Genomic DNA, 280,827 nt, shown 5'->3' with positions numbered 1-280,827 from the left:
GAAAGAACATACTTTTACTGTTCCACGAGCACGAAACTAAACTGTGGTGCATGTCACACACAACCCACTAAAGAGATTGTAAAGACAGAAACCACACCCCTTTTTGATACACCAAGCAGACAGAGCCCATTCCATGCAAGCGCTCAAGATGAATGCTCACTTGCCTTCAAGTAAGAGGACTTGACAGCCCCATTTGTTACTGTTTATCTCAATGTGCCTGGGAATTCGGGTGATGCTCTGCAGGAGCTATTCGTCTTTATCCAAAGAAAGCCTAGAGCTTCTCATCTATGTCTGTATGACTGGAAAGGTGGGAAGCCCGACGCCTCTGTTGCACGCGCGGAGACCGAGAGACAGAGGCACCATATTCCATGATGTTTTCTTTCCAAAGAGGTGGCGCCAGACATTAAAAGAAACACTCCTTGGTTGTGGTGGAAAAAATGTCCACCTATTGAGAAGTGGGAAGCCCTAAAGGGCTGGAGGCGGGGGCTGAACCAATAAAACGACGGCGCCTGCTTTGGGGCCGACCCGTGGCTGACGGGGTCCTCCTGCTCCCGCAGCCCCGACCTCCCCAGCCGTCCTTCTCCCCGACCCCGGGGCCGTGGGGGAAGAGGCGGCCGGACTCTCCCTCCTGGTTCGCTCGCGGGCAAAGCCGGTCCGTCTGGCCTCCGAATCGGAACCCCGCAAAATCCCACGGAGACGCCTCCGCAGACCCGGCCCCGGGGGAGCCCGCGGCTGAACCTCTCGCGCCCTCCTCGGGCCTCCCCACCCAACCCGGTTCCCACCTCCGGACGCGAAGACCCCCTCCAGCTGCCCTCGGCGGCCGGAGGGGCCCCGGCGGAGGCTGATCCAACTAACCGAGCGGCCCCACACCTGGGCCATGAGCGCGGCTCCAGCCTCTTCCCCATGGATCTGCAGCTACAACCTCCAGAGAAAGCACGAGGCGCGCCCGCCCGGCACGACCGGGACGATCCCGCCAGTCCCGCGGGCCCCGCGGACCTCTGCCTTGGGCACCGCGGCCGAATCCCTTCCCCCGCAGAGGTCTCCCGAGCTCGGCAAGGAAGGAACCATACAAGAGGGCGGCCATCTGCAAACCAAGGCCTCCGAGGAACCAGACCTGACAGCATCTTGATCTTGGACTTCTGGTCTCCAGAACTGTGAGAGGATATGTTATCTGCTGTTCAGGCCACCAAGTCTGTGGCATTTTATGATGACAATCCTAGCAAACTAATACAATTACCAATTCACTTATGCATGAACATTTGCAGAATTATTTTTTTCCCTAGCTATTGGCTTTTATCAGTAAAGCTGGTGTTGCTGTGAACATTAGAGTACAAGCATTTCTGTGGACACAATTTTATTCCTCTTGGAGATAAACCTACAAGTTAGATGGCTGTGTCACATGATAAGTTCATCTGTAGTTTTACAGATGTCAACAGTTTCCTAAAGTGGGTTTTAACATTTTGCATTCCAACAGTAATGTATGGGAGTTCTGTTTCACAACTTCACTGACTTGGCATTGTTGGTTTGACCATTCAAGTGAGTATGTACTTGTGTCTCATTGTGGTCTTGATTTGTACTTCCCTAGTGATTAATTATGTTGACCATATTTTCACATGCTTATTATTCAAGTGTCTTCTCTGGTGAAATAGGTATTCAAAACTTTTACTTTTTAAAAAATGTTTTCTTATTGTTGTAAATGTTATTTAAAAATTCTGGACACCAGTTATTAATCAGATGTACTTTGGCTTGTACTTTTTTTTAAAATTAATTTATCTATTTTTGGCTGTGTTGGGTCTTTGTTGCGGCAAGCGGGGGCTACTCTTCGTTGAGGTGTGCGGGCTCCGCATTGCGGCTGCTTCTCTTTTTGCAGAGCATGGGCTCCTGGCACACGGGGTTCAGTAGTTGTGGCTCACGGGCTCTAGAACGCAGGCTCAGTAGTTTTGGTGCATGGGCTTAGTTGTTCCGCGGCATGTGGGATCTTCCCGGACCAGGGTTCGAACCTGTGTCCTCTGCATTGGCAGACAGATTCTTAACCACTGCATCACCAGGGAAGTCCCCTATAGTAATTCTTAAAATTACATTAAAACCTTTCAAATGTGTTGGCCTTTCCAAAATTTGTTTTGGGTATTTTAGGTCTTTTGAATTTCCATATGAATTTTAGAATCATTTTGTCAATTTCTACCAAAATCACTGGGAATTTGATAATTGTGTGAACCTACAGAACAATTATGGGAGAATAAATTAAAATATTAAGTCCTTAGATCCAGAAATGTGGTGTGTCTCAGTAATGTTTTGTAAATTTGCTTAATAGTTTTTGAATATATTTTGTTAAATATATTCCTAAATATTTCATATTTTGATGCTAGAGTAAGGGGTATAGTTTTCCAATTTCCAAACATTTATTGTATACTGACCTTGTATGCTGGCACCTTGACTGATCTATTAGATCTCTTAACTTTTTAAATATATAATTAAGGATGTTCTAAATAGACAAGCATGTCATCTGTGAATAATGACCATTTTGGTTCTTCCTTTACAATTTGTACATTGCTTATTTCCTTTAATTTTCTTATGTCACTGGCACAGATTTCAGTGCAACATTACATAGAAGTTGTGAGAGTGGACATTCCTGCTTATTCCTAATATTAGGGGGAAAGCATTCAGTCTTTCCCCATTAAGCGTAATGTTAGCTTTAGGTTTCTAATGCTGCCGTATATCAGTTTAAAGAAATTGATTCTGACGCCAGTTCTCTGACACCAACTACCCAGAGTTTGTGTCATTCTAGACATCTGTAAGGGTTCAGTCCTCCACCAGAAAGCCCTCACTTCAGACATGTGCTTCAAGTCGTTGGGTCCAACTGCACTTCTGAACAGCTGGCTATAATTTCAGGGGTTCCCATGATCCCCTCAAGTTCGGTAATTTGCTAGAATGACTCACAGAACTCACTAAAAGTGCTATACCTACGATTCCAGTTTTGTTATAAAGAATACAGCTCAGGAATAGCCCATGGAAAGAATGCAGAGAGCAAGGTATGGGAGGGTCCCAGGTGTGAGGCTTCCATAACCTCTCTCTCTGGGGAGTCAAGGCATATCACTGTCCTGCACATCAATGTGTTCACCAACCAGGAAACCCCACCAAGCCTTGGTGTCCAGTGTTTTGATTGGAATCTCATTACATAGACACAACTGGTTAGATCATGGCCACATGCCTGAACATCTAGCCCCTCTTCTCTCCCCACAGGTCTTTCTGGCTCAGTTTCAAACGTCTAATCATATGATTGGTTTTTCTGGTAACCAGTCCCCATCCGGAAACGTTCGAGGGGCTTACCAAGAATCACTTCATTAGAACAAGAAAGACTTCTATCACTCCAGGAATTTCAAGATATTTCAAGCTCTGTGCCAGGAACCTGGGACACCTTCTAGTTAATATAGATTAAATTAATATATTTTCAATTGTTAAACCAACCTTATATACATGATGTCTCACTAGATTATAATTATTATCAGGAATGTAAAGTTGGCTTTAACAATTGAAAATATACTACACACAGACACACAGACACACACAGACACACACACTTCTCTAAAATTTTGTGAAAGATTTTTTGCATCTATGCTCACACATTGGTCTATAATTTTAATTTCATTACCTAGTTTTGCTCTTAGGGTTAATATTGGCTTCTAAAAATTAGTTGGGAAGTGCCCCCATATGTTATTACTTATTTTTTGGAAGAGTCTGATGGAATCTTAATTATTCATTAAATATTTGGTAGGATTTGTTAGTGAAACCACCTTGGCTTTAAATTTTAAGTGAGAGGGCTTCTTACATTTAAACGTAGATTACCATTACTAGTAATTTGGAAATACTAATTAAATGTCTTTAATGAACAAAGGATTTTTAAGATTATCTATTTCTTCTTGAGGGAACGTGGTCAGTTGGTATCTTTCAATGAATTTTTGTCCCCCACATTTCCATTTATTGGGAAAGAGTCATTTAAAATAGTTACACAGGGGGCTTCCCTGGTGGCGCAGTGGTTGGGAGTCCGCCTGCCGATGCAGGGGACGTGGGTTCGTGCCCCGGTCCAGGAGGATCCCACATGCCACAGAGCGGCTGGGTCCATGGGCCGTGGCCGCTGGGCCTGTGCGTCCAGGGCCTGTGCTCCACGGTGGGAGAGGCCACAACAGTAAAGGGTCCACGTGCCACAAAAATAATAATAATAATAAAATAAAATAAAATAATATAAAATAAAATAATCACACAGGGACTTTCCTGGTGGTCCAAGGGTTAAGACTCCACACTTCCAATGCAGGGGGCACGGGTTCAATTCCCGGTCAGGGAACTGAGATTCTGTATGCTGCATGGCGCAGCCAAAAAATAAAATGAAATAAAATAATCACATATTACCCATTATGTTTCAAAGACATCTAGTGCTATTCCTTCTTTCCTTGCTCATATTTGTAAATGTGTGATTTCTCTTTTTTTTTCTGATGTGGTTTGGAGGCATTAGCAATTCTACTAATTTATTCAAACTGTCTGCTTTAGGGGGAATTCATAGATTTTCTTGAAAAAAATTTATAACATACATGAAACTGATTCTTAATACACTGGACATCAAGCAAATAACAGTGACCTATGAAAGAGGACAAACGATGTGAGCCACGTGGCTGTCCCAGCTTACTATGAAAAGAAATTCCCAGGCCCTAATACAAAAATGCTGAGTCCAGTCAGACCCCAAAAGTCACCCTGAGTTGAGACAAAATTTAGAATCTGGGCCTGCGAAGGTGTCTGGAATCCAATAGAGCACAGTACAGGAGAGAGAAAACTTCAGAAACATAGAGAGGGTCATCCTCAAGTATGACCTCATGTACATTAGTACATCCTCATGTACTAATCTGTACATGCAGGCAGGAAATAACCAGAGCTGGGTAAAGAAATACCCAAAAGGATTCAATGAAACAATTTCCAAGGCTAATGCAGAGAATGGAATAGCACCTGTTCTAACCAGTTTAAATGGGAATCCTTATGAAGCATGAGGTAGAGAATACAGAATGATTGTGTCTCAGTAGGAGGAGAGAAATTAGCCTTAAAATGAATGCTGCAGTAATTCAACCTAAAAATATTTGGAATCAAGATCCCAAAAGATCATATTGCTTCCAAGGAACTTAAACAATACCAAGAATATCTACTGAAATGCAAGTATTTTCAGTACCCAAAAAGGCAAAATTGAGTGTTCAATCAAAACTACACAACGTTAACAGTATCTGACAAGATAGATTTTACAGCAAAGAATATTCCTATAGATAAAGAGCACCCTTTCTTAATGATAAAAGAGGTCTACTCATTAAGTGGACATAACAGTAGGAAATGTTTATTCACCTAATAAAAAGACTTCAAAATATACAAAGCAAAACCTGATAGAACTAAACCTGATAGAGAAATAGGCAAATCCATTTTTATATTCAGAGATGTCAACAACCTTATTCAAATAATTGACAGAATACCACCCCCCACCCACCACCAGTAAGGATATAGAAAACTTAGACATTGTCAACTGTCTTAACCGAGTTGACATTTGTAGAACTCTCCATCAAACAAGAACACAATATACATTTATTTTAAGCTAACATGAAATACAAGATAACCCATATTCTGGGTCATAAAGAAAATATCAATAAATGTAAATAATTCAAGTCATAAAGTATATACTCTGACTGCAATGAATTAGAAATCAATTACCAAAAAGATAAGGAAAATCCCAAATAACACACTTCTAAAAAGAACCATGTGTCAAAGAAGAAATTTAAAAGGAAACCAGAAAAGATTTTAAATGTAATTAAAATGAAAATACAACATATAAAGTTTTGTGGGAGGCAACTAAAGCAGTTGTTACACAGTGACTTTTAGAATTTAGCACCTATGTTAGGAAAAAACCCAAAAGTTTCAAATGAAGGATCTCAGGATCTATGTTAAAAAGTAGGAGAAGAACAGAAATGAAATACAATAAAAGCAAAAGGCAATGGTAAAAGTCAAAATGGGGGGGGGGGGGGAAAGGAACAGGAAAAAACAGAAAAATCAGTGAAATCAAGTGCATTCAGAAGATCAATAAAGCTGATAAACTACTGATGAAGAAAAAAAGAGAAATATAGACATTACCAGTGTCGGGAATAAGAGAGGTGGCATCACTACAGATTCTACACGTACTAAAATAATGAAAGGATAGCTTGAAAAATTTGACTACTTAAATAAACAAACTCTTGGAGAAAGATACAAATCACCAAAGCTCACTGTAGGGGGAAAAAAAAAGATAAATTCTATAAACCTATGTTCACTATGGAAATTAAATTTATAGTTAGAAACCTTCCCACAAAATAGACTCCAGGCCCAAATACTTCACCAGTGAATTCCACCAAACAATTAAGAAAGAAATAATGTCAATTCTTCACAAACTCTTCCAGAAAATTGAAGAGCAGGGGACACTTAACCAACTTATTATGTAAAGCCAGCATTACACTGACAGCAACCAAACTCATGCATTAAAAAGATTAGAGACTAACATCCCTCATGAGCATAGATGCAAAAATCTTAAAAAAAAAAAAAAAGAAAACCAGCATATAAAATTCAACAATGCATAAAAGAGTAGTACATTATGACCAAATAGGGTTTACCTCAGAAATGCAAGGTTGGTTTAACTTTTGAAATCAGTCAACATGATTCCTCATTAAAAGACTAAAAAGGTAAAAGAAAGAAAAACAACTATGATTGTGGTCACCAGTATTCAAGAAATGCTCCCACAAATCCCTACCTCTTTGTATTTTCACTGTTGTGAAGTGAGTCCCCTTCCACCCTGAACCAGGATTAGTCTGTGTTACCCACAGAGTAAGTCAGAAACGATGGCACATCACTTCCAGGTGAAGGTTATGAGCCACAGATACTGTGGCTTCATTCCTGTGAGTTCTCTCCTGGGTCACTTGCTTTGGAACTGTTTCTCTAAAGTGGAATACTTTAAGGAAAAGTATGGATGAAAAAGAATGAATTACTGATACACAGAACACTGATAAATCACAACACAATTATGCATAGTTTGAAAAGCCATATACATACTAGTACCTTTTAAATTATTCTATACACACACACATTTAAAATTCTAGGAAATCCAAACAGATCTATAATGACAGAAAGCAAGATGAGTGGTTGCCTGGGAATGGGTGAGGGTGAGAGATATTATAAAAGGAATCAGGAAACTTTGTTTCAAAGGTGAAAACATGTATCGAAATGTATCAAATTATACACTATAAATATGTGCAATTAATTGCAGAAAATGTTTAGATTGCTCAGACTGTAACTGTAGCCGTAAGATTATGAGACACAAATATGAGTCCTGAGAAGTTCCATAAACCCTCATACCAAAGTCACAGTGATAGAAACATTTGTGGGTACACCTTTAGAAGAGTTATATTCCCTATAGTTGGCTATAGTCTCCCAACTTCCTATTTATCAGATGTCCTTTTAGGGGACAGTGACATCTGCCTACCAAATAATAGATTTCAGGGATGCTGGTAGGTCCCAGGGAATCAAACTCTCCTAAAGAGGGCTGGGGAATATGAAGCATTCCCTGGGAACAAGGGACCCAATTCATGCTGCTCCCAGGCACATCAGAAGTTGTCATGATGAATGCCCATTGCTCAAGAAGACCTTGGTCACACAAATCATCTTGGCATACAGGACACACGATTAGGCCTGCAAAGATTGGTATTCTTTCCTAGGAGGCCTTGAGTAGCAATGCAAATTAGGCTGAAACTAGAATAAGAGCTGTTCTTTCTTCACCATTCTGCAAATACCACTGAGACACAACAGTTGGACCTCTCACACAAGCTGTTCATTCTTTCAGGCTGGCAGAGCCCAATTCTGTTCTCAACTCAACCCACAAAGTGAACAGAATCCCCAGGATTCAACGTAGTTAAAAACTAAGGTATTTGTTGCAAACCCAGAAGAATATGAGTCAGAAAATTCCCAAGTTAGGTGACTTGGGGCTGGACAAATCCATCACGAGTGCCACATGAGACCAATAAAGTCTGAAAAATGGAAATCTCTGCAAGCAGCCAGCAGAACAAAGCTTACGTTCTTCTGGCCAAAATTGGGTCACATCCACGCTTAACCAGTAGGGGGGCAGGAAGGAGTGAGGATCTTCAATGGGCTCAGGCTACCGATGATTCCCTCCAAGGAAGGGAGGAAGAGCAGAGATCTTGCCCATCAAAGCACTCTGGGGTGACTTACACACAATGTGGCACCCTGCTGTTGCACAGACATATGGATTCTTTCAGAGACACTGGCAGTGATATACTTCTGGCAAGTGTGCAGAGGCCTCTCACAGTGAACAAAGGCATGTTACGAAGTGCAATATTTCTCCAGAAACCTTCCCATATAGCTGGCACACAGAAGCATCTCCTCAGGGTGGGAGTTCAAATGTATGAGACTCATCTTCCAGCTGATGGCTACTCACATAGGCTACTCTCAGAGCTTCTCTCTGGTGTCACCCACTATGGCATATTCCTTGCTATCCTAAGGCCTTTCTCCAGCATGAACTTTCCAATGTCTGATGAGGGAAGCTCTTTGCCTGAAGGCCTTCCCACACTCACTGCACTTATACGGTCTTTCTCCAGTGTGGATTCTATGGTGCTGAACAAGCACATGTTTGTGGCTAAAGGCTTTTCCACACTCACTGCACACATATGGCTTTTCGCCATTGTGAACTCTCTGGTGTGCAATAAGGTCGGAACTTTGGCTGAAGAACTTCCCACATGCAATGCACTCATAAGGCCTTGTCCCAGTATGAACACTCCAGTGCTTAATGAGTCTGTATTTGTGACCAAAGTATTTCCCACATTCGCTGCACTCATAAGGCCTTTCTCCAGTATGGATACTCTCATGCTGAACAAGTGTGGATTTGTGACTGTAGGCTTTCCCACATTCACTGCATTTGTAAGGCCTTGCTCCAGTATGGACTCTCTGGTGTACAATAAGGTTAGAGCTATGGTTAAAAACTTTCCCACATATGCCACACTCGTAAGGCATTTCTCCAGTGTGGATCCTCTGGTGCTGTGCAAGTATGGGTTTGCGGCTGAAGGTTTTCCCACACTCACTGCACCCATAAGGCCTTTCTCCAGTGTGGACTCTCTGGTGCTGAACAAGTGAGTCTTTGCGGCTGAAGGCTTTCCCACATTCATTGCACTTGTAATGCCTTTGTCCACTGTGAAAGGCCTCTGCACACTTGGTGTTACTTTGTGGCTTCCACTTACTAAGAGGAGCATGGTGCTGGAATATGCTTGAGCTAGTTGGGAAGTCCTTACAACCCTCCCCTGTGGTAAAGGGCATGTCCAATGGTTGGACAGAGCAGCTGTTCACAAGAAAGGCCCTACCCTCATCCCTTCTGCAGTGTTTCTCTCCACTGTGCTGCTTCTGGTGGTGAAGGTTTGCACTGAAACAGAGTTGTTTCCCACATGCCACACACATGTATGGTTTTTGCCCAGGGTGTGTTTCCTGGTGCTCAGCCAAGTACAAAACATCTTTCAAGATCGGGCCACATGTCTCACAGGGGTGGGCCTTCTGGGAAGACGGAATCGTCTTAGGAATCGTGACCTGTGACACTCCTTTTACAGAAACGCTCTGCTCAAAAGGTATCTCCTCCTCCTCCATTCCATGCGAACAACCTGAAAGCAGACAAATGCTGGTGAAGGACACATTGACACTGGTGGGAAGGGGCAGTCTCATTACAAATGTGTATCTATCAGAACTAACATGAAGGTCTGCTATCAGACAAGAGGCCAGAGCTCAAGTTGAGTAAAGGGCTGCTATGAAGTAGTTGGCATCTAAAGGTCACAGGATGGAAGTGGCCTTGATGGGAAGAGGACACAAATGTGGGGAACAGCCTAGGAAGAACAGGGTGTCTAATGAAGTCATCCACAAATGGATTTTAGCAAGGCCTTGGCTGCTAGGGTGATGTACAGAAGGGTGTGTTCCCTGAATAGCTACAATCAAATAGACTAGGTGGTATTTAAGAATTATTTGAGGTATGTGCACATTTCATGACACATTAAGCATATAAGCCAGTTTTGGAAAGCAGTGGAGAGGAACAGCTGAGATGTGGGCAGAGGTGGGGAACAGTCAAAGGCTAAAAATCAGAACATAAAAGATAAGTATGTAAATGGGAAAGTAAAGATAAGAATGAAGTGTGGCCATTGGCCTTGGCACTCAAACAACTGTGGGCACAGAGAGGTTGGGGAATGATTAGAACCCAGCCTGACATCACACCTTTCCCCAGCTCCGACCCACCAGGCCCACCCCCACCCTGAGCCTCTCTGGTCATGGCTAGATTCATGTTGGCCCACTCAGATAGCCAGGGCTCACTGTCCAGCTCCAGTGGGGCAATCCCATGGAACATGGAAGATGCATATCCTAAGGAAAAGACAGGTTAATGGCCAGCACTGGTCTGGGTGACCCACCCCTCAGAGAAGACAACTAAATACTATAAAAATAACTCTGAAGAAGTGTCTTGCAGGAATAGCCTAGCGGTCCCAACAAGTAGTGACCATACTGGTCCTTGCAATTCCTGACACAGGCAGGCTACTAGAAATGTCAGCAAGAGGAAGGGGGTAGAACCTGGGGCACAGGGATGGCATGGATCTGGACAGATGCACCCAGTAAGGGAGAGAACAAACTGGAGATGATCCACTGGGTGACAGCAGGACGCTTCATGCCTGCATCCATCCATGTAAGCCTTCAAGGCAGCAGGTACTGGGACTGCTCAGAAGTCAGAGGTGCTAGTGCACAAAGCTCACACCTGGCATCCACAGCACCTACCCTAGGGAACAGGGGAGGGAGGTAATGCCTACGGCTCTGATAGAAGAAACAGGGAAGGGGGAGAGCCCAGTCCAGGACACTGCAGGGGATGTGAGGGCCTTACCCAGTGAGGCCATAAGGGCAAAGTTCTCCAGCATCACTTCGCGGTACAGGAGCCTCTGAGCCTCATCAAGGAGCCCCCACTCCTCCTGGGAGAAGTACACGAACACGTCCTCAAAGTTCACTTTCCCCTGCCACAATGGGGAGAGCCGAGTCTGTGAGTAGTCTCTCTCCTAAGGACCCCCATCTTGCCCCCACAGAGCTCCCTTCAGCATTCCTTCCGACCTAGGTCATCAACTCATTGGAAATACCAGGGCCAGGTGCCACATATGTCTGCTCTCTCCTTAAGGTCCCTTTGATCACGGTGTCCACCCACACCAACAACAGGCAGGTGGGCAGAAAGGTGCCATCTAAGCTCTGGGGCTGGCATGTGGGGCCGCACCGCATCCCCACCCACGTCCTTCCAGCCAGTTCTCCTGGAGTTGCTAAGACCATGCTTACCAGACAACCAAAGTTGGGCTCATCTTTCTCCCATAAGTCCCCAACACCAGGGACCAAGGGCCATCAGTTCATACTCCTTTGCCACATGCACACCAGTCTTTTGGATCACTCTCAATCTCACAACTCTTGGCTCCCCACCCAGTTGTTGGCCTCCACCATCACCTTCCTGGCTCATTAACTGCAATGCCGTTGTGATGTGTAGATTCTCCCTTGTAGACCTAGGTACACACCATCTTCTGCTTTTTGGATGTTCTCCATCCTGAGCCCCTCCACAGGACTTCAGCCCTGTGTCCAGCAGCTCACTTGACACCTCCACTCAGTGTTTTCTGGAACATCTCAGACTCTTCACATGGCCACAAATAAACTCCTGATACCCATGCAGAGTTACTTCTACCGCTAATTTGCCCATCTCAGCTGATGGAGCTTCTACCCTTCTGACTGATAAGGCTTAACATCTTGGGGCTGTCTCTTTCACACATCAGAAAATATGACCCAGTCACTTTTCCCATCTACAGAGCCAGCCCTCTGGGCCATCCATTACCACTCACCTGGAATACTGAAGCAGTCTCCTCCCCGGTCTCCTTGTCTCTATCCTAATTCCCTCTTCCGTCACCACACACAGTCTGTTCTCCACTTGGCATCCAGAAAGAGGCTGTTAAAACCTGGATCAGATTACCTCCCTCCTCTGCTCCACACCCGCCATGGCTACACCACCCTCAGAACAGAGTTCTCGCTTCTCAGCTGTCCATTTCAGGCCTGACTCCTGCCCACCTGCTCTTGATTGCTACCAGATATGGTGGAGACCTGTAGTTTCTTGAAAACTCCCATCTCAATCTCTCCTTCAAGTATTTGCACACGCTGGTTCCTGTTCCTGGAACAAACTTCCACACCTTATTCCAGTGGTCACCAGAAAACGGGAACCCTTGCATGTAACCCCTGGTCTAGACCCAGAACCCTGGGCTTGGGGTTTCTCCAGGGTCCTCAGACACAAGAGCTGGGAGAGTACAAGTAAAGTGTTCGGGACTTCCCTGGTGGTGCAGTGGTTAAGAATCCACCTACCAATGCAGGGGACATGGGTCTGAGCCCTGGTCCGGGAAGATCCCACATGCCGCAGAGCAACTAAACCCACGCACCACAACTACTGAGCCTGGGCTCTAGAGCCCGTGAGCCACAACTACTGAGCCCGCGCGCCACAACTACTGAAGCCCGCATGCCTAGAGCCTGTGCTCTGCAACGAGAAGCCACTGCAGTGAGAAGCCTGCACACCACAACCAAGAGTAGCCCCAGCTCACCGCAACTAGAGAAAGCCCGCGCACAGTAACGAAGACCCAACGCAGCCAAAAATAAATAAATTTATTTTTAAAAAAGTAAAGTGTTCTATGACACCACAATCCTGAAGCCCTCATGGGTGGGGGTGGAATCGATGAGAGCCTGGACATCCTTCCCTCACCTGTATAAAGCCCATAATTACTACTGAGATCAGGGGAACCTGTGGTAAGAGGGAGACTATGAGAGACAAGCAACCATGAAAGAGGCCCAAGGGCTCAGGCCTATCTTCTACTCCTGCCCTGCCACAGACCTCGGGCCGTCTGTCCTCTGAGCCTCAGTCCAGCGGTGTTGCCTTGGACTATGTCTCAACCTTTCTGGGGCCCACTGTCCGCACCCTCACCTCAAGTCTGTACACACCTGGGCAGTCTACGGAATACTTTTGAAACCATCAGATATTGCCTCTCTGTTCAGAATCTTCCGTAGCTCCCATCACCCTGAGAATTGAGGCACAGCTGCTCGGACTCTTGATCTTTTCAGACACCAAAGGCCCTAGATTTCCCAAATGCTCCGGCTGTGTCGCACCTCCAAGCCTCTGCACATGCTGGCCCCTCGCCTGTAACATCTTTCCACATCCCATCATGTTGGCTGTCAGAAATGGGACCCGACCAAGAGAGCCCCCACTGTCTGGACACATGATCCTGAGCTGCAGGGACCTGAGGCGTCCCTCATTCGAGGCTTCAGGATTCAGAGATGGAGGTCGGGGGAACAATCCAGGGGTGCAGCACCCACCTGCGCCGGGTCCGTCAGCAGGGCGGCCGCCATCGGCACCTGAGGATCGGGGAGGGCGAGGGGGAGGGGAGTAACTGGAGAGCGACAGGTGCGAGGTCCCAGGCTCCGGCGGCCGGGTCACCTGAACGGTGCCACTGCCGATCCTCAGGTCCGTCTCTGTTTAGCGCAGACAACGCCTCTCGCGTTTTCCCTGTCCTGTCACCTCGGGTGTGACGCCGCGTTCCGGAGATTGACTCGGTGGACTAATCCGAAAGCAAAGAAAATGTCCGCCCAACAACGGAAAAGGAAGTCCCGCCCCGGCGTCCTCCGTACGAACGGAAACGCCCCTTTACTGGGCCTTCATTGGCCCAGAGTGGCCAGGACTCCTAGGTAATGTAGTTCCCACAGCACCAACGATGGAGTGGGATTTCCGCGCCACCTCCAGGTCAAAGGCGGAGCCACCTAGCTAGCGGAGCCTAGAAATTGCATCGTTTAGTTTGAGGATTAGGCGGAGCGTTGCTTCCTCTTAAAGGAGACGCACCCATATTTCCGGTGAGTGTAGTCTGTAACACATCACAAAAATGTTCAGAAACATATTATTTGGGGCTTCTTTACATAGGGAATGCTCACCAGAAAAATCAAATGCACACACCATATATTAATGTCGCTCAGACCTCCATAGCTGGAAGCTAATAAATAGTATTTCTTATCAAATATACACAGCGTAGCGCGAAGCACTTGGGTTTGTTGTGTGGGCCTCAGCATTTAGAATCAGGAACAAGAGCAGAGCCTACAGACACGGGCACCACGTTAAGTGCAATAGGGATGTGGGACACTGATGAACAGCTGGACAATGCTGGTGTCTCTGGTTACCTCAGAAAATATTTCTCCTGCCTTTATAATCAGTGATTGTGTCTAACCCAGTGAGTAATACTTTTTACAAGAAATGTCACCGAGCCCACGCTCGTTCTGCTCGCCTCACGACAGGCCAATCAATTGGGAGACGAACTTTTGGAGCAAGGGATAACTTTAATCGGAAAGCCAGCAGACCCAGAATAAGGCAGACTGGTATCTCAAAAAAATCCATCATCCCTCAGTCCGGATTCCGGCTCCTTTTATAAAAGAGGGGAAGGGGCCCACTGCGGTGCTGACCAACGGCTGAGGGAGGCTGCTATAGCTAGTGCCTACCCCGCCCCTATTACAGAAATATTTCACTCTGTATACACAGATGTATTCAATTCCTTTTAGGTATTTTACAAAGACCTGAAAAGAAAAGTGACGGAAGAAATGTTCACTTCTTAAGGTATGGGGAAGTCATTCTGGCTTATATATAATTTAACTTGAACTTCAGGCTAACCAAAACAGCCTGTTTGTGGCCAAATATGCATTGTACATCTGCTTTAATTATTAAAGAAAAAGGCACATTGACCAGAAGTAAGGAATGTCCATTTTAAAGATAAAGATTAAAGGCCTCCCTTCCAGGGATGCCAATGCTAGTACTCCTTTGATCATAAGACTTTCTTCCCAGGTGACAAGGCCATACTGAGTTGTGTATATGCTGATCTGTTTTTGTTTCTTTGAAACGTTGAAGGAGTGTATTCCTGACTTGTTTGATGTTCCTTGTTATAACAAGATATAAAACTGTGCTCAAAACCATGCTTCTCTAGAGCAGTTCCTCAGAGTAATCTGAGAAGCTGTCTCCTGGGCTATAGTCCTCAGTTTGGATCAAAAAAACGTCTTTTCTATTCCCATTGTAGGTTGTTTATTGATTATTTTCCATGGACAAAGGTAATTTACCAAATGCCACTTGTCAATTAGAAGGACAATAAGAATTGTTTCTGTGCAGAAGAAATAACTACCATACGAAATTTCTATACACAGTAAAAATGCCTTTTAAGAAAGTGTGATGTAAGACTATTTGAGGATAAACATGATGACTGTAATGGAAAACAAACCCACAGAAAATAAAATTCTAAACATAATTTTCTGAACTGAAAATAATATTCAAGTACAAAGAAGGCTGATCCAGATGAAAAGTCTGCAAAGAGAGTTGGAATGAGGATTGAGAGAAGTGTGCATCTTTTGATTAAAATAACTGCTCGTTATCTGTGTAAAACATGAATATGTCTCCTTATAGAGTTAAAGTGATGGAATTCCATGTATAACCTCAGAACATATACATTGAGAGGAGGCTAGTTGCTTAATGTTCTGAATCCCTTATATTTCCAATCAGGAATAAATTTATTTCTAACCCTATACTCTAATGTATTAAATAAGCTTTTGCAATTTTTAGCTTAAATATAATAAATGCAACCAGAATATACTTTTCAAACTAGAAAAGGAAAAATTTGGAATATAAATGATCAATAGAATGGTAAAAACAGTAGTAAAAGAAACAGGACTAGTCCTATGAGGTGGATTTGTCACCTAGGTTAATATGAGGAAACTGAGGCAGCAAAGGGTCTATGACTTACTCTCAGTTATGGCTGTTAAGTAGCACATCTGGGAATGGAGTCCACAGAGCCACAGCTTTAACCACTGCCCAACAAAGCCTCCAATCCAATGTCATCTATCTGGCCCCTTCTGTGTTGGAGAAATGAGGTCATGGAAAATTCAACAGCCCAGGTAACTGACGTGAGGACAGGGATAAGTCTTGCCTTTTTTCTTGTCCCAGAAATATTAGCCTTCAGCTTATTTATTCCCTAAACATGTTTTTCCTGGGCACTGACCAAGAAACCAGAACAGGAAAAGCCCTGCTGGCCCACAGATACAGAGTGTTTGAGGGGGATAACTCTCATTGCCTGAGCCTTGCTCTGTCATCACAACCATCCACATGTCCTGTCACATCTGCTTCTCAACACCTTCAACTCCACCCCCTTGGGCCGGTCTACCAACAGTACATTTCTGGACTACAAAACAGCCTCCACCCTGTATCAGCATCAGTTCTTGCTCTACCTCAGCTCATGCTCCACACATCAGACAGAAGGTGATTTCAAAACAAATCAGGTTATATTTGGCAAATTTGAGTGGACAAATGGGACTTCCAGTATGGAACTTCCCCGGTAGTCTAGTTGTTAAGACTCTGCACTTACAGTGCAGGGGGCGTGGGTTCCACCCTGGGCTGGGGTTATAAGATCCCACATGCTGCGCAGTGCGTCCAAAAAATTTTTTTTTTTTTTTTTGCGGTACGTGGGCCTCTCACTGTTGTGGCCGCTCCCGTTGTGGGGCACAGGCTCCGGACGCGCAGGCTCAGCGGCCATGGCTCACGGGCCCAGCCGCTCTGCGGCATGTGGGATCCTCCCGGACCTGGGCACGAACCCGTGTCCCCTGCATCGGCAGGCGGACCCCCAACCACTGCGCCACCAAGGAAGCCCCACAAAAAATTTTTTAAAAAGCACATCGGTGGCCAAAGGGGCAAAGATCTCAGTCTTCCCTGTTACCTACCCTCCAAAATTTAGCTTTGGGGTTAGTAACACACTGCCCATCAACAGTTACCATTGATCATGCACAACCTTGCCCTGTCTGTGGTCAGCCTCATTGTAAATATATGTGGTGACAAAATCCAGGAGAGGCATAGCAGCTTCCTGAAGTCCCACACAGCCAATCTGAGGTAGACTCAGAAACATAGCCCATGCTGTCTGCTCTAGTGCTCTCCTGCAGGTGAATGGAGGCCTCTTTCTTCTTTATGGAGTAAACAAAATATCGACAGCTTTCAGGAATGGAGTTGTGGATTTCATACAGAAGGAGTAACAGCTGTGGAGTCCTACTGATTACTCCTTTAGCCCAGAGTCTGGCGACAGTATTCAAAGTATCCAATCCTAGCCTTACTCGGTGTACCTACTCAGCCTCACCCATTCCTTTTCATGACAACTCCAATAAAGGCTCTGGGACATGCTTTCCCCCTCCCCCTTCTGCCTCATGATCCACCTTGGTGCTTCCCCATGTGGCCCTGCATGGCATGCCCTGCCTTCTGTTTCTAGGGATCTGTGTGTAGTCTTCTTCCTTCAAGAAAATTATTTGTGTCTGTCTGTGTTACCATACCTGATTAAAACAAATCTGAGGTACATTTTCAGACAGTAGATAATCATTTTACCTAAACTAAATGATTAAATAGTCTGTTCTTTTCTCATTAATCAAGTTATTTCAAATTCCACACCCATTTGAAGCTGTTTTAGTCTGTTGAGATCATCAATTTATCAATTCCTGTGACAAAATAAAACTGTTGCAGCTTCACACCACACTTTGTGGAGAGAGTCCTCCTCACCGCTGACTAACCATGAGCACCCAGATCTAGCAGAATTCTTATGTCGAGGTGGAGGCCACCGTCAGCCGCCTGATCAACCCGCACCTGCAGGCCTCATCCACCTACCTCTCCCTGACCTTCTACTCTGAAGCTGACGAGGTGGCTCTGGAGGGTGTGGGCTTCTTCTTTCGGGAGTTGGCTGAGGAGAAGCACAAAGGTGCCCAGCTTCTCTTGAAGATGTGGAAGCAGTGGGGCAGCTGCACCCTGGTCCAGGACGGGCAAAAGCTGTCCCCGAACGAGCGGAGTGCCAGCGTGGACCCATGGAGGCCGCCATAACCCTGGAGAAGAGCCTGAACCAGGCCTTCTTGGATCTGCATGCCCTGGGTTCTGTAAGCCGCAGACGCCCAGCTCTGTGAGTTCCTGGAGAGCCGCTTCCTGGAAGAGGAGACGAAGCTCCTCAAGAAGATGGGCCACCATCTGACCAACCTGCGCAGGATGGCTGGCCCCCAGGCCGGGCTGGGCAAGTGTCTTCCAAAGGTTGTCCTGCAAGCATGACTAGGGGCCTCCGGAGCCCAGCGGCCTCTTCGGGACCCCTCTGCCTCTGCCCTCCTCGAGATCTCTGCCCGAGCCTCTTCCTTCAGCCAGGAAGCAAGTTTTTAACCACCCTGAAACCTTCACCTGAGCCGTGGTGCCAAATAGAAACAAAGAATGTTCTTTTGCAGAGGGGAAAAAAAGCTAGGCTGTGATTAAAAAAAAAAGTATCTGAATAGTATTAATGATTTGTAGTTTGTTTAATTCTCAAGATTGTCTAAAGAAATGGGTCCTAACTTTTGGGTACCAACTGGGTACATAGAGTATCTGATAAACTATATTTTCTGTCAAGAAGAATAAATACACCTATTCTGAAGAGGTTGTATAGGGGATTCCCTGGTGGTCCAGTGGTTAGGAGTCTGTGCTTTCACTGCCCTGGGCCCAGGTTCAATCCCTGGTTGGAGAGCTAAGATCCCACAAGTCGCGGTGTAGCCAAAAAGAAAAAAAATGTTACACAGAATTTTAGGGTTTTCATGACTTCTCTGGAGTCATTCTGGGTACTGGATTCAACTCTGGTTTTCTAAAATTTAAGTGTGGTTTTGCTGAGCAGAGAGCTGAGTACCTTGACCGGATCATATTGTGTTCATCTCTCAACCCTCAAACTCATGACAAAATTGCTTTTCCTGATTTTCAAGTTGGTGTGATGCCATCTGCATGTATTGAAGAAAGAGCCCTGAGAAGTTCATCTCTGAGTCTCCCATTAGGTTGCTACTGAGAACACTGATTATTACATCATACACTGATCTCTTTATGAAGCCTCTTGAGAAATTTCTTTCTGGTCTTAATATTAGGAATAACAGTGCTTTGCTTGGGTAATTGGGTGTTTTTGTTTTATGGACACTGTAAATGATGTAACTAATTAAGTTTCGTCTTCTAACTGCCTGCTAAAAAGCTTAGAGCCAAATTTGTGGTCCACCCAGAGTAAATGAGTAGAATCGTATAAGCATTTTGTACATGTTTTATTCCTGGTTCTTCTGTTACTAATTCCTTGGTTTATTTTGTGGATTTTAAGCCACCTTAAACAATTTCTGGAACAAGGTTGTGTATAAACAGAAAAAGTAAACTTTAAAAATACAAAAAAATAGGGACTTCCCTGGTGGTGCAGTGGTTAAGAATACGCCTGCCAATGCAGGGGACACAGTTTGAGCCCTGGTCCAGGAAGATCCCACATGCTGCAGAGCAACTAAACCCGTGTGCCACAACTACTGAGCCTGCGCTCTGGAGCCTGCGAACCACAACTACTGAGCCCATGCACCACAACTACTGAAGCCCTCGTGCCTACAGCCCGTGCTCCACAACAACAGAAGCCACTGCAATGAGAAGCCCGCTCACCACAAAGAAGAGTAGTCCCCACTTGCCGCAACTAGAGAAAGCCCACGCACAGCAATGAAGACCCAAATGCAGCCAAAAATAAATTTTAAAAAATAAGTTTTTTTAAATGCAAAAAAATAAAAATAAACTGTCTACCTAGCTTTTTTAATTTTAAAAACTGTCATACATTCAGTGGGATGTTCATATGAGATGTATAAATTGTTTTTTTCTTTTACAAAGACCACACCTATAAAACTCACCTCGTGTAATTTTTTTTAGGCATCCCCTGTCCCTTGTTACATTTACATGTTCCTCTGGGCCCCTAGAACTCACCTGACATTTTCTTTTTTTTAATTTTTTGGCCACAACGCATGGCATGTGGGATCTTAGTTCCCCAACCAGGGATCTAACCTGCGACCCCTGCAGTGGAAGTATGGAGTCTTCACCACTGGACCGCCAAGGAAGTCCCCACACCTGACATTTTGATAATCATTCTTTTGATGTCTTTATAGTTTTACTGCTTATCTATTCCATACTTCCCTAAACGATAGACTGTCTTTTATTGTCAAATTCTGAATTTTCCATAGATTGTATCATAGTGTATGCTTTTTTTTTTTTTTTTTGGCGATGCGCGGGCCTCTCACAGCTGTGGCCTCTCCCGCTGCGGAGCAGAGGCTCTGGACGCGCAGGCCCAACGGCCATGGCTCACGGGCCCAGCTGCTCCGTGGCATATGGGATCCTCCCGGACCAGGGCATGAACCCGTGTCCCCTGCATTGGCAGGCGGACTCTCAACAACTGCGCCACCAGAGAAGCCCATGTATGCATTTTTCTGACTAGATTCTGTAACATGTTTGTTAGATTTATCCACAGAGATTCATGATATGGTGGTCAGCTCATTTCCACAGCTCATCAGTAATTGATAGGGTGAATAATCCAGAATCTACTCTTCTAAGATGTGATTTCAAGAAAATGACACATATCTTCTGTGCTTGGCTTAATGGGGGAGTTTATCTGCACCTCATCTCACACTTGTCAGTGGGACTATCTCTCCTGAATCTCCTCCCTCCCATTTACATGCCACATTGTGGTCTGATCTAAATAACTAATGTAACTTGGGTTTCTATCATCCTATGTTCTTAACTCCAATATTGACTCCTTTTGTGATGTGTGTGATTTCTGATGTGATGTGTGTATAAATTATACAATTGGAAGGAGCCTTTTGAGGTATGTGTGTCAGTTCCATCAAGCATGAAATAAAGCCTTGTCTGGAGGCTGACTCCATGTCTTAGGAGCCTTCACTTTTTTTTTTTTTTCCTGAGGCTTCACTTTCAGTCATTGCTGTAACTAAGCCAAGACTGATCCATGCATGCTGATAAGAAGAGGCAGACATTTTGGGGATCTCCTGCCAAGCTGACCTGAGGTGACACAGTTGGCATTAGAAACTCTCCCCCTCCCAAAATTAATATCTGGTCTTGGAGATAATGTGCTATAAATATGGGTGAGCTGGGACTGTCAGTTTGACACACCATCTCTTTGTGAGGATCCACTTGCCAAGGCATTGGCCACAGGAGGCTTTGCCTGAGTGGACAATTTTCACCTCATCATTGGCGACCCAGGGATAATCTGAATGCCTCCTTGAGGAGACTGGTCTTGAAACTGAACAGACCTATATAGAGCCCTTCCCAGTGATAGAACCCCTGAGTCCCTGCTTACTGGTGATTAAGAAAAAGATGGTGGCCCATGCACTTATGGTCAATTAATCTATGACAAAGGAGGCAAGAATATATACAATGGAATCAGCTAGTACTGAACAACCCCTTCCAGAAAGTTCCAGGAAGGAGTGAAGTCTTCATCATCTTTTGCCCTCATGAGTCATTCCAAAGCTGTGAGGAGGTTAGTCACTGATCAGTCCACAGACGAAACTTACAGGAGAAAACTCAGGGAAATGAAGATTGACACAAAAGAAGGAGTCAGTGGTAAAGTAGGTGGTAGGAGAACACATAATAAAGTGTTGGCATCTCTTTTATCAACAGCTGCCTGGTGTCAACAAAGGTCCAAAATCCTTCCCACCTGCAGGGAGTTAGCTTTGTATCTCGAAATGGAAGGGTAGTGGAACAAAAAGAGTAATAAGGGTTGAAGGGGAGAAATCTGGTGGGAGAGGAGTGTTGGCTTATGGGTTTGAGGTTTATTGTCCTGCTTGGACACCAATGCTGAGCCCTTAAGAAGGGAAAGGGCACAGATGAGTTTGGGGTGAAGAAGGAAGATGAACACTTGGGATCCTCGACTATCTCATCACCTACATCCAGAACTCAGAGTCTTCGCTTTACCACCATTGTTTTTTATATTGGGCGTCCCATTGTCAAAGGAAATTGGTAATGTATAACTGGCTCATTCCAAGGAAACTGCTTTATTGGCCCTCAAGATCCTCTTTAAATCCTTAAGGGAAGGAAAGCCTGGAGCACCAGCTGCGCAGGAACATTAAAATACAGGCCAATCTACAATAAGGATAGTCTCTAGATGAGAGTCTGGCAGAGTTCTTGACCCTGATTTCCCCTCCGCCTCCATCTCTGCAGCTCTGTCTGTTACTGAACTCAAGTCCTTGTGCCTGACACAGAGTGAGGCCAAACAATATCAAAACATCGGAGTTTGGAGCAGAAAAAGGCGTATTGCAGGGCGATGAAAGGAGACGGGTGACTAATGTCTTAAAAACCCCGAACTCTCTGAAAGCTGTCAGCAAAGATCTTTTGTAGGAAAGGTGAGGGAGGGGCGCGGTTAGTTGTTGCAAACTTCTTGGTAACAGATCCTTTGTTCTTGAGGTCAGGTAACGGTGTTACTGTAAAACTCCACCAAAGAAGACTGGCCTGTATTTCTTATCCTCTGTTCTGACAAGAAAGGGCAAGGTCCCAAGGCACAAGTTTCACCCTCTGAGGTCCAGGTGCTGGCTAAAAGAAGGGGGTCCCTGCTCTGGCCAGTTACCCTGTCAGGTGAAGAGGTAGATCTTAGCTGGCAGTGCCCTCAGGGCCAAGTCCACAGACCCTGCCCAGTCGTCATCACTGGGGGAGCAAGGCACCAAGGACCCAACTGGCCCTCGATCTCCTCAGGCTGCCCAAACGGGGTGGTGAGACGTGTGTGTGCATGTCTGCAGGGTTCTGCAAACCGCGATCCATGCAGACTGCCGCCACCACTAGGTCACGGAGGTGGGGGTGAGAGGAGACGTTTGCCGTCGCCTCAAGGCCTGGGCCCCGCCAGTGAGCGGCGTTGGCAACGGCTCTGGAGCTCTGCAGGACACAGCCCCCAGCCTTCCCCGCCAGGGTCCCCCAGCTCACCCACCCGCCTAAGGCCAGAGGGCCTGGGGTGGGGGGGGAGTCCGAGATCCGTCTCTTACCACACTCTCCGCTGGAGGACCACCACCAGTCATACCGTTAGCTCAACGAGACCTCTAACCTGGGCGCCCCGCTCAGGTCTGGCACTAACAGTCACCCCTAGCGTTCTGGCGGTAACGGTTGCCCGGTAACGGTCGCGCTGTAACGGCGCGTGCAAACAGCTGCGTGCCCGCCCCGCCCCTATTACGTGTCCAATTCCTCAAGGTTTGGCGGTGTGTGAACTACATTACCCAGCAGGCGCTGCTGTCCCCGGTGGCTGTGCTCGGCCAAGAAAACAGACATTTCCGCGCGCGTGAGGAACACGCTGGGCGGGACTTTTGGCGTCCGCTTAGGGGCGGTCGTTTTGGGGTCTGTTGGGTCTCTCCGCCTTGTCTGAGTCTCCGGAAAGCTGCTTTGAACTGGGGTGACGAGAGCGGGAAGGCACGAGAGGAGGCAGGCGCTGCACTGCACTGAGGCGGGTCTGACGTTCGGGCAGCAGCGCCCGGAGGTGACCCGATTCTGGGTAGGGGACAGGGATGCCTGGGGCCCGACCTGGTCCGCCGCTCCCGGCCTGGCTCCGCCCACAGACTCCGATGGCTGCGGCAGCGCTTAGAGTCCCGGCTCAGGTAAACACTCGTCCTCCGGTCTCTCACCGCCCTCACCCCACCGGACACCAAAGGCCCCACTGATCGTCCCCTGCTCGAGCCCCTGGGTCCAAGTCAGTAGGGAGCTCGTTGGGGGAGGGGTCCCCCATTTCTGTCAGCCAGTATGATGGGGTGTGGGAGAGGGTTACAGGCAGAGGGACCGGCACAATCAAAGACTTGGAACAATAACCGAACTGAGAGGCTTAAATTTGAAGTTTCTCTAGAGTCTGCACGGAACAGCTTAAGGGGATGAGTCCCACGTGAAAAGGCAGCCGGAGCAGCTGGGCCTTCATTCTGCGGCCGCTGGTGGCCACGGAGGGTTGTGAAGTAGAGAGACTCTATGTGTCAAAGTTTTCCAAAGGCTTCTCAGGGAAAAACAGACGGGGGTGGGGGTGATAAGAGTGGAGACTAGGAGACCTGTGAGCAAGTAAGCACAATAGACTAATAGAGAGTGCTGGTGCGGACTGGACCATTGCTGGTGGCAACAGCGGGGAGGATTGATCAGATTTCTTATGGGCTTTAAGCACTGAACAGACAGGATTTCCTGCTGCCCCAGATGTGGCTGTGAAAAAGTAGGGAAGGAAGGACGATGCTGTTTCTTGGTTTGCAGGGAGCAGGCTTCAGGGATAAGACTGGGAGTTGGATTTTGGACATGGTAACCCTGAGATGTCCCAGAGTGGAGGTGTCATGTGGGTAGCTTGCTTACTCACTCATGGGTTTCTGCGGAGGGATCTGGGCTGGAGATATCCAAGGGATGATGGGTGGTGGCCTGGACCAGGGCAAGCACTGTGGGTCCTATTTAGGAAGGAGAATCAAAGTTTTTATTTCAGTTAAGCCTGGAGGGTTGGGCTGCCCCCAAAGGGGTGGAGTCCTGTGCTCCAAAGTGGTTCTGGCTGGTGTGTGCAGGAATGGAGGGTTATAGGATATAAGGACCCAGGTCTGGGGTGGAGACTGAGATGTTCAGTGGTGTAGATTTGCCACTCCAGGCTCAGCAGGCCCTCATTTCCGCTCCTTGTGGAGAAAAAGAATACTCAGCGAGGCTAGTAGAGCATCTCCTTTGGTGCCTAAGTTCCCCCAGCTTTTAGGGCAGGAAGGATGAGAGCTGCTCCAGTGCAAATACCCCTAGCAGGATTCCCTTCAGGAGAGTGTACAGCAGGCAGTTAGGTTGCCAGTAGGACTAATATCTACTCAATATTCTCAGGCCCAAGTCCCCAGTTTATTAAATCGTGAGTTTATGAAATAAATACTCATTTAACACTAACTGGTAAAAATACATATATACATGTGTACATAAATTAAAATAACATGGCTTTAACAAGTTAATGATTATAAACACTTAATAATTGGTTGAAATTTCAATATACTGCTAAGCATTCAATTAAATCAAACATCTTCAATATTGTATTTTCTTAGTTAAAAGGCATGTTAAAAAACTGCATTTTTAATACCTACCAGGAAATCTTGACAGAAGCATCACTTATGAGGACAGTAAGAGTTGATATTTAGAACTTGTTGCATATGAATGCATTTGACGCAGACAGCAGCCCCACTGAGTGGACACCATTGTTATCCCCATTTGACAGACCACAACACTGAGGCACAGGGAGGTCGAGTATTTGTCCAAGGTCGCACAGCTGGTAAGAGGCATCACTGAGGACTGAGGCCCAGATGGTGTAAGGCACCTTGATTGAGCCTTTGGGCCCAACATTATTGCCTGCTTCTCACAGCCTTGCTTTTCCATAGGTTGTTGTGGCTGCAGAATCACTTGCAGACCATGAAGAGGTAAGTGAAAGGTATACTCGGTCTTCACTCTTTTCACCTCCCACCTGCATGTGCTCCAGGATTGTAGTGTCTTGGGACTTTACCTGCTACTCTCCCTACCCTGCCATCTGAGATCCCTGGAAGGTGGTCATCCAAGGTCAGGTCCCTGAGTCCAGACCACGAATTATACAGATTGGTTTCCATTTCTGGCAACCGGTGGCATGACGCTTAGAAGAAATTCCATTCACAGTGGTCAACATTAGAAGATGCTAGAGGTGAGGTTGAGCTGGGAATGACCAGGCAACCTTAGGTCTCCATTATGTCTGGTGGAAATAGCAGGAAGCAGGCGTTAGACCTGGAATGGTGGGCTGAAGAGGTGGGCCTCTATCCGGAGGGTGGTGGGAGCCATAGAAGGTTTGGAGCAGAGGAGGGAACTGATCTGACCCAGGCTTAACAAGCATTTTCTGCTGCAGAGTAGAGAGAAGACTGTTGGGTTACAGGGAGACCAGGGAGGAGGCTACTGCAATAGTCCAGGTGAGTGTTGGTAGCTGGACCAGAGTAGTGGCAGTGGAGGTGGGAGACATGTTGGAGTCTGTGTCTGCTTTTTTTAAGTAGGTCTGAGCAGACTTTCTGATGTGGAGGGTGGGAGAGAGAAGAGGAAGAGTCGGGTGACTCTGAGATGTTTGGCCTTAGTAGCTAGAAGCAGGGTTAGTACTACCATGTCGAAGTCAGCGGCAAGAGTAATTTTCAGTGGGAATATTAGGAGCTAGGTTCTGGCTGTTGAACTGAGATGCTCCAGAAAACCCTTGAGTGGATTCATCCAGTGGATACCTGGACACACACATCTTGAGTTCAGATTGGATTCACCCACAATATGGATGGTGTGTGGACCAGGATGGAACTGTGATCAGATTTGGCAGGGGGCACCTTCAGGTCCTGTGGCAGTGTGTTAGGTGACAAGGGAGGAGTGTGTGGGGCCGAGGACTGGGTCTCTTGCTAGATGGGGTGGTGGGCTTCACAGAAACACGTAAGGGAACATAGTGGCCATGGGGAGGCGTTGTAGGAGTGAGGAGGATCTGGCTGGTGACCAGGGTTTCCATGGGGAGTGGATATGAGACAAGGCAGGGAGATGACAGCAAACCTGGTGCTATTGCTTATTCATCAAGCTATGGGCTCCCCAGACTTGTTCTTATCCCCACTGTGACCTGGAGGTTAGCACAAGATCACACAGTGTCCTCTGGGACAGCTATTAGGCCTGATGTGAGAGACAGGTGGATCTGGGCTTTTGTTCTTTTTTTTTTTTTTTTTAATTTTTTGGCCACGCTGCGCACATGTGGGATCTTAGTTCCCCGACAAGGGATGGAACCCGAGCCTCCTGCATTGGAAGCACAGAATCTTAACCACTGGACCACCAGGGGAGTCCCTGGACCTGGGCTTTGAATAAGTATCAGAGGAAGCTGAGACTGATGAGGGGACAGCTTTGCAACACAGAAATGGAAGAGGGCCGAGTGTACCTGAGATCTGTGCATCGTTTTGGGTGGCTGACGATGAAGCAAGGATAAGGGCCAAGTAAGGAGGCCTTCAAAGCAGGCCTGGGGGTTGCCCCTGGCAGTTAGTGCCTTTGGAACACTGGGACAGTAGGATTCTGATTGCACTTGCCAAGCACCCTCAGGATGCCACGTGCACACTGGCACGTGGTGAGGCCAGGGAGATGCAGGATGTGGTGTAGTGGGTGGTGGTGGCCGTGAGGGGTTGGGGCTGTGAAGGGAGGTGTGGTGTAAAGAACAATGTATAGGGTTTCCCTGGTGGTACAGTGGTTAAAAATCCACCTGCCAATGCAGGGGACATGGGTTTGAGCCCTGGTCTGGGAAGATCCCACATGCCGTGGAGCAACTAAGCCCGTGTGCTACAACTACTGAGCCTGCGCTCTAGAGCCCTCAAGCCACAAATACTGAGCCTGTGTTCCACAACTACTGAAGCCCTCTTGCCTAGAGCCTGTGCTCCACAACAGGAGAAGCCAGTGCAATAAGAAGCCCGTGCACCGCAATGAAGAGTAACCCCCACTCGCCACAAATAGAGAAAGCCTGCGTGCAGTAAAGAAGACCCAACGCAGCCAAAAATAAATAAATAAATTTATATTTAAAAAAAATAAAAGAACGATGTACATGTTGGGAGGGAGTGTCAACTGATGGCCCCAGGCCCTTGGACTGGGGCCTGAGGGGAGGACAGTGACTCAGTTTTGGTTGTGTTTGGGAAGCACAATCTAGAGGATCCCAGGTAAGCTGTCGGGCAGAAGAGTGAGGCTCTGCAGGCCAGCACCAGGGCTCAGATGACACATACCCCCCTGCCTGTTGTCGATGAGGGCCGAACACAGTGATTGATGGGATGGCCAGCAAAGGGTGGGCATCAATGGCACCAGGGCCTGGGATCTCCTCTGAGGTTGGTGGCTTGGGAGGAGGGTGGATATTTGGGGAGATGCTTAGAGTCCTGGGAAGGAGGCTGCACATAAACTGAACCATCCCCATCTTGGCAGGGCCGAGTGACATTTGAGGATGTGGCTGTCTACTTCTCACAGGAGGAGTGGGGACTCCTTGATAAAGCCCAGAGACTCCTGTACCGCAGTGTGATGCTGGAGAACTTCTCACTGATGGCCTCTCTGGGTAAGTTCCTTGCACCCCACAGCTTAGGCGGGGCTCTGCTCTTCCCCTTCTCCAAGGGCAGGTCTGTCCTTCCCAAAGCTGGTCCATGGGTACTGCGTCCTTCCCTGTGTGCTGTAGTAGGTGTTGTGAGTGAAAGCCTGGGCTGGGTACACTACCCCTTCTGTCCCCAAACTGCTGCTGCCCCAAAGTTGTGCAGGAAAGGGTTTGGGGATCAGGAGTGTTGTAGTCCAACCGATGGATCACACGCTACTGGCCTTTCCCTGGCCTGATGCTGTGGAGATCCATGGCAGTCCTGTGCCCCCAGTTCTGCCCTCTCCCTTTGGCTGACATGGGATCGGCCTGTGCCAGGAATCGAGGTACCAACACGGCCACTGCTTGACTGGGTTGTTCCTGCAAGATCCTTCTCCAAGCTTCTTGTTTGTAATATTCAGTCTTCATCCCTGTGGGCTGCCGTGGAGCGGGTTGTTTTGACCTGCCTGCCTTGTCCCTCCCTTAGGACTCACATTTTCCAGGACCCAGGAAATTACTCAGCTGGAGCAGTGGGGAGAACCCTTTGTGCCTGCCTGTGAAGTCGTGATCACAGCCACGCCAAGAGGTGCTTGGAGGGAGGAAGTGGGGAAGAGGGAACTCAGGGATGGGTTCAAATCATACCAGGAGTCTCTCCATGGTGCCCTGATGTTTTGGTGTCAAACAAGGGGCCAAGGGTGATTTTCTCCTTTTCTTCCTCAGCTCTGCCCGCTGCTCAGGGCAGCTCTGGTTTCTGACCCAGGGCTGACCCCACCCATCCTCCACTGCTCCCTCTCCAGTGCTCACCAACAGTAGACCCATTTTGTGCTCTTTTATGACATGGCCAGGCAGATGCAGCCACGAGAGGAAACACAGGACAGCCTAAGGAAAAAAACAAAGTTTATTATGCTCACAGGTCCAGAGAGAGAGTCACTGCACGCCAAGAGGGGGGTCACGTGGGAGGAGCGCAAGGGAGCAGGCTAAATGGAGCAGGGGGGAAGCAGAGGGTGAGGATCTGTTGGCAAGTGTCTCTGTTGGTGGTTGGGGGGAGAATGCAAGAAAAGGCACAAGGGGATTTATTTATTTATTTATTTGGGGCTGCGTTGGGTCTTTGTTGCTGCGCGCGGGCTTTCTCTAGTTGCGGCGAGTGGGGGCTGCTCTTTGTTGCAGTGCATGGGTTTCTCATTGTGGTGACTTCTCTTGTTGTAGAGCACGGCCTCTAGGCACACGGGCTTCAGTAGTTGTGGCATACGGGCTCCGTAGTTGTGGCTCGCAGGCTCTAGAGCGCAGGCCCAGTAGCTCTGGTGTATGGGATTAGCTGCTCCGTGGCATGTGGGATCTTCCCAGACAAGGGCTCGAACCCACGTCCCCTGAATTGGCAGACAGATTCTTAACCCCTACACCATCAGGGAAGTCCCAACACGAGGGGATTTTATTGGTGCATTTAAACGTACTAGGTCACACTCAGGGGAGGACCAGAAGGGCAACTTGTGGCAGGGACCAGCCTCCTCACACTGGTGCCACTGGGGGGAGGCTCACAGCCTCTTTGTGGGGATGCCGAGGGAGCAGGAAAACAGGGAGCTTCAAAGGTTGCAATATAGTTGGCCCTGTGGTGTCTCAACATCGTTATAAACTCTCATTGGGATGGGTGACACTTGCCACCTGGGTTGTGGCGATGTTACAGGTGACAGGAATAGTTTGTTCTTGCCACCAAAGGCAATCTTTGACAAAGGTGACAACTAAGAAGGGTCCTACCAGATATATAATGAGGGTTTGAAACCCAGGCCGCAGCCAGCACGGCAGGTAGTAGGGGAAAGGCAAGAGAACAGATCAGTCACCTCCGGGTTTAAGGGAGTCTTTTGGAAGCTTTTGGTTCTGTTACAAAAGATTTTTACCACTTGTCCTAATCCTCATAGCTTGGCCTGTAGCTGTCCTGAGCCACCTTTCCTGGCTAGTAAGCAATCAGGAGCCAGTCTGTTATCCATGACCATTTGGGCTCAGAGACTTGTAGGTTTGTTGAATAAGGGCGAAGGTTTCCTGCACCCTTTGTACGTGATCTGAGAGGGCCGCTGAAAGGCGCTGGTTGGCAGACGTGATCTGATCTTGTTGGACAAAAGCTGCTGTACTGGTGCCAAACCTGGTGTCTCCTGCGGCTACCACAAGTCTGATTAAGATGGGAATAAATAGGGACTTCCCTGGTGGTCCAGTGTTTAAGACTCCACACTTCTGCTGCTGGGGGCATGGGCCCAATCCCTGGTTGGGGAATTAAGATCCCGCATGCCACACGACATAGCCAAAAAAATAAAAAAATAAGATGGGAATAGATAATTGCCTGTTTTGCCCAGCGTCCTTGGGTTGATGGAAAAAGGGAGGTACCTGGTGGATAAAGAACTGGAGTGAGGATGGGACCTGGTCCACGTCCTGGCAGTAATTGTGGGCTGGGCTGTTTAAATAACTCACGGGCAACTTTGTAAATGTATATTGGGTTTCTTCAAAAGTACAGGCGAACTGGGGCTGTGATTAAGGGGTCATAGGCCCAGAATAAAATATACTGGGTCAGATCCACTCTGGCCAAGTAGTCACTGGTGCCCTCTTGATGTCTTCAGTTAATTGGATTATGTTAGGTGTTGGACCCCTGACGGGGGGAACTTGAGCTTTAAGGTTTCGATAATCAACAGTTAAGTGCCACTCCTATTAAGGAGAAATAGCAGGAATCATCTCCCCTTCTTTTAGTAGATCTTGAACAACGAGTCAAAGGCCAGTACCTTGTTTCAGGTGATACTATGGCATGTTTACTACCTTCACCAGCAGGGGCAACTCCACAGGTTCTCACTTTGTGAGAGGGACTTGAGCTTGTTCAGGTGTCATACACATCTGTCTCTCACAGGAAAACTCAAAGCATCAGGGGTCACCATCACGGGCAGCTGTTTGATAAAGATTGTTGACACCTGGTGCAGTGTGTTTGCCATGACTAGTTCTACCACTATCACCCTGGAGGCAGTAGGGGGTGTCAGCCACTCGGGAAAGAATGCTAGGCGTGGGGGGTGGTTATCCGCACACCAGGCGGCGGATGTGAGTCAGGGTGCGCAGAGCTCTTGTGGCACGTCTGGAGATAGTTCCATCCGTGGCCTCCCATTTGGTGTGAGATATACCAATAAGGTTAAGCAACAAAGCTCTGTATCGGGATGGGCGCCTGCAAGAACAACTCCTGGACTCTGTGACAAAGAGGGCCTCCTGGTTTAGAAACGGGCTCAGGGTTCTCCTTGTCTGAATGCCCAAAGAACTGATAGATTGAACCATTGAACCATTCCAGTTTTTGCAGAGGAGCACATGGGCTTCCTTTACTGTTTCCCATTGGGCATCTCCAGGCCATGAAAATCCAATTCAGTTAACAGCAGGGCTTCTGAGGCCCAAGTGGTGGTAGAGGCTTCAGATTCCTCATCTGAGGCCTATATAATCTCATCAAAAGTTTTGGTCTCTGTCACACCTACCCTGGCATTTGGGATGCCCTCTGTCCTCCCTGAGGTCCTTCAGCCCCAAAATATCAGGTGAGAATTGAACTTGGAGGGCCAAAATATCTTTAATTATGCATCTTAGCCTCTTTCCAAATGCTGGCAGCTGCCTCATCTCTGGGGCTGAATGTGCACCCATGTTAAATGCTCTCAGTAACCAATCAGCTCCCTTTCCCCACCTCTTTGAATGAAATCTTTAAGAATCATTGGTATTTCTAGTCTTGTGAAATTGCAAGTTTCACCTTATAATTCCTTATGATCTCCTGTGCTCTTGAGCCGCTGGGTCTGAGAAGACCTTGGATGCTTCCTTTCTGTAGCCCCTCTCGTAGGCAGCAGCTTCCCTTTCTAAGGTGACTTCAGCTGGGTTGGGATCCATTCAGGACAGCTCTGGTGGCCAGATCTTTTCCGATCGTTCTTAGACCTCAGGAGCTGAGCAGTAGTTGGCAGGTTGATAGGCAGTGGCACTAAGTAGAGCCCAGCTATTTTGCAAAGATATTTTACTTTGAAATAATTGGCTCACCTCCTCTGGTTATTGGGAGTTGCTGGAATTAAATGTTCCTGCTAAGATCCTGGCCTGTAAGATCTTGAGCCACTGATCTCCAGGAATGGTGCCCCCAATACCCATGGGATCAGGAGACAAAGAACGACAGCAGTGAAGAAGTGGTTGCCAGCACCATCGACCTTCACAGAGTGCCACGGTGGACTTCTCTGAAGGGGATGCAGCATCACTGGTTAGGACTGAGGAGAGGAACAGGGGGAAGGTGCAAGGGGATTTCACTGGTGAGTTTAAATGGCCCTGGGTCTCAGTCAGGAAGGTAGGTAAGAGAACTTGTGGCAGGGGCCCACCTTCTCACACTGGTGCACATGGTGGCATAGTTTACAGCTTTTTTGTGGGGCTGTTGAGGCAACAGGAGAATGGGAAGTTTTCCAGGTCACAATACAAGCTTTCACTCCATGTGTCATGAGGTGTACACATATCCTTAATAGTCCTTGAACACCAGCTACTCAATTGCCTTCAATTTTTCTGGGCCTGGACACACCCTTCTGCACTGTGTTCCTGTGTCACCAGCAGCTGAAACCCTGCTGAAAGCCATTTGAGGAGGAGTGTGTTGGAGACCCTGCCTTTCCTCCCTGGGATGCAACCCATCTTGTATCCTTGCTACTCATGAGTCCCCATGATCTATGAGGTTGTCAGGTCTGGCACTGCACAGTGAGCTCTCCCTCACCCTGCCAGTAATCCCAGGAACTCCATACTGGCTGTGTCAGACACATTTGTGAGGGTGCTGCCCCGTCCCGCCAAAGTCTACATACTATTCATCAGCATTTCTCTGCTTTCAGGTTGTTGGTGTGGAGCGGAGGCTGAGGACGTGGCACCTGAGCAGGGTGTTTATGTAGAGGGAGTGCTCAGAGCAAACCTTCACCAACACCAGAAGCTGAGCTCTGGAGAGAAACCCTCAAGAAGAGAAGAGGGTGAGGAGGGTGGGAAGGTCTCCCCAACTAGCTCTGGTCTTCCCAAGCATCAGGTGGCTCACAGCAGAGGGGAGCCACATAGGAGCACTGAAAGTGGGGAGGGCTTTCACCCTGGAAAAAGGCATTACAGATGCAGCGAGTGTGGGAAAGCCTTTGGTCAGAAATACTTACTTGTTCAGCACCAGAGACTACACACTGGAGAAAAACCTTATGAATGCAGCGAATGTGGCAAATTATTTAGCCATAAATCCAACCTTTTTATACACCAAATAGTTCACACTGGTGAAAGGCCTTACCAGTGTAGTGAATGCGGAAAATCTTTTAGTCGCAATGCTGACCTCATTCAACACCGGAGAGTTCACACTGGAGAAAAGCCTTTTAAATGTAGTGAATGTGGAAAAGCCTTCAGGCATAATTCCACACTTGTTCAGCATCACAGAATCCACACTGGAGTGAGGCCTTATGAGTGCAGCGAATGTGGGAAGTTCTTTAGCTTTAACTCAAGCCTCATGAAACATCAGAGAGTTCACACTGGAGAAAGGCCTTATAAGTGCAGTGAGTGTGGGAAATTCTATAGCCACAAATCAAGCCTTATTAATCACTGGCGAGTTCACACTGGAGAAAGGCCTTATGAGTGCAGCGAATGTGGGAAATTCTTTAGCCAAAGCTCTAGCCTCATGCAACACCGAAAAGTTCACACTGGAGAAAAGCCTTTTAAGTGCAATGAATGTGGAAGATTATTTAGTGAGAATTCTAGCCTCGTTAAACACCAGAGGGTTCACACTGGAGCAAGGCCTTATGAGTGCAGGGAATGTGGGAAATTGTTCCGCCACAGCTCCAGCCTTGTTAAACATCGGAGGATTCACACTGGAGAAATGCCCTATGAGTGCAGCAGTTGTGGGAAATCATTTAGCCAGCGTTTCAACCTCATTCAACACCATAAAGTTCACAGTGGAGAAAAGTCTTGAATGCAGCTAATGTAGAAAAGTCTTTAAGCAAAGGTCCACTCTGATTCAGCAACAGAAACTGCACAGCTCAAACAGGCCTTATGAATACGGGGACCTGAAGAAAGTTTGCAGCCAAAGTCTTAATCCTGTTTGGCACCTGAAAGTTCAGACTGGGGAAAGGCCTTAAGAGTGCAGGGCATGTGCTATCTCCTGGTCAACCTAACTTAAACATAGAAGCTCTGAGAGCAGCCTTTATGAGTGAGCCAACAATTGAATATCATTCATCCAAACATGCACACTGGAGCAGGATGAGAATTGCTGACATCCTGCTCCTCTTGAGAGGCTAGTCCTCTGCCAGGCAGCTCTAATGAGAGGGAGCCCTGTGTTCTTGGCTGCCTCAGTCTGGAGTTTTCATCTCTGAGTTCGAAGCAGGGAGAGAGGGTGTGGCCTTGGTTCAGATGTGACTGGCTCTTGCTGTTCGTCCTGAGTATTAGATTTCCTTAAATGTTTCCTCATTTACTGTGTAGACTTAGGATCATTTCTAGAGGCTTTAGATGGTGTTTTTATAATTTTTCACCAGTTTCATTGGGAATCAGGTCTTGCAGAGCTCCTTACACTGCCATGCTGGAAGTTGATGCAAATATTTAACTTTTTAAGAACTTGCCACCTTGTGTTGTAAATGGTTATACCATCTCACATTTTCTGGAGTGTATTCGTTTTCCAGTTTCTTCACATCCTTCCTGACCTTTGTATGTAAGACACTGGCCATTCATTTTAGCCATTCTAGTAGGTATGTAGTAGTATTTCACTGTGGTTTTAATTTGCATTTCCCTAATGACTCCCTGTGTATTTGCCATCCATATATCTTTAGTGAATTATCTGTTCAAAGTTTTTTGCCTACTATTAAGGAACTGTCTTGTAATTTCTTAATATATTCGGGGTGCAAGTTACTCATTTGATATATGCTTTACCAATATTTCCTCACAGTCTGTGGCTTTGCTTTTCATTTCTTAACGTTATCTTTCCTAGAGTAGAATTTCTTAATTTTCATGAAATCCAATTTACCCATTCGTTTTTTATTGATTGTACTTTTGGTATTGTACTCTTTCTCTTATCTTTGACTGTAAAAAAAAGCCTTATCTGAGTATGCTATTGGAGTCTTAAGACCCTTTTAAATATCCAGTCTTGGGACTTCCCTGGCAGCACAGTGGTTAAGAATCCACCTGCCGATGCAGGGGACACAGGTTCGAGCCCTGGTCCGGGTAGATCCCACATGCTGTGAAGCAACTAAGCCCGTGCACCACAATTATTGAGCCTGCGATCTAGAGCCCATGCTCTAGAACCCACAAGCCACAATTACTGAAGCCTGCATGCCTAGAGCCCATGCTCTGCAACAAGAGAAGCCACCGCAATACACAATGAAGAGTAGCCCCTGCTTGCCACAACCAGAGAAAGACTGTGCACAGCAACAAAGACCAAACACAGCCAAAAATAAATAGATAAATCAATAAATTTTAAAAATAAATATCCAATTTTGTGAAATTTCTGTAAATTTAAATACACATAAAAAACAACGTATGTAGAAATGTTTATATATGAACACATTCCCTATCTCTTCTGAGACAGCCTAGAAAGCAGTGGCATTCCAGCAGCTGTGAGCATATTTATTGTCCAGTTATTGGCTTATGAATATGATATTTCAATAAAAAGAACCAGAACTCCTTAGATAAGAGGCTATTTCCAGGTTGGAGCTGGAAAAGTATAACACGAGCATAGGAAATATTCTTGCATTAGAAAGTAAAGAAGTACTTGAAGGGAATTTCCTGGCGATCCAATGGTGAGGACTCAGTGTTCTCACTGCCGTAGCCTGTGTTCAGTCTCTGGTCGGGGAACTAAGATCCCACAAGCTGCGTAGCATGGCCAAAAAAAAAAAAAAAGTACTTGATGAATAATGTTGATGTATTAGCTTTCTATTGCTGTCCTAAAAAATTACCACAAACTTATGGCTTAAACAACATAAATTTATATTATAGTTCTATATGTCATATGCCCACTGAGACCTGGGATTGGTCACTGTGCTAAACTCAAGTTGTTGGCAGGGTTGTGTATTTTTTCATGGAGTGGAGGAAATTCTGTTTCCTGCTCATTTTTCTTTTTTTTGAGATACACGGGCCTCTCACCACTGTGGCCTCTCCCATCACGGAGCTCAGGCTCAGCGGCCATGGCTCACGGGCCTAGCCGCTCCACGGCATGTGGGATCCTCCCGGACCGGGGCATGAACCTGCGTCCCCTGCATCAGCAGGCGGACTCTCAACCACTGCGCCACCAGGGAAGCCCCTGTTTCCTGTTCATTTGAGTCATTAGGCAATTTCAGTTCCTTGTGGTTGTAGGGCTGATATTGCTGTTTTCTTGGTGGCTGTCAGCTACCAGGTCATCCCTGGAACATGTAAAAACTCTTAAAGAATATTTAAAGATGAAACAGTACCAATTACACAGAAATTCTTCTAAAACAAGATTCAAACACTTCCCAACTAGTTAAGTGAATGATGCTATTAAAACACTATGGACCAATACCCACATGATCACAGATACAACAAAAACCTTAACAAAATTTTAGCACACTGAATCCAGCCATATACATATGTAAACACATAAATCATAACCTAGTGATGTTTATCAGGAAAGCAAAGATTTAACAACTGAATCTATAATCTATATTAATAGACTAAAATAAAAACAATCATCTCAAAGATGTAGTGGAAGAATTTCACAGAATTCAAAACCAGTGAATGATACAAATTCTCAGCAAATTAGGATTAGATGGGAACTTCCTCAGCCTGATATAGTGTATCTATGAAAAAAACAACAGCTAATATATTTGATGGTGAAAGCCTAATGCTTTTGCCCTGATATTGGGAATAATGCAAGTATGTCTATGCTCATCACTTAACATTATACTAGTGGTCTGTGTTAGTAACATAAAAAAAAAATTCTAAAGATTGTAAAGGTAGAACCAAAACTGTCTATTCATGTAAGACATGATTATGTTGAAAATTACAACTCATTCACCAAAAAGCTATTAGGTCTAATGATTGAGTTTAGCAAGTTCCCAGGATAAAAAAGCCAATATACAAAAATTACTTGTGTTTACATATACTAGCAATGAAAGTTTGGAAATTGAAAAAAAGAAATCCGTTACAATACCATCAAAATATGAAGTATTTAGAAATAAATTGAATAAAATATGTTCAAAAACAATAAAATTATCAAACACTGCTGGCAAATTCTATAAAACATTTACAGGGTAAATAATACTACAATAACTTGTCCTTTCAGAAAATAAGAGAAGGATCAAATGCTTTCCAGCTCATTTTAAGAGAAAAACCTAATTGATATAAAAATGTAATGACTACAAAAAATTAGTAATTACAGAACTATTAATACAGGTGAAAAAAATCCTTAACAAAATATAGAGCAAATTAAATCTAGAAAAAAGTAAAAATAATAAAATATGGGGCTTCCCTGGTGGTGCAGTGGTTGAGAGTCCACCTGCCGATGCGGGGGACGTGGGTTCGTACTCCGGTCCGGGAAGATCCCACTTGCCACGGAGCGGCTGGGCCTGTGGACCATGACCACTGGGCCTGCGCGTCCGGAGCCTGTGCTCCACAGCAAGAGAAACCACAGCAGTGAGAGGCCCACATACGGGAAAAAAAAATGATAATAATAAAAAAATATGTATCATTAGATCTTGTCAGAGGAAAATACAGCTGACTGAATACTAGGGAAACAATCACCCCCACAGTGTGTTCTGTAGCCAGAGAGAGCTTGTTATGACCTGAATCAGGGCACCTCCATCAGCTCTAAACCGTCTATGGCTCCCACCACCCTCAGAAGGCCCAGCTCCTCATTTGCCATTTCACAGCTGATTCCTGCCCACCTGCTCTCTCGTCCCAAAAGACATAGTGTAGACTTGTGGTTTCTAGAACATTCCCAGGTCAGTGCCACAACGAAGCATATGCACATGCTAGTTCTTGTGCCTGGCAACCCTTACCTCATCCTATTGGGTTTCAGAAATTGGAAGTGCGTCACACAATCCCCGTTTTCGATTAAGGACCATAGGCCAAGAATAACTCACCTCTGAGTACCTCTAAAGCCCATGCACCGCAATGAAGAGTAGCCCCTGCTCGCCACAGCTAGAGAAAGCCCACGCGCAGCAACAAATACCCAGCACAGCCAAAAATAAATAATAAAGAGCTAAATAAATAAATAACAACAAAAAAAAAAAACCAAAGAGAGACCCCGTTCCTCAGCCTGCCATTCCAGACCTGAATTCTCTCTCGCCACTCTGTCCCCAACAGGCAAAATGGAGATTCGCAATTCCACCCAGCTCAGCCTCACCTCCCTGCATTTTCACCTAGTGGTTCAAGTGCCTGGGATACCCCTGCACAGATCATCAATTAACTGAGTTGGGAACTCTTCCATATAAATCCTGGCCTGGATTCAGGGCACTAGGCTGGGACTGACTGACCGGCCTCCACGGCCCCCAGACTCAAAGGCAGAGTAAGGGGAAGTGAAGAGACCCAGGAAAATTTCGCTCTATATGGGGGCGCCGGGATGATGTGTCTGGAGGTCCAAAGGGCCTGAGGGGCCATCCACTCACCAGTGTCGGGTCCGTCTGTGCCTCTGCCGCGGCCATGAGACCCTTTCCAGGGACCTGGGCCTTGCAACACAGGAGACCAGGGAGGGTCCCAACGGTTCAGCTGACGTCCCTAACCTGCCCCGCCCACCCTCAGCCCTGCCTCCGTGCAGGGAGGGGAAGAAGCTTCTTCCCGAGACTTTCTGCTCCCGGCCCTCGAGCCCGCTTATGGCTCGGGAGCTGCGTGCGATCCCGAGGACAGACGCAGGCGCAGTCAATACGACCGTCACGAGAATTCCGCCGGAAGTCTCGCCCAACGTGGGATCCCAGTCCTGCACAGTCATTGGCCCGGAGCTACCGCCTCTTGCCGCAGAGCCTCCTGGGTAATATTGCTTCCGCAGCACCACCTGGTACCTCGAAGGGCGCCCTTCCGGGAATCTCTGCGAAGGATCACAGGTGCCCGCGTGAGGGCTTCTGGGAAACGAAGTCGTCGGGCTCTGGAGGCGGAGCGAGGCGTCTTTGCTTCTTAAATAGCCACCACCCCATTTACGGGTCGTGTCTTCTGCAGCTAAGGAAAATGATTAGACGTGTTATTTCATACATGCCCAAGAGCTAAAATCCCCAAGGGACACACCAGACCATGATATCATGCAGATAGAAAGTGACTCCATTCAAAGATTCGACCTATGGCTTCCCTGGTGGCGCAGTGGTTGAGAGTCCGCCTGCCGATGCAGGGGACACGGGTTCGTGCCCCGGTCTGGGAAGATCCCACATGCCTCGAAGCAACTAGGCCCGTGAGCTATGGCCGCTGAGCCTGAGCGTCCGGAGCCTGTGCTCCGTAACGGGAGAGGCCACAGCAGTGAAAGGCCCGCGTACCGCAAAAAAAAAAAAAAAAAAAAAGATTCGACCTAATATTATCTTGCTGCTCTTCAATTTCAGGGAGACTGAAGCTTGAGAGTCATTCTGTGAGCTCCAATACTGGTGAGGGACGAGAGGGAAAAGACTCCATAGAGGAGAAAAATGCAGCGATATTAGGCAGCCTTGAATAACGTGGGCAAGGTGCCGTCTGCTTTTCCGTCAGAAAACACCTCTGCCTCTATACTCACTGACTGAATTTGTATCCAACCCAGCTGTTATATCAAGATAGTATTTCTTACACCATTTTCCAAGGCATGTTCATTTCTTTTAGCAGTGTGACACCTAAGATCTATTTGAAAAGGAGAGATATCACCAAATTTCATTTCCTGCTACGACATTTCCTGCAGTGGTGGAATTGTGTAGAAAATGACCACCTAAACTCTGAGATAAACGTTCTGGTTTTCTGGATTTCGATCTGTTTGCTCTAATGGCAATAACATCTGCCAAAGGATTTGAAAGTATCTCTGAAAAACATTTGTGAAAGGCAAGTGACTCCCCACCAGTTTCAGTCTACTAGCAAGATTATACACAATTACTTCATTCTATACATTAAACTTTATCCAATAAAAATTCACTAAGAAGATGCCACGTGTTTTCATTATATAGTATCTTTATTACTGAGGATATGCACATGATTGTGGTTACACAGCTCCAAGTCCTCAGATCAGAACATGGCTTCACCTCCTAATCAGCCTCACACTACAGTAATCAAGATGACTCAAGGTTTTTGTCCAAGCCGGAAGGATGGACTTGTCATTAACTGAGATAGAAAGGGTAGTGGTGGTGTTCATGGAGGAGGTTAGGAGGAACTATTAGAGTCTCACTTTTGAACATATTTTGTTTTAGAGTCAGTCAAACAGCCAAGTGAAACAGACTTTAGGCATTTCAATGTAGGACTCTGATTTATTTATTTATTGTAAAACAAGTGAGAAGTTTTATTCTTTGATGGACTTTTTAATTTTATTGTATTTAAAAAATAAATTTATTTATTTATTTTTGGCTGCATTGGGTCTTTGCTGCTGCGCATGGGTCTTCTCTAGTTGTGGTGAGCAGGGGCTACTTTTCATTGCAGTGCACGGGCTTCTCATTGCGGTGGCTTCTCTTGTTGTGGAGCACAGGCTCTATGCACATGGGCTTCAGTAGTTGTGGCACGTGGGCTCAGTAGTTGTGGCTTGCAGGCTCTAGAGCACAGGCTCAGTAGTTGTGGTACATGGGCTTAGTTGCTCCATGGTATGTGGGATCTTCCCGAACCAGGGATCAAACTCTTGTCGCCTGCATTGGCAGGTGGATTCTTAACCACTGCACTACCAGGGAAGCCCTTTGATGGACTTTTTTAGAATGATCATAGTTACGCAATCTAGACTCTGCAACAGAAGAAGAAATTCATGTTCAGAAATAACACCAAGTGGGACTTCCCTGGTGACATAGTGGTTAAGCATCTGCCTCCCAATGCAGGGGACACGGGTTAGAGCCCTGGTCTGGGAAGATCCCACATGTCATGGAGCAACTAAGCCTGTGTACCACAAGTACCGAGCCTGCGTTCTAGAGCCCATGAGCCACAACTACTGAAGCACACATGCCACAACTACTGAAGCACACGTGCCTAGAGCCTGTGCTCCACAACAAGTGAAGCCACCGCAATGAGATGCCTGCGCACTGCAATGAAGAGTAGCCCCCGCTCGCTGCAACTAGAGAAAGCCCGTGCACAGCAACGAAGACCCAACACAGCCAAAATAAATAATAAGAAAGAAAGAAAGAACACCAAATAAAATGCCTCATATATGACTTCCTGCAGTTACAGGTAAGTCCAATGTTTTAGAAAAAGTAAACAAAGAAAGCAGTCTCTCTGGGAAATATTTAAGGACTGTCTGACCTGGAGTTACAAAAAGATACTCCCTTGTCTCAAGGTGGGACAAATATGTGGTACCACTTACATTCCAGATCTCCAAAAGGGATCAGGCTGAGGGAGATTCCAGTTGAGCCCACACCCTTACTTAGCTCTTTTCCTTGCCTTGTACTCTATCATTAAACTTCTCCTGTTAATTTCCCCTAAATAAGTCATATGTCATTGAACCCTATGTCAGGTTCTGCTTTTGCAAAACCCAACTTTAGGCAGAACACATTTGGTCAAAACCTAAAATATTAATCATGTTAAGTATGTCAGTGATATTAAGTTTCTTTTCCATGAGAATATGAACAAAGGCCAGGTAACCTGCCTTAAATGTGTAACTGCAGAATCAGACTAAAACTGGCCCTATCCTGTTTGTAACAAGATACTCAGTTGTTTCACAAAGACAACAGAATAAAACCACAAGTTACGTGGCCAAACCATGCACTAAGATTTCAACCACAAACAACACTCAGAACCATAGTTTCTCCCCCTGTCCCTGCATGTAATTCTCTTCTTTAAGAGTGACTTTGTCTGGTTTTGGTATCAGGGCAATTGTAGAATAAATTTGGGAGTGTTCCATCCTCTTCAATTTTTTGGAATAGTTTGAAAAGGACTTGTATTAGCTCTTCTTTATATGTTTGGTAGAATTCCCTTGTGAAGCCATCCAGTCCTGAAGTTTTATTTCCTGGGATTTTTTTAAATTCAAAAAAAAAAAACAAAACAGAATATACATACTTTTCAAGTGCACATGGAACATTCTCTAGGATAGACCACATATTAGGACACATAACAAGCCTTAACAAACTTAAGAAGATAGAAATTATTTAAAGTGTCTTTTTTTTTACCACAATGGTATAAAGTTAGAAATCAACCACACAAAGAAAAATGAGAAAAAAAATGATTACATGGAGACTAAATAACAATGCTACTAAAAAAGCAGTGGGTCAACGATGAAATCAAACAGGAAATCAGAAAATACATTGAAACAAATGACAATGAAAACACAGCCTTACAAAATCTGAGATGTAGCAAAAGCAGTCCTAAGAGGGAAGTTCATAGTGATACAGGCCTTCCTCAACAAGCAAACAAACAAAATCTCAAAAGAAAACCCCAACTTAACCTACCACCTAAAAAAATTAGAAAAAGTAGAACAAGCAAAATCCAAAGTCAGCGGAAGGAGCAAAATTATAAATGTAAGAGAGGAAATAGAGATTAAAAAAAAACAAGAGAAAAGATCCATAAGACCATGAGATGGTTTTTTGAAAGGATAAACAAAATTGAAAACCTCTAGTCAGACTAACCAAGAAGAAAAGAGAGACGACCCAAATAAACAAAAGAAGAAATCAAAGAGAAGAAATAACCACTGATACCACAGAAAAACAAAAAAAGTAAGAAAATACTATGATATGCCAACAAATTGGAAAACTTAGAATAAATGGACAAGTTTCTAGAAAGACAGAGCCTGCCAAAATTAACAAGAAGAAAGATAATTTGAACAGACCAATCACTAGAAGTGAAATACAATCTGTAGTTAAAAAAAAAAAAATTCCCTGCAAACAGAAGTACAGGACCAGATGGCTTCACTGGGGAATTCTACCAAACATACACAGAAGAACCTATACTGATTGTTCTCAAACTCTTCTGAAAGAGTGAAGAGGGAGCCCTCCCAAAGTTACAAACACCCTGATACCAAAATCAGACAGACAATATCAAAAAAGAAAATCCCCCAGGGTAAAACCAATAATAGTCTGGAGTGAAAGAGACTTGTAATCTATGGCTCTACCATGGTCCCTCCACTTACAAGCAATATGAGCTGTGTGTCACCCCATCTACCTGGGCCCCATGTTCTCATCCACAAAATGCTCATACATTTGCCCTGCCTACCTGGGAAGGTTTATTTTAAAATTAATTATTTAATTAATTATTTAATTTTGGCTGTGTTTGGTCTTTGTTGCTGCACGTGGGCTTTCTCTAGTTGCAACGAGCAGGAGCAACTCTTTGTTGTGGTGTGCAGGCTTCTCATTGTAGTGCTTTCTCATTGCGGAGCACAGGCTCTAGGCATGCAGACTTCAGTAGTTGTGGTGCATGGGCTTCAGTAGTTGTGGCTTGCAGACTCTACACCGCAGGCTCAGGAGTTGTGGCACAGAGGCTTAGTTGCTCCATGGCACGTGGGATCTTCACGGACCAGGGATCAAACCCCTGGGAAGGTTTTTAAGTGTGATGATGTAAAAGCATTTTGCAAACTTCTAAGCATTCTACCAATTTAAATGACTTTGAAAAAGAAGAAAAAAGAATGAAAATCACAAGCCAATATATTTGATGAATATAGATACAAAAATTCTCAACAAAATGTTAGCAACAAAATCCAACAACACATAAAAAAGATCATACACCACGACCTAGTTGGATTCATCCCAGAGTCACAAGGATGGTTCAACATATACAAATCAACCAATGTGATACACCACATCAAAAAAAGAAAAGACGAAAACCACAGATCATCTCAATAGATGCAAAAAAAGCATTTGATAAAATTCAATGTCCATTCATGATAAAAAAAAACTCTCACCAAACTGCGTATAGATGGAACATATCTCAACATAATAAAAACCATTTATGACAAATCCACAGTTAATATAATACCAATGGTGAAAAGCTGAAAGCCTTCCCACTAAATTCTGGAACAAGACAAGGATGCCCACACTCACCACTTCTATCAACATTGTATTGGAAATCCTAGCTACAGCAATCAGACAAGAAAAAGGTAAAGAGGTAAAATGGTCATTATATGCAGATGACATGATACTCTATATAGAAAACCCTAAAGATTCCACACAAAAACGATTAGGACTAATTAATTAATTCAGCAAAGTAGCAGGATACAAGAGTAATATACAGAAACCTGTTGCATTTCTTTAAAATAACAATGAAGTATCAGAAAGTAAAAAAACAAAATCCTATTTAAAATCACGTCAAAAATAAAATAAAATAAAATACCTAGGAATAAACCTGACCAAGGAGGTGAAAGACACTGATACTATAAAACATTAATAAAGGAAACTGAAGATGATTCAAAGAAATGGAAAGATATTCCATGCTCTTGCATTGGAAGAATTAATAGTATTAAAATTGCCATACTAGTCAAAGCAGTCTACAGATTTAATGTGATCCCTATCAAATTACCCATGACATTTTTCACATAATTAGAACAAATAATCCTAAAATTTATATGGATCCACAAAAGACCCAGAATTGCAAAAGCAATCCTGAGTAAAAAGAACAAAGCTGGAGACATAACCCACTGGACTTCAGACAATACTATAAAGCTACAGTAATCAACATAGTGTGGTACTGACACAAAAACAGACACATAGATCAATGCAACAGAAAAGAGAGCCCAGAAATAAACCCACACACCCACAGTCAATTAATCTTCAACAAAAGAGGTAAGAATATATAATGGGAAGCAGACAAGCTCTTCAGCAAAGGATGTTGGGAAAGGTGGACAGCTGCATGTAAATCAATGAAGTTACAACACACCCTTACACCATACACAAAAATAAACTCAAAATGGCTTAAAGGCTGGGACTTCCCTGGCAGCCCAGTGGTTAAGACTCTGTGCCTCCACTACAGAAGACACGGATTTGATCCCTGGTTGGGGAACTAAGATCCTGCATGCTTTGTGGTGCAGGAAAAAAAAAAAAAGGCTTAAAGACTTAAGCATATGATACCATAAAACTCCTATAAGAGAACATAGGCAAAACATTCTCTGACATAAATCATGTTAATGTTTTCTTAGTTCATTCTCCCAAGGCAAAAGAAATAAAAGCAAAAATAAACAAATGGGACCTAATCAAACTTATAAGCCTTTGCACAGCAAAGGAAACCATAAACAAAAAGAAAAGACAATCTACAACTGGGAGAAAATATTTGCAAATGATGCAACTGACAAGGGGTTAATTTCCAAAATATACAAACAGCTCAAAAAACTCAATATAAAAAAACAAACAGGGGCTTCCCTGGTGGCGCAGTGGTTGAGCGTCCGCCTGCAGATGCTAGGGACACGGGTTCGTGCCCCGGTCCGGGAAGATCCCACATGCCACGGAGCAGCTGGGCCCGTGAGCCATGGCCGCTGAGCCTGCGCGTCCGGAGCCTGTGCTCCGCAACGGGAGAGGCCGCAACAGTGAGAGGCCCGCGTACCGCAAAAAACAAACAAACAAACAAACAAATAAACAACACAATAAAAAGCGTGCAGAAGACCAAAACAGACATTTCTCCAAGAAGACATAAAGATGACAAACAGGCACATGAAAAAATGCTCAACACTGCTAATTATTAGAGAAATACAAATCAAAACTATAATAAGGTATCACCTCACACCAGTCAAAATGGCTATCATGAAAAAGTCTACAAATAAACACTAGAGAGGGTGTAGAGAAAAGGGAACCCTCCTTTACTGTTGGTGGGAATGTCAACTGGTGCAGCCACTATGGAAAGCAGTATGGAGGTTCCTTAAAAAAACTAAAAACAGAGTTACCATATGATCCAAAAATCCCGCTCCTGGGCATATATCAAGAAAAGATGAAAACTCTAATTCAAAAGGATACATGCACCTGAATGTTCATAGCAGCACTATTCATAATAGCCAAGACATGGAAGCAACCCAAGTGTCCATCAACAGATGAATGGATAAACAAGTTGTGGTATATATACACAATGGAATATTACTCAGCCATAAAAGAAGAATGAAATATTGCCATTTGCAGCAACATGGATGGACCTAGAGATTATCATACTGAGTGAAGTAAGTCAGACAGAGAAATAAAAATATTTAGGATATCACTTATATGTGGAATCTAAAGAAAAATATAAATGAATTTATTTACAAAACAGAAACAGACTCACAGACATAGAAAACAAACTTATGATTACCAAAGGGGGTGTGGGGAGAGGGAGAAATTAGGAGTATTGGATTAACAGATACACACTAATATAGATAAACAACAAAGATTTATTGTATAGCAGAGGGAACTATATTCAGTATCTTGTAATAAACTATAATAGAAAAGAATCTGAAAAAATTATACATATGTAACTGAATCACTTTGCTGTATACCTGAAACTAACACAATATTGTAAATCAACTATATTTCAATTAAAAAGAAAAGAGCTTCCCTGGTGGTGCAGTGGTTAAGAATCCGCCTGCCAATGCAGGGGACACGGGTTCGAGCCCTGGTCTGGGAAGATCCCATATGCCGCAGAGCAACTAAGCCCGTAGGCCACAACTGCTGAAGCCCATGCACTTAGAGCCCATTCTCTGCAACAAGAGAATCCACTGTAATAAGAAGCCTGCACACCACAGCAAAGAATAGGCCCGCTCGCCACAACTAGAGAAAGTCTGCGTGCAGCAACAAAGACCCAACGCAGCCATAAATAAATAAATAAAATAAATCAATTTAAAAAAAGAAAAAAGTCTCTCCAGATTTTCGTAACTTGAAACTTTTGAGTTTTGCTAAGTTAAGTTAAATGATGGAAGTTTATTGAATATCTAGATCATTCCCAAATAAGACACTGGGAAATTAATTACTGAACATAGGCTTCCTTCTACAGGGAAATTAAAGATATTTAGGACTGTTAATAAATGTTTGGCCAGGGACTTTCCTGGTGGTGTAATTGTTAAGAATCCTCCTGCCAATGCAGGAGACACAGGTTCGATCTCTGGTCTGGGAAGATCCCACATGCCGCGGAGCAACTAAACCTGTGCACAACAACTACTGAAGCCCATGCATCCCAGGGCCCGCGTGCCACAACTACTGAGCCCGCGTGCTGCAACTACTGAAGCTCACGCACCTTGAGCCTGTGCTCTGCAACAAGAAGCCACCGCAATGAGAAGCCCGCGTACCCCAGCGAAAAGTAGCCCCTGCTCGCCACAAGTAGAGAAAGCCCACACGCAGCAATGAAGACCCAACACAGCCAAAAATAAATTTTAAAAAAATATATGTTTGGTGCCACAGGAGACATTTTCTATAAGAAAGCACTTTTTAAAAGAAATTATAAATAGTATTTATAAGTTTGCCAACTTACAGAATGCTAATGTAAAAGATAGTTCAAAATTGCTTGCTTCTTAGTTTTCACTTTAAATTAAGGTTTTAAAGGTGAATAATTCTAATTAATATATGTAATGAAAAACACTAAAAATTACTAAGGAAAACATCTTTGTATGCAAGAAAAAAGAAGGTACAAGGAAAAGAAATACACTTAATTAAGAGAAAGTAATTTTGACCTAAAGAGAGGTTAAAAAGAGAGAGAGATAAAGAGAAGGCATAGGAAAAAATCTGAAGGTAAAAAAGGAAGTTATAGAAGGTTTGTGGAAAAGAAACCCTGGGGGAAGGGGGGAGGGGTTTGTGTGTGGTCAGGAGTAAGAATAGAATAAATTTAATTGAGTAAATGAATTTTAAGGGTAAGATGGTGCTAAAATCTAAATTTGGTTTCGTCTCTGTTGAGGACAGTGTTTTCTTAGAATACTGTTCAGCTATTGGGACTTCCCTCACAGTCCAGTGGTTAAAACTCTGCCTTCCAAAGCAGAGGTTGAGGGTTCAATCCCTGGTTGGGGAGCTAAGATCCTACATGCCTCATGGCCAAAAAACCAAAATATAAAAAAAAGAAGCAATATTGTAACAAATTCAATAAAGACATATATATATATATCAGCTATTGATAGCAGATTGTAAAGCTTATCTTTTAAGTAATCTATTATAACTTCCTGTATTTGCCTTTGAAATCTTTTATTGTCACTTTGGTAAAGTGCATAATTAAACATGTTTGACAGTGACTTATGATACTTCTTAGTCAACTGTTTTAAAACCTTTTTGATATTTATGACAAAATTCCCAAGGATCAAATTCTAATTCAGTTTCTTCTGACCTCTAGTGGGCCCCTGAAGAATCTCAGAGTCAGAGATATTAAGCTAATTAGGATTATTTGCTATGTGAAATTACATGGGAAGCATTGCCAAATGAGTGGTGATAAACCCTCCCAGGTTATAATGTATGGGTAAATGTCTTTGATATAAATATTCTAGATATTATATGAAATTTCTAAAATTTGACTATGTTCTGTTAGTCATAATTCTTAAAGTAAAAAAAAATCCACAAGTATAATGAAAATAGGTTACAGAATTAGAAAATTAAGCAGAATAAGAAAATTGACAAGGGAAGTAACCAGGAATACTGACAGGAACCACAAGGGGAAGTTAACAAAAACATATGTCAACAGAATTTATCGTGGGAATTTGGAAGTTTGCATAAACCTGAGAGTCTGACAACCATGACATTGTTGAGGTCATGGGTCAATCTACTCGTAATGACCTCCAGTGAGTCACAGACAATAATGATTGATAACTTCCCCTTATCATAGAGGTTCTGTGAAGGCACAGGAAGGGTCTAATTTAAATGCCCTGTTCTCACTGAGTGTAGGATGATTCAATTCTTCTAAGAGGGTGTATGGTCCAATTTTTTTCTCTCTAAAAAAATTATAAATGGGGACTTCCCTGGCGGCAGCGTGGTTAAAACTTCACTTTCCAATGCAGTGGGTGAGGGTTCGATCCCTGGTCAGGGAGCTAAGATCCCACATGCCTTGTGCCAAAAAACCAAAACAAAAACAGAAGCAATATTGTAACAAATTCAATAAAGATTTTAAAAATGGTCCACATCAAACCAAGAAAATCTTTTAAAAAAATTATGTCTTTGAGATGAAATCACAATAAAGTAAAGAGGATATAGAGGTAGACGATAGATAGATGACAGAAGAATGGATCCATTTTTATAGGTGAGGAATGGAAGCCAAGGCCCTAGGAGGGTAGAGAGTGGCGATTACTGATAAAGAGGACATCTAAGTACTTGAGATGTAATGAACAGCCTTCTGCCAAGGATAAAAATTTAGAGACACATCATTAAAGTCTCCATGACACAACATGCCCCTCATCAGCAGATACCACACAGATACCACACTAGGCCTCTACTCAGAGTAGGAACTCATCTTCTTCATCTTATTACTCACAACCTACCTTATCTTGAAGCCTCTACAGTGAACCCTGTTTATGGTCAGTGTGTTTAGTGAGAAGCCAGTGAGACAAGTTTCAAAACAATGCAACTGAGGAGAAAGGGGAAGTGTCAGGCACTCCTGATGTACGTTGATGAGGGGCAACATTCCTCTGGTTTCCTCAGCAAATGCCTTTCCTGATTTTATGGCTTTGTTCTTATCTGTCTATATCTATGTATCTATATATATATAACCTTCCTAAGGTGGTTCCTTTTTTACTGTCCTGACCTCAGGAAGTGAAATTTATTTTAAGAATAGTTATTGTTGGGTTTCCTGACAAATGTTTTCTAAGAATCAGATACCTGAAGAGATACTTACCAAATATGTATTTGCTCCCGTAACAAGGACTGCCGTGGCAGAAACTGAGAGTCTGCAATGGGGACACAAAAGCCCGAGATAAATGTTTAGAACCCAATGATGTCATCTGCTCTTGGAGGTGATTACCACATCACCTGTAAGTGCACTGACAGTGTCTGCAGACAGAGAGGAGACAAACTCTGAAAAACATTTGGGACTGTGTAACTACCAAGAGCTATTAAAAGTGCTTAATGAGATAGATATCAGGATTTCCCTGGTGATCCAGGGGTGAAAACTCCACGTTTCCACTGCAAGGAGAGTGGGTTCAATCCCTGGTTGGGGAAATAATATCCTGCATGTCGCACAGCCAAAACAAACAAAAAAAAAAGGATAGATATGCATCAGGAGTGGCAGAAATTGATGGCAGAAAACCTGTTTTTGAAATAAACAATCAAACTCCCAATGGAATGTGAGAAAAAAAACCCTCTGAGATCTAATAAGAGAAGGAAGCCAATAAAATAACTATTGGGACTTTTTAGTTGATTTAAAGGCTTTTTGCAAAATATGATTTGTCCCATAACTCAGAGCATTTTGAGGGTAGCGAAACTGAAGGAAAAGGCAGGGTGAGGAGAAAGGCAGGGTAAGGAGAGTTAGAAAGTATACCCACAGTTGTGCAATTGAACGTTAAATGAGCGTTGTAATTTTGTTATGTATTTCAAGACATCAATATGTACCATAGGTGTTTCAGACATGTTTCTAGGAATATGAAATATATCAGTGTACAACATGTAAATACATATTCCCCTACTGGAACTTAGTCTGTATTTGATAGAAATATACAATAAGCAGTTCATCTATGATATTAAGTTGCATAGTGTAATAGAAGGTAATGGGTTCTAAGGAAGTAAGAAGGGCAGCAAATAGGTGACGAAAAAATTAGGAGTTTATGATGGGTCCAGACACTAAACTGAGTGTCCATATTTGGACTCATAGTGAAGATGAAAACTGTGGACATATTTTAGGTGGTTTATTTCTTCCTTTCCAATTGCTAAATATTCATTATTTTGTCGTATATTTTTGTTGTTGTATTGAATGAAATTGGAACTCCAGGATGATACTGAATAAGAGAAGAAAGAGCAGCTGTCCTCCTTTTATTCTAATGGGAATACTTTAATAATGGTTCAAAGGGATAGTATTTCTAATAGCTCTTTGTAGATGTTATTTATAAGATTAAGAAGGATCACTACTAGGGAGTTCCGTGGTGGCCTAGTGGTTAGGATTCCGGTCTTTTGCTGCCATGGCCCAGGTTCAATTCCTGGCCAGGGAACTGAGGTCCCACACGTTGCCCCCCCCCCCAAAAAAAAGAAAGATCACTTCTGTCCTTAGTTTTATATCTCTCTAAGTGTAATAGGTATGAACAATTCATAAATTGAAGATTTTTTAAAATTCCCTTTCACAATAAGATGTAGAAAATACCTGGAGATGTGTAAGACCTACAAACAGAAAACTAAAAAAGACTGCTAATAAAAATTAAGCAAGATCTAAATAAAAGGAGATCTATCAAGTTTATAGATTGGGACACTCAGTATTTCTTTCTAAATTGAAGATTAAATGCAATCCCAGTCAAAATTCTAGTAGGATTTTTTTGTGATGCACAAATTTAAAAGTGGATTCTGAGCTTCATATTGAGGAATTCCCTGGAGATCCAGTGATTAGGACTCTGTGCTTCCCTGGCAGGGGGCACAGGTTCAATCCCTGGTTGGGGAAGTAAGATCCTGCATGCCACAGCATGTCCAAAACCACCCCCCCCCCCCAAAAAATAAAGTCTTTCTCTGGAAAAGTGACTAAAATGAGAAGAACAAGTCTGGAAGAATATTGGTAAATATTTCCATTAGAGGACCTTAATCAATAATCCATGAAGAAACATCAAAACTCAGTAATTAAGATGACAAAATTATATGAACAGAAATTTCAAAAAAGAAATATGGCTGTCTGATTCACTTTGCTGTATACCTGAAACACAGCATTGTAAATTAACTATACTCCAATAAAAACTAAAAAGAAAAAAAGAAATATGGTTGGAAATTAACACATGGAAAACCACTCACATTGTATCAATAGGGAAATGTTAGTTAAAATCACTAGATACACCTATGACATCACTGAAATTAGAAAGCCTGAACATACCAAGTGTTGGTAAAAATGTAAAAAACAGGAACTCATGTTCTGCTGCTTCTCGTGAGACTATAAAAAGATACTACCATTTTAGAAAAGTTTGACTGGCCACATATAAGGTATACATTCACCTACTCTACTACATAGGAGTTGTGCTGCTAGATATTAACTCAAGTGAAGGAAAGCATAAGTCCAGAAGGCATTGCCCCAGTGTGAACTTTGTTTTTTGTGAGCTTGGAGCTGCTTACAAAGAACTACATTCATAAGGCTTTTCTCTAGTGTGGATTCTCTGATGGACAACAAGACTTCTTCTGTAGACAAAGACTTCCCCACATTCACTGCACATATAAGGCCTTTCTCCAGTGTGGATTCTCTGGTGGACAACAAGACTTGTTTTGTAAGTGAAGGGCTTCCCACATTCACTGCATTTAAAAGGCTTTACTCCAGTGTGGACTTTTTGGTGCTGAACAAGTGTATACTTGCGCATGAAGGCTTTCTCACATTCATTACACTTATAGGGTCTTTCTCCAGTATGGATTCTCTGGTGCTCAGCAAGTTTAACTTTGCCGTTGAGAGCTTTCCCACATTCGCTGCACTCATAACACCTTTGTGCAGTGTGAACATTCTCATGTCTATTGAGGGCAAAACTGCTTGTAAAGAATTTCCCACATTTGTTACACCCATAAGCCTTCTCTAAAGTGTGAATTCTCTTATGCACAATAAGACTTCCTTTGTAGACATAGGCTTTCCCACATTCACTGCACATGTAAGGCCTTTCTCCAGTGTGGATTCGCTGGTGATAAAGAAGCCTTTTTTTGAAGACAAAGGACTTTCCACATTTGCTACACCCATAAGGCCTTTCTCCACTGTGGATCCTCTGGTGCACAAGAAGGTTATTTTTGTACAGGAAGCACTTTCCACATTCACCGCACTTATGAGGATTTTCTCCAGTGTGGATTTTTTGGTGCTGAACAAGTGAATCCTTGCGAAGGAAGGCTTTCCCACATTCATTACACTCATATGGTCTTTTTCCAGTGTGGATTCTCTGGTGCTCAAAAAGTTTATATTTGTGGGCAAAGACTTTCCCACAATTACAGCATTCATAAGGCCTTTCTCCTGTGTGAACTTTCCGATGATGAATAAGACTGGAGCTGTGTCTAAAGAACTTCCCGCAGTCACTGCACTCATAAGGTTTTTCTCCAGTGTGAACTCTCAGGTGCTCCGTGAATTTAAACTTTTTACTGAAGGCTTTACCACATTCGCTGCACTTGTGATGCCCTTGCCCAGGGTGAGAGACCTCCCTGCTCTGCCTGCTTCTACGTGGATGCTCTCCATCATGGGAGGGCTGGTGCTGGGGAAAGCCCAAGCTGCCTAGGAAAGCCTTCTCAACGTCTCCGCACGTGAACATATTGTCAGCCAAGTACAAAACATCTTTCTCCGCCAGGACACTCGTAACAGAAGTAAGAGGCTTCAGGATAGATGGCTCCAGCTTTGGATTCCTGTTTTCCGTCACTTGTTCTACAGAAACACATTGTTCAGAAACGGCCTCCTCAGCTTCTACTCCATGCCAACAACCTGAAAGGAAAACAAAAAAAAACCTGATAAAGTGCATGGAGACTTTTGTGGGACAGGAGCCCATTATAGCTTTTGTATGACACATCAGAGAAGAAGTCCATTGTGCAGGATTCAAACAAGGGAGGCAGACAGGTAGAAGAAGGGGCTACTGTGAGTACTAGACCTCTGATGGTCACAGAATAGGGAGAGATCTTATAAACAGCAAGAACACAGGACACCAGGATATGGCACTGTACTAGGAGTAGAGGCCTGGAACAACCCACTCCTCGGCCAACGGTGTTCAGCAGAATTTTTTGGTGGTGACAAGTGTATTGGGTAGAATGTGTGTCCCACTCCAGGAAAAGGCATTCACACCATTCACACCTGACTACCAAGAGTTCAAGGACTATATAAGTACTTTCACCTCCCAAGATACATTAAGAAGAGACTATTAGACAACATTGCAGAGTGAGAGGAAAAGGAGAAATGTGGATGACACTGAGATAGAAAGAGCCAGGAGAAAGAACCCACAGTAGATACATAAAAGGGGCAAAGTGTCAAAATGGGGAAGAACGATAGAATGAGGTACAGCCATGATGAGTTTAAGACTAAAACAGTCGTGGAGAAAGGACATTTCCCTGTAGGATTAGAACTCATCAATGTATCACGCCTTCCTACAGCTCCTACTCACCAGGCCCAGGATGCAATTAACACTCCTCCTATGACTAGAGAGGGCCCTACCTTGCCAGGCACCCAGGGTTGCCTCCATCCCTCAGCTCAGGCTGGGTGACTATGAACACTACCAGATCAAAGTCCTCAGAGGAAAATAGGGCCACTAGGAGAAAGACACTGGCCCAGAGTGAACCAACCAATGACAGGCTTCAGGAAAAAGATGTATCACTAGAAGAACCTTAAGGAGTCTTGCAAACATAATCTAGGGTTGACCACAAGTGGTGACCATGTAAGTGTCTGTAATTTCTGACACAGGCAGTGCACAAAAAAAAGGTTAGAACATGTGACACGGATCTTGCACACATCTGAACAGTCAACACAACAACTGGTGGCAAAGCTAAGTGGTATCAGTCGGGCAGGCTTCAAGCCTCTGAGACCAAAGCCTTCTGTGAAAGGCTTCAACATCTATGGTATAGGGCTGAACAACACACAGGGTGGGGGAACACAGCTCAAGTGACAGGAAATCAGGGAAGTAAGCAGTGTCCAAGGTCCAGGCTCGGAAGGATGGAGTGAGCCATGCAAAAAGAAGGGCAGAGTCCCATACGGGGCAACGGTGTGGAACAGGGGTCCTTACCCAGGGAGGCTATAAGTGACAGGTTCTCCAGCATCACGTCACAGTACAGGAGTCTCTGAGCATTGTTAAGGAGACCCCACTCCTCCTGGGAGAAGGACACAGCCACATCCTCAAAGATCACATGGCCCTGTCATGAGGGGGACAAGTGAGTTCACAGCAGCCTCTGCAACCAGGACCCCCAGGTCATGGTTGTCCACCCCAGTAACCCAGCTCAGAGGACACACCAGGTCCTGATGCCACAGGAAATTGCTAACATTACATCATTCAGTTAAAACAGAGAGGGAGACAGGCAGTCTCACAGACGCTCTGTGGTTGCCACACAGACCCCCAGCCACTCTCCTCAGAGTCAACTCTCCTGAGATCACACAGATCACATCACATACAATGACACTTGTGCTCAGACACCTGGAGTAAAGCCTGGGGACAAGGGCTCTAAGTCCATGCTCACACTCCCTCCCTCTCCACTGCCCAGCCCTGCAGGGTCACAGCTCCCTCACGTGCCTGACCGTGACCCCAACCCCACCCCACGCCACCACCTCAGCCCCAGGACTTCAGCACCTCACCGTGTTCCCCACATGCCACCCAGCACGCGGTGCTTCCCCAGGCCTCTGTGGGACCTCCCACAAGACACCCCAGCAATATCTCAGACTCAGCATGGGAACATGGAACTCTGGACAGTCCTTCTGTCCATTACTCCTACTTCTGACTTCCCATCTCAGACATGGCATCCCCACCGTCACCTAGAGGCAAACATCCTGGGGTCATGTCAGACTACTCTCTCTCAACCTGTACAGCAGAAAATCAGCTCTACCACAAACGAGATTCAGAGACTCACCTCCTCTCCTGCTGCAGAGCCATTGCCAGGATCCAGTCACAATCGACATTCACCAGGACTGTGCCCTCCACTTGGCCCCCAGCTCCACCCTCACCCCCAGTCTTCCTCTCGGCAGGCAGAACAGCCTCTTCAGACCCAGTGTCAGATCACTTCCCTCCTCTGTGGCCAACGTGTCATGGACCCGCCCCCTCAGGAGAGGCCCAGCTCCTCAGGCTGCTATCCCAGGAATGACTCATGCCCCCAGTCTTTATCAGCCCACGTCATGGGTTTGGCAGTTCCCTGAAGACTCCCCTCTCAGTCTCATCTCCAGTCTGTGCCCAAGGACATGTTACCACTTGACCTTCTCCATTGGACACATGGGAACACCTCCATACAACTGCTGGATTTGATTAATTATCCTGTGCCTGAGATGGTGCCAGGGCCCAGACCTAAGGGCCCACAATCCCAGGACAACACTGTCTCCTATATCTGTGTGTCAGGACCAGGGGTAGGGATGACGTGTGGGTAGGTACTGGGGTTTCTTCCACTTACCTGTCCAGGGGCCATAAATGCTGCTGCTACCATGGGAACCTGTGAAAAGAGGGAGGATCTGAGATAAAGGTGATCATGGTGTGGATGTAAAGGCTGAACTGTTTCCTCCCTTCCTTTTCCTGGAGATGAGTCATCTGAGGTTGACCTCTGACCTCGGATCCTCAGTCTTCAGAGCTATAACTTGACAACTCTATGGCCCTGAACAAAAAGACTCAACGTCCCTGAGACTCAGTGTCTTTATGTGTATAATAGCAATATTTATGGTGCCTATCTCATGATGTTAGTGTAGACATCAAATGCATTAGTGCATATCTAATGCTAAGACTGAGCTATTACTGAACACAGGATTAACATTTCTGTAAATGTTTTTGAAAACTGGGTATTTCCTACATGTCTTTCAAGTCATTATATAAATGTGACTTTTAATCAATACCTTGAGGTTTCTGTGATTTCCTATCTGACACCAAATATATGATGTCTCTTCCACCACCAATGATCTGATTCTATGATACCAACTGGGTGACTGACATTTAATCATATTCTGACACTACCTGACGTTAGGGACAGAATTTAAAGGTTTAAGGACGCAGTCCCATAAGACTGCCCTCTTTAAAGAGGCCAGTTCCAATGTCTGGTTCCCAGGCTAATGGTACTTCTGTTCTACTTGGCTACAAATTCAAGATTTCCCATGAACCTTTCCTAAGTTATGATAATTTGCTAAAAGGACCCACAAAAGTTAGGAAAACAGTTTTCTTATTTCTCTGGTTTATTATAATGGATACAACTTAGGAACAGCCCAATGGAAGAGATATCTAGGTCTGGGGGGGTGGGGCGCTAGAGGGCACCATGGTGTTTCCAGGCCCTTTCAGTACATGCCACCCTCCCAGCACTTCCACCATTTCAATGTGTTCACCAATCTGAAGGAACCTTGAATTTCATTCTTCAGCAGTTTTTATACCTAGTCTCTAGTTTCCTTCTGATCCTTGGGATGCCCCAGTGTTGGGGGGTTGTGGGGGAGTATAAACTTCTAATTGCTTAGTTTTTCTGGTGACCAGTCCCCTCCTGAGTCTACCTAGGGGCCCTGCCCTAAGTCACCTCATCATAATAAACTCCTGTGTGACAAAATGGGGTCGTTGTGAAAAAAAGTCCTAACCCCCAGGAAATTCCAAGGGGTTCAGAAGTCTATGTGAAGAGCCCAAGGCAAAAACTAAATTATATATATATATGTATTTATTATTATTTTATACACAGATATATTAAGCAGTTATTATTTGCTTACACAAGATTAACTTATTAAATCTATACCTTTTTAACTTCGTAGTTTCCTGGGAGAGCTGAGGCACCTCTGCCCTTGACTGGGCCTGGGCTTCAATGACTGGTCAACATTGCCCACTTTTTGCTGGCTCAAAAACGAATGCACAGTCGGCTAAGTGTTCAGAGGAGTGAATAAGGAGTATAAGGTATACTCCTTATACCCTTGCTTCCCCAGAAAGCTCTGGAACCACAGAACCCTCCCATCTTCAGGTAGCCTCAGAAAGTCTCACCTGTTCTGCACTGCCCGCCAGCCCCAGGTCTCTCTTCTTTCATCTCAGGTCCCCTTTCCCAGAAAAGTGACCAAACTTTCCCTCTTAAATTTGAGATTCAGAATTGGCCGGAGTCCAGGACTTAGTCTGTAACCACATGGACATCAGTGAGCCACAGACCTCCTCCTTCAATTCCAGACTACAGATTCCACCGGCCCCTATGTTACCTCAACTTTGGAATTTCAGAAGCAGCATGTCCCGAATCCAACTTTTAATCTCTCCCTGAAACTGCCTTCTCACATCAGTTGCTGGTCTCAAGTCTTCCAGATGCTCAGCCAAAAGAAAATGCTTATTGTCCTTTACTCTGTCCTTAGGTCAGAGCCACATTCACTGCACCAGGAAATCCTGCTAATTATCTTTAAGAATTATTAAGAATCTTATTACTTATATTCCTTCGTAAAAAAAATAGTAAACAGAAACCTCAATTAGAGTTGGCACACCAGAAGAGGTCAGCCCTCACTGACCTGAAACAATAACGGAATCCAAAAGGATGAAGACTCCTTCTTTCCTGGAAAGGACTCAGCCAATGAAAAGCAAAGCCATGGACTCTTTAAAAAACAAAAAACCCATGGACTATTTGGTGGCTACAGCCCTTCTAACATCCTTTTTTAATCTCCATAAAAGTGATAGCCCACCATAGCTGCACACCCCAATTGCAATTCCCTAATGATTGTTGGGGGGGGGAGGATGGGAAGGAGGAGAGGGGCGGAGTGTGGGAACCATATTTGCAATAGAAATAGCGGGCAGTCTATTTGTTTCAGCTCAACAACTTCCATAGGCACCACTCTGGTCCAGAAGCCACCTTACTCTCTGGAGTGGAATGCACTGGGCTCTCCCAGGTCTCCCTGCCTCCACCCTCAGAACCCAGTCTGTTCCAGTCTGTTCTCCCCTGAGCAGCCTTTGGAATACTTTAAAACTCTAACTCAGACCGTGTTCCTGATTTATTCACAACCCTCCGCAGCACCCAGAATGCTGACAGTTGGCCCAGACTGTTGACTCCTCTCTAAATTCTCTGTTCCCTGCATAAATGACTGGAACCCCAGGTTTCCCGAATGCTCCCGGCTCTTGAGCACCTCCAAGTCTTTGCACGGGCCAAACCCACAGCCTTTAACACGCTCCACACTGCGTCAAACAGCCTGTCAGAAATGGGACCACCACACACGCACACCTAAAGTTCTGGAAGCAGGGGACTGAACCCCAATGCCCTGAGCAGGAGACCCTCCCTGGGGGCTTGAGATTTGGGTCAGGATTGGGTGGGGGGGGGGGCGGGACAGTCACCTGGGCCGGGTCCTGCACCGCGTTGGTTGACATAGGACCTTGTGGGCGCGGTGGTGCCAGGAGACGTGCAGGATAATGGCAGAGACCTAGGCCGAAAATCCCGGAAGTGGGTTCCGCAACCCGCTCACTCCTGGGCAGTGCGGACGGCGCCCCTCGGGTTCTTTCCAGTTTCTCTAAGCTCGGCTCCACCGAGTGATCCTGAGCCTCGGGTCCTGCAGACGGCAGCAAAAGCAGCCAAACGACCTCCTTCAGGAAGGAGCCGGAAGTCCCGCCCACTCCTAGTTCACAATCCCGGAAGAGTCCCTGTTCTGGTCCATCACTGGTGTGGAGAACAAGGCCGGTCCGCACACAATCTCCTGGGTAATGTAGTTCCCATCGGTCCACGGAGTCGGGGGCGGAGGAGACCCTCCCCCAAACTCCGGGGCACTAATGGGCCAAGTCCGTGCGGGAAGAACAACACATCAAAGCAGACCCATCAAACCCTGTATGTTTAATCTTTTTAAAATTCTGATTTAACTCATTTCTCAACATAAAAGTTGATACAAGATTAGAAAAAAAGCATTCCAGTTGTGTAAAGACTGAGAGTAGCCAGAGTCCTTATTTGTTGTTTTTGTTTTTTATGAAAACCTTGGAAGTATTTTCAAATAAGAAAAACCAAGTTAATAAGATTTTGGAATAAAAAAGGGAATTATGTGCAATAAAGTATGTTGATCATTGGCTAAAATAAAATACATGAAATTAGAAAACACAACTGTATAGTGGATACTGTCAACCTAAATTAACCTGAGAGACAATAATCAAGCACAACGCGTTACCTTGGGACCAAAGAATTGCAATTCGGGGCACACATTTAAGTAGCAACAAAAAAGATGTCGGGCTAGGCCATCGGTCCCCAACCCTTTTGGCACAGGGTCCGGTTTCGTGGAAGACAATTTTTCACGGGGGTTGGGGGTTTGGGGATGGGTGGGGGTGGGGCGGGGGTGTGGGCTAGGGAATAAACGTAAGGAGCTTTTAAAGACAAAGAGAGGTTTGCATTACAAAGGATTTTAATTGGAGCTGGAGGCAGAAGCTAGTCTCTGCTGAACAGGACTGAGTGCTAAGGCTATCACTACAGGGAAGTAATAGTCCATTAGTGTGACAAGTTGCAGGTGTTTTTGCAGAATCCTTGGAATATTTGCAGGTTGGCCCAGATCAAAAGTTCATGGTTTCACAAGATGGGGAAGTGCAGGAGGTCCACTAATTAATGGCCTCCCAGCTCCATGTTAAAAATCCCTTGACAGGGGACTTCCCTGGTGGTGCAGTGGTTAAGAATCCGCCTGCCAATGCAGGGGACGCGGGTTCGAGCCCTGGTCCGAGAAGATCCCACATGCCGCTGAGTAACTAAGCCCATGCGCCACAACTACTGAGCCTGCGCTCTAGAGCCCGCGAGCTACAACTACTGAAGCCCACGTGCCACAACTACTGAAGCCTGCGCACTTAGAGCCTGTGCTCCACAACAAGAGAAGCCACCACAATGAGAAGCCCGCGCACCACAACGAAGAGTAGCCCCCGCTCGCCGCAACTAGAGAAAGCCCGCGCGCAGCAAAGAAGACTCAATGCAGCCATAAATAAATAAATAAATAAATAAATATATATATATATATATATATATATAATTTTTTAAAAATCCCTTGACAGAAGTGACTCCTTTTTATTTCACATTTCACAACACTATTAATTTGGCATGCCTTACAGGACTTCTCAAAGCAAATATAAAAATTATCACAGCATGTACACAAACTATATGATAATAGCAGACTTCTTTAAAAAAACGTAAAAATTGAAATGACAAGAAAACACTTAGGAAGATATTAAGACATATATAAATTATTAAAGATTTAATATATAAATAATAAATAAATTCGATAATTACTACAAATGAAAGATTTAAAACCTGAGAAGGCAAAATTCTTCTATGTCACTTCAGATTAGAATTATGAAAGCAAACAACATTTTTAAAAAAGTAGTCTTATTTTCCATTAGGAAAATGAAAATGAAACGAATCAGATTGATGAGCCTAAGGAAGTCTGACATTACCAAATGTTGGTAAAACTAAAGAAATTAGTAAATATCACAAACTGCCATTGGGTATCTATTAAAATTACTTTGCAGAAGTGTTTAGCGTTATGCAGTTACTTTAAACCTCTGCCCCTTTGTGCAAAAAATACTTTCTATTGAGACATGCACTACGTAAACCAGTGTATCAATAAGAAAACATGTCAGATATCTCTAAGTAGCACTGCTATACCTACCAAAAGCATGAAAAAAAAAAAAAAAAGAAGCAAAGAAAGATTTCAAGATTTGAATGTAAAATTGAATTAAAAAAATTCAATGCCACGGAGCAACTAAGCCCATGCGCCACAACTACTGAGCCTGCGCTCTAGAGCCTGGGAGCCACAACTACTGAGCCCGTGTGCCACAACTACTGAAGCCCCCGTGCCTAGAGCCCGTGCTCCACAACAAGAGAAGCCACCACAATGAGAAGCCTGAGCACCATAACGAAGAGTAGCTCCTGCTCGCCGCAACTAGAGAAAAGCCCACTTGCAGCAATGAAGACACAAAGCAGCCAAAAATAAATGTTTTAAAAATTCAGACCATGTAAACCTATACAATTATGAAAAAAAAAAAACTTAATACATCTTAAGAGAAAATTTCACAGACTTTAATTTTGGGATATAGTTTGCTTTTACGTAGTGACTCATGAACTGGAAAGCATCCAGTCTAGAAAATAGCGAGGAGCTCTGAAGAGCTATTCAGAATGCACAGATTACATAGACAAAAATACTTGAGAACAAGGAATTCATACTAGGCAATAGCTGATTCGTCATAGAAAGGTTAATTTTCTTTATGTGGGGCACAGGGAAGTTTTGGAACAAGGTTGTGAAAAACTAAAGCTTATCAGGCATATTCTGATTGGCTGGCCTTAGATTTCCGCTCCTGAAAGAGCCAGATATCTGCAAAAAATAGAAATTGAAGTAAGTTTCAGCATTCAGATTTGGGTCTTAGCATGAGCCACTCTGTCTTGGGACTAGTTTAGATATTTTAACACATGACGGGGGAAAAAAAAGTAAAATCACAAACGTTATATTGTTTTTTGGATTTTACGAATAAAGCTGCTGTTACTGTGAATATTTCCACCGAAGTATTCCTGAGTCATAAGATTTAATTTTTCTTAAGGATATACCTACAATTGAGATTACCGTGTCGTATGATATGTGTATGTATAGCATTACAAGAGAGTACAACAGTATTTTCTAAAGTTATTTATCAATTTGTATTCCCTCAAGAAATATATGAGTTGTAGCTGTTTCATCTCTTCATTAACTTGAAATTGTCAGTGCTTGAATTTTAGTCATTCCAATGAGTGTGTAGTAGTCCCTCACTGTGGCTTTAAAATGTGTTTACAATGCTGAGTAATAAGGAGAAGTATATTTTCATTTTCTTATTTACCATTTATACTTCTTTGGTGACACATGCTTTCAGAAGTTTTGCGAATATTTTGAATTGTGTTATTTTTCATTATTGTTATAAGGACCATTTACATATTGAGAATCACAGTCATTTTTCAGAGATAGTTCTTACAAATATCTTTCTCTAGGTTGTGACTTGAGTTCTTACTTTCTTAACTATCTCTTGAAAAGGAAAGTTTTAATTTTGATTAAGCTTCAATTTATTTTCTTTGGTTGATGACCTTTGTGTTTTTATTTATTTATTTTTGTTTATTTTTATAAATTAATTTATTTTTGGTCGCATTGGGTCTTTGTTGCTGTGCGCAGGCTATTTCTAGCTGTGGAGTGCAGAGGCTACTCTTCCTTGAGGTGCGCGGGCTTCTCATTGCAGTGGCTTCTTTTGTTGCAGAGCACGGGCTCGAGGTGCGAGGGCTGAGTAGTTGTGGCTCCCGGGCCTTAGAGTGCAGGCTCAGTAGTTGTGGCACACAGGCTTAGTTGCTACACGGCATGTAGGATCTTCCCGGGGATCGAACCTGTGTCCCCTGCGTTGGCAGGTGGATTCTTAACCACTGTGCCACCAGGGAAGTCCCACCTTTTGGTTTTTAAATAATCCTTACCCTTAACCAAAAACAAGTCCTAAGTCATCTTTTCTACTACATTTTTTCCCTCTGACATAAAGAACTGTGTGTGGGGACTTAAATAAATATATAAATATGAAAATAAATAAATATGAAAAAATAAAATAAAATGTTGATTGCTCAGACTGATGTACATGGATTACCTTTAGCAAGATCTTTCTTTTGCAGACTTCCAAGAACAAATGTAGGATATTTGTAAAAGCTATTTTAACATCGTCTACTTATCCTTGTATGTTACTATTCAATTAGATTTTGTTTGTATGTTTGTTGTGGCCGCACCATGTAGCTTGGGGATCTTATCTCCCTGACCAGGGATCGAACCGGGCCCCCGGCAGTGGAGGCACGGTCAATTGGATTTTTTTTTCTTCCTGCTAACATGTATTATATTTCTGATTGTTTGCCTGGATTATAATTACCCTCTTCACATGCCATGATGGACACACTGAGAAGACGAACGTTTTCCCTTTTTTCTGCCTTAAAGTTTTCAAAAGGAAGTCTCCATTCGTGCTTTGTTATTGATACTTTTCTGACTGTGAATAATTTCCCTTTTTTATGAGAGAACAATTTTATACTCACAGGCTTCAGAAGGCAGCATGAGCTCCCTGGGACTTGATTTCATTATTTCAATTTCATTGTTGTGTTTTGAGGGCAAGTCTCCATTTGTAGCCAATCAAACTGGTTTTCCAATTTACCAGAGCAATGCATGTTTCCCTCCTGGAATAAATCTACTTAAGTTAAATAAAAAGTACATCCATTTAAATTGAAAGCACTGGTATCAATGGCTATCACTAATGTCCACTGACACTGACCACATGTCAGGCCTGTTCCAGGCACTGTCGATTACCACACGTTTAATTCTGACACCACTTGCTCTCAAAGTCATGAAAATACAGCTAATGCATTAAGTCTCTCATTAAGCTCAACTTACATTAGAAGATGCCCCTCCATTGTGAGATGCTATCCTCTGCCTTCTTTCCAGGTAAAAGTCCTTTATTTTTTGAAATGTGGGTGTGAAATGTCCTTTTTTACCAAATCTGTGTGAGCTTTCTAGTCAAAAAAATTTTTTTAGTGATTCATGAAATGCTAACATCTGGGAATCACCAAATCACTGTCCCCCATAGGCTCCCTCTGTTATCCCATTAAATTCTCCCTATCCCACTGACCCCTCACCTCCACTTTCCCCTTCCTGCTGCATGTCCTTTCCTCCTTTGTGTAGCACCCAAGAGTCCAGTTCTGGAGGCCGACTGATGCGTCAAATTCCAGCTTCACTGCTTATGCCCTGTGTGACCCTGTGCTAGTCAATGAGCTGTTTGTGTGTCAGTTTCCTCCTTGGTAAAATAGGATAATGTTGTAGCTGCTGCTCAGGGCTGTAGGAGGGTCTATTGGTTAATGTATGAAAAGTGCATAGGGCAGCACCTTGTGCTCCCTAATGAATGGGTCTGTTGATGGTTACAATCCCAGCTGCCATCATCAGCATCATTGTCATCACCATCCCCATCATCATCATGGTCACCATCGTGCCAGACCTTGGCCCATTCTGGAGCCATGTGGCATAGTTTTGTGGTTATACAGCACAAACCCCATGTACAGCCAAACTGTGTCTCTAGCTTGGTTCAGCTGCTCATCAGTTCCCTGCCTTTCAGCAAGTACATTTATCTCCCTGAGCCTCGATTTCCTTTTATGGAAAATGATGCCTTTCAGGCACCTGCTTCATGGGGAGGCTGTGAGGAAAACCCAAAATAGAATCCTTTAGTGCAAGGCCCACAGGAAGAGATGCCTAACGCTGTAAGATGAAGGTGCAAACCATGTTCCTGAATAAGGAGACCAAATTATGTGTACACAAGGACAGACATGAACTGACTAGATGGTATGTATAATTTTGTTATGCCTGGGCAATTAATTAAAAAGCCCAGGAAAAGTATCAATAAAAACCTTAATTAAAACATAAATATATTTAACATTTCAAATAAAATACTTCTATTTCATAAAACTAGTACAGGCTAAATTATTTTTTCCACTCTGCAGAACTTGTGGGATCTTAGTTCCCCGACCAGGGATTGAACCCAGGCCCTTGGCAGTGAGAGCACCCAGTCCTAACCACTGGACTGTCAGGGAATTCCCCAGTATGGGCTAAATTTAGATACCAATGAAAGAATAGGCAAAACAACTACGTTGAAAAAAATCAGAAAGTGAATGACTCTCAGAGACTCACGGAATCAGACAAGTGGGCATTTTTCGGCATCACAGAATTGTTCTATACCTAGACTGGGAAGTTTTTTCATGTATAAATGCATTCATCAGTCATCAAATTGTACAGTTGATGTTCGTGTATTCCCCTGAAATAAACTTTACATTGAAAAAGTTTAAAACACTTCCTGAACTTTAGTTAATGGCTTGTATCTTGCCATGGCATGGGTAGTGTTTGTGAACCTAAATGCAGTGTAGTCAAAGAAGGCCCGGAAGCAACGGTTCACCTATGTCCTTGAGCACATCCAAGACACAGTTCTTGATTTCTCAATACCTTTCTCTACCAAAAAGAAAATCTCCTTAGAGAAAAGACTGATTCCTGGCAGAGAAAGGAAATTTGCAGGATGAAACTGTAATATCTTTTGTATCAGAGCTAAGTGCACAAAATGTGATGGTGACATGAAAATGGGACAAACCAGCATAAAGGAACTCCCATGGACTCAAATCTGGGAAATTTTGAGATTCAAAACAAATGACGGGCTTCCCTGGTGGTGCAGTGGTTAAGAATCCGCCTGCCAGTGCAGGGGACACAGGTTTGAGCCCTGGTCTGGGAAGATCCCACACGCCACGGAGCAGCTAAGCCTGTGTGCTACAACTACTGAGCCTGTGCTCTAGAGCCCACGAGCCACAACTACTGAGCCCATGTGCCACAATTAGAGAAAACCCACATGCAGCAACGAAGACCCAACGCAGCCAAAAAAAAGGCTCTGAAGGGACTTTCCTGGTGGTCCAGTGGCTAAGAATCTGCCTTCCAATACAGGTTTGATCTCTGGTGGGGGAACTAAGAGCCCACATGCAGCGGGACAACTAAGTCCACACGCCACAACTAGAGAAGCCCGTGCACCACAATGAACACCCAGCGCAGCCAAAAAAAAAAAAAAAAAAAGGGGGCTCTGAAGAAAGCCCCGAGTGAGAAAAATGATCATTTTATATTTTTCTGTACGGCACATTTTTTTTTTTAATTTCTTTTTGGCTGCATTGGGTCTTCGTTGCTGCGTGTGGGCTTTCTCTAGTTGTGGCGAGCGGGGGCTACTCTTTGTTGCGGTGTGCAGGATTCTCATTGCGGTGGTTTCTCTTGTTGTGGAGCACAGGTTCTAGGCACATGGGCTCAGTAGTTGTGGCTCTCGGGCTCTACACCGCAGGCTCAGTAGCTGTGGCACATGGGCTTAGTCACTCTGCAGCGTGTGGGATCCTCCTGGACCAGGGCTTAAACCCGTGTCCCCTGCATTGGCAGGCAGATTCTTAACCACTGAACCACCAGGGAAGCCCCTGTATGGCACATTTTTTCACATTATTTCAGTTAATACTGATTATCTTGTGTAGCTTGAAAACTAGCCTCAAAGGAAAAAAAATCTCAGGACAAATTTCAAGTACTCATATCCAATGCCAGCACAAGGGAGTAAGTCCATGGTGGCAACTGTGAAACCCATACAAACACGAGACCTGCATGTATACATCTAGACTCACCTGTTAAAATCCCTGGCACTTTACTCTGTAAAAACATAAAAAACAGCTTCACACAAACATTTATAAGATCGGACAAGGAGGATCCTTCTCCTTTACCATGAATTTAACTTGGATGTGTGTTTTATTTTACTGGTTTTACCTATAATTCAACCGCTAGAAAGCTGCAGAGGGGGACTTGGAAATGTCCAGTCCTTTCCACAGGGTTAGAGAGGCTGAAACAGTGGAAAGAGGAAAGAAATAGCACTCACCTCAGAAGGCCACAGCCACACAGGATGAGCACCTTGCTGTCAGAGACAATAAAGAAAACAAACCCTCCAACAAACCACTTTCAATACATCAGCCGGTGTGACCCTTTAAAGACATGGCAGATCAAGCCATTCCTCTGCTTCAAATCCTCCAATGTCTCCCCATTTCATTCAGAGTCAAAGCCAAGACCCTAACAGTGTTATGCAGCGTTTGACTGCAGTTGGACTCCCAATTTCCTTTCTGAATTAATCTCCTACTATTCCCTCTCTTCATCACTGATTCAGCTCCATCACCTCCTTGATGTGCCTCGAATATTCCAGGTTATGTCCCAGCTGTAAAGCCCTTGAACTGGATGTTCCCTCTACATGGGGAGAACTTTCTCCAAATACCCACATAGTTAGCACCTTCTTCTCTTCCCAAGTCTTTGCGTAAACGTCAGCTTTGAGAAGAGGCCCCACTTTAACCATTCTATTTAAAATTATGACGTGTTCTTATCCCCTCACAGATTGGTGTGTATCATTGAACTTACACTGCTCCATTTTTTCCCTTCAGTAACACTTATGACCTTCTAGTATTTTATACAATTTATTGTTTATTATGCTGCTTATGTAAACTCTGCAGGGCAAGATTGTTTCTTTTTTCAACCTGTTTTGTTCAGTGATGCCTTTCAAGTGCCCAGAACAGTGATTCTGGCATCCAATAAATATCGAAGTGAATGAATGAATGATTAAAAAAAAGAAAAAGAAAAAAACCCACATAGAATGGAATCAAGAGTGAGAATTGGGGGGGGGAGGGATAAATTGGGAGATTGGGATTGACATATACACACTACTATATATAAAACAGATAACCAACAACTGCCTACAGTATAGAACAGGGAACTATACTCAATATTTTGTAATAACATATAAGGGAAAATAATCTGAAAAAGAATGAGTATATGTATAACTCATATACATGAGTATATGTATATATGTATAACTGAATCACTTTGCTGTACACCTTTGCTGTACAACATTATAAATCAACTATACTCCAATAATATTTTTAAAAATAGATAAATAAAGCCTCTAAGTGACATGGATCAAGTTATCTTCCACCTTGCTAAACATCTTTTCAAAGAACCTATTGAGGGTTTCCCTGGTGGTGCAGTGGTTAAGAATCCACCTGCCAACTCAGGGGACATGGGTTTGAGCCCTAGTCCAGGAAGATCCCACATGCTGTGGAGCAACTAAGCCCGTGCGCCACAACTACTGAGCCCGCGTGCCTAGAGTCTGTGCTCCACAACAAGAAAAGCCACCACAATCAGGAGCCTGCGCACCACAACGAAGAGTAGCCCCTGCTCACCGCAACCAGAGAAAAGCCCACACACAGCAATGAAGACCCAATGTGGTCAAAGATAAAATAAAAAAAAAATTAAAAGAAAAAAAAAAGAACCTATTGAAGACTGAAAATGCAGCCAGTTAATAGACTCAAGTAATTACCTGTCTGCCATTAAACAAATACAACATGTTTTCACTGAGGTTTGTTGAATTTGACTGAATTTCCCTAAATACTCTAAATGTTTCTATTCTGCAAACTGTGTGCATATACTAATAAACGTACTTCTTTTTAAACTAAAAAAGAAGAAGAAGAAGAAGAAGAAGAAGAAGAAGAAGAAGAAGAAGAAGAAGAAGAAGAAAGAGTGAGAGATAGTATCAGACATTTAAAACCAGATGAACAGGAGTTTACCTATTAAAAAAAAATTCAACGTCTTTAGGGGTGCACATTTTAATGTCGCGATCCCTATGTGGACCATTCTCTCCTTAGATATAAAATACAAGTATTGTGTGATGCTATTTTCGGTATTCTAATTTCTTACAAGTTCAAGTAGCTCATGACTCAAGCCCTCATATTTCTCACAAAGAATTATGCCAATGGCTAGAGATGTTCGGAACCAAGCCTTCCAACAAATGTTGGTGGAGCTGCCCTCAACGTCCAAGTTTCATGATACAAGACAGCAGTGAACACATAAAAACAAAGGGCTGGGGTCCTTTGCTCCCTCAAACATTGCCCCACCAAAAAACAGAACTGATGAAAAACTGCAACAGGCTTGGCAGGAAAGTCTGAAAGAGCTTACAAAAGCATTTGGTTTTTTCCGTTTATAGTCTTTGTCTCTATCCCCTCCACCTCTTTGTTATTTTTCTTTTTTCTTTATTGGTCACACCCTGGGGCTTGCGGGATCTTAGTTCCCCGACAGGGATCAAAGCCAGGTCCTCCGACAGTGAAAGCGCGGAGTCCTAGCCACTGGGACTCTGCAGGGAATTCCCTTGTTAGTTTTCTTTTTAACATAATGCTGAGATGGCTTAAGTGCAAACCAAGGGGGAGCCCTGTGGCTGAATGTTGTTATAAGTGCATAACGAACCCTGAGTCTGTCTCCTCTGAGCTGCCTCACAGGGAAAGCCCAAGCTCCGTCAAGTTCCAATATGACTCTACGTGACTAGTGGTGACATGTCACAGGAGGCTTTCTCATGGCAATAATTAAGTGGTTCCTCTTCATTACACATTCTCAGGTGGCGAGGATGAGTCTTCTTTTGGCTGAGGAGCGTCCTTCTGGTTACATTCAGAACGTCTTTCCCCGGTATGTTCTCTGATGTTGACAGAGGTGGACGGACCCACGGGTGGCATAGCTTCATGTGCTGAGTTTCTCCACAGAATGAATCCTCTGAACGATGAGCAGGGGCCGAAGGCTTTTGACATTTCCACTGCATTCACAAGGCGTCTTCTCCCACATGACCACTTATGCATTTGAAAAGCAGACAAAAAAACCCTCCCAGAATTCTTTACACTCAAAGGGTTCTTCCCTCCAGCATGGATCCCCTCATGAAAGACAAAAAAGGAGCAGCGGTGAAGGCCTTTTTCTCAAGTATGAACCCGCTGGTGCTGCAGGAGATGTGACCTGCGTTTGAAGGCCTTCCCACACTCGGCGCACTTGTATGGCGTCTCCCCGGTGTGGATGACAGAGTGCTGGATGAGGTACGTGCTCCGGTGAAAGGCCTTCCCACACTGGGCACACTCGTAGGGCTTCTCCCCCGTGTGAATCCGCTGGTGCTGTAGGAGTTCTGAGCTGCACCTGAAGGCCTTCCCACACTCTGTGCAATCGTAGGGCTTCTCTCCAGTGTGGATGATGTAGTGCTGGATGAGGTGTGCTCTGTTGCTAAATGATTTCTCACATTCTTTGCATTCAAAGGGTTTTTCTCCAGTGTGGGTCCTATTGTGGCGAATAAAAGTAGAGCGGTGGGTGAAGGCCTTTCTACACTGGCCGCACTCATAGGGCTTCTCCCCAGTGTGGATCGGCTGGTGCTGCAGGAGGTATGACCTGCGTTTGAAGGCCTTCCCACACTCGGCACATTTGTATGGCGTCTCCCCGGTGTGGATGACGTAGTGCCGGGTCAGGGTTGAGCTCTGGCTGAAAGCTTTCCCACACGCATTGCATTCATAGGGCTTCATTCCAGTGTGAATCCGCTGATGTCGAACAAGGTACCACTTCCTGTTAAAACTCTTCCCGCACTGCTTGCACTTGTAGAGGTTATGAATCAGGGGGCCTTTTCCTGGTCCCTGTGGGTCACGCTCACAGAGAACATCTCCCTGAGAGACTCTCTCCTGGAACGCCCTGGAGTGCACACCATCATCCGCCTCCAAACCATCATCTTCAAGGCTCGTTTTCCCAGGATGGGTTTCCTTGTGGGCATCTGTCTCTGGCCTCAGCTGACCTTTCTGCACTTCCAAAAGCCCTTCTGGATCCATGGCTTGCCTCGACCTGCAGTCCCTTGAAGATCCCAGAGTCAGGCTTCCCTGGAGCAAGACTCCTTCAGACAAAACCAGCTCTCTGGTCTGACGTTTTGCTCTGTCATCTGGAAAGAATCCAATACACAAAGGGGGACTTTCGGTGATGCAACACAGAAGAAACAGAAGCAACACTTCAGTGAACAAATGAGGATGAAATCAACACCTCTGATATCTGCTATGTTTTAACGTCAGTGTATCCTAGATTTCCAGTTACTTTCTATGACCCTTGTACCCTAACACCATTAAAGGGAAAATCTGGCAGGAGGCCGGACCGGGAGACAGAGGATCTGGAGTAGGGGAGGGAGGACAGTTTCAATAATACTGTCTGGAGAGCATCTGCCTCAAGGATTGATGTCTTGGTTCTGTGAGAGTGTAGGGAAGTGGCACCTAGCAAGACTGGGAAGAAAAGGTCATCTTCCCTGGGAGGCGTCCCATGAGCTGGGTCCTAATGCAGACATCAGAGTTGCCAGAAAGAAAGAAGGATGGGGTACTGGGTAGAAACGGAAGAAATAAGCGTGGGTAGATCCACCTTTGGAGAGTGCTTAAGAGTTATAAGAAGAAAAGGTACTATCAATCAGCCATAAACAAGAAGGAAATCATGCCATTTGCAGCAACCTGGATGGACCTGGAGATTATCATACTAAGTGAAGTGAGTCAGAGAAAGACAAATATCATAGGATATCACTTATATGTGGAATCTAAAAACAATGATACAAATGAACTTATTTATAAAACAGAAACAGGCTCACAGACATAGAAAACAAACTCATGGTTACTAAAGGGGAAAGGTTGGGGGGAGGGAAAGATAAATTAGGAGTTTGGGTTTAGCAGATACACACTACTATATATAAACAACAAGCACCTACTGTATAGCACAAGGAACTATACTCAATACCTTGTAATAACCTATAAGGCAAAAGGATCTGAAAATGAATGGATATATGTATATGTATAACTGAATCACTTTACTATACACCTGAAACACAACATTGTAAATCAACTATATTTCAATTAAAAAAGAAAAAATTGCCTAGAAAATGGCCTGGGATGTAATAAGTACTATATAAGTGGCTGATAAATAAAACACTGAAAATACTGTTTGAATTAAAAAAAAAACAAAGAGGTACTTCACTGGTGGTCCAGTGGTTAGGACTCCATGCTTCCACTACAGGGGTCCTGGGTTTGATCCCTGGTCAGGGAACTAAGATCCCACAAGCCACACAGCGCAGCAAAAAAAGAGAGTTACAAGAAGAAAGTGGCACCAGAATCCTGGGGAAGGCAAGCTTGAAGGGGCGGTTACAGGAAGAAGAGAATAAAAATCTCAGAAGAAAAGGGGTAGTGGGACACACAAACTCAAACGGTATGAAAGACGAGTTTCTGCTCTGTTGAGAAACATTAGAGTGGTGTTAGCAGGGAGAGCTCTGGAGTCACAATGCCTCAGTTTGAGGAGCGGCTTGTGGGATCTTAGTTCCCTGATGAGGGATCAAACGTGTGCCCCCTGAAGTGGAGGGGCACAGCCCTAACCACTAGACCGTCAGGGAAGTCCCTCCTTTCTTCTTTTATTTTCCTTTAAATTTATTTATTTTTGCTTGCATTGGGTCTTCGTTGCTGTACGTGGTCTTTCTCTAGTTGCGGCAAGCGGGGGTTATTCTTCGTTGTGTTGCGCGGGCTTCTCATTGCGGTGGCTTCTCTTGTTGCGGAGCATGGGCTCTAGGCATGTGGGCTTCAGTAGTTGTGGCATGCAGGCTCTAGAGCACAGGCTCAGTAGTTGCTCTGCAGCATGTGGGATCTTCCCGGACCAGGGCTCAAACCCGTGTCCCCTGCATTGGCAGACAGATTCTTAACCACTGAGCCACCAGGGAAACCCCCTCCTTTCTTCTTTATGTCATAATTTCCTCACCTAAGAGACTAGAGGACTCTCAGTTTCTCCAGGTGTCATGAGGGTTAAATGAGAAAATGCCTGTAAAGCTCTCAGCACATTTCTTGACGCAGTGCGAGTATGTATGGTGGTTAATTTTATATGTCAACTTGGCTTGGCTACTGTGCTGAGCTCTTTGGTCAAACACCATTCTGGAGGTTGCTGTGAGGTACTTTTTAGATATGACTGACACTGGAATCATCAAACTTTGAGAAAGGCAAGTTACCCTTCTTAATGTGGGTGGGCCTCATCCGATCAATCAATGTCCTTGGGGCTTCCCTGGTGGCGCAGGGGTTAAGAATCCACCTGCCAATTCAAGGAATACAGGTCCGAGCCCTGGTCTGGGAGGATACCACAAGCTGCGGTGCAACTAAGCCTGTGCGCCACAACTACTGAGCCTGGGTTCTAGAGCCCGTGAGCCACAACTACTGAGCCCACGTGATGCAACTACTGAAGCCCGTGCACCTAGAGCCCGTGCTGCACAACAAGAGAAGCCACCAAAATGAGAATCCCATGCACTGCAATGAAGAGTAGCCCCCGCTCACCACAACTAGAGAAAGCCCACATGGAGCAACGAAGACCCAACGCAGCCAGAAAAATAAATAAATAAATAAACTTAAAAAAAAAAAACAATGTCCTTAAGGGAAAAGGCTGAGATGCCCTGGGAGGGAAAGGATTCTGCCTCCAGACCCAGGACTGCAAGCATCTACTCTTCCAGCTTACTGGACTGCCCCGAAGATTTTGAAATCACTTAACCCTCACAATCACATGAAGCCTAATCAATAGAATAAAACTCTGATTTATCTCCTTTTGGGTCTGATTCTCTGAAGAAGTCTAATGTTATTATTCTCATTGTTGTACTGGGCAGTTAGGATGACAGCAATGCCATTAGCAAGAACAAGCCATCTTATTCTACAGGCCAAAGAGAGTGGCCTCAGTAGAAACCAAACCTACGGACACCCAGCATCTAGAACTAAGACAATAAATTTCTGTTGTTTGAGGCACGCCCCCTCACCCAAAAGGAAAAGAAAAAGAAAACCTATCCACAGTAATAGAGTGTAAACACTGGGTAACACTGTAGGACAAGCTATTGACAAGGATGAAGCACCAGGAACCTGCAACAGAACTGGAAATAGTCTAAATTTTGGGTGAGGTGGAGGATACCTCAGTTTATACATATGTGAAAAGTAAAGATGATTTCCCACTCTTGGGCATATATCCAGACAAAACTCTAATTCAAAAAGCTATATGCACCCCTATGTTCACAGCAGCACTATCTACAATAGCCAAGACATGGAAATACCCTAAATGTCCATTGACAGAGGAATGGATAAAGAAGATGTGGTACATACATACAATGGAATGTTACTCAGCCATGAAAAAGAATGAAATAATGCCATTTGCAGCAACGTGGATGGATCTAGAGATTGTCATGCTAAGCAAAGTAACTCAGAGAAAGACAAATACCATATAATATCACTTATATGTGGAATCTAAAAAAAAATGACACAATGACACAAATGAACTTACCTACAAAAGAGAAACAGACTCACAGGTATAGAGAGCAGTCTTGTGGTTGCCAAGGGGGTTGGTGGAGAGAGATGGATTGGGAGTTTGGGATTAGCAGATGCAAACAATTACATATAGGATGGATAAACAAGGTCCCATTTTATAGCACAGGGAACTATATTCAATATCCTGTGATACACCATAATGGAAAAGAATGTATACATATGTATAACTGAATCACTTTGCTGTACAGCAGAAATTAACACAACATTCTAAATCAACTATACTGCAATAAAAATTTTTTAAAAATTGAAAAAAGAAAAAGTGAAGCTGAACCTGAAGGATTGATATGTATCACTGTATAATTCCGATATAAAAAAATTAAGTAGATTTTAAAAACAAAAGGTATGGAAGTCAAATATATAGAGTCAATCCTTGAATAACACGGGTCTAAAACCCATAGGTCCACTTATACACGATTTCAGCCCTTTGTATCTGTGAGTTCTGCATCCATGAAATCAACCGACCATGGATCAAAATACTACATAATCTGCAGTTGACTGAATCTGAAGATATGGAACTGTGCATATGGAGGGGGACGGCCCACCATAAGGGACCTTAGCATCCACGGATGTTGGTATCTGCGGGAGCACTGGAACCCATCCCCCACATACACCACAGGACAACTGTCCATCATTTCCAAAATGAGACAACTCTTTCAAGAGTTGTGGGCTTCCCTGGTGGCACAGTGGTTAAGAATCCGCCTGCCAATGCAGGGGACACGGGTTCGATCCGTGGTCTGGGAAGATCCCACATGCCGCGGAGCAACTAACCCCATGAGCCACAACTACTGAGCCTGTGCTGTAGAGCCCGTGAGCCGCAACTACTGAGCCTGCGTGCCTCAACTACTGAATCCCATGAGCCTAGAACCTGTGCTCCACGAGAGAAGCCACCGCAATGAGAAGCCCACGCACTGCAACGAAGAGTAGCCCCCGCTTGCCACAACTAGAAAAAGCTCACGTGCAGCAATGAAGACCCAACAGATCCAAAAATAAATAAATAAATAAAATAAATAAATTTATTAAAAAAAAAAAAAGATGACGAGAGGGACTTCCCTGGTGGTGCAGTGGTTAAGAATCCGCCTGCCAAAGCAGGGGAAATGGGTTCGATCCCTGGTCACGGAAAATCCCACATGCCGCAGAGCAAGTAAGCCCGTGTGCCACAACTACTGAGTCTGCACTCTAGAGCCCACGAGCGCATGTGCTGCAACTACTGAAGATCGTGCACCTAGAGCCCGTGCTCCGCCACAGCAAATGAGAAGTCCACACACCGCAACAAAGAGTAGCCCCTGCTCGCTGCAACTAGAGAAAGCCTGCGTGCAGCAGTGAAGACCCAGTACAGCCAAAAATAAATAAAATAAAATAAATAAATTTATATATATATAAAAAGATGACGAGAGCTTGAATTAGGGTGCTGGTGATGGACTCAGGACACACGGATAATCTCAAATGGGCAGGCCTGGGGATGGACGGATGTTGGTTTGATGGAGAGAGAGGCTGGCTGAGGTGTTGCTAATCTTCTAATCAGCTTAGATGGCAGGACGTTCTCAGAACAAGGCACGGGATAGGAGTGGGCAGGATCCCAGGGGTCTTCTAAGGCATGACAAGCTTGAGAGGTCTCTGAGACACGAAAGTGGAGATCTGGGAATAAGGAAATGGGGGCGGGGTGGCGTGTGGAACAGAGCATCGGTAGTGGAGTTGGCCAAAGACACTTACAGGCGGGCTGAGAAGATTGAAGGACCGATAGAGAGTAGAGACCGTGACTCACTGTGGATTATTCAAGCTACAGTCAGCAGCAGAGATGTGGGGCTGAAAACCCCAAACATCCGCTTGGTGTTCTTAAGGGCAAGAGGGGCAGGAAGGTACAGTGCAAGGGGCTGCTTCTGAGTGTCTTGTGGACAAACAGGAGGATGGATAAATGGATGGAGAAGGTGGGAAAGAGTTCCATAGAGAGTATAGCATAGATCATAACTTCAAGGGGAAGAAAGGCCCCTTTTCCTCTGAGTCTAGAAGTCCAGGAAAAATGCGTGATACCACCATTCACTTTGATTAATACAATTACATGGATACGGTAAGAACTGACCTTAGTCGACCCTCTCTATAGACCAGGCACTGTACTAAGCATTTTTCTGCATTATCTCATTATACCTTCAAACAACCCACTCACATACACACTAGCCTCGCTCTGACTTCCTGAGAGCAGGGTGAGTAGAGTAGACAGAGGTCATACAAACCAAGCCCACTGGCTCTTCTCCTTCAGCCCAGAGCAAAACCACACTCTCCAGTCCTGAGCATCCAGCTGTGGCCAAATGCCTAGTCCTTGCCTGTGAGATACAGGGGAGTAAAGTATGTGTGCATCTGGGTGTGACCTGGCCCCTATCCCTTGCTGTTTCCCCTCCACCAGCTGGATTATGCTGGACCACCCTTAGAGCTATACGTTGACGTCAGAAGGTGCCTGGATCTCTAGATGCAACTAGAGATTATCATACTAAGTGAAGTAAGTCAGAAAGAGAAAGACAAATACCATATGATGTCACTTATATGTGGAATCTAAAATATGACACAAATGAACCTACTTATGAAAGAGAAACAGACTCACAGACATAGAGAACAGACTTGCGTTTGTCAAGGAGGAGGGTGGGTGGGGAGGGAAGGAGTGGGAGTTTTGGATTAGCAAATGCAAACTATTATATATAGGATGAATAAACAACAAGGTCCTACTGTATAGTGCAGGGAACTATATTCAATATCCTGTTATAAACCATAATGGAAAAGGATATAAAAAAGGAATTATATATGTGTATAACTGAGTCATTTTGCTGTAGGGCAGAAATTAGCACGACAGTGTAAGTCAACTGTACTTCAATAAAAACAAAAAAAGAGAGAAAATAAAAATTAAAAAAAAAAAAAAGAAGGTGCCTGGGTCTCTAAATAATGGTGTGGTCCCAAGCTGGCCAGCTGATGCACACTATACTTTGATGTGAGAGAAACCACCAGACCCCACAAAGGGGGTTTCACATAGCAGCTCAGAGGCACTGGTCCCCATGCATTCTCAAGGTTGCTGTGAACCCACTTGCCCAACAGCTATTGGCTCCTACCTGGGCGCATGCTATGTGGGAGGCCTCTCCTTCCCATCCACAGCTCCTGCCCATGTTCCAGCAAGTGGATCAACTCTGGTTTGGGAACTGGATGCCCTGTGGATGGAGAAAAAAACAGGACGCAGGTGTTTTGATGAGAAGAATGAAACCCTTCCAGCCTATCTGAGACTTCATGGCAGGAACAAGACCATGAATGTAGCGGCTCCCAAAGTAAAGAAAATGTTGATCTGTGACTGGGAATCCAATGGCACAAACATCACTCCTGGGCTGCAACTGCTATAGAGGGTGGTGCTGTCTGTCTACACAACACCACTTCCCTTAAACTTCATCAGTGGAAGCCAGCCCCATGCAGGGTCATGCCACTTTCACACACAGCCACGGGACCCTGGGAATACTCCAATAAAAAACAAAAAATCCCACAACGCTGAAGTCAAAATAATGGCATTAAGGTCCTAGCAAGTTCACGTAGAAGGCTCAGGGCTGTGAGCTAGAGGCTGGTCCCTCTGTTGAAGAGAAAAATTAACCACAAAGGGGGCCATGGAATACTCACTCACACTGATCTGAGACTTTCTCTTGACAACAATCAGCGTGCCAGACAGAGAAGGTAAAAGGACTGGCTTTTGCAGGGTGTCCACCTGTGGCATTCCATGACATTCCTGTGCACCTTCTAAAATGATCTCCTGCCCAGGGGAGGATCACGGCCCAGGCCTCAGAAAGCATGTGATGATGATGTAGACATGAGGGGCCTTTGAACCAAGATTGTGCTGTTTAGGAAGATCCCTGGGTGGCACTGATGACAAATGCCATGTAGGGGTCTCCCTCACTCACCCACTCGTCTGAAAACAGCCCTGCTAACTGGCTGTGGTGATACCTGACATCACCAGGCTGGGTCAGTCAGCTTCCCTCCTGTGGAATCTGCAACAAGGACCTCAAACTGAGGCCCGAGGGTGCTGGGCACTGGGATGGGGCTGGTGTTCATAAGGACATTGTTTCTATCCCACTGATCACTGCTACAGACACAGGGAGACCAGGCAGGAGGAGAAGCGACCAGAAGAATGCAGGGCCTGTGGGGAGGAGGAAAGGTGACTCCTGTGACTTTGATCAGCCTGGAAACAAGGCGGGGGGGGGGTTCCCCACATGTGTGAGAGCTAAGCACTTACCCAGTGAGACCAGGAGCCCACAGATCTCCAGCATCACCTCTTGGTACAGGGTCCTCTGATCCAGGTCAAGTTGTCCCCACTCCTCCCGGGTAAAGGTCACGGCCACATCCTTGAAGGTCACCAACACCTGGACAGTCAAATAGGTAGTGGTGTTGGGCTTTTGCACTTGGATAGGATCAACCCTGTCACTCTGTTGCCGGTGAAGATGCAGAGAGACGCAGGCCTGAACCACTGAGGCCTGCTGGTCGCCGAGTTCTGTGTTGGGCTCAAGGGGGAGGTGGAAGCAGTCTCTGGATATAACGCAACTGTGGCTAAGAGAAAAGCCTCCTGTGAAGGAAGCCACTAAAGATGACAAAGACAATGGTTTTCCATGAGGACTGGGGGCAGATGGTACGTGCTCTGGGAAAATGTTCATGATGATAATTCCAACAATGGTAACAGCAAAGTGACAGGTGCTGAGCCTCCCTGGTCCTCACGGTGCACCTGCCCCAGGCTGCGGTCTTCACACGCTGCGGTAAAGTGACTAGAGATCCCTCGCTCTGGAGCCAGATTTCTGGGGTTTGAATGAAGACTCTTAAATCTGACACTCGGGACTTCCCTGGTGGTGCACTGGTTAAGAATCTGCCTGCCAATGCAGGAGACACGGGTTTGAGCCCTGGTCAGGTAACATCCCACATGCCACGGAGCAACTAAGCCCGAGTGCCACAACTACTGAGCCTGTGCTCTAGAGCCCGTGAGCCACAATTACTGAGCCCGCATGCCACAACTACTGAAGCCCATGTGCTCTAGGGTCCGTGCTCCGCAACAAAGAGAAGCCACCGCAATGAGAAGCCCACGCACCGCAATGAAGAGTAGCTCCTGCTTGCCACAACTAGAGAAAGCCCGCGCGCAACAACAAAGACCCAACACAGCCACAAATAAATAAATAAATTTATATATATAAAAAAAATCTGACACTTGCTGGCAGTGTGATCATGGGGAGGACGACATCCCATCATTTCTCCAAGCATCAATTTCCACATCAATACAACAATCACTCCCACTATGCCAATTCTTAGAACTAAAGAGAAAATGTTCCCACACCAGATGCTGTGGAGTGCCTGGCCCAGTTAAGTGTTCAGTGTATTTTGTGACTTTTACTAATCCACAGCCCACAAGGTAAATGCCATCATCACCACCATGTCACAGCCAGAGGCCTGAGGCTCAGGCAGCTCTAGAAAATCAACCACAACCTCAAATTTAAGGAAAAGTGGGGGAGTTCCCTGGTGGTTCAGTGGTTAGGACTCCACGCTTTCACTGCTGAGGCCCTAAGCTCAATAGTTGGTCAGGGAACTAAAATCCTACAAGCGACGTTGCGTGGCAAAAAAAAAAAAAAAAAAGGGTGGGGGCGGTGGCGAAGCAGTGCGGAGGTAGCAGCTGCACGAGGGGCTGCGGCGTCAGAGGCGAACCAGCAACCCAAACACCTGGGTTAACCACGTCTCGTCCACAACCCTCCTAGGTGAGAATTATGAAGATGACGACCTAGTAAACTCTGATGAGGTTATGAAGAAACCATTTCCAGTACAGATTGTTCTTGCACATGAAGATGACCATAATTTTGAGCTTGATGAAGAAGTTTTGGAGCAGATATTGCTACAGGAGCACATAAGAGATCTTCACATAGTAGTGGTATCCGTGACAGGAGCTTTTCGTAAAGGGAAATCATTTTTACTGGACTTCATGCTTAGATGTATGTATAACAAGGATTCTCAAAGTTGGATTGGTGGAAACAATGAAGCACTGACTGGCTTTACATGGCGAGTTTGTTGCAAAAGAGAAAAAACAGGCGTATGTCTGGAATGAACAAAAGTGGCTGTGCTGCTAATGGATACCCAAGGTGCCTTTGATAGCCAGTCAACTATCAGAGATTGTGCAACAGTGTTTGCTCTGAGCACTATGACTGGCTCTCTCCAGGTATATAATTTTTCTCAAAATATTCAAGAAGATGATCTTCAACACTTGCAATTATTTACAGAATATGGCAGACTTGCAATGAAAGAAATCTACCAGAAATCATTTCAGACATTAATGTTTTTGATTCGAAACTGGAGTTATCCTTATGAACATTCATATGGTTTGGAAAGTGGAAAACAATTCCTTGAAAAGAGATTGCAGGTAAAACAAAATCAACCTGAAGAGCTACAGAATGTAAGGAAGCACATTCACAATTGTTTCTCAAATCTTGGTTGCTTCCTTTTGCCACATCCTAGTCTTAAAGTTGCAACTAATCCTAGTTTTTTTGTGGCCTCTCCCGTTGAGCAGCACGGGTTCCGGACGCGCAGGCTCAGCGGCCATGGTTCACGGGCCTAGCCACTCCGCGGCATGTGGGATCTTCCTGGACAGGGACACGAACCCATGTCCCCTGCATCGGCAGGCGGACTCTCAACCACTGCACCACCAGGGAAGCCCATCCTAGTTTTGATGGGAGATTGAAAGATATTGATGAAGAGTTTAAACGAGAGCTTTGAAATCTTGTTCCAGTGCTACTTGCCCCAGAAAATTTGGTAGCAAAAGAGATAAGAGATGAAAGTCATTTGTAGAGATCTTGTAGAATACTTTAAGGCTTATATTAAAATTTATGTAAAAAGTCCATGCTTCAGGCAACAGCTGAAGCTAATAATTTTGCTGCAGTAGCAGGAGCAAGAGAGAAAGTATGGAGCAGGTAGGCGGTGGGGACAAGCCTTACATTGCACCTTCAGATCTGGAAGCGAAAACACCTGGATCTCAAGGAAGTGGCGATTAAACAGTTTCGTTCAGTAAAAAAAATGGGTGGAGATGAACTCTACCGTCATTATCAGGACCAGCTTGAGGCTGAAATAGAAGAAACCTATGCAAATTTTATAAAGAAACCTATGCAAATTTTATAAAGCACAATGATGGCAAAAATATCTTCTATGCTGCTCATACGCCTGCCACACTGTTTGCAGTCATGTTTGCTATTTATATAATCTCAGGACTGACTGGTTTCGTTGGCCTAAACTCTATAGCCGTCTGTGTAACCTTGTCATGGGGTTAGCACTGAGGCCTCTTTGTACTTGGGCATATGTTACATACTCTGGGGAGTTCACAGAAATTTGAACAATGATTGATCAGATTGCTGAAACACTATGGGAACAGGTATTGAAGCCCCTGGGTGATAATTCGACAGAGGAAAACATAAGGCAGTCTGTAACAAACTCTATCAAAGCAAGCCTGACTGTCCAGCTGTCTCATCATGCCAGATTAAAGACTGACAGTTCATCTCCTCATGGACTCCACTCTTTCTTCTTTTCATGCTAGCTGTACAATGAGAACTCAAATAAAAATAAACCAAAGTTTACAATCAACTGTAGCAGTAGTTTAGTATAACTGGCTTCACAGATGGCTGCCACAGAGTTGAAGTTGTTGGTTTTAAGCATTCTATTTATGGCTCCTAAGACATGAAGACTAACTGTGCATTAGTTTTCATGCACACTTGTGCCATGTTTAATTCTTTTTTTTCCCTTTTTACTTAATCTAATGTTAGTGAAATCTGTCTTATGTAAAGGATATTTCAGGGAAATATTTTAAGAAATCTATTTAGAGTCTCTTTAACACAGTGTCCCATTGAAATTTTAATTTTTAGAGGTTATGAATCACTGTATCAAGAATCAGATTGCAATGACAATGAAGCCTTTATTGAGCCACGACATTAAAAGTACATATTGCTTTACTGCCTTCAATACCAGTATTACATAAATGCATATATCAGGAACTTCACAGAAATTACATGATAACTCTTGTAGCTAAGAAAATGACTCTGAGGTGTACATTTGTCTTGCCTTTGAAAATTTATAAACCTGTCCAAAAAGGAGATGCATATCTGGGAAACTGAACTGTCTTTATGCAGTTTAGCCTTCGTGTACATAAAATATGCCATTAATTTTATTGGGGGAGAAATTCCAACCAAAAATGTTGCCTACAGCTCTGAGTTAAGAGTATCTATACAGTGTGCAGCTTTTATTTTCTAAAATCGCAGATAGGGCATGTATATGAATTATAAATATATAAACACGATTTTGTATTAAAAGTTTTGTAGATTATGACAAAATCTAGTTCTGTGGTAGGCTAATGAGTACAGTCACTGTGAAGGAATGTTTGTGGCTCATGTCAGTGTGTGAATGCAGACACAATTTGAAGTTTTTGATATATTTGTGATATTTATCTTCTTGAGCACTGCAATCTCACCCTCCCACCCCCCAAGGGAATTCAATGGGAATGTTTATCGTGACTTTGTCCTATGTAGCATTTTAAAGTTCTTTCCTGTAATTTATTTTCAGTACATAATTAAAATTTTGTTTTATATATATATATATATATATATATATATATATATATATATATATATATATATATATATATATATAAAGGAACAGAAGTGGGAATTGAACATCCAGCCAGAAAAAGATGGCACAGAGTTGCCAGAAGATGGGCAGGTGGGAGCAAGTTGTACCTTAGCTAGAATTAAAACAGCTAGGAAAAGACTGTCCTAAGAGGTGACAGTGATGCACAGGAAGTGTGGGGAGAGATAGCCCTGCAGAGATCTGGGAACAGGGCCCCAGATGAAGGAAAATGCAAGGGGAAAAGCTGCAAATTGGGCAGGAATTTTGCAAGCTGAGGACCTCCTGGCTGACTGCGGTGAGTAAGAGAAGAAGGGGAGAGGAAGAAGCATGGAGGAAGTCATGGGGCAGATCCAGTACAGGCCTGTGGGCCACAGTGCAGGAGGTTGTACTTATTATAAGTGTGATGGGAACACCTGAGTGTCAGACCCATTCATTCATTTAACCATTTATTGAGTGCCCTTTACAAGCCCAGGCTGTTCTAGGTCTTGGCAGAGAGCAGCAACAGGCGCTCATGGTCCAGGGCTGGAAAGAGATGTTAAACAAGTAACGATATAAATGAGCAAGACAATGTCAGAGGGACGCAAAGATTCCAAAGTCAAGAAAATAGAGTTTCCCTGGTGGTTCAGTGGTTAAGAATCCGCCTGCCAATGCAGGGGACAGGGGTTTGAGCCCTGGTCCGGGAAGATCCCAAGTGCCGCGCGGAGCAACTAAGCCCATGCACCACAACTACTGAGCCTGCACTCTAGAGGCCGTGTGCCACAACTACTGAGTCTGTGAGCCACAACTACTGAAGCCTGCACACCTACAGCCTGTGCTCCACAACAAGAGAAGCCACCGTAATGAGAAGCCAGCACAACCCAAGGAAGAGTAGCCTCCGCTGGCCACAACTAGAGAGCCTGCATGCAGCAACAAAGACCCAACACAGTTAAAAATAAAACAAATAAAATTTAAAAAGAAAGAAAAAAAGAAAGAAAGTAGAGTGAGAAGACAAGAGGTCACGGTCTGCTTTCGACGGGGCACCAGGGAAAGCCTGTTGCAGGACAGCACACTGGAGTGAGTCTGAAATAAAGTGAGGAAGGAGCCAAGTGAATGGGAAGTTAACAAATAAGACAAGTCCTGACAGCGATCAGGACTATGATGAGGGTACTCAGGGTCACGGCTATGGAATTACCCAGGACCTCTTGTGTTTTCATGTCCAAACGGACACCACACTCCTGCACACTATCACCACTTACCATATGTAACTGAGCCTCAAATAGGAAAACAGATTCAGTGGGAAGCCAGTTCCATTGGCTGTAAACTTAAAGACAAATTCCTTGGCCTTCTGGGCGCCCTGCCTGTCCTGACACCCTTTCTGTCCTAGCAGGGCTGCAATCTCCAAGCTGCTGCAGGCTACTTCTGCCTCTTCCTCACCCCAGCCCTTATCTTTGTAGAGGTTACACAGCTGGGAACCCAAGGGTCAGATTCCCCCAGGGATGAGCCTCTAAGATCAACAAAGGCTAAAGAGACACCTCCGTGGAAAGAGATCCAGAGTGATGCTCCCTGCACCGTGCTGTACTCGGGGGGATACACGTCACCTATGTGGTTTTTCTAGTTCCCTCAACCTAGTTGGAGGAACTTTAGCATAAAAGCCAAGGACAGGGACGTCCCTGGCGGTCCAGTGGTTAAGACTCCGCGCTCCCAATGCAGGGAGCACGGGTTCCATCCCTGGTCGGGGAACTAGGATCCCGCATGCCTCACCACGCAGCCAAGAAAAACAAAACAAAACATAACCAAGAACAGCAGGGAAAGCTGCTCAAAGTCCTAGACTCGGGAAGAGGCGGGGCCGCAACACACAGAAAGGTCTCCGGACTGCGCGGCCTGCGCTCCTCCCTGCGGGTCCTTCCACGCCACCGGTATGGGGTCAGGGGGATTCGAGAAGCCACATCTCTCCCTACCACACAGCGTCCCAGTCACTGACTGACAGAAATGGGACCCTCCGTGTGAAGCCCCTAACCTGGATTCCCACCCGAAGCACAAGCGACCCCATCCCGAGGCTCCGACAAACAATGCCCTGGGGAGGACAAGGTGACGACTCACAGGACACCACCATCCTGCACAGCAGCGCGCCTCGGCCACGTGGGTGGGGTCCGAGCGGGCGTGGCCTGGCGCGCCGTCCACTCACCTGCGCCGGGGTCACCAGCGCCGCCATCGCACCGCGGGGAGCGTAGGACCACGTGAGGGCGCCGGAGACCGGCGGGTCCAGCGGACTTAGCTGACCCTCCCCCAGGTCGTACAAAGGCGCAGGTGGGCCCTCCAGGCTGTCCTCCCCGCTCCGTCCCGACGACCCGGGTAGAAGTCACCTAAGATAGAGACACAACTGCCCCATCACGAACAAACGGCCTCCCTGGCGACACAGGAAGTCCCGCCCCTGACAACACGAGCCACTAACGCCCGTTTTCTGTGACGTCATCAGAGCGGCGCTCACAGTCATTCCGCGGAGCATAGTCTTCAGGGTAATGTAGTTCTTGTCCAGCATCCGCTCGGGAATGGGAGTCTGCTCCTTGGAGCCAGTGTCCCAGAGGCGGGAGACTGGAGCTGGCAAAGGGCCTACAGAGGCTCCAACGAAGGAGGCGAGGCATTGGATGTTTCTAAAGGGGACACATCCAGTTCCCTGTTGTGTTTCCTTTATCTTGTCATTTAAGATGCACCTAACTGAGCAAGTGGACATACTATATGGTAAACTTTTTAAACTTCGTATTCTGCTGCCTCCCATCGTCACAGTCTGTGAGCACCCCGCCCAGATGACTGAGTACACCAGAGTGATGAGGCTGTGGCACCTGACACAAGCTCCCCTTGTCCTCCCTTGTGACCTAGTGACATTACAAGACACCAATGAAATTCCCTCATGACATCTGCCTGTGTACTCCCCGCCCCCCGCTGCCCGACCTTGTCTTGGGGGCCTCTCTCTCTCTGTCTGGGCTCTCCTCCTGATTGGTTGAGCCTGCTCCGAGGATATCATGATATCACGCAGATACAAAGTACCTACAGTCATAGATGTGAACTAATAAACTTTATCTTGCTACTGTTCAAATACATGCAGACTGAAGTTTCACAGTTCTGTGCGTTTCAGCGTGTTTGCTCAGGGTCTAGAGAGAACCGACTTCACACATGGCCATTACTAGGATGTTCCAGAAGAAGAGGTTGGGTGTCCCTTAAACAGGTGGACAATAGAAAAACTTTGCTTTCTATAAATGTTTAAATAAATTCATGAGGATCTTCAAAAGTATGTTTGGGGAGGCTTCCCTGGTGGCGCAGTGGTTGAGAGTCCGCCTGCCGATGCAGGGGACACGGGTTCATGCCCCGGTCGGGGAAGATCCCACATGCCGCAGAGCGGCTAGGCCCGTAAGCTATGGCCGTTGAGCCTGCGCGTCCGGAGCCCATGCTCCGCAACGGGAGAGGCCACAACAGTGAGAGGCCCACGTACAGCAAAAAAAAAAAAAAAAAAGTATGTTTGGAACATATACAGAAGATTTATTTTACAAAAAGTGAAAGTGCTTTAACATAAATTATAAATTTAAGTGTATGTTATTATCCAAATATCTTCATATTTATTCTGTCCCTTCTATTTTTTGAAAACATAATCCCTTTAAGGGGAGACATTATATTGTAGACTCCATTCAGCAAGCAGGAGCCCAAAGAAAAACCTTGGTGCACACACTGCAGTGTCACTAAGTCACAATATGCCTGCTTTCAATAGTTGGCAACCAAGATATATTATCTTATCACTCTCCAACTTCCTATAGATCAGAACTTTAGAGATAATTTTGTAGGCGTCAGTGTATGCATTCCAGGTGAGACAGGCTGGGACCTGGGACCTGGGATGCTTTGCTGTAGTGCTTGCACCTGGATGAACATCTCCTCAAGCAACAGATACAAAGAAACTACAAGGGACTAAATATAACTGTGTACATGTGCTTTAGGGCAAATTATGAACAGCAAAATACAAAAGACCAAAAACCCAACTGCCACTTCTGAGGTGTCGGAAGCAAAAGCAGGGTACTGTGCATGAGCCCTGCACAAAGCACCACCAAGGGCGTGGGCAGACCACCTAAGCCATACCTCCGTTCCAACCCTCAACCCTCCTCTTACCCTCATCCCATTTAAGGGACCAGCTCACCCCCATATCAGGGACCAAGCAAGGGAAACTTACTTGCTTTTTTGCTCCCTAGTGCTGCAGCATGAGACCCAGCAAAGTCTTGTCTGAATTTCTTGTCTGGCCTCTGATCAATTTTGATTAAGGAGGCCAAGAACCCTGGTCAGTAACAATGGGATAAGAAAGAAAAGATTTCAGCAAGGATCATGACAGGGGAAATGGATGACAGCTGTAAGGAGGCCCATAAGGAAGTAGATGATGAGGCATTCTGCCTGCTTCCCACACAAAATAATTCATTCCTGCATGGGTACACCTCAGTGTTTGTGTTGAACCCCAGCAAGCCCGGCTAATATATATATATATATATATATATATATATATATATATATATATATATATATATATATATATAAAATACATTTATTTATTTTATTTATTTATTTTTGGCTGTATCGGGTCTTCGTTGCTGCACGCGGGCTTTCTCTAGTTGCGGTGATCAGGGGCTACTCAGTTGCAGTGTGCGGGCTTCTCATTGCAGTGGCTTCTCTTGTTGCGGAGCATGGGCTCTAGGCGCACGGGCTTCAGTAGTTGAAGCACGCGGGCTCAGTAGTAGTTGTGGCTCGCGGGATCTAGAGCGCAGGCTCAGTAGTTGTGACGCACAGTCTTAGCTGCTCTGCGGCATGTGGGATCTTCCCAGACCAGGGCTCGAACTCGTGTCCCCTGCATTAGCAGGCGGATTCTTAGCCACTGCACCACCAGGGAAGCACACAGCTATATTAAAAAATATATATATTTTTTGGATGTGGACCATTTTTTAAAGTCTTTTATTGAATTCGTTACAATGTTTCTTAGTTTCTGTTTTTGTTTTTTTGGCCACACCACAGGGCATGTGGGATCTTTGTTCCCTGAGCAGAGATCAAACCCATGCCCCCTGTAGTGGAAGCTCTGTTGCTTAACCATTGGACAGCCAGGGAAGTCCCTCAATTTGTTACAATGCTGCTTCTGTTTTATGTTTTGCATTTTATAGTCCAGAGGCATGTGGGAGCTTAGTTCCCTGTCCAAGGATAGAACCCGCACCCCCTGCATTGGAAGACAAAGTCTTAACCACTGGACAGCCATGGAAGTCCCTAGCCCTGCTATTTTCCCATTTATTTATTATTTTTAAATTTTATTTATTTATTTTTGGTGGCGTTGGGGCTTTGTTGCTGAGCACGGGCTTTCTCCAGTTGTGGCGAGCAGGGGTTTCTCTTGTTGCGGAGCTCGGGCTCTAGGCGCACAGGCTTCAGTAGTTGTGGCTCACGGGCTCTAGAGCATGGGCTCAGTAGTCGTGGAGCACTGGGTTAGTTGCTCCGAGGCATGTGGGATCTTCCCGGACCAGGGATCGAACCCGAGTCCCCTGCATTGGCAGGTGGATTCTTAACCACGCGCCATCAAGGAAGTCCCTATTTTTTCCATAAAATATTTCTAACTCAATTTCCTGAAATAGATACTGCTATGATCTCAACGTTTGTGTCTCCCTCAATTCATGTGTTCAAAACCTAATACCTAACGTGATGGTATTAGGAAATGAGGCACTTTGGGAAGTGGTTAGCTCATGAAGCCTCTACTCTTATGAATGGAATTAGCGTCCTTATAAGAGAGGCCCCAGATATTTCCCATCGCCTCCTGTCATGGAAGGATATAGCAAGAAGGAAGGCTGTCTATGGACTAGGAAATGGGCTTTCACCAGATCTGCCAGCACCTTGAGTTTGGATTTCCAGCTTCTAGAACTGTGGGAAATAAATGTCTGCTGTTTATAAGCCACCCAGTCTATGGTGGTTTCTTATAGCAGTTTCAAATGGACTGAGACAAATACAATTAATTTTAAAATATGAGACTTATCGGAAAGGAAGAGCAACTTAACTAAATGCTATTTCTTACTAGGACACTGGCTGCCACAATCACAGTCTGAAAATGTGTGCAAAAGGGGCATCTTACCTCCGAGAGATAAACATTTGTTATTGTTTGAGGAGGATGATAATGCTCCAAATAATTATCCTGAAAATTGCTGGAGTGAACAGATCTAGCTCTTTCCTCCCTTTTCTGTACAAAATGTATTTTGAGGTAGCCAAATAGAAAATTATGGAAAAGTTTCCTTTATACAGGATTTCTAGCTAAGAAATGCAGAAATAGCAATAGAAGTAGGTACAAATGTTTCAATAGCTTATAAAATAATCAACTACCCAGAATCATCAGCGCATGAAGACAATGGATAAAAGATGCATGGCAAAATGATGCCTGTAGAGAAACACTCATAATATTGGAACCCCGTTGCAAAAGAGAGACACCCAGACATCTGGACAGGCTTATGTGATGCAGTCACAATTTCTCAGCACTGTGTGTGGAGTATTATGACCAAAGGCTGAATCTGGATTTCAAACTTGTTTGGATGACAGGACTGTTCACTGAAATTGGGGGGAAAATTCTGTTATTCATGATGAGCTCAAGGTGGTTCGAGATAGTCAAGGGAACCTGGAAAAGGAGATGGGAGAGCATTATAACAGACTCATCTGGGACTTCCCTTGTGGTCCAGTGGTTAAGAATCCGCCTTCCAATACAGGGGACATGGGTTCGATCCCTGGTTGGGGAACTAAAATCCCACATGCCGCGGGGCAACTAAGCCTGCGTGCCACAACTGGAGAGCCACGTGCCACAACTGGAGAGCCGCGTGCTGCAATGAAAGATCCCGTGTGCCACAACTAAGACCCGATGCAACAAAAAGTTTTTTAAAAAAGAAAAGAAAAAAGAAAGAACAGACTCAGGATATGAGTTAGGGCTGGACAGGGACACTTACTGGCTGGCTGAACAGCATGAAGAAGGACTAAGAGGGGAGAGGCCACAACATGGTAGGGAAGCCAATCCACTCATTTTATGGATCCAGCTTCCTTCCTTTATAGTCAGATGTGAGAGAGACAATGCCAAATATCATATTGGTATTTCTAGGGCACAAAGGCAAGGGAGACACAGTGCAAGGAAAAGCCTCTGATAGTCTGATGGACAAAGGGCGGGGGAATGAATAAAATGAATGAAGAATGTGGGAAAGGATGGGATGCGGAGTATAGTAGAGAGAGTAATTTCAAGGGGAAGAAATATTCCTTTTCTCCTGAGTTGGGAAGACAATCTACAAGAAAACGTACATCACTATTATTCATTATGATTCATATTATTACACGGATAATACAAATAATTTATTTTTGTTGATCCCCTTCCTATGAGGAAGGCACTGTTCTATGCACTTCTGTGCATTATGTCATTACATCCTCAAGCAACACAAAGCCACAGAAATGATTATCATTCTATTTGTCAAGAGCAAAGTGAGAATTTTTAAAAAGTAGCTATAGCACAGGGAACTATATTCAATATCCTGTAATCACCTATAATGGGAAAGAATCCAAAGATATATGTATATATGAATCAGTTTGCTGTACATCTGAAACTAATACAACATTGTAAATTAACTACACTTCGATTTAAAAAAAGAGTAGTAGACTGATGAACAGAATATTTCAGATCCATTTAATTAGGTTAATTAGAAAATGACTCCAGCAAGGTGAGCTTCACGTTCTCAGCATCCCATGGGATTGTAAACCAAGCTCATTTTCTTATCTCCTCAGGAACACAGCAAACCACACGTCCCAGTCCTGGCACCCAGGTGTGGCCTCCTGTCAATGGCATGAGAGTGGAAGGGATGTCTGTGTGCAAGTGGTTATGACTTCTGCCCTCCTCTCTCATTTCTCCTATGCAAACAGGATGATGCCAGAGCAAACTTAAAGCCAGATGGTGACAGGAGAAGGAACCTGGGTCCCTGAAAAATTGTGCTCCCCAGAGCTCCATTCTGACCCACACTGGACCTTGATGTAAGCAAGAAACAACCAGGCCCCCAACGAGGCCACACTGAGGAGCTTCCCACAGACATCCAGAGGCAGGAATTCCCTGCCTCTGGATGTCTGTGGGAAGCTCCTCAGTGTGGCACACATCCAGTCAGCTCGTGATTGTCCTTGTGTATGCATACTTTGGTCTCCTTTTCAGGAACATGGTTTGAATCTTCATCTGCAAACTTTAGGCATCTCTTCCTGTGGGCCTGGCCCTAAATGCTTTTATTTTGGCTTTTCCTCACAGCCTCCCCATGAAGCAGGTGCCTCACAGGCATCATTTTCCATAGGATGAAATCAACTCTCAGGGAGATAAATGTACTTGCTGAAAGGCAGGGATCTGATGAGCAGCTGAACAAAGTTGTACACCAGGTTGGCTGCATCTGGTGTCTGTAATGTATAACCACAAAGCTATGCAGCACTGCTCCAGAATGGGCCAAGTCCTGGCACGATGGTGATCACTATTTAAAAAGACAGAAATATCATCAACCAAAGAAAATAAATTGATTATTTGAAGTTTAATCAAAAATAAAACTTTGCTGTTCAAGAGACAGTTAAGAAAGTGAAAACTCAAGTCACAACCTGGGGAAATATATTTGCAAGAAATATATGTGATAAATGACTGATTCTCAATTTATAAATAGTCCTTATACCAATAATAAAAAAACAACACAATTTAAAGTATTTGCAAAAGTTTTGAAGGTATACATCACCAAAGAAATATAAATGGTAAAGAAGAAAATGAAAATATGCTCCTTGTCATTAATCACCATTGTAAACACAATTTAAAACCATAGTGAGGTACTACTACACACTCATTTGAATGACTAGAATTCAAGAACAGATAATACCAAATTGATAAAGATGTGAAACAGTTACTACTCTCATATATTTCTTGAGTGAATAGAAATTGGGTGACTTCCCTGGCGGCCCAGTGGTTAAGACTCCACGCTTCCAGTGCAGGGGGTGAGGGTTCAATCCCTGGTCCAGGAACCTAGATCCCACATGCCGTGTGGCCAATAATAGTAATAATAATAGGGCTGCCCTGGTGGCGCAGTAGTTAATAATCTGCCTGACAATACAGGGGACACAGGTTCGAGCCCTGGTCCGGGAAGATCCCACATGCCATGGAGCAACTAAGCCCATGTGCCACAACTACTGAACCTGCGCTCTAGAGCCTGTGAGCCACAACTGCTGAGCCCGTGTGCCACAACTACTGAAGCTGCGTGCCTAGAGCTCATGCTCCGGAACAAGAGAAGCCACCGCAATGAGAAGCCCAGCCACTGCAACAAAGAGTAGCCCCCTCTCGCCGCAACTAGAGAAAGCCCGTGCACAGCAACGAAGACCGAATGCAGTCCCCCAAAAAATAAATAAATAAATAAAATAATAATAATAATAAATAGAAATCGGTAATTAACTTTAGAAAATACAACTGTACTCTTTTGAGATGGTATATATATACATATCATATGATATACACAGTAACTTCACTTGCAGATATATCCTTAAGAAAAATTAAATCATATAACTCAGAAACACTTCTGTGGAAATAGTCACAAAAATAGCAGCTTTATTCATAAAAGCCAAAACACAATATAATATTTGTGATTTTACTTTTATTTTTCCCCCATCATGTGCTAAAATATCTAAACTAATCCCAAGATAGAGTGGCTCATGCTACATCTCAAGTCCCCATGCTGGAACCTACCTCAATTTCTATTTTTTGTAAGTATTTGACTCTGTCAGAAGTGGAAACCTAAGGCCACCCAATCAGAATACGCCTGCTCAGCTTTAGTTTTTCACACCCTAGCTCCAAAACTTCCCTGTACCCCATATAAGAAAAGTTAACCCAGGTATGACCAATCAGCAATTGCCTAGTATGATTTCCTTGTCCTCAAGGACAGGAATTTTGTGTAAGTAATCTGTGCATTCTGAATGGCTCTTTGGAGCTCCTTCCTGTTTGCTACACTGGATGATTCCCAGTTTGTGAATAAGTACATAAAAGCCAACTGGATTCCAAGATTAATGACTCTGAAATTTTCCCTTAACACATATGTGAAGACTTTTTTCCTTTTTTAAAAAAGATAGATTTCTATGGTCCAAATATGTGGGGATTTTTTTTTTTTTTTTTTTTTTTTTTGCGGTACGCAGGCCTCTCACTGTTGTGGCCTCTCCCGTTGCGGAGCACAGGCTCTGGACGCGCAGGCCCAGTGGCCATGACTCACGGGCCCAGCCGCTCTGCGGCATGTGGGATCTTCCTGGACCGGGGCACGAACCCGTATCCCCTGCATCGGCAGGCGGACTCTCAACCACTGCGCCACCAGGGAAGCCCCAAATATTTTTAATTCAATTTTATATTCTACTCTTGAATTTTTAATTTCTTTGCTTCCTTTCTTCTTGTTTTTGGCAGGTATAGCAATGCTACTTAGAGCTATCTGACATGTTCCCTGATTGATATACTGGTTTATGTAGTGCATATATCAATAGAAAGTAGTTTTTGCATGAAGGGACACAGGTTTTAAAGTAAACGTATAATACTAAACACTACTGCAAAATAATTTTAATAGATACCCAATGCTAGTTTATGATATTTACTAATATCTTCAGTGTTACCAACATTTACTTACTAACGTCAGACTTACTGAGTCTCATCAATCTGATTGGGTTCATTTGTATTTGCATTTTTTCCTGTTGGAAAATACGGTTCTTTTATTTTTAGAAAATTTAGTTTCTTTCTGGTAATTCTAATCTCAAGTGGCATACAAGAATTTTGCCTTCACGGGTTTTAAATATTTCTCTCATTAATTTGTAGTATTTATTGAATTTACTTATTATTTACATATTAATGCTTAAAAAGTATAGGTGGCTCAATATCTTATGTGTTTTCTTCTTATTTCAGTTTTTATGATTTTTTTAAAATAAAAGAAACCTGCTATTATGATATAGTTTGTGTATATGCTGTGATCATTTTTACATATGGGTTGAGAAGTCCTGCAAGGCATGTCAAATTAATAGTGCTGTGAAATGTGAAATAAAAAGGAGTCACTTATGTCAAGGGATTTTAACATGGAGCTGGGAGGCTATTAATTAGTGAACCTCCTGCACTTTCCCATCATGTGAAACCATGAAGTTTTTTTTTTCTAACATCTTTATTGAAGTATAATTGCTTTACATTGTTGTGTTAGTTGCTGTTGTGTAACAAAGTGAATCAGCTATACATATACATATATCCCCCTGTCCCCTCCCTCTTGCGTCTCCCTCCCACCCTCCCTATTCCACCCCTCTAGGTGGTCACAAAGCACCAAGCTGATCTCCCTGTGCTATGTGACTGCTTCCCACTAGCTATCTATTTTACCTTTGTTAGCGTATATATGTCCATGCCACTCTCTCACTTCGTCCCAGCTTACCCTACCCCCTCCCCGTGTCCTCAAGTCCATTCTCTACGTCTGTGTCCTTATTCCTGTCCTGCCCCTAGGTTCTTCAGAACCATTTTTTTTTCTTAGATCCCATACATATGTGTTAGCATACGGTATTTGTTTTTCTCTTTCTGACTTACTTCACCCTGTATGACAGACTCTAGGTCCATCCACCTCACTACAAATAACTCAGTTTCGTTTCTTTTCAGAAAGCATAAACTTTTGATCTGGGCCAACGTGCACCCCACTTTGCCTTTAAAATCTCTTGACTTTTATTCCCCAGCTGGACACCTTTTGGGTTGTCACTTGAATGTGTGTCCACAATTGCAAATCTTTGATCCCAAACAAATGTGTCATGCTTGATTAATGCCGCTCAGATTTACTTAGGTCCACAGTATCAACGACAGACTTCATTATCTAATTTTATATACTTATTCTCTTAGCCAATGATGACGAACTCAGGGATATTTAGTTGCATATAATTCCCTTTTTAATTTTTTATTCCAAAATATTATTGACTTGATTTTTCTTACTTGAAAATTCTTCCAAGATTTTTATAAAAACAACAACAACAAGTAGTACTGTGGCTACTTTCAGCCTTTTCACAACTGGAATGCTTTTTTGCTAATCCTGTATCAACTTTTATGTTGAAAGGTTATACATAAAGGCTTTGCTGGGTCTACTTTGATGTGTTTTTAATTTGTACTTCCCTCAAGGACAAGGTGCATTAATGCCCTGGGGCTTTTCACATCACAAACCGGCAGCGAGGGGAACTACATTACCCAGAAGACTGTGTGGACCGGCCTTGTTCTCCTCTCCAATGAAGGCACCAAATTAAGGCTCTTCCGGATTTTGAACTAACCATGGGCGGGACTTCCGGCGTCTTTCTGATGGTGGTCGTTTGGCCGCTTTTGCTGCCGTCTGCAGGACCCGAGGCTCTAGGTCACTCGGTGGAGCGGAGCTTAGAGAAACTGGAAGGAGCCCGAGGGGGCGCCGTCCACACTGCCCAGGAGTGAGCGGGTTGCGGAACCCACTTCCGGGATTTTCGGCCTAGGTCTCCGCCATTATCCTGCGCGTCTCCTGGCACCACCGCGCCCACAGGGTCCTATGTCAACCAACGCGGTGCAGGACCCGGCCCAGGTGACTGTTCCGCCCCCTCCCGCGCGCCCTCCCTGATCCTGACCCAAATCCTCAAGCCCCCAGGGAGGGTCTCCTGCTCAGGGCACTGGGGTTCAGTCCCCTGCTTCCAGAAATTTAGGTGTGCGTGTGTGGTGGTCCCATTTCTGATAGGATGTGTGACACAGTGTGGAGCGTGTTAAACGCTGTGAGCTTGGCCCGTGCAAAGCATTGGAGGTGCTCAAGAGCCGGGAGCATTCGGGAGTCCAGGACTTAGGCTGTCACCATATGGACATCAGTCCGCCAGTGACCTCCTCCCCCAGGGCAGGAGGTTCTTTCTGCAGGGACAGGGCATTTAAGGAGGAGTCAACAGACTGCGTCAACGGAGCCAACAGTCGTCATTCTGGGAACCATGGAGGGTTGTGAATAAATCAGGACGACCCTCTGAGTTTTAAAGTATTTCAAAGGCTGCTCAGGGGAGAACAGACTGGGGAGGGGGAGCTGACGGTGAAGGCAGGGAGACCTGGGAGAGCCTAGTGCATTCCACTCCAAAGAGTAAGGTGGTTTCTGGACCAGAGTGGTGCCTATGGAAGTTGCTGACCTGAAACAAACAGCCTGCACGCTATTTCACTTGCAAAGATGGGGTTTTTTGTTTGTTTTTATTCCAGAATCATCAGGGAATTGCAATTGGGGTGTGCAACCAAGGTGAGCTAAGACTTTTATAGAGATTAAAGAAGGAAGTTAAAAGGGCTGTAGTCACCAAAGAGTCCATGGCTTTTCATTGTCCAAGTCCTTCCCAGGAAAGAAGAGAGTCTTTCTTCTGCCTTTTGGATACTGTTATTGTCTCAGGTCAGTGAGGGCTCCACCTTCCTGTGTGCCAACTTTAATTGAGGTTTCTGTTTATTAATTTTTTTACAAAGGAATTTAAGTAATAAGATTCCCAGTAAACCTTAAAGATAATTGGTAAGATTTCCTGGTGCTGTGAATGTGGCTCTGAGCTAAAGGACAGATTACAGTACAATAAAGGTTTTCTTTTGGCAGCATCTGGGAAGACTTGAGACCAGACTGATGTGAGAAGTCAGTTTTAGGGAGAGATTAAAAGCTGGATTCGGGACATGCTGTTTCTGAGCTCCCAAAGTTGAGGTAACAATAGGAGCTGCTGGAATCTGTAATCTGGAATTGAGGGAGGAGGACACTGGCGGACTGATATCCATGTGGTAACAGCCTAAGTCCTGGACTCCAGCCAAGACAGGATCTCAAATTTAGGAGGGAAAAGTTGTCACTTTTCTGTGCAAGGGGACCTCAGATGAAAGTAGAGAGACCTGGGGCTGGAGGGCAGGGCAGAGGGGGTGGGACTTTCTGAGGCTGCCTGAAGATGGGAGGGTCCTATGGTTCCAGGGCTTTCTGGGGAAGCAAGGGTATAAGGAGTAAGGAGCCTTACCTGGGATGGAGATGGAGAAGAAGGTGTGACGTGTAGCTTCACTGCTCTGAACACGCAGTTGACTGTCTATTCCTTGTGGAGCCAGAAAACGGTCAGCCAGGGTGGTGGAGCAGCTCAGGCCCAGTCAAGGGCACACGTGCCTCAGCTCTCCCAGGAAACTACAAGGTTAAAAATGTAGAGATTTGGGCTTCCCTGGTGGCACAGTGGTTGAGAGTCCGCCTGCCGATGCAGGGTACACGGGTTCGTGCCCCGGTCCGGGAAGATCCCACATGCCGCGGAGCGGCTGGGCCCGTGAGCCATGGCAACGGGAGAGGCCACCACAACAGAGAGAGGCCCGCTTACCGCAAAAAAAAAAAAAAAAAAAAAAAAAAAAAGAAAAAGTATAGATTTAGCAAGTTAATCTTGTGTAAACAAGTAATAACTGCTTAAAATGAGAATATATATCTGTGCTATAATAATATACATATGTTTAGGTTTTATTTTGGGCTCTTCACCTAGAGCTCTGAACCCCTTGGAATTTCCTGGATTTAAGATTGTTTTTTGTTATTCACAACTAGCCTCTTTAATCACAAAGGAGTTTGACTTAGGGTGGGTCCCCTAGATAACCTCAGGATTGGACTGATCACCAGGAAAATAAGGTGAATAGAAGGTTAAACTTTCATCCCCACATGGGACCTCCCAAGGATCAGGGGGGAGCTGGAGATTAAGTGTAAAAACTGCTGAACAATGAAATTCAAGGTTCCTTCAGATTGGTGAACACATTGAAATGGTGGAAGTGCTGGGAGGGTGGCATGTACTGAAAAGGCCTAGAAACCACCTGCTGCCCTCCATCCCCCCCAACCCTGACCTAGACGTCGCTTCCATTTGACTGTTCCAAAGTTGTATACATTACAGTAAACCAGAAAAAGTAAGAAAAGTCTTTTCCTAACTTCATGGGTCATTTCAGCAAATTATCAAAACAGAGAAGGGGTTCATGGGAAACCCTGAATTTGTAGCCAAGTGGGACAGAAGTCCTGGTAGCCTGGGAACCAGGGCTCGGAACTGGCTTCTCAAAAGAGGGCAGTTTATGGGTTTGATGCCTTAAACCTGTGGATTCTGTCACTAAGTTCAGGTAGTGTAATAATAGGAATGAATTTTAGGGCACCATGGTGGTGTCATAAAATTAGATAATTGGTGGCTGAAAAAAGATACTTTGTCTCAGAAAGCCTTGAAAGACATGTAAGAAAAACGTAATTTTCAAAAACATTTATAGAAATCTTAATCCTGTGTTCTGTAATAGCTGAATCTTACCATGGGAGAGGTAATAATGCATTTGGTATGTACACATTATGAGTTAGACATCCTAAGTGTTGCCATTTACATGAAGACACTGAGACTCAAAGAGGGTGAGTGTTTTTTTCTTGCCACACCACACGGCATGTGGGATCTTAGTTCCCCAACCAGGGATGGCACCCGGGCTCCCTGCAGTGGAAGCTTGAAGTCTTAACCACTGGACCACCAGGGAAGTCCCAAGGATGTTGAGTCTTTGTCTAAGCCTATCGAGTTGTCAAGCTATAGCTCTGAAGAGTGAGGATCTGAGGTCAGAGGTCAGCCTCAGATGACTCATGTCCAGGAAAAGGAAGGGAAGAAACAGCTCAGCCTTTACATCCTCACCATAATCACCTTTACCTCAGATACTCCCTCTTTTCACAGGTTCCCATGGTAGCAGCAGCATTTATGGTCCCTGGACAGGTAAGTGGAAGAAGCCCCAGTACCTACCCAGACATCATTGCTACCCCTAGTCCTGACACACAGATATAGGAGACAGTGTTGTCCTGGGATTATGGGCCCTTAGGTCTGGGCCCTGGCATCATCTCAGGCACAGGACCATTAATCAAAGCCAGAAGTTGTACAAAGGTGGTGTTCCCATGTGTCCAGTGGAGAAGGTCAAGTGGTGACATGTCCTTGGGCACAGCCTGGAGATGAGACTGAGAGGGGAGTCTTCAGGGAACTGCCGAACCCATGACATGGACTGATAAATACTGAGGTCATGAGTCATTTCTGTGATGGCAGCCTGAGGAGCTGGGCCTCTCCTGAGGGGGCGGGTCCATGACACGTGGCCTCAGAAGAGGGAAGTGATCTGACGCTGGGTCTGAAGAGGCTGTTCTGCCTGCCGAGAGGAAGAAGACTGGGGGTGAGGGTGGAGCCGGGGGCCCAGAGGAGGGTACAGTCTTGGTGAATGTCGATTGTGACTGGATCCTGGCAATGGCTCTGTAGCAGGAGAGGAGGTGAGTCTCTGAATCTCGTTTGTGGTAGAGCTGATTTTCTGCTGTACAGGATGACAGAGAGTAGTCTGACATGACCCCAGGATGTTTGCCTCTAGGTGACGGTGGGGATGCCATGTCTGAGACGGGAAGTCAGAAGTAGGAGTAATGGACAGAAGCACTGTCCAGAGTTCCTTGTCCCCAGGCTGAGTCTGAGATATTACCGGGGTGTCTAGGGGAGGTGTCAAGTGGGCCACTAGAAACACACACATGGAGTTCAGGAAGGATGGGGTTCAGGATTGAAGATACCCCTGAGAGGTGGATGGCATGTGGACCAGGTCAGATTACAGGCCCTCAGGTCATGTGTGGGTGCCATGAAAGTTGTAGAGTGGGGAGGGACATGCCCTCCCTGGGCACGGGGACAGGGGTGGCTGTCATCACTAAGATGGATGAGGCAGTGCAGTGACCATGAGTGTGTGGGGGGTGGGAGTGGCCTCAGGGGAGGTCCTGGTCATGGCACAGAATTCGAAGGGGTGGATAAGGTATGGATGCAGAAGCTAAGCAGGAATGGAGGTCAGATGACAGGGAGGTAAGGCCTGGGGCATTGTTTCCCGTCCATAGGCTCAGAGTCTTGTGATGACTGCGGTTGGAGCCTGAAGTGAGTGAGACTGGACGACAGACCAGCTGAGGGCAGATGAGCGCAGCTGGGACAGGGTCTTGGGCTGGGCTGGGGGGGGTCTGGGGGGCTGGGCTTGGAATGAGAGGAGTAGAGAGAGGAAGGGGTGAGTGGTGCAGGGTCAGCACGTGGGACACTGTGGAGGACAAGGACTCGGGCATCTGAGCCCGCAAGATGTCTGGGTGCTGACGTGGGAACAGGGATCAGGGCCATGTGGGGAGACAAAAAGTAGTACTGGGACCTCCTGTAGCAGTGGGTCCCGCAGAGGCCTGGGGAAGCACTGAGTGCTGGGTGGCACGAGGGGAACATGATGAGGTGCCGAAGGCCTGGGGCCGAGGTGGTGGCGTGGGGTGTGGGTCACGGTCGGGCACGTGAGGGAGTTGTGACCCTGCAGGGCTGGGCAATGGAGAGGAAGGGAATGTGAGCATGGACTCAGGGCCCTTGTCCCCAGGCTTTACTCCAGGGGGCTGAGTACAAGTGTCATTGTGTGTGGTGTGATCTTAGGAGAGTCGACTCTGAGGAGAGTGGCTGGGGGTTTGTGTGGCAGCCTCAGAGCGTCTTGTGAGACTGCTTGTCTCCCTCTCTGTTTTAACTGAATGACGTAACACTAGCAGGTTCCTGTGGAATCAGGGTCTGGTGTGTCCTCTGAGCTGGGTCACTGGGGTGGACGACCATGAACTGGGGGTCCTGGTTGCAGAGGCTGCTGTGAACTCACTTGTCCCCCTCATGACAGGGCCATGTGATCTTTGAGGATGTGGCTGTGTCCTTCTCCCAGGAGGAGTGGGGTCTCCTTAACGATGCTCAGAGACTCCTGTACTGTGACGTGATGCTGGAGAACCTGTCACTTATAGCCTCCCTGGGTAAGGACCCCTGTTCCACACCGTTGCCCCGTATGGGACTCTGCCCTTCTTTTTGCATGGCTCACTCCATCCTTCCCAGCCTGGACCTTGGACATTGCTTACTTCCCCGATTTCCTGGCACTTGAGCTGCATTCCCCCACCCTGTGTGTGTTCAGCCCTGTACCATAGGCTCTGAAGCCTTTCACAGAAGCCTTTGGTCTCAGAGGCTTGAAGCCTGTCCAGCTGATGCCACTTAGCTTTGCCACTGCTAGGTGTGTTGACTGTTCAGATGTGTGCAAGATCCGTGTCACACATTCTAACCCTTTTTTTGCACTGCCTGTGTCAGGAATTACAGACACTTACATGGTCAGCATTTGTGGTCAACCCTAGATTATTTTTGCAAGACTCCTTAAGGTTCTTCTAGTGATACATTTTTTTTCCTGAAATCTGTCATTGGTTGGTTCACTCTGGGCCAGTGTCTTTCTCCTAATGGCCCTATTTTCCTCTGAGGAGTTTGATCTGGTAGGGCTCATAGTCACCCAGCCTGAGCTGAAAGCTGGAGGCAACCCTGGGTGCCTGACGAGGTAGGCCCCTGTCTAGTCATAGGACGAGGGTTAATTGCATCCTGAGCCTGGTGAGCAGGAGCTGTAGGAAGGCATGATATCATTGATGAGTTCTAATCCTACAGGGAAATGTCCTTTGCTCTCTCCCCTTTCAGCGCCAAGACTCATCATGCTCATACTTAATTTCTTTCTTCCACTTCTCCCCATTTTGACACTTTGCCCACTTTTCATTTCTACTGTGATTTCTGACTCCTGTTTTCCACCTTAGTGTCCTCCAAAACTCTCCTTTCCCCCTGTCTGCACTGTTCTCCAATTTTATGTATTTTTTATATTGTATATGCATATCCTTAATGTATCATGAGAGGTACATGTTTACTTACATTGTCTTTGAACACTGATAGTCAGGTGTAATTGCATTTTCCTGGATTGAGACATGCATTCTACAGAGCTGACCCTTGTCACCACCAGAAAGTCCTGCTGAAAACCATCTGCCTAGGAGTGGGTTGTTCTAGCCTCTCCTCCCGGCATGACGCCACTACCTGGTATCCTGTGTTCTTGCTGGTTTGAGACATTTCCTGTTCTGCGACCATCAGAGACCTAGCATTGTAGAGTATCCCCTTCTACCACTTGACCCTTCCTCCCTTGTTTTAATAACAAACCCATGGGCTTATACCTACATGTGTCATGCACAGATTTGTAGTGGACTCCTGTACCACCAACGTCTCCATACAGTTTATCAGCATTTTTGTGCTTTCAGGGTGTTGGAGTGCATTAGGTACTGAGGAGGCCACTTCTGAACAATGTGTTTCTGTAAAACAAGTGACACAAGATAGGAATCCAAATCCAGACCTATCTATCCTGAAGACTCTTACTTCGGATATGGGTGCCCTGGTAGAGAAATATGTTTTGTACCTGGCTGAGCACCAAGGAGTGCATCCTGGGCTGAAACCGTCCTCTTCTGGGGCTTGTGGGAAAATGTTCACTTCTCACCTACAACAGCACCAGAAGCAGCCCAGTGGAGAGAAACACCTCAGAAGGGAAGAGAATGGGGCCTTGCTTGTGACGAGCTGCAAAGTCTTTTTACCCGACAATATGTTCACATGCGGAGAGATTGAGAAGGCTTTCTTAGGCAGCTTGGGCTTTCCCCAGCACCAGCCCTCCCACGATGGACAGCATCCAGGAAGAAGCAGGGAGAGCAGGGAGGTCTCTCACCCTGGACAAGGGCATTACGAGTGCAGCGAATGTGGCAAAGCCTTCAGTAAAAAGTATAAATTCACGGAGCACCTGAGAGTTCACACTGGAGAAAAACCTTATGGGTGCAGCGAGTGCGGCAAATTCTTCAGACTCAGGGGAGGTCTTTCTCATCATCGTAGAGTTCACACAGGAGAAAAGCCTTTTGATTGTGGTAAATGTGGGAAAGTCTTCATCTACAAATGTAAACTTGTTCAGCACCAAAGAGTCCACACTGGAGAAAGACCCTATGAGTGTAATGAATGTGGGAAAGCCTATGCCCGCAAGGATTCACTTGTCCAGCACCAAAAGGTCCACACTGGAGAGAAACCTCATAAATGCAGTGAATGTGGGAAGCTCTTCCTTTACAGAAATAAACTTCTTGTGCACCAGAGGATCCATACTGGAGAAAAGCCTTTTAAGTGTACCGAATGTGGGAAGTCCTTCAGTTATAAAACCAGTCTTATTATCCACCAGAGAACCCACACTGGAGAAAGGCCTCATATGTGCAGTGAGTGTGGGAAAGCCTATGTCAACAAAAAAAGTCTTATTGTACACCAGAGAATTCACAATGGAGAAAAAGTTTATGGGTGTAAGAAATGTGGGAACTTCTTTATAAGCAGCTTTGCCCTTAATAAACACCAGAATGTTCACACTGCACAAAGGCGTTATGAGTGCAGTGAATGTGGGAAAGCTTTCAAGAGGAAAATCAGACTAGCTGAGCACCAGAGAATCCACACTGGAGAAAGACCCTATGAGTGTAATGAATGTGGGAAAGCCTTCAAGCTGAAGAATACACTTGTTAGCCACCGAAATGTCCACACTAGAGCAAAGCCTTTTCAGTGCAGTGAATGTGGGAAGCCCTACAGTAACAAAACAAGTCTTGTTGTCCACCAGAGAATCCACACGGGAGTAAAGCCTTTTCAGTGCAATGAATGTGGGAAGCCTTACAGTTACAGAACAAGTCTTATTGTCCACCAGAGAATCCACACTGGAGAAAGGCCTTATGAGTGTAATTCTTTGTATGTAGCTCCAAGCTCATAAAAAAGAGGAAAGTTCACACTGGAGAAATGTCTTCCGGACTTATGTGTTCCTTCACTTGAGTTAATATCTAGCACCACAACTCCTGTGTTGTAGAGTAGGTGAACGTTTAACTTATGTGGGGTCAAACTTTTTTGTGTGTGTGTGGTACACGGCCCTCTCACTGTTGTGGCCTCTCCCGTTGCGGAGCACAGGCTCCGGATTCTCAGGCTCAGTGGCCATGGCTCACGGGCCCAGCCACTAAGCGGCATGTGGGATCCTCCTGCATCGGCAGGAGGAAACTGCGCCTGCATCGATCCCCTGCATCAGCAGGCGGACTCCCAACACTGCGCCACCAGGGAAGCCCCAGTCAAACTTTTTAAAGTGGTAGTATCCTTTTACAGTCTTGCCAGAAACACCAGAACCCAAGTTCCCATTCTTTCCATTCTTACCAACACTTGGTATGTGCAGGGTTTCTAATTTTTGTGACATCGTAGGTGTATAGTGGTATCAAGTGATTTTAATTTGCATTTCCCTAATGACATGATGCTGAGTGGTCTTCCATGTGTTAATTTCCAGCCATATATTGTTATTGAAATTTCTATTCATTTGATTTGTTGTTCTAATTACTGAGTTTTGACATTTCTTCATGAATTATTGAATACGGTCCTCTAATGGAAATACTTAGCAATACTTTCTTCCAGAATTGGTCTTGTCTTTTCAATTACTTTTCCAGAGAAAAAGTTCTTAATTTTAGTGTAGTCTAATTTGTCCATTCTTATACTTTTTCCCGTTTCCTCCTGTTACTTTTATGGTTTAGGGTTTTTATTGATGCAAAGGAATCATTTTCAATTAATTGTGGGATTTATTTTTTAAAATATAGACACCCAATTGCTGCAGTGATACTGATTTAAAAGATTATACCTTTTCCCCTGAATTGCTTTAGTATCTTCATCGACGGTCAATCATTTATGTATATGTTTATTTCTGGAATTTCTATTCTGTTGCATTTATCTACTTTATTTATGCCAGTATTTTCATGTATTAACTAATTTGTTTTTATAGTATGTCTTGAAATCAAGGTTGTATACTCCTTTGACTTTCTTTTTTTCAGTCACTATAGCCTTTCTTCGTTCTTTGCTTTTCCATATGAAGTTTAGAATTCACTTTTCAGCTTATACAGCACAAAAAATCCTACTAGGAGTTTCACTGGGCTTACATTTAGTCTTCAATTTATTTTTATTTTTTGGCTGTTCCGTGCAGCTTATGGGATCTTAGTTGCCTGATCAGCAATTGAACCCAGGCCAGGGCAGTGAAAGCGCTGAGTCCTAACCACTGGACCTCCAGGGAATTCTCCTAATCTTTAATTTAGAAAGAAATACTGAGTGTCCCAATCCATAAACATGATACATCTCCTTTTATGTAGATCTTATTTAATTTTGGATAGAAATGTTTTTAGATTTCTTTTTATAGGTCTTGCATATGTATTTTCTAAATCTGATAATATTGTGAATGAGAATTAAAAAATTTTTTCTTTGTGAAATGTTCAGTGCTAGTACGCTAAGAGAGATATCAAACTACGGATAGAAGTGAGCCTTCTTAATCCTACAACATCTACAAAGAGGAATTAGAAATACTATACCTTTGAACCATTATTAAACTATTGCCATTAGAATAAAAGGAGGGCAGCTGCTCATTGTTCTCTTATTCAGTATCATCCTGGAGTTCCAATTTCATTCAATACGAAAAAAAACCGGCAAAATAATGAATATGTAGCAATTGGAAAGGAAGAAGACACCTAAAATATATCCTCAGTTTTCATCTTCACTATGAATCCAAATATGGACACTCATTTTAGTGCCTCAACCCATCATAAACTCATAATTGTTTCATCACCCATTTGCTGACCTTCTTACTTCCTTAGGACCCATCACCTTCTATTACGCTATGCAACTTAATATCATAGAAGAACTGCTTATTTTATTTTTCTATCAAATACAGAGTAAGTTCCAGTAGGAAAATATGTATTTACATGTTGTGCACTGATACATTCTGTATTCCTAGAAACATGTCTGAAACACATATGGTACTTTTTTATTTTTGGCCTTACTGCGTGGCATGTGGGGGCTTAGTTCCTGGACCAGGGATCAAATCCTTGCCCCCTGAAATGGAAGTGCAGAGTCTTAACCACTAGAACGCCGGGCAAGTCCCCCATGTGGTACCTACTGACATCTTAAAATATGGAACAAAATGATAATGCACATTTAACATTCATTTGCACAACTGTGGGTGTACTTTCTAACTCTCCTCACCCTGCTTTTTCCTTCAGTTTTACTACCATGAATGCTCTGAGTTATAGGAAGAAATTATGTTTTGTGAAAAGCCTTTAAATCTACTAAAAAATCCCCAGTAGACATTTCAGTGGTTTCCTTCTCTCACTTATTAGATGTCAGGTGTGTGTGTGTGTTTTTTTTTCCTCACATTCCAGTGGGATTTTGATTATTTCAAAAACAAGTTTTCCACTATCAATTTCTGCCAGTCCTCATGGATATCTATCTCATTAAGCACTTTTATTATTTTATTTTTTTTTAGTTTATTTATTTATTTTTGGCTGCTTTGGGTCTTCGTTGCTGTGCGTGAGCTTTCTCTAGTTGTAGCTAGTGAGAGCTACTCTTCATTGCAGTGTGCAGGCTTCTCTTTGGGATGGCTTCTCTTGTTGTGGAGCAAGGGCTCTAGGTGCGTGGGCTTCAGTAGTTGCAGCGCATGGGCTTAGTTGCTCTGCGGCATGTGGGATCTTCCCGGACCAGGGTTCAAACCCATGTCCCCTGCATTAGCAGGCCGATTCTTAACCACTGCGCCACCAGGGAAACCCTAAGTACTTTTAATAGCTCTGGATAGTTACACAGTCTGAAATGTTTTTCTGAGTTTGTCTCCTCTCCATATGCAGACACTGTCAGTGCACTTACAGGTGGCATAATCACTTCCAAGGAGCAGATGACATCGTGGGGTTCCAAAACTTTATCTCAGGCTTACGTGTCCCCATTGCACACTCAGATGCTGCCATGGCATCCTTGTTATGGGAGCAAATACACATTTGGTAAGTATCTCTTCAGGTATCTGATTCTTAGAAAACATTTTTGTCAGAAAACTGGAAATTAACTCTTTCTAAAATAAATTTCACTTCCTGAGGTCAGGACAATAAAAAAGGAACAATCTTATATAGGTTATAGATATAGACAGACATAAGAACAAAGCCATAAAAACAGGAAAGGCATTTGCTGAGGAAACCAGAGCCATGTTGCCCCCTCATCAACGTGCATCAGGAGTGCCTGACAGTTCCCCTCTCTCCTCAGTTGCATTGTTTTGAAACTTGTTTCACTGGCTTCTCGCTAAACACACTGATCATAAACAGGGTTCACTGTAGAGGCTTCATGATAAGGTAGGTTGTGAGTAATAAGATGAAGAAGATAAGCTCCTACTCTGAGTAGATGCCTAGTGTCTGTTGTATCTGCTGATGAGGGGCATGTTGTGTCATGGAGACTTGAATGATGTGTCTCTAAATTTTTATCCTTGGTGAAATGCTGTTCATTGCATCTCAAGTACTTGGATGTTCTCTTTATCATAGTAATCAACACTCTCTACCCTCCCAGGGCCTTGGCTTCCATTCCTCACCTATAAAAATGGATCCATTCTTCTGTCATCTGTATGTCTATCATCCACCTATATGTCTACCATCTATATATCTATCTCTATCATCTTTGCCTTATTGTGATTTCATCTCAATGACATGTCCCATTTATAAGATAATTTTCTTAAACAGAAAATAAAAATTTGGACCAGACATCCTCTTAGAAGAATGGAGTCACCCTGTGCTCAATGAGAACAGGGCATTTAATTTAGACCCTTCCTGTGTCTCTGCAGAACCTCTATGATCAGGGGAAGTTGTCAATCATTACTACCTGTGACTCACTGGAGGTCATTAAGAGTGGACTGATCCACAACCTAAGCAATGTCATGGTTGTTAGACTCAGATTTATGCACACTCCCAAATTCCCATGGGAAATTCTACTGGCATAAGTTTTTGTTATTTAACTTCATCTTGTGATTCTTATCAAGATTTCTGGTTCTTTCTTTTGTCCCTTATTTTGCTTCATTTTCTAGTTTTGTAACCTATTTTCATCACACTGGTGATATTTTTTACTTCAACCTTAAATAGTATTATAAAACTAATGTTTACTATGAATATTTTGAATGAACCCACTGGTGTATAAAGTTAAACTGAATAGGGCTTCCCTGGTGGCGCAGTGGTTGAGAGTCCGCCTGCCGATGCAGGGGATGTGGGTTCGTGCCCCGGTCCGGGAAGATCCCACATGCCGTGGAGTGGCTGGGCCCGTGAGCCATGGCCGCTGAGCCTGCGCATCCGGAGCCTGTGCTCTGCAACAGGAGAGGCCACAACAGTGAGAGGCCCGCGTACTGAAAAAAAAAAAAAAAAAAGTTAAACTGAATAATGATATTGATACACTACACTCCTCCTCCCTTACAAAGTCCGCATCCCAGGGAAGCAACACTTCACAATTGGTGAGGATCTCTCCAGACAGAAGTGACAACTTCATAGAAATATTTGATAAGATCTCAGAGAACACCCCATAACCACTGGACCACCAGGGAATTCCCTCCCTTGGATTTTTTAATTGAAGTATTTATTGTGAAAATCAGTGATTCACATGCAAGGGTAAGAATGCAGAGAGGGAGTTCCCTGGTGGTCTAGTGGTTAGGATTTGGTGCTTTCACTGCCGTGACCCAGGTTCAATCCCGGGTTGGGGAACTGAGATCCTGCACACCTTGTGGCACAGAAAGGAGAGGACAAAGGAAGGGAAAAGGAAGGTAAGGAATCAGAGAGATCCTGTGTGTACTTTACCCAGTTTCCCCAATAGTAAGACTATATTATATCACAACAATTATATTGACGTTGATACTATCACCTGATCTTATTCAGATTCCTCTAGTTGTACTCAGGTTGTGGTTTTATCCCTCTTTTTTTTTTTAAGTTTTATTTTATATTGGGCTATAGTTGATATCCCTCTGGGTTAAGCCACTTTCTTTATCCTGGATATACCATCAAGGCAACACAAAATCTCTCTCAATTTTTCTTCCATTTTACTTTTGATGTTATGGATTTTAAAATTTCATTTTGATTGAGCATTGTTTGTTTAAACTTTATGGGAAATACTTAAATTTGTACAAACTCAAAACTACAACACAAGGAAATTTCATCACTTTTGTTCCTGTCCTTCCAATCTGTTAAATCTCTGTCCCTATATTTATACTCTTCTACTTGACTCAAAAAACATGGTGTATATTCACTGTTATACACTGTTCTGGACCCTAGTTTTTCACTTAAGAATACATCCTGGTAAGGGAACTCTTGACACTGTTGGAGAGAATGTAAATTGTTGCAGCCAGTATGATGGTTTCTCAAAAAAACTAAACATAGAACTGCCATACGATCCAGCAATTCTACTCCTGGGTATATATCTGAAAAAAACCAAAAACACTAATTCAGAAAGATACATGCACCCCAATATTCATAGCAGCATTATTTACAATTACCAAGATATGGAAGCCATCTAAGTGTCCATCAAGAGATGAATGGGTAAAGATGTGGGGGGTGTGTGTGTGTGTGTGTGTGTGTGTGTGTGTACACACACACACACACACACACAATGGAATACTACTCAGCCATAAAAATGAATGAACATTTATCATTTGCATCAAGACGCATGGACTTGGAGAACATTATGCTAAGTGAAATAAGACAGAGAAAGACAAATACTGTATGATATCACTCATATATAGAATATAAAAAATAAACTAGTGAATAAGACAAAAAACAGTCTTACAGATAAAGAGAACAAACTAATTGTTACTGGAAGGAAGAGGGTGGGGCAAAATAGGGTTGGGGGATTAAGAGGTACAAACTACTATGTATAAAATAAATAAGCTACAAGGATATATTGTACAAGAGAGAATATAGCCAATATTTTATAATAACTATAAATGGAGTATAACCTTTAAAAATTGTGAATCACTATGTTGTACACCTGAAACATAATATTGTACATTTTCTCTCTCTCTCTCTGTCTCTCTCTCTCTCTATATATATATGTGTGTGTGTGTGTGTGTGTGTATATATATATATATATATGTATGTATGTATGTATGTATGTATATATCCTGGAGAAAACTTCACAGAGTCAGTTCTACAGCAATGCATTGTATGTGTTCCTGAAAACCACCAAGTTATGCAAAATCCAACAGAAAATCACAAGGCCTATTGAGATCCTTGAAATACCTTCAGTAAAACAAAAAATAAAATGGAAGCCTAATATATGTGGTACTACAGTTTGACACGTTAAAAGTTTGAGAAACAAACAAACAAAAATACCGTAACAAATATGGTCCTTGACCTTCATTCTGTCGTTGGCACATGTGTAATTAGAAACACTGGGCCCTGTAATAATTTATTTAAATAGTCCCCATCATTTCTGTTTAGTCAGTCTCTGTCTTCCCTGTAACATTTTATGGGGCATATTCTATCCTAAGCATAAATATGTCACTTCAAACTTTGAAATTAACTACCCTCAAGTATCTCCATATTCTGGTGTACATGGCCACAGCAAAAATTTCTGTGCTGTCTTGGTTTTCAGACTTACAGCTGTTGTCCAGGGGTTCCATCCTCAGCCAGACTTACAGCTGCTGTCCAGGGGTTCCATCCTCAGCAGAGGAGTCAGGTAATGCCCTTCAGTCAGCCCTGCACCTCCTGTTCCCTGTACTGCAAAAAGTGAAATCTTTTTTGGCAAGGCTGAAAGGGCCTTAAATATTGCATGGGAGACACTTTCTATGTTCCAGAAATGGTTTAGGAAATCTGGAAGGAACTCGAATTAAGAAACTAGACACTTTCAGGTCTGTACAATTAATGGACACCAATCTAACTGCTATATACAAGTTTGCCTCCAGCAGGTTAATATTTCCCACAAATAGTTGTGGGAAAAAAGTTGCAGTTCCCCTGCAACTCGTCCTGGAGACTGGGTCCTACTGAAACACTGGAAAACTAAGCATCCAGAAGACCGGTCCATATTTGCTGGGCCAGACCTCATAAGGAACGACACAGGGAACAGAAACCACGCTGTTGAAGAAAACCATGACCAATATCATCCAAATCCTGGCTGGTTCCAGATCCCCGATACTGACTTCTCTGAATGGGCAATGAACCCCTACAGATCTTAAGTTGCTTTCAGAAGGAAGTTATGAGAAAGAAATTAAGGTGAGGGACTTCCCTGGTGGTCCGGTGGTTAAGAATCTGCCTTCCAATGCAAGGGACGTGGGTTCGATCCCTGGTCTGGGAACTAAGATCCCACATGCCATGGGCCAACTAAGCCCGCGCACTCTAAAGCCCGTTCGCCACAACTAGAGAGCCCGTGTGCTGCAACTGCTGAGCCCACACACCACAATGAAAGATCCCATGTGCTGCAACTAAGACCAAACACAGCCAAGTAAATAAATAAAATTTTTTTTAAAAGAAATTAAGGTGAATGGTACCAAAGCTCTTGTTCAGTCAATAGGATTGTCTGCTGGCTTTATATACTGTTAACCTAACTGCATGCCTGACATTTATGACTGAGGAACTCTAAATCTTTGTGGGGATATCTATGCTCCTAGTGGGATGGCTACAGTGGTGACTTTGGCAAAGTAAAATTCTTCAGAAGGTAATGCCCCAAGGCAAAGCAACAAATAATTAGCTCACTAGATCACCAGAATGAGTGTTCTTTTCTTTTGCTATATTTCCTCTGTGATTTTATCCTTCCAGGTTTGGAAGAATAATTAGGATTTCTCAAACATTGGGAAAAACAGGCAATCTTTCTAGATGTTGGCTAAGTCATCTAAAACCTTTTTCTGTATGTAATCATGCTGACCCCTTGGTTGTGCCTGTCATGAGTGTTTTGGCCATCCTGAACTTCACTATGATTATGAATTTAAAAAAAAAACCTTCAGATGTACTCTGGGGAAAAGCTGACTCATTAGCCAAAGTAGTCCTAGATAATTGTATAGCTCCAGATTATATACTAGCTGAACAGGGTGAAGTTTGTGCTATTGCTAATACCTCTTGTCATGTATACATTAATGCCTAAGCTGAAGTGGAAACTCATATAGACAAAATCAGGCAACAGACTACTGGCTACAGCAAATATCCCAGAAGTACTGGGTCCAAACTGGTTTCCAGGACTATTTTCCTGGATCCAGTCTCTTAGGAAATATATGCTCATGGATCCCATCAGGAATAAGGTCTATATTATAGGGATTAGTTAACTAGGTGGTGTTGTTTTATGCTTGCTAGGATTTATATTCCTTCTTGTCAGAAATCTACTTGCTCTTTGTCTCATATGTTTAAGCCCCAAACCCCAACCCATATGAACATAAAGGACCAGAACAAAAACCTTGGCCTCATCTAGGGAATCATGAGTATTTGCAATCAAATAAGAAACAGTTTCATTCCTCAAGCCCATATCAGGCCTATGCCTCTTCTGCAGGAAGTAGCCAGAGTAGTCATTGCCCCTCTTCCCTTAAGACTGAGTAATGATCAAAAGGCAGGGGGTGGGGTAGTGTGATGAACTGGGCGATTGAGATTGACATGTATACACTGATGTGTATAACATTGATGACTAATAAGAACCTGCTGTATAAACAAATAAATAAAATTTTTTAAAAAAAGATGGGGTATTGAAACTATTCCTTATAGGGTTAAAAAACCCATCCTGAAACCGTGCCCCATAGGGTTAACAGAAATTGGTGACTAACAGAAATTCTTGAACTTGTCTGACAGAACAGGAGATAATGGAGCAGCTAGTTGAAAACACCTTGGCTTGTAACACAACAAAAGTGGCTGAAAATAGATGAAACCAATGTGGCCAAACCAAGTATGCACAGAATAGACTTGGTTGTCTGATAAATGACCTTCAACTTTACAGCCCCAAATTCCCCCAAACGTTTCATACCAACTCCTCCTGAATTTGCACGTGTCCCTGAAAGCATGTAGCTCCATTGTGCCTGCACAGAACGATGATTATTTCACCTTTTCCTGCCTCCAATCACCTTCCCTATACCACTGACCACACTACACTCTTCACCCATATATGGCCCAAGTTCCCCATCTCCTGAAATGTGTATTTGGTATTTGTTCTCCAATCTCCTCACTTGGCTGCCTTGTACAAATAAAAATAAGCCAAACCTCTACATCTCTGCTGCAAACCTCTACATCTCAGTATTTGGCTTGCTGCACATTGGGCAAACGGACCTGGTTTGGTAACATGTTTTTCTTCACATAAAATTTGTTTCTATAAATGCAAAATAAAAGAGACTTTATTTTCTCTGAATGAGAATGAATGTTAACTTTTACAACTGAGAGAAATTTAGAAACATACTAGACTTTGGCTAACAACACATGCCCCTCCCCCCCTTTGCAAAACAAAGGAACACCACCAAAAGCACTTATGCATAGCAGCAGCTATCATTCTCAAACTCAGCATCTGGGAACCCATCTTCCCTGTCTTACTGCTCATCACATGCTTGTAGGAAGAAATCTTTAGAGTGAAACCTGTGAGGTTCAGTGTGCTTACTAGGGATAAGTGAGAGATGTTTTCATAAAGGGTTGGTAACAGGAGGAGAAACGAAAATCTCCAGCAGCCCTGAAGCAGGTGGACAAGTGTGGTGATAGCCTCTGGTTCCCTTAACAAATGTCTTTCCTTTCCTGTTTTTGTCTGTTTGTCTGCTATCTGTCTCTCTAAATTTTTTAATATTTCAACCTCAGAAAGCCTAATTATTTTTTAAAATGCTTATTTATTTATTTTTGTCTGTGTCAGGTCTTTGTTGCTGTGCATAGGCTTTCTCTAGTTGGCGAGCAGGGGCTACTCTTTGTTGTGGTGCACAGGCTTCTCATTGTGGTGGCTTCTCTTGTTGCCAAGCACGGGCTCTAGGCACGCAGGCTTCAGTAGTTGTGGCTCATAGGCTCTAGAGCACAGGCTCAATAGTCGTGGCGCATGGGCTTAGTTGCTCCATGGTATGTGGGATCTACTCATTGTGGTGGCTTCTCTTGTTGCAGAGCATGGGCTCTAGGCACGCGGGCTCAGTAGTTGTGGCTTGAGGGCTCTAGAGTGCAGGCTCAGTAGTTGTGGCACAGAGGCTTAGTTGCTCCACGGCACGTGGGATCTTCCCAGACCAGGAATTAAACCCATGTCCCCTGCATTGACAGGCGGATTCTCGACCACTGTGCCATCAAGGGAAGTCCCGCCTAATTATTTCTTAATCTATGAATCTATAATCTTCATAGATTTCCTGAAATACATTCCTTAAGAGAATGTGAAACCTATCTGGAGGAAAAAAAAAAAAGAAATCTACTAACCCAATTGTTTGCTGTGAGAACAGTGGCTGCAGGTGTGGAAAGGGGGGGATTCTGAACCCTGGGTAAATGTTTTGAAATGCCATGATCTCATCTTTTTGCTGGAAGGTGATTAATCACTTCATCTGTAATTGCAGTAATAGTGTCTGCAAAGGGATTTGAGGTCATTTCTGGAAAACATTTGTGAGCTATGCAACCACTGAAAGCTACTAAAAGTGATTAATAAAGATACATTAACAGGAGAGCAGAACAGATAGGGAAGAAATTATTTTTGAAATAAAAATCCTAATGGAAAAGGAGCAGAAGACACTGAAATCTAAAAGTTGAGAGAAGAAAGAAAAAAACTGAGCACATCCTATCCATCTTTCTTAGTCAATTCAGCGTTTGAATCCAAAATATGACTTCTTTCCATTCCTGAGAACCCTTGAAGGTATTGAAACTGATTGGGTGAGACAGGAATAAGCAGTGTTGGAAAAAATAGCAAACAATGTTACAAATGAACAGGAACTTCCGGTTTTCATGTTTGTTCAGTGCTTCAACATATATTCATTGCGTGCCTTGTCAGGCACATTCCTAGATATATATGAGTGCACAAAACATAATAAGTAAAAAAAATGCATCCTCATGGAAATTGCATTCTGGTTAAGGGAAACACACAACAAGCAATGTGCTAAGTTGTTAAATTACATAGTATCTTAGATGGTAATAATAGGTCTTAGGGAAAGAGAAAAGAAGAGCCACATAGAGGTGAAGAAAAGTATAGGGAGTAGGGAAGCATTGCAATTGTAAATTGGGTCTCCATAGTAGGAGTCAGGTGTAGATGAAATTTGAGGAAATAATTAAGGTGGTTAGTGATAAAGTCTTTATTCCTTCCCAAACGTTATATATTTATTTTCTTGACTTATTTCACTAGAGAGAAACACCAATGTAACAATGAATAAAAGTGCATAGAGCAGTTCACAATGTGCGGGGAAGTATTTTATAAGGGACAAAGAGGCATGACATTTGCAACAGCACTTTTGTAGAAGCATTATATAAGATAAAAGAAGATCCCTTCTGTATTAGTTTGATTTCCCTCTCCTCTCCATCTCTCTCTCCTCACACACACAGCAATTAAAAAAAACAAAACCAAAATAAAACAAAAAACACACTGGAAAAAGTATTTTGAGCTGAATAGAAAAAAACACTCAACAGAAGAAAATTTGTGAGAGGTTTCTTTTTTGTTGCATTCATTCATTATTTTTTTACATTTATATTAGGTTCAGGTGTATAACATTGATTCATTATTTTTGTGCATTATGAAATGATCACCTCAGTAAGACCAGTTACTATGTTTGAGCACTGGTTACAATATTATTGACTATATTTCCTATGTGCAAATTACATCCTCATGACATTCATTTTATATCTGGAATTTTCTACCTTTCTACCTTCACCTATTTTGTCCAACCATTCATCCCCCTTCCCTCTGGTAACCATGAGTTTGTTCTCTGTATCTATGAGTCTGTTTCTGTTTTGTTTGTTCATTTTTTTTTTTTTAGATCCAACATAGAGGTAAAATCATATAGTATTTCTTTCTCTGACTTATTTCATTTAACATAACACCCTCCAGGTCCATCCATGTTGTTGCAAATGGCACGATTTCTTATTTTTTATGGCTGAGTGATATTGCATTTTGTGTGTTATACATAGCTACACACACACATACATACCACATCTTTATCCATTCATCTATTGATAAACTTAGGTCCTGTCAATATCTTGGCTATTGTAAACAATGCTGCAATGAACATAGGGGTGCATATGTCTTTTCAAATTAGTGTTTTTGTTTTCTTCAAATAAGCTGAAGTATAATTGTTCAACCATTGATAGTTCTATTTTCAGTTTTTTGAGGAACCTCCATACTGTTTTCCACAGTGGCTGGGCCAATTTACATCCCCATCAACAGTGTTTGAGGGTTCCCTTTTCTCCACATTCTGGTCAACACTTGTTTCTTTTTAAAAAATTTATTTTACTTATTTATTTTTGGCTGCGTTGGGTCTTTATTGCTGCATGCAGGCTTTCTCTAGTTGTGGTGAGTGGGGACTACTCTTTGTTGCCGTGTGTGGGCTTCTCATTGCAGTGGCTTCTCTTGTTGTGGAGCGTGGGTTCTAGGCACATGGGCTTCAGTAGTTGTGGCTCACAGGCTCTAGAGCACAGGCTCAGTAGTTGAGGCGCATGGGCTTAGTTGCTCCATGGCATGTGGGATCTTCCCAGACCAGGGCTTGAACCCATGTCCCTTGCATTGGCAGGCAGATTCTTAACCACTGCACCACTAGGAAGTCCTGTTGTTTCTTTTTTTTTTTTTCTGGTACACGGGCCTCTCACTGCTGTGGCCTATCCCGTTGCGGAGCACAGGCTCCGGAGCGCAGGCCCAGTGGCCATGGCTCACGGGCCCAGCCACTCCGCGGCATATGGGATCCTCCCGGACCAGGGCACAAACCCGTGTCCCCTGCATCGGCAGGCGGACTCCCAACCACTGCGCCACCAGGGAAGCCCTGTTGTTTCTTTTTGATAAGCCATTCTGACATGCGTGAGGTGGTATCTCATTGTGGTTTTGATTTGCATTTCTGTCATGATTAATGAAGTTGAGCATATTTTCATGTGCCTGTTGGCCATCTGTATGTCTTCTTCGGAAAAATGTCTATTCTGCTTCTTAGCCCGTTTAAAAAAATTTTTTATTTTAAATATAGTGTTGTATGAGTTCTATATATATTTTGGATTATCAACCCCTTATTGGATATATCATTTGAAAATATCTTCCCCCATTCAGTAGGCTGCCTTTTCATTTTGTTGGTGGTTTCCTTTGCTGTGCAAAAGCTATTTAGTTTAATGTGATCCCACTTATTTATTTTTGCTTCTGTTGCCATTGCCTGAGGAGACACATCCAAAAAAATATTACTAAGACTGATGTCAAAGAGGTTACTGCCTATGTTTTCTTCTAAAGAGTTTTATGGTTTTGGGGTCTTAAATTTAAGTCCTTGGGGCTTCCCTGGTGGTGCAGTGGTTGAGAGTCTGCCTGTCGATGCAGGGGACACGGGTTCGTGCCCTGGTCTAGGAGGATCCCGCATGCCGCAGAGCGGCTGGGCCCGTGAGCCATGGTCACTGAGCCTGCACATACGGAGCCTGTGCTCCACAACGGGAGAGGTCACAACAGTGAGAGGCCTGCATACCGCAAAAAAAAAAAAAGAAAAAAAATTTAAGTCCTTAATCCATTTTGAGTTTATTTTTATATGTGGTGTAAGTGGTCTAGTTTTATTCTTTTTTTTTAATAAATTTATTTATTTATTTATTTATTTATTTATGGCTGTGTTGGGTCTTCATTTCTGCATGTGGGCTTTCTTTAGTTCCGTCAAGTGGGGGCTACTCTTCGTTGCAGTGCACAGGCTTTTCACTGTGGTGACTTCTCTTGTTGCAGAGCACATGCTCTAGGCACACAGGCTTCAGTAGTTATGGCATGTGGGCTCAGTAGTTGTGGCTCACAGGCTCTAGAGCGCAGACTCTGTAGTTGTGGTGCACGGGCTTAGTTGCTCCGTGGCATGTGGGATCTTCCTGGACCAGGGCTCAGACCTGTGTCCCCTGCATTGGCAGGCAGATTCTTAACAACTGTAGCATCAGGGAAGCCCCCTAGTTTTATTCTTTCACGTGTAGCTACCTAGTTTTACCACCACCATTTATTGAGGCAACTGTCCTTTCCCAATTGTACACTCTTGCCTCCTTTGTCATAGATAAATTGACCATATGACTGTGGGTTTACTTCTGGACTTTTTACTCTGTTCCATTGATCTATGTGTCTGATTTTGTGACAAGACCATACTGTTTTGGTTATGATAGCTTTGTAGTATGGTTTCAAGTCTGGGTGCATGATACCTCCAGCTTTGCTCTTCTGTCTCAAGACTGCTTTGGGTATTTGGGGTCTTTTGTAGTTCCATACAAATTTTAGAAATATTTGTTCTAGTTCTGGTGAAAAATGTCATTGGTATTTTGATAAGGATTGCACTGAGTCTGTAGATTGCTTTGAGTAGTATGTATATTTCCATGATATTGATTATTCCAATCCATGAGCATGGTATATCTTCCCATTTGTTTGTGTCATCTTCAATTTATTTCCTCAGTGTCTTATAGTTTTTAAGCTAGAAGTCTTTCACTTCCTTGGTTAAATTTATTACTAGATATTTTATTCTTTTTGATGCAACTGTAAATGCGATTATTTTCTTCATTTCTATGACAGTTCATTATTAGTGTACAGAAATACAACAGATTTCTGTGTACTAATTTTGTATTCTGCAATTTTAGTCAATTCACTTAGCTCTAACAGTTCTTTGGTGGAGTTTTTGGGGTTTCTATATATACAGTGTCGTGCCATCTGCAAATAGTGAGTTTTACTTCTTCCTTCTGTAAACTGAAATTTCAGAAACAGACTTGATTGAAATAAAAAGTCATTTATTTGGGATTTGTTAAGAATGTAGTCCAGGAGGGAATTCCTTGGCAGTCCAATGTTTAGGACTCTGCCCTTTCACTGCCAAGGGTGCGGGTTCAATCCCTGGTCAGGGAACCAAGATCCTGCAAGCCGCCCCCCACCCCCCAAAATGTATTTAGTCCAGGACACACAGAGTCAAGGAGCATGTGAATTGTATTCTACTATACTACAAAATGGAGAAAGGTTAAAATGGAAGGCAAAAACTGCAAGCCATAGTGAGTTACATAGTTGTCTGTCAGGAATTATAATTGGAGCAAGCAAGAAATAAGGCAGCTTGTTAACAAGGATTGGTTGGGGTTCAAAATGGTTGCAGTTACAAGGGGAAATTTTAGACCAGAAGGGTGAAGCTTCTGAGTGTTCTAAATATGGCTGATGGTGTCCTTGGGTTTAGTACAGTTCAAAGAAAGTTCAAATTCTCAGTGATGCCGGGATGTGTCTGAGATCTGATCCTTAATGGCTGCTCAACTCCATTTTGTATGCCTGAGTATGATTACACCATTACAATTTCAATTTGTCATTCCTCAAGGTAAAGATTTTATGACAGATGAATAATTCCAATATTAGGATTATCAGGATTAAAGAAAATATGAGGAAGGGGTAAAAAGGCTTACTGACCCTCAATGTGACAAAGTCAAGTATATAGGTACCTCAGTTAAAAAAAAGAAAAACAGTCTGAAACTATCAACAAAGTTGGGGTTACAGGCCTGGTCTCGACTCTTGCGATGAGCTGTCTACTCAGATGTCATCTGCTTCTGACCCAGGGAAGTTTTTCTTGTTCTGACGAAGGTCATCAATGGGTTGGGAAGTCCACTCAGGATTGGTAGCCTTTTAAAAATGAGAAACGTGACTCCATGATTGAACACCAAAGGTTTTGCTGCACATGGCTTAGTGAACAACCTGTTAATACCTGATTAACAACCTCTTTCCATTGAGGTTTCAAAGCATCTCCAGGGAGGTGTCTTTTCCAATAAATATAATCACCTGGTTGTAAATTATTTTCTTTAATGTCTTTGTCTCCTGGGAACTCTTTTTTTTTTTTAAAGGTTTCTCACTTATAAAAGATTCTAGTACTAGTAAGCATGAAGCTTTAATGTTTTTAGTTAATTCTTGGCAATATGTTAAGAGGTCTCCTTTAACCACATTGGGCTTATGTAGTGCATTATATATATATATATATATATATATATATTTTTTTTTTTTTGTGCGGTACGCGGGCCTCCCACTGCTGTGGCCTCTCCCCTTGCGGAGCACAGGCTCCGGACGTGCAGGCTCAGCGGCCATGGCTCACGGGCCCAGCCGCTCTGCGGCATGTGGGATCCTCCCAGACCGGGGCACAAACCCGTGTCCCGTGCATCGGCAGGCAGACTCTCAACCACTGCACCACCAGGGAAGCCCCTGCATTATATATTTTCATTGTTCTTCCCATAATTATTTCAAAGGAAGAAAGTCGGTGCTTACCAAAGGGGGTAGACCTTAGGCTGAGCAATACCAGGGGCAGGACTTCCGGCCATGGTAGATTAAAAGATTCAACTAGTTTAGCCAATTAAGTCTTTTTAAAATTATTATTATTGAAATATACTTGATTTACAATGTTGTATTAATTTCTGCTGAACAGCAAAGTGATTCAGTTATATATATATATATATATATATATATATATATATATATATATATATATATATATATATATATATATATATATATATATTCTTTTTCACATTGTTTTCCATTATGGTTTATCACAGGATGTAGTTCCCTGTGCTACACAGTAGGACCTTGTTGTTTATCCATTCTATTCAATATATATTGTATAATAGTTTGCATCTGCTAATCCCAAACCCCCAATCCATCCCTCCCTAACCCCTTCTCCCCCCTGGCAACCACAAGTCTGTTCTCTATGTCTGTGAGTCTGTTTCTGTTTTTATACATAAGTTCATTTATGTCATATTTTAGATTCCACATAAAAGTGATATCATATGGTATTTGTCTTTCTCTTTCTGACTTACTTAGTATGATAATCTCTAGTTCCATCCATGTTGCTGCAAATGGCATTATTTCATTCTTTTTTATGGCTGACTAGTATTCCACTGTATATATGTACACCTTTTTTATCCATTCTTCTGTCGATGGACATTTAGGTTGTTTCAATGTCTTGTTAGCCAATTGAGCCTTAATGGTTCTATATGTAAGTTCCACTAGCCCGGAGGACTGTGAATGATAGAGGCAGTGGAAATACTGGGGGGGGGGGGGGGGAATAAAAGGCCAAGTTTTACAGATTGACTGAATAATTTGCCCTGTAAAATGAGTTCCTTGATTACTATGAAGCTCAGGTGAAATACTCCATGTAGAAATTATTTTTTCCAAAAGAATTTTGCCTACCAAAAGTGCTATAGCCCTGCAACATGGAAATGTTTCAATCCAGTGAGAAAACATGCATACTAGTACAACTACATATTTATATCCCTGAGATGGTGGCAGTTGGATAAATTCCATTAACCATACATCAAAGGGTCCTGAAGGCAAAGGAAAACAATCTTTAGGGAAGTGGATGGGTTTACCTGGATTACGTTTTGGACAAATGTTACACTTCAAATATACTTCAGTGGCTATTTTGTGGGATGGTTTTCAGTAGCATTGTTTTGCACGTATCATTTTATCTGGGCCCCCATGTATGTTCAATAATATGTTCCTGGAGGCTATGAGTCAAAACTGGAGTATTGTTAGACCCATACCATAAATTATGATCTTCCCAAAATTTACATCCCTGGTATAAGATTTGTCTTGTTCCTCTGGAGAAACATTGTTTTAGGTTTCTGCCAGTAAATCCCGTAAGCTAACATAAGGTTAGGTAATAATTAAAGCTTTTTTGAAGTGGGTCAGAGCGCAGCAGTCATTGCTATAGTATCGGCTAAATTATTTCCTTTCCTTTGAACCAAGCCTTGACTAACCTGAGATATTTATAATGGCCAGAAGTTTTAGTATTTTAATAGCTTCCAGAAGGTCCAATACATATTGGCTATTCTTAATAGTTTGTCCTGTGCGAGCCCTTGTCCAGGAAGGTCCCACATGCCGTGGAGCAACTAAGCCCGTGAGCCACAACTACTGAGCCCGTGTGCCACAACTACTGAAGCCTGTGCGCCTAGAGCCCATGCTCCACAAGAAGAGAAGCCACTGCAATGAGAAGCCCGCGCACCAAAACAAAGAGTAGCCCCCACTTGCCACAACTAGAGAAAAAGCCCCTGCGCAGCAACGAAGACCCAACACAGACATAAATAAATAAATAAAATTTTAAAAAAAAAGGGGACATGGTGGCTGATGTCTCTTTTTTTTTTTTTTTTAAAAAGCATACTGGTTATCAGTATAAATATTAACAATTTGATCTTTTGCTATAATGCAGGCTCAAGTAGTTAGAGGCTGTCTTTTTGAGAAGCCTGTATGCCTGAAGAGCAAAGAAGTTAGTTATCCACATATTGGAGTAAAGTGAAGTCATTTGGGAAAGTAACATCTGCAAGGTATGATTTTAAGGTCTGAGAAAAGTAAATAGGACTCTCCGTATATCCCTGGGGCAATACTGTCCAAGTGTACTGTTGATCATTCCAAGTAAAGGCAAACAAGGATTGGCTGTCTGGATCCACTGGCATAACAAAGAAAGTACTACATAAATCAGCCATGTGAAAACCTTGCTGTCTGTGGGAACTGCAAATAAAGGGATATGGGAATTAAGGACTACTGAATGGCGGGATATGACTATATTATTGATGGCTATTTAATACTGAACAAAATGCCTCTTCCATTAGGTTTTCTAACTGGGAGGAAGGGGGTATTGCAAGGACTGGTGCAAGGAATCACTAGACCTTGTTTAATATAGTCTTTTATGATATGTTGAATTCCTTTTATAGGTTCCTGTTTGACGAGATATTACTTGATGTTGGGGAGGGGTTAAGATGAGTATACATCTATTTTGATTGGGGTTGCTGAATGAATTTTCCCTCTATCCACAGAGATTTGAGACCGTAGTGTTTGTACAAGTTCATTCTTTCTTGGGGTTATGACTGATGTGAGAAAAATGATGGCACTTCACATGCAGGGCCTAAATATTTGTCATTAGGGCCTTGTTGATTGGAATGTTCTTCCAGATGTAAAACATTTCCCCCTTTTGTGAGAAGGAAACGTGCATTATGGACCTCTAAGAGGTCTCTTCTGAGGATGTGTACAGGAGTGGAAGGAAGAAGGAGAAAGGAATGTGTCTCTGTGACAGGGACAAGTTGGAATGGAGTGGGTTGAGATTTAAAAACAGTCATAGGGTGCTTAGAAACTCCCACCATTGAAATTGTTTTAGTACTCCACAGAAGAGAATGTTTCAAAGTGCTGGGATTGAGAACAGAAAGAGTGGTACCCCGTATGAATTAAAGCTCTGTCTGCTCTCAAACAATGGTGAATTCAATTTCTCCAGAATGTTAGTGAGAAGAAAGGGAGAAACCCCAGGTATTTCCTTGGAGCAGCCCTAGGTGAGACAGAAAGGAAGTTGCATAGGACCTTTGTTTGGAGAAGGGCTGGCAGGATTTTGTTTTCTCTCTGAGTGATTTTCTGAATTTATAGCAAGCTCTTTTAAAATTCCCAGGCTTTTTCTGCAATAATAGCAAAGGTACCTTTGAAGGTCTTCTGTGTTGGAGCGTCTTTCTTTGTAAGACTGGAGGCGTGTTGGCCTTTTTTGGCCAGTCAATTGCTGAAGCTGTAAACTCATTATTTGAGTAGCCTTCTTCTTGGCTATTTTTGTATGGTCTTGGACAGCTGCTGTGCCAAACTGCATAAATCACGGGCATCCATGGCTGTCCAATTTCACTGATGCCTTCTAACTAAAGTTTCAAGTTCTTAATCTAAACCATTCATGAGTTGGTATTAACATTTTCCATCCCTGAATACTGTTTGAAAGTTTTTTGAAATCTTTCAAAGAATTCAAGTACAGGCTCCTTAGGTTTTGAGTACACAGTTGGATATGTTTCAATCAGTAATATTTGGGGAAACTTCTGGAATAACCAGTAAAGGGTTTTGGCTAAGCCTTTGGCCCTATCTTGATCTTCAGTTGTTTTCTTTTGGAAGTCTTCTATAGGTTTTTTCCAATCCATCTTATTAAGCCATTCTTTTGCTCTGCCTTCCCCTACCAGCATGTGTATAAGTTGATAAGGATCAGAATAGCTTGGTTCATAGGTTTGTATAACAGGATTAAATTGTTTGGCAAAGGAAATGAGGTCCAAAAAGAATCACAGAATTCTTTAGCTATAGCCCTAAGTTCACGTTTACTCCATGGGACAAAGACAATAAAAGGTTCAGGTGGACTTCGTTTTAATAGGGGCTGCCGGACAGGGGGGTTGAGTGGGGTTTAGGCTCAGGAGTGTTAACTGATGGAGGAGGAGGAGGAGGGTGTCTGGTGGAGAAAGAGAAGAGAGGGGGTAAGTTAAATAAAAAGGGAGTTTAGAAAGAGGTGGGTAAAGGAATGGAGGAGAAGGTGCAGAATTGGGAGGGGAATGGGAGTGGGGTAAAGAATTTCATGATTTCTTAAGTTTAGAAACAGCCTGAGTCAATTTTTAATTACAGCTTGGAGGGAAGCAATTTCCTCAGTATTATGTTTAGAGACCTCTAAATATCAATTAAAACATTCTTTCTGAGACCTCCCTTGTGGCACAGTGGTTAAGAATCTGCCTGCCAATGCAGGGGACATGGGTTTGATCCCTGGTCCGGGAAGACCCCACGTGCTACGGAGCAAGTAAGCCCATGTGCCACAGCTACTGAGCCAGCGTGCTGCAACTACTGAAGCCCACGCTCTGCAACAAGAGAAGCCACCGCAATGAGAAGCCTGTGCACCGCAACAAAGAGTAGCCCCCGCTCATCGCAACTAGAGAAAGCCTGTGTGCAGCAATTTATTCTTTGTTATTTTTAATAATAAATTTAAAAAAATGTTTTCCATTAATTTTTCTCTGTTTCTGGTATTTCTTTCTAGGCATGCATGAAGATTGACAAATTTGGGAATTTCAAAAGCTTCCCATTTTGACCAGGGCAGTTTAAAATCATACCAGGTTAAATGGACCCATTTAGATAGGTCGTTACAGGATGAGGGCCCACAGGTGTTAAACACAAAGCTGACAGGGTTTTCTTTTGTTTTGAATGAGAACTTGGCATTATTCTGAGTACTCATCAAAATCAAAAGAAACCTGAAACCCGAATCTCCTACCAAGTGGCACAGATTAAAACAAAACAAAATAAAACCAACATAAAAACTCCACTCCCAAAAGGGAGGACTAAAGTCAACACTGAGAGACACCCAATTTTATTTATGATCTAAACCTTGACCAAATGAGAGTTTTGGGTTCAGGAGGACTCTCTGCAGTCTTTATGTGAGTGAAAAGATTGCTAAACGCAATGGGTCTATGTAGGTACTGAATGCCAACACCAAGTCTGAAGAAGTGCTGGAGGTCACACTGGGTAATACCAACTACACCAAGCAATGTTAACCTAAATTTCAGAAATGGAGACCTTATTGAAATAAAGAGGCATTTATTTGTGGTTTATTAGACTACAGCCTGGGAGACACAGGTTCAAGAAGCACCTGAACTGTGTTCCTCTGGATTACAAAATGCAGGAAGCTTACACAGGCAAAAAACTGCAAGGGCAGTTAGTTACATATGTTGTTTGTAAGGAATTATTTAGAGATGGCAAGAAGAGTGCTTGCTAAACAAGGATTGGTTGGGGTCTGAAATTCTTGAACTGACAAAGGGGAACCTTGAGACCATAAAGTTACACCCAGCAGGTGTTGTTCTAAATATAGCTGTAGGTGTCCTGGGGTTTGGTACTTCACAAAAAGTTCAAGTTCTCAGTGGTACAGGGATGTGTCTGAGACTAGAACCTCAATAGTCTTCCCAATCCGTTTTGTACACCTGAACTATAATTACTCCATTATGATTCCAATGTTTCCTCACTTCGCAATTTGGATGCCTTTTATTTTTCTTGCCTAGCTGCTGTGGCTAGGACTTCTATGAATGGTGGTGGGGGCACATCCTTCAAGGACTGAGGTTTAAGCCACTGGGGCCATGTACCTATTTCTCCTATCCTGAGCCTCAGAACTGTTCCCTAGTTTCCGCACACTGGTAGAAAGTTTCCCCCACCCTGTCCCATACTCTCACATCTCAATGTGTTCATGGTATCCATTACAGGAGTGCAAAATCACATTGTTTTAAATGGAGTTCACATGATGTAGCCTTGAAATAAGGGGAACTCGGAACATGTGAAGATATCTTTGCCATTTGCAAAGGGCAGGGTGACTTTGAGACAGATGTGTGCCTCTGTGAGCCTGGCGCCGCCTTCCAGCAGGGCAGGCATTTCAACTCTCACACAGTTTGTGATTATCTATGTGCTAAGATTCTCCTATTTGGGGATCCAAAAGGAGGGTAGAATCCCACACCTGATTTAAGCCAAATTGAAAACAAATTCATTTTTCCTTAGCAGTGTTCCTTCTCAGATGCAGATTTTCCCCATTTTGCACTCTCTCTGTGGCTTTTGGATTAAGAGACCTGACACACGTCAAGCATTTGTTCAATCGCTATGGAAGGCAGTGCCCATTGATTAATATTGTGTTATTGCTACATTAAGTGAAAAGCTACTGTCTGTGCTGCCTACATAAATACTGCCCATTGTCATGCACAACCCATTGGCAACATGCAGAAGTAGTCTTTTTTTTGTGGAAGTGGGTCTAGTGGTGAAGGGTTGTGCTCAGAGCAGAGGACAGAAGTCAGGAAGACATGTATAGCAAAGTCAAATCCTTCAAGGACTTTGGGGAAACCCCTTCTTACACTTGTTTAAGATCTATACACTTTTGGTCTCTTTTTCATGTATCAATATTCACTGAGCACCTAGCACAATGCCTGGCCCATATTAGGTGTTCAATAAATATCTACTGAATGAATGAATGCCCTCATCCAAGCAAGGTGAATATATATTATTATATTGTATGGGTACTTAGAAATTATATAATGTTCTTTAAATCTTTGTAAAGGCTAACAGACTAAGTCTTTTATTTGTGGGTATGAAGTGGCAAATTTGGGAAAGAGAAAATAACAACATGTTTAGGCTGTTTTCAGTGGGTGCAGCCTCTGTGTATAATGAACAGCCCCCCCACCCCAGTGATTCATGATGATCAAACTTACCCTTGTAATTTAGCCCTGTGAGAAAGACAGCCATTGCCCAGACATCAATGCACATGACTGTACCGCCACTGCCTTCTAACTTATTCATTCTAAATATCTGGACACAACAAGGGGAGAAGGATTCAGAAACAGTGATCAGCACAATGAGAAATTTGGTCTCGGGTAGATTACACCCCAGATCTTCTCTTTCCCACAAACCTAATACTACAAGCAACTTCTTACAAAATATTTGGATATAAAGGTAAAAGTCCAACAAATTTTTTTGTTCAAAAGCGTTGGGAATGAAGCTATAATAAAAATTTTGTGGCCACAATACTAAAACGGACAGGAACACACGTTGTGCTCTATTTGTAACCATGGAGATCAGCTCCAGCCCAGATGGGGCTGATGTAGGCACTGCATCCCCGCCTCAGGTGATCTTGTGGTATGGGGTACGCCCCCTCTTCAGTTCTGTGCAATCCAATTAACAAATACTGACCTGGCTTCGGCCAATCATGGTTGGATTGCCCACAAAACCAGGTAAGCATTTGCTGGGATGGAAGCAGGGACAGGGGAATGGGGCATTCAAGAAAGAATCAGGAAGGGAATTCCCTGGTGGTCCAGTGGTTAAGACTCCCCACTTCCACTGCAGGGGGCACGGGCTTGATCCCTATTTGGGGAACTAAGATCCCACAAGCCATGTGGCGTGGCTAAAAAAAAAAAAATCAGGAAATCTGTACCCATCATTTTATTTATGGAGTGCTTGCTATTGCCAGACACTGCCCCTATCACTGGATAAATAGCAATCTTTCTCTCCCTCATGGAAATTACATTTTTTGCATTAATTAAAAATTTATTTTCCAACGGAATATTGTTTCTATTTTGAATTATTTGGGAGGGTACCATAATCATTTTAGTACTGTTGCCATAAAATTTTTATTGTAGCTTCATTCCCAGCATGAGATAACGACTTTTACCTTTTTGTTTGTTAAATATTTATTTACTTATTTATATTTTACTTGGCCGTGTCAGGTCTTAGTTGCGGCACACGGGATCTTCGTTACAGCGTGCAGGATCTTTAGCTGCTGCGTGTGGGATCTTTAGCTGTGGCATGCTAACTCTTAGTTGTTGCATGTGGGATCTATTTCCCTGACCAGGGATCGAACCCGGGCCTCCTGCATTGGGAACACCGAGTCTTAGTCACTGGACTACCAGGGAAGTCCCTAAAGACTTTTACCTTTATGTCCAAATATTTTCTAAGAAGTTGCTTGTAGTATTAGGTTGAGTTTTTTAGTAGGAATGATCACTGCTGTAAGGGCGAGAGAAGTCTCACATAAATCCAGGAAGTTTGGCTTTAGGCGAAAGATGCAAAGTCAATAGCAGGAGTAATTACCAGCAGTACTATCAGGAGTTAGGTGTCACCATGCTGAGTCTGAGGTATTGCAGGCATCTCTAAGTGGAGGTGTTAGTGGGCATGTGAAATATACACCTGGAGTTCAGGGAAGGAGGGGGTTCATGTAAAGATACCCATAAGCAGGAGATTGGCACGTGGACTATGTCAGACTTAAGAGGAACACCCCACAGGTTATGTGGCAATGCCATTAAGGCTGAAGGGAGGGTATTCTGCATGGACTGGCTCACTTGCCTGGACCCCTGGACAGGGGTGGTGGCTGTCATCATCACTAAGACAGGTTAGGAAGTACAGCGACCATGAGACAGAGTGTGTGTGTTTGCATGAGTGTGTGTAGAGGGTGCGGGAGGAGGCTGTCATCATCACTAAGACAGGTTAGGAAGTACAGTGACCATGAGAGAGAGAGAGGGAGAGAGAGAGAAAGAGGGAGAGGTGTGTGTGTGTGTGCGTGTGCGTGTGTGTGTGTGTGCGTGCGTGCGCATGTGGTGCGGGAGCTGGCCTCAGATGAAGATCCAGAAGTGACATGAAATTCCAAGGAGATGAATAAGAGATTTATTGAGAGGCAAAGCAGTAAATGGAATCAGATGACACTGAGATAAGACCTGGTGCTGTTTTCCTCTCTACAGGCTCAGAGTTTTGTGATAACTCCTGGTGAAACCTAAAGAGTGTCAGACTGGATGATAGATTAGCTAAAGAGTAAATAAGGTCAATTTCTACCAAACATACAAAGAAGAACTTACACCAATCCATCTCAAAGTCTTCCAAAAGACTGAAGAGGACAGAACACTCCCAAAGTCATTCTATGAAGCTACCACCACCCTGATACAAAAACCTGACAAAAACACCACCAAAAAAGAAAATTACAGGCCAATATCATTGACGAATATAGATGCAAAAATTCTCCACAAAATATTAGCAAACCAAATCCAACAACACATAAAAAAGATCATACAGCAGGATCAAGCTGGATTCGTCCCAGGATCAAAGGATGGCTCAACATATGTAAATCAATCAATGTAATACACTACATCAAGAAAAGAAAAGACAAAAACCACGTGACCATCTCAATAGATGCAGAAAAAGCATTTGATAAAATTCAACATCCATTCATGATAAAAACTCTCACCAAAGTGGGTATAAAGGGAACATATCTCAACATAATAAAAGCTATTTATGAGACTTCCCTGGTGGCACAGTGTTTAAGAATCTGCCTGCCAATGCAGGGGACACGGGTTCGAACCCTGGTCCAGGAAGATCCCACATGCCGTGGAGCAAGTAAGCCTGTACACCATAACTACTGAACCTGTGCTCTAGAGCCCGCGAGCCACAACTACTGAGCCCGTGTGCCACAACTACTGAAGTCCATGTGCCTAGAGCCCATGCTCTGTAACAAGAGAAGCCACCACAATGAGAAGCCCATGCACTGCAACAAAGAGTAACCCCCACTCACTGAAACTAGAGAAAGCCCGCGCGCAAAAACAAAGACCCAATGCAGCCAAAAAGAAAAGCTACTTATGACAAACCCACAGCCAACATAATACTCAATGGTGAAAAGCTGAAAGCCTTCCTGCTAAAATCTGGAACAAGACAAGGACGCCCACCCTCACCACTTCTATTCAACATAGTATTGGAAGTCCTAGCTAGAGCAATCAAACAAGAAAAAGAAATAAAATGTATCCAAATTGAAAGGAAAGATGTAAAATTCTCATTATATGCAGATGACATGATACTATATATTGAAAACCCTAAAGACTCCACACAAAAACTACTAGAACTGATAACTGAATTCAGCAAGGTAGCAGGATACAAGATTAACACACAAAAATCAGCTGCACTTCTTTACACTAACAATGAAATATCAGAAAGGGAAAGTAAGAAAACAATCCCTTTTAAAATTTCATTAAAAAAATTAAAATACTTTGGGCTTCCCTGGTAGCAGAGTGGTTGAGAATCTGCCTGCTAATGCAGGGGACACGGGTTCGAGCCCTGGTCTGGGAAGATCCCACATGCCACGGAGCAACTAGGCCCGTGAGCCACAGCTACTGAGCCTGCACATCTGGAGCCTGTGCTCCACCACAAGAGAGGCTGCAATAGTGAGAGGCCCGTGCACCGTGATGATGAGTGGCCCCCGCTTGCCACAACTAGAGAAAGCCCTCACACAGAAACGAAGACCCAACACAGCCAACAATAAATAAATAAACAAATGTGGGGTTAAAAAAAAATTAAAATACTTAGAAATAAACCTGATCAAGGAGGTAAAAGACTTATATGCTGAGAGCTATAAAACACCGATAAAAGAAACTGAAGATGATTCAAAGAAATGGAAAGCTATCCCATGATCTTGGGTTAGAAGAATTAATAATGTTAAAATGGCCATACTACCCAAAGCGATCTACAGATTCAATGAAATCTCCATCAAATTACCCACGACATTTTTCACAGAACTAGAACAAGAAAATTCTAAAATTTATATGGACCCATAAAAGACCCATATTGCCAAAGCAATCCTGAGGAAAAAGAAAAAAGCTGGAAGCATAACCCTCCCACACCACAGACAATACTATAAAGTTATAGTCATCAAAACAGCATGGTACTGGCATAAAAACAGACACATGGATCAATGGAACAGAAGAGAGAGCCCAGAAATAAACCCACACACCTATGGTCAATTAATTTTCAACAAAGGAGGCAAGAATATACAATGGAAAAAAGACAATCTCTTCAGGAAGTGGTGGTGGGAAAGCTGGACAGCCACATGTAAATCAATGAAGTTAGAACACTCCCTCATACCATACACAAAAATAAACTCAAAATGGCTTAAAGACTTAAACATGAGACATGATACCATAAAACTTTTAGAAGAGAACATATGCAAAACATTCTCTGACATAAACCATAACAATGTTTTGTTAGGTCAGGGCAAAAGAAATAAAAGCAAAAATAAACAAATGGGACCTAATCAAACTTATAAGCTCTTGCACAACAAAGGAAACCACAAACAAAATGAAAAGACAACCTACGGACTGGGAGAAAATATTTGCAAACAATGTGATTGACAAGGGCTTAATTTCCAAAATATATAAACAGCTCATACAACTCAATAACAAAAAACAAATAACCCAACAAAAAAATGGACAGAGACCTAAATAGACTTTTCTTCAAAGAACATACAGATGGCCAATAGGCACATAAAAAGATGCTCAACATCACTAGTTGGTAGAGAAATGCAAATCAGAACTATAATGTGATGTCACCACACACTGGTCAGAATGACCACCATGAAAAAGTCAAATAAATGCTGGAGAGGGTGTAGTGAAAAGAAAACCCTCCTATGCTGTTGGTGAGTTTGTAAGCTGGTAAAGCCACTATGGAGAACAGTATGGAGGTTCCTTAAAAAACTGAAAATAGAGTTACCTTATGATCCAGCAATCCCCCTCCTGGTCATACATCTGGAGAAAACACTAATTCAAAAAGATACATGCACCCCTATGTTCACAGAAGCACTATTTACAATAGTCAAGACATGGAAACTACATAAATGTCCAACAGATGGAAGGATAAAGATGTGGTGTGTGTACACACACACACACACACACACACACAATGGAATACTACTCAGCCATAAAAAAGAATGAAATAATGCTATTTGCAGCTACATGGATGGACCTAGAGGTTATCATACTAGGCAAAGTAAGCCAGAAAGAGAAAGACAAATACCATATGATATCCCTTATACGTGGACTCTAAAATATGATACAAGTGGACTTATTACAAAACAGAAACAGGGGCTTCCTGGTAGCACCATGGTTAAGAAGCCGCCTGCCAATGACATGAGTTCGAGTCCTGGTCTGGGAAGATCCCACATGCCACGAAGCAACTAAGCCCGTGCACCACAACTATTGAGCCCGCGCTCTAGAGCCCTCTAACCACAGCTACTGAGCATGCACACCACAGCTACTGAAGCCTGCACGCCTAGAGCCCGTGCTCTGCAACGAGAAGCCACCACAATGAGAAGCCCGCGCACCCCAACAAAGAGTAGCCCCACTCGCCACAACTAGAGAAAGCCCGTGCACAGCAACGAAAACCCAATGCAGCCAAAAATAAATGGTAATAAATAAAATATTAAAAAATCTTAACAAACAAAACAAAACAGAAGCAGACATGAAGGTTGGTGAGTTGGTGCGGAGTTCGTCTCAGCACGCGTGGCCGCGCTGGGATGGATTCCTCCTCATCTTCCTCCACAGTGGGTTTGGGCTCGGTTGACTGGCAGCTGCAGCATTTCATGGACGTAGAGACTCAGAAGCAGCGCTTCCAGCAGCTGGTGCACCAGATGACGAAACTTTTTTGGGAAAAGTGCACAGACAAGCCTGGGCCAAAGTTGGACAGTCTGGCTGAGGCCTGTTTTGTGAACTGCATTGGGCGCTTCATTGATACAAGCCAATTCAACTTGAATCGACTGTAACAGACCCAGAAATCCAAGCCAGTCTTCTCAGAAAGCTGTTCTGACTGACTTCAGCATTACCTCTTTGGAAAAGGAAGGTAGTTCAAGAAAAGAAGAGCAGTTGATGGGATGGTTGAAGAAAAGGTGGGGGATCGGCTCCCACTTTGTCACTCTTGGGACATCCTGTCATCTGAGAATGAACAAAGACCAATTTTTTTGTGGGAGGGGTGTTTGAGGGTCAAATGTGTTTGGGGTTGTGTTTTTTAATGCTAATCTGGGGAAAACAAATGACAGATGAATGGAAAATTCTACTAGATGTATATTACTCTATGTGGGATGAAGCTTTTCTCATAGTCCCATTAACTGCTCCCTACAATTTTAATAGGGGAACTGCTCTATAATTTGATAGTGGGGCCACATAAGTAATAATCTGTTATTTGTGTGGATTCGTTTCAGATTTCTAGAGAGATCGACATACGTCTTTGTGTCTCTCAGAAAGGGCAGCAGCAGGGGAAAGAGTAATTTGGTACTTGACTGTAGCCCTCCTTATCTAGTGTTTGACTATCAGTGCTGGAAAAAAAGATGTATTGAATATTCATACAGTACATTTCACCTTTCTAGATTATCTCTCTCCCTTATACTGTGATTCACTTAAATATCTATATAAATTACAGTCTTGAGCTAGTACAGGTAACCTGAGAGTCTAGAGGCCTTTGGTTAAAGGAATCTAGCCAGTGAACATAATTCTCATACTAAACTGCCACAAGGAAGAAGTTAACTTACCCTGTATATTGGGGTCCAAAAAAATTGAAAGATGTGCCTAAATGAAAAAATAAGTTATAAAGATTTAGGCCACTCAAAAACTAACAGCCGTTTCAGGTAGATGTGCATGCCTAATGTAAATCAGCATAGTTTCCGTTTAGTGCGTTCTTTTAATCACTGAAATAAAAGATTCTACAAGAAAAAAAAAACAGAAAAAGAAACAGACTCACAGATACAGAAAACAAACTTAAGGTTACCAAAAGGGAAAGGGAGTGGAGGAAGGGATAAGTTAGGAGCTTAGGATAAACAGATACAAACTACTATATACAGATAAACAACAAGGTCCTACTGTAGAGCACAGGGAACTATATTCAATATCTTGTAATAAACCATAATGGAAAAGACAAGAGTAAATGAGGCCAGCTGGGAGTCTCTTGGGCTGTGGTGGGAGAGGTGGGGTTGGGCTTTGGATGAGAGGAGGTAGATAGAAAAAAGGTGTGACTGGTGTAGAGTCAGCACATGCAATACTGGAGAGGACGTAGGGCTTGTGACTTCCACACAAGGTCAAAACCTGCGTTCCTGTTTTATCGGGTTGACCAAAAAGTTCGTTCAGGTTTTCCCGTAAGATGCTACCGAAAAACCCGAACCAATATTTTTGGCCAACCCAGTATTTTGTAACTCTCGCAGTTTTAGGTTTTTCTATATATGTCTATGATCCATAGTTATTTAATTTTTATAAGTTCTCTTTGCATACCCAATTGCGTACCCAACTGCTACCACACACTGATCTAACAAATCATTCTTTCTATACCAAATTGCTTTTGTCCCTTCACTGAAAAACAACTGATCAGTTGTGTGTATGTTTATTTCTAGACCTCCTATTCCCTTACATTTATCTATTTGTATTTATGCTAGCACTTTCTTGTTTCCAGGTTGTTTGGCTATTCTTGGTCCTTTGCACTTGCATTTTCATTGTAGAATCCACTTCGCAATTTCTATTAAAAAAAAAAAGAGCTTACCGAGATTTTGACTTGGATTTCACTTAACACATAGATCAATTTAGAAGGAAATATTGAGCGTTACAATCCGTAAATGTGAGATATCTCTCCTTTTACTTGGGTCTTAATTTTTTTTCTCTAATTTTTAAAATTCTGTTTACCCATCTTGCATGTATTTTCTACATCTGATGGTATGCTAAATTTTAATTGTATTGACTATATTTTCTTATTTTTTTGTATTTTTCCTACTCTGGCCTTTGGGGCCTTATTCCTGGCAAGGCTATCCCTCTCAGAGCTAGTTAATTCCTGCAGGTAAAAAATCCCTCCCCTATAAGCATGCTTGTTATACACAAACCGACCAATCTGGAGCCCATACCCCCAACCATAACCTTATCAAACTCACATACCAAACCAATAATCCTCCCTGCCCTATACCGTACCTAGCTCTGGTACCTATACCAGAGCTAGGTACGGGACAACTAGTGTCCACCCTTCCAAAACAGAGGCCGCTGAAAAATTTCAAACTGTCTGTCTTAGTCTTATAGGTCTGCTATAACAGAACACCATAGACTGGGTGATTTATGAAGAACAGACATTCATTTATCCCAATTCTGGTGACTGGAAGTCCTCCAATGCCATAAAGGTGCCTCATGATTGGGTGAAGATCCTCTTCTGGATGGCAACTAGGGATGACCCCTGAAACCCAAAGTCTGCCAGAATTTTTCAAGGCTGTGAGCCATGCTCTTCTTGACCTGCCTCCTGAGCAGAAGGTGGAGGCCCAGCATATGCGGCCCAGTAAGACATGCTGTGCTTCCTGTTTCTAGGGAACCGTGTAAGTGTCCTTCTTCAAAGTAACTTCCATGTCTGCATGTCTCACAGTGCATGATTAAAACAAGTCCCTGGTACATTTCAACACAGACATTTGGGGCGGGGAGGGGGGATCTGAAGTTCTCAACTGTTTATTGCTATTGCAAATAGAATGGTTTCTTTTATATGGATCTTGAATTCTTCAAGCTTCAGATACTCAGTCGTTCTAGCAGGGTCTTTTGGTTAATGTTATGTTTTGTTTTTTATTGAAGTATAGCTGATGTACAATATTATATAAATTAGAGGAGTACAATATAGTGATTCACAATTTTTAAAGGTTGTACTCCATTTATAGTTATAGAATATTGGCTATATTCCCTGTGTTGTACAATACATCCTTGTAGCTTATTTTGTACATCACAGTTTGTACCTCTGATTCCCCTACCCTTATATGGCCCCTCGCCACTTCCCTTTCCTCACAGGTAACCACTAGTTTGTTCTCTGTACCTGTGAGTCAGCTTCTTTTTTGTTATATTCACTAGTTTGTTGTATTTTTAAGATTCCACATATAAGTGATATTATACAGTATTTGTCTTTCTTTATCTGACTTATTTCCCTTAGCATAATACCCTCCAAGTCCATCCATGTTGTTGCAAATGGCAAAATTTCATTCTTTTTTATGGCTGAGTAGTATTCCATTGTATATGTTTATTCTGGGTTATGCTTTGTTTGGAGATCCCATAGAGTTTTCTCCGTAGATCAGTTTTATTTTTTCCTTAGCAATGTGAGTAATTTTACTTTTTATTGCCTCATTATTGTGACAATAACCTCCATCTCAATATTGAATAGAAGTCTAGTTTTATTAAAATTTCCAGTATAATATTGAACCAAAGTCTTGTTTAATTTGGCTTTGTCTTATTTTTCTACTTTTTTAAGGGACAACATGCCATTAAATTGAGGCCATTCTTTTCGCACATGTGTTTGGTCTATAAATTTAAAAATTACAAATAAAAATATAGGTATTTACTCCATTAAAAAAAAGCTTCACAGTGAAATCTAGACTGGTATTTGAACAATATTCAGGTATCACAGCCGAGTCAAGTTGATATATAAAATTAATCATCACAAGTTCACCTCTTGTCAACTTGGCACCATACAAACTTAAACCACTCCTTATCTCCAAATAAAGACAACAACAAGGTCATGATACAACTATCCTGTGTACAACCAAAAATACAATAACTCTTTCTTCAGAAAGGAGACAGATTCCCTGGGTAACATTCACTCTCCTCCTTGATATCCTATAACCAAATACTATGATATAAATTTAACAATACTTAAATACTGTGATGTGAAGTCAACACATCATCTGTTAAATGACAAGGGCGTGAAAGAAGGAAGAAAAAGATATTGGCTGGAGCTTCCCTGGTGGCGCAGTGGTTGAGAGTCCGCCTGCTGATGCAGGGGACACGGGTTCGTGCCCCGGTCCTGGAGGATCCCACATGCTGTGGAGCGGCTGAGCCTGTGAGCCATGGCCGCTGAGCCTGCACGTCCGGAGCCTGTACTCCGCAACGGGAGAGGCCAAAACAGTGAGAGGCCCGCGTACCGAAAAAAAAAATTAGGAAGAAATACTCATGACATTACTGATTACTATCCTCACTTCTGTTAATGGTCACATGAGCTAACTAATATGTAGCTCTTCCACAATCCATTCCATGCTCCTTTTGTCCTCAGCAGCACCTCGAATGGTCTTTTTTTCTTCTTTTTTTTGCGGTACGGGGGCATCTCACTGTTGTGGCCTCTTCCGCTGTGGCACGCAGGCTCCGGACACGCAGGCTCAGCGGCCATGGCTCACAGGCCTAGCCGCTCCGTGGCATGTGGGATCCTCCCGGACCGGGACACGAACCCGTGCCCCCTGCATCGGCAGGCGGACTCTCAACCACTGCGCCACTAGGGAAGCCCTCGAATGATTATTTTTTATTCCCTGGTGGGGTGACCAAAGCATTCTTTCCTGAAGGGTCTGGGCCATGAGTTGTCCTGCCTGAAGTAGGTTGTGGATAGTTTTCCATTGACTTTACCATAGATCATGACAAGACATCTTAAGGGATCTCTGCATTCCAGACACACACTTCCTTTGTGCAAGTACCAGTGGGAAGTATAGTCCAATTTGCACCTGATAATCACATTCAGTCACCAGAGCCAGCACAGTAACTCTTACTTTTCCTGTTGATTCAGAAGCATGAGTAGTGCACAGTGGCAGACTGGCAGTGTTACTCTCCAGGACAATGGAATCATTCTACTGCAGTAGTGAAAGCACTCTTCCCTTTGCAACTAAGACCTCTACACAATCAGTGCTTCATGAAGACAGGAAGCAAAAATTTTCCCTAGTGCCTCTCTATGGATAACTGTCAGTGGTGCCACTCACATATCTACCCCTTGATTCCTGGACGCATCAATCCAGGCTATGGGACAAATAGTCCTATTTGTTGTTTGATGATTCAGAGCCTATACAGCTTCCTGGGGAATCTTTCCCTGGCCCTCCAAATATTGTCACATAGCAATCTGCCCAGGCCACAGGAAACATGTGAGGATCATGTAGACACCAGGGACCTTTGAACAAAGATTGTGCTGTTTAGGAAGATCCCTGGGTGGCACTGACGACAAATGCCATGTAGGGGTCTGCCTGACTCACCCTCTCTTCTGAGAACAGCCCTGCTAACTGGGCTGTGGGGACACCTGACCTCAGCAGGCTGGGCCAGTCAGCTTCCCTCCTGTGGAATCAGGAACAGGGACCTCAGACTGAGGTCCAAGGGTGCTGGGCACTGGGATGGGGGCTGGTGTTCAGAAGGACATTGTTTCTATCCCACCAATCACTGCTACAGACACAGCGAGACCAGGCAGGAGAAGGGACCAGAAAACTGCAGGACCTGTGGGGAGGAGGAAAGGTGACTCCTGTGTCCTTCCTGATCAGCCCAGAAACAAGGTGGGTGGGGTCCCTCACAGGTGTGAGAGCTGAGCACTTACCCAGTGAGAACAGTAGCTCACAGGTCTCCAGCATCACATCCTGGTACAGAGTCCTCTGGTCCAGGTCAAGTTGTCCCCACTCCACTTGGTCACAGCCACATTCTTAAAGGTCACCACCACCTGGAGAGTCAAACACAAGTAGTGGTGTTGGCCTTGTGCACTTGGCTGGGATCAACCCTGTCACTCTGTTGCTGGTGAAGATGCAGAGAAACCCAGGCTTGAATCACCGAGGCCTCTGGATCGCCAAGTTCTGTGTTGGGCTCAAGGGGGAAGCAGATGCAACCTTGGAACATAATGCAATTGTGGCTGAGAGAAAAGCCTCCCATGAAGGAAGCCACTGGAGATGACACAGACAGTGTCACAGTGACACAGACAGTGGTGTTCCATGAGGACTGGGGAGAGATGGTAAGTGCTCTGGGAAAATGATCATGATGATAATTCCAACAATGGTAACAGTAAAGTGATAGCACTTAAGCCTCCCTGGTCCTCACAGTGCACCTGCCCCAAGTTGAGGCCTTTACACAATAAGATTCCTTGCTCGGGAACCAGACTTCCAGGGTTTGAATCAAGAGTCTGGAATTTGACACTTCCTGCCAGTGTGACCACAGGGAGGACATCCCATCATTTCTCTAAGCCTCGATTTCTGCATCAATAGAACAATCAGTCCCACTTCACCAGGCCATTTGGAGAACTAAAGAGAAAATGTTTACATGTGAGATGCTGGACTGCCTGGCACAGTTATGTGTTCAATGTATTTTGTGACTCTTACTAATCCTCCCACAGCCCATGAGGTAAATGCCATCATCACCTCCGTGTCACAGCCAGAGGTCTGAGCCCCAGGCAGCTCTAGAAAATCAGCCACAACCTCAAATTTAAGGAGCAGAAGTGGGAATTGAACATCCAGTAAAAGCGGGAACAGAGTTGCCAGAAGATTGGCAGGTGGGGGCAGGGGTACCTTAGCCAGAATTATTATAAAACAGCCAGGAAAAGACTATCCTAAGAGGTGACACTGATGCACAGGAAGGGTGGGGAGAGATAGCCCTGCAGAGATCGGGGAACAGGGCCCCAGACAAAGAGAAGTGCAAGCTGAAGCTGGAAACTGGGCAGGAGTTTAACAAGTTCAGGACTGCCTGGCCACGTGCGGTGAGTGAGGGAAAAATGGAGGGAAAAAACCTTGGAGGTAAGCAAGGGGCAGATCAAGTAGAGAGAGCACTGTGGGCCATATATAGTTGGGAGAAAGACTGCATTTATTATAAGTGTGAGGCAAGCACCTGAGGGGGAGACCCATTCATTCACTGAACCATTTGTTGAGTACCTTTTATAAGCCCAGGTTGTTGTTCTATGTCCTAAGCAGCAACAGGTGCTCATGCTCAGGGGCTGGGAAGAGATCCTAAACAAGCAACTAAATAAATGAACAAGACAATGTCACAGGGACCCAAAGATTCCAAAGTCAAGAAAATAGCGCGAGATGACAAGAGGTTACAGTCTGCTTTAGACAGGGCACCACGAAAAGCCTCTTTCAGGACAGTACACTGGAGTGAGTCTGATATAAAGTGAGGAAGGAGCCAAGTGAATGGGAAGTTAACAAATAAGACAAGTCCTGACAGCGATCAGGACTATGATGAGGGTACTCAGGGTCACGGCTATGGAATTACCCAGGACCTGTTGTGTTTTAATGTCCAAAGGGACACCACACTCCTGCACACTATCACCACTTACCATATGTAACTGAACCTCAAACAGGAAAACAGATTCAGTGGGAAGCCAGTTCGACTGGCTGTAAACTGAAAGACAAATTCCTTGGCCTTCTGGGCGCCCTGTCTTTCCTGACACCTTTTCTATCCTAGCAGGGCTGCAATCCCCAAGCTGCTGCAGGCTACTCCTGCCTCTTCCCCACCCCAGCCCTTATCTCTGTAGAGGTTACACAGCTGGGAAACCCAAGGGTCAGATTCTCCCAGGAATGAGCCTCTAACATCAGCAAAGGCTCAAGAGGCACCTCCGTGGAAAGAGAACCAGAGCAATGCTCCCTGCACCGTGCTGGACGCGGGGGGATACACGTCACCCATGTGCTTTTTCTAGTTCCCTCAAACCCAGTTGGAGGAACTTTAATATTCCTGTTTTGTGCCCGAGAAAACAGAAACCAAGGGCAACAGGGAAAGCTGCTCAAGGTCCTAGACTCGGGAAGGGGTGGGGCCGCAACACACAGAAAGGTCTCCGGACTGTGCGGCCTGCACTCCTCCCTGCGGGTCCTTCCACGCCAGCGGTATGGGGTCAGGGAGATTCGAGAAACCACATCTCTCCCTACCACACAGTGTCCCACTGACTGACAGAAATGAGACACTCCGCCTGAAGCTCCTAACCTGGATTCCCACCCGGAGCACAAGCGACCCCATCCCGAGGCTCCGACAAACAATGCCCTGGGGAGGACAAGGTGACGACTCACAGGACACCACCATCCTGCACAGCAGGGCGCCTCGGCCACTTGGGTGGGGTCCAAGCGGGCGTGGCCTGGAGCACCTTCCACTCACCTGCGCCGGGGTCACCAGCGCTGCCATCGCACCGCGGGGAGCGTAGGGCCACGTGAGGGCGCCGGAGACCGGCGGGTCCAGCGGGCTTAGCTGACCCTCCCCCAGGTCGTACAAAGGCACAGGTGGGCCCTCCAGGCTGTCCTCCCCGCTCCTTCCCTAAGTCCCGGGAAGAGCTCGTAGTGGGTGGGGGACCCCTGTGGGGGACCCACAGGTGGGGGACACACCAGCCTCACCACAAAGAAAACCCCGCTCCTCCGGCGCAGGAAGTCCCGCCCCTGACAACGCGAGCCAGTAACGCCCCTTTTCTGTGACGCCATCATTCCGGCCCTCACAGCCATCCCGCAAAGCACAGCCTACTGGGTAGTGTGATTCCTTTTTAAAAATTATTTTATTTATTCACTCATTCATTCATTCATTGTGCGCTACGTCTTCATTGGGGCCCGCGGGCTTCTCTGGTTGTGGCGCGCGTGGTAGCGTAGTTCTTGTTCTGCAGCCGGCCGGGAGAGGCTGTCTCTGTTTCTTCTAGGAGCCTGGGGTCCAGAGGCCTGGAGAGGAGCTGGCAAAGGAAATGCAGAGGCTCTAATGAAGGAGGCGAGGCATGGGATGTTCCTAAAGGGAACGATCCAGATTTCCCTGTTGTGTTTTTTGCGTCTTGTCATTTAAGATGCTCGGAACATAACAAGTGGACATACTGTATTGTAAATTTTTTAATGTTCGTATTCTGCTGCCTCAACATCCCCACAGACTGGCTGTGAGCACATCCCCACCCCACCACCCCACCCCGGGTGACTGGGTACACCAGAGTGATGAGGCTGTGGCCCCAACTCAAGTTCCCCTTCTTGTCCTCCCATGACTTAGTGACATTCCAACCCACCAATGAAATCCCCCATGACTTCTGCCTGGGTACTCCGCCTTGATCCCCAGTAATGGCACTTACCTAGGGGGCCCCACTCTTCTGCTTCGTTGAGGATGCTCTCCAGGTGCTCCTCCTATATGGCTCCTGTGTGAGGTGGCATGCCAGTCTCTCCTAGGACCTGTGAATATAATAAATCCTTTATATGCCTCTAAGGGTACAATTTCCACAACTGTGTTGTAGTGCTCCATAAAGACCCCACAAGTGGGACTTATTTCTCTCTTCACCATATGGGGGAGTAACACATGATATGATATCACTCAGATACAAAGTACCTTCACTCATAGCCGCAAACTAATAAACATTATCTTGTTTCTTTTCAAATACATGTGGATGGAAGCTTTACAATCAGTTTTCTCAGTTTCACTATGTTTGCTCAGAGTCAAGAGAGAAAGGGCTTCACACATGGCCATTACTGGGATGTTGGGGAGGAAGAGGTTGGTGTCCCTAAAAAAGATGGACAGTAATGAAATCTTTTCTATAAACTTTTAAATAAATTGATGAAGTTCATCAAAAGTAAGTTGGGAAAATATAGGGTAGATTTTTTTTAAATGAGGGTGCTTTGACATAAATTATAATTTTAAGCATATGTTATTATCCAAGTATCTTTATTTTCTCTCTTCTGTTTTTTGAAGAGGTATTCCCTTTAAAGGGAGATATTGTTTTGTAGACTGCATTCAGCCAACAGGAACACAAAGGAAAACCTGAAAGCACACACTGCAATGTCATTCCGTCACAAACTGCATGCTTTTTTTTTTTTTCTGGCCGGGCTGCACGGATTTCGGGGATCTTAGTTCCCCGACTAGGGATCAAACCTGGAGCCATGGCAGTGAAAGTGCCAAGTCCTAACTACTGGACTGCCAGGGAATTCCCAATAAACTGCACTGCTCTTCAACTCTATGTAGCTCAAAGCTTCAGAGATAATTTTGTAGGCTTCAGTATGTGCAATCAAGGAACAATTAAAAAAGAGTTAAGCCGAGATCATGACAGGGGAAATGGATGATATCTGTCAGGATGCCAAGTCGGAAGTAGATGATGTGGTATTCTGCCTGTTTCCCACACAAAATAATTCTTTCCTGCATGAGTACATCTCAGTGTTTCTGTTGAAACCCCAACAAGGCCAACTATTTTTTCCATATATTTCTAACTCAATTTCCTGAAATAGATACTGCTATGGTCTCAATGTTTGTTTTCCCCTCAATTCTTATGTTCAAAACCTAATGCCTAATGTCATGATATTAGGACATAGGATACTTGATAGGTGGTTAGGTCAGAAGGGCTCTATCCTCATGAAAGGAACTGTGCCCTTATAAAAGAGGGCCCGGAAAGTTCACTGCTTTTACAATGTGAGGACATGGCAAGAAAAAGGAGACTTTCTATGAAACAGGAAGTGGGCTCTCACCAGACACTGAATCCATGGGAAACTTGAGTTTGGACTTCCAGCCTCCAGAGCTGTGAGAAATAAATGCCTGTTGATTATAAGCCACCCAGTATATGATGTTTTCTTACAGCAGTTCGAATGGACTAAAACAGATAAAATTAATTTTAAAATATGAGACTTATCTGGGACTTCCCTGGCAGTCAAGTGCTTAAGATTCAGCACTCCCAATGTGGGGGGTATGGGTTCGATCACTGGGAGGGAAACTAATATCCTGCTTGCTGCATGGCGCAGCCAAATAAATAAATAAATAATAAAATAAAATAAGATGGACTTCCCTGGTGGTCCAGTGGGTACTTCGTGCTCCCAATGCAGGGTGCCTGGGTTCGAACCCTGGTCGGGGAACTAGATCCCGCATGCATGCCACAGCTAAGAGTTCCCATGCCACAACTAAGAGTCTGCAAGCTGCAACTAACAGCCCACATGCCACAACTAAAAAAGATCCCGCATGCCACAACTAAACATGCCACAACGAGGATCCCACGCACTGCAACTAAGACAGGGCACAGCCTAAATAAATAAATAAATATTTTTTTAAATAACAAAATAAAATAAGAGACTTATCTGAAAAGAAGAGCCACTTACTAAATGTTTTTTCCTACTAGGAGAGTGCCTACCACGATCACAGTCTTAGTATGTGTGCAACAGGGGCACCTTATCCCTGAGATAAACATTTCATTATTATTTGAGCATGATGTTAGTTGTCCAAATAATTATCCTGAAAAATTGCTAGAGTTGAGGGATCAAGCTCTTGCCTCCCTGATCTTTACAAACTGTATTTTGAGGTAACTGAACGGAAGATTATGGAAAAACTCTTCTTTACAGAGGATTTCTAGCTAATAAATGCAGAAATAGCAGAAGTAGGTGAAATGTTTCAACAGCTTATAAAATAATTAACGACATCAGTGCATGCTGATACAATAGATAAAATAGATAAAAATACAATAGATAAAAGATGCATGGAAACTTGGTACCTGGAGAGAAACGCTAATAACATTGGAAACCAAACACAAAAGAGAGACACCCAGACATCAGAACAGGCTTATGTGATACAGTCACAATTTCTTAACATTGTATGTGGAGTATTAAGGCCAAAGGATGAATCTGAATTTCAAACTTGTTTGGATGGCAAGACTATTCACTGAAATTGGAAATGAATTTCTGTTATTCATGATGAGTTCATGGTGTGTTTAAGACATTCAAGTGGACGCTTTGGATTGAGGAGGTTGATGGGCATTCGGAACAGAATTAGGATCTGAGTTAGGGCTGGACACAGACACTTACCAGCTGGCTGAGCAGAATGAAGGATGTTTTGAAAACAAGAAATATGAAAATATTTTTCTTCTTATTTAAGAATTTACTGTATATCTACACTAACTTTAGAGCAATGGGAAAGCGTAGAGAATGTAGATATTTACAAACCCTAATAATATCAATTTATTTCCTGTAAAGTTGCCAAAGGCATGTAAGGGGGAAAGGATAATATATTGAACAAATTTGCCGGAAAAATTATATGGTGGGGCTTATGTTAAAAGTAAATTTAGGGGGCTTCCCTGGTGGCGCAGTGGTTGAGAGTCCGCCTGCCGATGCAGGGGACACGGGTTCCTGCCCCGGTCCGGGAGGATCCCACATGCTGCGGGGCGGCTGGGCCCATGAGCCATGGCCGCTGAGCCTGCGTGTCCGGAGCCTGTGCTCCGCAACGGGAGAGGCCACAACAGTGAGAGGCCCGCGTACCGAAAAAATAAATAAATAAATAAATAAATAAATAAATAAATAAATTTAGGGACTTCCCTGGTGGTACAGTGGTTAAGAATCTGCCTGCCAATACAGGGGACACGGTTTCGATCCCTGGTCCGGGAACATCCTACATGCTGTGGCGCCACTAAGCCTGTGAGCTGCAACTACAGACCCCGCGTGCCTATTGCCCACGAGCCACAACTACTGAAGCCTGTGAGCCACAACTACTGAGCCCACATGCTGCAACTACTAAAGCCCATGTGCCCAGAGTCCGTGCTCCGCAACAAGGGAAGCCACCGCAACAAGAAGCCCGCGCACCGCAACAGAGTAGCCCCCGCTCTCTGCAACTAGAGAAAGCCTGCACGCAGCAACGAAGACCCAGCACAGCCAAATATAATAAATCAATAAAATAAATAAATTAAAAAAAAAAAAGAATGTTGCCTTCAGTAGCTCCCTGGTGGTCCAGTGGTTAGGACTCGGCCGTGGGCCTGGGTTCAATCCCTATGCGGGGAACTAAGATCATGCAAGCCGGGCAGTGGGGCCAAAAAAAAAAAGAATATTGCCTTCTCAGGTTTTAAATCTTCCTCTTTTTAATTTGTAGTACTTAAAAAAATAGTAGTAGTTATTGAATTTATTATTTATATATTAACTCTTTTAAAATTATAGGTAGCTCAATATCTTCTTAAAGGGTTTTTTTCTTGTTTCAATTTTAATTTTTTTCAAATAAAAGAAGCCTGCTATTATCATATAGTTTGTGCATATGCTATGAAAATTTTTATATTTGCTTTGAGAACTCCTGCAAGGCATGACAAATTAATAGTGTTGTAGAATGTGAAATAAAGTGGAATCACTGATGTCAAGGGGTTTTAACGTGGAGCTGGGAGGCTATTAATTAGTGGACATCCTGCACCTCCCCACCTGGTGAAACCATGAACTTTTGATCTGAGCCAACCTGCAAATATTCCAAGGACTCTGCAATAACACTTGCAACTTGTCACACTAATGGACTATTACTTCCTTCTAGTGATAGTCTTAGTACATAATCCTGTTCAACCAAGACTAACTTCTGCCTCCAATTCCAATTAAAATTCTGTAATACAAAACTCTCTTTGCATTTAAAATCCCCTGTATTTTACTCCCTAGCAGAATACCTTTTGGGTTGCTACTTGAATGCGTGTCCCGAATTGCAATTCTGTGATCCCAAGTAAATGTGTTGTGCTTGATTACTGCCTCTCAGGTTTACTGAGGTGGACAGTATCAACGATAGACTAATGTTATCTAACTTTATGTAGTTATTATTTTAGACAATAATGAAGCACACCGAGATATTTTTTTGCATATAATTCCCTTTTTCATTCCAAAATCTTATTGAATTGATTTTTCTTACTTGAAAACTCTTCCAAGATTTTCATAAAGAAACAAAAACAACAAATAAGGACTGTGGCTTGTCTCAGTCTTTTCACAACTGGAATGCATTTTTTTCTAATCCTATATAAAGTTTTATGCTGAGAAATACGAGCTAAAGCAGAATTTTATAAATGTGGATACAGGTTTTGCTGGGTCTAATTTTATGTGTTTTATTTATTTATTTTTTTTAATTTGAAATATAGTCGAAACTAAGGTTCCCTTAGTTTCAGGTGCTGTAAATACATTTTTTTCCTGGCCGCGCCATGCACCTCGGGGGATCTTATTTCCCTGACTAAGGATCGAACCCGCCCCCGCTGCAGTGGAAGCCCGGAGTCTTACCCACTTTACCGCCAGGGAAATCCCTTGACGCGTTTTTAATTTGTCCTTCCCGCACCTACTTGGCCCATTAATGCCCAAACAGGTTGGGGGTGGGTCTAGTCCGCACCGCACTCGGTGGCTTGAGGGGAACTACATTACCTAGAAGACTGTGCGCGGATCGGCTTGTTCTCCGCACCAATGAAGGCCCCAAACAGAGGTTCTTCCGGGATTGTGAAATACGAGGGGACGGAACTTCCGGTGTCTTTCTGTTGGCGGTGGTTTGGGGACTTTCCTGCGTTTGCAGGACCCAAAGCTCTAGATCACTAGGTGCAGCCCAGGTAACGGAAACTGGAAAAAGCTCGAGGGGACGCCGTCCACACTCCGCGGGAGTGAGCGGGATGCGGAACCTGCTTCCGGAATATTCGGACCACGTTACCACCATTATCCCGCCGCGCTCAACGGGTCCTACGGCAACCAGCGGGCTACAAGACCCGACCTGTAAGGTCGGATCTTAACAAACGGCACCGCGAAACAGAGGAAAGCTTCAAGTGAGCTTTATTAGGGAGCGCTCCCGGGCGAGGTTCACTGGTCCGAGAGAAAGGGGTCAGAGAAGTCGCGCCCAGTACTGGATGAGAGGGATTTTTATTGGGGTAAAAGCAGAAGGCGGCTTGCAAGGGGAGGGGGTGGTTTGCTATACAGGGTAATTCCTTATTTGGTGAGGATACAGCAGGGCCAGGTGTTGGTTGGTCTGTTGTGGGGCGTAAGCCCATTTTCCCTTCCCATCAGCCCCATGGTTTTCTGGGCAGGAAGTTAGAGTCTCTTGTTGATTCCCAGAACAGGTGAGGTCGTTATGTCCCAATGCCTCTCCTACCTCATACTGGTCGATGTTTACTCTTACCCCCCGGGCCTCCTTTCACCCGGGCCAACAGACCTTACACGACCTAGGTGACTGTTGGGGCCCCCCAGATCCTGACCCGAATCCTCAAGCCTCCAATGAGGGTCTCCTGTTCAGGGCACTGCGGTTCAGGCCCCTGTCTCCAGAACTTTAGGTGTGCGTGTGTGGTGGCCCTATTTCTGACAGGCCGTGTGGACGGTGTTAAAGGCTGGGGGCTTGGCACGTGCAAATCCTTGGAGAGTCACAAGAGCCGGGAACATTCTGGAAACCTGGGGTTGGAGTCCCTTCTTCAGAGACGTGGCATTATGGAGGAGTCGTATGAGCCCTTCTGGGCCAACAGTCGGCATTTTGGAAGTCATGGAGGGTTGTGAATAAATCAGGAAGACACACTGAGTTAGTTTTAAAGTATTTCAGAGGCTGTTCAGGGGAGAACAGACTGGGAAGGGGGAGCTGAGGGTGGAGGCAGGGAGACCTGGGAGAGCCTAGTGCATTCCACTCCAGAGAGTAAGTTGGTTTCTGGACCAGAGTGGTGCCTATGGAACTTATTGACCTGAAACAAATAGCCTCCCAGCTATTTCTTCTGCAAAGATGAGTTTTTTTCGGGATCATCAGGGAATTGCAATTGAGATGTGCGGCCATGATGAACTAACACTTTTATAGAGATTAAAGAGGGAAGTTAGAAGGGCTATAGTCACCAGAGTCCATGGCTTTTCGTTGCCTGAGTCCTTTCCAGGAGAGAAGAGAGTCGTCTTCTTCCTTTTGGATACTGTTATTGTCTCAGGTCAGTAAGGGCTCCCCCTTCTGGTGTGCCAACTCTAACTGAGGTTTCTGTTTATTAATTTTTTACAAAGGAATACAACTAATAAGGTTCATAATAAATCTGCAAGATAATTGGCAATGAATGTTGTTCTAAGCAAAAGGACAGAGTAAAGGACAATAAAGATTTTCTTTTGGCTGAGCATCTGGAAGACATGTCAGGGAGAGATTAAAATTGGATTTTGGAGGGAGTTCCCTGGTGGTCCAGTGGTTAACACTTGGCGCTTTCACTGTTGTGGCCCTGGGTTCAACCCCTGGCGGGGGAACTAAGTAAGATCCTGCAAGTTGTGTGGGGCAGCCAAAAAAAAAAGTAAGGAGTTAACAGTCGGGGCCAATTGGTGACACAGGGGTTGCTGGAGTCCCTAATCTGGAATTGGGGGAGGAGGTCGCTAGCTCAGTAATGTCCATGTGGTGACAGCCTAAGTCCTGGACTCTGGCCATGTCTGGACTCAAATTTAGGAGGGAAAGTCTTGTCACTTTTCTGTGCAAGGAGACCTCAGATCAAAGTAGAGAGACCTGGGGTTGGAGGGCAGGGCAAACTGGGTGGGACTTTCTGAGGTTGCCTGAAGATGGGAGGGTCCTGTGGTTCCAGGGCTTTCTGGGGAAGCAAGGGTATAAGGAGTAAGGAGCCTTGCCTGAGATGGAGATGGAGGAGGAGTTGTGAGATTGTATAGATTCACTGTTCTGAACACTCAGCCGACTGCCCACTCCTTGTGGAGTCAGAAAAATGTCAGCCATGCTGGTGGAGCAGCCCAGGCCCAGTCAAGGGCACACGTGCCTCAGCTCTCCCAGGAAACTACAAGGTTAAAAATGTATAGATTTGGCAAGTTAATCTTGTGTAAGCAAGTAATAACTGCTTAAAATGAGAATATATATCTGTGTTATAATAATATATATATGTTTAGGTTTTGTCTTGAGTTCTTCACATAGAGCTCTGAACCCCTTAGAATTGCCTGGGAATTAGGACTGTTTTTGTTATTCACAACTAGCCCTTTTTATCACGTGGAAGTTTATTATAATGAAGTGACATAGGGTGGATTCTCCAGATACCCTCAGGATGGGACTGCTCTCTAGAAAAAACAAGTGAGTAGAAGTTTCAACTCCCAGACCTACCCGGCAACTCCTAAGGATCTGAGGGGACCTGGAGATTAAGTATAAAAACTGCTGAACAATGAAGTTCAAGGTTCCTTCAGATTGGTGAACACATTGAAATTGTGGAAGTGCTGGAAGGGTGGCATGTACTGAAAGGGCCTGGAAACCCCTGATGCCCTCTACCTCCCCCACCCTGACGTAGACGTCATTTCCATTTGACTGTTCCTAAATTGTATACATTACAGTAAACCGGAAAAAGTAAGAAAAGTGTTTTCCTAACTTCATGGGTCATTTCAGCAAATTATCAAAACCGAGGAGGGGTTTATGGGAAACCCTGAATTTGTAGCCAAGTGGGACAGAAGTCCTGGTAGCCTGGGGACCAGGGATCAGAACTGGTTTCTCAAAAGAGGGCAGTTTATTGGCCTGATGCCTTAAACCAGTGGATTCTATCACTAATTTCAGGTAGTGTAATAATAGGAATGAATTGTAGGGCACCAGGGTGGTGTCATAAAATTAGATAATTGGTGGTTGAGAAAAGATACTTTGTCTCAGAAAGCCTTGAAAGACATGTAAGAAAAATGTAATTTTCAAAAACATTTATAGAAATCTTAATCCTGTGTTCTGTAATAGCTGAATCTTACCATGGGAGAGGTAATAATGCATTTGGTATGTACACATTATGAGACAGACATCCTAAGTGTTGCCGTTTACATGAAGACACTGAGACTCAAAGAGGGTGAGTGGGTTCTTTTTGCCACACCACACGGCATGTGGGATCTTAGTTCCCCAACCAGGGATGGCACCTGGGCTCCCTGCAGTGGAAGCTTGAAGTCTTAACCACTGGACCTCCAGGGAAGTCCCAAGGACATTGAGTCTTTGTCTAAGGCTATTGAGTTGTCAAGCTATAGTTCTGAAGAGTGAGGATCTGAGGTCAGAGGTCAGCCTCAGATGACTCATGTCCAGGAAAAGGAAGGGAAGAAACAGCTCAGCCTTTACATCCTCACCATAATCACCTTTATCTCAGATACTCCCTCTTTTCACAGGTTCCCATGGTAGAAGCAGCATTTATGGTCCCTGGACAGGTAAGTGGAAGAAGCCCCTGTACCTACCCAGACGTCATCCCTACCCCTGGTCCTGACACACAGATATAGGAGACAGTGTTGTCCTGGGATTATGGACCCTTAGGTCTGGACCCTGGCATCATCTCAGGCACAGGATCATTAATCAAGGCAGATGTTGTACAGAGGTGTTCCCATGTGTCCAGTGGAGAAGGTCAAGTGGTGACCTTGGTCAAGTGTGTCCTTGGGCACAGCCTGGAGATGAAACTGAGAGGGGAATGTTCAGGGAACTGCAGGACCCATGACTTGGGCTGATAAAGACTGAAGTCATGAGTCATTCCTGGGATGGGAGCCTGAGGAGCTGGGCCTCTCCTGAAGGGGCGGGTCCATGCCATGTTGGCCGCAGAGGAGGGAAGTGATCTGACGCTGGGTCTGAAGAGGCTGCTCTGCCTGCAGAGAGGAGGAAGATGGTGGTGGTGGTGGGGGTGGGGTGCGAAGGAGCCAGGGGTCCAGTGGAAGGCACAGTCCTGTTGAATGTCGATTGTGGCTGGATCCTGGCAATGGCTCTGTAGCAGGAGAGGAAGTGAGTTTCTCCATCTCATTGGTGGTACACCTGACTTTCTGCTGTACAGGATGAGAAAGAGTAGTCTGACATGACCCCAGGATGTTTGCCTCTAAGTGATGGTGGGGACGCCATGTCTGAGACGGGAAGTCAAAAGTAGGAGTAATGGACAGAAGGAATCTCCAGAGTTCTGTGCCCCCATGCTGAGTCTGAGATATTGTTGGGGTGTCTCACAGGAGGTGTCAACTGGGCCATTGGAAACACACCTGGAGTTCAGGGAAGGTGGGGTTCAGGATTGAAGATACCCCTTAGCAGGTGGATGGCATGTGGACCATGTCAGATTCCAGGCCCTCAGGTCATGTGTGGGTGCCATGAAAGTTGTAGGGTGGGCAGGGTGTTCTCCGTGGACTGGCTCATCTCCCTGGGCACAGGGACAGGGGTGGCTGTCATCACTAAGATGGATGAGGCAGTGCAGTGACCATGAGTGTGGGGGGGGTGCAAGTGGCCTCAGGGGAAGTCCTTGTCGTGGCACAGGATTTGAAAGGGTGGATAAGGTATGGATTCAGAGCAAAGCAGGAATGGAGGTCAGATGACAGGGAGGTAAGGCCTGGGGCATTGTTTCCCCTCCACAGGTTCAAAGTTTTGTGATGACAGTGGTTGGAACCTGAAGAGTGTGAGACTGGATGACAGAACAGCTGAGGGCAGATGAGAGCAGCTGGGACAGCGTCTTGGGCTTGGCTGGGTGGTGGGGGGCGGGGCTTGGAAACAGAGGAGCAGAGAGAGGAAGGGGTGAGTGCTGCGGGGTCAGCACGTGGGACACTGTGGAGGACTAGGGCTCTGGGCATCTGACCCCACACAATGTCTGGGTGCTGATGTGGGAACAAGGATCAAGGCCTTGTGGGGGTATGGAAAAAAGTGCTGGGACCACCTGTAGCAGCGGGTCCCACAGAGGCCTGGGGAAGCACCACGTGCTGGGTGGCACATGGGGAACAGAGTGAGGTGCCGAAGGCCTGAGGCTGAGGTGGTGGCGTGGGGGTCACGGTCAGGCACATGAGGGAGTTGTGAACCTGCAGGGCTGGGCAATGGAGAGGGAGGGAGTGTGAGCATGGACTCAGGGCCTTTATCCCCACACTTTACTCCAGGGGGCTGAGGACAAGTGTCATTGTATGTGGGATGGTCTGTTTGATCTCAGGAGAGTCGACTCTGAGGAGAGTGGCTGGGGTTTTGTGTGGCAGCCCCAAAGCATCTGTGAGACTGCTTGTCTCCCTCTCTGTTTTAACTGAATGATGTAATTCTAGCAGGTTCCTGTGACATGAGGACCTGGTGTGTCCTCTGAGCTGGGTCACTGGGGTAGACGACCATGATCTGGGGTCCTGGTTGCAGAGGCTGCTGTGAACTCACTTGTCCCCCTCATGACAGGGCCATGTGATCTTTGAGGATGTGGCTGTGTCCTTCTCCCAGGAGGAGTGGGGTCTCCTTAACGATGCTCAGAGACTCCTGTACTGTGACGTGATGCTGGAGAACCTGTCACTTATAGCCTCCCTGGGTAAGGACCCCTGTTCCACACCATTGCCCCGTATGGGACTCTGCCCTTCTTTTTGCATGGCTCACTCCATCCTTCCCAGCCTGGACCTTGGACATTGCTTACTTCCCCGATTTCCTGGCACTTGAGCTGCATTCCCCCACCCTGTGTGTGTTCAGCCCTGTACCATAGGCTCTGAAGCCTTTCACAGAAGCCTTTGGTCTCAGAGGCTTGAAGCCTGTCCAGCTGATGCCACTTAGCTTTGCCACTGCTAGGTGTGTTGACTGTTCAGATGTGTGCAAGATCCGTGTCACACATTCTAACCCTTTTTTTGCACTGCCTGTGTCAGGAATTACAGACACTTACATGGTCAGCATTTGTGGTCAACCCTAGATTATTTTTGCAAGACTCCTTAAGGTTCTTCTAGTGATACCTTTTTTTCCCTGAAATCTGTCATTGGTTGGTTCACTCTGGGCCAGTGTCTTTCTCCTAATGGCCCTATTTTCCTCTGAGGAGTTTGATCTGGTAGGGCTCATAGTCACCCAGCCTGAGCTGAGAGGTGGAGGCAACCCTGGGTGCCTGACGAGGTAGGCCCCTGTCTAGTCATAGGACGAGGGTTAATTACATCCTGAGCCTGGCAAGCAGGAGCTGTAGGAAGGCATGATATCATTGATGAGTTCTAATCCTACAGGGAAATGTCCTTTGCTCTCTCCCCTTTCAGCGCCAAGACTCATCATGCTCATACTTAATTTCTTTCTTCCACTTCTCCCCATTTTGACACTTTGCCCACTTTTCATTTCTACTGTGATTTCTGACTCCTGTTTTCCACCTTAGTGTCCTCCAAAACTCTCCTTTCCCCCTGTTTGCACTGTTCTCCAATTTTATGTATTTTGTATATTGTATATGCATATCGTTAATGTACCATGAGAGATACATGTTTACTTATATTGTCTTTGAACACTGATAGTCAGGTGTAATTGCATTTTCCTGGATTGAGACACGCATTCTACAGAGCTGACCCTTGTCACCACCAGAAAGTCCTGCTGAAAGCCATTGGCTGAGGAGTGGGTTGTTCTAGCCTCTCCTCTCAGCACGGCGTGACATCCTGGTATCCTGTGTTCTTGCGGGTTTGAGACATTTCCTATTCTGTGACCATCAGAGCCCTAGTATTGCACAGTATCCCCTTCTACCACTTGACCCTTCCTCCCTTGTTTTAATAACAAACCCATGGGCTTATACCTACATGTGTCATGCACAAATTTGTAGTAGACTCCTGTACCACCAATGTCTCCATACAGTTTATCAGCATTTTTGTGCTTTCAGGGTGTTGGTGTGCAGTAGGTACTGAGGAGGCTGCTTCTGAACAATGTGTTTCTGTAGAACTAGTGACACAAGACAGGAATCCAAATCCAGACAGATCTATCCTGAAGACTCTTACTTTGGATATGGGTGCCCTGGTAGAGAAATGTGTTTTGTACCTGGCTGAGCACCAAGGAGTGCATTCTGGGCTGAAACCATCCTCTTCTGGGGCCTGTGGGAAAATGTTCACTTCTCACCTACAACATCACCAGAAGCAGCCCAGTGGAGAGAAACACCTCAGAAGCGAGGAAAATGGAGCCTTGCTTATGACGAGCTGCAAAGTCTTTTTACCCAACAATATGTTCACATGCAGAGAGGTTGAGAAGGCATTCCTAAGAAGCTTGGGCTTTCCCCATCACCAGCCGTCCCACGATGGAGAGCACCCAGGTAGAAGCAGGCAGAGCAGGGAGGTCTCTCACCCTGGGCAAGGGCATTATGAGTGCAACGAATGTGGCAAAGCCTTCAGTAAGAAGTATAAATTCATGGAGCACCTGAGAGTTCACACTGGTGAAAAACCTTATGAGTGCAGTGACTGCGGGAAGTTCTTTAGACTCACCTCCAGTCTTACTCACCATAGGAAGGTTCACATAGGAAAAAGGCTTCATGAGTGCCCTAATTGTGGGAAAGTGTTTGCCCACAAATATAAACTTGTTGAGCACCAGAGAATCCACACTGGAGAAAGACCCTATGAGTGTAATCAATGTGGGAAAGCTTTCCTTCAAAAGGATACACTTGTTAGGCACCGAAAAGTCCACACTGGAGAAAGTTCTCATAAGAGCAGTGAATGTGGGAAGCCCTTCCTTTACAAAAAAAACCTCCTTGTGCATCAGAGGAGAAAAGAAAAGCCTTATGAGTGTAGCAAATGTGGGAAGTCATTCGTCTTCAAAAAAAGGCTTCTTGATCACCAGCGAATCCACACCGGAGAAAAGCCTTATATGTGCAGTGAATGTGGGAAAGCCTATGTCTACAAAGGAAGTCTTGTTGTGCATAAGAGAAGTCATACTGGAGAAAAGGCTTATGGATGTAAATGTGGGAAGTTCTTTACAAGCAGCTCTGCCCTCAGTAAACACCAGAATGTTCACACTGCAGAAAGGCCTTATGAGTGCAGTGAATGTGGGAAAGCTTTCAAGGTCAAAATTAAACTTGTTGAGCACCAGAGAATCCACACTGGAGAAAAACCCTATGAGTGTAATCAGTGTGGGAAAGCCTTCAAGCTCAAGTATTCACTTGTTCGGCACCAAACTGTCCACACTGGAGAAAAGCCTTTTAATTGCAATGAATGTGGCAAGCCTTTCAGTTACAAAACAAGTCTTCTTGAGCACCAGAGAATCCACACTGGAGAAAGGCCTCACACATGCAATAAATGTGGGGAAGGCTTTGTCTACAGAAGAAGTCTTGTTGTCCACCAGAGAATCCATACTGGAGAAAGGCCTTATATGTGCAGTGAATGTGGAGAAGCCTTTGTCTATAGAAGAGGTCTTATTGCCCACCAGGGAATCCATACTAGAGGAAAACCTTGAGTGTAGTTCCTTGCAGGCAGCTCCAGGCTCATAAAAAACAAGAAAGTTCACACTGGAGAAATGCCCTCCAGACTTAAGCTTTCCTTCACTTGAGTTAATATCTAGCAGCATATAGAGTAGGTGTCATAGAGTAAGTGAAAATTTAACTTACGTGGAGCCAAACTTTCGTAGACTGGTAGTATCCTGTTACAGTCTTACCAGAAGCACCAGAACGTGAGTTCCTGTTCTTTACATTCTTATCAACACTTGGTATGGTCAGGCTTTCTAACTTCAGTGATGTAAGAGGTGTATAGTGGTATCTAGTGATTTTAACTAGTATTTCCCTATTGACATGATGTTGAGTGGTTTTTCATGTGATAATTTCATTCATAGTTTTTTGAAATTTCTGTTTATATGATTTGTCATCTTAATTACTGAGTTTTGACATTTCTTCATGGATTATTGATTAAGGTTCTCTAATGGAAATATCTGACATTATTTTCATCCAGAATTGGTCTTCTCATTTCAGTAGGTTTTCCAGAGAAAAAGTTTTCAGCTTTAATGGAGTCTTACTTGTGCATTTATTCTTTTACTGCTTATGCTTTTGGTGTTCTATCAATAAATGAAAAATGTTTCCCAAATTTAAAGACAGAAGTTTTTCTATGTTTCCTTCTGAAACTTTAAAGTTTAGTTTTTTTTATTGATGTAAATGATTCATATTTAGTTCATTTTTGGAAGTTCTTTTTAAAATATGAATACCCAGTTGCTGCAGTGATACTGACTTAAATACCTTCTCCACTGAATTGCTTTTGTATCCTCATTGAAGGTCAATCATATGTATATGTTTACTTCTGAACTTTATCTTCTGTTGCATTTATCTACTTTATTTATGTCAATCCTTTCATGTGTTGAATAATTTGTTGTTTTAATATACCTTGAAATCAAGGTGATGTACTCCTTGGACTTTCTTTTTCAAAGTTGTTATGGCCATTCTTAGTCCTTTGCCTTTCCATGTGAATTTTAGAATCCACTTGTGAATTTGAACATCCCAAAAACCAACTAGGATTTTGACTGGAATTGCATTTAATCTTTAATTTAGAAAGGCATACTGAGTGTCCCAATTCATAAACATGATAGCTTCTTTTATTTAGATCTTAGATTAATTTTTGTTAGCAATGTTTTTTAGTTTTCTGTTTATAAGTCTCGTATGACTTAAACATCCCCAGGTATTTTCTACATAGACTGATATAGTGAATGGAAACTTTAAAAAAAATTTTTCAATTTCTGAATTTTTCATAGCTATTACAGTTAGATATTAAACTAAGGATAGAAGCAATCCTTCTTGATCTTATAAACATCTACAAAGAGTTATTAGAGGGACTTCCCTGGTGGTGCAGTGGCTTAGAATCCACCTGCCCTGGTCCGAGAAGATCCCACGTGCTGCGAAGCAACTAAACCCATGTACTACAACTACTAAGCCTGCACTCTAGAGCCCATGAGCCACGACTACTGAGCCCATGTGCCACAACTACTGAAGCCTGCATGCCTAGAGCCCGTGCTCTGCAACAAGAGAAGCCACCACAATGAGCAAGTCAAGCACCACAACAAAGAGTAACTTCCACTTGCTGCAACTAGAGGAAGCCTGCCTGCAGCAATGAAGACCCAACACAGCCAAAATTAAAAATAAATAAATTTATTTAAAAGAGCTATTAGAAATACTATACCTTTGATTGATTATTAAAATATTTGTGTTAGAATAAAAGGAGGACAGCTGCTTATTGTTCTGGAGCAGGCCCAGACCAAGAGTACTCCCTGGTGAGTGCCTTGGAAGGGTGGCTGGGTTGGAGCAGCCCAGGCAGGGAACAGTTTATTGGGGTTTTCTTTTTTGTTTTTAATTTATTTGGCTACATTGGCTCTTAGTTGTGGCAAGCAGGATATTCACTGCAGCATGCAGGATCTTTTCATTGCGGTGCATAGGCTCTTAGTTGCACAGGCTTCTCTAGTTGTGGCCCATGGGCTCCAGAGTGTGTGGGCTCAGTAGTTGAGGTGCATGGGCTTAGTTGCCCTGCAGCATGTGGGATCTTATTTCCCTGACCAGGAATTGGACCTGCGTCCTTTGCATTGGAAGGTGGATTCTTAACCACCAGACCACCAGAGCATTCCTTTTATTGACGATTTCTTTTTAAAATTAATTTATTAAATTTATTTTTGGCTGCGCTGGGTCTTGTGGCTGTGTGTGGCCTTTTCTCTAGTTGCAGCGAGCAGGGTGTACTCTTTGTTGTGGTGGCTTTTCTTGTTGCAGAGCACACACAGGCTTTAGGCATGAGGGCTTTGGTAGTTGCAGCATATGGGCTCAGTTGTGGCACGTGGGCCCTAGAGCACATGGGTTTCAGTAGTTGCAGGGTGTGGGCTCAGTAGTTGTGGCACATGTGCTTAGTTGATCCACCACATGTGGGATCTTCCTGGACCAGGGATCGAACCTGTGTTCCCTGCATTGGCAGGCAGATTCTTAACCACTGGACCACCAGGGAAGTCCTATTGGCGTTTTCTTAAGCAGTACTTTAGGGAAAATTTATCCCACATTTAACACTTATAGAAAAAAATGTGTCAAATCAAGGAACTCAGATTCCACCTTCAGAAACTAGGAAAAGAAAAGAGAAATCCAGAGAAAGCAGAAGAAATTAATATCAAATCAAATATGAATGCCCTACAACTACTGAGCCTGTGCTGTAGGGCCTGCATGCTGCAACTTCTGAAGCCCATGCACCTAGAGCCCATGCTCCAAAACAAAGAGAAGCCAGTGCAACGAGAAGCCTGTGCACCACAATGAAGAGTAGCCTCTGCTCACCACAACTAGAGAAAGCCTGTGCTTAGCAACAAAGACCCAACGCAGCCAAAAATAAAAATAAAATTTATTAAAAAAAACAAAAAACAAAAAAATAAAATTAACAAAAAACAACCCAATCGAGAAATGGACAAAATGGGAATTCCCTGGCAGTACATAGGTGGCCAACAGGCACATGAAAAGATGCTCAACATCACTAATTATTAGAGAAATGCAGATGAAAACTACAATGAAGTACCACGTCACACTGGTCAGAATGGCCATCATCAAGAAGTCTACAAATAACGTGCTGGAGAGGGTGTGGAGAAAACGGAAGCCTTCTACACTGTTGGTGGGAATTAAATTGGTGCAGCCACTGTGGAGAACAGTATGGAGGTTCCTTAAAAAACTAAAAATAAGAGCTGTCATATGATCCAACAATCCCACTCCTGGGCATACATCTGGAGAAAACTCTAATTGGAAAATATAGTGCACTGCTATGTTCATAGCAGCACTATATACAATCACCAGGGCATGGAACCAACCCATGTGTCCATCTATAGATGAATGGATAAAGATGTATATGTTAGGAGTATGGGATTAACAGATACACACCACTATATATAAATAGATAAACAATAGGATTTACTGTATAGCATAGTGAACCATATTCATTATCCTGTAATAACTTGCAATGGAAAAGAATCTGAAAGAATATGTTTTACATATATAATTTTGTAAAATATATGTATATATTTTACATATTTTTTCATATTTTGATAGATGTACTGCAAAGCAATTCAGTACACCAGAAACTAACGCAACATTGTAAATCAACTATATGACCATAAAAAGACATTGTTTAGAAAATACACATACCAAACGAAAGTATTAAAATAGATACGAAAATTTTTCTTTTTTACAAGATCCTCAGCAAGTGAAAGGAGAGCCCAGTCTACAAGCATGATAAGAACCTACTAAAGAATAAACTATTAGGCTATTTCTTGGGGTGGAACTATCAGAGTCTGACTTGGGATGGAAAGGGCTTTGAGCCAGGGTTGCCAGTTCAGGATGTGTAGTGAATTCCATCAGTGGCCTCATTCTATCCACGTGCTCCCCATCTCCTCCAATGCTGTCACCCCAGCCTTCCCTACAGAGAGAAGGTGACCACCGACTCCTCACCTGTTCCATCTTGCCCTTCCTGCCAACGCCCTGAGTTCTGCCGCCTGCCATGGTCTTCATGGGATAACCCCCATCCAGGCCAGAAGAACTCCGTATGGGTGGGGGAATCTTGTGTGATGGGGCTGCCAAGAACACCTCAGTGGGCCGTACCAGCCACTGCAGGTCTGGGCTGGTCCGGATGGCAGTCACCCTTGGGATGAGGTTGGCACTGGAGCCGGCCAGGTCTATGCACAAGTCCTAGAAGGAAACAGGAGGGGAAAGCTGAGGGGACCAAGCAGGTTCTGGATACAGGTGGAGTGAGAGGGAGGAGAAACTGTCCTGGACTGCTCATTTCTTTTTATATGCCCCTCATCCTCGATGGAAGCTCTCCCCCTTTCTTCCCAAGAATTCTGTCCCCTCATCCTGGATGGAAAGTCTCCCCCTTTCTTCCCAAGAATTCTGTCCCTTCATCCTGGATGGAAGGTCGCCCATTTCCTCCCAAGAATTCTGCCGCGCACTGCCTTTCTCCTCCATCCTGCGACTGCGTTCCCATTATGCCCTCAGCATCACCGGCTCGAAAGGGGGTTCTTATAAATGTACTCGACTTCTGTACTGACGCAGGAGCCCCTCAAGAGTTTCCCGAGTGAACTCGCTTTTTATCGGTGAACCGCCTTACCACCAGCCCGCTTCCCCTCCTCCCCGCCCCTCCTGCCTGCTCCAGGCTGCCAGCGGAGGGAGGGCGCCCACTTTCTGCCGTCTCCCCGGGGAGCCGGGATCCTGTGAGCAAGTCTCTGCTTGGCACGCGTTTGCTCGGCTCCCGCCGGACACAAGCCACAGCGCGCGGGCCGGAGCGCTCCGAAACAGCCGGCGCGGAAAAGGGACCATTCTTACCGGGACAAGCGTGCGTGCGCTTACAGCAAGTCCAGGGCTCCCGGGACCGGGATGCTCCGGCCGGGACAGCCTCCCTCCCCGGCGAAGGAGGGACGCCGAACCGCGAGTCCCGCGAGCCCAGCCTTCCTGCGCATGGTCGGGAGAGCCAGTGCCGGAGGACTCGGCCAGGAAGTGACAGCAGGAGGAACCGTCCACGGCCCGGAAAGCGATGCAGCAGCGGGAGGACACCACGTGGTAGCACGCCAGGCGGTAGCGGGCGCTGAAGCGTGGCGTGCGTTGAAGCCGGAAGAATTCAGGGTGGTGGTAGGGTGCGGCTGGAGCGGGGCCGGGGCGGGGCGCTGTCCCTGCCCATCAGGCCGGCGGCTGGGTCCCCGACTGAGGAGCTAGCAGCCCAGAGGCGGGGAGCACCCGGCACCGCCTCCACTCTTTATAACAGTGTTTATGAATGAGACCTTACGTCACGGGGGTAAACCATCGCGGCGCCGGAGGGGTGGCGTGCGGGCCTGGACACATCTGCGCCCTCTTGACCGCCCTCGCTTCTCTCGCAGCCCCTGCCGCCCGTCTGCCTGTGTTCCTTTATCATACGAGCGTTTAAGTAATGGAGTGTTAGGGTCCCGTGAAGCCCCCAAATTGAGCGAATTCGGGGATGACCTCCCTCAAGAAGGCAAGGAACGTCCGTGAAGCCTGCTGACGTAGACCTCCTTTGGGCATTACCTAATTTGGGGGAGGAACAGGCGGGAGCCGCTCCCGGGTACAGCCCGCCAGAAGATGCAGGGCGAGGCAGACAGGGCCGCGCAGAGCTCCCGGGACACTCGCACGTGTTCAAGGCGGACCCTTGTGCCCCGGGTCTGGTGGGGGCGCCTTTTTGCCAGTGTAGGAAGAGAGCCGGAACAATTCTGGGTCTCATGTATAGAAGAAACAGGTCCATGACTGCAAGGGGGTAAGCCGCGGTCCTGGAAGGAATGCGCCCCGACCCCCATTTCCGATGTTAGTCCTAATTCAGTGCGAACGGTGGAAGCAGACCCTCACCCCCTCGCCCCAAGCCCCCGGGCCCGACCAATACTAGGATTGTCACTGCGTATGGAAGCAGAAAGTCGGGGGTGTCCAAAATAAGAGACTAGGATAAACGACTTCCATGCTGGGTTTTGTTTTGTAAAACTTTTTAAATGGAAACAGCGCATTTATTATTATTTTTCTCGGCCTATGTGAGGATATTAGTGTTACTGTCAAATTCCGGCAGAATTTTCGGAAGCTGCATGCAAGGATGTCTGAGCAGATCGTTAGCCTCGTTCTGAGCTGGGGCTCCGGAGATGCGTGGAGGGGGCACGTTTTGTGGACAAGATCGTCAGCTCTGGGGAACCGGGTGGGGTGAGCTTCTTGGGGGAGCGCAAGTCCGAGCTGGGGAGGTGAGAGAGGTTCGTTCCTCCAGGGTGCTAGGCTGACTGACTGGGAGCCCCCAGCTGGTGATTTTCCAGCGCGGACTTGGGGCGCTGGAAGGACGGTGCACAGCACAGCCCAGGGCAGAGAACACTTACACACACACACACACACACACACACACACGCACACCCCAAATCCAGAACATGGCAAATTCTGATGGGCAAACGACAGAGCAACTTCAACAAATGAATGGCCCAAGAATTTTAAAAAATGAAGTGATATCTATAAGTGAATTGAGACTTCCCAGATACATCTACTAAAAGTCATATAGATCCATTTTGGATCTGACTGCCTTAAAGAACAAACATATTTTTGGGAAAATTGAAAAAGAAACTGAACACTGAAAAAATATATATACTTTAAAATGTGTTTATTTATTTTTGGCTGCATTGGGTCTTCGTTGCTGTGCGCTGGCTTTCTCTAGTTGCAGAGAGCACGGGCTTCTCATTACGGTGACATCTCTTGTTGCTGAGCATGGGCTCTAGGCACGTGGTCTTCAGTAGTTGTGGCACACGGGCTCAGTAGTTGTGGCTCATGGGATCTAGAGCGCAGGCTCAGTAGTTGTGGTGCATGGGCTTAGTTGCTCTGCCACATGTGGGATCTTTCCAGACCAGGGATAGAACCCGTGTCCCCTGCATTAGCAGGCAAATTCTTAACCACTGCACCACCAGGAAAGTCCTGAAAATATATTTTTAACAACTCAAAATTTTGTCTGAAAGTTATTAGGATTATGAAAGAGTCCTTACGTTTTGGAAGTACATTCTGAGGAGATTAGGCATTGAATGACAAGATGTTGGGATTATAAGTAACACAACCCAGTTATATGCGTGAGGACAGGTGAAACAAGAATGGCCATGAGTTGATCAATAATGATGGGGTTGAGGCTTCCCTGGTGGTGAAGTGGTTAAGAATCTGCCTGCCAATGCAGGGGACATGGGTTTGAGCCCTTGTCTGGGAAGATCCCACATGCCACGGAGCAACAAAGTCCATGCGTCACAACTACTGTGCCTACGCTCTAGAGCCTGTGAGCCACAACTACTGAAGCCCACGTGCCACAACTACTGAAGCCCACGTGCCACAACTACTGAAGCCCAAGCACTTAGAGTCTGTGCTCCGCAATAAGAGAAGCCACTGCAATGAGAAGCCTGCACACTGCAACAAAGAGTAGCCCCCACTCACCACAACTAGAGAAAGCCTGCATGCAGGAACAAAGACCCAATGCAGCCAAAAATAAATAAATAAAACCAATTACTTAATTAATTAATTTTAAAAAAAGAGTTGTCATTTCCAAATTATTTTACTATGTTTTACTCATATATATTCCTGAGGTTATTTGTGACCACTCCATCAGCATGGTGGAAATACATTATAATATTGTTCTACTGCACACTCTTCCCAAATCCATGTTTAGTGCCATCCTTTTGGCAACTTGAAATTGGCCAGGATGGGCATAGATACACCAGAAAAACTGACAAAAACTCTACAAAATGGGCCTTGTTTATTTGAATGGCTAGACTTACGAAAGTGGTGGAGAATATGTTAGGAAGGTAGACAACGCTTGAAAGTATATAGACTCTGGGAGTGTTACACTCCCAGAATAGCAACAAACAATTGAGAAAATATTCTGATAGTATTCAAAAATAATACTTCCTTTTAGTAAAGATGACACATCATTGCTGAGGAATGAGTGAAGATCCAACACCTGTCTTTGTTAGACATATGTCTTTTATTTATTAATGGAAAGGGAAACATCAGCCAACATCCATTTCAAAATAAGCAACTGGTAGTAATAGTCGTTAAAGAAGATATACAAGTGGCAAATAAACTGGAAAAAAATGCTGGACATCATGAACATCAGAGAACTGCAATTAAAATCACAGTGAGATGCTATTACACCCCTGTTAAAACAGCTAAAATTAAACAGACTGACAATACCGAGTATTGGCAGGATGTGGAGGAATAGGAGCTCTCATATACTGTTGGTGGGAACACAGAAGTGTCCAACCAGTTCACAATTTGGCCGTTTGTTAAATATTGAAACATTCACATACTCTGAAGTAGTGGCACAAGAGAATTAAAACACATATTCATATAAAGAACTGTATGCCTATGTTCATTGCAGCTTTATTTCTAACAACACCAAACTGGAAACAACCCAACTGTCCATTAGCAGATGGATGGATAAACACATAGTAGCATATCCATAGACAAGAATACTACTCAACAGTAAAAAAATGAACTATTCATACAAGCAACATTGATGAATTTCAAAATAATTAGGCAGTATGAAAAATAACAAAAAAAAAGAGCAAACACTTTTATACTTCAATTCAACTAAAATTCTAGACAATGCAAACTAATTTATTGTTGAAGGCAGTAAATCACTGGACTCCTGTAGGCTTGGGAAGGGCAACAAGAGATTGTAAAGGGGCATGAGGTAAATCATGGTTATGTTCATTATCGTGATTCTGATGGTTTTATGGGTTTATACATACAGCAAAAATTTTCAAACTATACACCTTAAATATGTATAGGTTACTGCATGTCAATTATGCCTCAATAAAGTTTCTAAAACAAATGGTTCAAAATAAAAAATATCTGGACCTCCCCCTCTTTCTGGAAACCATAAAGTTTAACAACTCAATATTGACTCCACTCTATTTTTTTCCTTTCCTCAGGAAGGGCAGCCCTGAATCAGTGCTGGAAATATGGGCAAGCAATGGAGGCCGCTGCAGTCTGGGACAACAGGACCACTGGCTAGACCACAAAAGACACATCCCTGGACAACAGGATCTCCATTCTCTGTTCTCATTTCCCTGCCTTTACAGCAATGGACTTGAGTTGACCAGCCCAGAAAGACAATGAGAATTCACAAAACCTTTAGATTGTTTGCTGACAATGAATTCAGCTATAGGAGGTACACAGCCTTTGGAGGGTCTGTGATTCCTCACAGCCACAGTCTCTGGAAGATTTATGGACGCACATTAGAAGAGGCACACTCCATTTAATTTGCTGAATGCTCTTCCACTGACTATTAATCCCACCCAGGATTTTACTACCAAGTATGGTTGAAACCCAGCTCCTGTAGTGTGAGGAGGGATACCAGTCCACAGAATTATGAACATCAGGACACTTGGTTCCTTTGTAGAACCCGGTGAAAAGCTTTCCCTCAACAGTACTGGGCATTATAGGACACCCTCTGGGAATATGAGACAAAGTCATGGCAGTCCCAAAGGCCCTGGAGCTTGCCAAAATAAGTGACCCCTCCTCAAGGTAACCTGTGGTCATACAATATGTAGACTGCCAGGTCCCAAATTAGGACCACAAAGCATTATTTTAGTTCCTAGGAGGTCTTGGGGAGCAATGCAAATTAGGCTAAAACTGGAATGAAAACTATTCTCCTGTCATTATATTGTCCCTGCTGAGGCACAAGAGGCTGAGGACCCATCCCTTCATACAAACAGGCCAATTCTGTTTTCCACCCACCCCCCACAGTGAATACAACCCCCAAGATTAAAGGTAGATTAAACAATAAGACCTTTATTGCTGCACAAACCAGAGCAATGGGGGGGAGGGGCAAGGCAATTACCAGTTGGTGACTTTGAGGCAGGAATATCAACCACAAATTTCATGTGAAACCAACAATTTTGATGAAGGGTCAGACTCATACTTAATCAACTGGAAATAGGAAAATGTAAGGGCACAGACTACTCAAGATTTCCTCCAGGGAAAAGGAGAGAGCACAGACATCTGCCTTGTGTGTTAGCACATCAGGGTGACCAATGAAATACTGTGCAAGGCAGGAGAGGTGAGGTGGGTTCTACCAGAGAAAATGTCAGAGATGTAACTCTGACAAGGGCCCTGGGGAGTTTAGAACATGGACTGTAGCTCCTGTAAGCTTCACAGGTCCCTGGAACTCATTGGGAATTTCACCCCTCTGGAAAGTGGGAGGTATGAGGTTCAATTTCAAGGCAGACGGCTCCCTCATAGAAGCTGTCTAGTGCTATTATAATGAATGAGGAGACAGCAATTCCTTGAGGTCTAAGGCCTTTCTCAGAGTGTGGACTTCCTGGTACTAAACAATGTTAGCTGTTTGGAGTAAAGTATTTCCCATACTTCCTGTGTTCATGGGGCCTCTCCCTGGTGTGAAATTTTCGGTGGAGATTGAGGCTGGAGCGCTGGCTAAAGGATTTCCAACATTCGCCACATTCATAAGGCCTTTCTCCAGTGTGAACTACCTGGTGTTGAATAAGGACAGACTTTTGCCTGAAGGATTTTCCACACTGCCCACACTCATAAGGCCTTGCCCCAGTGTGAATACTGTAGTGCTGAATAAGGCTGGTGCTTCTACTAAAGGATTTCCCACACTCGCCACATTTATAAGGCCTTTCTCCAGTGTGAATTCTCTGGTGTTTAGTGAAGATGGCTCTTCTGCTAAAGGACTTCTCACACTGGCCACACTCAAAGGGTCTTGTTCTACTATGAATTCGCTGGTGTTCAACGAGGCTGTAGCTTTGTCTGAAAGACTTCCCACATTCACCACACTCATAAGGCCTTTCTCCAGTGTGACTTCTGTTGTGCCGATCGAGTTTGGATTTGGCTTTCCCACATGCCCCACACTCATAAGGCCTTTCACTAGTGTGAACTCTCTGGTGTCTAACGAGAGTGGCTCTTTGGCTAAAGGATTTCCCACACTGGACACACACAAAAGGCCTTGCCGTGGTGTGAATTCTCCGGTGTTGAACAAGCGTGAAGCTTTGTCTAAAGAATTTCCCACATTCACTGCACTCATAAGGCTTTTCTCCAGTGTGGGTTCTCTGGTGCCGAACAAGATTGGATTTGCACCCAAAGGCTTTTCCACATTCCTCACACCCATAAAGCCTTTCTCCACTGTGAATTCTGTAGTGTTCAATAAGATTGGAGCACTGACTAAAGGATTTTCCACACTGGCCACATTTATAAGGCCTTTCTCCAGTGTGAACTCTCTGGTGTATAATGAGGGTGGCTCTTTGCCTAAACGATTTTCCACATTCACTGCACTTGTAAGGCCTTTCTCCAGTGTGGACTCTCTGGAGCTGAACAAGTGAGTACTTACAGCGCAAGGCTTTCCCATATTTGCTAGACTCATAAACCCTTTTCCTAGTAGAGACACTTGGGTGGTAAACAAGACTCTGTTTGTAGCTGGAAGCTTTCCCACATTCACACAACTTGTAATGACTTTTCCTACCATGAAAGGCCTCCCCACACTTGGTGATTTTGTTGAGTTTCTCACAAGTGGGAGTGATCTGGTGCTGGAGAAGACCCATCGTAGCTGGGAAGTCCTTTCCAACCTTCCTACAGGTGAAGGGATGCCCTGACACATGGAATATGCAACTCTTTACAAATGATGCCCTATTCATGTCACTTTTATTTGCACTGAAATGCTTCTGAAGCTGTCGTAGGTTTGCACATGCCCCAGTCAAGTATGGTTTCTGCCCAGGTAGGTAAGCCAAGTGCAAAATGTCTTTCAAGATTGGGACACATTTCTCACCGGGGTGAGCCTTCTGGCTGATTAGACCTACCTTTGGAGTCCTGACCTGTGACAAAACTTCTAGGGAAACATTTTGCCCAGAATGTGTCTCTTTCTTCTCTGTTCCATGCAAACAAACTGAAAGAAGAGAAATATTTGTGAATCATGCTGATTATGATGGGAGAGTATTAATCATGTTCTTTTATAAGCTTTCTGTATAATATGATGTTTTGACATCTTAAAAAACCTTCATGGGCTTCCCTAGTGGTGCAGTGGTTGAGAGTCTGCCTGCCGATGCGGGGGACACGGGTTCGTGCCCCAGTCCGGGAAGATCCCCCATGTCACGGAGCGGCTGGGCCCGTGAGCCATGGCCACTGAGCCTGCGCATCTAGAGCCTGTGCTCTGCAATGGGAGAGGCCACGACAGTGAGAGGCCCGCGTACCACAAAAAAAAAAAACCCCAAAAACAAAAAACCTTCACGGCCAGGGAAACAGTGGACTTGAACACTATAAACCAAATGTATCTAACAGACATATATAGAACATTTCATCAAATACAGAACACACACTACTCAAGAGTGCAGGGAAAATTCTCCAGGATAGATCATATGGTAGGCTACAAAACAAGTGTTAACCAATTTAAGAAAACTGAAATCATATCAAATATCTTTTCTGACCAAAATAAGATAAACATAGAAAATAATGACAGGAGGAGAATGGGAAGATTCACAAATATGTGGAAATTAAATAACACACTCTTGAACAACCAATGAGTTAAAGATGAAATCAAAAGGGAAATCAAAAAATATATTGAGACAAATGAAAATGGAAACACAAAATACCAAAACTTATGGGACCCAGCAAAAGCAGTTCTAAAAGGGGAAGGTTTTATAGCAGATACATATCTACACTAAGAAAAAAAGAAAGATTGTAAACACACTATCTTCATACTTCAAAGACTAGAAAAAGAACAAACTAAGCACAATGTTATCAGAAGGAGGGAAACAGTAAAGATAAAAGTGGAAATAAACAAAATAGAGACTAGAAAAACAATAGAAAAGATCAAAACTAAGATTTTTTGAAAAAGATAAAATTGACAAACCTCTTAGACTAAGAAAAAAAAGAGAGGACTCATAAATAAAATTATAAATGAAAGAGGAAACATTACCATTGATCCCACAGAAATACGAGGATCATAAGACACTACTATGAATAATTATACACCAACAAATTGGATAACCTAGAAGAAATGGATACATTCCTAGAAATATACAACCTACCAAGATTTAATTTTGAAGAAATAGAAAATCAGAGAAGACCAATAATGAGTAAGGATATTGGATCAGTAATAATAAACCTCCCCCAAAAGAAAATCCCAGTGTTTGATGGTTTCACTGGTAAATTCTATGAAACATTTAATACCAATCCTCAAAAAAACTGAAGAGGAGGGAACACAACAAAACTCATTTTACAAAGCCAGTATCACCCTTACACCAAAGTCAGATAAGAACTCTACAACACAAGAAAATCAAAGGCCAATATCCCTGATGAACATAGATGCAAAAATCCTCAGCAAAATACAGTAAACCAAATTCAACAGCACATTAAAAGTATCATACAGGGCTTTCCTGGTGATGCAGTGGCTAAGAATCTGCCTGCCAATGCAAGGGACATGGGTTAGAGCCCTGGCCCGGGAAGACCCCACATGCCACAAAGCAACTAAGCCCATGTGTCACAACTACTGAGCCTGAGCTGTAGAGACCACAAGCCACAACTACTGAGCCCATGTGCCACAACTACTGAAGCCTACATGCCTAGAGCCCATGCTCCACAACAAGAGAAACCACAACAATGAGAAGCCCATGCACCACAATGAAGAGTAGCCCCTGCTCACCGCAACTAGAGAAAGCCAATGCAAAGCAACAAAGACCCTACACAGCCAAAATTAAATAAATAAATAAATTTATTTTAAAAAAAAAGTATCATACAGCATGTTCAACTGGAATTTACCTTTGGGATGCAAAGACATTTCAGCAAACACAATAAATGTGATATACCACATTAATAGAAAGAAGGATAAAAATCAGATAGCTGCTGAGCCTGCGCGTCTGGAGCCTGTGCTCCGCAATGGGAGAGGCCACAACAGTGAGAGGCCCGTGTACCACAAAAAAAAAAAGAAAAAAAAAAAAAAGAAACTAAGAACCAATTCCTTTTATGATGATAAAAAGACAAAACAAAAAACACCCTTAGGAAGAGATTTAAACATGGAGGTGAAAGGATCTTTACACTGAAAACTATAAAACATTGATAAAAAATATTAAAGACAGAACTAAATGGCAAGAGGTCTTCTGTTCATGAATTGGAAAAATTAATATTCTTAAATATACTACCCAAAGCTATCTACAGACTCAATGCAACCCTTTTCAAAATGCCAATGGCATTTTTCACTGAAGTAGAAAAAAAAAATCCTAAAATTCATATGGAACCACAAAAGACCCTGAATAGCCAAGGCATTCTTAAGCAAGAAGAACAAACCTAGAGGCATCACACTTCTTTTTCTTTTTTTTTGCTGTACACGGGTCTCTCACTGTTGTGGCATACAGGCTCCGGACGCACAGGCTCAGCAGCCATGGCTCACGGGCCCAGCCGCTCCGTGGCATGTGAGATCTTCCCGGGCCGGGGCACGAACCCATGTCCCCTGCATCGGCAGGCAGACTCTCAACAACTGCGCCACAGGGAAGCCCCGTCACACTTCTTGATTTCAAATTATATATATTACAAAGCTACAGTAATCAAAATAGTATAGTACTGGCATAAAAACAGACACATAGAACAATGGAACAGAGTAGAGAGCACAGAAATAACCCTCTGCATATATGGTCAACTAATGTTTGCGAAGGGGGCCAAGAATACAAACTAGAAAAGGGTAGCCTGTTCAATAAGTGGTGCTGGGAAAACTGGATATCTACATGCAAAAGAATGAAATTGGACCCTTACCTTACACCATACACAAAAACAACTCAAAATGGATTAAAAACTTACATGTAAAAAAACCCCAAAAAACTTACATGTAAACTCAATATCAAAGAAAACAAACAAACAGCCCAATTAAAAAATGAGCAGAGGATGTGAATGGACTTTTTTCCAAAGAAGACATACAGATGGCCAACAGACACATGAAACAATGTTCAACATCACTAACCATCAAGGAAATGCAAATCAAACCACATGAGGTATCACCTCACACCTCTCAGAATGGCTGTTACCAAGACAACAAATAACAAGTGCTGGTGAGGCTGTGGAGAAAAGGGAACGCTTATGCACTATTGGTGGGAATGTAAATTGTTGCAGCCACTATGGAAAACAATACGGGGACTCCTCAAAAAATTAAAAATAGAACTACCATACAATCCAGCAATTCCACTTCTGGGTACTTATCTGAACAAAACAAAAACACTAATTTGGAAAGATATATGCACCCCTCTGTTCATTGCAGCATTATTTACAATAGTTAAGATATGGAAGCAACCTAAGTGTTCTTACCACACACACACACACACACACACACCAATTAATAATGATGATAATAATAATAAAGGGGTGGGAGGCAGTGGATATGTATGTTTATGGTCTTGATGGTGGTGATGGTTTCAAGGATGTATACTTATTCCCAAACTTATTGAGTTGTATCCAGGAAATGTGTACACCTTTTTAAATGTCAATCATTCCTTAGTACAATGGTTTAAGTATAATGGTTTAAATATAAATAAATAAATAACTTTTAACATTTACTAAAAGGGACCAATGGTCAAACTTCGTAAACGTAATTATTAGTGGGGCTCAAATTATATGTGAGGATTCCACTACTTTTTTGGCCACACAGCATGCAGGATCTTAATTCCCCGACCAGGGATCAAACCCACACCCCCTGCAGTGGAAGGACAGAGTCTTAACCACAGGACAGTCAGGGAAGTCCCAGGATTACACTATTTTTACACACCATAACTGTATACTCTTAGGAATGTAACTAAATACAAAACAGAGAAAAATAGGTATGTCTCACTTGAACTGTAGCCTTTCTTAAATTTTCCAATGTCATAGCACCCAAAACTATCCCATATTGGGCACAGCTGCTCTAACATGCTGAATAATAATTTTAAATTAACATAAGTCTTTGACACAAATTGGCTTAATAAAATGGTACCTCACAGGCCACCCAGTTAAAATAGGTAATATAGCCCAATGTATGTTAAAACAGGACCTTCAAGGATTAAAACTTACTATAGAAAATCTAATAAATGAAGGGGTGATTATCCCCACTGTTTTTCCATTCTAAAGCCCAATTATGTCTGTCCTTAAATCTGGAAAAATTAAAGGTGCCTCATGATGGATTACTATAATATTGTGGTCCCATCCATCAGGACCCCATATCTAACATCAGTAAAATATATCATATATACATATTGTTAAATACTAATTATAAATATTATTAAAATTACTGACTCAATCAGAACTCGGGACACCAGGTGTCATGGATCTGGACACATTCATTCTGCCAGAGTGAGGGCAAACAAGGTGAGATGCTTTGTTTTAGGCTGGCTGCGAGACTCCTAAATCCGAGATCCTTCCCTGCAAGCTTGGTGCAACAGGATTTAGAACTACTTGGGGCAGGCAGTGCACACAGCTCAGCACTGGTACCCACAACACATATGCCAAGAAAGTGGGGAAGTTAGCAGAGCCCATGGTCTGTCTGTGGAAAGGGCAGAGCTGCCTCTGGGGGACAGAAGGTAAGATAGAGACCAGGACCCTTGGGTGAGGGCCTTACCCATTGAGGCTGTAAGTAAAAAGTTCTCCAGCATCACCTTGTGGTACAGGCGTCTCTGAGCCTCATCAAGGAGCCCCCACTCCTCCTGCGAGAAGTAAATGGCCACGTCCTCAAAGGTCACACAGCCCTGCCAGGATGAGGACAGATAATTCCATGATCAACTTCTCTTCTAGAACCCAAGTTCCTTCACCCAGACATCCATCCCCTGCTCATCCTCCTTCCAGTGTTCCCACCTTAGAGGAAATATCAGGCCCTGGGGCCTCAGATACCTGCTCTCTTCTCATGGTATCAAGATCACTGTGTCTGCCCACACCAACAACAAACACCTGGGCAGGGAGACGCCATCTAAACTCTGAGCCTGGCATTAGGGCATATGTCCTCTTGTCAGGTAATTCCCCTGGAGTCCCAAATTGTGCCTCCCAGAGACAACCAAATGTGGGCTTGGGGTTTCTTCAGGGTCTCCAGGTTCATGGACTGGAAAAATCCCAGGACGCAATCCCAGAGACAAAGGGTGGGTCAGGACCATTGAAGGCCTGGAATATCCTCCACTCACCTTTGTACAGTCCATAAGCACTTCTGTAGTCATGGGAGTCTGTAGGAAGAGGGAGGTCATTAGAGAGATGTAATCATGGCAGGCTCAGTAGGCTCAGGTCTCCCTGTACCCCTGTCCAGCCCTGGAGCAAGGTGACCTGGGATGACTGCATTATCTCTGAGTCTCTGTTCTTCGTGCTCTTACAACTGTATGATCTTGGATAAAAACCCAACCGCCCTGTGGCTCAGTGTTTTCATCCCCTTTCCAGTCTGTTCTTACTCTGAGCAACTTCTGGAAAATTTGAAAAGCCTAACTCACACCATGTGCCTCTTCTATTCACAACCCTCCATACCGTCCTGAGATTAAAACTCCTCAACTTGCCATCCCAAGTGGGAATGATTCTGGCTCAATCGCCCCTCCACAACTTTACATAAACCGGTCCCTCTGCCTGTAACACTCTCCCAACATCTCATCACACTGTTTTTTAGATATGGGGACTCCACCCATGAGATACTCACTCTTCTGGACACAGGGATCTATACTGCATAGACATGAGCAGGCGCCCCGCACTTGGGTCTTTAGTGTCTGGTGGGGTGAGGGCGGTCAGGGCCAGTAGGACGAGCGTTTACCTGAGGCGGGTCCCTCGGCGCGGCCGCCGCCATCGGAGTCTGGGAGGAGCGGGGTCTTAGGTGGTGGGCGACAGAGACGGAACTCGTGTACAATCGTCATCTACCGCCGCGGTTCTGCAGACTCGCCGCTGTGCAGTGGGGACAACCTCTCCTCTAAAGCCTCCTCGCTCTGGTCACCCCGATCCTGACTCCGCTCTCCTAAAGTACCCGTATCGCTGTTGGACACTGGAGCAGCCATAGTGACTGCCACAACAGCGGCGCCAGAAGTCCCACCCACATCCTCTGGTCCGAACGAGAAAACGCCCTGCTTTCGGGCGTTCATTGGCTGCTAGTCTTGGCCCTCGGCCTCCGGCATTGTGGGTAGCGTAGTTCCCATGGCCCCACCAGCCACAGAGGAGGGAGCCCACACCGAGATCGCGGAGTCCCGGAGGCCGTGTTAGGGCGCTATGGCCCGGGCGGCGGTCTACCCTGTGGGCCTGTACGGAGGTTGCCCGGAAAGTGTCCGGATGAGGGGTCGGCGACGCTTCGACCCCACATGGGAACCCCTACGCTGACCCGGGTTGTCGCGGGCTACATGGGAGGTCTCCCCCGGCGCGGGGATTGGGGGAAGACACAGTCAGCACCCTTTGCGAAAAGTCCTGAGTTCCCTCCCTTGTGTGAGAGCCGCTCCCACCCCTCTCCGACCCCTGACCGCAAAACGGGCTTGTGATCTGACCAGATCAGGGTTGGCAGGTTTGGCTGCGCCTCCTGGGGTGTCGCCTGGAAAGGTCGGGAGTTGACTTTGTAGGCGAAAATTTGAGACTCTGCCTCGAGGGCGTCAGGCGGGGACTCGGCTTCCGGAGAGCAGCGCGGACTTGTCGCTGGCGACCGGGGTGTGCGCTTGACCTCTGTAGGGGGAGGGGTGAGGACCTTCATCCTGGGACCAGCAGTAGAGGGAGCCGAGGGAGACCGTCTGGGGGCTCCAGGTTGACCCTTCCCAGTAGGACTCTGGTGAACCCGGGAACCTCCGCGGGGTCTGGAGGTCCTTTGAGCGTCCCTGCAGCTCCCTGCTCTCCCCCGGGGAAAGGCCCCAGGGCAACTCGTAGCCCGCATCTCTCCTGGACCGGCCGGCGCCCCCTGGCGGCTGCGTGTGAAAGTTGGGATTCGGCCCTTAGGTGAAAATGGGGGACCGCAGACTCTGCGGCCAGGAATGGAGACTCAACCCCAAGGGGAGTGCCATTAAAGACGTCCACGGAGGTGCCCACTCTCCCTGGATGTCTCCTCGGCTCCCGCGCCCCCCTCCTCTCTGCCTGAGTCACTGTGAGCCCGCAACCAGCGGGCACTGTAGGGTCAGGAGTTGCAGCCTGTCCCTCCTGCCACACCCACTGTGCCTAGGCCTCATTGTCCTCTCCAAGATGCGACCTCAGATCACACATGGCTTCGCTGCCTTGAAGTTCCTGGAGGAAAAGTTCCTGTTCCTGGAGGAAAAGAACTAACGGCGTTCCCTTGGAACACGGGAGAAGGGAGAGATTGTCACAGAACCACCACCCCCCCAGCGTGGAGCACAGGGAGGACCCTAGACCAGCCTGCGCTTGGGCCAGGGTCCTTCTGAGGGAGGCCCTGCTGCGGATGGGGTAGGCTGGCAGTGGTTTCCCCACCGCCCACACCTGCACGTCTTCCCAGAGTCGGGGTGTCTGGAAAAGCGACACAATTCAATGCGCGATTCTGCTGAAGCATAACTCATCCCGTTATTAAAAGAGACGGTTGTAAATTACTTGAAGAGAATTCCTAGACTAGGAAACCCCTATGGGGAGGTAGGACACCGTCAAAGCCTAAATGCAGGCAGCTAGGGGATCGTTGCTGCTCTCATTCCCTCCTTGCCCCTCCACCAGCTGCTGCAATGCTGCCTGACCAGGATAGGAGCATATATATTAGGGCACCCTGTTACTCCTAGGTGAAGCCTTTCTGGGGTCTCCACTGACCACCTAAGTTGTTCAGGGAGGTATCCCCACTCTGGTCGGTCAGGATTCTAATATCACCGGCGCTGTGCAGCCTGTGCAATCTCCGGCCGGTTCTCAGCCCTAGCCGCAGTTCTCTGTGCATCCCTGTGAAGTCTCACGCTGAACAGGCACAGTTTAGCTTTCTTCCAGACACCTTGGTGACCCATGCAGATTTCTCAGGCATCTTCATTGCTCACATACCATTTTCGGTCAGGTCCACACAGGAATTCAATCCTCCTCCTCTGCCCTGAGCTTTGACTGCATGGAAATCCACATAGTACAGCATGAAACTTCCAAATAATTTAAAGGCTGGGAGAAATATGATTTGAGTAGGAGCCCCTTCTAGAAAGAGACTTACTGGAGTTAGGGAAATTATTTTTTGAGCTGAATAAGAGGGGAGGAAAATCCCAAAATGACAGGCTCAAGTCATATTATATACTACATCTGTTCCTAATAGGATATGTCTACATCCTGTTGCAATCAGTTTTGCTATGCGCAGTTTACTCACAGAAAGAAAGATGGCTTTCCCTGACTTATTTGGGGAATAGAAGAGGCACTATGAGGAAAGGAATTTTACATGTGGGCTGCAAGCGCGACTGGGATGGGCACGGGGGAAGAGGAGCCAGGGAGCCTCAGAAAATGGAACAGATAAAGCTTTAAGGAAGTGGTGGGCGAAAGGGAGTTTTCCCGTTAAGAAAGTAGGTATCAGTCCATGTTTGTTCACTGATGGGAGGCCAGAAGAGAGGGGAAAATGGAGGAAAAGGATCATGAAAAACAGGAGTAAATTACTGTAAAATAAAGGATCAATAAAAACAGGAGTAAAATACTCCTGTTTTTCAGTAAAATGTCAACATCATTATACACGTGGGAAATTCTAATCAAAACCGTGAGATACCAGTCTACATCTACCAGGATGACTATGGGGAGAAAAGGGGAAATAACAAGTATGGATGAGACTGTGGAGAAATTGGAACACTCGGACATTGCTGATGGGAATGTAAAATGTTGCAATGTGAAAAACAGTTTAATAATATGAAAACCGGTTTAGCAGCTCCTCAAAAACTTAATACAGAAATGCCACTGGACTCAGCAATTCCACTCCTTGGGAAACCTGAAAGAATTGAAAGCAGGGACACAAACACATTCGTGTGCAACAATTTTCATAGCAACATTATTCACGATAGCCAAAAGGTGGTAACAACTGAAGTGTCCAATAACACATGAATAGATTTTTAAATGTGGTACATTCATACATTGGAATATTATTCAGTCATGAAAAGGAATAAAGTTCTGATACATGCCACAATATGATGAACCTTCAAAACATGCCAAACAATTAAAGCCAGACATGAAAGGAAAAATATTGTACAATTCCACTTGTAAGGAATATCTAGAATAGAAAAGCTTGTACAGACTGAAAGTAGATTAGAGGTTTCCAGGGGCTGGATGGAGAGGGGAATGGGGGATTATTTCTCAATGGATACACATTTTCCATTTGGTTTGATTTTTTTTTTTTTAAGCTAGGGGTGGTAGAAGCAAAATATTGAAAATAATCGGTGGGCTAAAAATTCCGTTTTTTTTTTCTGTAAGATGGCTATAGTAGCACTTAGTTGTCTTTAACTTCATTCAAAACAATGTTGTTAGATCTTATGTGACAGCTGTCATATCAGTATGCATTTTAAAAAAGACTTATCGAAATTGGTGAATTTTTGTGTAGCCATTTGAATATTGAACATGGAAGAAAAAAGGCAACCTTTTGGTATATTATACTTTATTATTTCAAGAAAGGTAAAAACACAACTGAAATGCAGAAAAAGATTTGTGCAGTGTATGGAGAAGGTGCTGTGACTGATTGAACATGTCAAAAGTGGTTTGCAGGGGCTTCCCTGGTGGCGCAGTAGTTGAGAGTTTGCCTGCTAGTGCGGGGGACACGGGTTCGAGCCCTGGTCTGGTAGGATCCCACATGCCGCGGAGCAACTGGGCCTGTGAGCCACAACTACTGAGCCTGCGCGTCTGGAGACTGTGCTCCGCAACAGGAGAAGCCGCGATAGTGAGGGGTCCACGCACCGCGATGAAGAGTGGCCCCCGCTTGCCACAACTAGAGAAAGCCCTCGCGCAGAAACGAAGACGCAACACAGCAAAAAAAAAAAAGTAAATTAATTAATTAATAAACTCCTACCCCCAACATCCTCTTTAAAAAAAAAAAAAGTGGTTTGCAAAATTTCATGCTGGAGATTTCTTGCTGGACAATGCTCCACGGTCATGTAGACAAGTTGAAGTTGATAGCGATCAATTAAGACATTAACTGAGAACAATCAACGTTATACCACACAGGAGATAGCCAACATACTCAAAATATCCAAATCAAGCATTGAAAATAATTTGCACCAGCTGGGTTATGTTCATCGCTTTGATGTTTGGGTTCCACATAAGTTAAGCAAAAAAACCTTCTTGACCATATTTCCACATGTGATTCTCTACTGAAGCATAATGAAAATGTTCCATTTTTAAAACAAATTGTGACGGGCGATGAAAAGTGATACTGTACAATAATGTGGAATGGAAGAGATCATGGGGCAAGTGAAATGAACTACCACCAATCACACCAAAGGCTGGTCTTCATCCAAAGAAGGTGATGTTGTGTATATGGAGGGATTGGAAGGGAGTCCTCTATTATGAGCTCCTTCCGGAAAACCAAACGATTAATTCCAACAAGTACTGCTCCAAATTAGACAAACTGAAAGCAGCACTCGATGAAAAGCGCCCAGAATTAGCCAACAGGAAACGCATAATCTTCCATCAGGGTACCACAAGACTGCATGTTTCTTTGATGACCAGGAAAAAACTGTTACAGCTTGGCTGGGAAGTTCTGATTCGTCCGCTGTATTCAACAGACATTGCACCTTCGCGTTTCCATTTATTTCGGTCTTTACAAAATTCTCTTAATGGAAAAAATTTCAGTTCCTTGGAAGACTGTAAAAGGCACCTGGAACAGGTCTTTGCTCAAAAAGATTAAAAGTTTTGAGAAGATAGAATTATGAAGTTGCCTGAAAAATGGCAGAAGGTAGTGGAACAAAAGGGTGAATACGTTGTTCAATAAAGTTCTTGGTGAAAACGAAAAATGTGTCTTTTATTTTTACTTAAAAAACCGAAGGCACTTTCGGACCCATATTTAATGCCATTGAATTGTATACTTGAAAATTATTGAAATGGCAAATTTTTAAAAATAAATTTATTTATTTTTGGCTGTGTTGGGTATTCGTTGCTGGGCGCGGGCTTTCTCTAGTTGCGGTGAACGGGGGCTACTCTCCGTTGCGGTGGCTTCTCTTGTTGCAGAGCATGGGTTCTAGGCATGCGGGCTTCAGTAGTTGTGGCACGTGGGCTCAGTAGTTGTGGCTCTCAGGCTCTAGAGTGCAGGCTCAGTAGTTCTGGCGCACGGGCTTAGTTGCTCTGTGGCATGTAGGATCTTCCCGGACCAGGGCTCGATCCCGTGTCCCCTGCATTGGCAGGCGGATTCTTAACCACTGCGCCACCAGGGAAGCCCACAAATTTCTTGTTATAATTTACTAGTATATATACACACACCAAGAAACTGCAAAGTAAAAAAAAACAAAAACTGCAAAGTGACAGATTTTTGTCCAAATTCCCAAATTAAAAAATTTTCTGTTGGACTATTTCAGAATTTCATGAAATTTTTTTTGATGTAGCTAAAACAGCTAGTTTAATTGTATAAATATTCACCTACAATATTAGATCTCTTATAGGAATATGAATTTTAGGACCTAATTGTTCCCATCTGTATAGAATATACTTTCCTATCAAGAATATGAAAATTATTAGTCAACCAAATATTAATAGATGAGGAAAAAAATTGAATTTCTGTAGAGAATAGAATAAAGTGGTCACAACCAAATTAGCAAAAAGTGTTTTCCAGGCTTCCCTGGTGGCGCAGTGGTTGAGAGTCCGCCTGCTGATGCAGGGGACACGGGTTCGTGCCCCGGTCCGGGAAGATCCCACATGCCGCAGAGCGGCTGGGCCCGTGAGCCATGGCCGCTGAGCCTGTGCGTCCGGAGCCTGTGCTCCGCAACAGGAGAGGCCAAAGTGTTTTCCTTGCCTAGAAGATTAAAAAAAAAACTGCCTTACGAGTGACACGAGTATCACTGCAAATCAGCAGAAAGGGGCTGAATGTTGGGAAACATAAAGACAAAAATATAGAGGTATCCACCAGCCACTGGTCTGGAATAACAAATGAACTCATCCAAATAGACAAAAGAGAAGACAGTGAGTAAAAGGAGAAAAAGGAGCTCACAAGGATTAAGATGGTATATGTGGCTCTGGCCTCAGCAGCATATCTAGAAGAATGGCTGTTGCTATGAATGTGTTGGACTTGATACATGTGCCTGTACAGGGAAAAGACCATGGAGCCACTAGTCCAGACCATGAGGCCTGAACATATGAAGTCTATTGTGAAGAATATGGTTGTAACTACAAAACTTATAATCCTGTCTGGATTCAGTGAGGAACAGTATCCATAATTTACTTTTATATTAGTACTAAAGTTTTCACTGTGCTTTGGATTAGTCATTTGAAAAGGAATAAGGATATTTACCAAAAAATGCAAGATCCAGCAAAGGAAGCAACAGAAGGCAATGCACTTTGGTGATCTCATTCTGAGCTCCATCCACTTAGAGAAATTGGGGCAAAACCTAATGCTTTGGAAGCCACTGAGGATGGAAGTAGTGCTAAGACAAATCCCTCTGGCCACCCTTTGAAAATAGAAGAGAAATTTACATCCAGCCTCACTCAGGAAATATTTTGATCCAAAAGCTGTCATTGTATGAGGGATCCCTCTAGAGAAAAGCACCAAGGAGTTGGCTAGGACTGGTTGATTGAGAATCAAATCTGTGGGTCTGACCTTGTGTCCAGTGAGCAAAGTGAAGTTATAAAGGCAAAGGAGGAATGAGTTCCCGAGGATTCCCACTCCCATCTGAGTGACTAAGATAATTCTCATTTCCCACTTTGAAGAAGCCATCACATCAGTATCTATGGGACATTGATTTTAGTTGGAGCCAGAGGAATTCGCAATTCAACCAACAAAAAGAAATATGTTACCATCACCACCATGCCCAGTAACTTCCAGTGCTAAGTGTAACACAGACTTTCTCAATTTAAATGAGCATTAAGTATGTGTTTATGGGTGCAGGGGTTACTCCTGAAGATTCTGGTTCTACTTGGAAACATGTAATGCCTATTTATGGGATCTGGGTGAATGCATTATGGTCCATCTGTGCAACAGAGTTTTCTACATTTGTAAACGGAGTGAAGAGAATCTCTACACTCTGATTTACAGTTATGACCTGGATGCATTATGCATTGAAAAGCCAGCTACAAAACTGTGTGCAGAGTGTGCTGGAGTTTTTCCAATTATATGAAGGAATGAAAATACAGGCATAGAACACATATTTGTATAGGATCGGGCAGAATTTAAAGCTAGACTTTCAAGGAAAAAACTTGTTAGAGTGTTTTATTTGTACAAGTGTACGTGTTTTGCATAATTATTAAATTATATTAAAGCAAAGTAAATGTTTTAAAACCACTAAATACACAGGTTAAAAACAGTGATTGAATATCCAGTTGTTGGTCTCCATGTGTAAATGAAATACTTCAAGTGAATTGCAAATACAGAATTTTGACTGTATATCCCTAAGGGGAAAATATGAGGCAAAACTACCTACAGGGCTTCCCTGGTGGCTCAGTGGTTGAGAATCCGCCTGCCAATGCAGGGGACACGGGGTCGATCCCTGGTCCGGAAAGATCCCACATGCTGTGGAGCAACTAAGCCCGTGAGCCACAACTATTGAGCCTGTGTGCAGCAACTACTGAAGCCCATGTGCCTAGAGACCGTGTCCACAATGAGAGAAGCCACCGCAATGAGAAGCCTGCACACGGCAACGAAGACCCAACACAACCATAAATAAATAAATGAATAAATAAATATATAAAAACTACCTACAAAGAAACCTTATGTATTGTTTATATATTTTACTATAATGCATTGGTAGAGTATTTTGGAATAAAACATTTTAAAATAAATGGGAAAGAGTTTTTATGTGAGACAAAATAAATGCAAATATAAAACCAAAGAATTTTAATAAAACTTAAAATCCACGTTTGATAAAAACAATACTAACTAGTATAGTATTAGATTTTAAACTGATATGTATTTCGTTTCCCTTTCCATTGAAAAAAAATTCTGGAAAATTTGGACAACCCTACAAAAATGCCTAATTCTAGTACCCAGTTTATGGACTCAATATAAGACCCAGTATAAGTAAACAGAGTGTCTTGAGGAGAGGAAAAAATACCTTAATTACATTTAGGACACCAGCTTTCCAAGATAATCCTGAAACTATTTGCCATGTAAGAGAAGCAAGGAAATTGAGCACCGATGTCACAGAATTCCACCTGAAGAAGCTGCTCCTGCACAATTTTGGTACAGCAGTAACTCCAAAAAATTGACGCATATAAATGAAATGTCTATAAATTATATAAAAATAACTACAAAAGTTAATGCTGGGGCTTCCCTGGTGGCGCAGTGGTTAAGAATCTGCCTGCCAATGCAGGAGACATGGGTTCGAGCCCTTGTCCGGGAAGATCCTACATGCCGTGGAGCAACTCAGCCCGTGCGCCACAACTCCTGAGCCTGTGCTCTAAGGACCGTGTGCCACAACTACTGAGCCCACATGCTGCAACTACTGAAGCCCACGCTCCTAGAGCCCATGCTCTGCAGCAAGAGAAACCACTGCAATGAGAAGCCCGCGCACTGCAATGAAGAGTAGCCCCCGCTTACCGCAATTAGAGAAAGCCCACGAGCAGCAAGGAAGACCCAACACAGCCAAAATAAATAAATAAAAATAAATCAATTAATTTTAAATAAATAAATAAATAAAATAACACAAATTTTGTAAAAAAAAATCAGTTTAACAAAATGAACTTGCCTTACTATGTATAAAGTATAATAATAACTATAGGATGCTACTGGCAAAAGCCAAAAAATAGAATAGAACAAGGAGCTTGCTAATTATCTGTGTTTGCAGTTATTTATATGATAAGTCTAGAGAAGTTTATACATGATAAAAGTTGATGAATTAGTTTGGAGAAATGACTTATTTAATATATGCTATTAAAATATTTGGAGATTTAATTAAGACATTAGAGCTATATTTCCAACTTTAATCTTAGAGAAAATAAATAGACACTAGATCTAAACATAAGGAACAGTCAATCTCTTAGGTAAAAATGCTGCAATATATCTTCATAATTTTGCCTGGGCAAAGTATTAGTAAGCATGTACCAAACCTGTGGACTTAAAACATCTTTAGCACATTTGTATTTATAAAAATTAGAACTTTTTTCACTTTTATCATACCTATTGCTGAAAGATTCCTAAAACAAATAAAAAAGTAAAACTCAATGAAAACATGTAAATATACAGAACAATAAGAGGTGATTATAATCTCAGTGCTTTTTTGGGGGGAAATGTATATGAATAAGTAATTCTTAGAAAAAAAATCACACATTATAAGATATGATTTTCTCATAAACACCAGAAAAAGCCAAGTTGCATTGAAAAGGACATTGAATGTTTCATATATACATTGGAAACTGACATTAAGGTCAGTTTCCTATAATAAAGAATTATGTTGGGAATTTCCTGGCGGTCCAGTGGTTAGGACACCACACTTCCACTGCAGGGGACACAGGTTCAATCCCTGGTCAGGGAAATAAGATCCTGCATACCGGGCAGTGTGGCCAAAAAAAAAAAAAAAAAAAAAAATAGAAAAGAAAAAACAAAAATTATATCATCTGTCTTTTGTATCAAAAACAATAGTCAGGGCTTCCCTGGTGGCACAGTGGTTAGGAGTCTGCCTGCCAATGCAGGGGACACAGATTCGAGCCCTGGCCCGGGAAGATCCCACATGCCACGGAGCGACTAATCCTGTGCACCACAACTACTGAGCCTGTGCTCTAGAGCCTGAGAGCCACAACTGCTCAGGCCCCCGTGCCTAGAGCCCGTGCTTTGCAATAAGGGAGGCCACAGCAATGAGAGGCCCACGCACCGCAGCGAAGAGTGGCCCCCGCTCGCCGCAACTGGAGAAAACCCGCATGAAGCAACGAAGACCCAATGCAGCCAAAACAAAACAAAACAAAACAACCAATAGTCAGATGATTTAAATTTTAGATATTTTTAAAAATTGGCTTGCTACATTGTAAACTGTAAAAATTCAGGTTTTCCTGCTGCCTCAACACCCTCACAGACTGGGCATAAACATCCCACTAGAGTGACCAAGTGCACCAGTGTGGAGGCTGGCCCCTGCCACAAATTCCTCTTTTTGCCCTCCCCTGACTGTGACCAAGGAACATTCAAACCTTCCAGTGAAATCCTCCTTCACCCTTTGTCCCCTCTGGAACTCAATAAAGGCACTAGCCCACAGATTCCTCCCCCTCCTTCTCTTTCCCTCCTCCCCACCTACTTGATTGAGCCCACTCCCTTGGTGACCTCTCCCCATGTGTTCTCCTCTTGCCATGAGTGCCTGTGTCTCTAGGGCTTGTGACTATAATAAAATTTGTTTTCCTGGGCCTCTCTCACGTTCCGTTTTGTAGCTGCATCTGACAGAACATATAAAAGGTTACAAAACAACCAAAAATTTAAATAGTTTTGAAAATCATTTAGCATGATGAATACATACAATTTTATATGATATATTTTTCTAATCTTGTTTCCAAAATGATTGTGCACTTTAGGATTCAGTAAATTAAATGCTTTGTAAAATATATATCAATCATATTTCAGTAACTGAAATAAAGAGAACAATTTGTATTTAAGTGTGAGGACATGCCTCGGTAAACAAACTACAACACTAGTGATAAAATGATCTAGCTGGGGGTGGGGTGGGTGAGTAGGAGAAGAACATATCTTATTACTCATGTCCATTCATATCCCTTAGACATTGATTAGTATGTTGTGTAAGAGACGAAGAAGATGAATTCACTCAGCCATAAAGCAGCAGATGTGATTTAAGAGAAATCTTAGTGACTGAATGTAAATTCTCCAAAAGGATACTTCACTAGGTGAAGCAGGGTTACCTATCTGAGGTGAGACGGTGGAACGGAGCAGGGTAGGGGGTGTCAGAGTGAAGATTCATCTTAAATTTATACACCTAGGGCTTCTCTGGTGGCGCAGTGGTTGGGAGTCTGCCTGCTGATGCAGGGGACACGGGTTCGTGCCCCGGTCCGGGAGGATCCCACATGTCGCGGAGTGGCCGGGCCGTGGGCCATGGCTGCTGGCCTGCACTTCCGGAGCCTGTGCTCTGCAACGGGAGAGGCCGCAGCGGTGAGAAGCCGCGTACCACACACCCAAAAAATTATACACCTATAGATTTGTTAAAATTTTCACAATGAAATTTATAGTTTTATAATTAAATTTTTTAATATTATAATTTGGAAAACACCACTTAAGATTGAAAGGAGAAAATTTGGGTATAACTAATGAAATAAAAATATGAAATAGCATTTATTTTTTTGCCCAAAGGCAAAGATCTGTGAAATTTTAGGAAGAGACATCAAAAAATTAAATATAGGGACTTCCCTGGTGGTGCAGTTGTTAAGAATCCGCCTACCAATGCAGGGGACACGGATTTGATCCCTGATCTGTGAAGATCCCACATGCTGCGGGGCAACTAAACCCGTGCACAGCAACTACTGAGCCTGTGTTCTAGAACCCGCGAGCCACAACTACTGAGCGCGCGTGCTGCAACTGCTGAAGCCCGTGCGCCTAGAGCCTGTGCTCTGCAACAAGAGAAGCCACCGCAATGAGAAGCCCACGCACTGCAACGAAGAGTAGCCCCCACTCGCTGCAACTAGAGAAAGCCCACGCGCAGCAGCGAAGACCCAACGCAGCCAAAAAACCAAAAACGAAAGTCCTTTCTTTTATGAAATGTGGGTGAGAGTAGATGATAGTTGATGTCTGCGAGATGTCCTCTTTGGACCAAAATCATTAGCAAATCATCCTCTCCCCGACCACTGTGACCATTAAATCCTACCACTCACACTCCCCCCTTACCTCATGTCTACCTTCCTCCATGGCTGTTGGCCCCACACAGCTGCTATGAGTTGTTTCCTCCTTAGTGTAGCACCCAGGAACACATCTCTGGAGCCATTCCACATGGTGTCAAATCCCAGCTCTGCTACTTTTGAGCAGTGTGACCCTGGGCAAGTTAATGAACTCTGTACATCAGTTTCCTTCTTGTTAAAATGGGGTAATATAGCATCTACTGTTCAAAAATGTTATTAGGATAAAATGTTTAAGAGAAGAGTACAGAACACAGCCTGATGCTGTGGGTGAATTAGTGGTTTTTATCCCTGCTGTCATTAGCATTGTGATCATCCTGCCTGATCTCAGCAACTTATGGAAATAAAGTCTATACACTTCTATTCCTTGGTCATCAATTTTAAAGATTCACCTATATCTGTTCTGGAACTTCTCTTTCCCTTCTTGTCCTCCACAGTAGAATTCTTGCATCAGGCCATGGCCAATTGCTATAACAGGGTATGCATCATACTTTCTCATGTTTTCTCTGTGAATTTACTTCATTTATTTCCTGGATCTTCTGTATCTTAGTCATCTCTACTCAACAAAAACTATGCTCCAATTGGATGAAAAATAAAGCCAACAAAAATATTCTTCAGGGATTCCCTGGTGGCGCAGTGGTTGAGAGTCCGCCTGCCGATGCGGGGGATGGGAGTTCGTGCCCCGGTCCGGGAGGGTCCCGCGTGCCGCGGAGCGGCTGGGCCCATGAGACATGGCTGCTGAGCCTGCGCGTCCGGAGCTTGTGCTCCACAACGGGAGAGGCCACGACAGTGAGAGGCCCGCGTACAGCAAAAAAAAAAAAAAAAAAAAAAAAAAAAAAAAAAAAAATTCTTGACTTTACTCATAAAATCAAGCTATTAGAAGAAGTTGAGTAGTTCTTGAAAGGGAAGTGTGTTGTTCCTTTTTTAAATCCCATTTACTCTTTTTGTTTTTTGGCTGTACCACATGCGGGATTTTCATTCCCTGACCAGGGATTGAACCCGTGCCCCCTGCAGTGGAAGTGCGGAGTCTTAACCACTGGAGTGCCAGAAAATTCCTTCCACTTACTCTTTATTTCATTTTTTAACTAAAATGTACAATGATGCACACAAATCTTATGGGTTCACTTAAATTTTTACACAGGTATAGACCAAAATATTCTTCACTCAGATCAAAATTTAGAATATTTCCAACACTTCGGTAGGTTCCTGTTGGCCCATCCTTGTCAATAGGTCCTCCTACAATGGTAACCACTATTTACACTATCACCATGGATTTTTTTTTGACTATAATTGAGTGGAAGTAAATGGTGACCTACAAAATTTTCTCTTTTGTGTTTTCCTTGTTTTGAACGTTATTATGTCTGTGGCATTCGTCTGTTACACATACCAGAATTAAGTTAGGATGAGGTCAGAATGCAGTAGTGTAAGCCCTTAATTCAATATAACTGGAATCCATATAAGAACAGAAAATTTGGATACAGTCCTTAGAAGAGAATGCCAGGTGAAGATGAAGGCAGAGATTGGGTTGATGCTTCTGTGTAACAGGAATCATTAGAGATTGTAAGTAAATCATCAGAAGTTTTGGGAAAGTCATGAAAGAGCTCTCAGAAGGAACCAACCCTGCTGACATCTTGATCTCAGGCTTCTAGCCCCCAGAGATGTGAGAAAATAGAGGGAACCAGAGACATATGTCACCCTTGTCTACTTGCTTTATGGCTGCCTGATTTTCTTCTCCACATTCTCTCTGATAGCCTGTCTGAATTCCTCTTTCATTTCTGACCAAACTGACTGATCCTCACATCCATTCTAAAGCCTTCACTCCACATGCACTGAAGATCAGTAAAGAGTGTGTTGAACTCACAGCTACTGAGCATTGTTTTAGCATCTCTATAGCCATTGTTTACATACACTATTAAAAATTATTTTCCAGGTGTAATTTGCTAGTGGAAGTTGATAGGAATTTTTCTCTAAATTTCTCTCATCACTGAAAGAGATGATCGTCCTTTCCCATTTTGTGAACTGAAAGAGTCACATAAGAAAAACATGACTGAATGTTTGCAAGTTTCAAATGGCAGGAATGATCAGGGATGTGAAGAATTCCCAGATATAAATGTTACTGTGAAATAGAAGCATGTTTTATATGTACTTAATATCTTAATTCCAATAATATCTCACCTCCATTCAGTATAAAGATCTCAGATACTTCTTGGTTCTTAGTGTACCACTTACAAGACATTAAACAGTTTGGTTCAACCAATATTCAGACCACAAACACTGTGCTGAGTATCTTCATATCCCTTTCTTGGAGAGAGGCATTTTTTAAAAATAAATTTATTTATTTATGGCTGCGTTGGGTCTTCGTTGCTGTGCACAGGCTTTCTCTAGTTGCAGCGAGCAGAGGCTACTCTTCGTTGTGGTGCATGGGCTTCTCATTGCTGTGGTCTCTCTTGTTGTGGAGCACGGGCGCTAGGCAGGCGGGCTCTAGAGCGCAGGCTCTGTAGTTGTAGCACACGGGCTTAGTTGCTCCACATCATGTGGAATCTTCCCCGACCAGGGCTCGAACCCGTGTCCCCTGTGTTGGCAGGCAGATTCTTAACCACTGCGCCACCAGGGAAGTCCGGCATTTTCTTAATTAACTCCAATTACACCCCTGTAGAATCTTTTTAATCAGAGGAATGTTAAGAGCCTTTATTTGTTATTGAATGACTGCAGTTCTTAAGGGTCAGCTGTGGTCAGTAAGGAGGGCAAATTTTGCATTTAAAAGCCTTTCTTGTCTCTAATACAAACTGTTTATTCCTACTCTAAGATGGTCAAACTTTTTAACAAATTTATTTCCTAATTTCTCTTAGCAGTAGTTCTGTTTCTTTCCTTATAGCTCTTACTATATTTCGCTTCATCAATATAATTTTTTGGTATTACTATTCTACTAGTCATCTCTCTTTTCTGTTTAATTTTAGTATTTAATTAATTAATTAGTTTATTTATTTTGGCTGCTCTGGATCTTGGTTGTGGCACGTGCTGTCTTTGTTGTGGAATGTGGACTTCTTAGTTGCAGCATGTGAAATCTTAGTTGCAGTGTGCGGGATCTAGTTCCCTGACCAGGGATTGAACACCGGGCCCCCTGTATTGCGAGTGCAGAGCCTTACCCACTGGACCACCAGGGAAGTCCCCTCTGTTTAATTTTTTTTTTGTATGTGAATGTTTATAGTGGCTTTATTCATAATCTCCAATAATTATAAACAAACCAAATATCTTTCAATGGGTATATTTTAGAATAAACAGTGATACATTGATACAATAGAATGCTGACTGACAATAAAAAGAACTACTGAACCATTAAAATGTGAACAAATGTCACAGATATTATGCCAGAAAACATATTACCTGATGTTCTGGAAAAGACAAAACTAGGAAAACTAAAATTTGATCAGTGGTTACTAGGAGTGGAAACTGACTTTTGAAAAAACATGAAGGAACTTGGGTGATGGTGGTGCTTCCCAAACTGTATAGATACCACAGCACTGCACACAAAAAAATCAATTTTACCAAATGTAAATTATCAATAAAACCAACTTAAAAAACCCATCAGTCATTTTTCACCTATCTATTGCCAAAAATCCAAGTCTAATGACCCATCATTTTAGGGAGCCTGTAGGATAACGGGCACTCTTATACATGAGCATAAATTGGTACAACCTCCATGGAAAGCAGTTTGGCACCATCTACCAAAACTGCCTAAATCCTTTGACTCAGCAAAAAGCTAATTCTTACCTGGTACTTGCTCATCTGTATGCACACTTCAAGTTACTACATCGCACTCCGGTACCCAGTACTTTCTGAAAGTTTGCTTTAACCGAAAGAACTTCATTCGTACCTGTCTTTGTTAACTGGAAAAAAATTGAGATTTTCACATTTATGAAAAAAGGCAGAGGGGGAAAACAGCAGTTTGTTTTGCAGAGAGCCACTAGAGACGGCAGCATGTCTGGGCAGTGGGAGTGGCACTGCCAAGCTCTTTCCCTGGGAACTACTACACTCTGGCATCTCAGCATCCAGAGCCATCACTTTGAATTGTCTGTGAGCATCTGTGTTTTATCCCATTTTATGCCTCTGTTAGCAAGATGTGTCATAAGGCAATTTCTTTAATTTTTGCTATTTTGGCTTACAGAAGGTTTCAGAGGCATACTCCACTTTTGGATAGCAGGGGAAACCTGTATAATTACAAATAATGGAAACCCAAATATCCATAGAATGCACTACTATACTATGCATCAGTAAAGATGGACACTTCCTATGGAATAATCAAATTCATTTGTTATCTGTATAACAGCATGTACTGCACATGGGGTTTTCGGTTAAAAACGGGGAAAGATAATTATACTAATTTGTTGTGTATGCTTTAAGAAACTAGATACACAAGAAACTAATAGTAATGACTATGGAGAAAGACTGAATTGGGCAGAAATGGATGTTAATTCATGGAAAGGGAGGGAAGTTTGTGGCCTGAAGAGCCCACAGTTGTTTCTTATCCATGTACAGTTAGTACGGACTTGTTCAGTGATGGTTGGGGAAATGCCACTACTTTGTATTTGTAGGTGCTTTGTGAAAAACTGAGAAGACACTTAGGAAGCTAAGAATGTTGATCCAAAGAGGGAATTCCACTGCAGCTGATAGCACTCCCCTCCAATCCCACTCCTCTTAGTAGAGGCTAACATCCCATCAAATTGGCTGAGTCATACCATACCTTCAGGCAGATTTAAAAAAAAAGAGAGAGAGAAAAGACACAAAGGAAATGGACTGAGTTATTTAATTAGGTTCTTTGTAAGAAGTTTAGAACACTGCTTTGTGAGGATAAATTCTGTTTGTGAGAGCAAACACAGAGAGGAGGTAGCCCTGGAGCTGAGGAACAGCTTTGATTCTGCGCAGAATTTGTGAGTCCACATCTTTTTGATCAACCTTGCGCTGCTCTGTAATCTCGTATTTCTCTCTCTCTGTGTTGAAGATCTCACCTTCCTGGTGCCTGGGCTTATGCAGCTTCTTCTTGAAGTAAGCGTCAGTGAGATGTTCTGGGATTTTCACACCACTGATATCAATTTTGGTGGAAGTGGCAATGACAAATTTCTGGTGTGTTCTCCGCAGAGTATCTCGATTGAGGGACAGAGGCCCAGTCACAAGTAGCAAGCCACAGATCAGCTGCTTCAGAAAAATGACCCTCTTGCCTCTGTGGTGCCCAGTGAGGATAACCAGGATGGTCCCAGGAGTGATGCTGGCGCAGTTTTCTCACATGCTTACTGAAGGGTTTTTTGCCGTGACTCAACAGCTTTCAAGGCACATCTTCAGTAGGATAATACCCAGGCATTTTGCGAAGTTTAACCACCTGGGTAACACCATTCTTGTCACCACCAACTGGTTTTGTGACAGTAGCAAGGACCTTCACCTTCTTTTTCTTTTCAACCTTGGATTTAGATGCTGAATACTTCCTCTTGTACAAGGCCTTTCTGGAATACATAGCCGATCAGGAATATCTGCCAATTCCTCTGACCAGGACAGGGTTTCGGCTGCAGTGGGGTTTCCCCTTCTTAACCTGCTTCACCTTTTGAACCTTGTCACCAGTCTCAGCCTTCTTGGCTTCAGGTTTTTTCTCCTTACTATCTGGCTTCTCAGCCTTTTCACCTGCCATCTTGCAAGATGGGAAAGAGCCCCTCTGTTTAATTTTAAAGAATGTTAATAGGTTCATCATTTAGGCAGGGTGCTGAAGCAGTCTTGAGGTTTCTACTCCCTACATTCTTCTGCGATTTATTCTGATTCTCCTCTCTGCACTGCTGTTACCTCCCATTAAGCCCTCACCCTCTCCACCTGGAATATATATTTAAACTTGACATATATGTCATGTGTTACCATCAAATGCAGGTATGTGTTAAAACTGGGGATATAGTCGGGCACAAAACATAAAAATCCCTACCTGTCCAGTGGTAATGAGCTCCCTTCAGCTTTTGTTTATCTGGTAATGTCTTTATTTCTCCCTCATTTTTAAAAAAATTAATTTATATTTATTTTTGGCTGCGTTGGGTCTTCGTTGCTGCACGCGGCTTTCTCTAGTTGCGGCGAGTGGGGGCTACCCTTCATTGCGGTGCCCGGGGTTCTCATTCTGGTGGCTTCTCTTGTTCTGGAGCATGGGCTGTAGGTTCGCAGGCTTCAGTAGTTGTGGCATGTGGACAACTGGGAAAAGTGAAGACTATGCCCAGGGAAGCCCTCTCCTTTTTTTCTTTTTAAAATACATATATGCTCTTTTTTTAAGTAAATAAATTTGTTTGTTTGTTTATTTATTTATTTATTTTTGGTTGCATTGGGTCTTTATTGCTGTGCATGGGCTTTCTCTAGTTGTAGCGAGCAGGGGCTACTCTACGTTACCGTGTGTGGGATTCTCATTGTGGTGGCTTAGCTTGTTGCGGAGTATGGGCTCTAGGCAAGCGGGCTCAGTAGTTGTGGCTCACAGGCTTTAGAGCGCAGGCTCAGTAGTCGTGGCGTGCCGGCTCGGTAGTTGTGGTACATGGGCTTAGTTGCTCTGCGGCAGGTGGGATCTTCCCGGATCAGGTCTCGAACTCATGTCTCCTGCATTGGCAGACGGATTCTTAATGACTGCGCCACCAGGGAAGTCCATCCCTCATTTTTTAAAGGGAGTTTTGCCAGGTATAGAATTCTCAGTTGACAGTTTTGTTTTTAATCTCTGTGGGGGAAAGAGGGCTTGGAGCTTACTAGTCCACCATTTTGCTGATGTTACTCCTCACATAGTGTTTTAATTGAAACTTTTTTAACTTAAAAAAAGAATGGGTCTAACAATCTGGATTGGATGACCTGGTAACACAGTAAAAACTTGGTCAGAACTAGGAAAAAACTAGGAAAAAGAGCACACTATGTTTTTGCCTTTTCCTGTTTGCACATCTGTCCATATGGCATTTCTTTTAAGAAGTTTTTAGAAACAACATGTATGTAATTTCAAAATTTAAATAAATTTTTTACTCAAAATATTATCATGGAAATGTTTGATCTTTATTTCATTCTCTTATTTATTAATGTAGAACACTGTCATATTAACTTTAGTTTTCATTGGAAATAATTCCTCTTTTTTGGTTAAATCCAAAGTTTGTTACACAGGTTTATTTTAGTTTTGTTTTCATTTATGTGACTATATCTTAAACTATTTTGTTATATCTATTCAGACGCTATAATTACATAATTCTAAAACAAAAACAAAACAAGTACATTCTGAGCGCTATAGTTTCATCCTTTCTCCTCTGTCCTCTTCCTTCTCCTCATCTCACAGGTGCTCCTTGTATACAGTTTTTATTTTTCCATTATTAAGATATAAATGCATAAATATATAGAAATGCATAAACTATATGAATTATATTCACTTTCTTGCCAAAATAAAGCTAACTGCACAAAGTATTCTGATAGTTACTGACAGTTTAGGTCTGCATAGTTGAAATAACTTACTCCTCATGTCCACAACTGCCCAGTGCTCTCTTAGGAGGATGCACCCTGATTTATTCAATCTTGGTTATTACCAAAAATGCTGCAAAAATAGTTCTGTGCTTGTGAAAAAATCTTTTAAGTCTTTTTTTTTTTTTTTTTTTTTTTTTTGCTGTACGCGGGCCTCTCACTGTTGCGGTCTCTCCCGTTGCGGAGCACAGGCTCCAGACGCGCAGGCCCAGCGGTCATGGCTCACGGGCCCAGCCGCTCCGCGGCATGTGGGATCTTCCCGGACCGGGGCGGCAGGCAGACTCTCAACCACTGGGCCACCAGGGAAGCTCCCTCTATTGACTTGATTCTTAATCAGTTGGTCACGGCCAGCTCTTTGGTGCTTTCCTTCCAAAGAAATCCCTCAGATAATAGCAGCTTTTGGATGGCAATATTGCCTGTATGATTTTGGATGTAAAGTTCTACTTACACTGAATGGGCAGAGGGGTTTCCCTCAGCATCACCTGCCTCTTGAGTGACTTCTAGGCCATTAAGCTTTGTCCAATTCCTTTACCACCTGTCACACTTGGGGCATACTCTCCACTTTTCCCAGTTGTCCAAGCTGGCAGAGGGGTCCTGTGTGGGGGTCAAGCCATCAGAGTGAGCCCTGGACTCTGGCTGAGAACAGTGCCAGCCCTTTACCACACAACTGCTGAGACAATCTCGGGACTGGCCTGAGGGAGCAGGACCTGTCCAGGACAATGTAACCATCACCGAGGCTTCCTGCTATCCTCAAAGTACTGTGGCCAAATGCCGCCCCAACCTTGCAACCCAGACTTACCTGCGTCCCAGGACCCTAAGAGGACATCTTCACCTATTCTCTTTCATTCTAATGTACTTTTAATTTAGCACTTCTTTCATGTTTCCTGTCTGTGTTCCTTAAATGGTCGAAAACTCACAAGGACAGGCTTGTCTGTCTTGTTTTCTGACTTTTCTTGTGCACCTACAGTAGTGCCTGAAACTCAGTAGATGCTCACTGAACATTTATTAAAGAACTTAGGGACTTGCATGGCGGGCACTGGTTAAGAATCCGCCTGCCAATGCAGGAGACACGGGTTTGATCACTGGTCCGGGAAGATCCCACATGCTATGGAGCAACTAAGCCCATGCTCCACAACTACTGAGCCTGCACTCTAGAGCCTGCGAGCCACAACTACTGAAGCCTGCACACCTAGAGCCTGTGCTCCACAACAAGAGAAGCCATCGCAATGAGAAGACCGCGCACCGCAATGAAGAGTAGCCCTTGCTCTGGGCAACTAGAGAAAGTCCGCACACAGTAATGAAGACCGAAAAATAAATAAATAAAATAAAATAAAATTTATTAAACATGACACCCTAGATTCCATATCCATTTTTGCTTTTTACTGTTAAGCCTACTTTGAAAGTCCTTTTAAGCTATACTTCAAAGTATTAATATTTTCACGAATGAAAAAATAATCACATTTCTAAAACAAAATCCTGAGTGGCCAAAGTTTCAGCATAGCCACTGCTCAGATAACCGTCTCTTCTCAGACTCCAGTGTGTCCTGTTCAGTTTTCTTTGAGATCTTAACTTTTGTTTTCTAATCCTCTACTGATATTTTCCCAGAGCTATCCAGCCATTATCTTTAAATAAGTACATAATCATTAGTGGCTTTCAGTGATTTTCATTTCACAACTTTTTCTGGAATAATCTCAACTCCTCATGCCCATGCAATCCCTGCTATAACAGTAAGAATGATAATCACTTCTCATCAAAGAGATCAGATTTTGTGTCCCCTCAATATTTGTTTCATTTTGTTTTTTTCCACACTTTAATGTATTCATTTTTCAATAAGTTTAAATCCTTGAGGTGTATGGCATCACACAGATTCTGTGTCCACGGCCTTGGCAGCAAGGTTGTTTTGGGAATTCGGCACGAACCATGCCACTGTCTCCGTGAACACAAGCTACCTTTCCCCAGGTTACTCTGGTTTTGTTCGGTTTTCCACCAGGAGTTACTTTGTTTTCTTTGCTTTGTACACGTAAGCACGTCTCTTGCCTAGATATTTAGAATTCTCTTTCATTTTGAGCATAGACCCCTTCAATTTTTTTTAATATAAATTTATATATTTAATTTTGGCTGCATTGGGTCTTCGTTGCTGCGCGCGGGCTTTCTCTAGTTGCTGTGAGCGGGGGCTACTCTTCATTGTGGTTCTCTGGCTTCTCATTGTGGTGGTCCCTCCTGCTGCGGAGCACAGGCTCCAGGAGCACGGGCTTCAGCAGTCGTGGCATGCACGCTGAGTAGTTGCAGCGCACGGGCCCAGCCCCTCCGCGGCACGTGGGATCCTCCCAGACCAGGGACCGAATCTGTGTCCACCGCACCGGCAGGCGGACCCTCAACCACTGCGCCACCAGGGAAGTCCCAGACCCCTTCAATTTTAAGAACACCAGGGAAGTCCCAGACTCCTTCAATTTTAAGTGCTATATGCTCCCTCTGGTTCCGGAGACTGAGCTTATAGCCAGCAAAATGGCCTTGGACCACAGCCTTCCAGGCATATTTGTCCTTTCAGAAGTCCTGTTCCAAGCGGGCCTCCACAGTCTTAAAGATGATTGAAACAGAAAGGCCTATGTCCCAAACTTTTATCTCAGGGTTCTGGTATCTTTGCACAGGTGCTCTAACCGGGCCACTTTACCGGGAGGTCCAGGTAAGCAGCGCTCCACTCTCGGTCCCAGAGTTGTTGGAACTACATTTCCCAGAGGACGCTGCGCCGGGGGCCTTCGACGATTAGCCAATTAAAGCTCAGAAGGAGGGCACTTCCTTGTGAGAGCACCGCGTAGGGGCAGGACTTCCGGCATTCTCCTCGTGGCGGTCGTTTTGTAGGTGCTTGGGGTATGTTCGCTCCGTCTCAGGTTCCACAGCGGCGAGTCGAGACCGAGAAGGTCGGAGAGGAGACGCTGTCTGCGCCAGGCCTGGGGTAGGGTCCACTGTGCCCGCGTCCCCCCTCCTCTCCCGCCGTTCCCCACCCCGTCCACAGTCCGATGGCGGCGGCGGCGCTGAGGAACCCGCCTCAGGTAAACGCTCGTCCTCCGGCCCTCACTGCCCTCACCCCACAAGACACTAAAGCCTCGAGTGTGGGGCGCCGGCTCACGTGCCCGCAGCCCAGACCCCGGTATTCAGGACGGTGAGGCGGCCGTGGGTGGGGCCCTGTTTCTGACAGACGGTGTGACGACGCGTTGCAGAGGGTCACAGGCGGAGGGACCGGCAGGTGCAAAGGCTTGGAGGTCGGGTTGAGCCGGGAGGATTCGGGAACTCCGAGATCTGCCTTGTGTGTTCAGGGAACAGAGAAGGTGAGGCAGAGTCGCGCTTGAAATGCCAGGCTGCCATTTTCAGGAGGCCGGGAGCATTGACATTTGTTAACAGAAAAGGACTCTCCTGATTTAGGCTTTCAGAAGTTTTCCAGAAGCTCTTCAGAGTGTTAGACTGGTTGCCTCGCGTATAGGTACCAGAATGTGCAGGTGCTTGCAAGGGAGACTGAGCTAGTTCAAGGGAATCTCAAGTCTCCTTTGTTTCTCATGAGAACAGAGAGCAAGGGGGCAGGAGTCAGGCCTGGAATGGCCCTCTGAGAAGTTGAGTGTCTATTCTGCAGGTGATGGGAACAATGGGAGGTTTGGAGCGGAGGAGGGAGATGATCTGACCCAGCTCTTATCAGGCTTCCTGTGACTGCAGAATGGAGAACCGAATGGGGCGGGGGGTGAGGAAGGTGGTAGGAAAACCAGGGAAGACGCTACTGTAACCAGTCCAGGAGAGTCTTGATGATGTGGACCAGTGTGGTGACCTTGGAGGTGGTAGACATGATTAAAATTCTGAATTCAGTTTTTTCATTAGATCTGCTCAGATTTTCTGATTTTGTGAGAGTAGAAGTCAGGGATGACCGTAAGGTTTTGGGGTGTAGAAGCCAGAGGGATGGAAGCTCCATCAGTTGGGATCTGGAATTTGGTAGTAGGATTAATTTTCTTTTTTTTTCTTTTTTTTTTTTTTTGACTGCGTTGGCTCTTCGTTGCTGTGCCTGGGTTTTCTCTAGTTGTGGCAAGTGGGGGGCTACTCTTCATTGCGGTGTGCGGGCTTCTCATCGTGGTGGTTTCTCTTGTTGCAGAGCATGGGCTCTAGGGACACGGGCTTCAGTAGTTGCAGCTCGTGGGCCCTAGAGTGCGCGGGCTTCAGCAGTTGTGGTGCGCGGGCTCAGTAGTTGTGGTGCACAGGTTTTGTTGCTCTGTGGCAAGTGGGATTTTCCCGGACCAGGGATCAAACCCCTAACCCCTGCATCGACAGGCAGATTCTTAAGCACTGCGCCACCAGGGAAGCCCCAGGATTAATTTTCAATCAGTATTAGGGGTTTTGTTTTGGTCATGTTAAGTGTATGAGATGTTTCAGAGAACAAATCAGTAGAGGTATTAAGTGGGCAGCTGGACACACAGGTCTAGGTCTCTGGGGAGGGTTTCAGGACAGACACCTGAAGAAGGTGGTGGATAGTATGTGGACCAGGGTGGAGCTGTGTGTCTTGGCTTAGACGGCTAGAATAGAATACTTTTTATTTCTCACAGTTCTAGAAGCTGGGAATCCAAAATCAAGGTATTGGCAGGTTGGATTCCTGGTGGGGGACTCTGTTCCCATCTTGCAGATGGTTCCCTTCTCCCTGTATCCTCACGTAGACTTTTCTTGGTACAAGGAGGTGGACAGAGCAAGAGATGCCTGTCTTCCTCTTATAAGGGTTCCTTCTTACAACCTAATCTAAACCTGATTACTTCCCAAAGGCCATGCCTCCAACTACCATCACATTTGGGGTTAAGGCTTCAACATAACAAATTTTGGGGGGATGCATACATTCAGTCCATAACACTGTGGGTCACATTTAGTGGCAATAGTCTTGGTCATGATAGTGTTAATAATAGCCCAGGAAGGGGAGAGTGGGGTCTGAGGGCTGGGCCTTGTCCTTGGGCACCAAGGTGGAGGATGATAGTCATCACAAACATAGGTGAAGGAGATAAGTGGTCATGGGAACAGTGTGGGAAAGAGGATGAGCTACTAGGTGATTTAGATTTCTGAGGGATGAGTGCACATGAGACAGAAATGATGGCAAAGGAGCAGTTGAGGCAAGATTGACAGTGAGGCCAGGTCTACTGCTTATTCACTGCTCTATGGGCTCACCAGGGTTTTGCTGTGACCTTCTGTTTCTGGGGGGTTTTAGTCAGGTTGGTGGCTTAGTTTAAGGGGCACAAGTGGTCATCTGGGAGAGTCACTGGACCTGGGGTGGAAAGTGTCTGGGACTCTATTTTGAAGGATGGTTAGGAAAGGAGAGGAAGTCTGTGACGGGAGAGCACATCAAGTGTAGCTCATGTGGAAGAGGGACATGACTGTATGAGATGCACAAGTGGTTCTGGGTGGCTGAGGTTGAAGCAAGGAGCAGAGTCAGGCAGGACTGCCAATGGCAGTGGGGACCAATGGAGGTCTGGGTAGTTGGATCCTGCTTGAATTTGCTGAGCACTCTATATGCCATGTGTTCCATGACACGTAGGAAGGAGAGGCAGATGCCTGTGTTGCAGGGCAAGAAAGAGGTGGTGACTGAGAGAGACGTTGTACAAAGAGTGATGTGGAAAGGGAGTGTGAGCTGATGGCCTGAGGGCCCTGGCACTGAGGACATAAGGTTAAAATGTGAGCCCACACCCTTGGTTATGTCTCGGAGGCATGATCTGGGACATCCTAGGAGAATTGCCTTGTAAGAGGTAGTCCTTCCCTGTGTGCCAGGCCCAGAGCATAGATATCATCTGTCTGTCCACCTGCCTGGTGCTGTGGGTGGACAGGGTAATCAAAGGGACCATGAGAAGAGTGTTCACATCAATGACACCAGGGCCTGGTATCTCCTCTGAGATGAGGAAGTGGCGGGGGGCAGTGATCAGGGTATGAGTGGGTGGGTGGAAGAACTTAGGGTCCTGTGAGAGAAGCTGATCATGGAACAAACTGTACCCATCATGGCAGGCCTGTGTGACCTTTGAAGACGTGGCCATTTACTTCTCCCAGGAGGAGTGGGGGCTCCTTGATGAGGCACAGAGGTTCCTGTACCATGATGTGATGCTGGAGAACTTTGAACTTACAACATCCCTGGGTAAGGCCTTCATATTCCTCCCAGTGTCCTCAACTGTCCTCTGTCTTTCCCCCATCCAAGAGGCAGCTCTCTCCATTCCATGGCTAGACCATTGTCTCTGCTAACTTCCCCACTTACCTGGCATATGTGCTGTGGATGTCAGTGCTGAGCTGTGTACACTGCCCCAAGCACTGTACTCCTCAAGCAGCCCCAACGTCTGATACCCCGAGGAATGCAGGGAAGTGTCTGGGAGTCAGTCTGGCAGTCAGCCTAATAGAGCTCACATTTCTTGTCCTCTCCTTGGCTAGATGACTGTGTCCAGATCTATGGTACCTTGTGTCCCAGATTCTTCCCCTTTCCTCTTTTTTTTGAGATGTAATTGGCATAGGACATATTAGTTTCAGGTGTATTACATAATGATTTGGTATTTGTATATATTGCAAAATGCTCACAATAGTAAGTCTAGTTAACATCTATCACCATATAGAGTTACACATTTTTTTTCCTTGTGATGAGAACTTAATTTTAAGACTTCCTTGTGACTGCCTATATCAGGATTGCAGGTATTGTCATTGGCACTATTTATATATAAGCTTTTCTTGAAAGACCCTGTTTTGGGATTTTGTTGTAATAGTCTTTCCTTTCCCGGGGTCTGCTGTTTCCTGAGTTGCTCTGAGTCAGTGCTGACCACTCACATGTCCTGTCTTTCCCTAAGGACTTGTTTCGTTCCAGTCTCACGTAGTTACAGAACAGGGGGTGTGTGGGGAGAGCCCTGATTACTTTACAGGGTGAACATGGTAAGTTGGTCTCAGAGGAGACCTGGTCCTGGTGACTGGCAACTGGAGGGGGGGCGAGGGGAGGGCATGAAAATGAGGCTGTGTTTAGTCATACCGGGAACCTACCCTGTATCCACCAGTGTTTTGGTGCAAGTGCCACTTGAGGCAAATTATTTCTACACTTTCTTCTGCATACTTGACACTTTTCTGATTTGTCATTTCCAGTTTCTGACTGTCCCCACCTTTCAGAGCTGTATGCATCATGTCCCTCTCCACTGCACCATCTGTAGTTTCTCCCACAGTGACTTACGCTTATCCAGACACCTTGGAGATGTGGGTTCAGTTCCAGACCACTGCAATACAGTGAGTCACGTGAATTTTTTTGTTTCCCACTGCATATAGAAGTTATATTTATATTATACTTTAGTGTATTAAGTGCAGTAGAATTATGCCTAAGAATCAATATACTTACCTTAATTTGAAAGTACTTTTTTGCTAAAAAATCCTAACCATTGTCTGAACCTTCAGTGAGTCATAGTAGTAACATCAAAGATCACTGATCACAGATCACCGTAACAAATATAATAATAATGGAAAAGTTTGAAAGATTGTGAGAATTATCAGAATGTGACACAGAGATACAAAGTGAGCAAATGCTGTTAGTAAAATGGCACCGATAGACTTGCTGGATGTAAGGTTGCCACAAACCTTCAATTTGTAAAGAAAAAAACCAGAATGCAGTATCTGCAAAGGGCAATACAGCAAAGTGCCATGATAATGACATATGCCTGTAAAGTGTTGTGAGGTGTGCACACATTCTTAAATAGTCCTTGAACACCAGCTACACAGTTCCAATTGTATTTCCCTGGGCCTGGACACAGTCATCTTTCTGCATAGTATGGACATGTTCCCAGCTGACAAGATCTAGCTGAAGGCTGTTGGCAGAGGAAGGAGTAAGTGATACTGCCTCTCCTCCATGTTTTACACCCTGTATTTGTGCCCTTTGTCCTGGAAAGTTACCCCCCTTCTGTGAACTTTAGAGGCCCAGTACTGCAGAGCAGCCCTCCCTTCAAATTAGTGCCTCATCCTGAAAACATTCCCATGGATTCATTAGCACTTTATTAGCATTCCTCTGCTTTCAGATTGTCAGTGTGGAGCAGAGGATGAGGAGATCCCTTCTGAGCAGAGTGTTTCTGGAGGAGAGTCACAGGTCAGGACTTCTCAGTCAGTTCCATCAAACCAGAAGACTCATCCCTGTGAGAAGTGTGTCTCAGTCTTGAAAGACATTTTGCAGCTGACTGAGCTCCAGGCAGCATATCTTGGGCAGAAACCATACTCTGGTGGGGGGTCCAGCAGCTTCTGGTTGAATGCAAGCCTTCACCAGTATCAGGAGCATGACAATGGAGAGAAAAACCTTAAAATGGATGTGGACAGGTCCTCGATTGTGACGAGCTGCAGACTCCATGTGTCAGGGAAGCCCTTCCCCTGTGGGGAGGATGGAAAAGACTTCCTAGCTACCTTGGGGCTTCATCAGCACCAGGCCACTCCCAACAGTGAGAAGCCACACAGCAGCATTGAGTCTGGGGAGGCCTTAAACAATGGAAAAAGTCATAACAAGTGGATTGAATGCAGGGAAGTTTTTGGCAACACTCATATACTTCACCACCAGAGAGTCTGCACTGGAGAAGGTCTTGATGAGTGTAGCAAATGCAAATACAGATTTGTTCAGCACCAGCAAATTCACGTTGGAGAAAGGCCTTATGAGTGCAGTGAATGTGGGAAATTCTTTAGCCGTAAAACCCACCTCATTCGACACTGGAGGGTTCACACAGGAGCAAAGCCTTATGAGTGCAGTGAATGTGGGAGGTCTTTTAGCCAGAAATCTGACCTCATTCAACACCAAAGAGTTCATACTGGAGAAAAGCCTTATGAGTGCAGTGAATGTAGGAAATCTTTTATCCAGAAATCCATCCTCATTAAACACCAGAGAGTTCACACTAATGAAAGGCCTTATAAATGTGATCAATGTGGAAAATCGTTTAGCCAAAGTTCTGGCCTCCTTCGACACAAGAGAGCTCACACTAGAGCAAGGCCTTATGAGTGCAGTGAATGTGGGAAAGCCTTTAACTGTAAAACCCACCTCGTTCGACACTGGAGAGCTCACACTGGAGTTAGGCCTTATGAGTGCAGCGAATGCGGAAAATCTTTTAGTGAGAAATCTGTCCTCATTCAACACCAAAGAGTTCACACTGGAGAAAAGCCTTATGAGTGCAGTGGATGTGGGAAAGCCTTTAGCCAGAAATCTGTCCTCATTCAGCACCAGAGAGTTCACACAGGAGAAAGGCCTTATGAGTGCAGTGAATGTGGGAAATCCTTTAGCCGCAAAACCCACCTCATTCGACACCAGACGGTGCACACTGGAGCAAGACCTTTTGATTGCAGTGAATGTGGGAGATCCTTTACTCAGAGCTCTGGTCTCCTTCGACACAGGAGAGCTCATGTGCAATGAGTATAGGAAATCCTTTACCTGCAAATTTAACGTCGGTCAACACCAAAGAGTTCACACTGGAAAAAGTCTTGCACATGCAATGAATGTGCTTCTTTCTTACTTAGCATCATTGTGTTGGAGGAAAGCCTCTGTGAGGAACCATCTGCATGAATCGAATCTCATGTTGAGATATCCACAGACTAGGGATTGATTCACCATAAATTTCACAGATGTGTTGGAAGCATGTGTAACCTGCCCAAGGTCACTGGCAGTTTCTGTGGCAGAAACTATCTCACCTCTAGCATCTGGCAGGCCCTCACAGTTGGCATCAGTCACAAGCCTAGTATGCTCAGAGCAACTGGCCTCTGTGCTGTCCCATTTGTTGGAGGAAATCGTGAATATCCTGAGCCCTTATGGAGTCTTCATTCCCTTTTCTCTGACAAGTTAGGGCATGGACCTGACCTGTGTTGGCCCTGAGAACGCTATCTGAGTTCTGCTGGCAGCTTGCAGAGAAGAACTAGCTTTTTCAGGGACACAGTTGGTCTCGGGTAGTTGTGATGAATATTTCCAGCTTCCAAGTCACCCAACCAGAAATTGCCTGTTGCACGTTGCTCTGGTTTGTGTAATAGTAAAGACCTTTTTGTTTAAGCACCTTAATTTTGGAAATGCTCTTCACTGTGTGGAATAGTTTGAAAGCACAATAGGACCGTCAACTTGAGGGATAAATGACTTTTGTGGAGATCCAAACTTTGGGTGCCTCAGAGGACATGGTATGATGGCCAAATATAAGGCTTTCATTTTGGCCTAGTTTGCATTGCTGCCAAGGCCTCCTAGGAAAGAATACTTTGTTATAATTTTTTGCCTGGATACGAGAGTTCTGTGCATTCTAGTGCTTCTGGAGACAACATGGATTCTTTTTTTTCTTGCCCACAGGGGATAACACACAATGGCCAGCACTACTGAGGGAAATCTTAACCCCAGTTCTCCTCCAAAGCAACCATATATACCCTGATACCTGGAATTCCACAGGCTAGTGTCCATAGTTGTAAGGCTGCAGGGGCAGGGAAGACCACAATTGGTACAGAAACACTGGTTACTAGGGAGTGGAGGAGACTGCAGCAAGCTACGTGGAACGTACCACTTCTAAAGGTACATCCACAAATGTTCAACTGACAATGACTGCAGGATGAGTGTGTCCAGAAATCTCAGGACCTCCAGGTATGTTTATGTTGTGAAGTCATTGGCAGACAAAATAAGGGTTTTGGGGGATTCCTCTAGCCTTTCTGAGCTGTTGACCTCAAGGCCATTGCTATACAGGCAACAGAAGAAGGATGGTGAGATACTGTGGTCCAGGCATGTGGTTTTTGTGACCCAACCAGCAGTCCTCTTGACTCAGCCGGAAATGGCCTTCACTGTTTGCCAGTATTTCCTGTCCCTGAGGAGAGGCTGCCCCTCAAGGCATGAGGAATGAGGTAGTGGAGTAATTTTCTGAAGAGTGGTATATTTAGATTTTTATTATGAACCACTTTTTAAACCTGCATGATGGTATAATGGGCATAGAAATGTTGTACATATTTAAAGTGTACAATTTGATAAGTTTTCACATGTATACACTTGTGAAACCATTATTATTATCATGATAATGAGCTCTCTGTCACCAGCATATTTTCCTCATGCCCTTTTCTAGTCTCCTTGCTCTCCCTGGCCATACAGACAACCATTTATTTACATTCCTTTACAATAGATTGCATTTTCTAGAATGTTATGATTGATCATAAAGTGTTTACTTTTTTTTTCTGGCTTCATTGATGCTACATAATTACTTTGAGAATAATTCATTGTACTGACATGAACATTCTTATTTCTAAGAATGCTTAGAAATGGAAGCTTTCTCTTCCATGTATAATTGACTATGTTCATACATTCATCTGTTTATGGGTATTTCAGTTATTTCCAGTGTTTAGCTTTTATAAATAAAAGCTGATATGAACATTAGTTTACAATTACTTATATGGATATGTTTCATTTTTCTTGTATTAATAACTCAGTGCAGTACCTCAGTCATGGGGTAGGTGAATAGTATAACTTTTTAAGAAATTGCCAAACTGTAATCTAAAATGTTTGTGTTTTTTTGCATTCCCACCAGCAGTGTGTGAGACTTCCAATTCCTTCACACCATTGTCAATACCTGGTAAGGTTACTTTTTAATTTTACCCTTTTAAAATAAGTGTGTAGAGGTAATCCACTGGTTTTAATTGCATTTCCCTAAGGATTTACAACGTTTAGCATTATTTCATGTGTTTGCTGTATATCTTCTTTAGTAAGATGTCTATTCTTTTCTTTGTCCTATTTTCTATTTTGTGAATTTGGCTATTTGCTTTTTAGTTACAATAAGACAAACAACAAAGACATGTTGGTATTTTACTTATTCTTCAATGATGTGAGTGACTTCTTTGCTGCATGGAATCATTGTTGAATACTGGAAGAATATTTTGTTATTTTTTACTTTTTTTTTTTGATGGAATGCACAGTGTATGGACACCTATACCAAACATTTAAGTTTCATCAGCATTATTAACATATTCTCCATCACTTTTCTAAGTGTAGACATTCAATATACTGCATTCAGTAATACTATAAATCAAGCCTTGGTTTGTAGTGTTTGCCAGTTTCTTTGGTATAAATACCATGAACAATTTCAAACTACCAACCTGATGTCACTGAATAGAGTTGGGAAGAGTTGGCAGTATCACATCATTCTAAACAGAGAAATGATTAGAGAGTGATGATGTTTCAATATTTGTAACTTAAAAGAGTTTAATTGATATATAATTGATTTATGTATATATTAAAAATGTCAATTTTGATGGTTTGATGCGTAAAATTTCCTTACGCCCTTTTTAAATTTGTGCTTTTCAACTTATAAGATTTCTGATACAGGATATAGTCTACTGTTTGTAATTGCTATTTTCAAATATATACAAAAGTAGAAAAGACTGTCTTATGGATTCCCAATCTTCTGTCATTATTTATAGTCATTCGCATTTCATCTCTCATGCACATTAGTGGGTTCTTTTACTTAAAACCCAGAGATTGTGTCGTTTAATGCATAGTTTCTTGAGAATGCTTTTCTAAAATGTAAGAGTATTTCCATAATGACAATAACTTTCTCACACAAAATAAAAATATTTTAAAATGTGATAAATATTTATCAGTGTTGAATTTTATCAATTTTCTCAAAAATATATTTGTTTTTTAAGGCAGACTACAGATGTATCTTGTTTTATTGTGCTTCACAGATACTGTATTTGTTTTTAATAAATTGAAGTTTAGTGGCAAAACTGCACTGAGCAAATCTATCAGCACCATTTTTCAAACAGCATTTCCTCATTTTGTTTCTTTGTGTCACATGTAATTCTCACAAGTTTTCAAACTTTTTCATTATTATTATACTTCTTATGAGATCTGTGATTAGTTATCTTTGATGTTACTTTTTAAATTTTTTTTGTCTGTGCCATGCAGCTTGTGACATCTTAGTTCTCCGGCCAGGCATTGAACCCGGGCCCTCAGCAGTGAAAGCACAGAGTACTAACCCCTGGACTGCCAGAGAATTCCCAGCTGGTTTTTTTTGTTACTTTGTTTTTTGTTTTTGTGATGTTACTATTGTAATTGTTTTGGAGCACCATGAGCTGTACGCCTGTAAGATGGTGAACTTAATCGATAAATGTGCGTTCTGACTGCTCCATTGATTGGCCATTACCCTGTCTTTCTCTCTCTCCTTGGCCTCCCTATTCCCTGAGACACAACAATATTGAAATTAGGCCAACTAATAACCCTACAATAACCTCCAGTGTTCCAGTGAAAGGTTAGAATCACTTCATGTCTTTCACTTTAAATCAGAAGCTAGAAATGATTAAGCTTAATGAGGAAGGCATGTCAAAAGCTAAGAGCTTGTACGTCTATCGGGAGTGGGCCCAGAACAGTATTTATATACTTTTTTCAAACTTACATATATATATATATATATATATATATATATATATATATATATATTTTTTTTTTTTTTTTTTTTTTTTTTTTGCAGTATGTGGGCCTCTCACTGTTGTGGCCTCTCCTGTTGCAGAGCACAGGCTCCGAACACGCAGGCTCAATGGCCATGGCTCACGGGCCCAGCCGCTTGGCGGCTTGTGGGATCTTCCCGGACCAGGGCACGAACCCGTATCCCCTGCATCAGCAGGCGGACTCTCAACCACAGCGCCACCAGGGAAGCCCCAAACTTAAACTTTTGGCATTGCTTGGGCCATGCACCTTTATAGCAATATGTGTATTTACTAGGAGAGTCAGGATCCAGCAAAAGGAACAGCAGAAGCCAATGTAGTTTGAGATTCTAATTTTGAGCTCCATCCAATTAGTGCTACTGGGGCAAAGCTTTAATGTTTGGAAGCCACCAAGGAGGCGGGTAATGCTGAGGGAAACCCCTCTGGCTACTCTATGAAAATAGAACACAAGTTTATATCCAGCAACGACCAGGAAATATTTCAGTCCAAACACTGTCATTTCATGAGGGATCCCTTTGGAGAAAAGAACTAAGCAGTTGGCTAGGACAAGGTGGTTGAGGATTTGGTCTCTGGGTGTGAGACTTCTTCCAGTGAGCGAAGTGAAAGTAAAAAAACAAAGAAGTGAGGAGTTTCCCAGGATCCCAACTTTCATCTGAGTGAGGAGGATAATCACCCAGTCCAGGTTAGTAGAAACCATCACATCAATAACTTAGGGATAATGTTTAATTGGAGTCAGAAGAATCAAATTGATGTTTGATGCCAGGACAGTAACTGCAGGGGTAGCATCCATGCAAGTGTGGAAAGGAGTCATCTGGACACTAATGCAGTCACCCAGAGGAAGAGCTCTCCCCCAGTCCCTGGGGCTCCAGGTATTCCTGCATGCTGGCAGGTTGTGTTCCTTTCTGGAGGCTCTGGGGAACCAGATTCTTGCTTGGTTGGGTTGTTGGCAGAGTTCAATTCTATGTGGTTGTAGGACTGTGGACTCTCAACTCCCTAGATGCTCTCTGCTTATGTTGAGGGTATCTGCGAAGTCCCAGTTTCTTCAAAGAGGTTTTTTTTGTGACTGACAGCTCTGACCTTTCCATCTTGCTGAGTCAGGACTAAGGTTACTGGCTGTCAGACGTGTACTGTCCTTAGCTCCTACGGTTCCTCTCCCGTCCTAGCACAAAGCTGTTATCTCAAAACCATCAAACGCCCTTATCATACCGCCATATCTCTGACTCTGATGTCTGCAACTTTATCCCTGCAGCTGGGATAGTTTCTCCACTTTTTAAAATTACTTAATTAATTAATTAATTTATGTTTTTGATGGGTTTTGCTGGACGTTACAAGTACTTTTTTTTAAAAATTAATTTTTATATTTGGCTGCATTGGGTCTTCGTTGCTGTGCGCGGGCTTTCTCTAGTTGCAGCGAGTGGGGGCTACTCTTCATTGTGGTGCTTGGGCTTCTCATTACAGTGGCTTCTCTTGTTGTGGAGCATGAGCTCTAGGCACCCAGGCTCAGTAGTTGTGGCTCACAGGCTCTAGAGCACAGGCTCAGTAGTTATGGCACATGCGCTTAGTTGCTCCGCAGCATGTGGGATCCTCCTGGACCAGGGCTCGAACCCGTGTCCCCTGCATTGGCAGGCGGATTCTTAACCACTGCACCACCAGGGAAGTCCTAGTTTCTCTACTTTTAAAGACTTATCTGTATTTTTTTAAAGATTATTTTCTTTGTATTGTAGTAAAAAATACATAACATCAAATTTATCATCAACCATTTTTAAATATATATGTAAATATATTTATTTATTTTTGGCTTGTTGGGTCTTCGTTTCTGTGCAAAGGCTTTCTCTAGTTGCGGCAAGGGGGGGGCTACTCTTCGTTGTGGTGCACGGGCTTCTCATTGAGGTGGCTTGTCTTGTTGCGGAGCACAGGCTCTAGGTGTGTGGGCTTCAGTAGTTGTGGCTTGCAGGCTCAGTAGCTGTGGTGCACAGGCTTAGTGGCTTCATGGCGTGTGAGATCTTCCTGGTCCAGGGATCGAACCCGTGTCCCTTGCATTGGCACGTGGATTCTTAACCACTGAGCCACTAGAGAAGTCCCCCAGCACCATTTTAAAAGCCTTGACATAAGTGACTCCATTTTGTTTCACATTTCACACTTGGGATTAGAACAAAAACACTGACGGAAGAGACATGTTCCTATGAGACCTCAGTGCACATGATTTAAAGTGTTCCTTTTTGTCCTGTTAATCTGTCTTGTGTCAGGTTTTGTTTTTTTTTTTTTTTTGACCACACTGCACGGCATTCGGGATCTTAGTTCCTGGACCAGGGATCTAACCCATGCCCCTTGCAGTGGAAGCACAGAGTCTTAACCATTAGACGGCCAGGGAAGTCCCTTGTGTCAATTTTATTATTAGTCCAGCCACAGGAACTCAAGAGGAGTAGAGGGGGAAATTTCTCCCTCCCTGACATAACCTTGTCTCAGTCTCCCATAGTCACAGTACCCATTTATTTCAGATAATTCCATATTGGGCATAGATGCTTTGGCACAATAGAAATGGATTAAAATCAAGACTTTGACATTTACAAATTGGCTTGATAAATGTGACCCCATGTAAGTCAAAACAGGACCTTCAAGGATTAAAACTTATGTGTAATAAAATGGTGATTATACCCCACTGCCTCTCCATTTACAGTCCAATTTTGCTTGTTCTTAAATCTGAAAAAAATGAGCACCACTTGATAGATTACTACAACCTTAATGCTATGGTCCTGTTCATCAAGGTTCCATATCCAATACCCAGTAAAATTTACTGATTCTGTTCAATCAATAACGGGTGAATATTTTTTGCTCTATAGATTTGGCTGACATGTTCTGTTCAGTGCCTGTTTCAATAGCCTCTACTGCAGTTTGTTTCTATCTTAAGAGGGATACAATACACATTTTTCTGGCTACTCCAACATATTCGTCATTACAAATTTTACTTCCAAATTAAAATCAGCAGGCATTCCTGATAGTGCCCTCAGAAACTCTACCATAGAGGATTTGGCCGTTTCTCCTTAAACCTGCTGGAGTCTGGACACATGATGGCTGTAAGTTGACCAAGGGCTTCTGATACAAGAAGCTGGCCTTCTCTGCCCATGCTGTCTGCCATTAAAACCACCAATGGGGCTTCCTTGGTGGTGAAGTGGTTGACAGTCTGCCTGCCGATACAGGGAACACGGGCTCGTGCCCCTGTCCAGGAAGATCCCACATGTCACGGAGTGGCTAGACCCGTGAGCCATGGCCGCTGAGCCTGCGCGTCCGGAGCCTGTGCACTGCAATGGGAGAGGCCACAACAGTGAGAGGCCCGCATACTGAAAAAAAAAAAAAAAAAAAACACCGATGACTGTCTACCTCCTGTGTCTTCTGGAAATAGAGGCTCTCACAGACCCTGAGCCTGTGACTCTCTGTATTCAGCTGCCCACCATACTTTGAGTCATGGAAACAACACAGTCCAAGCTCAGCACAGCTACTGAGGCCTCCGTAGATTAAAACAGCCTGGAAACAAACCTGGAACCTCTGGCATATTCCACCTGTAGGAGTGGTGGCATCCTCTGTCTTTAGTTACATGCCAGATTCCATGGTGCTGGAAGGTCACCTCCATTCAGGCCCCTTGCCTACCTGGAGAGCCCCTTGGGATTAACTGAGTGAACTGCAGTGGAAGATGAACAGCACTGCCAACCATCAGACATGGTGGAGCTCAGTGAAATGTTGCTTCTTTCCATCCTTTAGCCAGGACATCCCTGATAAAGCACAGGACCCAAGGGACAACACCCTTGGGCAAACTTCAGGCAAGAATCTTAGCATGGGATGACCTGGCTCACAATGGCCACATCTCCACATTTATTATAAACTGTTGGGTCAATACTTAAAAATTGTCCCCTTGGTAAAAATAGCAAGAACCTCTAGGAATCTCTTGTCTCACAGTTAAATCAAAATCACACGTCTCAACCTGTATTAACGCCACAATATGAGGCCTTGCCAGGACATTCCTTTTTCACTTCAGAGTTATAATTTAAACCTAAACTTCCTCCACAAATAAACCAAAAACCTGTCAAGTGCAGCTACACACCATTCTTGTGACTTGATTTTTCTGCTTCTGGTCTGAGTACTTTTATCAATTTTCAAGAAGCTCCAACCCTCCAAGGAAGCCATTGTTTCAACTAAACATGGCAAATGCTGAGGTCCACATCAACTCAAGCAGGTACCCTCTTAGAATGGACAGTCCCATCCAACATCCCAGACAACATCATCCTGACCCAGGAGCTTGTTGCTGGAGATGACATCACCTCAGATGATAACAGTTCAAATGACGTTGTCCCAACCCAAGACCTCAAAGTTGGAGTTGACTTCACCCCTTACACTAAAATCTTCAACCCGGCAATGCCCATGGACTGCCTCTCCTAAGGCACAAATTGGATGCAGGACATGTATTGCATTTCTTCCTTTCTTTTATTATTATTATTTATTTTTTTTATTTTTAAAGACATTTATTTATTGAGGCTGCGTTGGGTCTTCGTTCCTGCACACAGGCTTTCTCTAGTTTCAGAGAGCAGGGGCTGCCTTTTGTTGCGGTGCGTGGGCTTCTGATTGCAGTGGTTTCTCGTTGTGGAGCACGGGTTCTAAGGCGCGTGGGCTTCAGTAGTTGTGGCGCAGGGGCTCAGTTGCTCCGCAGCATGTGGGATCTTCCCGGAGCAGGGCTCGAACCTATATCCCCTGCATTGGTTACGTGCATGTAAAGAACAATAAATAAAAGCTGTGAATCAAGTTTATTCAGTATCTTACTGAGAACTACCGCCCAGGAGACAGCCTCTCTGATAGCTCTGAGAAACTGTTCTGAAGAGAAAAGGGAGGTCAGGGGACTTCCCTGGCAGCCCAGTTGTTAAGACTCTGCACTTCCAGTGCAGGAGGTGCAGGTTCCATCCCTGGTCAGGGAACTAAGATCTCACATGCCTCTAGTCACGAGGAATTTTAGTTAATGGTTTTGGTGTTTTTCTAAGTATGGGAAGATGCAAGAATCCAGGTTCATAAAAAATTTCTCCTCAAAAAATGTAACTTTCTGAAAGCCTGTTCTGCCAGTTTTCCCAGAGCACAGAGTGCCTCATTCCTTATCTCTGCCCTGATCTTTCTTCAGCGTGTGCTGGGGATCAGTGACTGCAGTGGCTAATGACTCAATCCTTATAGATCCAGATGGCTAGCAGCATTCTTTAGTTGGCACTAACAATGTACATATTTTATGTCCAAATGACTTTATGGAATTGTTTGTCCATTTGTATCTGTAGACTCTTCATTGGAGTATAATTGCTTGACAATGGTGTGTTAGTTTCTGCTTTATAACAAAGTGAATGAGCTATACATATATCCCCATTATCTTCTCCCTCTTGCGTCTCCCTCCCAGCCCCCCCATCCCACCCCTCTAGGTGGTGGTCACACAAAGCACAGAGCTGATCCCTCTGTGCTATGCGGCTGCTTCCCACTAGCTATCTATTTTGCATTTGGTATTATATATAAGTCCATGCACTCTCTCACTTCATCCCATCTTACCCTTCCGCCTCCCCTTGTCCTCAAGTTCATTCTCTACATCTGCGTCTTTATTCCTGTCCTGCCCCTAGGTTCTTCAGAACCTTTTTTTTTTTTTTTTTAGATTCCATATATATGTGTTAGCATATGGTATTTATTTTTCTCTTTCTGACTTACTTCATTCTGTGTGACAGACTCTGGGTCCATCCACCTCACTACAAATAACTCAGTTTTCATTTCTTTTTATGGCTGAGTAATATTCCATTGTATATATATGCCACATCTTCTTTATCCATTCATCTGTCGATGGACATTTAGGTTGCTTCCATGTCCTGGCTATTGTAAATAGAGCTGCAATGAACATTGTGGTACATGATTCTTTTTTTTTTTTTTTTTTTTTTTAGCCGTACGCGGGCCTCTCACTCTGTGGCCTCTCCCGTTGCGGAGCACAGGCTCCGAACGCGCAGGCTCAGAGGCCATGGCTCACGGGCCTAGCCGCTCTGCAGCATGTGGGATCTTCCTGGACCGGGGCACAAACCCGTGTCCCCTGCATCATCAGGCGGACTCTCAACCACTGCGCCACCAGGGAAGCCCACATGATTCTTTTTGAATTATGGTTTTCTCAGGTTATATGCCCAGTATGTATCTGTAGACTTTGGGAACACTTATAATATTACTTTTACCGTCTGGGAACATGCTTAATGGGGTCTGAAATAGTGTTTCTGAAAACTTTTAGTGATTACTTGCAGACAACACTCCCCATAAGTCTCCCTACAGCCACTCTGAGAAGTAACGAAAGTCTCCTCTCCAGCCTAGTTAGACCCCTCGCAGTGCTTCTGGATTTGTGGGGGTGGGACCACCAGCTGGAACCCTAGCTAGACCTCTGAGAACTACATTTCCTAGAGGACAGTGCGCCGAGAGGCAGTATGTCTAAGCCAATGAAAACCCAGGGTAAAGACATTCCTGCGCATGCGCTTCTCATCGGAGAGGGACTTCCGGCCGCCTCCTCGTGGCGGCCATTTTAATCGCTCTGGATTTGTTCTAGTTCCAGAGCGCTCCGTGGGGGCTGAGATGACTGAACTAAGGAGTTCCGAGTGGAGGTGTCCCCGTTGCACAGAGGCGGGTCTGAAGTTCAGCGACACCGCCCGAGGTGTCCCGCGTCAGACCCTGGATAAGGCCGGCCGTGGCTGGGTCCCCTCTGTTCTCCCGCCGCTACCGGCCCAGCTCCACCCACAGAGTCCGAATGCGGTGGCGGCGCTAAGGGACCCGCCTCAGGTAAACGCTCGTCCTCCGGGCCCTCACCCTCTCACCCCACCAGACACTAGATCCCCTGCCCACGTGCCCGCAGCTCAGGCCGCTCTGTCCAGGACGGTGAGGGGGTCGTGGATGGGCTCTGTTTCTGACAGTGTGATGGTGCGTGGGAGAGCGTGACAGGCGGGGGGACCGGCAGGTGCAAAGGCTTGGAGGTGGGACTGAGGAGGGAGGATTCGGGAAACCTGGAACTGTCTTGTATTTGCATGGAGTGGAGAGTGTGAGGTGGACTCGCACCTGCACTGTCAAGCTGAGGGGTTTGTACCTCCGTTCTGAGGCCCCTGGCAGCCATGGTGGGTTGTGAAGAGAAGAGGGATATAGTCTGATTTAGGGTTTTAAAAGCTTTCCAAGAGTTACTCTGAGGGAGAACAGATTGGAATGAGGGTGATGAGGGTAGTGAGGCACAGGGAGGTTGAGTCCTTGTCCAACATAGAACTGGGAGGAGGCAGCACTGAGGTCTGAAGCAGAGAGTTTAGTCTTTTAGCCCAAGGTCATCTGGCCTCCAGGGCTGGCGAGGGGTACAGGGAGTTTTGAGCCCCTTGGAATACACCTTTATGGCTTGCTTCTGCCCACAGGTCCCCATGACTGAGGAAGCACTTAGGGAACCTACACAGGGAAGTGGAGGGTGTCCCAGGCCCTCACTGGCTTGGATCTCACTCGTATGAACTTGAGATTGTGGTGTCGTGGGACTCTTCACCTGCCATTTCCCCAGCCCTTGGGTTTGGGGATCTGGGAGAAATCCTCTAGACACATTCTAGTCCAGGCCAAGGGTTTCATGGAAGAGTTGCTTTCTGGTCATCTGTGAAAAATGGTGTAGAAGGTTATCCCAGAAACAAGTACCAGCATGTTCAAATGTTTGGTAGTGTGTCCACAAACTGGGAACAGAGCACAGCATGTCTCCTTTCTTTTAGCAACAGAGAGCAAGGGTACAGGAGTCAGTCTTGTAATGTGGCTGTCTGAGAAGTTGGGCATCTGTTGTGGAGGTAATGGGAGATTTGGAAAAGAGGAGGGAGATGATCTTACTTAGGTCTAAACAGGCTCCATCTGGTTACAGAGTGGAAAACAGACTCTGGGAGGAGGAAGGATGACCAGGGAGGAGGGTACTGCAGAAGTCCTAGTGCGTGTTCATGGACCAGAGTAGTGGCTGTGGAGTTGGAAGAAGTGGTTGGATTCTGGATCCATTATTTAAGAAGGGCTGCCCAGATTTTCTGATTTTGAGGGTGGGAGAGAGAACGGTAAGAGTCAGTGATGGCACTAAAGTTTTGGTCTTAGCAGCTGAAAGACTGGAAGCTTCATTAACTGAGATGAGATAATCAGTAGTAAGAGTGATTTTCATTGGGGATATCAGGAATTTTGTTTTTGGCTGTGTTAAAATTATGAGATTTCTCAGAAAACAAAGGAGTAGTGACATCAGGTGGGCAGAACAGAGGTCTGGAAATCTGGGGTGTGGTTCGGGATGGAGACATCTGAAAGTGGTGGCTAGTGTCTGCACCAGTGTGGAACTATGGATTGTATTTAGAAGGTGGAATTCAGGCCATGGTGATAATGTTACTAGCAGGTCAGAAAGAAGTGTATGAGTTCCAAGAATTGATCTATTGCTTGGGCACCTTGTTGGGGGTTATGGACATCATAAACACAGACGTGGGAGAGAAATAGCCGTGAAGCGAGTATGTGTGGGGCCGGAGGTGTTGGCAGGTGTCCAAGACTTCCAAAGGAAGAGTAGACCGACAGATGCAGAGGCAGAGAACTAACAGAGATAAGATGCATTTGCTAGAATTTTGTGGTGAGTTTTGGTGGGATGTTTCAGTAGATAATGTATATAACATAAGGGCAAATGTGGTTATCTGTGAGAATCACTATGCTTAGTGTGGGTAGCTTTGTGGCTGGGATTTTAATGAGGGTTAGGTGGAGAGAAGAGGATTGTGGCTGCTGAGGGAATGAGTACAACCTAGAAGTAGGAGAGGGTTATGGGTATCTGAAATACACATATGGTTCTGTATGACTAATGTTGAAGCTAGAATTAGAAACAGGCAGAAAGGCCTTCAAATTGTGTTGGGATCCATCAGAGGTCTTGGGTAGAATTGGATTCTGTTTGAATTTGCCAGGTTCTCTGGGGTGAGTCCAGGAAGATGACTATAGTGTGGGACAGAGAGTTGGCAGTGGCTGCGAGGATGCAACCGTTGGGTCTGGAGACGTGAGAGAGGTACATGTGGAGAGAGGGAGCATGAATTGATGGACCTGGGCCCTGGTACAGGGGACTTAAGGGTGATGGGTGACTCCACATTTTATTGTGAGGCATGATATGGAAGACCCCCTGGAAATTGCCCAGCAGGAAGAGATGGAGCCATGCAGTTCTGTCCCTGAGCATCTCTCTGATGGCATCTCTCTGCCTACCTGTCTGTAGTTGCTGAGGGCTGGGCATAGTGATTAGTGGAACCATGAGGAGACAGCAGTACCAATGGCATCAGGTTCTGGTGTCTCATCTGAAGTAGGGAGCCTGGAAGAAACTTGGGCATGGGCTGGATGTGTGCAGGATGGATTGTGGGTCCTCAGGAGAGAGGACCAGTGGTTTCATCTGTCCCCATCATGACAGGGCAGTGTGACTTTGGAGGATGTGGCTGTGTACTTCTCCTGGGAGGAATGGAGTCTCCTTGATAAGGCTCAGAGACACCTGTACCATGATGTGATGCTGGAGATCTTTACACTTATATCCTCACTGGGTAAGGCCTGCACACCCACCCCTATGACCTGGGCTAGACTTTGCCTTTCTGCTTTTCCTTAGGGGCTGCTCTGTCCTTCCTGCATCCAAACCATGGGGACTACTTCCTTTCCTAATTCCTTTGGAAGGTGCTGCTGTTGCTAGGGCTGGGTTGTTTGCACTGCCCTTTTCTCTCCTTGGAGACCTAATACCTGCTTTTCTGAAGCCTAGTAGGAAGCCAAATGGGTCCATCTTGCTTACCTCCTCCCTAGTTGGGTGACTTTCCAGATCCATGATTCCTAGGTTTTGCTCCCTTCTTCTGACTGTTCTTTCATGCCTGCCTGTGCCAAGAATTGTACGTCACTGGGCATAGGCACTAGTTAGGTGCACCATGAGCTGTGTTTGTGATACCCTCATCTGAGGTTCTTTTTGTAACATTTATTTTTCTTTTCTGTGCTTTGTTATGTGATGTTTCTTTGGGCTGGAACTGGCCACTTGCCTGTCCTGTCTGTCCCTTAGGACTTGAATTTTCTAAGTCTCATGTAGTTAATGTGGGTTGCAGGGGAGAGTCCTGGGTGCTTCATAGAATGGCCCACTGTGGCACGATGGGCTAGAGGGGACCTGGCAAGGACATGACATCAGGGTTGTGTTCACATCATACCAGGAACCTGTTCAAACTAGTGTTTTGGTGCCACTGCTGTGTGCCACACCTCATTTCCATCTCTTCTTCCCCGTTCTTTATACTTGGCCAGCTTGTCACTTTAACTCTGACTTCTGGCCCCTGGCTATACCCAACTTTCCTTCCTCCACCTGTTACCTATTCTTCTCTACTGCTGCATCTGCAGTGTTCTCCAGTGTTGGCTCACATGTAACAGGTGGTGTGCACATATCCTTGATAGTCCTTGAAAACCAGTTAGTCATTTTCAAATGGATTTTTCTATCCCTGGACAAAAATTTCTGTACAACACTCACATGTTAGCAGCAGCTAAAGCACTGCTCAAGGTGTGAGGAGTGAGTTTAAAATTGCCTGCCTCTTCTCACTCTGCTGCATCACGTTCTTAAGAGTTTTTCATCTTGTGAGGCTTCCCTACTTCTGTAAACTTTTAGAGTCCCAGTACTGTAAAACAGCCTCTTCCTCGTCCTGACTCCAACTCTGTCATCCTGAAAACCACCTCACGTATTCATTCTTTGGTGTGTCAGACACATATTTGTGATGCGGCTGCCACCAGTCCCCAAAGTGAAGTCCCCACGTACTTCATTAGCATTTTTCTGTTTTCAGGTTGTTTGTGTGGCATAGAGAATGACAAGGCTCCTTCAGGACAGAGAGTTTCTCAGGAAAGAATGCCACAAATCAGGACTCTAAAGCCAGATCTGTCAACCCAGAAAGCTCATCTCTGTGAGATGTGTGTTCCTGTCATGAAGGACGTTTTGTACCTGGCTGAGCATCAAGGAACATATACTGGACAGAAATCGTGTACATGTGTAGCATGTGGGGAACAATTCTGTTTCAGGGCAGATCTTGACCAACACCAGAAGGAGCACAGTGGGGAAAAACCCTGCAGCAAGGGTATGAACAGGACCTCCTTTGTGAAGAGCTATGGAATCTATTTGTCAGGGAAGCCTTTCACCTGTGGGAAGGGTGGAAAGGACACTGTGGGCCTTTTCCAGTACCAGGCCACTCCCAAAGCAGTACTGAAAATACACAGCAGTACTGGCTGTGAGGAGGCCTTTCACTGTGGAAAAAGTCCTTACAAGTGTGGTGAATGTGGGAAAGCCTTCCGCTGCAAACGTACACTTGTTCAGCACCAAAGAATTCACTCTGGAGGACTGTATGAGTGCAGTGAATGTGGGAAAACCTTCACTTACAAGCACACATTTCTTCGGCACAAGACGCTTCATACTGGAGAAAGGCCTTTTGAATGCAGTGAATGTGGGAAGGCCTTCAGGTTCAAATATAAACTTGTTCAGCACCAGCATATTCACACTGGAGAAAGGCCTTATGAGTGTGCCGAATGTGGGAAAGCTTTTGGCTGCAAATCCAAACTTGTTCGGCACCAGAGAATTCACACTGGAGCAAAGCCTTATGAGTGTACTGAATGTGGCAGACTCTTTAGACAAAGTTCCAGTCTTGTTCAGCATCAGAGAATTCACACAGGAGCAAGGCCTTATGAATGTGGTGAATGTGAGAAATCTTTTAGCCAAAGCTCCAGCCTCATTCAGCACCGCAGAATTCACACGGGAGAAAGGCCATATGAGTGCAGTGAATGTGGGAAATCCTTTAGCCAAAGCTCCAGCCTCATTCAACATCGAAGAGTTCATACAGGAGCAAGGCCTTATGAGTGCAGGGAATGTGGGAAATCCTTTAGCCAAAGCTTCAGCCTCATTCTACATCAGAGAATTCACACTGGAGAAAGACCTTATGAATGCAGTGAATGTGGAAAATCTTTTAGCCAAAACTACAGCCTCATTCAGCACCATAAACTTCACACTAGATAAAGGCCTCAAGAGTACAGCCAACATGAGAAAGCCTTCAGTTACCAGTCTGCTCTGATTCAACACCAAAATCTCACAACTCAGTTCTAAGTTTTAGGCATTCAGCTAATGTGGAAAAAATACCTTCTGTATAAGGAAATCTACATAAGATAATGGCCTTTGAACTTCAGGGAATTTGCTGTCTCTTTGCTCAGTGTGATAGCACTAGAGAGCCTCTATGAGGAGCAATCTGCCATGAGTTCCAGGTATGTGAGAAATTTTCAGGAGCGGTATTTCATATTTTACCTGCTCAGGAACCTTGCCATAATTAAGTCACTGCCAGATTCTGTGGCAGAAGTCAACTCGCCTCTACCATCTGGCAGGTCCTCATAGTGTGCATCAGCCACCACAGCATGCTCAGAGAAGACAGATGTTTGTACTCTCTCTCCCATTCTCTAGAGGAAATCGTAGTCGAAACCCCTAGGGAGTTCCCATTCCCTTCTCTCTAACTAGTTATGGCATGGACCTGACCCAGTTTGGGACCAAAGGACCCAGTCCGGGAACTGCTGCTGGCTTGTAAAGTTTTCCTTCTTCACGGCATTGTTGGTCTTAGGGGTGAAACTTTTGAAGCATTTTCTGTCCTCCAAGTCGCCAACCTGGGAACGATCTGCTGCATATTGCTCTGATTTGTACAATAATAAAAATCTTATTGTTTAAGTCACCTTTAATCTTAACAGTTTTATTCACTATGTGGGGTAGTTGAAAACAGAATTTGAAAAACAAAATGAAAATAGAATTTGGCTTTGCTAGTGTGAACAGGTGGACAGGTTTCATGAGGGTCTCAGGGAACAGTATGGTGTACGAAAGTCTGTCTTACTGCAGTTTTTGTCTAAGCTGTATTCCTGTCTGGTAAAATAAAAAAGTAAATATTTGATGTTTGTCCCCAGTTCCTGGCAGAGATCTTCTAAACCCCTTGGAATTTCCTGAGTAATAAGAGTTTTTTTGTGTGATAATGAAATGACTCAAGGTGGAGACCTGTACAGATCTTCAGCATGGGGGCTGGTCACCAGATATTAGAGGGTTAGAACTTTTAAGCCCCACCCCCGACATCTGGGGGGGGGAAGGAGCTGGAGATTGAGTTCAGTCACAATGGCCAGTGATTTAGTCAACCATGCCTATGTAGTGATACCTTAGTAAAAAATCCCTAAACAGTAGGGTTTGGGGAATTTCCATGTTGGTAAACACATCCAACCAGGAAGGGGGGTATACCCTGATTCCACTGGGTTAGAGGCTCCTGTGCTTGGGGTTCTTTTGGACCTCAATTTATCTGGCTGTTGACTTGTGTCCTTCATAATAAACTGTAATTGTAAGTATAGCATTTTCCTGAGTTCTATAAGTCATTCTAGCAAATTATCAAACCAGATTTGTAGTCAACTTGGCAGAAGTGGGGGTAGCCTTGGGACCCATTTTGTGGTTGGCAGTCTTATGGGACTGAGTCCTTAATGGGTGGGGTCTGCACTAACTCCAAGTAGTTAGTGTCAGAATTGAATTGAATTGTAGGATACCCAGTTGGTGTTGGAGAATTGGAGAATTGGTGATGGAATGACATATTTGGTGTCAGAAAAAGCCATACAATGTACAAGGCATTCTGGGAAAGACTGCTGGCATCTGTGGTCCTAATAAGTACCTTGGATGTCAGGGTTTTTTTGTAGGCCCAAAGACCACCCTCAAGAGAGCACAGCTGTTACAAACTACAATACTTTTGGAACTGCAGTATCTAGGATGTGATCATTGTTCTCAGGTATAGTGAGAAATCAGTAGCACTTAGATTATGCAACATGACATTATTGAAGCCTGATAATCTAAAGTGAATTCAGAAAATACAAAGTGCTGATTAATCTTTCTTTGGCTCTGAAATTATTGTGAGATTCTTAAATATTAAAACCAGTTTTAAAAATCTTCATATCAATGTTTACCATTAAACTTGGAGTTAAATTTTAGGATCATCTCTGCATGGAAATTTTATTAAGACCATAGATGATGACTTCCTCATTGCACAATTTCCACCTACACTTTTATCAGCCCAGAGAACCTTTGCTGCAGTCTCCATGTTCCATTTGCTCAGCCACCATCTCTTACAAAGAGCCTCACTATAGGCGTACCTCAGATGTTGTGGATTCGGTTCCAGACCACTGCAGTAAAGCAAATATTGCAGTAAAGGAGGTCACATGAATTTTTTGGTCTCCCAGTGCTTATAAAAGTTATGTTTATACTGTAGTCTATTAAGTGTGCAATAGCATGATGTCTGAAAGAACAATGGACATACTTTATTTAAAAGGTACTTTATTCCTAAATAAAAAATGCTAACCATCACCTGAGCCTTCAGTGAGTCACAATTTTTTGCAATAGTAACATCAGAGACCACTGAGAAAGATCATAACAAATATAATAATGATGAAAATGTTTGAATTGTTGCAAGAATTACCAAAATGTGACATAGCCATAAAGTGAGCAAATGCTGTTGGAAAAAAACAGCACCAATAGACTTGCTTGATGCAGAGTTGTGACAAACCTTCAATCTGTAAAAAAAAACTCGGTGTCTGCAAAGCACAATAAAATGAGGTATGCCTATAAGTTGCCTTTTGTTTGAAGGGAACACATATTGCAGAGCTGAACTGTAGTTCTAAAATATTTTTTAATCTTGTTTTTGTTTTATAATATTTATTTTTTAATTAATTAATTAATTTTGTCTGTGCCAGGTCCCAGTTGTGGCATGCAGGATCTTAGTTGTAGTAGGCAGACCTCTTAGTTGCAGCATGCATGCAGGATCTAGTTCCTTGACCAGGGATTGAACCTGGGCCCCTTGCATTGGGAGCACGGAGTCTTACCCACTGGACCACAAAGGAAGTCCCTATTTTTGTTTTTTTACCCTAAATCTGCACTCTTTGATCTGACATCCAGAATGCTAAGGGCTTCTTAAAATCTTAGTTTTGCTTTGTAGACTCACCCCACTTGAATTCTTATTATGAACTCAGTAGCATCTTCATGGTGTGTCATAGGCCATTTATAGTGGAACATATAATTCCTATTTATGGTTCTAATGAGAACTGTCCTTACAGCACAACCACTAGATCCCAGCAGTTAGGGAAGTGTACTTGCACCCTACCCCAATAACCCTTGGCCCAGTTGCACATGCTAGCCACTTACTGCAGGGAGCATAAGATGCAGATACAGTGGAAGGCCAGATCCATCATCAGGTTCACAAACACATTCTCTGCTCTTCAAAGCTACATAATTCCTGAACTCAACAATCACTGCTGTAACATTCCATTGCTCCTGTTGGCTAAAAAGACTCTGTATTTCAATTACTTATTAGCCTTACTAACTGCCACCACCTGCAAACTTCACATCACTTAGTTGGGGAATGTCCAGATAACCTAGGACCTCTTCTAGCCTGAATTGTCCTACTAATTATCTATAAATGTTTAGTCCATCTGCTTAAAGAGCTATCATTACTGATCTCTCATTTAAAAGATTCCAAATCCTGGTCAAGGACTTAACCTGAATGCTCCAGTTGTCCCCTATTCCAGCAGCACCTTCCCCACTTCTGCTACTTGCCTGTCCAGCTTGGTGTTCCTAGCTTAATATATTCACCGAAAACCTCAACAATCTCAAAACTATTTGTTACTTCATATAAAGTTCCCCCAGGATTACTTCTATATTAATATTCTGCCTTTATACAGAGAAAAGAAAATCATTATTTGATTTTATTTGACAATACCCTCTGCCTCCCAAATCTAAAACAAATATCTTATGGGCTCCCTTATGTTGAGAAGGTAGTGATGCCTCCCCTGAATTTAGAGTCAATCCCTCCATTAATGCCATCTAAGGATGATTTTCCCATGACTTAGCTTCTGAGGGGTTTTGTTCTTGGTTTTGTAAATCTATTGATGATAAACCACCCATCATTAATCTTCAGTCTTTTAATCTGTTTTACAAATAGCATCAATAAAATTTGTGTACTTCATAAAATAGCTACCCTTCACTCTATGATCTAGTACATTTTCTGTTCTACCATTTCTCTTCCTCATGCTTTATGGCTAAACTTTTATGAGCATTTTCTCTCTCTTTTTGTTTCTATTACCGCAACTCCTATGTAGTTCTCTAATCGTTCTAATGAGAGTTTTTATCTTCACAACTCCATCATCATTAATGAATTTAAGATTTTCCTTAAAGTTCCTTTCAGGAGCTTTTGACACCATTTTTTTTTTCCTTTGTATTCTTAATATACTGGATTTGTTTTATTTATTTATTTATTTATTTTGTGGTACGTGGGCCTCTCACTGCTGTGGCCTCTCCCGTCATGGAGCACAGGCTCCAGATGCGCAGGCTCAGTGGCCAGGGCTCACGGGCACAGCCGCTCCACGGCACGTGGGATCCTCCTGGACTGGGGCACGAACCCATGTCCCCTGCATCGGCAGGTGGACTCCCAAGCACTGCACCACCAGGGAAGCCCTGGTTTTTTAATTTTTTAATTAAAAAAAATTTTTTTTGGCTTGTTGTGCAGCTTGCAGAATCTCAGTTCCCCAACTAGGGATTGAACACGGGCAACAGCATGAAAGCCCAGAAGGAATCCTAATTACTGGACCACCAGGGAAGTCCCTGGATTTGTTTTTCTTAAATGCATTCCCTTAATATTGTAATAAACAGGAGCTCAATCAGCAGTTATTTCTCTCTTCACAACCTATACAGAGACAGGAGAAGATGGCGGAAGAGTAGGACGTGGAGATCACCTTCCTCCCCACAGATACATCATAAATACATCTACACGTGGAACTGCTCCTATAGAACACTGACTGAACGCTGGCAGGAGACCTTAGACCTCCCAAAAGGGAAGAAACTCCCCCACGTACCTGGGTAGGGCAAAAGAAAAAAGAAAAAACAGAGACAAAAGAATAGGGATGGGACCTGCACCAGTGGGAGGGAGCTGCGAAGGAGGAAAGGTTTCCACACACTAGAAGCCCCTTCGCGGGTGGAGACTGCAGGTGGCAGAGGGGGGAAGCATCAGAGTCACGGAGGAGAATGCAGCAACAGGGGTGCGGAGGGCAAAATGGAGAGATTCCTGCACAGAGTATTGGTGCTGACCAGCACTCACCAGCCCGAGAGGCTTGTCTGCTCACTCACCGGTACAGGCTGGGGCTGGGAGCTGAGGCTCAGGCTTCGGAGCTTAGATCCCAGGGAGAAGACTGGGGTTGGTGGTGTGAACACAGCCTAAAGGGGTTAGTGCACCACGGCTAGCTGAGAGGGAGTCCAGGAAAAGTCTGGAGCTGCTGAAGAGACGAGACATTTTCTTGCCTCTTTGTTTCCTGGTGCGCGAGGAGAGGGGATTAAGAGCGCTGCTTAAAGGAGCTCCAGAGATGGGCATGAGCCACAGCTATCATTATGGACACCAGAGACGGGCGTGAGATGCTAAGGCTGCTGCTGCGGCCACCAAGAAGCCTGTGTACGAGCACAGGTCACTTTCCCTACCTCCAGTCCCCAGAGCCTGTGCAGCCCGCCACTGCCAGGGCCCCGTGATCCAGGGACAACTTTCCCAGGAGAACACATGGCGTGCCTCAGGCTGGTGAACCGTCATGCCAGCCTCTTGTCGCTGCAGGCTCACCCCGCACTCCGTACCCCTCCTACCCCCGGCCTGAGTGAGCCAGAGCCCCCGAATCAGCGGCTCCTTTAACCCCGTCCTGTCTGAGCTAAGAACAGATGTCCTCAGGAGACCTACATGCAGAGACAGGGCCAAATCAAAACTGAACCCCGGGAGCTATGCGAACAAAGAAGAGAAAGGGAAATTTCTCTCAGCAGCCTCAGAAGCAGTGGGTTAAATCTCCACAATCAACTTGAGGTACCCTGCATCTGTGGAATACCTGAATAGACAATGAATCATCCCAAATTGAGGAGGTGGACTTTGGGAGAAAGATAGATTATTTTCTCCCCTTTTCCTCTTTTTGTGAGTGTGTATGCTTCTGTGTGAGATTTTGTCTCTATAGATTTGCTTTCACCATTTGTCCTAGGGTTCTGTCCGTCCATGTTTTTTGTTTGTTTTTTTCCTTTTTTTTGTTTGTTTTTTTACTTTTTAAAAATGTTTTCTTAATAATTATTTTTATTTTAATAACTTTATTTTATCTTATTTTATTTTATCTTCTTTCTTTCTTTCTATTTTTTCTCCCTTTTATTCTGAGGCATGTGGAGGACAGTCTCTTGGTCCTCCAGCCAGGCGTCAGGGCTGTGCCACTGAGGTGGGAGAGCCAACTTCAGGACACTGGTCCACAAGAGACCTCTCAGCCCCACATAATATCAAACGGCAAAAATCTCCCAGAGATCTCCATCTCAACACCAACACCCAGCTTCACTCAACGACCAGCAAGCTACAGTGTTGTACACCCTATGCCAGATAACTAGCAAGACAGGAACACAGCCCCATCCATTAGCAGAGAGGCTGCCTAAAATCATAATAAGGTCACAGACACACCAAAACACACCACCAGAAGTGGACCTGCCCACCAGAAAGACAAGATCCAGCCTCATCCACCAGAACACATGCACCAGTCCCCTCCACCAGGAAACCTACACAACACACTGAACCAACTTTAGCCACTGGGGACACACCAAAAACAATGGGAACTACAAACCTGCAGCCTGCAAAAAGGAGACCCCAAACAGTAAGATAAGCAAAATGGAAAGAAAGAAAAACACACAGCAGATGAAGGAGCAAGGTAAAAACCCACCAGACCTAACAAATGAAGAGGAATAGGCAGTCTACCTGACAAAGAATTCAGAATAATGATAGTAAAGATGATCCAAAATCTTGGAAATAGAATAGAGAAAATGCAAGAAACATTTAACAAGGACCTAGAAGAACTAAAGAGGAAACAAGCAATGATGAAAAACACACAATGAAATTAAAAATACTCTAGAAGGGATCAATAAGCAGAATAACTGAGGCAGAAGAACGGATAAGTGACCTGGAAGATAAAATAGTGGAAATAACTACTGCAGAGCAGAATAAAGAAAAAAGAATGAAAAGAACTGAGGACAGTCTCAGAGACCCCTGGGAGAACATTAAATGCACCAACATTCGAATTATAGGAGTCCCAGAAGAAGAAGAGAAAAAGAAAGGGACTGAGAAAATATTTGAAGAGATTATAGTTGAAAACTTCCCTAATATGGGAAAGGAAATAGTTAATCAAGTCCAGGAAGCACAGAGAGCCCCATACAGGATAAATCCAAAGAGAAACATGCCAAGACACATATTAATCAAACTATCAAAAATTAAATACAAAGAAAACATATTAAAAGCAGCAAGGGAAAAACAACAAATAGCACACAAGGGAATCCCCATAAGGTTAAGAGCTGATCTTTCAGCAGAAACTCTGCAAGCCAGAAGGGACTGGCAGGACATATTTAAAGTGATGAAGGAGAAAAACCTACAACTAATATTACTTTACCCAGCAAGGATCTCATTCAGATTTGATGGAGAAATTAAAACCTTTACAGACAAGCAAAAGCTGAGAGAGTTCAGCACCACCAAACCAACTTTACAACAAATGCTAAAGGAACTTCTTTAGGCAAGAAACACAAGATAAGGAAAAGACGTACAATAACGAACCCAAAACAATTAAGAAAATGGGAATAGGAACATAAATACCGATAATTACCTTAAATGTAAATGGATTAAATGCTGCCACCAAAAGACACAGACTGGCTGAATGGATACAAAAACAAGACCCGTATATATGCTGTCTACATGAGACCCACTTCAGACCTAGGGACACATACAGACTGAAAGTGAGGGGATGGAAAAAGATATTCCATGCAAGTGGAAATCAGAAGAAACCTGGAGTAGCAATTCTCATATCAGACAAAATCGACTTTGAAGACTATTACAAGAGACAAAGAAGGCCACTACATAATGATCAAGGGATCAATCCAAGAAGAAGATATAACAATTGTAAATATTTTTGCACCCAACATAGGAGCACCTCAATACATAAGGCAAATACTAACAGCCATAAAAGGGGAAATCGACAGTAACACAATCATATTAGGGGACTTTTACACAACCTATACACATTCTATTAGTAATCTTATGCAATGGCATGGTTGTAAATATCATTTTAAGCTCAAAACTTCCAAATGTATGTTTCCATCCAAAAATCCAGTGATTGTCTAATGATCTACTTTGTAACCTATTCCTGGACATCTGGTAGACATAACACACTCAACATCTTCAAACTTCTCAGCTTTCATTTTAAAAATTTTTTTAAACTTTATTTATTTAGAGCAGTTTTAGGTTGACAGCAAAATTGACAGGAATGTACAGCAATTTCCCGTATATCCCATGCGCCCATATATGCATAACCTTCCCCATTATCAACACCCCCCACTAGAATGATATATTTGTTACAATTGATGAACCTAAAATTACACATTTTCACCCAATGACCATGGTTTTCATTAGGGTTCACGCTTGGTGTATATTTTATGTGTTTGGATAAATGTATAGTGGCATGTATCCATTGTTCTGAGCTGGTCTCAGTCTGTCAGTGAGGAATGTTGTGGTTGGACTGGCTCTTGTGGTTCTCATTGTGATTGCAAGATGCCCTTCAGCAATATCCAGGAAACTGAAAAAAATACAGGTTTATTATTATTTTAAAACAGTTTTTTTTACTACATTTATTTATTTATTGATATTATTTGGCTGTGCAGCATGTGGGATCTTAGTTCCCTGATCGGGGATCGAACCTGCACCCCCTGCAGTGTAAGCGTGGAGTCTTAACCAATTGACTCCCAGGGAAGTCCATATAGGTTTATTATTTACAAACCTGGAAATTACATACAACATCTGAATCCACATAGCAAGGTCGAGGTGAGAAAGAGAGTTCATGGGCCTGGGATTCTGCTTTTATTGTGGTCGAGAGTGGGGGTGTAGGGTTTCATGGGCTCACTCTTTATTGGGGAATTAAAAACATAAGAGTAGGAGTTTATAGCACAGTAAGAGAAAAAAACAAGTAGCCCAAATTGTCAGTTACTGAAATCAACCAACAGCTCCTAAAGCAAAGGAGCCCCAGTGGGAAAGGCAGCCTGGCTGTTTATCTAATCACTTGGCTGACAATGTTGTTTATTACAGATAGACATCTTTGAAGTGGATGCCTCTTTGATGCCTTGGCAAACAAAGTTTACTGTCAGGCACTTGCGTTACAAAAAATAAAATAAAACAACTGTCAGGGCTTACACTTGAATCCACTATTAGAGTTCCATTCAGATGAGTTTCACTGCCCTAGAAATTCTCCACCTTTTTATCCCTCCCTCTTGCCTAAGGCCTGGTAACCACTGATATTTTTACTGTCTCCATAGGTTTGCCTTGTCCAGAATGTCTGAGTTGAAATCATACAGTACGTAGCCTTTTCAGATTGGCTTCTTTGCCTTAGTAATATGCATTTAAGTTTCCTCCATGTCTTGTCGTGGCTTGATAGCTCATTTCTTTTTAGAGCTGAATAGTATTTCCTTGTCTGTAGGTACCACCGTTTATTTATCCATTCACCTCCTGGACATCTTGCTTGCTTCCAAGATGGAACATTGGCAGTTATGAATTAACTTGCTAAAACCATCCATGATGTGCAGGTTTTTGTGTGGACAAACGTTTTCAATTCCTTTGGGTAAATACCAAGGAACAAAATTTCTGGATTGTATGGTAAGTCTATGTTTAGTTTTTTAAGACACTGCGAGACTGTCTTGCAAAGTGGCTGTGCCACTTGCATTCCACCCAGCAATGAATGAGAGTTCATTCAAAAACACCAGCATTTGGTGTTTTCAGTGTGTGAGCTTTCTTTTAATTCTGCTCTGGTCACAGCTTTCCCATTTTCAGTCGATGCCAACCCCATCCTTCCAGTTGCTGAGACTAAAAATTCTAGGGATCATCCTTGACTCCTTCTTTTTCTCATAGCACAGAACCAGCCCCATAGGAAATCTGATTGGGTCCACTTTCAAAATATATCTTGAGTCTCACCACTTTTCATCACCATGTCTGCCCCCAGCCTGATTAGCACCATCCTCTAGCTGGATTTTTGCAGTGGTCATCTAACTGATTTTCTGTATCCTAAGCTTGTTTTTTTGCAGTCTATTCTCAACTCTCCAGCCAACATGACCCTTCAACACTATGAGTCAGGTAGTGTCCATCTTTGATTAAAATCCTGGAAAGACTCCTCCTTTTACTTAAAGAAAATTCAAAAGTTTTGCAAGACCCTGAGGCACTTCACAGGCCTTTAGCCCATGTTCCTCTCGACCGCCTTTTTTTTGAATTAAAAAAGGATATTTATTTAGGGCTTCCCTGCTGGTGCAGTGATTGAGAGTCCACCTGCTGATGCAGGGAACATGGGTTTGTGCCCGGTCCGGGAAGATCCCACATGCCGTGGAGTGGCTAGGCCCGTGAGCACGGCTGCTGAGCCTGAGCGTCCAGAGCCTGTGCTCTGCAACGGGAGAGGCCATAACAGTGAGAGGCCTGCGTACCGCAAAAAAAAAAGAAAAAAAATTATGTATTTAGGCTGCACTAGGTCTTACTTGCAGCATGTGGGATCTTTAGTTGTGGCACATGTGTGGGATCTAGTTCCCCAGCCAGGGATGGAACCCAGGCCCCCTGTATTGGTAGCGTGGAGTCTTACTCACTGGACCAACATGGAAGTCCCTCTGACCTCTTTTTTCTTTTTTCCTATAAATTTACTTATTTATTTTGGCAGCCTTCTCATTGTGGTAGCTTCTCTTGTTGCAGAACATGGGCTCTAGGCACGTGGGCTTCTGTAGTTGTGGCTCACAGGCTCTAGAGCGCAGGCTCAGTAGTTGTGGCACTCGGGCTTAGTTGCTCCATGGCATGCGGGATCTTCCTAGACCGGGGCTCAAACTTGTGTCCCCTTAATTGGCAGGATGATTCTTAACCACTGTGCCATCAGGGAAGTCCCTGACCTCCTTTTTAAAACTCCCTTCCTCACTCACCTAATTCCATGGGCATCAGCACCTAGCTTTGCTTAGGACATGACACTGGCTGATACAGTTCTTGGATATGCACAAAAATGCCACATGATTTAATTAATCATTTTTCAAGTCTTGCCTGAAGTATCCATGAGGTTTCTCATTACTACTCTATTTAATATTACACCGTCTCATTCCCTGCTCTTCCCCGAAATCCAGCTTTTTTCCCAAAAGGCACCTATCATCATACAGCATATCGTATAATTTACTTATTTTTTCATATTTGCATCTTTGCTTCTCTCTTCCATCTGTAAGTATTTTAAAAACAAGAAAATATGAGTTGACTCAAAGTGACATTTGAAGTGGTGTGTCCATTAGGTTTTATAGCTTTGGGGAATATCTGAGAGAACATTTCTAAACATTTCTTCGATCCTTGCAGTGTACACTACACGGAAACTGGGCGATGGCATCTTAAGAAGAGTGAAGCTCCGCCCCGTCCTCGGAGCCGCAAGGCCCCAGCGTCCCTTGCGGTTCCACGCGAGGGCGTCAACGAGTCGCTGCGGCCGATGGCTCAGCGGGAACTACATTACCCAGGAGCCCGTGCGCCGCGCAGCGGCGGCACTCTTAAGGGAATTTCCATACGTGCGGAAGTCTTCTGGGAGGGACTTCCGGTATCTTCGCGGCGGACATTTTGTTGGCTCTTGGTCGACCCATCAGAGCATAACATCGGGAGCTGTGGTTCGATTCAGAGGTGACGGAAAGTGAGAAGGCGCGAGAGGCTACCCTGTCCTCGATGCAGAGTGGCTCGGTGGTGGCAGCGCTCGCGAGAATTCCGCCGCCTGGCCGAGCGACGGCTATGCCCGGTTTCCGACCTGGGATCCCTCCCGAATCTATGTGGTCCAGACTGTGATGGCGGCGGCCTTGGGGACGGACCGGCTTAGGTGGGTGCTGCGTTTCCCGGATCTTGACGCGTCCCGCCCCCCACCTTCGAACCGTAGGACCCCGAGTGGTGCCTATTGAGGCTCTTCTGGTCCAGACTCCAGGGCGTTTGCAGATGGAGCCGCCATTTCTTTTTTTTCTTTTTCTTTTTGCGGTACGCGGGCCTCTCACTGTTGTGGCCTCTCCTGTTGCGGAGCACAGGCTTCGGACGCGCAGGCTCAGCGGCCATGGTTCACGGGCCTAGCCGCTCCGCGGCCTGTGGGATCTTCCCGGACCGGGGCACGAACCCGTGTCCCTTGCGTCGGCAGGCGGACTCTTAACCACTGCGTCACCAGGGAAGCCCAAGCCGCCATTTCTAATAGCCAGTGTGGTGAGACGTTTAAGAGTGGTACCCCGCCGAGCCACTAGCAGAAGCAAAGATTTGGGGTTGTCACTGAGTCGGGAACTTTCGGGAAACTGGGGTGTTCACATCTTAGGGAAGCAGAGAGTGTGAGTAGTAATGCCTGGAACGTCAGGGTGAGGCGAGTGCTTTCATTAGGAGGACGTTGGGAGCCGTGGAAGAACATGACGTGATCAGGGATTTTTAAAAGTATTCCCAAAGCTCAGGGGAAAACAAACTAGGGTGGGGTGGAGATGATGAGGATGGAGGCAGGGAGACCGGTGAGGAGGCCACAAACTCCAGGAACGTTGTGGTGGTGACTGTACCAGAACAGTGGCAGGGGAGGGATTGGGACTTGATAAATCATTAAATTCTGGAGAGATTTTAAAGATAGAACCAACAGAATTTTCTGGTGTGTTAGATACGGCTGTGAGTGAAAAAGGGATGTGAAGGACCACCCAAGTTTTGTTTTGTTTTTCCCTGAACATCTGAAAGAATGGAAATGGGTAAGTTGGACGAGGGAAGCACCTTTCAGGGGGAACAGGAGTTGGACTTAGGACATGGTAAATCCATAGTGTTTCACAGTATTGGCGTTACATAGGCATTTGGATATGCTGGTCTGGAGTTCTGCACAACAAGCTGGGCTGGAGACCTCTGAGGAGTGAGGTCTTATCAAAGCCTGGAGATGAGGTTTAGGGGGAGAATGTTAAGGTTGTTATTTTATGTGGTCCCTGAGGTGAATGAGTACTGGGAAAAGGGATGGACGTCCCTGAGATTTCCTCCAGAAAGGAGAGGTCCTGGAATATGAAAGGGTTATGGGTGGTGTCAGCAGGAGAGAGGGCTGTAGGGTATTAGGAACCTGACCTGAGATGGAGAGCAAGGTGTAAGGTGCTATAAATTTGTCACTCTGTGGACTCAGCATGCCCCTCTGTGGAGCCGAGGAAAAGTCAGCCAGGCTAGTGGAGCAGCCCCACCCCAATCCAGGGCACTGTTACATCAGTTCCCTGACTTATCAGGTGAGGAGAGATGATGAACACCTCTAATGAAGGGCCACCAGCATGCTCACCTTCAGAGGAATATATACCAGGTAGGCTGGTTTGGTGAAAGGATCTAGTGTATACCTGGCAAGTATACGTTAGCAGGCAGTTAAAAATTAAAAATGTTTAGGTATGATAAATTTATACCACTGCTTAAATAATTGAAAAACTTGTCTCTAAGTATGTGATTACAACGAAAAGTCTTAAATATCAAGTTTTATTAAAGACTTAAAAACAAACCCAAAACTTACAAGAACCTATTATGTACTTCATTCAAGCCAAAAACATTTGCAAAACTGTTAAGAATGTGGACGGTAAAAGTGAATTCAAAGGTACTTGATGCCTAACACATCTGATACAGACAGACCTGTTAGGTGGATACCACCATTATCCCTGCTTTGTACGTGAGAACACAGAGAAATCTTGGATCATGGTTACATAGCTGGTAGGAGGCAACACTAAGGTCTGAGTATCTTAAGTTAGACAATCTGAAATCATCCTCACCAAAGGGCAAGGTAGGGATGAGAGGAACAGTTGTCTTTGAGATCCCACTGTGGTAACCTGCCACTCCCAGCTCCCTCTTCCTGCCAGATTGCTGTGGTGGCAGAAGTGATTAAGATCCCTGGATAGGTGAGTGCAAAGTGTACAGGTCCTCAGTCAACCATGATCTTGGCAACCCATTATGGCAGATAATGGTGTCTTGGGAATCTTAACCTACCCTTCTGCCTGCCATTGGGTTTGGGGATCCTGGTGTCACCAGAGGCCTTGTGCCCTGCAAGCTATTCTGGAATTATATGGAAGGGTTTCCATTTTCAGCAAGTAATGGGAAGAAGTATGGAACAGTGCCCATGGGAACCAGCATATGCAAATACATCACTTGAGACTGAACTGGTGTTGTTCGGGGAACTTTAATTCTCCATTATGTCTAGTGATCAGAGAGCAGGGGACAGGTTTCAGCTCTCAAATGGCAGCCTGTGGAGCTGGGCTTCTGTTCTGAAAGTGGTGGGACCCATGGAAAGTTTGGACCAGAGAAGGGAGTGATCTTATTCTGGTCAGGGTTTCTCTGGCTGCACAGTGAAGAAAAGACTATGGGGGTAGTAAAGAGGACTGCTGATGATGGCTGGGCCAGAGTGGTGACTACAGGGGTAAGAGACAAGTGCTTGGATTCTGGTGGGGTTTGTTTGTTTGTTTTTATTTTTAAAGTAGGACCAACCAGATTTTCTGATGTGGAGTGTGAGAGAAAGATGGGAAAGGGTCAGAGATGACCCCACAGTTTTTTGCCTGAGAAGACATAAGGAAGAAGAAGTTCTCAATTGAAATAGTGAAGTTGGTGGTGAGAGTAACTTTCAGAGGTAATATCCAGGGTTAGGTTTTTATTTTTATTTTTTTTTATTTTTTGCGGTATGCGGGCCTCGCACTGTTGTGTCCTCCCCCGTTGAGGAGCACAGCCTCCAGACGTGCAGCCTCAGTGGCCATGGCTCATGGGCCCAGCCGCTCTGTGGCATGTGGGATCCTCCTGGACTGGTGCACGAACCCGTGTCCCCTGCATCGGCAGGCAGACTCTCAACCACTGCGCCACCAGGGAAGCCCCAGAGTTAGGTTTTGATCATGTTGAATCTGCAGTGGTCCAAAGACATCTGAGTTGACGTATCAAGTGGACAGGTGGACACATGGGTATGGAGTTCAGAGGAGCGATTCAAGTTGGAGACATCCACAAGGTAACAGCCAGTATGTGATTAGGGTAGAGCTGTGTATCAGATTTAGAGAGAGAACCTTTATGTCATGGTGGCAGTGCCTTTGGGGGTCTGGAAAGGAAGTGGGCACAGTGGAGTGGAAGTAAGAGTTACCTTAGAGGCAAGAAAAGGGAGGTTAGTGTCCATGGTGAGCAGGGAAAATAGGATCTGGCAGTTGATGAAAGGGAGAAAGTAGATATGAGATAATTCTGAAGTAAAGCAGTAATAGAGATGACATGAAAGACCAAAGCTGGTCCTTCTTCCCCTCTCCGTGTGCTTTTCAGGTTTTTGTGGTGACCTTTGGTGGGGACTGGGGAGTTTTAGTTGAGCTGGTAGGTTAGTTCAGAGCTAAATTGGATCAGCTGCAGAGTCACTATGCTTGGGGTAGAAGGCCAGTGGGTATGGGCTTTGAATGAGAGTTTAGTGGTAAGTGTTAAGCCTGTGACTGATGAGGGTATAGTATCCCCAGCATGCAGTAGCAAGGTGGAAAAGGTCTGGCTTTATCTCATAATCTGCATGTGCTTCTGAATTGCTGAAGTTTAATCAAGGAAGGAAGAAATTAAAAGCTGAGTTTGAAAATACCTATGGCAGTGGAGGCTGTTGACTGGTGATGGATGTAACCCTGGATGCATTAACCAAGCATTCTCTGAATGCCATGTGCAGGTTTACATCTGGGAGGTACCTACTTTGGGAACCTACTTAGATAACGAGGGAGGTGTGGTCTAAAGAGTGATGTGTCCATGGAGATGGAATCTGAATTCATGGCCTGGGGGCTCAGGTCCTGAGGGATTTAAGGGGAACGTGGAGGTCAAATTTGTGTATGAGAGGCATAATCTCTGGATCCCATGGGAGCTAGCTGGCTGAAGAAGGGTTGGTTCCTGCCTGCCAGGCCCAGACTATACAGTGTGTCTATCTGTCCACTTGCTTTTTGTTCTAGGCTGGGTGAAATGATTAATGGAAAATGAGGAAAGAGGTGGCATCAATTACACCAGGGCCTGCTGTATTGTTTTGCTTTGGGGGCCTGGGGAGGAATGTGAAATTGTGGTGGATACACTGGGAATCCTGGGGAGAGAGGCTGCCCTTGTGCTATTGTGCTGTTCATGTAGGATCATGTGACTTTTGAGGGTGTGTTTGTGCATTTTTCCTGGGAGAAATGGGGACCTCTTGATAAAGCTCAGAGACTCTCATATCACAATGCAGTGCCTTCTATGCTTTGCTCTTATGGTTTTCCGGGGTAAGGCCCTGCATATCCCAGTTTTCTGGGCTATGTTCTGCTCTTCCTGTTTTTCCCCTAGAAGTTGCAATTTCCTTCCTATATATCTGGACCGTGAGCACTCCCTCACATACATCCTCTGGGTGCCAGGTCTTGGCTGGGTATGCTCCCTATGCTTCCCGACTTCTGTTGCCCCAAAATTGCCAGGAAGGATTTGAAGGTCAAGAGTCTTATGGTCAGCCCAGTGGATACTATCCTGCCTGGCTTCTTCCTGGGTGGATGGCTCTGTCTACACTCATGATGCCTTTTTGCTCCAGATTATGTCCCCTTTCTTTGATTGACATTCCCTTGGGCCTATCTCTGTCATGAATTACAGTTATGGTCACTGATTGTGGGGCCCATAGGTTGTTCCTTTAAGGTTTTCATTTTGTATTTAATCTCTCCTGGGCGGGCTACCCTGGGTCATTGCTTTCCTCTTCACTTGCCCTGTCCTTCCTGTGTGACTTGTATCTTCTAGATCCTCTGTGGTTGCTGAACTGTAGCAGGGGAAAGATTAGTGCCTGATTGAGAGGTCCTGACTAGCCACAGCAAAAGAGACATGGACAGGCCCTGGTGAGTGGGAGCGTGGGCAGGATATAACTTCAAGGATGGATGCAAATAGCACCAAAAACCTGTCCTATGCCCACTGCTCTTTGGTGCCCAGGCTATAGGCCATACCTTATTTCTCTTTTCCTCCCAATTCTGGACTCTTTACATACTTTTCACTTCTATTCTGATCTGTGACCCAGGGCTGCCCACCCCACTCATCAGTGCTCTCTACTGCTACCTCTGTGGTGCTCTCGTCTGTTGGACAGTGTTAATGTGTCATGAAACATAAGCATGTACTTAAATAGTTTTTGAATACCAGTTACTCATTTTAAATCACATTTTCTGGGCCTGGACATAACATTTCTGGATAGTACTCACCTGTCACCAATAGTCAGTCAAGGCCCTTCTAAAAGTCATTTGCAAGGTGTGAGTTGGAGATCTTGCCTGCCTCTTCTCTCTCAGCTACACCCCATCCTGTGTCTTTGCTGTAAGACCCTCCCCATTCTGTGACCCACAGAGTCCAGTACTGCACAGCAGCTCTTTCTTTAACCTAATCCCAAAGCTGCTGTCCTGCCACCAACCCTGTGGACTCAATCCTGGGTATGCTAGATGCTAGATACACATTTGTGATGGGATTACCCACTCCTACTGAAGACAGCATGCTGTTCAGCAGCATTTTTCTGCTTTCAGGTTGTTGGCATGGAGTGGAGAATGAAGAGGAACCTTCTAAGCAGAGTGTTTCTGTAGCAGTGTCACACGTTCATACTTTCAAGGCAGATTCATCGACCCAGATGGCTCACCCCTGTGACTTATGTGGCCCAATCTTGAAAGATATTTTGCACCTGGATGAACACCAAGAAACACACCATGGACTGAAACCTTACACATGTGGGGCATGTGGGAGACAATTCTGGTTCAGTGTAAACTTTGACCAGCACCAGAAGCTGTACAATGTAGAGAAACTCTTAAGAGGAGACAAAGGCAAGACCTCATTTGTGAAGAAGTGTAGGGCCTGTGAAGAACCTCACCTGTCAGAGAAGCCCTTTGCATGTGAGGAGGAGCAGAAGAACTTCCAGACCAGTTTGGGCAGTCACCAGCAAAAGGCCACCCACAGTAAGAGGAAAACAAGGAGCACTGAGAGTGGGGAGGCCTATCATATTAGACAAATGCATTACAAGTGCAGTGAATGTGGGAAAGCTTTCAGTCGCAAAGATACACTTGTCCAGCACCAGAGAATCCATACTGGAGAAAAGCCTTATGAGTGCAATGAATGTGGGAAAGCGTTCAGCCGCAAAGCCACACTTGTCCAGCACCAGAGAATCCACACAGGAGAAAGGCCTTATGAGTGCAGTGAATGTGGAAAAGCCTTTAGCCGCAAGGACAACCTTACTCAGCACAAAAGAATTCACACTGGAGAAATGCCTTATAAGTGTGGCGAATGTGGCAAATACTTCAGCCATCACTCCAACCTAATTGTACACCAGAGAGTTCACAATGGAGCAAGGCCTTATAAGTGCCACGATTGTGGGAAAGTCTTCAGACACAAATCCACACTTGTTCAGCATGAGAGTATCCACACTGGAGAAAATCCTTATGTTTGCAGTGAATGTGGGAAATCCTTTGGCCACAAATATACCCTTATTAAACACCAGAGAATTCATACTGAGGCAAGGCCTTTTGAGTGCACTGAATGTGGGAAATTCTTTAGTCGAAGCTCTGACTTTATTGCACACCAGAGAGTTCACACAGGTGAAAGGCCTTTTGTGTGCAGCAAATGTGGGAAAGATTTCATCAGAACCTCCCACCTTGTTCGGCACCAAAAAGTTCACACTGGAGAAAGGCCATATGAATGCAATGAATGTGGGAAATCGTATAGCTTAAGCTCCCATCTCATTAGGCACCAGAAAGTTCACACTGCCGGAAGGCTGTAGGAGTGCTTCCAACACAACAGAACTCATGGCGAGGAGCTCTGTGTCTGCCTTTAGAGAGGGAGACATCAATCATGTGTCAAACCACATATATCTGGACATTAATACTGTGGTGTATTTTATGAATGCCAGGTGCAGGGGAAGCTTTCAGAAGCTATGTTGCCCTTTCAGACCTGCTCAGGTTCGTTGCCAAATTTGTTAGTGCCTGTGGCTGAAACCATCTCAACTCAACCAGCTTACCCTAATATTTTTAGGGGAGGCAGAACTTCATGCTCCCTTCAATCCCTGGAGGAAATTATAAGAAATCTGAATTAAATGGTGGTCCTCATTTGTTTCCCTCTGACCGGAAAAGGTATGGACATGATCCACCTTTAGCCAAGATGATCTAAGCTGTGCTCTGGTAGCAGAAAAGGTTTACTTTATTCATGGACATTGTTGGTCTCATGTGATACTTGTGATTAATTTTTCCAGCCTCCAAGTCACCCAGGCTGGATAACTACTTGACTCATGTTGCGCTGGTTTGTGTGGTAATAAATACCTTATTATTTAAGCCACCTTTAATCTCTGAGGTTCTTTTTAGTGTCTGGAGTGGTTTAGAAACCGTTAGACTCTGCCAAACTGAAGAGGTAAACTGTTTGTGGTGGGCTCCCTACTGTGTGCCTCAAATAGAACAGGTTGACAGAGAACAGTTCTCAGTCCAATCTTGGTGTTAATTTCCATTGCTGACAAAAGCTTGGGTGAGAATTCAGGGCTTTGTGGGCCTGATTTTGTCTAGATTTCAGTTATTCGAGGGTCCAGACATCACCTTGAGAAGGGTGGTATTGTTAACAACCTACAACATGTTTGGGAGCAGCATGGCTTCAGTGTCTTGTTTTCACCATATATGCCACATTCCCTGGCACTGTTGAGGGGCAGCTGTTCCTTAGGACCTGCCAAGTGCCATATGCCCTGAATCTGGTACAGGAGTCAATGGCTGTAAGACTTACTGTGTCCAGGAAGGAAACAAAATTGATGCAGAAACACTGGGTGTGAATAATTGAGATTGGAGAGACTGCTGCAAACGAGAATGGGTGTGTCCATGCTAAAAACACATCCATAAACATTCAAGTCACTATCGCTGGATGAGATCATGTATGGAGATTGTCATGCTCTCTGGGGCTGTCTCATTCTTATGACCAGGGTCAGTGGCAGAGCAAAGAATGTAGTTTTCCTCAATTTCTGTGCCTCCTTGGGCTCTTCAGCTGATGCTGCATGGGCAGGAACCCTGGGAATGAGAATAGAACTGTAGTCAACATGCAGTATACTGCACACACTGTACAGTTTGGTAAGCCTTAATATATGTATACACATTTGAAATCGTCTAATCATGATATTAGATATATCCATCACCCTTTCTCAGTGCCTTTCCTAATACTTTACCTACCACCCCTAAGCAACCATTGATTGACTTTCAGTATAGATAAATTTGCCTTTTCTAGAATTTTAAGTGGAACCTTAAAAGTTTACTTCTGTCTGCTGTCTTGCAACATGATTATTTTGAGAATCATCTATAGCTCATTCTCTTTATTGCTGAGTAATGTTCTATATGGATATACCACACCATATCAATATATCTTAAATGATATTTGGAGTCCCCCCCCCCCACAGATTCTAAATATAAAAATAAAGCTGCTGCAAATATTCATGTGCAAGTCTTTTTATGGACATTTAGCTGAGGACATTTCTAAAAAGTGTTGAAAGTTGTGGCCTCATTTCTTCTTACTGATTATAGTAAAATGTGATAGGGAAAAGTAAATATAGGGAAGACGTGAAAAACAGAAAAGACCCAAGGCTTGATGATTTGGGAAATTCTCAGCAAATTTTTTTTAAGACCTTTTTTTTTTTTTAAATTTATTTTTGGCTGCCTTGGGTCTTCATTGCTGCATGCGGGCTTTCTCTAGTTCAAGTGAGTGGGGGGCTACTCTTCATTGCAGTGTGCAGTCTTCTTACTGCGATGGCTTCTCTTGTTGTGGAGCATGGGCTCTAGGTGCGTGGGCTTCAGTATTTGTGGCACGTGGTCTCAAGTTGTGGCTCATGTGCTCTAAGCCCATGCACCACAACTACTGAGCCTGAGCTCTAGAGCCTGCAAACCACAACTGCTGAGTCCAGGTGCCACAACTACTGAAGCCTGTGCACCTAGAGCCTGTGCTCCACAAGAGAATCCAGGACAATGAGAAGCCCACACACTGCAATGAAGAGTAGACCCCACTCACTCCAACTAGAGAAAGCCCATGCACAGCAACGAAGACCCAATGCAGCCATCCATAGATAGATAAACAAATAAATAAATAAACCGTGCCCTTTGATTTAAAAAAAAAATAAAAAATTTAAAAACCAAAGTAGGCAAAAGGAAAGAAAGGATAAAGAGCAGAAATTAATAAAATAGGAAACAGAAAAATCAGCGAACTCCAAAACTGTCCTTCAGATCAAGAGAATTGATAGATCTCTAGGTAGATTGATCAGAAAAAAAAAAAAAATTACCAATACAAAGAATGAAAGGTGGGATGGCACTAAAGACATTAAAAGGATTATATGTGATATTTATTTATTTTGTTGCACCAGGTCTTAGTTGTGGCAGGCAGGCTCCTTAGTTGCAGCATGCAGACTCTTAGTTGTGACATACATGTGGGATCTAGTTCCCTGACCAGGGATCAAACCCAGGCCCCCTACCTTGGGGGCATGGAGTCTTAACCACTGTGCCACCAGGGAAGTCCCTATATGTGATATTTTAAACAATTTCCAACAACTCTACAAAAACCAGAAATTGAGAAAAAAATTTCTTGAAATACTCCAACTACTCAGGTTCACTGAAGAAGAAATGAGTAATCTGAAATGCCCTCTATTATAGATATTGAATTGGTAGTTTAAAAATTTCCTACTATGATTTCATGCCAAAATGACTAATGACTTCTAGACATTTAAGGAAGAAATAATTCCAATTCCACTCAAATTATTATTTTTTTTTCAGATGGAAGTCTTCTCAGCTAGTTTTGTGAGATTATCTTTAACTTGATACCAAAATCAGGCAGTACTGTTAATAGCAAACTGCAGACCAACACCCACATGTACATAGATGAAAAACATCCTTAACAAAATATTAGGAAATTCAAAACCCTGTCATAATTTGAGATAGAAATGATCATCTTTCAGGTGATTAAAGATGCAATTTACTGTGAAAACATGGTAATACAATACCTGCATGTACCAAAACAGCTTCACGTGGGAAAAGCACAAGGGATAGAACTTCCTGGAGAAAATGACCAATCTGGATCTGACCCTGTGCTTGATCAGATCTCCTTTGATTTGAACCACTGATGCTCTGTTTTTTTCTTTTACAAACTGCATTGTAAATACTGTCTTTTCTATAAACAATAGTCTGCCTACTCCTTGGCCAAATATGCTCCTTGCTTCTTTCATGTCTCTTACTTTTGTGTGACAGTTTTTCAAGAGACTTTTCTGTACTCCCTGTTTTCCTATCCTGAACTCTTATTTCATTTCTGTGGGATCTCACCCTGTCTTATGACTGATATACCATCTAACAGTTCTCAAATGGATGTATTCAGCCAAGTTACTTCTCCCAAATTTCAGATTTGTACCTAACTCCTACTGGACATTATCCTTAGATGTCTGGCAGGTACCTGAGACTGAATAGGTTCATAACCAAGCTCCTTCTTTTATTTTTCCAAATCTTGACTTTATTTATTTATTTATTTATTTTGCGGTACGTGGGTGTCTTACTCTTGTGGCCTCTCCCATTGCAGAGCACAGGCTCTGGACGTGCAAGCTCAGCGGCGATGGCTCATGGGCCTAGCCGCTCTGCGGCATGAGGGATCTTCTCATACCAGGGCACAAACCCATGTCCCCTGCATCGGCAGGTGGACTCTCAACCACTGTGCCACCAGGGAAGCCCTTGACTTTATTTTTTAATATAGAAAATGCACTTTTGGAAGCCAACACTAATTTTCCCCCTAACATAATTCTTTACCTGTTAAACAAAATAAAGTACTGGGAGTTCCCTGCCAGTCCAGTGGTTAATACTTGGCCTTCCAATGCAGGGGGTGCAAGTTCAATCCCTGGTTGGGGAGTTAAGATCCCACATGCCTCGGGGCCGAAAAACCAAAACATAAAACAGAATCATATTGTAACAAATTCAATAGACTTAAAGTACTAATTCTATATACATCACATGTACCATACAAAAATGTATCCAAAGTTTCTATTTCCCTAAAAACCTACTCCAGGGGCTTCGCTGGCAGTCCAGTGGTTAAGACTGCACTTCCACTGCCGAGGGCAGCGGTTTGATCCCTGGTCAGGGAACTATGATCCTGCAAGCCACGTGGTGTGGGCAAAAAGAAATAATAATAAAAAATTTAAAAAGTAATAAAAACCTACTCCAACTTCAACCTCCCCTATTTCTCTCAAGAGCACCTCATATTCCAGTTGTCCAGGAAAAAATTCTCAGACTCATCCTCGAAGCCTCTGTTTCTCTCCTCACGTCTATCACATAGGAGTCCCATTGCCTTCACCTTCCAAAGCTACCAGGGTTTGACTACTTTTCATCATCCACCCTGCTCCCTCCGAGTCACAATCACCATCATCTCACACTCAGAATCTTCTACATGGTTTCTGTGCTTCCACCTAGCCCCTTCCACAGCATTTAAAAAAATTTATTGGGGCTTCCCTGGTGGTGCAGTGGTTGAGAGTCTGCCTGCCGATGCAGGGGACACGGGTTCGTGCCCCGGTCCGGGAAGATCCCACATGCCGCGGAGCAGCTGGGCCTGTGAGCCACGGCCGCTGAGCCTGCGCGTCCAGAGCCTGTGCTCCGCAATGGGAGAGGCCACAGCAGTGAGAGGCTCACGTACCACAAATAAATAAATAAATAAAATATTAATTTATTATTTAATTTTTGGCTGCGTTGGGTCTTCGTTGTGCATGGGCTTTCTCTAGTTGCATGGAGCAGCGGCTACTCTTCGTTGCGGTGCATGGGCTTCTCATTGCGGTGGCTTCTTGTTGCAGAGCACGGGCTCTAGGCACATGGGCTTCAGTAGTTGTGGCACGTGGGCTCAGGAGTTGTGGCTCATGGGCTCTAGAGCACAGGCTCAGTAGTTGTGGTACATGGGATTAGCTGCTCCACAGCATGTGGGATCTTCCCGGACCAGGGATCGAACCTGTGTCCCCTGCATTGGCAGGCGGATTTTTGACCACTGCGCAACCAGGGAAGTTCCCTGCACCCTGATTTTTACTGCAATTAAAATACATTTTGATGATAACTCCATAGTAGTGTAGATAATTTCCAGATTAATTTGTTACAGCTGCAAAGTTTTACAGTCTGTGTATATGGCAGAGTATGTCTGCTGGTACCCTACTTTTACATTGTTTTCAGAACTGTGCTTTTACATAAAGTACTTCAATAATAATTTAAAAAACCTTTGCTTTCATAAAGACATTCTAAGGTTTTTTTGTTTTAAATTTTATTTATTGGTGGCACCAGGTCTTCATTGCTGTGCACAGGCTTTCTCTCTAGTTGCAGTGAGCAGGGGCTACTCTTCATTGTCATACGTGGGCTTCTCACTGTGATGGCTTCTCTTGTGTGGAGCACAGGCTCTAAGTGCGTGGGCTTCAGTAGTTGTGGCTTGCAGGCTCTAGAGCGCAGGCTTAGTAGTTGTGGTGCACGGACTTAGTTGCTCCACGTCATGAAGGATCTTCCCGGACCAGTGATCGAACCCGTGTCCCCTGCATTGGCAGGTGGATTCTTAATCACTGAGCCACCAGGGAAGCCCTCAGTTTGCTTTTAATGTCAGATTAAACATTGAACACTTTTGGGAATAAGATTTAATATAGTCTTTCTTTTCTTTTTCAGATTCTTCTGACTACAATTAAACATTATCCCTCAGGTACTGATGTGATGGTTTCTAGTAACCTAGACTGGGTGATTATCTTCCTCACTCAGATGAAAGTTGGGATCCTGGGTAACTCCTCACTTCTTTGCTTTTATACTTTCACTTTGATCACTGGATGAAGTCTCAGACCCACAGAACAAATCCTCAACTAACTTGTCCTAGCCAACTGCTTAGTTCTTTTCTCCAAAGGGATCCCTCATGAAATGACAGTGTTTGGACTGAAATATTTCCTGGTTGTTGCTGGATATAAACTTGTGTTCTATTTTCACAGAGTAGCCAGAGGGGTTTCCCTCAGCACTACCTGCCTCCTTGGTGGCTTCCTGAGGGGAGGGGGAAGCTGGGGTGAAGTGAGAGTAGCATCGACATATATACACTACCAAACGTAAAACAGATAGCTAGTGGGAAGCAGCAGCATAGCATAGGGAGATCAGTTCGGTGCTTTGCGATGACCGAGAGGGGTGGGATAGGGAAGATGGGAGGGAGGCTCAAGAGGGAGGGGATATGGGGATATATGTATACATATGGCTGATTCACTTTGTTGTACAACAGAAACTAACACAGTATTGTGAAGCAATTATACTCCAATAAAGATATATTAAAAAAAAAACAGGGCTTCCCTGGTGGCGCAGTGGTTGGGAGTCCGCCAGCAGATGCAGGGGACACGGGTTCGTGCCCCGGTCCGGGAAGATCCCACATGCCATGGAGCGGCTAGGCCTGTGAGCCATGGCCGCTGATCCTGTGCGTCAAGAGCCTGTGCTCCACAACGGGAGAGGCCACAACAGTGAGAGGCCCGAGTACCGCAAAAACAAAACAAACAAAAAAAACTTTGTCCCAGTAGCTCTAAGTGGTTGGAGGTCAAAATTAGAATCCCAAAGTACACTGGCTTCTGCTGTTCCTCTTGCTGGATCCTGAATCTCCTAGTAAATATGATGTTGCTATAAAGGTGCATGGCCTAAGCAACACCAAAAATGTAAGTTTGGGAAAAGTATATGAATACTGTTCTGAGCCTACTCCAGACAAACTTACAAGCTCACTTCTGGCAAGGATAATATTTTTCATTGACTGTGTTTTTGTGTCTCATGGTCTGGGCTAGTGGCTCCACGATCCTTGTCCTGCACAGACACAAGCAGCAAGTCCAACACATTCACAGCAATAGCCTCTCCCTGGGACCATCCCACGAGGCCAGAGCCACAGGCACCATCCCGATCTTGGTGAGCTTCTTTGTTTTACTTTATTCTCTTTCTTCCATTTTGACTTTCTGTGTAGTCTTAAGTGTGAATCCAGCCCAATGGCTGGTGAACACATGTGTGTTCATGGCTTTATGTTTCCCGACTCTCAGCCCCTTCGTGCTCATCACCCATGACACGCGTGTCTCTAAGTTACGCTTTGCGAAGATTGCTTTTTTCTTCATGGGGTGTAATATGTCCTCTACAGGGCACTAAATTACCCTTTTCCTTCTTTATTCACATGCAAATGTCTACCAAGTGCCAGTTCTCTGAGGTAGCACTGCTCAGTTTGTGGGATCTTAGTTTCCCAACCAGGGATCGAACCCATGCCCCCAGAATGGAAGCACAGTCCTAATCACTGGACTGGCAGGGAAGTCCCATCTCCAAGGCAGTTTTTTTGTTTGTTTTTCTTTTTAATTAATTAATTAATTAATTTTTGGCTGTGTTGGGTCTTCGTTTCTATGCCAGGGATTTCTCTAGTTGCAGCAAGCGGGGGCCACTCTTCATCACCGTGCATGGGCCTCTCACTATCGCAGAGCACAGCCTCCAGACGCACAGGCTCAGTAGTTGTGGCTCATGGGCCTAGTTGCTCTGCAGCATGTGGGATCTTCCCAGACCAGGGCTCGAACCCATGTCCCCTGCATTGGCAGGCAGATTCTCAACCACTGCTCCACTAGGGAAGCCCCTGAGGCAGTTTTGATTAAGGTAATGTATTAAAAATGGAATTATAAAAAAACAACAACAAAAAACAGAAACTGCCCTATTAGATTTAGCCAAATCGGGACCTATAGGTAAATAGTTATACAAAGACCGTGAACCTAGTTTTACCACGTCCTTCAGAAATGGCTGAGGATATTTAGAAATAGTATAAAACTTCCCTGGTGGCACAGTGGATAAGAATCTGCCTGCCATTGCAGGGGACACAGGTTTGAGCCCTGGTCTGGGAAGATCCCACATGCCACGGAGCAACTAAGCCTGCCAGCCACAACTACTGAAGCCCATGTGCCTAGGGCCCATGCTCCGCAAAAAGAGAAGCCACTGTAATGAGAAGTCCGCGCACCGCAACAAAGAATAGCACGACCCCCCGCCCCACCGCACCTAGAGAAAGCCTGCACGCAGCAACGAAGACCCAACGCAGCCTAAATAAATAAAAACAGAGATAGTATCCCTTGTCAGGGAACTAAGATCCCACATGCCCATGCAGTGTGGGCCTCCCCCACCAAAAAATTTTTAAAAAAAGTATTTCAATTTAAGATTTTATTTTACGTAAGATACTCGGATTTTATGGCACTATTTTTTTTTTTTGGCTTTTCTATATTACCACTGGAATTACATTTCATTTTTCTTTTTAAGTTTCTTTACTCAGTTTTATTCTCCTGTGGATATACAGGGGAGTCTTCCAAAGACTTCATGGGATATTCACAATTAACTGTGTGAGGCTGGAATTCCTCTTTGTATTTCAAACAAAACATCCTATTATATCAGATTGAATGCAGAGGCAATATATTTCATTTCTTGAGAATGTATATACACACACATGTGTATACAATTGTGCACCAAATTTTCCACTATAAAGCTTGCTCACACTATTTTGGGTTTACCTTTTCCATTTTTTTAATAGAAGTTCATATATTCCCTAATATTCTTTTTTTAAAAATTGAAGAATAGTTGATTTACAGTGTTGTGTTAGTTTCAGGTGTGTAGCAAAGTGATTCAGTTACACATACATGTTAATATGTATCTTTTATTTAATTCCTTTTTCTTATAGGTTATTACAAAATATTGAGTATATAGTTTCCTGTGCTATACAGTAGGTCCTGGTTGTTTATCTCTAATATTCTTTTTGCCTGTGAATACACAGTAGACAAAGAAGAATCCTTAATTCTCCCATTACTTCAAATCTCACAGGACTTAGGTTTGGGAGAGGGGTGAGTACTTTTCATGTCAAACCAATCCAAATGCTTTCCAGTTAGTAAACCAAGGTTGCCAGATGACATTTGCTGACTGCAAACATTGGGTCACTTTCTACTCCAATTCATAACTATAAAGTGAAAATTGTGGTCTAGGGCTTGATCCCGCTCTGATTAATCTCAGTTTACATGGGAACATGACGCACCCCTAGAGGAAACGATTCCTACCCTACCTTGATGGGATCCCCTCCCAGGCGAAACCACCTCAAAGTAACAGTAAATACTGACTTTGCTCAGACCCCTTCTTACTCAGTCCTTGCTACTCCTTACTTCCATATCCTTTCCTTGTTCATTTTATATTTTCTAGCAACAACAAGATCTGCTCAAAAGAGATCTTAAAAACTCTCAGATGGGGACATCCTGAGTGGTCTGTGGGTTAGATTCCTGGTCAGGGAGCTAGGATCCCACATGCCTCGGGGCCAAAAAACCAAAACAGAAGCAATATTGTAACAAATTCAGTAACGACTTTAAAAATGGTCCACATTAAAAAAAAAAAGGGACTTCCCTGGTGGCACAGTGGGTACGACTCCACACTCCCAATGCAGGGGGCCCAGTTTCAATCCCTGGTCAGGGAACTAGATTCCCCCATGCATGCCACAACTGTAAGTGCACATGCCACAACTAAGGAGCCCACCTGCCACAACTAAGACCCAATGCAACCAAATAAATAAATATATTTTTTAAAAAAACCCTCTCAGATGTAGTTCCTGTCAATTTGGAAAATCACACAAAACTTACCTGGTATTTGGAGATTAGTGAGGTGCCCTATAGTTTGCTCTTTTTTATCCTGTTAGATTCCAAGACACAGTACCAGGTTTTCAGGGTGTAATCAAAGCTCTTCCTCATGGTATAGGGGTCACAACTCTCAGAATCACTTTTTTGAGAATCCTCAGTAAGGTATGGCACTGTAGGAGACGCTGCTGTTACACATGCTGCGATGACCCTGGGAGCTTATAGACTGTGAAGCAAAACGGAAATTCGATTAAGCCTGACAAATAATATTTAAAACTAATGAACTTAAATTTACGTTTAGTTACGTATGGAATGGACAACAGTAAAATGCATGAACTCTTTCTCCCCTGCATTAAAGAGAGATTCAGATTTGCACAATTGTCCATAATATACAACATGATTTTCACTGGGCACAAAGGTAGACCAACAAACTTGATTCTTCATCAAGTTGCTTCAGCCAGACTTTGTTATTTTCTCAGAAAGGATCCCTCACACAATGGCAGCTTTTGGATTGAAATACTTCCAGTAAACTCTTCTATTTTCTCAGAGTGGCGGGAGGGGATGTCCCTCAACCCTATCTGCCTCTTAAGTGGCTTCCAGAGACACAAGAGAGGCCCCAATCATCTATTTTTTAGGACATCATTTAATGGTTTTTCCTGATAGTGTTCCCTGTAGTGTATAATTCTTCGACATATAGTCGAAAATTTCCTGTATTATACCTTTGTATAAATGCAATCATATCTTATGGAATCTGTTTGGTCTAACTTCTTTCACACAATAAATCTCTGTAAGACTCATCCACGTCACTGCATGTTCTCTGTCTTACTCATTTTCACTGCTGTTAAGAATTCTATTGTCATAAATTATCTAGCCATTCTCCCGCTGCTGAGCCTTTGGGTTGCTTCCAGTTTGGGACAGGTACAACAATGATACTATACATGTTTTTGTCTACGTATTATAATGCATATAAGCAAATATTTTTCTAGGCTAGAAGTTCTCAAAACTTTTGATCTCAGAACACTTTTTAAACCCTTAAATGTAATTGAGAAATTCAAAGAGGTTTTGTTCATATGAATTATATCCATTGAGTGTTTTTTCCATTTAAAGATAAATCCCTCTGTAATCTATATGCAATCCATCTGCAATTGATTTTTTCCCTTATTTTATTGTGAAGGTTTCAAATAAACAGCAAAATAGAATAAATTTCATAAGGGACAGCTAACTGTAAACTTAACACCTGGCTCTATCCACCCATAAATCCATCTTATTTTTTTATACATTCAAAGTAAATTACGCACATCTGTACACTTCCCTTAAATAATTCAGCATGCTAATCACGGAGTTCAATATTTGTTTACAGTTTATTTATTTATTTATTTTGGCTTTGCTGTGCGGCTTGCAGGATCTTAGTTCCCCAACCAGGGATCGAACCCAGGCCCCCAGTAGCGGAAGCCCAGACTCTTAACCACTGGACTGCCAGGGAATTCCTAACAGTCCATCCTTTTGATATAAAATATAGATACAGTGAAATCCTCTAATTGTAAATGGATATTTACTGAGTTATATAGAACATTACCATCACCTAGGGAGTCCTCTCATGCTCCTTCCCAGTCAGCCCTCACCCCAAGTCCTAAAGAAAACAATGGTTTGAATTTATTTTTCCACCAAATATTAAGTTACTTATTACAGAACTCTATATAAATGGAATTATTTTGTATGTACTCTTGTTGGTAAGGCTCCTTTCTCTCAGCAGTTTTGAAATCCATCCATATCAATGTAAATCATGGGTCCATCTCTCTCTCTCTCTCTTTTTTTAAACATTTTATTTATTTATTTGACCGCACCATGACACTTGCGGGATCTTAGTTCCCCAACCAGGGACTGAACCTGGGCCCTCGGCAGGGAAAGTGTGGAGTCCTAACAGCTGGACCACCAGGGAACTCCTGAGTTCATCTCTTTTCATTGCCAAGTGACAATATGTTATTTGGATACATCACATTTGCTTCTCCATCATCCTGTATGTGTATGTGTGTATATCCACATATATGTACATATACACACACACATATGATTTTTATTTTTAAATTTTAAATAATTGTAGGTTCATATGAAATTGCAAAAAAAAAATGTACAGGGATGTCCCATGTACTTTTGTGCTGTTTTCTGCAATGGTAACAGTTTACAAAGATGTACTAAAATATCAAGGATGGGGCTTCCCTGGTGGCGCAGTGGTTGAGAGTCCGCCTGCCAATGCAGGGGACACGGGTTTGTGCCCTGGTCCGGGAAGATCCCACATGTCGCGGAGCGGCTGGGCCTGTGAGCCTTGGCCGCTGAGCCTGCGCGTCTGGATCCTGTGCTCCGCAACGGGAGAGACCACAACAGTGAGAGGCCCGTACCGCAAAAAAAAAACAAACAAACAAAAAAAACAAAAACAAAATATCAAGGATGTTGCAAAAAACCTGCAAAATAACCAGGTTTTTTTCAGATTACACCAGTTTTATATGTACTTGTGTGTATGTGTACCTGTGTATAGTTCTATGCAATACCACCAAATTCAAGATGCAGAACTTTCCTGTCACCACAAGTTTCCTTTGTGCTACAATTATAGCCTCACCTTACCTATTCCCCCCGCTGCCACCCCCACATTCCCAGTCCCAGGCCACCACTAATCTGTTTTCCACCTCTATAATTTGGTTGTGTTATACATGTTATACAAATGGAATTTTATAGTTTGTGACCTTTTAAGCTTGGTTTTTTAAATTCAGTGTAATGGACTTATGATCTGTGCCAAGTCATTGCGTGTATCAACAGTCATCCCATGTTACTGCTGTGTAGTATTCCATGCTATGGCTATACCATTATTCATTTAACTATTCTCTTGGTGAAGGATAACTGAGTTATTGCCAGTTTGGGACTATCACAAATAAAGCTGCCATTTGTACAGTGTGCAGATTTTGTATTATTATGTTTTCACTTCTCTGGGACAAATACTTAGGAATGCAATTGCTGCGTCATAGGGGCAGTGCATTTTTACTATTGTAAAAAACTTCCAAACTATTTCCACAGTGGCTGCATCATTTTATATTCTCACAAGAAACGTATAAAACTTTCACTTTCTCATGTTCACCAGCATTTAGCGTCATCACTATTTTTTCTCATTTTAGCCATTCTGATATATGTATCTGATTCTGGTTTTAATTTGCATTCCCTAATGCCTAATAATATTGAATATCATTTTATGTGCTTATTTGTCATCTGTTTCTCTTCTTCAGGTTCTGTCTTTTGTTTATTTTCCTATTGGACTGCTGTTGAATTTTAAGAGCTCTTTATATATTCTAAGAACAAGGCTCTTGCTGAGTATTCTGTTTGCAAATATTTTCTCCTACTCTGTAGCTTGCTTTTTCACCCTCTTCACAGTTCTTCAATAGAGAAAAAGTTTTTAAATTTGAGGAAGTTTAACTTTTTTTCCCCATAGATTTTACTTCAGTTGCCATGTCCAAGATCTCTGCTTAGTCGTAGGTGAGAAAGATTTTTTTATGTTTTCTTTAAAAAAATTTTTTAAATTACTTTATTATTATTTTATTTTTAGGAATTTAAATGTTTTCTTTTAAATTTCTTTAAATTGTTTTACAATTTAGATTCAAACCTGTGATTTATTTTGAGTTAATTTTTGTATATTGTTTGAGGCTTAGGTTGAGGTCGGTTGTTTTTTTTTTTTTTCCTATGAATGTCCAATTGCCCCAGCTACATGTGAATTGTTGTGTAGGATATCATTCCTCCATTTAATTGATAATGCAACTGTAAAAAATCAGTTGGGGGCTTCCCTGGTGGCACAGTGGTTGAGAATCCGCCTGCCAAAGCAGGGGACACAGGTTTGAGCCCTGGTCCAGGAAGATCCCTCATGCCATGGAGCAACTAAACCCATACACCACAACTACTGAGCCTGTGCTCTAGAGCCTGTGAGCCACAACTACTGAGCCCGTGAGCCACAACTACTGAGCCCGTGTGCCACAACTACTGAAGCCCACATGCCTAGAGCCCGTGCTCTGCAACAAGAGAAGCCACCACAAAGAGAAGCCCATGCACCACAATGAAGAGGAGCCCCCGCTCAACACAACTAGAGAAAACCCACATGCAACAACGAAGACTCAATGCAGCCAAAAATAAAATTAATTAATTTTAAAAAATCAGTTGGAATCTATATGAAAAATTAACTGGAATCCTTATGAAATTCATCTAAATTGATTTTTTTTACATAAAGGCTGTTGTTTGAATAAATGATGCACCATTCACATACTATCTTTCTCTACAGGCATAATTTGAATGAAGGTCCTCCTTACCATGCCCATGCGTGATGTTACCTTCAGGAAATATTCTTTTGTTTTCTTTTTTTTTTTTTGGCCATGCAGCATGCAGGATCTTAGTTCCCTGACTAGAGATTAAACCTGTGACCCCTGCAGTGGAGGCGCAGAGTCACTGGACCGCCAGAGAAATCCCCAGGATATATTCTTAAGGGAAAAAATGGAGGTGAGTTATATCCACAAAAATTCAATTAACTATCAAGTTAAAAAGAAAAAAAGAGAATTTTATTCAAGCCAAACTGAAGATTATAAGCTGGAAAGCAGATTCTCAGAAAGGTCTGAGAACTGCTCTGCCTGTTAGAAGTTGAAGGCACAGTCATATACATTTTTGAGAGAAAGGATTGTACATCAAAATGACATATATTTTACATAAAGTCCACCAAGGATACAAAGTCCAGGTAAGCACATACAAAGCAAACAGCAAGTCATCATGACCCCCTAGAGAGCTGGGAATGAACACCATTTTAAGAAGTAACACTGCAGAAGAAAGGAAAAAATTGATCATTACGATTGAGCAGGCACTTCCACCTTGAGGAGCTCTGGTTAATGTGTAATGCAGATGCACACTGCACATTTGGGAGGGACGGAGGAGGCTCAAAAAAACACAAAGAGAATTTTATGTGTAATTTTTCTTGTCCTGTCTTAAAGTATAAATTTTACTTCTGGGACTTCCCTGGTGGCGCAGTGGTAAAGAATCTGCCTGCCAATGCAGGGGAGACGGGTTCAAGCCCTGGTCCAGGAAGATCCCACATGCCGCAGAGCAACTAAGCCCGTGTGCCACAGCTACTGAGCCTGCGCTCTAGAGCCCTTGAGTCACAACTACTGAGCCCGTGTGCCGCAACTACTGAAGCCCGTGTGCTTAGAGCCCATGCTCTGCAACAAGAGAAGCCACTGCAGTGAGAAGCCCGCACACTGCAACAAAGAGCAGCCCTGCTCACCGCAACTAGAGAAAGCCTGTGCACAGCAACGAAGACTCAACACAGCCAAAAATAAATAAATAAAATAAATAAATTTATTAAAAAAAAATTTACTTCCTCAGGTAGAGTATACAGTATTCTACAATTATTCTTATGATTATGAAGGAATAAGAATATAAATGTAAATAAACACACATGCACATATATACAACTGCATTTTAAATACATATTTTAATATTTTAAAATATTTAAGAATTAACTAGAATCTTAAAAGAGTGATGGGGCAGAGACAAAACAGTATGGAGGAACAGGAATAGAATCTAGACATATGCAAATTTACCTGAGTTATAGTTTTGAATTTTGGACAAAAATATTTTATATATAATTATCAAAAAATATACCAAAATGAAATTAAAACAATCAAATTCAATGACAAAATTATGACAAAACATATAAAATTGACCATATAATAAATCTGTAGTTTATCCATACAAAATTGTAATATTTCAAGTATATTTTAAAATATAAATTTTGATTGTATATTTCTACTGAAATACATGCATTGAAAATACCTATAAAGATCTTAACATTTTACGTGTAATTTTATTTTACATAAAATATTGATATTAATATTTTGGTATTAATAAGTAAGTACAGTACACAGTGGAAACTGGGGCTTTGATCAAAAGGGGAAAAAAATTGAAAAGAATTAAAGTAAACACTGTATAACTTTAAATTTGCTTAGAAGAATAAATATTAACTTGATCTGTATTTGATTTAAGCCATGTATATTTATTTTACCTCTTTCCATTAAACACATCTACATATGATGGTCCTCTCTGGAGTAATTACCATCCCAATTACTCAGGTGTGTTATTCAAATGCAATTTCTCACTCAAAGAATATAGTGTATTTTTAAAAATTGCCAATTCCAGATCTGAAGCAGGAAATGTTCAAGATAGAACATCTAGGGCTTCCCTTGTAGTGCAGTGGTTGAGAGTCCGCCTGCGGATGCAGGAGACACGTATTTGTGCCCCGGTCCTGGAGGATCCCACATGCCGCGGAGCGGCTGAGCCCGTGAGCCATGGCCGCTGAGCCTGCGCGTCCGGAACCTGTGCTCCGCAACGGGAGAGGCCACAACAGTGAGAGGCCCGCGTACCGCAAAAAAAAAAAAGAACATCTATTCAAACCAGGACACAAGGAAACTATCAGAGAACTGGGGTGAGGATGAGGATGAGGATGAGGATGCCACAAGATTCAACTTGAATAGAATCCCATTCCCCAATAAACATCAAAGAAAAGCACCTGAACAAGATTTAAACACAGCAAGTATTTTAATATCCACATTCTCCTAATTGATAGAAAGCTACAATGTTTAAGGAATTGACTAGTTATTCTGGAATCTGAAAAATAAAGGGAAAATAGGAATCATTTCTCCTGCTTTTCTAGTACAGACTACTTTAGGGTAACCAAATAGAGAATAGGGAAAAGGTCTTCTTTACAGAATTCTAAGTGAAAATTCACAACTAGAAATAAGATATCAACATTTTGCTTCCTCTAATAATAGACCTACAGAATGATCATCAGTAACAACTGAAACCAGCAAACAACAGGTTGGTGGGAAACTGGTATTGGGGAAGCACATGGACTGATCAATCGTCACATCACAGAAAGAGCTATGTACATGTCATAATGGCACCCAGTTGTAGGCAATGAAAAAGACACTGCACTACCTCTGAAGTATCAATTGACAAAAAGCTGAACCTGATTTAGATTATCCTCTAGAGTTAATTCTGCATTTGTTGGCAATTTGAGAGAATGCGTTAGGCAACATCAAAAGGCAGTAGTTACGGAATTCCCTCGTGGTCCAATGGTTAAGACTTGGGCTTTCACTGCCATGGACTCGGGTTGATCCCTGGTTGGGAAATTAAGATCCCACAAACCGGGCTGTGCGCCCCCCCCCCCCCACAAAAAAAGTTGCAATTAGCAATATACTGGTGGAAATGATCCTAAACAAATGATCCATTTTCTTCTTCAAAAAAGAAAACAAAAAAAAAGTAAGAAAGAGAGAGAAAAATTAAAAGAGGCCTAAAAGACAAAATAGGTAAATGCAATGTAGGTAACAATGCTGAGATCCTGATTCAAATGATCTAAACCTTTAAAACATTTTTCTTTTGATAAATTTGGGGAAGTGTGAACCCTGACTGTGCAATTTGAAATTGCAGTCTGAAATGCAAGAAACTGAAATCTGTTCCTGTGGGCTCTATACTTGTCAGCCCTGCAGAGGAAAGAGCAGGGAGTGACGGAGGTGAGATCCCTGCCTTCAAAAGTTCACATCCAGTAAATAATGTGAGACATTCCTCTGCTCTGTCCATGCAGAGGTGATCATAGTTAATTTCATTTCAAACACAGAACAACACTACCGCGTGAAGACATTTAAATACAAGTGAATAGTGTAACTGGCACTCTCCTTGCCCCACCAGACACAACTAACCCCCGTTAAAATGTTCATGTTTACATCCTGTCTTTTACATAATGTGCTTTACTATGGCAAATCAGCAAATTGTAGGAGCACCTACATAAAAATTTTATGTATGTTCAGCAGCAGCTCTCAAATCTTCATATTGTCTCTGTCCTCCCATTGAGAATTCCAAGGAGGCAATTTTAAGCCTTAAGGCTCATTTCATTTCCATACATAATGTAATCTTACAAGGGAAGGTGGGAATGTAGTTAATATGGGCAGACATAAGCCCATAAAGCAGGGGCGAATATATTCAAGCGGAAAACTTGTAGTTTCCAGGCAACCGCACATCCGGGTTCCGGTATCCACAGGCTCCACCCAACTCCATCTTTTAAAAAAATATCTGTTTATTTTTATTTTTGGCTGCATTGGGTCTTAGTTGTTGCCTGCGGGCTTTCTCTATTTGCGGCAAGTGGGGTCTACTCTTCATTGCGGTGTACGGGCTTCTCATTCTGGTGGCTTCTCTTGTTCCTGAGCATGGGCTGTAGGCACATGAGCTTTAGTAGTTGCAGCATGTGGGCTCAGTAGTTGTGGCTGGCGGGCTCTAGAGTGCAGCCTCAGTAGTTGTGGAGCACAGGCTTAGTTGCTCCCTGGCACGTGAGAACTTCCCGGACCAGGGCTCGAACCTGTGTCCCCTGCATTGGCAGGTGGATTCTTAACCACTGAACCACCAGGGAAGTCCCCCACCTTCTCATTTTAAATGGGCATTAATATGTGTTTATGGATTCAAAGCCTAGTAATTAGAATCCCATGTTGGAAACAAACATACAACTAAAAGAAGATGTTTAAATAAATAATGCACCATTAACACAACAGAATATCAACATTTGTAAAACTGAATGAAGAACCTCTCTAGACATGTGTATGACGTTATCTCCAGAAGAGAAGAGGAGATGGGAAAGAGAATGCATAGTATGCTACAATTTTCTTAGGATTCTGAATGAATATGAATACACACATGTATATGTATTAACTTGCTTTAAAAATCCGTATTAGAATGAACCCCAAACCCATATAAGATGAGTGATATAGAGATGCATAAACAATACAAGCTTGGAGGTTCAGAGATGAAAACTTGTTGTATATGGGTTGATCATGTGTTATAGTTTTTACTTTTAATAAGAACTGAAAGCTCACTTCACTTAAAATGTAATTTAAAAAGTCCTAAAATTCAAAGGCAAATTTATGATAAAACATATAAGGCTCATTATGTAATATGTATGTGGCCTATCCATAGAACATAGTAAGACTTTAAGTAACTTAAAAAAATGTTTGGGGGGAACTTACTTGGTGGCGCAGTGGTTAAGAATCCTCCTGCCAATGCAGGGGACACGGGTTTGAGCCCTGGTCCGGGAAGATGCCACATACCTAGAGCAACTAAGCCCGTGCACCACAACTACTGAGTCTGCACTCTAGAGCCCGCGAGTCACAATTACTGAGTCTGCATGCTACAACTACTGAAGCCCGGGCGCCTAGAGCCTGTGCTCCGCAACAAGAGAAGCCCCCACTCAACGCAACTAGAGAAAGCTCATATGTAGCAATGAAGACCCAACTTAGCCATACAGACATCCATAGATAAATTAAAATAAAATAAAATAAAAACTAAAATGTATATACCAAGCTAAAACAGGCCCTGCTGCATGAGGCACTCAAAGAGGAAGTAGCAACATACCCTCCACCAGACAGTAACTTGCCAAAACCTCCAGTAATGACTCTACCTCTTTTTCAGTGGGGACCAGAGGATGAACATTAGTGCTCTCAAAATAAGAAAGGCAATGGTCTTCCTTTATCAATGGAGCAAGCACAGGGTGTAAGGAATTCATACAATGCAGTCTATTCCCACTATTCACTCACTCCGATTTCCACGTGGGGAATAGACCACAGTGTCGAATAAGCAGAGTGCATGTAATTCTCCTACTGGTACCACATGCTCTGGATAAAATTTCCCTAACATTCATATTTTTACTGACTCCTAGTCAGTGGATAGTGGACTATTTGTTTGAGACTTTGGCAAAATTAGGGCAGGAAAATACAAGGCGAAATGGGGTGGGAGAAATCACCACAGTGGCTCCCCCTCTGCTAATCCTGGTGCAACACATGTCAGCTCACACAGACCAAGACATGCAGGAGGCACAATACAAGGCTAAAGCTGGCAAACTAAATAAACCACCAAAGCAGGTAAGCCTTTTGGTAGAGGAGAGCCACAGAATTTCAGGACAAACCACCATGTTTCTTCTATCTATGAGCACATGCGAGATCAGAGCAATGGGGCATTATAGGGATTATGGAAATAGACTGTTAATACAGGAATTGATCCACAGAGTATGATTTACATAAAGCCATTAGAGACTGTAACATACCAGGAAACTAGACACTAGGCCCACTATATGGGAGGATAAATTCACAGAGTGGACAGGACACCAAACGCTGCAAAAAGACTTCATGGGTACTCTTCCTACAGCACAAGTAGCCATTGAACATGCCTTAACAATTGGAGATTCCTATTTTGGTCTCCTCCTGGCCTACCCATGCAAGGTACTAACCTCTGATAATATTACTGAGGAGATAACAAAACAGCTTTTATACCCTTTGAGAACTTCCACGAGTTATACAGTTAGATATAGGCTACCACGTCACCACAAGGAAAACACAACACTGGTTATTAAAAAAGCATTGCTGAAAGCTTTTCCTCCAAGAGCAGGAACAAGACAAGAATGCCTACTCTCACAACTTTTATTCAACATAGTACTGAGAGTCCCAGCCAGTACAGGTAGGCAAGACAAAGAAATAAAGGCATCAAAATGGTAAAGGAAGAAGTAAAACTGTCACTATTTGCAGACGACATATTATATACATAGAAAACCCTAAAGACTAAACACCAAAAAGCCTGTTGGAACTAATAAACAAGTTCAGTAAACTTGCAGTATACAAAATCAATATGCAAAAAACAGTTGCATTTCTATACACTATCAGAAAGAGAAAATTTAATCTAACAATCCCATTTACAATTGCATAAAAAAGAATAAAATATATAAAGAACTCATATAACAACTATTTGTAAAAAAGTCAAACAATCCAATTAAAAAATGGACAGAGGATCTGAATAGACATTTTTACAAAGAAGACATAAAAATGGCCAAGAGGAACATGAAAAGATACTCGACACAACTAATCATCAGGAAAATGCAAATAAAAGCCACAATGATTTATCACCTAACACCTCTTAGAATGCCCATTATCAATAAAACAAATAAGCGTTGGTGAGAATGTGGATAAAGAGAACACTTGTGCACTGTTGGTGGGAATGTAAATTGGAAAACAATAGTTCCGCCTAAAAATTAATAGAACTACCATATGATCTAGCAATTCCATTTCTGGGTATTTATTTGAGGAAAAAAATGAAAAAAGATATATGAACCTCCATGTTCAGTGCAGCATTACTTACAGTAGCCAAGACATGGAAAAAGCCTAAGTGTCCACTGGTGGATAAATGGATAAAGAAAATGTGATACATGGGACTTACCTGTGGTCCAGTGGTTAAGACTCCATGCTTCCAATGCAGGGATGCAGGTGCAATCCCTGGTCAGGGAAGTAAGATCCCACATGCCGTGGGGCAATAAAGCCCGTGCACGGCAAAGCCCGAGCACTCTAGATCCCCTGTACCAAAACTAGAGAGAAGCCCGTGGGCCGCAACGAAGATCCCGCGTGCCGCAACTAAGACCCAATGCAGCCAAATAAACAACTAAGTAAATAAATGTTTTTTTTAATGTGATACATACACAAACACAGAGACACATACACAACAGAATATTATTCAGCCATCAAAAAAGAAGGAAATCTTGCCATTTCGGGCAACACAAATGGACCTTGAGAGTATTATGATAAGTGAAATAAGTCAGATAGAGAAAGAAAAATATCATATAATCTCACTTATATGCAGAATCTAAAGAAACAAAAACATCAAAAATAAGAACCAAACTCAGAGATACAGAGAATAGATCGGTGATTGCCACTGGCAGGAGGTGGAGGGTGGGTAAAACGGATCAAAAGGCACAAACTTCCACTTATAAATAAGTCACGGGGATATAACGTACAGCATGGTTACTGTAGTTAATACTGTATTGAATATTTGAAAGTTTCTAAGAGAATTTTGAAAAGTTATCACAGAAAAAGAATTTTGTAACTATGTATGGTGACAGATATTAACTAGACTTAGTGTGGTGATCATTTTGAAATAAACATATACAAATATCAAATCATTATGTTACACCTGAAACTAATACACTTCTATATGTCTATTACACCTGAATAAAAAAATACTCCTGTGTTCTTCAGTTACCCTATCATTGTACAGTAGCTGGTATCACAGAATGATATAATGGGCATTTAAAACAGGGCTGCTGAGAGAACTTGGAAGACAATCCCCCAGTTGGTCAAGAATACTGTCCATAATTGTCACTACATTAAATCCAGACACCTATCACATAATTATACTATATTTAAATGCATGGGAAATGAGAAGACCACCAATTGAGCCATGGGGACCTTTGCTGATACACACACCCATGCCATAAAATGCAGTTTCCAGTTTCCCCGGACACGAGAGCCCTGATATTGCTACCCCCAGCAAGGGAACATCCACCTCGTACTTTCACGTTTCCCTCATAGAGAATCCAGAGCCCAGTCGCTTCTCCCTGGATCCCAGTGTGGACCTTAAGTGCAACACTAGCTCTGAGACCATCCTCATCCTGTGTTCACTTATCATCCAGTGCAAGCCAAAAAACCCCACCACTACTCTCTGAAGAGGCAACCTAATCTGCCAACCATGTACTTTGCTCCACTAAAGGCATTGTGGAACAACCCGGACCTGACTTCAACATCAAGAAGTGGAACTAGGGCTTCCCTGGTGGCGCAGTGGTTGAGAGTCCGCCTGCCGATGCAGGGGACACGGGTTCGTGCCCCGGTCCAGGAAGATCCCACATGCCGCGGAGCGGCTGGGCCCGTGAGCCATGGCCACTGAGCCTGCGCGTCCGGAGCCTGTGCTCCGCAGCAAGATAGGCCGCGACAGTGAGAAGCCCGCGTACCGCGATGAAGAGTGGTCCCTGCTTGCCACAGCTAGAGAAATCCCTCGCACAGAAACGACGACCCAACACAGCCAAAAATAAATAAATAAATAAATAAATTTATATATATAAAAAAAGTGGAACTAATCTCCCCTGGAACAAGTGACACAATTTGGGTGATACTCAAGGGACAAACAAATGCCCTACTACTGGTCTCCGGATGACCCCCTACTTTAATCCTTACTCTGTTGCTGTACCCCTTCCTTATCCGAGAAATTCCAACTCTGTGTGGACTACACATCCATTGGTGGACTAACAAATCCATGGTAAGCTACACTCTCTTCATGCACACCACAGGGAACCACACAAGCGTCAGATTAGGATCAATGGGAACCATGTTGTTGGCTATTTGGCTTGATCACTCCCACCAACCACAATGATAGATATCAACACGGAGACCAGTACACTTCCTATCTCTATTGCCACTAATAACTCCTCTTCCACCAAAGTCAGCCTCCATGATACTGCCTATAGGCCACACGTCTCCATACTACCATGGGTGAAATCTTGTTTCAAATGAGATTAAACACAATATTACCAACCAATGCCATCAAACAAGTAAAGATTCAGTACCTATGGAATCTCATGTAAAGACTGCCCATGCAGGGACTTCCCTGGCAGTCTGGTGGTTGGGACTCCACGCTTTCACTGCCATGGCCTGGGTTTGATCCCTTGTCAGGGAACTAGGATCTGCAAGCTGCATAGTGCAACCAAAAGAAAAAAGTCCATACAGCAACATGGATGGACCTAGAGATTATCATATATATTTTTAATGTGGACCATTTCTAAAGTCTTTTTTAACTTTCTTACAGTATTCTTTCTGTTTTATGTTTTGGTTTTTTGGCCGTGAGGCATGTGGATCTTAGGTCCCCAGCCAGGGATCAAACCTGCACACTCTGCATTGGAAGGTGAAGTCTTAACCACCAGAAAAACAATGATCACATCATATCACGTATATGTGGAATCTAAAAAAAAAAAAAAACTTACTGTACAGTACAGGAACTATATTTAATACCTTGTAAAAGCCTATAATGTAAAAGAATCTGAAAAAGAATACACACAACACACACATACACATATATAACTGAATCACTTTGCTGTATACCAGAACCTAACATAACATTGTAAATTAACTACACTTCAATTTTTTTTAATGGTTAAAAAAGTATTTTTAAATAAAGAATGCCCAGACATAATGTGCATCCAATATCATAATCAAGATGCCCATGTCTGTGCAAGCAAATCAAGACTAAATTCACACCGAACCAGTACCAGAAAACACTTTGGGATTATGACATAAAATAACATCTCTTGCTTATCAATGAAATGATAATAAATGTCAAATACTGAGAAGAATGTACACCTTTAAAAATATTGGCATCCTTCCCTATCAATTATAACAATCTACTATCACTTCTGGTAAACCTCAATGAAGGTAAAATCCCGATCAAATGGTCAGTGCATATTGCTATAGCTTTCATCTTTAACCACTAAACAAAATTTACAGGAAATAGGATATATGCAAAATATCACCTGGGGGGTTGTATTTGAAAATATTTTTAATTTTCTGTGGATGTTATTGAAGTTATGAAAGATGCCTTACATTTTAGAAATGCACTATGAAGAGGTAATCACATGATGTCTAGGATTAAAAATAAGGGACTTCCCTGGTAGTCCAGTGATTAAGACTCTGCGCTTCCACTGCAGGGGGCAGGGGTTCAATCCCTGGGCAGGGAACTAAGATCCCAAATGCCCCTTGGTGTGGCCAAAACAAAAACAAAAAACCAACAACAAAAAATAAAATAATCACTCTGCATGGAGACAAATGAAAAATGAACTAATGAAATAACGAAATAATCATTAGTAAAAAATAAAGATGCTTCCCGGTGGTGCAGTGGTTAAGAATCCGCCTGCCGGGCTTCCCTGGTGGCGCAGTGGTTGGGAGTCCGCCTGCCGATGCAGGGGACACGGGTTCACGCCCCGGTCTGGGAAGATCCCACATGCCGTGGAGCGGCTGGGCCCGTGAGCCATGGCCGCTGAGCCTGCGCGTCCGGAGCCTGTGCTCCACAACGGGAGAGGCCACAACAGTGAGAGCCTCGCGTACCGCAAAAAAAAAAAGAAAAAAGAAAAAAAGAATCCGCCTGCCAATGCAGGGGACACGGATTCGAGCCCTGGTCCGGGAAGATCCCACATGCTGCAGAGCAACTAAGCCTGTGTGCCACAACTACTGAGCCTGAGCTCTAGAGCCTGTGAGCCACAATTACTGAGCCCACACACCACAACTACTGAAGCCCGTGCACCTAGAGCCCATGCTCCACAACAAGAGAAGCCAACGCAATGAGAAGCCCACGCACCATAATGAAGAGTAACCCCCGCTCACTGCAACTAGAGAAAGTCCGTGGGCAGCAACGAAGATCCAACACAGCCAAAAATAAAATAAATAAATAAAGTTTAAAAACCAGAGATAAAGATATAATAAATAAAGATGGAGTATTGGGGGAAGGATTAACAAGGCTTCATAGTTTTTTTTTCCATTTTTTGTATTTATTTGAAAATAGTCATTAAAAATGGTAGAATGTCCTTTTATTATCATTTTATGTTAATAAAGATGAATTTTTAAAGGCAGGAGGAAATTTTTGGTTTCAGAGTGTAAGTATGTATCAAATATCAAATGTACACTTTAAATATGTGCAGTTTATATGTTGTCAATTACACTTCCACTAAATTGTTTTAAAATCAAATATTCAAGGGACTTCCCTGGTGGTGCAGTGGTTAAGAATCCGCCTGCCAATGCATGGGATACGGGTTCGAGCTCTGGTCCAGGAAGATCCCACATACCACGGAGCAACTAAGCCTGCGGGCCACAACTACTAAGCCTGCGCTCTAGAGCCCACGAGCCACAACTACTGAAGCCCGTGTGCCTAGAGCCCGTACTCTGCAACAAGAGAAGCCATCACAATGAGAAGCCTGTGCACGGCAACAAAGAGTAACCCCCGCTCTCCGCAACTACAGAAAACCCATGCGCAGCAACGAAGACGCAACACAGCGAAAAATTAAATAAATAAAGTTTAAAAATAGTATAATGGTGGGCTACTGGCAACTTTATCCAACTCCATGTTCAGTGATGCCACACTGGCACTTTGAAATTGGTCATGGTGTGAGAATGAAAAATTTTTTTCATGAAAAAATGCTCAACATCATGAATCCTTAAGGAAATGAAATTAAAACTATTGCACAGTTATTAAAAGGGTAATTTCAAAAGACTGACCATAATAAGTACTGGTAACAATAGGGAAGAACTGAAACTTTCATACATTCCTAATAGGTATGCAAAATCGAACAACCATTTTAGACCACTGTCTAGCAGTCACAAGTAAGCCTTCATCTATCCTGTGACTCCGGATACTTTGAGTTATTGGCTCAAAAAAAGTGAAACATATACACATATAAAGAATTAAACACAAATGTTCATAGCAGCATCATTTGCAATAGCCAAAAAGCTGGAAATAACCCAAATACCCATAAATTGGTGAATGGATAAACAAATGGTTATCCACAGAAAAGGTACTACTCAGGAAAAAAAAGAAAGAACTGCTCATAAGCATCACTAAAGAAATCTCAAAATAATTATATACAATGAACGAACTCAGAAAATAAGAAAACATTTTATTAATTAATTCAAATAAAATTTTAGAAATACAGATTAGTCTATTATAAATAAAGGCAAACTAATAGTTGCCTAGAGGGCTGAGGGTGGGAAGGAGAGGTTTCCAAAGGACATGAGGTAAATTAGGGGTGAGAGATATATTCATTACCACGATGATGATTTCATGGGTTCATATGTATGTCCAAAATAATTTTACACTTTAAACAACTGCAGTTCATTACACATCACCTATATTGACAAAAGCTTTACAGCGTTCAAAATAACATTGAGACCTCCACTGTCTTCATAAAATCAGGTTGGGCAACACTGTATTGACTCTCATTCCTGATAAACTAAAGAGGGGAAGACTTGCCTCAGTAGCAGTAAATATTGGTGAGCAATGAATTTCTTTTCCATCTCAGTCACCAGGAATGATGGCTGCATCCCAAATCCATACGGCTGGGTTAAGGGATCTCCCTTTTATCTAAGCCTGTTTTCTTCCTTGTGCATCAATGGCCTTGAGGTGAACATCCCACAGAAGCTACAGGAATACACAAAAACTTCTCTGACAATAAATAAAAAAGATGAACATGCCTAGAGGTCCTAATAGCTTCTGTGCACGTTGATCCTACAGTCACAATCACTGGAACATTTGTGGATACAGTTTTATAAGTGACACATACCATCTATGTGGCTGCAGTCTCCACTCTCTATTAATCAAGTGTTTCTGTACCAATGATTGCCCCCCCTTACCTCTGTACTTTTACAGTGACACTAGCCTACTGAATTCTGGGTATCAGGATACATGCCTCCTTTGCAGTATTTGGGGTAGGGATTCCCAGCAGCAGTAATGGGCATTATGTGAACAAGAAAAGAGATTCATTTTGCTCCCAGAAGCACTGATAGTCACAACATCTTCCCACCTCCTCAAAATGTTTTCTGAGCCCACAAAATAATCCTGGCATCCAGCCCAGAAGTAGAAACACAAAATCCTACAGTCCTTCCTAGGAAGCCTTGGGCAAAAATGTGGCCCAAGAGAGCAGCTTTTGGACCTAGGCCAAAACTGGAAAGACAGCTATATTCTTCCATCATTATCTCACCTCTGAGAAAAAGTATGGAATTCCCCTAAAAGCTGTTCATCCCTTAACACTGGCAGAGCCAAATTCTATTTTGAAACCACCTCACACAGTGAATAGAACACAAAGATCAAAGGCAGATTGAACACTATTTTACTGCAAACCCCAAGGCACTGTGAGACAGAAAATTCTCAGGTTGGTGACTTGGAGGCTGGAAGTATCACATGAAACATTTACCTGAAAAGGCAGTCTTTCTCAGCAAGCCACGAACAGAACTGAAATTGCGGTATCTCGGCCAAATCTGGGTCAGGTCCCGCCTAACATCATCAGAGAGAAGGGAATAAGGATCCCAGAACAGCTAAGACTACTGACGCTTTCCTCCAACAAATGGTGAGGGGGCAGAGATCGGCTTCCCTAAACATGATGGGGTGAGGACGAACGCACACTGTTTAGACATGCCAGGTGGCAGAGGTGAAATCGCTGTAGCCACAGAAACTGGCACCAATATAAATCTGCTAAGAGACACGGGCACGTTAGAAAGTGCAACTCAGATCCTTACAGCTCCCCATATACCTGGGATGTATGAGGAATCTCCCCACCGTAGACACACCTCTAGGTATATGAGAGGCAATTCAAGTAGACATCCCCATCACAGGGATTCTCTTCCAGTGTAATTCTATTAAAGAAATTGCGCATCCCTGTACATCTCAGTCCTTTCCCTAGTGTAAACACACTGGTGTTGGATGAAGCTGAAGCTTCAAATAAAAGATTTCCCACATACTCATAAGGTCTTTCTCCACTGTGAACTCTTCAGTCCTGAATGAGGGTGAACTTCCGGCTAAAAGATTTTCACATTCTTTGCACTTAAAAGGCTTATCTCCAGTATGAACTTCCTATTGTTGAATGAGGCTGGATTTCCCAAACTCAGCACACTCATAGGCCTTTACCAAGTGTGGACTTTCTGATGAGCTAAGCACCTCGAGTTATGCTTGAAGGATTTCCCATACTCACGACATTTCTATGGCCTCTCATTACTGTAAACTCTCTGGCATTGCATGAGGCTGAAGTTTCAGCTAAACAATTTCCCATATTTGCTGCATTTATAAGGCCTTTCTTCAGTGGGAATGCTGATGATAAATGAGGTTGAACTTCAGCTAAAAGATTCTCCACGTTCTTTGGACTTACCAGGCATTTCTCCAGTGTAGATTTTCCTATGGTTACTGAGGTCATAGCTTCAACTAAAGGAATTTCCCATATTCACTGCACTCATAAGGCCTTTTTCTAGTGTAAACTCTTTGATGTGTAAGGAAACCATACTGGCAGATAAAAGATTTTCCTGAATCATTGCATTCATACGGCCCTTTTTGCCAGTGTGAACTCTCTGATGTAGAATGAGAGGCACCTTTAGATAAAAGATTTCCCACATTCACTGCACACATAAGGCTTTTCTCCAGTGTGAAATTTCTGGTGTTGAATAAGGTTAGTCCTTTGGGTGTAGGCTGTCCCACATTTGCTGAACTCACAAAACCCTTCACTAGTGAGGACTCTCTCATCCTCAACAAGTATTTCTGTCTGGCTGGAGGCTTTCTTGCCTTTTCCCCAGCTGTGATGACCTTTTTCACTGTGAAAAACAGCTTCACACTCCTTAATGTTGTTTTGTTGCTTCCTGGTATTAGTGGCCTCTTGCTGAAATCCCATGTTGGCTATGAAGTCCTTCCCAATCTCCATGTAGGTAGAGAGATTCCCTGTTGCATAGACTGTGCAGCTCTTCAAAAACGAAGTTCCCCCCACATCACATCAGAAGGTTTCTCTCTAATGTGCTGCCTCTGGTGCTGCTGAAGGTTTGCAGTGAAATAGAATTATTTCCCACATGCCCCACATGTGTATGCTTTCTGGCTCCTATTTATTACTTGCTCTTCAGCAAAGTGAAAAATGTTTCTCAAGACTGGGACACACATCTTACAGGGCTGGGCCTTCTCAGGAGATGAACCTGCCCTGGGAGTCCTCATCTGTTAACACTCCATCCTCAGATATGTTCTATTCAGATATGTTCTATTCATTCTTGACTCCACACCAAGAACCTGAAAACAAAGAATTGATGGTGAAGTTCTTGTTGACTCCACTTGTGGTGCTGACACCGTCACAACTGTATGTCTGACACGTGAAGGAAACAGTCCAAGGGATCGTGTTCAGGAAATGAAGTTGGGGTCACACTGAGGAAGCAGCTGCTCTCACCAAGTACAGAGCACAAGGACTGGCTGAGGCCCAAGACAAAAAGCGAGTTCTACAATTCACTCCTCTGTCAGTTGCTTTTACCAGGCCCACATCTCCTGGTGACCTGCAATACTGTGCAGAAGTGTATGTCCAGCCCCCAGAAAATCTGACTGGAACAGATAGCTGGTGTCCAAGAAATATTAAAGGATACCTGCGTATTTGAGAACATAACAATGTCTGTAAGTACTATAGGGAAAACAGTATTATGATCACACGAGGTAAGTGGTTTAGAGAGGTGGTAGGGAATAGATTCTAGCTTAGTATCAGACTGAAAATGGGAGTAATAGAAATAACAAATTGGCAAAGTGTCAAGAAAGGAGGAAGGAGTAGAGAAGTGATTTGGTGCCACTGGCAATGGCACTAAAACACTAGTCACACAAGATAACGTTCCTCATATGACTTAAACAGAGACTTGATGTCAAGCCCTCTTCTAGCTGCCATTCATCTTATCCAGGCTACCTCTTAACTCTTTAAGCTGAGACCAGAGTCATGTCCATCCCATGAAGCATCAAGCACTCTTCACCCCCAGCTGAAAAACTACATGGGATGCAAATGATGCAAGTCCTAATGGAAAGTAAGGACAGGTGAGTGGCCAACACTGGCCCAGAGGAATTCATCACACAGCAGACAAAGAAATGATATTTAAGTGTTCCAAAAAGAACCTCCAGTACAGCCAGAGAGAAGGATGTACAGCAGATGGAGAACCAAGTGTTAGGAATCCATCTCCTCACCTAAACAACAATTGTACGGGCACAATATAACTGAGGTAATTATTTTGCAACCCTGGATTCTACTGAACATTTGCAGTGCACCAAAAAACAAAGTTTGAAGAGACAAAGAAAGCTTCAGAACCAGAATTAGATAACACAGTGATGTTGGAATGATCATATTGGGAATATATAAGAATCACAATTAACATCCTAATTAATATCTGCTAGTGGATAAAGCAGACAGCATACAAGACCAGAAGGGCAATGTAAGCAGAGAGATGGAGATTCTAAGAAAGAACCAAAAAGAAATGCCAGAGATCAAAAACACCAGAACAGAAATGAAGAATGACTGTGATGGGCTTATTCATAGACTGGACAGAGCTGAGGAAAGATCTCTGAGCTTGATGTTCTCGTAGTAGAAACTTTCAAAACTGGAAAACAAAGGGAAAAAGGACTAAAAGAAGGAAGAAAGGGAGGAAGAAAGGAAGAAAAAGAGAAAGAAAAAAAGGAAACAGAAAGAAAGAGGGAGGGAGGGAGGGAGGGAGGGAAGGAAGGAAAGAAAAAGAAATGCAAATCAAAACTACAATGAGGTACCACCTCACAACAGCACAGAATGGCTATCATTAAAGTCTACATGGGGGGCTTCCCTGGTGGCACAGTGGTTGAGAGTCCGCCTGCTGATGCAGGGGACACGGGCTCGTGCCCCAGTCCAGGAAGATCCCACATGCTGCGGAGCGGCTGGGCCCGTGAGCCATGGCCGCTGAGCCTGTGCTCCGCAATGGGAGAGGCCACAACAGTGAGAGGCCCGTGTATCGCAAAAAAAAAAAAAAAAAAAAAAAAAGGTCTACAAATAATATGCTGGAGAGGATGTGCAGAAAAGGGAAACTTCCTGTACTGTTGGTGGGAATGTGAGCTGGTGCAGCCACTATGGAAAACAGTGTGGATGTTCCTCAAAACGCTAAACATAGTGTTGCCATATGATCCAGCAATCCCACTCTGGGGCATATATCCAGAAAAAACTATAATTCAAAAAGATACATGCAGGTTCTTATTAGTTATCCATTTTATACATATTAGTGTATATATGTATAAAAAAAATAAAATTCAAAAAAAAGATAATCGACTAAATTAGTCACCTGACATCAGAATTAAACATCAACCAATAAAAATTTTAAAGATTTAAAAAAATAAGATACATGCACCTCTATGTTCATAGCAGCACTATTCACAATATCCAAGACAAAGAAACAGCCTAAATGTCCACCAACAGATGAATGGATAAAGACGATCTGGTACATATATACAATGGAATACTACTCAGCCATTAAAAAAAAATAATAATCCCATTTGCAGCCACATAGGTGAAACTAGAGATTATCATACTCTAGTTGAAGTCAAAAAGAGAAAGATGAATACCATGTGATATCACCTATATGTGGAATCTAAAATATGACACATATGAATTTATCTACAAAACAGAAACAGACACAGAGAACAGACATGTGGTTGCCAATGAGGAGGGGGAGAGTTGTGGGGGAGTAGGAGTGGGAGTTTGGGACTAGCAGATGCAAACAATTATATATAGAATGGATAGACAACAAGGTCAACTGTATAAGCACAGGGATTTATAATTAATATCCTATAATAAACCATGGTGGAAATAATACATAAATAATAATGTATGTATAAATGAATCACTTTGATGTACAGCAGAAATTAACACAACACTGTAAATCAAGTATACTTCCATTAAACAGAAACAAAAACAAAAAAACAGAATACCCAAAAACTCTGGAACAACTGCAAAAGGTTTATTCATACTATAACTTATCCATATATAAACTTATAACCTTATAACTTATTCATCTTATAAATAAAACTCTGTAGCTTCTGGCACCCTTCACCTATTTCATCCAAGGCACCCTTCAACTATTTCATCCAATCTACTTTCTCAGCTCTGGCCACAACTAATCTGTTATTTGTATCTGAGTTTGGTGGGGTATTTTGTTTTGTTTTGTTTGCTTTTAAAGACTCCACATGTAAGTGTAATCAGGTAGTATAGCTGACCCTTGAACAACATGGGTTAGAACTGCATGGGTCCACTCACATATGGATACTTTTCAATAAATACACAGCATTACATGATCTGTGGTTGAATTCACAAATGTGAAACTTCAGAATCAGAGGGATGACTATGGGACTTCAGCATCCACAAATTTCAGGATGTGCAGAGACTCCTGGAATCAATACTCTGCAGAAATGGAGGGACAACTTTGTCTCCCCTTGTCTGACTTATTTCACTTAGCAGAATGCCCTCAAAGTCCAACCATGTTGTTGCAAATGATAAGATTTCCTTATTTTATGGTTGAATAATATTGAATTGTATTCCATATATACATGTTTGTTATCCATTCATCCATCAGTGGACACTTAGGTTGTTTCCACCTCTTGGATATTGTAAATAATGCAGCAATAAACATGGGGTACAAATATCTTTTTGAGATTATGACTTCAGCCCCCTTGGATAAACACACACTGGTGGAACTGCCAGACCATATTGTAGTTCCTTATTTAATTTTGTAAGGATTCTCCATGCTCTTTTCCATAGTGCCTGCAACAATGTACATTCCCACCAACAGTGTACAAAGGGTCCCTTTTTTCCACATCCTCACCAACACTTATTTCTTGTCTTTTTCATAACAGACATGATAACAGGTGTGAGGTGGTAGCTCATTGTGGTTCTAATTTGCATTTCTCCAACCATTAGTTATATTGAGCATCTTTTCATGTATCTGTTTGCCTTTTGCATGTCTTCTATGGAAAAAGCCTATTCAAATCTAACAGATAACACTGTTCAAAATAACACTAGCAACAGTGTACTCCATTGTGCGTTTTTATACACACACACAGTATGTATTTTTCTGTAAAAGTGAAATGAATGACAACAATGATACAATGGAGGAAAGTAATGAGGATTTTTTAAAATTAGAAGGTACTCAAATTACCTGTCAAGCCATACAGTGTTATTCGAAAGTGGACTTCGATTAGCTGTAAAAACATATTGTAAATGCCAGGGCAACTACATAAAAAAAAAATAAGAAGTACAACTGATATGCTAACAAAGCAGAGAGAATGAAATCATACAAAATAGTCGATTAGAATCATAAAAAGAAGAGTGGAAGATTAAAACAGGAACAAAGACAATGAATAGGAAATGGTAACAAATACATTAGATACTTATTCCACTATATCAATAAATTAAACATCAATAGTCTCAGTGCACCAGTTCAAAGAAAGATTACCAGAGTAGATCTAAAAACATGACTCAATTATATTTTGTCTCCAAGAAACCCACTTTAAACCCATAGATGCTTACAGATTATATGTGAATGGATAAAGAAAGATAAGACACAGCTGAGGAAAGAATCTCTGACCTTGATGTTCTCTTAGGAGAAACTTCCAACTTTGGGAAAAAATAAAAAAGAGAAAGGACTAAAAAAAAAAAAAAATTAAACACAATATCCAAGAACTGTGGGACAACTACAAAAGGTTTAACATATACATATGGAGAGACCTCCCTTCTGGTTCAGTGGATAAGATTCTGTGCTCCCAAAACAGGGGCCTCAGTTAGAGCTCTGGTCAGGGAACTAGATCCCACATACCCCAACTAAAGATCCCGCACCTAGCAACTAAGACCCAGCACAGCCACATAAATAAAAATTTTTTAAAAATACACACACACACACACACACACACACACACACACACGGAAACATCACAATGAGAAAGAGACAAAAGAACAGAAGAAATATTTGAAGAAATAATGGTAGAGAATTTGTACCAAATTAATGTCAGACACTAACCCACAGATCCAGGAAGCTCAGAAAACAACAAGCAGGTTTAATGCAAAAAAAACAAAAAAACAAAAACCAATAAACTAAACAAAAAAACCCCTACACCTTGGCATATCACATTCAAATGCAGAAAAAAATCCTGAAAGAGCCAGAGGAATAAACCCCTTAACCACAGAAGAGCAACAAAAAGAATTACATTTGAATTCTCCTCAGAACTCACCCAGACAATAAGGGAATTGAGTGAAACATTTGAAATGCAGGGGTGGAGTGAAGATGACACACACACATTACCAACCTAGAATTCAGTATCCAGCAAAATTACCCTTCAAAACTTATGTTCAAATAAAGACTTCCTGTGACACAAAAAAAGTGGGAATTTATAAAAAGAAGTTTTACACAGAGATGAAAAAAGATATAGATCTGAAATTTGGGTTTCATAGAGAATGGGAGAACATCAGAGAATTTAAAGAATTTCATTTTCATACAATTGACATGGAACACTGTATTTGTTTAAGCTGTATAAGGAGATTTGACATGTGTATACATTGTGCAATGATTACTACAATTAGTGAACATAGTTACAATTTTTCTGATGAGAATTTTTAAGATCTACTCTCTTATCGAACTTCAAATACACAACACAGTATTGCTAACTAGAGTCACTATGCTGTGCTTAAATCACCAGGACTTATTCATCTTATTATAAATAGAAGTCTCTCACTTCTGACACACTACACCCATTTTATCCACCCCCGCCTCTTCCCCCACTGTGGCAACCACTAATCTGTTGTCTGTATCTGAGTTTGGCTTTTTGTTTGTTTGTTTTAAAGATTCCACATTTAAGTGTAATCATGTAGTACAGTTGAACCTTGAACAAAATGGGTTAGAACTGTGAGGGTCCACTCACATTTTTCAATAAATACACACAGCAGTGAATGATCTGTAGCTGGATGAATCTGAAAACGCAAAACTTCAGAATCAGAGACCTGACTATGGGACTTTAGAATCCGCAGATTTCAGTATATTCAGCGGCTCCTGGAACAAACCCTCAGCAGAAACGGAGGGACAACAGTATTTGTCTTTCCCTGTCTGACTTATTTCACTTAGCATAATTTGCTGAAGCTCCATCCATGCTGTTGCAAACGGCAGGATTTCCTTCTTTTTTATGGTTGAAAATATTGAATAGTATTCCATACAAACCACATTTTGGGTAGCCATTCATCCGCCAATGGACACTTAGCTTGTTTCCATGTCCTGGATATTATAAATAATGTTGCAGTAAACACAGGGTCCAGATATCTTTCTGACATAATGATTTTACTCCCTTTGGAGAAGTACACAGAGGTGGAATTGCTAGATCATAATGTAGTTCCTTCTTTAATTTTTTAAAGATTCTCCATACTCTTTTCCATAGTGGTTGCAACAATGTACATTCCCACCAACAGTGCAAAAGGGGTCACTATTCTTCACATATTCACCAACACTTATTTCTTCTCTTTCTGATAACAGACATTAAAACAGGTGTGAGGTGGTATCTTATTGTTGTTTTGACGTGCACTTCCCTGAAAATTAGTGATAGTCAGCATCTTTTCAAGTATCTTCACAATTTGCATGTTGTCTTTACAAAAATGTCTACACAGATCTAACAGATACCAGTTTGTTCAAAACAACAATAGCAACAGTGCACTCCATTATAAATTTTTATACAACACAGGTAGGTTTATGTACTACTAAAACAAATAATAGGGGTTTCCCTGGTGGCACAGTTGTTGAGAGTCCACCTGCCGATGCAGGGGACACGGGTTCGTGCCCCGGTCCAGGAGGATCCCACATGCCGTGGAGCGGCTGGGCCCGTGAGCCATGGCCGCTGAGCCTGCACGTCCGGAGTCTGTGCTCCACAACGGGAGAGGCCACAACAGTGAGAGACCCGTGTACCACAAAAAAAAAAAAAAGTGGTAGTAACTATATTAATCTCAGAGCAGATTTAAAGGAAGCAAAGTTATCAGGGATAAAGACGTCAATTCACCAGAATCCACAACAATCCTTAACATATCTGTACCTAAAACCAGAATGTCAAAATATGATGCAAAGCAGAACTACAAGTAGAAAGAGATGAATCTGTTATAATAGTTGGAGACTTCATTTATCATCCCTCTACCAGAAATGAACAGATCCAGCAAACTGAAAATTCATAAGGATTTGTTGAACTCAGGAACACCATCATCAATGCACTGGATAAAATGACACCTACAGACTACTAGGCTACTCCATCCAACAACAGCAGAAGAGACAGTCTTCTCAAGCTGACATAGAACATTCACCAGATAGACCACATCTGGGGCCAAAAGACACACCTTAACAAATTTAACTTAAGAACAGAAATCATTGAGACTTCCCTGGTGGTCCTGTGGTTTAGAATCTGCCTTCCAATGCAAAGGACGTGGGTTCGATCCATGGTCGGGGTACTAAGATCCCACATGCCGCAAGGTAACTGGGCCCATGAGCTGCAACTACTGAGCTGACACCCTCAACTAGAGAGCTTGAAGGCTGCAAACTACAGAGCCCGTGTGTTCTGGAGCTCACGCACCACAACTAGAGAGAGAAAACTCGCACACCACAACTGGAGAGAATTACGTGTGCAGCAACTAAGACCCAATGCAGTCAAAAATAAAAATAAATAAATAAGTATTGTAAAAAAGAACAGAAATCATACATCTGCTCTCAGACCACAACAGAATTACACTAGAAACCAGTAACAGAAAGATAGTTTCTGTTACTATCAAAATGCTGAGAAATTAAAGAATACACTTACAAATAATACATGGATCAAAGAAGAAATCTCAAGATAAATTTTTAAGTATTTTGAAAGAAACAAACATACCACTTTTCAAAATACGTGGATGAAATGAAAGCAGTGTTTATAGGAAAATTTATAGCATTGAATGCTTATATTAACAAAAAAGAAAATTTTTAAATCAATCACCTGTGCTTCCACCTTACAAAACTAGGAGAAGATTAAATCCAGAGGAAGAAAGAAAGAAATAATTAAAACCAACAGAGAGAAATCAACAAAGCCAAGAAAAGCTGGTTCTTTAAAATGACCAATAAAATCAAAAACATTCTATTATTGTTACTGAAGGAAATGAGGAGAGAGAACACAAATTACTAACATCAAAATGAAAGAAGAAACATCACTACAGATACCATGGACATTAAGAGGACAACAATAAAATATATGACAACAAACAAAACCATAAATTTGATAATTAGATGAAATGGATCAATTGCCTGAAAGATGCAGTCTACCAAAACCCACACAGGAAAAAATAGAAAATCTGAATAGGTCTAAATGTATTTAAGAAATTGAATCAATAAATAATAACCTTCCAAAACAGAATGCAACTGGCTCAGATTGGTTCACTGGTCAATTCTGATGAACATTTAAGGAAGATATTATACAATTCCCTACAATCTCTTTTAGAAGACAGAAACAGAGGGAATACTTCCTAAATCATTCTAAGAGCCCAGTATTATTCTCTTAATACCAAACCAAAGACATTACAAGAAAACTGTAAACCAATACCTCTCATGAACACAGATGCAACAATCCTCACAAAATATTAGGAAATTTATGGAAAAACTATACAGAAAGAATCATACACCATGACCAAGTGGGACTGATGCAAGGTATACAAGTGGGGCTTCACATTTGAAAATTAATATCATCCACGTCCTCGACAGGTTAAAAAACAGCACATGATCTCATCAATAGATAGAGAAAAAGGATCTGACAATATCCCATACCCATTCATGATAAAAATCTCCAACATCTAGTTAACTAAAAAGAGGAAAACTTCAACTTGTTAATCCAAATAAAATCCTATAACTATCATCATACTTACTAGCGAACACCAACAGGCTTTCTTACTAAGATGAAAAACAAGGCAAAAATGTTCCCTCTTACCACTCCTTTTTGCCTTTATTTTGGAAGTCATAACTAATGCAATGAGATGACAAGGTTATAGAGAAGATATACTGCTTGGGAAGGAAGGAATAAAACTGTCTTCATTCTCAGATGATATGATCAGCTATGTAAAAATCCTGAAAAATAGACCAAACAAACAAAATCATGGAACCAAAAAGCAATTATACCAAGGTTTCAGGACACAAGGTTAATATACAAAAGTCAATCACTTTCCTATAAACCAGAAATGAACAAGTGAGTTTGAAATTAAAAACACATTATCATGTACAATAGCACTAAAAAAGAAAAAGAGAGAGAGAGAGAGAGAGACAGAGAGAGAGAGAGAAAGGAAAGAAATATTTAGTTATAACTCTACCAAGACATGTACAAGATCTACGTGAGGGAAACTATAAAACTCTGATGAACAAATTCAAAGGACTAAATAAATGGAAAAATATTTGACATTCTAAAATAGGAAGACTCACTATTCTCAAGATGTCAGTTCTTATGAAACTCATCTATAGATTCAATGCAATCAAAATCAAAATCCCAGTGAGTTATTTTGTGGATATAAATACACAAATCCTAAAGTTCATATAGAGAGGCAAAAGTCCGAATATAGCCAACAGGATACTGCAGAAGAACAAAGCTTGCAGACTGACACTGCTCAACTTCCAGACTTCGTATGTACAGTACTCAAGCCTGTTTGCTATTGTTGAAGGCATAGAAAAACTAATCAATGAACAGTATTGAGAATCCAGAAATATACCCATAGAAATATACTCAAATATTTGAAATATACTCATCTGTTAAATATACTTTAACAGATGAACAAAGGAAATACAATGGAGAAAAAGGAAGTCTTTTTAATAAACAGTACTGGAACAACTGAACATCATATATTCAAAAAAAGAAAAAATCTAAACACAAACCTTACACCCTTCACAAAAAAATTATCTCAAAATGGATCATAGATGTAAATATTAAATACAAAAAAACTAAAACTCAGCAAGTAAACAAAAACTCAAATACAGAATGAGCCAAACACCTTAATAGACAAGCCTCATTAAAAGAAAATGTACGTATGACAATTCAGCGTATACAAAGAGGCAAAGAAATGCAAATTAAACTCAAGAGATACCATTACATACCTATAAGAATGGCCCAAGTTGGGCTTCCCTGGTGACGCAGGGGTTAAGAATCTGCCTGCCAATGCAGGGGAAACGGGTTTGAGCCCCAGTCTGGGAAGATCCCACATGCCTCAGAGCAACTAAGCCCGTGAGCCACAACTACTGAGCCCACGTGCCACAACTACTGAGGCCCGTCCGCCTAGAGCCTTTGCACCATAACAAGAGAAGCCACCACAATGAGAAGCCCATGCACTGCAACAAAGAGTAGCCCCCACTCACCACAACTAGAGAAATCCTGCGTGCAGCAACAAAGACCCAATGCAGCCAAAAATAAAATAAATGAAATAAATTTATTTAAAAAAAAAAGAATAGCCCAAATCCAAACACTGACACAAATGCTGCCAAGGGTGTGGAGGAACAGGAATTTCATTCATTGCCCATTGAAATGCTTAATGGTACAGCCCACTTTGAAAGAGAGTTTGGCAGTTTTCTACAAAACTAAACTCTTACACATCATATAGAAATTCTACTCCTTCGTATTATAAAAAAGGAGTTGAAAACTTACATCTACACAAAAACCTTCACACAGATATTCACAGTAGCTGTATTCATAACTGCCAAAACTTAGAAGTAGTCAAGAATTCCTTCAGCAGACAAATGGACAATCAAGATATATCAAGATACCGGGAACATTATTTAGAGCTGAAATGAAATGAGCTATCAAGTCATGAAAAGACATGCAAGGGAGTTCCTTCATGATCCAGAGGTTAGCACTCGGCACTTTCACTGCCATGGCCCGGGTTCTGGAACTAAAATCCTGTAAGGCACGTGGCGGGGGTTAAAAAGAAAAGAAAAACAGAAAACTTAAATGCATGTTACTAAGTGAAGGAAACCAAGATGAAAAGGCTGCATAATGTATGACTCTAATTATATGACACTCTAGAAAAGGGAAAACATATAGAGACAGTTAAAAAAAAAAATCAGTGCTTACCAAGGAGTACAGGGGAAGAAAGGATGAACAGGTGGAGCACAAAGGATTGAAACACTGAAAACCATTGAAACCACTCTATAATGGGGAATGAGAATCATTAAACATTTATCAAAGCCCATAGAATGTACAATACCAAGAGTCAACTCTAGTGTAAACTTCAAATTTTGAGTGATAATAATGTGTCAGTATAGACGCATCAATTTTAACACTTGCTTGGGGGATTCCTGAGTCAATACAATACCTACTAAATTCCCAATGACATATTCAAAAAATAGAAAAACTCTTCCAAAAATTCAAATGGACTCTCAAGGGAGTCCATATAGCCAAAGCAATTATGAAAAAGAACAAAGTTGAAGGACTCACACCACCTGATTTCAAACGTTACTACAAAGCTACAGTAAGCAAAATACTATACTACTGGCATAAATACATATATACACAGCAATGGAATAGAACAGGGAGTAGCCTAAAAGTAAACCCTCATATTTATGATCAAATAACTTTTGACCAAAGGACCATTAGTATTCAATAAGGGCAGCCTTTTCAATAAATGGTGCTGGGAAAACTGGATACCCACATACACAAGAATGAAGTTGGGAACTCACCTAATATCACATAGAAAAATTCACTCAAAATATATCAGAAGTCTTGGGACTTCTCTGGTGGTGCAGTGGTTAACACTCCGCACTCCCAATGCAGGGGGCCTGGGTTCAATCCCTCGTCGAGGAACTAGATCCCACATGCGTGCCACAACTAAAAGTTTGTGAGCTGCAACTAAGGAGCCCTCAAGCCACAAGTAAGGAGCCCAGCTGCCATAAATAAGACCCAGTGCAACCAAATGAATAAATGATAAATTTTAAATATATATATATATATCAAATATAAGAGCTAAAACTGTAAAATTCATAGAAAAAGCAAAGGGGAAAAGCTTCAAAATGTTCGATTCAGTTATGATTTCCTGACTATGACAACAAAGGCACAAGCGACAAAAAAAAAAAAATACAAAAACTGCACCTAATAAAAATGAACAATTTTTGTTGGATACCTTTAAGTTACACAACATTATGTATCAATTATACCTCAATAAGGCTGGGGGGGGGGGAACGGAAAAAGAGACAAACTTTTGTACATCAAAGGACACTATGAACACAGTAAAAAAGCAACCACAGAATGAGAGAAAATAGTTCAAAATCAGGTATACAACAAGGGATTAATATCCAGAATATATGGATAATGCCTTGAACTCAACAACAGCCAAATAACCAACTTGATTAAAAAATGGAAAAAGGGGGCTTCCCTGGTGGAGCAGTGGTTGAGAGTCCGCCTGCCGATGCAGGGGACACGGGTTCGTGCCCCGGTCTGGGAAGATCCCACATGCAGCGGAGCGGCTGGGCCCGTGAGCCATGGCCGCTGAGCCTGCGCGTCCGGAGCCTGTGCTCCGCAACGGGAGAGAGGCCCGCGTACCACAAAAAAAAAAAAAAAAAAAAAAAAAAGGAAAAAGGACCTGAATTATTCTAAAGATATACCAATAAACACACCAATAAGCACACCACTATGGAAATGCAATCGAAATGAAAAAGATATACAAGTTCACATCCATTAGGATGGCTATTATGAAAAAAACAAAATAACACATGCTGGTGTGAATGCAGAGAAATTGGAAACTTGGAAAAATGTTCATGGTCTGTTTCAGAAGTGACCGAGTCAGTGACAGTTGTACAGTCAGGCACAAATAAATGTCCGGTTCAGGAATGAAGTAAAACTTCGGTACCATGGATTTTGACATTCGCCTGGTCAGAGAGGGCAAGCAAGGAGAGAGCTACCAGGCTGACTGCAACACTACTGACCCTGAAGCATCACCTGCAAGACTTTGGGGCTACAGGTGTCCAGGCACTAAGGAGTAGGGAGGCACTAACCTAGCTGTAGTAACCACAGCACATAACCAAGGAATTTAACAAGGTGTGCCCAGGGTCCAGACGTGAGAAACAGAGCTGTCCTTAGGTAAAAAAACAAAAGCAGAGCCTAGGTCAGAGGAAGGAGGTGGGTGTGAGAGCCTTGCCCAGCACGCTGACAAGTGCAAAGTTCTCCAGCATGACATCAAGGTACAGGTGTATCTGAACCTCGTTAAAAAGACATCATTCCTCCCAGGAGAAGTACACGGCCACATCCTCAAAGGTCACACTGCCCTGGTAAACAGGGACAAATAAAACCATGAACAGTCTCACTCCTGAAAACCCACAATCCATCTTCCCACACATTTCCCCTACTGTCCGACCAGATGGAGACTCTTGGGACCTTGAGAGGAAAACCTCCCTCCTCTAATCTAAGCTCCCATTGCCTCCAAAATATACAGGCAGACATTTAAAGCAGAAAACCTGCTCTTCTGTGTTATTTCCACTAGAAAAAAAAAGGAGACCTGCACTTACCTAAACCAACTCAGCCTCATCTTGACGCACTTCCACAACTGGTATCGAATCCAGGAGTAACCTTACACAACTCCTTCCATTTAAGGTGGGGAATGGGACCCCCTCCATAGAAACTGGCCTCCCCTCAGGACCCTGAACATGGGGTTCTCCTGGGTTCCCAAACCAAAGGGCTGGGAAAATGACTAGCGAAGAACCCCAAGACCCTTCTCAAATACAGAGAATGTGTGCGTGGGGTCACAACATGTGAGGGGCTGCGACAACCTCTATTTAACGAAGGTGCTTCTCTGGCCCTTGGAATCTGTGGGGAAAGGCAGGCGATGGAGGAAAAGTGACCAGGGCTGTGCTCCAGGGGCACAGGCCTTCCCTGGCCCCCTGGCGGTACCAGAACGAGATAACCTCAGGCTGACTAGCAAACCTCTCCTCTGTGCTTCAGTCCACAGTGATACCGCTTACCAGTTGGGACCTTGGAATAGCCACAACTTCCCTCTGCCTCACTGTCCTCATCACCCCCTTACATTATGTTCTTCCATTGAGCAGGCTTTGGAGTATTTTTAAAACCCTAACTCAAATCATGTCCTTCCTATGCTCAAAAATTTCCATAGGGACTTCTCTCGTGGTGCAGCGGTTGAGAACCCGCCTGCCAATGCAGGGGACACCCTTCAATCCCTGGTCCGGGAAGATCCCACATGTCACGGAGCAACGAAACCCGTGCGCCACAACCACTGAGCCTGTGCTCTAGAGCCCACGAGCCACAACTACTGAAGCCCACGTGCCTAGAGCCCGTGGCTCCTCAACAAGAGAAGCCACCGCAATGAGAAG

At 43.6% G+C, this 280,827-nt stretch overlaps 8 protein-coding genes, 2 long non-coding RNA genes and 4 pseudogenes across 15 annotated transcripts; 6 read left to right on the top strand and 8 right to left on the bottom strand.

Moving 5' to 3' along the window:
• Window positions 1–5,431: 5,431 nt before the first annotated feature.
• LOC132416352 (zinc finger protein 772-like) lies at window positions 5,432–13,689 on the bottom strand. The gene is made up of 3 exons (XM_059999694.1): window positions 13,456–13,689; window positions 10,961–11,087; window positions 5,432–9,707 (listed from the first exon to the last, which is right to left on the bottom strand). The coding sequence occupies exons 1-3, from the start codon at window positions 13,486–13,488 to the stop codon at window positions 8,560–8,562; spliced, it is 1,308 nt and encodes a 435-aa protein (XP_059855677.1). The 5' UTR covers window positions 13,489–13,689; the 3' UTR covers window positions 5,432–8,559.
• A 4,021-nt stretch (window positions 13,690–17,710) lies between these two features.
• LOC132416939 (ferritin light chain pseudogene) lies at window positions 17,711–18,236 on the top strand (annotated as a pseudogene).
• A 5,085-nt stretch (window positions 18,237–23,321) lies between these two features.
• On the top strand, window positions 23,322–34,201 carry LOC132416350 (zinc finger protein 773-like). 4 transcript variants are annotated; one of them, XM_059999689.2, is made up of 5 exons: window positions 23,322–23,568; window positions 25,330–25,368; window positions 27,881–28,007; window positions 28,504–28,602; window positions 32,864–34,201. In XM_059999689.2, exons 1-5 carry the CDS (start codon window positions 23,479–23,481, stop codon window positions 33,961–33,963), a joined length of 1,455 nt encoding a protein of 484 aa, XP_059855672.1. In that variant the 5' UTR covers window positions 23,322–23,478; the 3' UTR covers window positions 33,964–34,201. The 4 variants fall into 4 exon arrangements, with proteins under 4 accessions (XP_059855672.1, XP_059855673.1, XP_059855674.1 ...); XM_059999690.2 differs by lacking the exon at window positions 25,330–25,368; XM_059999691.2 differs by lacking the exon at window positions 28,504–28,602.
• Window positions 34,202–50,607: 16,406 nt separating this feature from the next.
• On the bottom strand, window positions 50,608–64,688 carry LOC132416359 (zinc finger protein 419-like). Its single transcript, XM_069540254.1, has 5 exons — window positions 64,626–64,688; window positions 59,047–59,472; window positions 56,186–56,224; window positions 54,820–54,946; window positions 50,608–53,534 (listed from the first exon to the last, which is right to left on the bottom strand). The coding sequence occupies exons 1-5, from the start codon at window positions 64,686–64,688 to the stop codon at window positions 52,204–52,206; spliced, it is 1,986 nt and encodes a 661-aa protein (XP_069396355.1). The 3' UTR covers window positions 50,608–52,203.
• A 4,101-nt stretch (window positions 64,689–68,789) lies between these two features.
• LOC132416353 (zinc finger protein 550) lies at window positions 68,790–85,490 on the bottom strand. Its single transcript, XM_059999695.1, has 4 exons — window positions 85,269–85,490; window positions 78,705–78,831; window positions 77,545–77,640; window positions 68,790–71,025 (listed from the first exon to the last, which is right to left on the bottom strand). Exons 1-4 carry the CDS (start codon window positions 85,293–85,295, stop codon window positions 70,034–70,036), a joined length of 1,242 nt encoding a protein of 413 aa, XP_059855678.1. The 5' UTR covers window positions 85,296–85,490; the 3' UTR covers window positions 68,790–70,033.
• LOC132416363 (atlastin-2 pseudogene) lies at window positions 80,247–81,821 on the top strand (annotated as a pseudogene).
• Window positions 85,491–96,452: 10,962 nt separating the features above from the next.
• LOC132416347 (zinc finger protein 549-like) lies at window positions 96,453–124,574 on the top strand (annotated as a pseudogene).
• LOC132416356 (uncharacterized) lies at window positions 117,496–141,081 on the bottom strand. The gene is made up of 3 exons (XR_009517568.1): window positions 140,815–141,081; window positions 138,287–138,406; window positions 117,496–119,491 (listed from the first exon to the last, which is right to left on the bottom strand). It is a non-coding gene; the product is annotated as an uncharacterized lncRNA (long non-coding RNA).
• Window positions 141,082–141,189: 108 nt separating this feature from the next.
• LOC132416357 (uncharacterized) lies at window positions 141,190–146,763 on the bottom strand. Of its 2 annotated transcripts, XR_009517570.1 has the most exons (4): window positions 146,649–146,748; window positions 143,130–143,179; window positions 141,752–141,848; window positions 141,190–141,370 (listed from the first exon to the last, which is right to left on the bottom strand). It is a non-coding gene; the product is annotated as an uncharacterized lncRNA (long non-coding RNA). The 2 variants fall into 2 exon arrangements; XR_009517569.1 differs by lacking the exon at window positions 143,130–143,179 and having other exon boundaries at window positions 146,649–146,763.
• Window positions 146,764–146,885: 122 nt separating this feature from the next.
• LOC132416344 (zinc finger protein 549-like) lies at window positions 146,886–158,370 on the top strand. Of its 2 annotated transcripts, none has more exons than XM_059999684.1 (4): window positions 146,886–147,175; window positions 150,474–150,512; window positions 152,470–152,596; window positions 153,896–158,370. In XM_059999684.1, exons 2-4 carry the CDS (start codon window positions 150,480–150,482, stop codon window positions 155,449–155,451), a joined length of 1,716 nt encoding a protein of 571 aa, XP_059855667.1. In that variant the 5' UTR covers window positions 146,886–147,175; window positions 150,474–150,479; the 3' UTR covers window positions 155,452–158,370. The 2 variants fall into 2 exon arrangements, with proteins under 2 accessions (XP_059855667.1, XP_059855666.1); XM_059999683.1 differs by lacking the exon at window positions 146,886–147,175 and adding an exon at window positions 147,314–148,303.
• A 13-nt stretch (window positions 158,371–158,383) lies between these two features.
• Window positions 158,384–160,889, bottom strand: LOC132416937 (uncharacterized). The gene is made up of 3 exons (XM_060000575.1): window positions 160,769–160,889; window positions 160,307–160,650; window positions 158,384–159,673 (listed from the first exon to the last, which is right to left on the bottom strand). The coding sequence occupies exons 1-3, from the start codon at window positions 160,887–160,889 to the stop codon at window positions 159,185–159,187; spliced, it is 954 nt and encodes a 317-aa protein (XP_059856558.1). The 3' UTR covers window positions 158,384–159,184.
• Window positions 160,890–165,284: 4,395 nt separating this feature from the next.
• LOC132416346 (zinc finger protein interacting with ribonucleoprotein K-like) lies at window positions 165,285–173,455 on the bottom strand. The gene is made up of 4 exons (XM_059999686.1): window positions 173,241–173,455; window positions 172,633–172,671; window positions 172,080–172,206; window positions 165,285–167,393 (listed from the first exon to the last, which is right to left on the bottom strand). Exons 1-4 carry the CDS (start codon window positions 173,271–173,273, stop codon window positions 165,832–165,834), a joined length of 1,761 nt encoding a protein of 586 aa, XP_059855669.1. The 5' UTR covers window positions 173,274–173,455; the 3' UTR covers window positions 165,285–165,831.
• Window positions 173,456–190,177: 16,722 nt separating this feature from the next.
• LOC132415946 (large ribosomal subunit protein eL6 pseudogene) lies at window positions 190,178–191,027 on the bottom strand (annotated as a pseudogene).
• A 4,739-nt stretch (window positions 191,028–195,766) lies between these two features.
• On the top strand, window positions 195,767–237,547 carry LOC132416936 (zinc finger protein 551-like). Its single transcript, XM_060000574.1, has 8 exons — window positions 195,767–195,900; window positions 198,863–198,989; window positions 200,887–202,244; window positions 217,734–218,332; window positions 218,531–218,581; window positions 229,771–229,973; window positions 230,131–230,325; window positions 235,911–237,547. Exons 1-8 carry the CDS (start codon window positions 195,868–195,870, stop codon window positions 237,149–237,151), a joined length of 3,807 nt encoding a protein of 1,268 aa, XP_059856557.1. The 5' UTR covers window positions 195,767–195,867; the 3' UTR covers window positions 237,152–237,547.
• Window positions 237,548–280,827: the final 43,280 nt, after the last annotated feature.

This window comes from Delphinus delphis, chromosome 20 (genome assembly GCF_949987515.2).
Source record: "Delphinus delphis chromosome 20, mDelDel1.2, whole genome shotgun sequence".
Classification (NCBI taxonomy): Eukaryota; Metazoa; Chordata; class Mammalia; order Artiodactyla; family Delphinidae; genus Delphinus; species Delphinus delphis.
This window is presented reverse-complemented; position numbering and strand designations above follow the sequence as displayed.

Bases quoted from the DNA above. Each gene is read 5' to 3' on its own strand.
- LOC132416352 (XM_059999694.1), bottom strand. From the start codon at position 13,488: ATGGCGGCCGCCCTGCTGACGGACCCGGCGCAG. The intron at 11,088-13,455 runs GTGGGTGCTGCA...CCATTGTGGCAG, and splicing joins TGCTGACGGACCCGGCGCAG to GGGAAAGTGAACTTTGAGGA. The intron at 9,708-10,960 runs GTAAGGCCCTCA...GTCTGCTTTCAG, and splicing joins TGCCCTTATGGCCTCACTGG to GTTGTTCGCATGGAATGGAG.
- LOC132416353 (XM_059999695.1), bottom strand. From the start codon at position 85,295: ATGGCGGCGCTGGTGACCCCGGCGCAG. The intron at 78,832-85,268 runs GTGAGTGGACGG...TTGACTGTCCAG, and splicing joins CGCTGGTGACCCCGGCGCAG to GTGTTGGTGACCTTCAAGGA. The intron at 77,641-78,704 runs GTAAGTGCTTAG...CTCCATCCACAG, and splicing joins TGGGCTCCTGGTCTCACTGG to GGCATCCAGTTCCCAAACCA.
- LOC132416936 (XM_060000574.1), top strand. From the start codon at position 195,868: ATGGCGGCGGCGGCGCTGAGGAACCCGCCTCAG. The intron at 195,901-198,862 runs GTAAACGCTCGT...CCATCATGGCAG, and splicing joins CGCTGAGGAACCCGCCTCAG to GCCTGTGTGACCTTTGAAGA. The intron at 218,333-218,530 runs TAGATAAAGGCC...CTCTTTGCTCAG, and splicing joins CAGCACCATAAACTTCACAC to TGTGATAGCACTAGAGAGCC.
- LOC132416937 (XM_060000575.1), bottom strand. From the start codon at position 160,889: ATGATAAAGGAACACAGGCAGACGGGCGGCAGGGGCTGCGAGAGAAGC. The intron at 160,651-160,768 runs GTGACGTAAGGT...CCTGATGGGCAG, and splicing joins CGCCGCGATGGTTTACCCCC to GGACAGCGCCCCGCCCCGGC. The intron at 159,674-160,306 runs GTAAGAATGGTC...GTTTCCTTCTAG, and splicing joins GCGCACGCACGCTTGTCCCG to GACTTGTGCATAGACCTGGC.
- LOC132416350 (XM_059999689.2), top strand. From the start codon at position 23,479: ATGCCTGGGGCCCGACCTGGTCCGCCGCTCCCGGCCTGGCTCCGCCCA. The intron at 25,369-27,880 runs GTAAGTGAAAGG...CCATCTTGGCAG, and splicing joins CACTTGCAGACCATGAAGAG to GGCCGAGTGACATTTGAGGA. The intron at 28,008-28,503 runs GTAAGTTCCTTG...TCCCTCCCTTAG, and splicing joins CTCACTGATGGCCTCTCTGG to GACTCACATTTTCCAGGACC.
- LOC132416359 (XM_069540254.1), bottom strand. From the start codon at position 64,688: ATGGTGACCATGATGATGATGGGGATGGTGATGACAATGATGCTGATG. The intron at 59,473-64,625 runs GTAACCATCAAC...TTGGCCCATTAG, and splicing joins TGATGATGGCAGCTGGGATT to TGCCCCGGAGTTTGGGGGAG. The intron at 56,225-59,046 runs GTGACTGTCCCG...CTCTTTTCACAG, and splicing joins CGGTGCAGGACCCGGCCCAG to GTTCCCATGGTAGCAGCAGC.
- LOC132416344 (XM_059999683.1), top strand. From the start codon at position 148,226: ATGGCTTTTCGTTGCCTGAGTCCTTTCCAGGAGAGAAGAGAGTCGTCT. The intron at 148,304-150,473 runs GTCAGTAAGGGC...CTCTTTTCACAG, and splicing joins GGATACTGTTATTGTCTCAG to GTTCCCATGGTAGAAGCAGC. The intron at 150,513-152,469 runs GTAAGTGGAAGA...CCCTCATGACAG, and splicing joins CATTTATGGTCCCTGGACAG to GGCCATGTGATCTTTGAGGA.
- LOC132416346 (XM_059999686.1), bottom strand. From the start codon at position 173,273: ATGGCGGCGGCCGCGCCGAGGGACCCGCCTCAG. The intron at 172,207-172,632 runs GTGAGTGGAGGA...TCATCCTGGCAG, and splicing joins TGCTTATGGACTGTACAAAG to GGCTGTGTGACCTTTGAGGA. The intron at 167,394-172,079 runs GTAAGGCCCTCA...CTCTTCTTTCAG, and splicing joins TTTACTTACAGCCTCAATGG to TTTGTTTGCATGGAACAGAG.